The 288,358-nt window shown below is 34.9% G+C and overlaps 1 protein-coding gene across 1 annotated transcript; it reads right to left on the reverse strand.

Moving 5' to 3' along the window:
- Positions 1-44,828: 44,828 nt before the first annotated feature.
- LOC115512414 (DNA replication licensing factor MCM4) lies at positions 44,829-183,196 on the reverse strand. The gene is given in 20 exon segments (XM_032593072.1): positions 44,829-44,979; positions 44,981-45,091; positions 45,093-45,442; positions 45,444-45,550; positions 45,553-45,666; positions 45,701-45,866; positions 45,869-46,357; positions 46,360-46,402; positions 46,404-46,572; positions 46,575-46,604; positions 46,607-46,632; positions 48,332-48,470; positions 48,473-48,573; positions 48,575-48,830; positions 52,234-52,324; positions 55,275-55,430; positions 60,317-60,490; positions 80,647-80,766; positions 165,998-166,203; positions 182,923-183,196. Coding segments are annotated over 20 exon segments (3,273 nt in total).
- Positions 183,197-288,358: the final 105,162 nt, after the last annotated feature.

The raw sequence follows: 288,358 nt of genomic DNA on the forward strand, positions 1-288,358 counted from the left end.
TTTAAAAATTAAAATAATTTAGATACTTTCCTTAGTGTTTTGATCTTGATAGAGATAAGAAAAAGATGATAGGGATACCCTAGGATGAAATATAAGTGACTCAAAAGTGAAGGAATAAATATAATATTACCTTACATAAAATATATTTTTGAATAACTACTTTGTATCAACTTGTAAACCAAGAAGTCTGTATACAAAAGTGAACAAAACAGAAATAGACCCTGCTTTCATAAAGGCTTAAAGTTAAGTGAAAATACTAGGTGTTATATGAAAGTGTTGAATTACTAAATTGTGCACCTGAAACTAATATTACACTGTATGCTAGTTAACCAGAATTTAAATAAAAAGTGTAATGAGAGAAATAACCAAATAACCAATGACCACATAAACACATAAATAAATGCACAATCACAATTTCCAACACAGGAAATAGAGAAAATACGTAGGTAGATTCAGTGAAATCTGCTAACAGGGTGAAAAGGTAGCGTGAGCTACCAGGGATGGTCAAGGATTATTTGAAGTGGTAATGATGTAAGGGATTTCATATTTCACAACATTGGGAGTAAAGAATATCCCTGGACATAGAGAGCAGCTTTTTTGTCGAAAAGATCTTCCGCTATAAATTGCACAAATATAACCTAAGGAAATGAAGCTTGGAGCTGGCCAAGAACTGCCTGCAGAACCAAAACTGAAGAGTTAACAACACTCCTCTGCATTTCCACAGCCTCCCTACCTCTTGCCTGGACTGTTACAATAGTATCCAAAATGGTCTTCCTGCTCCAACCATTGCCCGCTAGAGCCTATCCTTACATATCAGTCACAATGTCCGTTAAAAGAAAGAAAAGAAAAAAAGGGGAAAAAAAAGAGAAAAAAAAAAAAAAGAACAACAACAACAACAAAAAGTAAATCAGGCAAAATTACTCTTCTGTTGAAACTATTTGAATGGCTACCTATTGTATCCATAGTGAAATCAAATTCCTTCCCAGGTCTTAAAAGCCCTATGCTCACTCTGTTCCAGCCACAGTGGCTTTTGTCTATAAGCACACTCTCCTCTCAGGCCCAATGACCTACACAACATATATTAGCTCTCACTTTTTCTAGTTCCTTCATATCCTGCTTTACTTACATTTTCACAAAATTCGCCACCTGATGTATCATTGTTTGTTCTAGTTGTTGATTGTTTGCTTGTCTGTATTAGAATGAAAGTACTATGAAAGTAATGAAATTCTCTTATTTTTTCCATAATGAATCCCCAACAATACCTGGTACATGGAAGAAGATCAATAATTTTTACTGAATGAATTAATGAAAAGAGCTTTTCAGGAAATTTCAAAGGCTACTTTTTACCTTACCTGTGCCCTAGGTAAGATTTATAGACAATGCTTTTATACCTGGTCCTAACTTCAAAGCTTACTCCCACATGCGTATTATCTTGGGTAGGTCACTTATTAACCTGATCTTCAGGTTTCTCTGTATTTATTTCTGTCCTATTTTCAGGAAACGTAGCATCAGCTAAATGAATAAAAATGGAATTATAAACCACTACAAAGGCATAAAATGTGATTATTAGTCTGTGCCTTTTTTGGTCAGAATATAAAAATTATAAAATTACTGACTTTGCGTTTTATAAATATTAGATTGTACAGGCAATACTCATAAAGCACAATTAAAAACTGTATTTTTGTGTCTCACAATCCTTTTAAATTTATTCTGCAGAGTTAATTTTCTCTTATTTTCAGATAAAATTCAGACAGGACTCATAGTTTCTCTGCTTATTCTTAAGCAATAAAGTGACTTATGTTCACATTCTTAATTCAGTAATTTAAAAATCGATAGCCTTACTAAAAATTTAACTCTGATACTGATTAGATATTGAGTCTTCTCCTCTCCTCCAACTTGGAGGCAGGAAATCTATAGCTCAGAACATTTAGTTGACTTTTTTCTCCTCATTCCTTGATCATCTATTTTATGATCTCTGCTCCCTTAGTTTTCTAACTGGAATTTCTGGCTCCTTCACAGTTGAAGCAGAGGAGGGCAGAAGAGGAAAAATAGAACAAGAAAGTTATTTTCTTTTACTGTTCCTAGTCCTGATTGTACAACTTTCATGGATTCTTTGGAAACAGCAACACTTACCCTTTCTCTTCCCAACACATGCATTTTAATGGATGTTCTTATCACACAGACTTTGTATCCATTCTCACTGGCGGCTAGATTCTTCCCCAAATCTGGTGGCACCTCCAGATACTCTGGAGAATTCTCTCTAATGACATCTGTTTGTTACTATATGTGGCCTTTAGAATGGGATCTAAGATGACCCAGACAAGAGATAATTCTATCTTCTGTATGGCTTATACCTAATCCACAGGACACCAGTATAATTTGCCCTATGAACACTGGGAGTTCAAATTACATAATATAGCAAGCCTCTCATTCAATCAGCTAGCAAGGTAGTAACAAATCAGTTATTCATGTTGAAGGGGCATGAATCAGCCACTAGGCCTCTGTCCTTCAACCTACAAGAAATGCATATCACATTTTCCAGTTAGACTTCCTTAGCCCTCTCTCTTGACTGGCGTGGAGCCTGAAATCTTCTCCAACTCTCTGTGGTGGAAGTTGGGTGGGTGGGGTGTTGCAGTTGAAGGACTCATAGCAACCTAACAGCTCTCTCTCTCTAAAGAAATCTTCAAAATCCTTAACTTCCAACATGCTTATATCCTCTATGTGAGTAGGGCATTTAAGAATTTAAGTTATTGTCCCCTCCTCTGGCAAATTTTCCTTTTGACATTGTATCCATTTTGGAATGCTATCTATATTGTATCTTGATGCCATGAAAAACTTTTCAATTCACCATCCTGTTACATTTTTATTTAAAAAAAATCCTGCAGCTCCCAGCATGTGTGTGTGTGTGTGTGTGTGTGTGTATGTGAGCACATGTGCACACGTGTGTAGATAGATAGTTTAAGTCCTTACAACCTTGGAATGGTTTTTACCATAGTTTTCTAGCTGATCTTTCTTCTTCTTCAACTACCTTTTGCTAGAGAGTCAAGTTCCTTAAATACTGCTCTTGCAGAAACTTACTTGCTTAGAGGGCTTTAATAGTTTCACTTGCTTACTTGGAAAAAAAATCTGAACGCTTCCTCATCCTGCTGTCCCTACCTTCTTAAGGGTGAAACAGAAGCTGATTATGGCAAAGGCATCATTCCTAAAGGATTATAGAAATCATATGTAAATCTCAGAATGCCTGGGAAACAGGAAAAGGAGGCTTTCACTTCAAACGGCAACAACAAATATTCCTCCCTATTTGACAGAATGCTGAGATGCGGCCCAGGATATGATCCTCTTTTTCAATGCCAATATGCCTAAGAGAGAACAAGACTTTATTTTATACATACTTGAGTCCCTGAAGGGATACTTGATTGAAATTTGGATTCTAAGCTGCAGTGAATTTCCTACTTTATTGTTGCTCGTGACTGCATACCCCAAGTAGTTTTTCAAGGGAGACTACTTAGTGAGACTTACTGCCTGGGTAGACCTAAGAAATAAAAACCAACATTGAATGTCCATAATCTTCATTAAATCCCAGAAAATTACACTTCCCTAAACCCTTTCTCAATTGTAGGTTTAGATCTTCAGTTGCCACTCAATAGTATTTGACTTTATTTGACTTGATATTTGTCTTGATGGTTCTTCAGTGAGCTTTGTCCATCTTTATGTGAAATTTCTGCACCCAAATATTGGCTAACAAGAATAGTTTAGTCAATACACGTTAGGTCTTTTAATTTCAGATGAAAAACTTTAACTGGCTGCTAAATTAGGTCATGGATTCTCAACTTTAGGCTGGCATTTTTCTGCATAGTAGAATTATCCAGATAAGCTTTTTAAAAAGTCAGGTCTCATCCTCCAGAGACTCTGATTTAATTGATTTGGGTTGGTAAGCTGGCACTGGGTATTTTTTAACAGCTCCCAATTGATTATAAGGTTCAACAAAACAGGGACCACTGCATTGGGCTGACCATAATTTTATTCTAGACATGGAAATTCTAGAGTTTTCATAGCATTGACTAAAATTATCCTGCATTGTGTCTAGATATAACCCTGAATTAAAAGATACTGACATACTAATTTTTCTTCTTGATTTCAAAATTATATATCTGTAGAAATATGGTTTCAGGAAATAGATTCCATCATTATCATAATTTTATGATGTTCAGTCATAAAACTTGTATTTCACCTCATGAGTTGAAAATAGGCACAGGAAAGGGACAACCATTCACTCAGTTCTCCATCAATCTAACAGAACATGGGCTCTGAAGATCATGCAACAAGCCCTTCTTTCTTCTTTTTTTAATTCAGCTCTCTGACAAGATGGATGTGCTTTGGCTTGGTACTTTTATATTTTTCTCACCAAGGTACCAGCTGCCAGTTTAGATATCTGGCTATAATTTAATAAGTTGTTGGCCCTTCTTTATTCTATGTATTCATTTACAAAATTATAACTTCTGTAATTCCCCCAGTCTGAGTTAGGTAAAACGTAACATACAAAAGGTGAAGGAAACTTATGAAATTTGTATTTCATTAAAATCTATTTTTGTCTCACCAAAATCATTTGCTTTATTTCAGTGAATTATGTAGTCCAGTAAAGTCTTGAATTCACGCTACTCTGTAGTTGAATTTATCTCACCCTATAGTTTTTGTTTGTTTTTTGTTTTTATGAACTGAATGTTTTGTATCCCTACCCCAATTCATATGGGGAAGCCCAATGTGACCATTTTGGGAGATAGGGCCTGTGAGGAGGTGATAAAGGTTAGATGAGGTCATAATGGTGGGGCTCTGATCTGTTAGGATTGCTGTCCTTATAAGAGAAGACACCAGAACACTCTTTCTCTTTTTTTCAATCTCTTGCTCCTCACAAAGAGGTCATGTGTGTACACAGTGAGAAGGCGTCTGTCTGCACCCCAAGAGGAGAGCTCTCATCAGACACCAATTCTGCTGGCACATTGATCTTGGACTTCCCAACTTCCAAAACTGTGAGAAAATAAATTCTGTTGTTTAAGCTCTACCTCATAGATGTGAAATTTATATCTAAAGAGAGGAAGTATCTATCTCTGTATGATATGAGGATTAGAACAGTTAAGAATACCTAGCTAGAAATTAATAAACTTTCCTATTATTATTGTTACTGTAATTTAATGAAGGAATAAATATGATCTAAACATCAGGAATGATGGTAGGATTTCCAGGGTTATTCCTGAAATAGATTTAGAAAGGAAGACTCCTTTTATCCATAAATTACAAACTTCCTGCCAAATGTACTAGATCGTTTAGGAATTCAAACACCATTTGCAATTTCTCTGTGCCTCTCACCTTCTCTTTGAGTGTTAGCTTTACTCTGTCAGTCTGGTTATCTCCAAGAGCAGGACTGCAGTCATCTCTGGCCTTTTATTCTTTTTTTTTTTTTTTCAATATATGAAGTTTATTGTCAGATTGGTTTCCATACAACACCCAGTGGTCATCCCAAAAGGTGCCCTCTTCAATACCCATCACCCACCCTCCCCTCCCTCCCACCCCCCATCAACCCTCAGTTTGTTCTCAGTTTTTAAGAGTCTCTTATGCTTTGGCTCTCTTCCACTCTAAACTTTTTTTTTCCTTCCCCTCCCCCATGGGTTTCTGTTAAGTTTCTCAGGATCCACATAAGAGTGAAACCATATGGTATCTGTCTTTCTCTGTATGGCTTATTTCACTTAGCATCACACTCTCCAGTTCCATCCATGTTGCTACAAAGAGCCATATTTCATTCTTTCTCATTGCCACGTAGTACTCCATTGTGTATGTAAACCACAATTTCTTTATCCATTCATAAGTTGATGGACATTTAGGCTCTTTCCATAATTTGGCTATTGTTGAGAGTGCTGCTATAAACATTGGGGTACAAGTGCCCCTACGCATCAGTACTCCTGTATCCCTTGGGTAAATTCCTAGCAGTTCTGTTGCTGGGTCATAGGGTAGGTCTATTTTTAATTTTTTGAGGAACCTCCACACTGCTTTCCAGAGTGGCTGCACCAATTTGCATTCCCACCAACAGTGCAAGAGGGTTCCCGTTTCTCCACATCCTCTCCAGCATCTATAGTCTCCTGATTTGTTCATTTTGGCCACTCTGACTGGTGTGAGGTGATATCTGAGTGTGGTTTTGATTTGTATTTCCCGATGAGGAGCGATGTTGAGCATCTTTTCATGTGCCTGTTGGCCATCTGGATGTCTTCTTTAGAGAAGTGTCTATTCATGTTTTCTGTCTGGCCTTTTATTCTTAAAGCCTAGGATCAAAAGGAAGACAATTCCTTGCTCACAGGTTTCCCTTATAAAGCCTCTGGGAAATGATTCTGGTTGATACACCTTGGGTGACATGTTTATTACTGAACCGTGGTATCTATGCGGTTGGTATGAGAGATGCCACAGTTGGTTCAGTTGGGGTCATAAGCCCCAATCTTCAGTGTGTGTGTGTGTGTGTGTGTGTGTGTGTGTGTGCACGTGTATGTATGAAAGATAATGGTGGTGCTGTTCTGGATATATAAAACAACAACACAGGGGCGCCTGGGTGGCTCAGTCGGTTGAACGTCCGACTTCAGCTCAGGTCATGATTTCACAGTCTGTGAGTTTGAGCCCCACATCGGGCTCTGTGCTGATGGCTCAGAGCCTGGAGCCTGCTTCTGATGCTGTGTCTCCCTCTCTCTCTGCCCCTTCCCTGCTCATGCTCTGTCTCTCTCTGTCTCAAAAATAAATAAAAACATTAAGAAAAAAAATTAAAAAAAAATAAAACAACAACACAGGTGACTCAAGTATTCCTAGGGATGATGTGGCTTTTTTCCTCTCCTATAGCTAACAGTGTTATAGACTACATTTTAGTTAGCCCTCTATAGAATGAGTATCTTGTACATGTTCTGAACTAATCACTTCCCACTCATTTGATAAAGTGGTTCTTCAGAGTATTCAAAACACAGTTGGATTGATGGGATTAGGGAGTTAAGAAAAATTAAATGAACAATTTTCCTAAACCTTACACATAGAAGTTAGCACCTGTCCTCCAACTGTTGCAAATGGATTTGTTTTTCAGTAAGTTGAGACAAGTTTTCACATGTTCCAAATGTAGACAAGTATGGACTTTATCTTTCTAGTTCCTGATTTGACAATGATACCTAAAGCCCAAATGAGCTTTGAATACTTTCATGAGGGAATAGGCAAAATGGGATCCTGAAGAGACTGCCAGGAATTTATGTAATTTTAACTTTACTGGACTTCTAAAAACCATAATCAAACTTAAACACAGCTCCTTGCATGGGTCTATAAACCAGTAATCAGAATAAATGCAGGCGCTAAGATCACGTCTCTGGGAAGAAAAATTGTGGAATACAGAAACCAGAGGTCAACCGTGAAACTTATTTCTCCTGGGTTTTCCATGCTTAGGATAAATGCTTTAGGTTTGATATCCTCAAGAGAGTTTTCAAAGTAAGGTTTAAAAATGTCTCTTCATATAGCTTGTTTCATTAGAAAGCTTAAATTCAAATAACAATTAAGATTATTTTTACCACTATTCAAAGGCTCAAGGGGTCTAATCCTCATCTTGTTAACCATAATTTTGCTATGACATTATCCAGGTAAAATCACATTATAATCTATGTCAAATAAAGAAGTTAGCTTCCTGAAAATGACAGAACCATCACTATGTATATAAATTACTTAAATTACTGGGTTCTTAGTGCCTTATTTAATGAATAATAATTGGATGTATTGCATTCGATATTGCATATGGTAAAAATTATAAATAAGCCCAAAATAATAACATTTTGTTTACACATTTCAGTGACTGCTGCTGGGTCTTTGAATCTGTGCTCCCAAGCCCTTTCTGCACTAATTTGAACTTTACATAGAATCCCTATTATTAGCTGCCTGAATGTAACCTGAATTTTAATAACATTGCAAAAGACAAGTTCAGCAAGAATGATCATCACAGAACAGATAATAGTTTTACACAAGAAAAAACATGACTCTCAGCTGCCTGAAAATAAACAAATTCATTTTAATGACTTGACACCACTTTTAGTTGATTTTTATGTTCCCATTCCATTGCCATCAAGAAGGTAAGCCAAGGGATACAGGTATGCTGTTTCTAGGGGGCACATGCACCCCAATGTTTATAGTAACACTATCAGTAATAGCCAAAGTATGGAAAGAGCCCAAGTGTTCATCAATGGATGAATGGATACAGAAGATGTGGTGTACATATGCAATGGAGTATTACTCAACAATCAAAAAGAATGACATTTTGCTATTTGCAACTATGCGGATGGAACTAGAGGGTATTATGCTAAACGAAATTAGAGAAAGACAAACATCATATGACTTCACTCATATAAAGACTTTAAGATACAAAACAGATGAACATAAGGGAAGGGAAGCAAAAATAATATAAAAAAAGGGAGGGGGCAAAACATAAGAGACTCTTAAACATGGAGAACAAACAGAGGGTTGCTGGAGGGGTTGTGAGAGGGGTGATGGGCTAAATGGGTAAGGGGCATTAAGGAATCTACTCTTGAAATCATTATTGCACTATATGCTAACTAACTTGTATGTAAATTAAAAACAAACAACAAATAAACAAATATAGTACAAAAAAAAAAGAAGATAAGAGCATTTCTCTGTAATGATGTAGAGTCATCGTCAAAAACCAGGAGGAGCCTGCTTTTGAAGGACAGAATGGTTGGTTTTTTACAAAGGTTTTTATCTGAATAGTTGTTTCTGACATTGCCTTCAAATTACCCACTCCAACACCTAAAAAGGATATGGAAATGAAAATATGCAAGATTGAAAAATCAAGACCATCATTCAGCTAGACTCTGGAAGGATGATCCACTAATCACAAAGCAAATGAATGTGCGTTGAGGAGCATACCCATGAAGGCAGGTCAAATTATCTATTTAATCCTAGTACTATATGTTAGGATTTAAACATACTTAAAATGTAATGCACAATTATTTAAGACATCAAAAATCAATGGGAAGGGGCAACTTTTTGACTATATAGAAAATTATTCAAGTACTTTAAACAAAAATATTTAGTTCTTCATAGAATACATACAAAAAAAAACACACACTCAGATGGATCAAAAAGATAATGGTAAATATTCAAACCATAAAATGAGTTGTGGAGGGAGCAAGACAGTGTAAGTCTGATTTCTTGCTGGGAAAGGCTTTCACTGTTTTAACTTTATTATATGAAGGGATACGGAAAGTAATTATACTGTGTTAAAATTGTACCTTCTTGTAAGTCAAAACAAAATAAATTAAAAAACAAGTCATCCATTAGAGAAGTATTATTAAAAAACGACAAAGGGTAAAATGCCTTAGAATGGAAGATTCTAACAAAAAGTGATAAAAATACTATGCTTGCAAAATATAAACAAAAGAGAATATACATAACTAAAAAAAAGAAGAAAATATATGCTTATTTGACACTAATAATAATAGAAATGCAAACTGATCTCATTTTTTTCTACAGTTATCAAGAGTTTACGACAATGTGATTCCATAGACTGACAGGTGGACTAAAGAGGCACAGTGCTGTAGACAGTCTCCCTCATGTAACTGCTGGTGGTATGAAAAACATTTTGAAAAAAAAAAAAAAAAACAACCAGGAAATAACATTTAAAAGCCTTAAAAAAGTGCTATACACTTTAGTATAGCAATTTCATTTTTGGAAATCTTTTCACTGCATTCATTACAACGCTTAAAATGGTGAAAATGGAAAAAACCTAAATATTAAAAAATATTGGGATATTTGCATAATTTGTTATGACCATAAAATACATCCATACAGGTTTGTAAGGGATAGTAAGGGAAATCCACCAAAATATTAACAGGGATATTATTTAGAGTAGGAAGATTAAGGATGATTTTTCTTATTTCCCAAGTTTTCTAAAAGGAGTAAGTGATTCTTATGTAATTGGACAAAAAACAAATGATTTAAGATTCCTTGCAAATTGAAGTGGGTAATACATGTGTATAATTATTTGAAGAACATCCAATTTCAAGGTATTTCATGTTTCCTTCTTGAATCAGCCTGGGACCTTAAAAGACTATGTATTTTTGTTGCAATCCCTAATACCCTCCAGAATTTCCTTCTTGGGCATTCAGAGTTACATTATCAGTTTTTATCAAAAGATTATTTCAAAACAGCCATAATTATATTTGGTTTACAAATACAGATACTGAGGGCAATAAAGTCCTCTGTGAGATACTGCTTTTAAAAGGGAATGCTAAGAAGGGGGACTAGCCTGTTTTATTACCCTAATAATAAGAAGACCTGTGTAACTGACCATTTCCTTTTGGGCTTCTGAGAGACTGGAACCAAATTCTTAAGCTCAAGTATCTTAATGCTATTAATTGATTTTAATATACTTTGACACTTTTGTTTCTTACTTTTCCTTTATTAGACACATTGACTTAGCTCTGGTATATCATTTTTTGCTAATTCTTCATTATTCATTTAAATTTTTTAAATGTTTTATTCTTTCAGTTCACCCCTTTGTGCAGGAAGTCAGAGGCGGTATAAATGATATCAACAAACTATGGTTTTACCCTTGGCCTGTTGTTTTATACAGTCTTGAGCTAACAATAGTTTTATATTTTTAAAGAATTATAAAGAAATACATCTATACATAGATCTTAAGACTATGAAACAGAGACCATAAATGGCTCACAGTACTTAAAATATTTATAGAGAAAGTCTGCCAACCTCTGGATTACATAGATGGCTAGATTCGCTGTCAACAGGAACACTCTTCTTCAAGCTTCTCTCAATATAAGCATTTGTTCAATTTACTATAATGAATTTATTCAAGCATATATTCAAGACTTGACCCCTTATACATGTCATGCCCACTCTTATCTTTTTTATTCTCTGTATGTAGTTTATTCTATTTGGAATTTTTCTTCACCCTTTCCTGATACTCCTGGAAATCCCAGGCTTACTAATTGCTAAATTATGGGATCTCACATAGAACTCACACCCTGTAATATGACATTAACAAGACACTGTCAGTAATATTGACTTGTGTACATATCTAGTCCCACAAAGAGGCTGAAAAACACTTAGTTGCAATGATGATATTTTTTGGTAGTTCCCAATATATCTTAATACTTAAAATTTTTTTTAAATGTTTATTTATTTTTGAGAGGGAGAGACAGCACACAAGAAGGGGAGGGGGGGCAGAAAGAAAGAGGGAGACACAGAATCTGAAGCAGGATCCAAGCTTTGAGCTGTCATCACAGAGCCCAAGGTGGGACGTGAACTCACAAATTGTGAGATCCTGACCTAAGCTGAAGTCAGATGCTTAACAGACTGAGCCCCTAGGCGCCCCTCCTAATACTTTGAAGCTTCCCAATAATCAGTGTTTCTTACATTGTGGTGGGTCTGTAGACACCAGCTTGCTAGAAATGCTGATTTTGAGCTCCTCTTGAAAGGTACTCAGTTATAATCTTTGCGTATGGGGCCCGAAAACTGAAGCTTTTTAAAGGTATCACAGTGATTCTTTAAAGTTTGAGAAAGACATATATATGGATTCACCACATGTATGCTATGTCATATATATATATGGATTCACCATATATATATATATATATATGGATTCACCACATGTATGCTATGTCATATATATATATGGGTTCACCATATATATATATGGATTCACCACATGTATGCTATGTCATATATATATATGGATTCACCATATATATATATATATATATATATATATGGATTCACCACATGTATGCTATGTCATATATATATATGGGTTCACCATATATATATATGGATTCACCACATGTATGCTATGTCAGTGCATAGCTAATCCCAGTCCCAGGGATCTGTGATGAACAGGATGCTCCATCTGGCCCTGATCACTCATTATTCTCAAGAACAAGTACCTACACTTAGGCCACAGAACTGTGTGCTAGTTATACCTTGGTGGTTATACTTTTGCTTCTATAAGCCAACATGTCAGTTAGGACAATCCCAGGATGTCCACCACTTAAACTGAGTGTGGTGCAGCTCGTTACCTCATGTATCTTGTATTTCTATATTTATATTGACGAGATTTCGGGGAACACCATTTACATTCCATTTCACCCAAATCTACCACAAGTGAACCAGAACCCCCATAATAATCCTGTAATCAGCCTATGAGAGCAGTAGGATTTCTGCCCTTCAAGTAGAGAAAACAGTATTCATGACCACCATATTATAAGACTGACTATTTAGGTTACAAACAATGATTTATATTTTGAGTGTTTGCGAAAACCAAACGTCACAACATAAAACAGTAGGATTTTGAGTATAAATAACAGTTGATGCTCCAATTCTTTTCCCTTTTGCTTTACTTAAACGTACTCAAATTATTTAGTGTAGTGGTATGCAAAGGCTGTCACCCTTTTAAGTTGCAAATTTCTAACTAATAAAGAAATATCCAGATAATTTTTCTTGTGTCTTTTAATATTCTATTGTTTCCATTCATTGTAGGGTATTCTTGGCTTTTTGAAAAAAAAAATTAAAGGCAATGTGCCCAAAATATGTGTTCTGATTCTTAAAATTTAATATCATATAATAGATTTCATCAGTTCCTCTTATACAGATAATATACAGAATAAAAAAGCAAATGAAACTATAAAGAGATTTATTTTCAAAATACAGTAATGTAAGATTGATTTTGTAATAAATCTCATGGACTTATAGTTGATCAGACATGCTAGTGAGAATCACTCTCTCAAGTGTGGGCAAAATATCAATACTTTTGTATAAAATAATTCTAAAGTAATCATGCATTGTATGTAAGAAAATGGCAAAGTGAGAATGACTGAAAAGCTAACTTCAGTTTGTACAAATGCATCCCACATTAAAAAATATATAATTCACCTTAGTATTCCCACATAAAACTAATAAAGAAAACTACACACTTTATATGTATGGGCAATGCATCATATTTGGAAAAAAACAATCGCCCTTCTCATTCATTCAACTATGCTTTACTAATGATAATGGCAGCAGAAAGGTAGATAGCTTTCTTTAAAATTTTTTAATGTTTTATTTATTTTTAAGAGAGAGAGACAGAGTGCGAGAGGGGGAGGGGCACAGAGAGAGGGAGACTCAGAATCTGAAGCAGGCTCCAGGCTCTGAGCTGTCAGAGCCCAATGTGGGGCTTGAACTCACAAACCATGAGATCATGACCTGAGTCGAAGCTGAATGCTCAACCGACTGAGCTACCCAGGTGCCCCAGAAATGTAGATAGTTTTGATGCAAACCTCAAATTACTTAGTTAATGTTAAATATAGCCATTTCAGAGAATTAAGAAAACAACCAGAATCCCAGAAGAGTGATGATATGTAAATATAAAAAAAGTTATTTAGTCTAATTCCCATTATAAAATTAATTAGGAAAACATGATCATTACATTCATACTCCTTGGTAAAATATGAGGTAAAACATGTAACTGGATGTCTTAGTTATTTTCTTCACATGTTTACATATATCTGGATAATCCAAGACTTTGCTTAAAAATTAAAAATGTAAGTTTGTATAATAAATATATTTTATTTATTTATTTATTTATTTATTTAGGTCTGCAATTAAACAGACTTTTCTAAATTTCTTCACTGAAGTATTAATGACGCAGTATAAAATGTACTCACTGCTAAATTTTGGTATATGTATGCATCTGTGAAACTATTTCAAAAATCAATATCAGAAACATATTTAAAGCTATTTTAAAAAGGAATATTGATATCTTCTTTAGGGCACTAGAAAACTAGCTGGTGAGAGATCAAATACTCTGGGAGTTTAGTGTCTAATTATGATTAACATGGAGATATCTATGTATTGATAGCAATATCAGTTATTGATAATCTACTGACAAGCAAAGTCTGTAAAATCTGAAAACTATAGAACTTTGATGAAATAAATCAAGGATGACAGAAACAAATGGAAATACATTCTATGCTCATGGATTGTAAAAATTAATATTATTAAAATGTTCAGATTACACAAAGCAATCTACAGATTCAATTCAATCCCTATCAAAATCCCAACAGCATTTTTCACAAAACTAGGACAAGTAATACTAAAATTTGTATGGAACACAAAGACCCCAAATAGCCAAAGTAATCTTGAGAAAGCACAGAGCTGGAGGTATCACAGTTCCAGATTTCAAGATGTACTACAAAGCTGTAGTAATCAAAACATTAAGGCAAAGGGCACAAAAAATAGATAGATTAATGGAACAGAATAGAAAACCCAGAAATAAACCCATGATTATATGGTCAATTAATATATGACAAAGGAGGCAAGGATATACCATGGGGAAAGATCATCTCTTGAATAGTGCTGAGAAAACTGGACAGCTACATAAAAGTAAGAAACTGGACCACCTTTTAACACCATATTCACAGTTTTAAACCTTAATTCTGCATGGTACTAAGTACTATAAAGTCAACTAACGTGTCTTCCAGGTATCTGGACCTATTATCATTTATTATCTGTCTCTCCCTATTTCATTTATTCAAACACCACTAATAAAGCAAATATTTACAACTTGAGAATGTAACCAAGGTCAACTTGAAACAAAAAGGTAAAGTAAGCAAAATTTATCTATTGTATCTATTTGTATCTATTTAATCCTTTCTCCCTTTCTGTGAAAAGGTATCTTCCTTGGCTCCAATGTCTTAATGTTACGTTAGTGCATCAACTCTTACTGATATTCCTAACCTAGGTCTCCTTCTTCTAGTAGAGCAATACAATTAATTCTTCCTTCCTATCCCATCTCTACACACTTACAATCTGTTTCTAGAAAAGAGAGGACAATAAATAAATCCGTGTTCTAGTTGCAGGTTATTTACAGCTTAAAGTGGTAATGACTCCTGTTCAGATGATTTAAAAAGCTGGAGTCTACATGTGGCATTGCATAATTAGTAGCAAAGTATCAGGCACCTTAATGGATAATTGAAGACATTTTGGGTAAAGATGAGCATCATCCCGCTGCTTTTCAAATCTCACCCTAAATAAAGGAACCATGCACAAGCCACATTTGTTTCTGTATAACTTACAGTCTTTGATTCAAAACATGACCATCATCATATAAAACGTCATCATTTCTTTTTGCATGTGGCTGTCATTAAATACATGAAAATAGTATTAATGCACCTTTTTTTACCTTAAAGATATTTAACTCCTTTATTGGTTGTTGTTGCAATATAGTCTTCTCAGTGACTTCAATAAATCAAATCACTTTTTGGCGGACTCATAACATTATTGTTTCATTTGACCTGGGGTCGACCAAAATTTTTCATTAATTTTCACCTAGACTGCTATTAAAATTTGTTTTTGCTAATTTTTATCGTTGCCATTTTATTTTTTATTGCAAGTGTCAAGTTTGGTCTTTATTTCTGTCCAATTTTTTTTTTAGAAGATCTATTACTTGTCCTACCATTAATACTAGAGTTTTCACTATACAAATTTTTCTTTTTAAAATTTTTCGTAAATGTTTTATTTAATTTTTGAGAAAAAGAGCCCAAATGGGGGAGAGGCAGAGAGAGAGGGATACAGAGAATCTGAAGCAGGCTCCAGGTTCTGAGCTGTCAGCACAGAGCCCAAGGCAGGGCTCAAACCCACGGACTGTGAGGTCATGACCTGAGCCAAAGTTGGCTGTTTAACTGACACCCAGGCACCCCGAAATTTCATCTTTTTAATCAAGAATCACATGCTTCTATGAAAATAGTTTTTTGTTTGTTTTCAGAGAGAGTGAGAAACAGCATAATGAGGGTGGGTGGGTGGAGAGAAGCTTAAGCAGGCCCAACACTCAGTGTGGAAGCCAACTGGGGGTTTCATCCACCACCCTGGGATCATGATTGGGGTGAAATCAAGAGTTTGTCACCCAACCAACTGAGCTACATAGGCACCATGAGAACAATATTTTTTATAAGTATAGTATTATTTTAATTATTTATATATACACATATAACATATTTTATAATTCAATAAAATAAAAATATTATTACATTGTCCATCTTTTTCCTAGCAATGACCTTGAGTAAGATTATATTTGTTTCTATGCCTTGTCAAGAAAAAAAAATGGGAATGAGTAGATATTACCAAGTAGAGGAACTCACACACCATGTTATTGTTAAAGAAGTATATTTTTATTATGTAATGGAGGAAAGATAAAAGAAAGATTCATATGACACTTTCATAATTGAAGACAGGCCTTAACATTAAAAATAAAAAATACTGGGATACCTAGGTGTCTCAGCCAGTTAAGTGTCTGACTTCGACTCAGGTCATGATCTCACAGCTCGTGAGTTCAAGCCCCGTGTTGGGCTCTGTGCTGACAGCTCAGAGCCTGGAGTCTGCTTCGGATTCTGTGTCTCCCTCCCTCTCTGCTCCTCCCCTGCTCCTGTTCTCTCTCTCTCTCTCTCAAAAATAAACGTTAAAAAAATACAAAATACTTTAAATACTTTATAACACATTTTTTTAGTAAGTGGTTAATATCAGGAGAATTCAAAGATTCATCAGATAAAAATAAGAAATATACTCTTAGTTTATTTCTCTTTGGTTTAAATTCTTCCTATCCATAGAAACAATTTTAATATTTATAAAATTGGTACTCTATAAATAAAAGTGATTAGAATGTTTCCTAAATTACAACACTTAAAAAATTATCACTAGACTATTGATTTTCATTTCCTTTTGAATACTATCTTTAAATACAATGTCATTACATGATTTAAAGTGCATCACTCATTAAAATGTAGTAATGCTGGGCGCCTGGTTGGCTTAGTCGGTTAAGCGTCTGACTTGGGCTCAGGTCATGATCTCATGGTTTGTGGGTTCAAGCCCCGTGTTGGGCTCTGTGCTGACAGCCCAGAGCCTGGAGCCTGCTTCGGATTCTGTGTCTCCTTCTATCTCTGCTCCTCCCCCACTTGCGCTCTGTCTCTGTCTGCCTCTTAAAAATAAATAAATGTAAAAAATATTTTTTTTAATGTAGTAATGCTACATAATTACTTTTTTTCAATAATCTCTAAGTTAGTTTAATGAAGTTTTGGCCTCAATCAAATTTTTTTTTTAATTTCTTGATACATCTGATATTTGGTAATTTCCATTGTTGATATTAAGTAAGTCAGATTAATCAGATTAGAATGCTAGGCACTACATATACAATGCCATTTTCTATATTTCAAGTCATCCAGAATAAATTTCATTTTTTTCTTAATACTGACTTTAATATTAAGTTATTCAGTTACTTGCAGATCATCTGCTCCTACTGCTATTTTTTTGTCCTACATGCATTCCCTCAACAAAAAAAATGAGCCAATTATCTCCAAATAAGTTGCTTAATAAAATTATATGGTCAATGTATAAGCATGGTACTATTTTCTAGTGTTTTGATTTCTATATCTCATGCTATCACACTGCTTAAGCATAAACTCCAAAGCAGCATGAGAATTATTTGTGTGTTTGTTTGTCATAAAGCTACAGGATACACAGGATGATAATTTACAAAACATTTCTCTCTTTGTTTATATTATTAAAACAGTTTGCCTTTGGTCTGTTATGCTTTTTGTATTTATTCATCTTCTCTATAGTGGATGATATCTATATCCATATCATTTGTCATCTTTCTATTATCCATTTATCTATCATCTATCTATAATCTATCATTTTCTCTCTTAAAAAGGTAACTCTATCAATAGTAAGTACTCACAGCTGTTTGCTAATGTTATATGATCTTGAAGAGAATTATGATTTGTATCCTTCACTATATAGAGCTATCCATGCCATGATTCACCCAAATCTCATCTTGGAAAAAGACAATCAACCAATCCACATAATAGGCCCAATATATTTTTGTCTGACTCTCTTGTGACCAAAAAAAAAAAAAAAAAAAAAAAACCCAAAAAAACAGAAAACATTTTGGGTGCAAAATTCTACTTAGGATTATAAAATATAAAAGCAAAAATAATTTATAGAAACATTTTATCAGAAACGGAAACTCATCCTCATGTGCACCCATTTATTTTCCATCAAAATATGCTTCTGTTAACAACAGTAAGATAAAATGGAATGTCAGGTTCATAGTGAGACAATGTGGCTGTAGTTCAAAAGAAGAAAAGGAAGGGCTTAAGGAAACAAATGGCAATATTCACTCTATTATCAAAAATAAAACTTGGAGGGGCGCCTGTGTGGTTCAGTAGGTTAAGTATCTGACTTTGGCTCAGGTCATGATCTCCCAGTTCATGGGTTCAAGTCCTGCATCGCGTTCTGTGCTGACAGCTCAGAGCCTGGAGCCTGTGTTGGATTCTGTGTCTCCCTTTCTCTCTGCCTTTCCCCACTCACACTCTGCCTCAATCTCTTTCAAAAATAAATAAATATTAAAAGAATTTAAAAAATAAAATTGGGAGAGGAAAGAAAAAAAGACTAAAAATTAAATATTCATAAAACATGACAGAACAAAGAAGAGTAGGACAGACTGTGGCCAACAGCTTCCACATCTTAACAAGTTTTCAAAAAACTAAACGTGAGAATTAATGAAAATGTGAGAAATTTTTATTGGTGAGATTTTAAATAGTTTTTCCTTGGAATTTAATAAACTCCAAAGTAACTGTGAATATATTTAGAGATTAGTTCCATACTTACAATGCAAGAAAAAAACAGAAAAGAGTTTATCTTTACTGCTTTTCTCAAACAGGTAAAGGTTTTGGAATTGTGGCAAGAACTTACAAAGCAGTGGAAAGACAAAACAAAACATTGAAATAGGCATCTAGTCTTGGTTTTTCTAGCAAACTAAAGACGTTTAGGGACGCCGTTCAATTCACAAAACACAGACAGGTACTAGATATGTAATATAGAGATGTTTCATCAAATGATGTTGATGTTTTCCCTGATTTTGTGATCCCTCAGAAATGTTTGTGATGGATGAAAAAATGTGCTTAGTTAGAAAAACCTGGGTATGTTTAAGAATGAATAAAACATTCATGTATCTATTTTTAATGTAGATACAGTTAACACAATTATATGCAACAAAGAAAATATATAGAAGGGTCTGTTGTACAATCAATTTATCTAGTACCAATAGAACAGCTAGAAAATAAATAACATCTAAGAGTCAGAAACTTTTTTCTTGCTTGTAAGAGATTGAAGATACTAGAATCACAGAAAAAAAGACGAAAGAGAAATTAACATGTGATTTTCAACCAATAAAAATCACATGAGATCAAAATTCAGTTCCTGATTTATAATTATTTTGTTCATCCCAAGAATAATTTCCCAGTTTCCAATTTTCTTTGGAAAGAGAAAATATCCATTCATGCAACACTTTCTATATGGGAGATAGAAATATAACAATTTTTTCACAATCTTAAAAGACATTGTCTCCTCTTAATGAAGGCACACTTATTCAAATCTTATTAGTATTCCAAATGGCTACAATTATATATTCTGAAATGCATTAGACTGGGACTGAAAGATTTCCATCTCAGTTTCAGATATAGATTCATATCAAACTTGAATGAATCAAAAGAAGAAATTCTCAAGCAAAGCATTTCAAATACATTTCTATTTAAACCCACAAAACTACTTTTATTCAGGTACTCCAAGGTAATAAAACTTTCTATAGCTTCTGATTAAGAATTGCTTGAAAACATTTTCAATAGATAAGTATATTTCTCCTCTTGAGCATCAAATGACTTTCTCAGGATGATTATAAAATTTAGCTAGATGCATTAATTTGATTAATTAATAACCTATATTAAGGCATAATCTATATTAAGTCCAAGATATTTTTAGAATTATTATTTAAAGTGAGATTCATTTTATTAAAAAAAAAGAATTGCAGAAATGTTGTTTTATTGTTATAAATGATGCTTAATAACTCTGATGAAGTGTATTTGCTGAATATTTTAAAATCAAAGTTCACTGCCAATAAGCATAAAAGGCCCTTATTATACCTGAATTATTGTGATTATTAAAAGTGCCTGACTACTCAAAGAGTATCTCCATTTCCAAACATTCATCTTCCATATTGGAAAAAACTCGGCACAAACTTAGCTTTTTACACAACTCAGAGAGATTATTGTTAAATCCATAAAGAATTTACTAGAAAGGCAAAAATACTGATAATTAAAGTGAAAAACAAAAAGGAAAATGACACCATTCCTCAAAATAACATTTGCAGTCTCCACAAGAAGTGGAGGTAAGCAAGATAAATAGTATATAGCTCCTATATCGGCAACCTCTAAGTTAATAATTGATAATAGTAATACTAATATGCATTTAAATAATAAGGCTTTGTTTTCAAATAAAAATAAAAATAAATCTATCACTTTGAAAAACTGTCCATCAGAATTACTGTGGTTATGACAACATTGAGATTATATATATTTGATGATTTAAGTTCCTATGAAAACTGCAGACCAGAGTAAGAAGAGGCATGGTTTATTTTTGTTAGTTTTTAAAAATCTTTATTACTTCTTTAATCATTTATATGCTTTTTAGTGGTTTGCAAACATTTGGGATTCAGCATAACTACTAATTTCAAAATATAAATGAAACAATGTGGGCATTTATATTTTAATAAGATCTTGTTGGTAATATGAAAATATTTAAGTATAAATTATTTTACATTAATTATTCATTCATAAAATCTAAGTAACCAAATTTTCTGAGGAAAAATATAAAACATATACATTTTTAAAATTAGAACAAACAAATCATTAATTCTTAGGAATTCTTTTTCAGAATTCTTACTTTGAAACTTCCACCAAAGGAAATCATCTAAAGACATATTTCATGTATTAAAAATAATTTTAGTTATAGCAAGAATTTTGAGGTTAATTATGTATGTAAAATTGCCATATTGTAAAATTATTTTGGATATTTTTTATCCTATTCTAAAACTGGAATATTTTATAAGTAAGGCTACAGATTAATTAAACATGGTATAGTCCTACTTCAAATAATACATCAATCATATATTCTAGTGTCACAGATAGTATCTGCACAAGTAAATGAATTGTTTTCTGTTTTTTAAAAAATAGCTCCTAAGAATGCTTTATGAATGACAGATGTTATTTGTATGAATCATGAAAACCTAGGTGTAGAGGACAGACTCTATTTCAAATTGGAAGCAAGAAAACTTTCATCCTCAAAGTCTAAATTACTTTTATACTTCTGTCAAACTTCAGAAACCATTTCTCTTCTCTAAGTACAAAGAAATTAAATAAATTAAAATTTTTAAAACCAAACTTTTATGTTTTCTGATTATGATAGTATTACATGCCCTTTGCAGAAATTTCAGAAAATATCACAAAATATAGAAAAAGAAACTAACAATAACAATGGCCTACAATGCCACTATTTTAAGATTATCAATCTCAACAACTATAAAGAAAAATTTAAATATGAATTATTTAAATATAGACCTATACAACTAAATTGGCGAAGATAAATATTGCATTTCATTTTTCATGGCTAGAAATATATGCTCATTCTATGCATGGTCATAGAGTTGCACATAGTTTTAAAGAAAGGCACTATTAAAAGGAGGAAATCTTGGGGCGCCTGGGTAGCTCAGTCGGTTGAGCATCCGACTTCGGCTCAGGTCATGATCTCACGGTTTGTGAGTTTGAGCCCCGTGTCAGGCTCTGTGCTGACAGCTCACAGCCTGGAGCCTGTTTTGGATTCTGTGTCTCCGTCTCTCTCTGCCCCTCCTCCTGCTCATGCTCCCTCTCTCTCTCTCTCTCTCTCTCTCAAAGTAAATAAACATTCAAAAAATTATTAAAGGAGAAAATCTAATTTTCAGAAATACAATCAGGTAAATAAGGACATGTTTACATTCATGGTTTGTGTGGGTCTAAGGTCTCAGTAAAAAAACTTTACATTTGAATATCCTCCCCTCAAAAACCAGAGTATAATCAGAAACAAAGTATATGTTTCTGGTATATGTCCACTCACAAGCATATGTTAATAGTCTCCATGCTGTTGGGGATGAAGATCAGTTGCCAAATAACATGTGCTTGTCTTTAGCACAGTCAATACATCGATTTTAGCACACAAATCATGGGTTTCCACTCTTTGGAAATGCAACAAATTGTATTATTTATTTTTATTGCAATATATCACCTTTTTGCCAAGAAAGGAACCTTGGAGGAAACGTATTCAAACTGATAGCAGAGCCTTAAAAGGGAGCAATAGTTTACACATTGAGCCAACCCAAGGTCTCAAACAAGGTTTTCTTAATAATGTACTTTCTCTTCAAAAGAAGTTAATAAATATCAACCCCCCCCCCATTTTCCAATCACTGTAGAACAACTTAATTTGGACCAAAGTCTTAATGGTGTCTGACTAGCTGTAGTGTATTAGGTGTCTTGGTCATGAAGAAAAATAAAATTACTTGGTGGAGGGGGAGAGGCAGGAAGAAGGAGATAGAATCAGTGGTCACCAAAAGCCATGATTACAATTTCAATTATTCATCACTGATATCAACAAAATTTTCATTAGTTTGAATGAAGGTCCCCAAACAAATGAGTTATGAAGGCTCTATTAGCAAATTTTGTGAGATTATGGGCCCAGACTATTTAAATTTTTATAATCATTACAATATATAAACCGAGTTCCTATTGAAGGAGAATTTATAACCCCCTGAAGTCAAGACAGACTTAGAGGGAATAAGAGATATTTAATCAAATATTTTAACAGACTACAGAGAAATTCAGAGGTGAGAGAAAGCAAATAATTTGAGATGCAATGACAAACCTCTGGGCTTATGGGTCAACTGAACCTACCATACCATGAGTCACTGTACTACAAGTTAGTCTGTTGTGAATTTCCAATATAGGTGGACAAATGACTCACACTGTTTGATCCCATCTTGATCTTTCCATTCATGCAAACTTTATGAAATAAATCTTTGATATCTGCCACTTAAAGTTTAATCACAGCAATGAAACCTTGGAAAATTAGTACACATACGAACAAATGTTTCTCAATTCTGTGTATTCCTAATTTAGACTGCATTAATGATTATTCCTTGGGCAGTGGATTTTGGACATCGATTGCCATTTGTAGCTGAAACTGGAAATGAAGTTGTTCAGTGGATAGTATGTACCATCACATTGTGTATTTGAATTTGAGCTGGATTAGAGTTTATTGGTAGTATGTATGTATGTGTGTGTGTGTGTGTGTGTGTGTACGTGCACATGTGTGTTGGGGGGTGAGGCAGATTTCAGTGTGTCTCACAGTGGGTGCTGTCCACTGGACTAGGAAGGAAACTGAACCTTGCCTCCTCTGTATTAGGAATGGTCTTGAACTCTTAACCCAATCAGAGAGGAACCACAGACCCAGGAGTCTCTTTGGTAGAACATACATATGCAAACCTTCCCTGAGTGTCTGCATGGCAATAGCAGCTACTTTCCTCAAATAAGTCCTTTCCTCAAAAGTAGAAAAGTAATCCATACCAAGCAAACAATCCAAATTGTGTAGTACTTCCAGAAAAGCTCTTGATTCTATTTCCACCAACATTTGCAACTGGAATTGTACCTTATCAGGGATCTTTGCCCCATGCTGGAGAAGTCAGCATCATCCAGTCCACCAGAAAAGATAGCTCCTGTTCTCTACAAGAGGCAATAAATGTTGCCTGCATGAAGCAAGACTCCCTCAGAAGTCATCTCAATCCAAGCAACAGCTAACCCCTCCAGGAAGGTCAGAATAACTCTAAACATCATTGGATACAACTGTCATTTTCTCCTCTATGTAGTAATAGTAGGTGAGCTCCCTTCAAAGCAGAAATGATCCAGTTGACAGTATTCATTTTTTGAGAGTGCACAGTTCTCTTACCCTTTAGCAAACTGCTGGGGTCAAGAATTTTGAGACTCTAATACCCTGGAAATTTTACAAGGTACTAGTGTGATTATCACATCACTTTATGGTACAAAATGTTTTCTTGAAGACATATCATAATAAAGCTGATGGAGCTAAATTTATCATGATTGTGTGTTATATATAAAGGAGACTGGGAGAAAAAAAAGCTGTTGTATTCACAACATATTGTCAATTCGCAACATTTTCTAGATTCTCTCCATTATATAAACCTTCCAAGACAATAAATTCATTGTTAGAAATATGACAGTAAGGATGGCAGATTTTCCAATAATGGGCTTAATTATGAAGACTGGGTTTGTGCAGGCTGTATTAGTTGCCAGATTCTCCGCTATTACCTTCCCATCAAACTGGATATGCTCCTAAGTCTTGATTAACAGACTTACAGAATTTTAGAGTCAGAAAGAATATTAAATGAAACAAAAAGGTTAATGTTTCATGCTATCACTGTGATTGTCATGTCTGTCAATCACACCTAAAATGAAATGACTTTCCCCACCTCACGTGGCAATTTCTTATCAGAATAGCAACTATACTGCATTTTTTCCCACTGGCCTTAAAATGAATCACATAGATTACTGCCCACTCGCAAACGGACATGACTTTAATTATTCCTCAATATGTATCCTACAAACATAATTTTACTTAATATTTACAATACTCTTAAGAGATAGGTATTATTATTCACATTTTATAGACAAATAAATTGAGACTGGCTGGGTTAGTGGTCCTAAAATCACACAGAATTTCAACCCAGGTATGTTGAACAGCCAAGGCTATATACTTTTCCACATTACAATATACTAAATCTAGCCTAGTTGTTGGAAAACAATCTTGATTCACAAATACCAAGGGTCTTTCCCTTGTGCTTAGAAAAATTAATCTAACTATTTGCTTGGAAAAATCAATCCACTATTTCCCTATGCCTATGAATTTCTGAAAATAAATTATACATAATCTTAACCCTTAGAATAATTGATTATAGTTTTGGTGATCAAATGTCCAACTCTGCAAGGTATTGAGGATACATTGATGGAAAGGTTACAATCACACATCCATTTTCTAATGTGGCATGCCAATAATTAATTTGTGTGCACATACTTATTTTTCATTAGAATAAAAAACATGGTTCTTATATTCATAGATGCAGCGAAGAATCTTACAGATTATCATGCTAGTATCCACATGTGTTCATCAGTTCATTCACAAATACTTAACAAACATTTACTATATGAATGTAAGAAATGAATAGTAAGAAATAAATAGACATTCTTATTCCACAGAATTACATTGTAATGGGAAAACCTTACTGCAAACAAGTAAATACATTACATTTATATGTGAACACACATACATATATATTTTATACACACAAAAATGGAGATTGTATATATAATTACATGTATGCATATAATTTCAGTGAGCAGAAAGTGTTAGAAGGAAACATAAAACAAGTTAATAGTAAAGGTAAAGGCTATTTACATATTCCAGAACCAGAATACAGATATAATGTTGAAGAATACCAGTAAAACGTTTAATCATTGGCCATTTGAAGGTAAAACTGTTCTTTCCCCTTCTATTTGCAAGACAGTAAAATATTTCAGTTTATTAAAAATGGACCAATGACAACCTATATAATACCCTTTGCAAAAACAGTTAGGTTTTCCCAAGAACGCAAAATAGGTTTTATATTTGTGAATTTAATGTTGGAGAACCTGAATAAAGATTCTAAATCTATCTGAGAAACAATTAGACCTAGGAGCTACAATATCTCTGCGCTACCATTTTATTTCATCAGCTTACATGAGAAAACAATTTTATGAAGATACTAAGCATTACTATGCAATTAAGATGGGTTGTGCAACCAGGTTTAATCTATTTTTTCCTGGTCTTATCTTCCTGTTTGTGATAAAGATCAAAGACATAAGTCTAGAGTGTTAAATTTTAATGCTGAAACTCTATCTTCATAATAAAAAATGAGTAGCAGTGGCAAAACGAAACTGAACAAAGAACACTTCAGACATATAAGCAAAAAAACCAAAACCAAAACCAAAAACCCCCAAAACAAACAAACAAACACACTGTAGAGAATTTCTCTTCTAAGGAAAGAAAAAAAAAACACAGATTGATACTTTATATTAAATAATTTAATCTATGGTTTTTATGTATTCTAATTAGTTTTAGGAGATTGGGTAGGATGTTATCAAAGTATTTTTCTTCTTGGAAATATTGTATTTTGATGAACAGAAAAAAGAACAAACATATTCTTGGAGAAAGTTTAAGAAAACAGAAAACCTTGATGATTTAAAAATTTGGCTTTGAGGTTTACCTGAATTTATCTTCAAGGGTATGGTGTCTAATACCTTGAAGGTACCATCTACTGAATGAAACACCACCTTACATCAAAGGAAAAGAACATGTAAAAAAATATCAAAGCAGAAGAGCTCTTCGTTTTGATCAACATCAGTGAACATTAGACAATCCTTTTTACATTCTCCTCAAATTCAGAAAAAAGAAACCTCCACTCATACAATGCCAAGAGAGCCGAGACTAGTCCAAAATTTGGGACATGGTCAATCTCACATTTAAATCCAAACAGACACAATCCTGTCAGTTTATGAGAGCTGACATTCCCCCTGCTCGAGGTGATAAGGCTGTGGGCATTGTATACACTTAGCCACTGGCAGTGGAATAAACACTGACAACTTGACAGTTCATCAATTGGAAAGCCATTTACTCTTTTTGATACATGGAGATACTGGGAGTGGAACATTAATTGTAGGCATATCTAAGTAAATCTGTATCGTAACTATTTGCATGGTAATGCCTTTACTTGATAGTATCTCAGAATACATTATATAAGGGTTGATGCTTATATGAAAGAACTGCCCCATTTATAAACAGAGCTAGCAATCCACAAACTTATGTACAGTACTTTTAAAATAACTTGAGAGGTAGATTTGGAGTTTTATAAATTCAGCAATTAGTTAAAATTGTAGTTTGGTAGAAAAACATTTGTGTTACAACAACAGGCAAGAAATTAAAATAATAATACAACAATTTTTTACAACAATGTAAAAGGTGCTATAAACATTATGGTCCCTTTTACATAAAATCTATGTAATGCCAGTGCACTGGGTGTTTCAATCCAATTTGGGAGTTGGAGCAAGGAAATATAAATAATTACAGGAGTGGTCTAATATTATTAAGAATAAATTAGACATAATATGAAGTATTTGATTTGTTGTCAACCGAACGGCATAGATGACACATTATGTAGACTTTGAATTCAGAGTGGGGTGAAGCAACTCCATTGATCTTGTAACTATATTGACCTTGGAAGGCTAAATGAAGCCCACTCCTGCCATCCTCACATCCATGACTTTTTGAGCATCTGGAACCCATCCAAACCTTTGAATCAAGAATTTGGATGTCTCCTCAGACACAACTTCCTGGCTCTGAGGTCTTTCATTTAATGCAAATCAACACATAGCCTCTTCAGACTTACTGAGGGCTCTGTTATTTCAAGCTATACTTTCTGCCTGTTGTTGAGACTCCTCCTGTGCATGTCCATGTTGGATTTCATGATTTGCCTCTTCAGCCATCACCCTGTCAATATCTTTACCCTCAAGGCCTCATTGTATTGCTATCAAAAACAACAAACAAAACAAAAACAATCTGATGAAATCTCAATCTTACATTACTTCAAATACACTCTGTCAACCAAATACTGTTGGGCAAAAATATATAACCATGTAGGTTAGTGCTGCAATGAAATCTATAACCCCCAGAGCCAACAGAGCTTTTCAGCTACATTGCTGACTCCCCTCTATTTCTTGAAACAAACGCTTTCTTCTTAGCTGCTATTATGATGGGAGTACTTCTTGCTTGCATTCACACCATCTTTCCTATTCTCTCCCTCCATCACTCTGGAAAACAATGTCCTCCATGCCAAAAAATTAAGCACTCCATCTAAATGGATCCAATCCTCCCTCTTTCACCCAGATCACTTTCTTTTTCAACGATCACCTTTCTTTTATCTTCTTTCTCTTCCTCTCTACTGGCTTAATCTAAACATTTAAACATATACAAATCTCTTACATTCTGAAAGTTTGCCCCCTCAACTTCATGCAGCCATTTAATGGCCACCGTCATAGCCAAATGGGTGGGCTAATACGATACTTACATTTACTTCCTTTGCTCATCACCTTCCTTTTTACTTTCAGACCTGTTTTTTCAACATATGGCATTACAACTCCACTGACATTTCCTTTAAAAGTGACAATAAATTGCAATCTTTTTTGAGGTAAAAGGCAAGTTCTGGATGTGTCACATCACTAACTCATACAGGTTGCCCCTACTTAAGAGTTTAGTGACACACCTGAGGTCACTGGGTTTTAAGTAGCACAATAATTTGAATAGCCTGACATTAGCAGCCTCATTTCTAGCCCATTTGCTTTACTGTCTCTCCTCAGTTACTAATGAACCTTGAGTTCCTAAATCCAATGGATTCTCTTCAGCCTTTATGCTACTGCTTTTCTGCTACAATGCTGGCCCCTCCTATTTCTTTCAACAAACTCTTCTTAGCTGCTATAATGATACGAATACTATAATTACCATCCTTGTGAATGCATACATATCTAATTATTAAATTGGGATAAGTGTTTATGTAAAACAGGGAAGTATTAGGGTTATAAGTCTTTAAGAAAGTTAATCATAACACTACATGAAATAGTTTACACAAAAGATATTGGAAGAAAGAAGAAATCGGGTGCAAAATGATTACGCCTAAACGTGGTGGTAATTATTGGGAGTAGAGTGGAAGGAAAACACCTAAGGGTTTGGAAGGAGTTAAGTAATACTTGCATGAAGAGCCACCAAATGTACAAAATAATAGAATGTACAAAACAGTAGACTTAAAGGTAAATGTGTTAGTAAATAGTTTTCATATAAATACATGAAATGCTCTGAATTTTAGGAATGAAAGCCAAATTAGTGTCAAATAATTAATTATATACTTCTAATAAGAATTATGTATGGAACAAAAGGATGCAGAAAAGTTTAAAGTAAAAGGATAGTAAAAATAAATGCCATCCAAATAGTAATGGAAAGAAAGGTGGTTTAGCTCTATTAACAGTAGACAAGATATTTTTTAGGGAAGAAAACATTAATGCAAGTGCAAGTCTTCATAATATTAAAAAAAACTTTTATCTATTTATTTATTAATGTTTATTTTTGAGAGAGAGAGAAAGAGAGAGAGAGAGAGAGAATATGAGCAGGAATGGGCAGAGAGAGAGGGAGACACAGATCTGAAGCAGGCTCTAGGCTCTGAGCTGTCAGCACAAAGCCTGACTCAGGCTTGAACTCACAAACTGTGTGATCATGACCTCAGCTGAAGTCGGACGCTTAAATGACTGATCCACCCAGGTGCCCCTATAATAATTTTTAAAATGCTAATTACTACAAAAGCTTCAAAAATGAAAATAAGTTCAGATCCTGAAATGCTTCATATATTTAAAAAGATATTAGCAATTTTATGCTAATGTATAGAAAAAATAAAATATCATAAAAATAAAACTTTTTGAGTTGACAAAAATTAGAAAACTTGACTTTTATTTTTTTATTTATCATGGAAAGTAGAATCAGTCATTTAAAAAAATCCCACAAAGAAAATTCTAGGCCCAGTTGGCTTCATTACGATGACCTATCATCTATGTAGTATTCTTCCAATACTACATAACTCATAGAGAATAGAAAAAGAGGAAACCCTCTCCACCACATTTTATGAGGGCAATATAACCTTAGTATCAAAATTCATGTGATATATGACATCAACAAAAGAAAGGATAAAAAACATGATCATTTCAATAGGTGCAGAAATGGCATTTGACAAAGTACAACATCCATTCATGATAAAACTCCCAATAAAGTAGGTTTAGAAAGAACATGACTCAACATAATAAAGGACATATATGAAAAACCCACAGCTAACATCATCCTCAATAGGGAAAAAACTGAGAGCTTTTCCTCTATAGTCAGGAACAAGACAGGGATGTTCACTCTCACCACTGTTATTTAGTAGTACTGGAAGTCTTACCCACAGCAATAAGACAACAAAAAGAAATAAAAGGCATCTAAGCCACTGAGGAAGAAGTTAACTTTCACTGTTTGCAGAAAACAGTTTGCTGTTTCACTGTTTGCTGATACTCTGTATAGAAAACCCAAAAGATTGTACCAAAAAAAACCTGCTAGAACTGATAAAAGAATTCAGTAAATCTCAGTATACAAAAGTCAGTGTACAGAAATCTTAAATATAGAAATCTGCATTTCTATACACCAATAATGAAACAGCAGAAAGAGAAATTAAGGAATCACTCCCATTAACAACTGTACCCAAAACAATAAGATACGTAGGAATAAACCGAACCAGGTGAAAGACCTGTAATATGAAAAGTATAAAACACTGATGAAAGAAATTAAAAATGACACAAAGAAATTGAAAAACATTCCATGCTCATGGATTGGGAGAATAAATAATGTAAAAATGTTTATACTACCCAGGGGCACCTGGGTGGCTCAGTGGGTTAAACGTGTGACTCTTGATTTTGGCTAAAGTCATGATTTCAAAGTTCACGAGATCAAACCCTTCATTGGAATTCTCTCTTTCCTCTCTCTCTGCCCCTCCCCCTGTTTACACACACACCCCTCAAAAATAAATAGATAAACATTTAAAAATTGTCTCTACTCCCCAAAACAATCTACATATATAATTCAATCCCTATCAAGATACCAATAGCATGTTTCACAGACCTGGAACAGATAATCCTAAAATTTGTATGGAACCACGAAAGACCCCTAATAGTCAAAGAAACTTTGAAAAAGAAAAGCAAAGCTCGATGAATCACAATTTCAGACTCTGAATTAAATTATAAAGTTGTAGTGGTGAAAACAACTATATGGCCACAACTATATGGCCAATTAATCTTTGACAAAGCGGGAAAGAATGATCATATCCAATGGGAAAAAGACAGTCTCTTCAACAAATGGTGTTGCGAAAACTGGACAGCAATATACAAAAGAATGAAACTAGATCACTTTCTTACACCATACACAAAAGTAAATTCAAAATGGATTAAAGACCTAAATGTGAGACTTGAAACCATAAAAATCTTAGAGGAAAAAATAGGCAGTAACCGATTTGATACTCACTGGAGCAACTTCTTTCTAGATATATCTTCTCAGGTAAAGGAAATGAAAGCAAAAATAAACTATTGGGACCTCATCAAAACAAAAATTTTCACAATGAAGGAAACAATCAAAAACACTAAAAGGCAACCTATGGAATGGAGGAAGATATTTGCAAATGATATTATCTGATAAAGAGTTAGTATCCAAAATATTTAAAGAACTTCAAAATCTCAACACCCAAAAAACAAATAATCCAATTAAAACATGGGGAGAAGACATGAGTAGACATTTTTCCAAAGAAGACATATAAATGGCTAACAGACACATTAAAAGATGCTCAACATCATTCATCATCAGAGAAATACAAATCAAAACTACAATGAGACATCAGCTCACACTTGTCAGAATGGCTAAAATCAACAACACAAGAAACAACAGGTGAAGGAGGGCATGTGGAGAAAAGGGAACCCTCTTGTACTATTGGTGGGAATGCAAACTGGTATAGTGATTCTGGAAAACAGTATGGAAATTCCTCAAGAAGTTAAATATAGAACTACCCTATGATATAGCAATCACACTAATAAGTATTTACCCAAAGGATACAAAAATATTAATTCAAAGGGGCACATGCACTTCAATGTTTATAGCAGCATTATCTACAGTAGCCAAATTATTGAAAGAGCCCAAATGTCCATTGACTGATGAATGGATAAAGAAGAGGTGATATATATACATACTGGAATATTACTCAGCCATCAGAAAGAATGAAATCCTGCCATTTGCAGTGACGTGAATGGAGCTAGAGTGTATTATGCTAAGTGAAATAAATCAAAGACAAATACCATATGATTTCACTCACATGAGGAACGTAAGAAACAAAACAGATGAACATATGGGGAGGAAAAAAAAAGAGAGAGGGAGGCAAACTATAAGAGATTCTTAAATACAGAGAACAAACTGATGGTTGTTGGGGGTGGGAGGTGGGTGGGGGGATGGGCTAGATGGGTGATGGGTACCAAGGAGGGAACTTGTTCTAATGAGCATTGGGTGTTATGTGTAAGTGACGACTCATTAAATTCTCCTGAAACAAAAATTACACTATATGTTAACTAACTAGAATTTAAATAAAAACTTGAAACAGATAAAAAAGGATTAACATACTCCAAATCAATGATAAATTAATCACACTACTGTTGAATGCAAGGGGTCATGAAAGAAATGAATTCCAAATTTATTTAAGGTGTACCTTTGTAAGTGTTGGTAGTTAGGAGAGAAGGCTTTGGCAACTAAGAGCTGACTTCCAGCTGCCAGTGCAAAAGTAAAAGTCCCTAGTAGGGAGGGTGGATATTGATAGAGAATAATGGCACTGGTGTTGATGGGCAAGAGGATTTTCTTTTTCTTTTCTTGCTAGGTGATGGGAAAAGAGTCAACTTTACCATCGCAGGGGCTACTTGCCCCCGGGTCTTCAGGGAAATACTCTTTTTTCAAGTTTTTATTTAAACTCCAGTTAGTTTACAGGGTAATATTAGTTTCAGGTGGAGAATTTAGTGATTCACCACTTACATACGACACCCAGTGCTCATCACAACAAATGCCCTCCTTAATTTCCATGACTTATTTAACCCTTCCCCCACCTACCTCCAATCCAGGAACCCTCAGTTTGTTCTCTAGAGTTAAGAGACTGTGAAAATAAATGGAATTTAAGTAACCACTTAAATATATATATTTATAGCTCCTAGAATCAATTATAAAAACAAAAGACAACCCAAAGGAACAGGTACAAAGGACTTGAACAGGCAATTAATTCCAAAAGAAAGCTGAAGTGCCAAAAAGTATAAGAAAATATACAGAACCTTTATATAATCACTGAAACAAAAATTGAAACCATGAAGATACATCATTATATACCAAACAACTTAATAAAAATTGAAGTCTAATGAAACCAAAATTTGGTGAGAAGACAGGGCCACGAGAAATCATTGCATTGCTGATGTTATGAAAATTAGCAAATCTCTATGAAAATGGGTTTGAGGTTATACAGTAAAATTCAAGATATGCTTTCATATATATGTGTATACATATATATATAGATAGATGTGTATATATATATAGATGTGTATATATATATGTGTGTGTATATATATATATATAGATGTGTGTGTGTGTGTGTGTGTGTATATATATATATATATATATATATATAGATGTGTGTATAGATATATAGATATATACATATTTATGTAGGCTCTAAGCCAAGCTTGGAGCCCAATACAGAGCTTGAACTCACAACCCTAAGATCAAGACCTGAGCTAAGATCAAGAGTTGGATGCTCAACAGACTGAGCCACCCATGTGCCCCAATATGCTTCCTTGTATTAAGAAATTCTACTCCAAACCCACAGAAATATACGCACAAGTTCTAGAGTATATATCCAAGATATATGTCTAAGAATATTTATAACAGCTTTGCTTGTAATAATCTAAAAATGGATAGACACCCACAGTTGATTGTGACACATTCACGTGGTAGAAAACAATACAGCAATATAGAAATAAACTACAACTACATGTAATGACAAAAATGAATAACACAAACAGAATGCTGAACATAAGAAGCAAGAAAAGAGAATATATGCAATATTGAGTCCATTCATAAACTGAAATATTGGCAAAATTCAATTATGTTATTTAAGGATGCACATAGTGATAAAACTATATTTAAAATGTAAAGAAATGAGTATCATAAAATTCAGACTGATGGTTATACTGGTGAGAAGAGGGGTCAGGGATGTATCAGGGAGAAGTCTGTGGGGGTGTTTAGGATGCTTGATATGTTATAGTTCTTGACCATAGTAGTGGTGTTTCCTTTAAAATAATTCAATAAACTCTCATTGTGTTTTACGCAGTTTTTATGTCTCCTACATTTCACTATGAAACAATAATTAAAAACACATTAGCGTAGTTTCTACTCCTCTCTAGCATAAGTTTACTGGCAAATTTTTACTGCGGATTAGAATATAACTCCTAACTTTGTTTTGTCTATATTTCTGTGCAGCCTGCATGTCAGCACTGGAGAGAAACACCTACGGAAGAACCTCTTATTCTCAATTCAGCCACCTTTATACAGTTAGAAATTTACAGTTATGAGCTCTGGAAGTGCACTCAATCATCTTAGATTTTTTCCTACCAAAAATATATAAAAAATGGCAAATCCCAACTATAGACAAGTAATTTCTACAGGGCCTTTTATATTTGTCCTTGAGAAAGCTATTGTACCAGTAGTTCATAAAACATCCCTTATTATCACTCACCTTCTTACATGTGGTCTGTGGTACAGAACAAGAGCGAATTTCCTACAAATCATTTTCTACTTATTACATGACAAGGATAGAATTTGAATTCCTGTAATGTCACTTTTTAGAGTAGACTTTCCTCTTACTATATGAAATTTATCAAAGCTCTCATTCTGATTTTGTGCATGTTCCAAGTTAAAAACCAAGAAGATATGCATTCTATAAATACTAAATCCACTATTTTATAAAAATTATTATAATGAATAGAAGATGATGCTAGTTCCCTAGGAAACCATTAGATTACTTTTTTTCCTTTAATCATTCTAGGCCATAAATGGAATGCATTGCTTAATACTTCTGATAAGTATTTAACGTCATTTAAATGCGTAATTCTCCCCTTCCCCTTCTCTGTCAAACTACAATATGAACTTTAATACCTACTGTAACCATATTGCATGGAGTAAAATCAAACAAAATTATAGCTGCTTTAGGAAAAAAAAACATTTATCAATGTGTCTAGTCTTACTTTGCGAACACCTCGGCCAAGCTCTTCTCCATAGTTTGTTCCAAGAATTTCAAAGTGGACATTGGGATTTCCTCCATTATCTCCAAATTCTAGCTCTCCAGTCAACCCACTGACTCCACCCTAAAGGAGAGAAAAGATACTGATGTAAGATTTCAGAAGAAGTAAAATAATAACAACAACAACAATACTAATAATGAGGAAGAGGGGTGGAAAAGAAGGAGAAAAAGTAGCTGTAGGAACACTATTTCTATCTATAAAATCAATATATCAAGCACGCAATTATTAACAGGCTTTTTATTTATTTTTTTTTTAATTTTTTTTTCAACGTTTATTTATTTTTGGGACAGAGAGAGACAGAGCATGAACGGGCGAGGGGCAGAGAGAGAGGGAGACACAGAATTGGAAGCAGGCTCCAGGCTCTGAGCCATCAGCCCAGAGCCTGACGCGGGGCTCGAACTCCCGGACCGCGAGATCGTGACCTGGCTGAAGTCGGACGCTTAACCGACTGCGCCACCCAGGCGCCCTTAACAGGCTTTTTAAAAATAGGTGCACATAATAAATAGGAGAGCAACTGAAAGGTAACCTCAGGAATAACCTAATCCAATCTCATCCACATTATAAACAAGGGAATTTAGATCTAAAGAGTGAAATGACTACTCAAAATGACACCATGTTAGAACTGAGACTAAATTCTGGGGTTGGATTTTTGCCACCATATCTTATGAAATGCACAGATTCATTAGTCAGAAAACAAGATGCTTCTGGAGAGCATAAAATGTACTCTGGAGATAAGTTTTGACAATATTCTTTCTCTAGCACAATTCTATTCTAATTTGATCTAAAATTGTATCTGGGAATCTTAAAAGCCATGGTTTCTAACTGATTGGAGACATTTTTTTTTCTTCTTTAAATATCTTTTCCAAATTAAAAAAAAATTAAAAAGCTAAATTAGGCTTGAAATCTGTTTTTGCTCTTAAATAGTAATGCTGGCTGTTGAGATTCATTGGGAATTTCCAAACTTCATCTTTCATTCCACGTGACAGATGTTCATTTCCCCAACAGATGGCAATGTAGGTCATACTTCTCTCATTCTTGTTTACCACTCTTCTCAGTTTAGTTTATATGCCTTCACATTATTTAGAACTTTACAAATGAAAATCATATTCCAAATCACTCCTATACTAAAGCATTTTAACTTAGAATTTTAGCCTGATAATCACATTTATTTGGAAAAATTATCTGTTTGAAAATTGCTTCAATTATCACCTCTCTGATGCTGATACTTAAGTATATCTCATTTGCCATATCCTCTAACTCAACTTCCAGTCTTTTTTGGCAGGTTTTATTCTATTTGCTACAACTTCTATTTGATCTGTGTCTTGTAGGCCATCATATGACACTACATTCAAAACAGATATTCAATAAACCTTTGTTTACTCATTAATTTCAGTATTTACTTCATTTTTGCCACAGCGATAATCAACAAAACTGATTCTCCACTATTATTTTTTAATTTTTTAAAAATGTTTTTATTTTATTTTTGAGAGAAGGAGAGAGGGTACAAGCAGGGGAGGGGCAGAGAGAAAAGAAGACACAGAATCCGAATAGGCTCCAGGCTCTGAGCTGTCAGCATAGATAGAGACCGACATGCGGCTTGAACCCAGGAACTGCAAGATCATGACGTGAGCCGAAGTCAGATGCTTAACTGTTTGAGCCAACCAGGCAACCCACCACCAGTATTTTTTAATAAGCCAGCTTCTCTTTTATTATCTAGTTTTATTAATAAAAATATGTTGGATTTGATATGTCTATGCTCTTCTCATATGTGATTATGTTAATACCATGGATTTGGGAGTCGGGCTTCCTAAATTTGATAAATGGTGGCAGAATCTACTTGTTGGTGAACCTTGCTAAGTCATTTAATTTCATCTATGTCCCAGTTTCTACATCTGTTAAATGGTAAAATAATAGTGCCTACCCCAGAAGATTATTATGTGTTTTATAAAACCATACCCATAAAGAATATAGAGAAGTGCTTGAAAAGTGATGAGAATTTAATTGCTATCATCATCATCATCATCATCACCATCACGATTTCTACATGATCATTTCATTCTTTAATTTTAAAGACTTTCCAGTTCTTCCAGAAATTGTAGGCATACTCCTGATCTTTTTCAGCTAGTTTGCAACCCTAAGGTTTCAAAATTTCATTATATGCTTAAATCTTAACATGTTTTTGGGAATGGTTTTTGCAAATTTTGACTCAATTACATTTCACTGATTAGTAATTGGGGGAAAAAAGTGTTAAAGCAACTGGTCTAAAATCCCATCCACTTCTTCTACTGTTACATGTGTTGAGGAGGTGAGTGGTGCAGGCCAGGGGGAGAAAAAAAAAAGAAAGGAGGTTGCCTTTGTCAACCAGACCTCCAGGTAGAGACTAGTAATACTTAGTAGGAAAAAGAGTCTGTATCTATAAAAGTCCTTAGCAGGATGTCCTGTGTAGTAAATAAACTCAGGATCTGTAGAATAATTGCTTATGGCTGCCAGAAAAATGTCCTAAAGCTTTACACTTACTAGAGTAAAAATGGAGATATTTCATAGTGTAAATTATGTGGGGTAAACCAATAAAACTTTCCTTAAAGACAGAGTGTGCGTGTCCAATGTGGGAAGAAAGGATTTGGAGAGCCATGTAGAACACCCCACAATCTCTCTCCTCTGTGTCTCTTGACTGCCTGTATCTTTGATATGGGTAAATTAGTCCATTATTGCAAGCCAGGTTGATGCTATATGTTTACTAAGTAATAACATCTCAACTAACCAAATTATCACTTAAGAATTTAAAGACTGGGGTAAGTACAGTGGATCTTATTATCAGTAATATCTCTAAATGGCAAACACTGTAGAAGTCTGACTGACAAATATAACATATTTTTACACATAAGTTCAAACTGTTGGTTTTCAAAAATCTTATTAGAGATTTTCTTGTCTTCTTTCACACATCTACACCAATAATATCTCCTAATTAGACAAGAGTTTAAATTTCTGTCTTAGTACTTATTTCTAGGGAAAAGAACAAAAATATTATAACTAAGTATGATTGCTACATTGCAAAAATGCTATACTCCTGACATTTTTAGACTTTTGAGCACTAAACAGTCTAGCACTATATTACTATTACTCCCAATCAATACTCACGTGGTCACTCTAGGCCAGTGTTTTTATCCCTAGTTTATATCTGGTACTGAGCAAGTTAGTCCACTTACATTGTATACATGGTACAAAACACACACACACACACACACACACACACACACACACAAATCAAGGGACCTGCATTTAGTTAACTGTGGCCTCCACTTACCTTGTTCACCTTTTGACTCTGTAATTTATCTTCCTTATGTTCCATTCTTAATGAGATGTTAGCATGTGTAATCAGTAAAACCTTTCCTCATGAAGACATAAGGGATGCTTGAGAGGTTGGTATTTCAAGCAAATAAACCCTTTAATTGAAGCCCTTTGTTATCTGGCCCAAACTTAACCTCTCTGATTTTTTATTGCTTAAGTCTATTCCCATGCTTTTGAGCTTTTTATTTTTATTTTTTCATCTATCCTCAGATCAACTTTGAAAACTGAGCCTTGATAAAAATATGTGCTGGCCAGGTGGTAATGAGCAGTCATTATCTTTGTACATGCACAGTTGCATTTTTTATCTCTTTGGTGATGCAGCAGATTCTACACAGAAGAAACTCATAGGACACTGATAGTATGAACAACACATACAAGTAATTTCTACATGTCCTTTAACTGGACAGTAAAAATTGCTGCCAGTGTAAACCTTTTTTAAAATATCAAGTGAAACTGGTCTGGATTTCATCCTACCCAATCTTTATAGAAATACCAGTGGGTATCAAATATAGAAAGGAGAAAGGAAGAAAAATAAAATAAGGAGAATCAAAAGTTAGGAATAATTTACCACTGGATCACTGGTTGCTCAAAAGGCAATAGTTTGTTTTTCTCCTATAGATAGGGTATGCTGGGGAAAAAAAGAAGAAGAAAAAAATATTTGCTAAGAATTTATGTGTCTCTATTACAAAGCTGAAAGAATTTTTCCTATGCTTGAACTGCATGGTAACTTAGAGATACTTTTGGAGGATCATCTGGAACATCAAATATTTATGATACCCATCTAATTTCCTTATACATATTTCTAGATTCCTTAGAATGTGCAGACATGTTTGGTAAACAAGAACACCCTGTAAATAAACAGGAGTCCAAAAAGGCAGAGAACACACTGAAAGATGCCAGACACAGTGCTGTGCCCTGGTGCCCTCATGTCTCATAAGTTAATTTCAGAGAGAAAAATCCCTGACAGAAGGAAAATACTACATTTTTACCCAGAAAAGAAACATAATGGTAGATAAATACTACAATATAAGATGAAGAAAACCACAAAAAAATTAAAACGAAAAATAAAAACTTCACTGGTGTGAAATGTTTAGGAAAATTTGAAGTTGCCATATAACATTTCTACGTGTATATATGTGCGTATATGTGTACATATGTGTGTTTACATATGTATACATTCAAATATTCATTCATAGTAGATACTTGGAGCAAACTGAGAGTAAACAGGATATTACTAGTAATCTGATCATGCTACCTTATCTTACAGGAAAAGAAACTGAAGTCCAGACCAGTTATTTGAGGAGCCTGAACTGAATCCTCTACCCTGTGCTTCATACCTTTTCCTCTAGACTATATAAACTTTGCGTCCAATGTAATGTATGTATATCACAGTGGACTTATATAAACTGTGTGTCCAATATAATGTATGTATATCATAGCGGACTGCTCAAAAAATCCACTATATTTTATACACTTCAAATGCCCTAAAGCCAGAGAATATATTGACAAGTCCACAAGAAGCCCTATTTTAAGGGCACACACTGCATTTTAAAAGTTCTGGTGGCCAAAAATAAGTTTATTTGCACACGTTTTATAAAAAGGCCATAGTATATTCCAAGTCAATACTGTTCCTGGTAAGTCAGATTATGATTTCCTAAATTATCTCTCTCTTCTCCAGGTTCGTAAGTTCTATATGGCACACAAAAAACAAAGTAATACGTTTCCATTCCTCTAAGTTTACAAATTAAATAACAACAATAACAAAAAAAATCTCCAACTTATTAGTTATTTTTCTCCAAGCCAGATGCCTAGAATCTTCTTTTGTCCCCTCACATTTATGTTACATCACCAAATCTTATTTCAATCACCTAAATCTCTCTCAAAGACATCTATTTCTATCCATCCCCATGACCATCGCCCTTAGTTTCCTTCAAGTTGGAGCACCAGCCTCTTTACTGGAGTTTTCTCATCCAGTCTGTATTGGTCCAGTGGCAGCTGCATCGTGGATTCTCCACTTGGCAGCCACTGAGTGATATGATTTTGTCACTCCTGCTCCCATTTAATATACCTCAGTAGCTTAACCTTACCCCTTGAATAAAGTTTAGGAAGTTTAACGTGGTTTTCCCTTCATGATCTTTCCCTGTCTACCTTATTTTAGCTAATAAGGAACCGTGTCCCTACTCTACATTTATTCTTACCTCAGTCTTATTCCAGGTGCTTAAATGTGCAAAGCACTCTTTCCTCCAATCCTGAGACAACTCTGTTGCCCTTGCATGAAACATTCTTCCTCCCCATTCCTGGAATACTCTCCTTTTCTCTTCTTGGCTAATAACTACTCATGTTACATGTTTCCACTTATCTGTCATTCTTATACCTAAGTAGGTCCTCCAGTCACATATTTCCAGAACAGTTGGTGTTTCCCCTTTTGTAGAATTGATCACACTCGTACTATTTTTAATACTTCTATTTTCCTTCCTTATTTTGTGATCTCACGGTACAGCATATGGTAGTGCTCAGTAAATATTTGTTGAATGAATACATTACCATATAAGAATTAGAATAAATTCAATATTTTTTCCATTTCAAAGAATACTTTTTTAAAAATGTTTATTTTAAGACAAATGAGAGACAGAGAGAGAGAGAGAAGAGAGAGAGAGAGAGAGAGAGAAGAGAGAGAGAGGAGGGGCAGAGAGATAGGAGAGAGAGAATCCCAAGTAAGCTCCACGCTGTCAGTGTGGAGCCTGATGCAGGGCACAATCTCACCAACAATGAGTCGTGAGCAAAGCCGAAATCAAGAGTTGGCCGCTTTACCGCCTGAGTCACTCAGGTGCTTCCAGAATACTTTAGATATCAACATGCATCAAGATCTCTTTTAGGGACACTTTTAGTGTGGAGCCTGCTTGGGATTCTCCCTCCCTCTCACTCTGCCCCTCCCTTGCTCACACATGTGCACTGTCTTTCTCAAAATCAATAAACTTAAAAAAAAAAGATCTCTTTTAGATAGATTTGGTACCAATACAAGAAAATATATTGGTACTAAATGATTTTAGATAGTGACACAAGTGTTGATATGTTCTATTTTCTCACATTTCGTATTTTAAAAAAATCACCATTAGGGCGCCTGGGTGGCTTAGCTGGTTAAACGTCCGACTTCAGCCCAGCTCATGATCCCACAGCTTGTGGATTCGAGCCCTGCGTCAGACTCTGTGCTGACAGCTCAGAGCCTGGAACCTGGTTTGGATTCTGTGTCTCCCTCTCTCTCTGCCCCTTCCCCACTCATGCTCTGTCTGTCTGTGTCTCTCAAAAATGAATAAATGTTAAAAACAAAATTTTTAAAAATCACCATAAAGCATTTAGCAGAAACTCATCAATTATGCCAATGCAGAAGTATTTGATTTAAGGATCTATCAAATCTTGGTTGTCTTACTCATGTAGAACACACAAAATGTCAGTGCTTTTTTATGTAATCACATATTTTGAGTGTAATATTTTTCTTAGTTTTTTTAATTAAACAAATTTGAATTTTTGAAAAAAAAATTTTAATATATAAGCCTTTTCTTTCTAAAACTCAGGTCTCATCTTTGTCATATCCATGTTCAAAAATTCTTTAGGGTCTTTTACTCACCTACAAAATAAATTCCTTTCCTCTATATCTTTCCAGTCTACACTAGTCTCTCTATGCATTTCATCCACTCTGGTAAGTTAGTCAATTATTGTCACTGTCTACATGATTTATTCAAATAGCTATGTCAGCGAAAGTGCTCCTACCACCTGGACATGTCCTCTTCTCCATAGCTTTACATACCTTACACCTGTTAATTTTCAAGTTCCCGTTAATATGCTACCAGTTTCATGAAAATTTTCTCATCTCTTTTCTGTGTTTTGGGTCGGGTTCCCAGGGAAATAGCTCTGAAATGATTTGCTTGTCTGCAGGAGGTTACCAGAAGTGCTCCTAGGAAAAGCACTTGCAAAGGAGTACGAGAATAAGGGCCACAAAGGGAGAGGTGACACAGTGACGGAAATATAGCAACAGCTGAGGTGATGCCATGGCCAGTCTGTAGTAAAATAACTTCGATGTTATTCCACTTGGAGGCATGGAACTCAGACCATTGTGCAATGACCAGTCACTGGATGCATGCAATTCCAGGAAGGGAGTGGAACAGCTCCCTGCTGCCCAGAGCAGTTCCTGCACAGAGGCTAGGTGTCAGCCTTCCCAGGAAGGAGCACCTCAGCTGAGAAATGGGGGTCTGCACAGTACGCTCTAAGATTCCACGGGGTTCTATTTTTGCCATGCTTGGGGCCTTTTGTTGTCTCTCACCTTAGAGTACAGCTGTTTGCATAGTAATGCCATATTCACTACCAGGCTCTAAATTCTTTTTTGGATAATCACATAAAAGAGTTTGAATAATACATTCCACACTACAGACATTTGATAAATGTCTGTTAAAGGAGTGATAAATACATGAATGAACAGACTGTACTCTTGGAAGCTGAATCAACATTAAAAATAAGAAAAAAATAGAAAATCATCTCTGTTTAATTTTAGAACAAGTCTGTAAATAAAAATACTCTGCCCACATTGCCTGGGTGTAATATTATTCCAGAGCCTAAGGAAGGTGGTATATTTGTATGGATTAAACTGGTTTCTAAATGTCCCTGGTTTTCAAACTGTGTTTCTAAGAACCAGTTGTGGTGGGAGTCTACCTGGGGAGGTCCTCCCCACTCTCTTCCAGAGCTGCTCAGCTTTTGTTTTACTTATTATTTAGTTTAAAATGTTTGAAAGTTTTCTCTAGGATATATAACAGCAACAAGTCTAAATTATACAACACGAAGAGTCCTTACCAAAATATATATTCCAATTAAATGTAGCTTCTCATAATAAAGAATGCATATGTGTGCTAACAAACGTTTTGTCACAAGAGCTTTTAAAAATGCAGTCACTCATCAATTCAACTCCAAATTCAAGGCATTTGAAAAAGCCACATTGACAGACACTAAGATATTGTTAACATAATATTTGCACATGGTACTTACAGCTTTGATTTCTTGGGGTGTGTGTTTTCTTTAGCCAAATGAATCTGACAGTAGTGAATAAAAGCTACCATTATGAACAAGAAAAAGGGTCAATGGTATGGTATACAGAACACAAGGCTGGAAGCCAAACAACTTGGTACTGAAACTAATTAGCTTTGTAAACAACCCTTAATAAGTCATTTAATTTTTCTGAGGTTCAGTTTTCTCCATCTTAAAATTGGGGAAGGGTTAACTTTATTTGACCTTGCTACTCTAAAATTGTAAGGGTTACTAATGAATTCTAAAAATTAAAAAAAAAAAGTAAAACAAAATGTATTGGAAAGGTACACTCTTTATCTAATTAAAAAAATATCTTTTCAGGGGTTCCTGGGTGGCTCAGAGCATCCGACTCTTGGTTTCGGATCAGGTCACAATCTCATGGTTTTTGAGTTTGACCCTCCGTGTTGGCCTCTGCGTTGGCAGCACAGAGCCTGCTTAGGATTCTCTCTCTCTCTCTTTCTCTCTCTTTTTCTCTCTCTCTTTCTCTCTGACCCTCCCGCACTCAACACTGTCTCTGTCTCTCTCAAAATTAATACAAAACTTAAAAAAAGAATTAAAGATATCTTTTCAAATACTACCTTTGATATATTTAATAGCAAAATACTTGTGGCATATTTATAAAACTAAGATTCTATTTACTATCAAAATTATGGAAGTTTAGAAGTGGAAGCTAAAGCAGTTAGCCAAGAAAAGTTTTATTTTATTATTTTTTAAATTATCTCTATAACTTACTTAGAAAAAAAAAGTTTTGCATATTACAATAAAGTGGCAGACATTAACCTAGAACTCGATCACTTCCAATCATTAATTCCATAAGAACTAGCTTCTAGAAGGAATTATGTTTGACTGCTATAACAGGGAAAAAGGCTCTGGTTTAAAGTCTTATCTCATATTACATAAATCCCTAGCATATGGATGCTTGCTATTAGAGAGTTTAGCAGAAAACCGAAACCAAAACCAAAACACCAAACAAACAAACCAACCAACCGACCAACAAACAAAAAACACCCAGACTGCCATCTTCAAAAACACTGACATCCTGCTATCCGTATATATGTACAGATTAAAAGCCCTGGTGCTAAAAATGTCATGGCAAGAAAATAATTTCTACTGTGTATGTTGCAAATTGGCACCATGTTTTTACTCAAAATGTGTGTGTGTGGGGTAATGAAAACATACACTTTATGAAAACACACTTTACTAAGAAAACGGAACCCAAGTTAAAACATTTTTATGGAGCCAGATAATGATCTTAATCTATTTCTGCTGATGGCTGCAGCAGCAGCCGATCGGCCTATATACCAAACATATATGGATGCAAATGCAATGCCCAAGTGCAGACAAGCCGAACACACAGCACTATTCACAAAAGATTCAGAGCAAGCAAACAGCTTTTCTAGTCACTGTCAAGACGTCATCATCAGACAAAGCACGAAGTGCTTTGTCAAACATATCTTTGGTAATTGCTATGTCAGAGTGTCCTTGAATATCTTCAAAAAGTTGTGAGTATTTTAGAGCTGATGTTCTTACATAAAATAAGTTTTTTCAGTGCTTCAGCTAACTCTTCTTTCCATTTCGGAGAGATGGCACTCATTTCTGTAGTAAGAAGAGATATGTCCACAGTGCCAGTCCAGGGTTTCTGCTAAGTGAACTCATGAGTCCAGCTATCAAAAGTATACAGAAACCATTCCTCAGCTACTACCAATCTTCTGCATCCTCCTCAAGTCTACATAAGCCTGGATGAGAGCCTGACTGGCTTCCTGGCTCAGCCAAGACACGACGGTTCTGTGAGCATAAGCAATGTAATTCTTCAGTGCCGCCATGTTTGTGAACCTCTTCTCCACTTGCTCCTTGCTCTGGTAGTACAGAGCCACACGGTGGTGAATCAGATCCTTGTCATAGGCTTCATCCTGCGGGTCCAGGATGAGGAATATCGAATCAAACCTTGATAAAAATACGTGAGGTAGCTGTATATCACCAATGGTTGTGTTTTTTAGAATTCCACTGAGACTCCATAGAATTTGCTGCTGCCAGGATAAGGGTGCATACATTGAGCTGACCAATAATCCCAGCTTTTGCAATACAGTCAGTCATCCCATGACTTTGTGCAATGCTGATCTTGTATTTTCATTTATCTTCACAAACTTATCAATACAGCAGATGCTACTGTCACTCAGGACAAAGGTACCAGTTTCAGGCCCACTTGCCTTATCTCAAAGTCATTCCATATATATATACATACATACATACTGTTAGTTGGTCCTAGGAGACGGGGTTGTACACATGCAGAAGCTGGAACTTACTAGTCTTTGGGTCACCACACATCAGGATGTTGTTCTCAGCACAAAGTCTGACCCTTCCCATGTGACTAAAATCTTTCCTTTTTCCAAGGAAAAGCTGAAGCAAGATTCCCCCCTTTTTAAATCCTCATGTTCTTACAAGCTTGGAGCTGAGGCTGAATCAAGGATCTCATGAATGCCTTCTTTTTTTGTAAAGTTCTTTGTGCAATTCCACATGCTTCTCTGAAAAAGTTTCTGTTCTATATCTTCATCTACTTCTTTATGCAAATGCTCTGCATCAATTTTCTGATAATAAATGTCATCAATGTGGATTTTGTAGACAGACTTCACATTACTCACTCTTAATTGACTCAGTAAGTAACATTACAGATAGATGTCTGTAATGTTTACTTTGTCCCCAGGTTGAACCTTGCCAACAAGTTCATTGTGAGCAAAAAGGATGGCAGTGTGAGGCATTTGCCTTGCAGGCATATTTTCAGGAGACTCTTGAAGTTTGATCATCTGCTTTCCTGAGAACACTCAGGAGAGTGTGGTTATGGGTGAGCACTCACCCACATGGGGCTCAGTGATTAAGCCATGGTCCATCTCCACCAAGGCAGTGGAGGGGGGGGGGTGCACACCTGGCATTGCAAGAAGGACTTCTGCATCTGGAAGCAGCTGGGACATCCTAATCAACATGCCACTCATGGTGATAGACTGGTTAATCTTCAAGTTCAGGTTTCTCATGTAATTAGTCTTCCACACATTAAATCTGATGTTCTAAGATTGAGTCAGGTAACTGTCAAAGAAGATCTCATTGATAGCCATGCTAAAGTTGAGTGGCAGATGGGCTGTCTGTATAGATTTTTGCAAATGATTTCATTTGTTCACAGTTTAAACTTTAAGATGACTCCTCACATGATTATTTTGAGCATCTTTTCATGTGTCTTTTAGCCATTTGGATGTCTTCTTTGGAAAAAATGTTTATTCATGTCTTCTGCCCATTTTTTCACTGGATTATTTGTTCTTCAGGTGTTGAGTTTGGCAAGTCCTTTATAGATTTTGTATACTAGCCCTCTATCTGACACGTGATTTGCAAGTATCTTCTTCCATTCCATCGGTTGCCTTTTAGTTTTGTTGGTTGTTTCCTTTGCTGTGCAGAAGCTTTTATCTTGATGAAGTCCCAATAGTTCATTTTTACTTTTATTTCCCTTGTCCGTGGAGATGTGTCAAGTTAGAAGTTGCTGCAGCCCAGGTCAATGAGGTTGTTGCCTATTTTCTCTTCTAGGGTTTTGATGGTTTCCTGTCTCACATTTAGGTCTTTCATCCATTTGAATTTATTTTTGTGTATGGTGTTAAGAAAGTGGTCCAGTTTCATTCCTCTGCATGTTGCCATCCAGTTCTCCCAGCCCCATTTGCTACAGAGACTGTCTTTTTTCCACTGGATACTCTTTCCTGCTTTGTCAAAGATTAGTTGACCATACATTTGTGGGTCCAAATCTGGGTTCTCAATTATATTCTATTGGTCTATGTGTCTGTTTTTGTGCGAATACCATGCTGTCTTGATGATTACAGCTTTGTAGTAGAGGCTAAAGTCTGGGATTGTGGTGTCTCCAGCTTTGGTTTTCTTTTTCAACATTACTTTGGTTATTAAGGGTATTCTGTGGTTCCATACAAATTTTAGGATTGCTTGTTCTAGCTCTGAGAAGAATCCACATTGTGATACCACCTCACATGGGTCAAAGTGGCTAAAATTAACAATTCAGTAAACAAGAGATGTTGGTGAGGATGTGGAGAAAGGGGAACCCTCTTGCATTTTTGGTAGAAATGCAGACTGGTGCAGCCACTTTAGAAAATAGTGTGGAGGTTCCTCAAAAAATTAAAAATATAATTACCCTACAACCCAGCAACAGCACTGCTAGGAATGTATCAAAAAGATACAGGAATGTTGATTCATAGGGGTGCATGTATCCCAAGTTTACAGCAGTGCTATCAACAATAGCCAAATTATGGAAAGAGTCCAAATGTCCATCAACTGATGAATAGATAAAGAAGATGTGTTTCATATGTGTGTGTGTGTGTATAATGCATATATATGTTAATATATATATATAAAATATATATACACATATATACACACACAAAGGAATACTATTCAGCAATAGAAAAGAATGAAATCCTGCCATTTGCAACAATGTAGATGGAACTTGAGGGTATTATGCTAAATGAAATAAGTCACTCAGAGAAAGACAGATACCATGTTTTCACTCATGTGTGGAATTTGAGGAACTTAACAGAAGACCGTGGGGGAGGGTAAAGAAAAAAATAGAAACAAAGAGGGAGGCAAACCATAAGAGGCTCTTAATAACAGAGAACAAACTGGGGGTTGGTGGGGGTGGGGGCAGGGAAAGGGGGTGATGGACATTGAGGAGGGCACTTGTTGGGATGAGCACTGGGTGTTGTATATACGTGATGAATCACAGAAATCTATTTCTAAAGCTAAGAACACACTGTATACACTGTATGTGAGCTAACTTGACAATATATCAGATATATAAAAATTACATGACTCCCCAGTTATATCAATATCCCTATCACTGCATGCACAAAGGCCCAGCAATGTCTATGGCAACATTTTCTTCTTTATCCAGACAGTCAATAAAATGTTGAAGAAATCCCCTTAAATTTTCTTTGCACATTGCCATATTTATGTATGTTGCTCAAATCACAAGTTTTGGCCTAGAGACTGCTCACCAGCCACTGTATCTCTGTTGCTGGCTCATCCTGCAAATTCACCTACAAACATTTTCATGTAGATCCCCACATCAGGTCTCTGCCTCCGATGTGCCACTAACATCACAGCTTAAGGTTCCCTCTTCCCAAGAGCTGGAAGTGCCACATGTGAGTGGTGAATTAGCATTAAAACTAAGATGAAGAATTGAAGAATGCATCAGATGAGAGCTGGAAAATACTGTGTCCTGCATGTCAGGGTTCTGCAGGTCAGCTCTAGGCCAGGTTGGTGTCAGTTGCATCTCTTCTGTAGAGGTTGAATCCTCACCTCTACGTCTCAGAGAAAGATATGACCTGATATCGTCACCTCAAGCAGGGAAAAGTGGCCACCTCTGAAGTACACAGAGCTCTATGGTGTACCTGACAGCCCCCAAGAAAAGTTTTTTAAAAGTTCAAAAAATACATAAAATATTAGAATTAGGTGACAACATTAATTTTACTTGAGGATGGTATCAATGTCCACTTGAAAAGACAAGAGAATAAACTACAAAGAAAGAGGTGAGAATCAGGACTCAAGTTTCAAGAGTTGATCAGCTTAATCACCAAATATATCAGACATCAACCACTACCTTACATACCTACAATATGTAGTTTGAAAACATAATGGAAATAGATTATATTCATGATAGTGTCACACGTGCAGATATACATAATCAAAACTTCATAAAATTTTAGGAGAAATATAATGAAAATATGTATGAAGGACACTGTAAGTCTTTACTGAGGGCTATAAAAGATGACTATATGGATAGATACCATGTCCATGGATAGGTAGACCCAATATTTTACAAAAATATCATTTTCTCAAAAATAATCTAAAAATTCATATAAATAGCATGGCTTCAAGGTCACTGATAATACCGTGGAGAAATAAACATTTGAGAATTAGCCTCTTTTTTTTTTTAAAGAAGAGAAATGTGGAAGTACCTATTCTATCAATTCATAAAATAAATTGTAAAGCTTCAATTTATGGAAACCGCTATCTGCCCCTGTATAAATGTTCTGGACATTTACAGTACTTATGTCACCTGCATTGCTTTTTTATCTCTTTTGTCTCACCCCGTTAAAAAGAATAGAAATTAATTAAGGGACAGACCCTCATTCTTTCACTTCGTTGTCTCCATGCAGTAGCACAGAGGCTTTGTAAAGTATATATGGCATGCCTTTCATAGAGACACGCGGGGGTTATTTGAATGTAATTAAAAATTTTATTACTAGAATATTCCCACTGTAATAAGGAGCCTGACCTCATTTGTGATGTTTGGCTGCTGATTTCTTTCTAAGCTTTGGTCTCCCCTTCCCCTGTGGCTCCACATTTGGACAGGCTGATCAACAAAGCTCATCCCGCAACTTTTTGTCTGATACCAGTTGGAAATTTAAGCCTTGAAAATCTCTAGCCCAAGTAAATGGGAACTTTCCCCAGTCCTACTTCCTAGTCACTACCTGGGCCCAGCCCACTCCTGCTGCTTGGTCAAGCCAGCCTGGACATTCCTGAGCCCACTCTGCTCTCCTGGGAGTTCCTGTATGAGTAGTAATCTTCTCTCAAAATTTTTTGGTATGTGGAGTATTATCAGCCTTGGCATCTGAATGGGATGACCAGAACACTCATATGAGGCAAAGTTATGACTGGAAAAAAAAAAAAAACTCCATTTTTTTTAAGTCAATTTGAAATGTGGAACATAATGAAACTGAGCATGTGACTCTTGCTTTTGGGGTCGTGAATTTAAGTCCCACGTTGGGCATAGAGTTTACTTAAAAAATAATGTAACTGAATATCTGCAATGACATATATCATTCAAACTTAGTCTTTAAATACACTGAATGGATATATTTCTTTAAAAAGCATCATTAGGCTGAAAGCTCACCAGGACAAATATATAAATATTCCCCCCAAATAAATGTCATAATTATCATATTATTGTTTTGATTATACATTTTCCAGCAGCAACATTTTATATATTGAACTATTCCATAAGAACTACCTACATATTATGGTATCTTTATTTCCTTTCCGCTAATACTTTCACTAAGTAAGTATCTCCTAAGCAATCTCCCAAACTATTATTCTGTCTTTGTGAGAAGGCTTCAGAAGAATGAATATATTCAAGTTCCTGCATCCTAGCCAAAGCCTGAACTAATAAGTTGGCAGGATCAGAATCATGTTCAACAACTTCCCTTGGATTCATACCTGCCAAATCTCTACATGGACAGATAGGGAGATCTTGGCAACACCTTGAGTTTAGATTTGACTTATTCGTATTTTAGTTAAAATATCTTACTCTGCCAATATATTCAATGCATTTGATTTTCAAGCATTCTGCTGATAAGTGCCTAAATTCTCATTAAAGCGATTCTTTTTACAAAAAGGAAACATACCAAGAGAAAGATCCAGGCTATTCTCCATTTGCAACATTTCTTTCTTCCACTTCTGTTTTTTTGTACCTCTAGTTCACTTCTAATGATAGATGTTTAGGTTTTTCTCTGGCTTTTCTAAATGCATTCACATTTCTTTCAACTAGCTATTTCTTTTTTTGTTTCACGAGAGGAAGGCAAACACGTGCAGAGAGGAAAAGGATGGGTAAAATAAAGAACATAAACTTCTAAATGTCTGTCTTCTTTGTGTAAAGGGTATAGGAGCCATTTGTTTGTTTTATTAATCATTTCATTTTAAATCCAAGAAGCTGTGTGAGACAGACAGAAAATGCCAGCAAGGATGACATGACAAAGAGGCTAATAAACTGCAGAATTGCTCAAACCATTGAGAGAAGCCTAACAGCATAAAGTGCCTCCTGGGAACGGAGCAGGTACTGAGCCAGAGCAGGTCACAGCCAGGCTAAACACCACACTGACAGTGAGGAAGGAGAACACACCAGATAGCTAAAATAGTTCCTAAATGCTGCAAAATAGTACTGCTTATGAATTATATCTTGATTATAAGATAAATTAAAGATCATTGCTTCTAATGTCTTACCATGTATCATGTAATTGGAAAACAGTGACGGCTTGTGTTTATTTTTTTCGGTTCATGGCGTATTTAAATTTTTTTTTAATGTTTGTTTATTTATTTATTTATTTATTTATTTAGACAGAGTGTGAGCAGGACAGGGGCAGAGACAGAGGGAGACACAGAATCTGAAGCAGGCTCCAGGCTCTGAGCTGCCAGCAGAGTCCGACGCGGGGTCTGAACTCACAAACCAGAGACCATGACCTGAGCCAAAGTCAGATGTTTAACCGACTGAGCCACCCAGACGCCCCGATGGTGTATTTTAAAGAAAACAAACAAACAAACAAACAAACAAAAACAAGTATTTGTATTTGTCACAGGCACCAAAATAATTTGAGTATTTCTAATACTAATGGTATAACAAATACAATTCAAATAATTTCAACCACTAACTATACTCATGTAATATATCCTTACAAATAGGTAACAGCTCCTTGTTTTATACATGCATGTGACTTTCTGACCTTGTTGTTGTTGTTGTTTTTAATATTTACTCATCTATTACACTGTTTTGTGCTTTGGACTGACAATGTTGGTGACAAAAAACATCCTTTTGAAAGATATGCCCTCAAAAATGATTTATTGTATCCCTTTACATGAAAATTAAGGAGAGTGAAACGTTAGTCACAAGTTACCTTCTTGATAGTCTCCAGCATGGAACGCCCTCCCTGCCAGGGCTTAGAGTTCTTTCTGATGCATGACAAACTTGCCATGCTGTGCCATTTTCGGTCCTCCAGTTTCTTATGAAAAGCATTAGCAAGCAGAAGCACCGTGTCATATATGTAAAGGTTTGAAATCTGAAAAGACATTAGACAGTAATCATTAGAATCACTGATGCCAACCATCAAGAATTAGGAGAAAATCATCAGCTCTGCTGCCTCTGTTCATGTCATAGATGGCTGGTTTACTGGGTTATTTATTAAGCAAAAGGTTTCTTTTTTTCATTTCCTGGGCAATTTTGCCGTTGACAATGAAGTCTTGTCTGATTGTATGCCTCAATTGCTTTTTAAGCTTATTTAGGTGTGAAAGAGAAGATAAAAAAGAAAAGTTTCGACAGAGGCAAGGCTGTTAGTGTCAGACCTTAGAAAATCACTGGCCCTTATTTCTTTCTGAAGAGGTAAGGATCTAAGGGCTTCAGATTGGAAGGGCAAACTGAATAATACATTTTCTGAATATGTCAAGTCTTTGCATTCTGATTATTCAGATGGAGAAATATCAACTCGATCTTACATATAAAATAAGTGTCATAGGTGCTAAAAAAAAAAAAGAAGAAGAAGAAGAAGCAGCCATGTGTGTATATGTGCATGTCTATGGGGATGTGGTAATGAAAAAAATGAGAAAACGCATGGCTATTGATAAAATTACAATTATCAAGGATCTACACAACATTATCTAGGTATACACATGCATTCTAATTCATTAACATGACAGATACCATTATAAATAAGTGACCATATAAATAAATATAAATAACTGTGAATATGTATTTAAATTAATGCTTTCTTCTTAAAGCAATCATGTTATTATTTTCCTTCTATATAAATTGCAAAAAAGGTCATGAAAATTGTCACTATGATCTGTTGCATTCTTACACTTACTCTTGACAGAACTAATATCTATGCTGTCATTTGTAGAAGGTGTTTATTTTTCAAAGAAATTAGAACTTATTTAGAAAACATAAACATCAAGAGATATCCAAAGTCAATAAAGGCTGTTAGATGTTTTATTATTACTCCTCTGAAAGAAAAATGCAACATAAAGTAAAACAAAAATGAGAAATCAATGTAGCTATGAAAGTTAAATCCATCTTAAGGTATTTAAATTTCTTCAGCTTTTTAAAAGTATCTTGGTATCACAGTTTTTTTCCTGAAAATAAAAGGGACAATATGTTGACTGCCCTTTACTTATAAGTAATTATGAAGGAATCTTATGAAATTGTCTGCCCACATCACAAAATGGCACTAAATTTCAACTACTGGGATGACAGTTTAATGCTATGAGAAACTGTTAATAAGCACTTCCTAATAGTGCCTTGTGAGTTTTCTTTCTTTACTAGGTGAATCTTTAATCATTTGTGTATATCAAACATCGTTTTATATGTGTAACACTAATGGAAGGCAGGCCTTTCTTAAAAGAGACATTGCATACTCTCATGCACTATGTGAAATACCAACTTGTTATTTAAAAGGAAATACTGTTTTTAAAATTTTTTAATGTTTATTTATTTTTGAGAGATGGAAAGAGACAGAGTGTGAGCAGGGGAGGGGCAGAGAGAGAGGGAGACACAGAATCTGAGGCAGGCTCCAGGCTCTGAGCTGTCAGTACAGAGCCCAAAGTGGGGCTTGAAATCACGAACTGAGAGATCATGACCTGAGCCGAAGTTGGACGCTTAACCGACAGAGCCACCCAGGTACCCTTGTTCTTTGTAAGGAAATAGTAAGGCAGGCTATCCTCACCTTCACCTCCCTGCCCTTCCCCTGCCAGATAATTACTAGACAGACTAGGGGAGTAGCTTAAATCTGCAATGAATGAAGACTTGAAGATAAAAGTAGTTGATGAATCAAAATTCAGTCTGAATTAGACTGTGAAGACCCAAAAGGAAAACCTTTTGACAATTTCTCAATAATTTGCAATAATCTGGCCGCTTTTAACCTTTCTTTGCGTCACTGCCTCAATCTTGCTTGCTCTTATCTCTCTAGCTTTATTTGGCTTCTTCCTCTGACTGATTGCTTTCAGTGTATATATGAAATTGTTGGAATAACACTCTTTGATGTCTTGTTACCTTTCTCCAACTAGTTAACATCTAATATCCAATTAACAGGTCAGAAGTTAGGAGAATCCTATCCTGACAACTTCTCAGGACCCTACCAGCTTCCAGGCTAACTGGGCAGTCTCCTTTGTCTCCCGTAACACACGCATGCTTGTACTAGAACATATCATAATTCTAAGATTTCTTAATCTGGTTTTCCCACTAGAACATGAGCTCCTTCTGGATAGGGGCTCATCATGTACAAATTTTCCCCCTTTGTACTTTTGTTTCTTAGCGGCTAGCACACATTCTGATAAATAGTTGTCAAACAAAAGAAGATGAAGAAAAGAAAGGCAGGTTTAACATCAGGCATGTTTGACAGAAGTCAAGATGTGAGAAACCTGACAACTTGGGTTCCATCCGAATCTTGACACTGTGGTGGCACAGTGTCTTCTGTGAGCTTTGAGGCATGTACCTTGAGCATCCACGCTGTTCCTAAAGACGAGTGCTTTGCATTTGATATATATGACTGGTGTTTTCAACAAAAACTGCCTCTATTCATTTGCCCACCTTCCAAACTGTGGGATCGAAAGGAGGTAGTGACATTTTGTGAGCTTTCAATTACCCCTTCCATTACTTCTATCTCAGGAAAGCACCTGTTCTGTTTTGAGGTTCATGCTCTTTCCTATACTATACTTTAGAGTCCCTTTCTGTTATCACCTACCCGTCTCTTGGCCTCTCTGTATTCATGAGGTCTTTGACTCCTCTTTCACAGTGATTCCAAATTTTTGCCCAGCATTAAAAAAAAAGTCACTGCAATTTCTACAGAGATGAATTTGACATCTACTCTGGCTACATCTAACACAAATGACTATCACTGGACACAAACACATACCTTCTCTAACATCTTAAACTCCATTTTTCCACCAGCTGACCAATTATTTCCCTCTCACTCTCACTACATGTGTTTTCCAACTTAACTGAGCACCAGCACCCACCTTCTCTATCTGACAACCTTCTGATATTTGATAACATCCATCACTTGCCCTGAAACATTCTCTTTCCTTCAATTGTTCATTATCTTGTATAATTTCTAGGCTGTTCATCATCTCAGCATTTTTCTTCTTTCCTTCTCTTTCTTTTTTTTTATGTTCCTGTTCAGAGTTTAGAACTTATAAACAACACGTTATTGCAGATACAATCTGACTAGAACAGAATAGTATAAGGTTATGTCTCTTGATCATAGCAAAATGCTCTGACATGGAGACCAAGATTACACTGAAATGGTGTAGAGCAAATGAGACTTGCGCTATGTTCAAACAAAATTGGCCTTCATCTCAATAACCTTAAACAGCTGTCAAACCAGGTCTCACCCAACTAGACTTAGGGTAATGACTTTGAGCCTATACTTTATCTCTTTGAAATTTCAACTTTTACGTTTATTATTTGGGGAGTATTAATAATTTGGATCTTGATCATACAGCCCAGAATAAGGTTTCTCTCCCAGCTTTATGCCATTTGCAAATCTGATAGGCATACTTTATTCATTTTTATTTGAGTAATGGTAAACATTTGAAAATATAAGTACAAGAACAGTATTTTTGGATGACCATAGAGAGTTCCTCATACTTCAAGAGTAGAATGTTTATCACTGTGGTTGAATGTTCTTCTAGTTCCATAGTTCCTAAATTGAAGTAAAATAAAGTATGGATATTAGAAGTGCTCAAAGCTACAAAATATATCTGAGCCATGTTGTAGGCATATCAAATTTGCTCAAAGATTTGGAGAGTAAGAAAAATAACTAGTAAACTATTTGAAAAATTACTTTTAATTTTAAATAAACTCATAAGTTATGAGTTTATCCTTTTAAAGATAATAATGAGACTGTCTATATTTTGAATTTTTAAAATTTCCTTTTGAAAAAAAAATCTGAAAACAGAGTGTTTACTACTATCTTCTGTTCTTAGTCCTTTATTGAAAATCTTTGAGTGACATCAATCTATCTAGACTTTTTAATGCTTCCCTATAAGATTTTGTGCTTTCCTATAAATTTTCCTTAAAAAATGTCAAACACAACATAAAAATCAACATACAATAAGTAGATTTATAAAATTCTCTCAACACAAATAATTAGTAAACAGGATTTGACTTGCCAGTGCTTGTTCTTAAGAGAGTCCTATGGTCACATATGAAGGACCCCAAATGATATACTTAATAATACATTCTACAGTTTATCTAAATAATTCATCAACCTTTAATATACTACACTCTGTCAGAATCTTTTTTCCTTCCTTTTGAAATGTGGAACAATATACCAATTTCACGTACTGGGGTCTTCTTCTGAGGTATTTCTCTAGTATTTCTAAATTATAATATTGTGATAGTATCTACACTTTATTTACTATTCTTAACAATTATTATTTAAGCTTCATTTTAAAGCAGTAAGGTATACTCTTACCATATCCAAATCCCTGCTCTTTAAAAAAAAAAAAGTGGTTTAATTAAAAAAAATTTATTCTAACTTTTCCAATTTGAAGACAATTTTTCTTAGATGGAGATGACAGAAGCAAACAAACAAACAAACAAACAAAAAACACTGACTTTTCTATTTTCTCTCCATTAGCAACCAAGCTAACATTAGTTTCACCAAGCAGTAAATGACTCACTTTCTTCTTGCTTCATATATTGCTAAAACCTTTGTTTATAAAGAGCTAAAAGTTTCCTTTAACATTTATTTTGCAACTTCAACTCATCCTGGATTTTAGTCTTTCGGGCACTAATTTAAAGATTTGGGAAACTTGTTTTTTGTTCCTTCTAAACCTTTTCTTTCTATGTACATTAAATTAAGTAACAGCCCAAAGATCTCTACACAGGCCCACTGTGCCCTCTTCTTCCCTGTTGTACTGATTATTGTGATCTTATAGCTCGGGTTTCCATTTTACGGTTGGGTCTCTATTTTTAGAGCTCTCTTCAGTCATATTTTCATACCTTTATTTTACTACTTTTAATAGTACCCAGCTGATAAGATAAAGGTCTGTCTGTGGACATATTTACCTGCATTTTTTTATGAGCTCCAAGTTGAGAGGGTTACTTCTCCAAAGGAAACCTGTACTCCCAAATTTTTAATGCATACTATCTTGTTGTTTTTCTTTAACTTCAGTAAGATAAAATTTTCCCCAAGGTAAGCCTCTATATCAAATGCTCTGCTTTTAGTGGAACATCTTAAATTCAACAGCCCTACATTTAGATACATTTAGATTTAGATACTTAATTATATAAATCTTCACACATAAAAGATTCTGTCAATTTTTCTTTTATACATTAACTATTCTGTCAAAATTTATTACATATAATAGGGAAATTACTATGTAGTAAATCCTCAAAGAAAAAGTAATTTTCTTATTTTCTTCCATCTGTGGGTTTGAAGGGAGTAAGACGAAGGTGGGGATAAGAGGTGTGGTGCTTCCTGTACATCCTTAATTTATCATTAGGTCTGGGGGATATGAAGATGAATAAATAAATAAATAAACAAATAAAATATTTGCTCCCTGATTTCAAGAAACTCATTAACAGAATCAGAAGGATTGTGCTTTTAGGTGAATGTGCTTTACAATACTATGTAGTCCGTCCATTGGTGGGAATGCAAAATGATGCAGCCACTCTGGAAGACAGCATGGAATTTCCTCAAAAAGTTAAAAATAGAAATATCCTATGACCCAACAATCGTGCTACTATGTATTCATTCAAAAGAAACAAAAATGCTGATTCAAAGGGGTACACTACCCTGATGTTTATAGCAGCATTATCAACAATAGCCAAACTATTGATAGAGCCTGAGTGTCCATTGGCTGATGAATGGATAAAGAAGATTTGGTGTATATATATTCAATAGAATACTATTCAGCCATCAAAAAGAATGAAATCTTGCCATTTGCAATGACATGGAAGGACCTAGAGTGTACTATGCTAAGTGAAGTAAGTCAGGGAAAGACAAATACCATGTTATTTCACTAATATGTGGAATTTAAGAAACAAAACATACACATATGGAAAGGGTGGAAGAGAGAGAGGGAGGGAAACAACCATAAGAGACGCTTCACAAGAGAGAACAAATTGAGTGTTGATGGAGGGAAGTGGGTGGGGGATGGGCTAGAAGTGGGCAGTGGGATGGGGGTGGGGGGATGGGTATTAAGAAGGGCACTTGTTATGATGAGCACTGGGTGTTACGTGTAAGTTATGAATTGCTAAATTCTCCTGAGACCAATATTATACTGTATGTTAACCAACTAGAATTTGAATAAAAATTTGGAAAAACATACTGTGTAGCTACTTTCTACTTTTCCAATTTGTACATTTCCTGCCATTTCCTTTGACGAGATAGCCTTTAATATTTCAAATTTTTCTTAAGCAAAATTCTACATTTTTCTCCATTTAGAATTCTATCGTTTTCATATCAATCATACTCATGACCAATTAATATGAAAAGATTGGTCATTATAAGCATGTTTGTAAGACTGGCATTAAAATTTAAACAGGTCTTGTTTAGGCTCTAGAGTGGCTTAGTTTAACCATTGTCTTCTCCTTAACTACATTCAAATGCACAAATATTCAAGAAGAAGCAAAGCAGTGTGGTAGGCATGATGGAGGAAATAAAGATAGATGTGTACTTTATGGGATTTTATGATACCAGGTCCTGGGGGAGACCTATTCTACAAAAGCCTAAAGCCTAGTTGGGAACATAAAGTTCTGTGGGCAATGCTCCTGGAGCTAGCTACCTGGGAAATGTAGCTGCTCCTTAGGTTGACTGCAAGTATGAAGAAGTGATTGGATCAATAGTAATTCATCTAAAAAAAAAATCCACAGGTGACTAAAGATAGAAAAAGCGTGGAGATGCTTTTTAAAAGAATGGGTCATTTTTACAAAATCACGTGATTTATCTAGTATTACTGGGGATGAATTAGTTCTCATAGGGTTATATTTCTAAACTGTTCAAACTGAGTATCTCTAAGCACTAAAACACTTGCTATAGTAAACGTTGTGAAGGAATAATTTTCTAAAACATATATTCTTCCAACTTCTGAAATTGACCAACATTTTAATTTTTGTTATCTCAGAATTACTATTTAAATACTACTACTCTAGCAGTATACTACAATTATATCCTTAGGAACTGTTTTAGGACACAGAGTTGTTTTTATAAGGCAAGTCTACATTGATAGGATATTTGAATTAGTAGATCTGATTGATTTATTTTTCTTGTCTCTTGCCTTGCTAGAAAGTACTCCTTATGGCTTCCTACTATTGATGTGTCTGCTTTTTTTTTTAACACTCTGTTCAAATTGACATATTAAAATTTCCAGTGCAAAGGAAATAAAACTAAATGAAACAAAATCTGATAGCATTTTCCTTAAGAAAAAGAAAATGGATTCTAGGTGAGTAGTTAAAGGACATCCTTATGAGTAAACTGCAGGCACCTGATGTTCTCTATTTTGCTGCTCAGAGATTTTATTTATTTACCTTCAAATTCTTTGTTGTATTCTGAAGAGCAAAGGTTTCAGCCATATCCTTTCTGGTTTGGATAGGAATATATAGCACTATAGTATCTTTTGCATTTCTAAATAGTTTTTTGGCGAATGTCTTTAAACTAGAGAGTAATCTTTAAAAATATATTTCTATGTCCTTGTTATACAGAAAAAAAACAAGCAAATTTATTAGCATAATAATTTGCCATCTGGCATTAAGGAATATCAATCACAAATTCCAACACAGTAAATGCTATGGATCTACTTGCTGGGAAGGAAATAACTTTTATGTATTTAATTTTTTTTAACAAGTATATATTTTGCTACAATGAGGTCAAAAAGATCAAAGACACAAATTCTTAGGACTCCTGCATCAGACTTAGAAAATTTCCAGAGGAAGAGAATAGCTCAGAAAATGGAAACATGTATAATTCTAAATCTAAAACAACTCAAAGAGCTCTCTCTACAATTGGCCAACAAAGCACCTTGAGAGAAATACTGTAGCACTTAGAATATACCTCCATATTCTGAGCAAATGGATCCTTTGGATCACACAATGTTGAAGATATCCGATGGTTGCCACGGAAACATCGCTGACTTATATTCTGGGGGACTGGAAATGTCTGCCGAATGATTGTTAACCTTCCAATTGACCTTCTTACAAGTTCCTGAACATCCACATCATTTATTTCCTATAAGATAAAAAATGGAAGGATTAGAAATGCTATAATAAATAATAAACAGAAACACAAAACTATTAAAGAGTTGTTATCTGTAAATGCTAAGAAATTCATTACTGTAATGCATTTGCTAGTGCTTAGTACACATCCAAATAAAAACAATACATGTTCATTAAAATGATCAACTCATTTGTAGGTGTTGTTTGTATGTTAAATTATATCATTAATGCCTAAGTAATTCTAAATGGAGCAGTTGATTAAATGCACTTTATTTAGGAATTTTGTATTATATTGAACACTTTAGAAAAATATTTGTCTAAACACTGAAAAAGGTCATAAATTAAGTGGATTTCAAGGTACTTTGAGTACCCAGAAGAGAGTTGCAATGTAAGCATAATATATATTGTTCTTAGCAATGAAAAATGGAGCTTTTAAATAAAGCAAGTAGAGAAAGTAAGAGACATTTTAAAAAAGATGTTCCTAATTATTTCTTAGAACTACTGGTATTAACTCATACATTTCTCTTGGTAAAGAACAGATTAAACAAAGTGTTCCAAAAGATGAAACATTTTGTATTAATACAATGTGAACCAGGATAGGTAAATGAAAAAAAAAATACCCAGTGTTCTTTTTCCAAATTGATGTTATTTTGCATACGAGTATTTGCCAAACTCAAAGAACATATTTTTCTACTTCCTTCTCCCCCCCACTTCCTAACTCCAGACTTAAATTTTAAGGCTTGGCTCAATCATGGATGTAGAAGCAATAAAAATGAAATAATATTTTTACAACTTAACATCTGTTCTAACTGGAATTAGTCAGACTACAAGTGATCAGAATAAATTTTAGTTTGAAGGCAGTCTTTACTAAAGCAGTTTGTTCTTCACAGTGTCCATTCGGAACATTTCAAACCAATGAAGCCTTTGCAATTAATATATTATTGGTTTCAGTAGATTCTTATGGTAACAGAAATAAAAGATTTGACATTAGATAAATTTTGGACTGCAGTGAGAATTTCGGTTGTGATTCAAAGAATCATTACAGAGTAATGAAAAAGAAATGGACTATTTATTTACAGGTATAAGTTGTCTTCTTTTCCTTTCTAGATTAATTACATATTATTCCTAAAGCCTACATTAGAGCTTTAAAACTCATTTCTTATTTTCTCAACTTTACAAAATACAGATTTTCTGAAAATAAAACAAACCTGCCATCAGCTGTATCCAGTATAATATCATGGATTTCTGGTCAACGAATCCTTAATGTACCATGAAAAATGTTTTTTTCTCATTTAAAATGCCATCTTTTATCCTTTAGTTTGTGTAATTTCACTAGCCATCAGGAACACTATCTGACAAAAGGCAGGTCACCTTTTAATTATCTATCATCCACTCACAAAGCGGAATTAAGCAGTGTCTTATCAACTCTATTTGAAGCCTGAAGTTTAACCAGAGGTCTTTTCAAATTAATTAATATTGCTATTGAGTATCTTTACATTTTTTTATTAATTTTTTTTTTAATTTTTTAATTTATTTTTGTGACAGAGAGAGACAGAGCATGAGCAGGGGAGGGGCAGAGAGAGAGGGAGACACAGAATCCGAAGCAGGCTCCAGGCTCTGAGCTGTCAGCACAGAGGCTGATGCAGGGCTCGAACCCACAGACTGTGAGATCATGACCTGAGCCGAAGTCGGATGCTTAACCGACTGAGCCACCCAGGCGCCCCTCTTTACAATTTTTTTAATTCCATGTCGCACAGACAGGAATTTTCATTTAAAAGACAGTAAGAGGTTCTATCACTTTTCTCAGATTAATACCTAAGTTTTCATATATATGTGGTCTTTTTTTCTTTTAGTAATACTAAGACTTCTCAACATGTTGTCAAACAGCACCATTTCTACCTGCTCCAACCATGAGCACATTAGTATAAAAACGTACATTAACTCTCTACTATATATTTGACAAAATACTAAGTACGTTATGTGTTGTCTCATTTTCTGCTAAAAACTACATTCTGGTTCAGATACTATTATTCTTACTTTATAGATAAAGAACCAGAGAAATTCCAAAGTCTTCATTCAAAATATTCTTTATTCATGGTATGAATGTCACCAAAGACACTCTCTAAAGTAATTATACAATCCATATCTCCTTACGGGAATTATTTAGATTAATATTCATGAATGATAGGAATTAAAACTATAAAGATATATTATTCTAGTATTTAACAGCCTGATGATTCTATAAGGAATAATAGAGTAATCTATCATGAGCCAAAGTCTTTAAGAGGACTATTTTCTAGCCCACAAAAAGAGATGATTACCTTTTACAGGTTTTGAAAGCTGAAGTTATCAGGAGTCTAAGCGACTAAACTATATCTGAGGAAATGTCAATTTAAGTTGAATATATTTTGCCTATTATTATTTGGGGAAGGGAAAAGGAAGTAATTTTCTGGGAGGAAAGAATCTGCCATTCTGAATGAAGGTAACAGACAGTTTGTCTCAAAAAATTCACTTGCAGTTTTAGTTTTGACACCTGATCTGAAAACTAGTTTGATAGTGATATGAAAACTTGATTAGGCAGCTATTTTATATTTACAGAACTTTACTTCTACATTTCAAAAGGTGCATTTCAAGAGTGACAGAGGCAATGCTATGTAAACACTGAAAGTCAAATGAAAATCTATTAAGAGATCCTTTTAAATGAAAAAATTCATAAGTAAACTTCCATATTAAAATATGGACTATTGTATAATCTGTTAGAATGTACATTGTTCTAATACTCTGAACTTAAAAAAATGTTTAAGCCCCCATATTTAAAAAGGTACCACGTGAAGAACCAGTTCAAATACTCGCTCTCCCAAGCCTCCAGGGCCTCCAAATTATACTAATTCTCTATAAAGATATACAGATATGTTCTGAGTTTTAAAAAATTTAAAGAGGCTGAAAAATAAAATTTTTCTCCTTTTTGTATTCCTTATATGAGTATATTTATGAAATAAGAATTAATATTGCAATAAAATTTAAACATATGTTTTGTTGTACTTAAATTCTGTCTGTACTTCTTTAGGAGCAAAGCATATAGTCTTTTTTTTTTACCCCCAAAATAATGTACTTAGATAATAAAAAAATTGCTGAGATTCAAGTCAATATATTCAAGAAAATATTCTTATTCACTTTGTTGTGATAGTTTAATACAGAGTAAACCATAAGAGAGAAGAAAGAGGAAATGCTAAAATACTTGTTGGGGATACAACTCCATCCAGAAACAGCCATTTCCCAGAACAAATCTTTTAGGAGAATTGGATCACTCCCAAATCTTTAGTGTATCAACGTGGGTTTAAATTAATGAATTCCAGAGAAAGGAAGACTCAAAATCATTAGATCAGATGCCAATCTATACTATTAAACTGTCTCAGAGAAGGGACCCTCTTTTTTCCCCATTTTAAAAAATCTCTTAACATTAACAAAGCTTCTGGTTCATAATAGGTATTCACTAAACGTTGATAAATTTAAAAATGAATGAATAGAGGCATCTGGGTGGCTCAGTCGGTTAAGTGCCTGACTCTTGATTTCAGCTCAGGTCATCATCTCATAATTCATGGGTTCCAGCCCTGAGCTTTCATCATGGAGCCTGCTTGGCATTCTCTCTCTCCCTCTCTCTTTGCCCCTCCCCTGCCTGCATGCTATCTTTCTCTCTCAAAAGAAATAAACTTAAAAAAAAAAAAAGAATGAATAAATGAATGAATGGCAAGACTTCACCAAACAATTGGTGATAGATAGATTGATAGATTCTGAATCTATTGATAGATTACTGAAATTTTAAGTGTAGAAACTGGAATGCTTTAATAACCTCAATACGACCAAATAAACCAACTAAACTAAACTAAATAGTTTAACAAATAAACCACATAAACTAAAAGATTTTAGTTGTTATCAAGCAGTGTACTATGTAGCACATTTGAAAAGATTATGCTTTTTGTTGTTGTTTTTGCTAATGTTTATATTCTTCATGCTTTCACGAAGGTGATCCTTTGATGCTTCCACAAAGTTTAACATTAATGTGAAATAATTACACAAACATAATGCTGAAATATGAAACAAAACCAATTGAAGGCTATACACCAGAAGGAAGTGCAGCATAATGGCAACTTTCTGCTTGAGAGATTGGTAGTGAGCAGTTCAATTAATCCCTAAACTGGGAAAAATGAACAACATCCTTTACACATATAGGATTTTTAAATCTCAACAACGATAACAACAACAACAACTTCTAAAGTGCAATACTCAGTTGCAGCAATTAAACTATTTCAGTGAGAACTCAGGTTCAGTATTATCAGAGAAGAGATGGTGTTTATAGTATTATCCTTCTTGCATCTCTAAACAGTGTATATCTTTCTATCAGAATTTATAACTTTTGTAAAATTTAAATAAAGTGCCAGGCCATCTGTTTCAGGACCCTGAGGGGATGGCAATACTTATACGGAAAGGCTGTTCTCAGTTGGATTCACTGATTGCAGGGAGAAGATAAATATCATTACCAACTACTAACATATGATTGATTACACCATATGAGCTAGCACAGCCCCTTATTATTATAGCACTCTTAATGCAAAGGAAAAAAAATATTGTTTTCAAGTCTGTACATCAATTTGTATCAAGATGCACAAAGCCAACTTTGATTTATAGTGCCTCTCTTAAAAGCTATTGGTGCAATAGATTAAATAAATGTTTGCAACCCATTTTAAATTAGCAACAAAATAGTAGCTATACAAACCAAACTAGACAAATTCATGTCTTCCATGTTCAAATGAGCATTTGCATATTGTTAGATTTTGTGGGTGTGTGTGTGGGGGGTGGTTGTTACTTTTACAGTTTAACTTCCTAGCAAATTTGAGAAATCCATGTTTCTTCTTTCATGGAAACTAGAATAAATTTGACTCATTCATTATAAATTTGTATGAGCAACTCACAAATGAAGTAAAGGTAGTGAGAATCAAGTTTCCTAAGGCATTTTTCAGAGAAAATGAGGTAACAGAATGGAATCAATTGAAAAAAAAAATGACAATAGATACATGGATAATGGTTTTTGTTAGAAATGAAAATACAGAAAATATGCTTGATCTCTTGAGTATGAACCTAGTTTACATAAAAACAATAACAAATATAAATTGTGGGCTATGAACATCAGATTTTTCAGAAGCTCAGTGGTATTGACATGCCCCAAAAATGACACCTCTGCTCAAGGACTAGTAAGAAGAGCTGTATGTAAAAAGGACACAAGTGCTTCAGTAATGACAAAGGTGAAGTTATAAATAGTTATGACAGCTTACAGTAGAAAATCCAAGTGTAAAGGATGAAAAAAGAATTATCATTTTCTATACTTCTAATATTTATTGAGTTATTTGCTGGTTAGATCACTTAGTGTGGATGTTTTATTTGCAAAATACTGTGCCAAATTATTGAACATCCGTTTAAACATAGCATTGTCCTTCTCATATTTTATCAAAGAAAATTTAATTGTAAAATAAAAGTCTCATGTGTATGAAATATACACTAAAATATAAAGTGTTATTATTTCTATAATATTTACCATCAATGAAGTATATGCTGGCCTACTGAGACTTCCCCTACATAATATGAAGGAGTGACTTCTTCCACAGTACAAATAGATACATAAGTGATAGACAGATGACCAGTGGTGTTCCAAGAGCTCTATAAGTGTTCATACTTTTAAGATTCAGGTTGTTGTCAGAAGTCAAATTGAATATGAAAAAAAAATAATTCAGGGGTCCCCTATGCAATATTATCAAAGAATAGAAGGGGATGGGCATTTTCATTTAATGCCCATTTACAAGGACACAATAAGTTGCTTTTTTTCTTAGCTAGCTCTATTGATACAAACACGTAAAGTGACCCCAACTTGTTTTATACCAGGAACTCTATGTGGTCTCTTCCCCATGAGAAGTTGGGTGTGAGATAAAAACAAAAATTAAGAGGATTCTTTATTTCAAAAAAAAATAGTAACCTAGAAAATAATTAACCTAAAGACAAAAATTAGTGGGATAAATAGTTTCCATAAGATTAAAATTGAAGTAGCAGAAATTAAAAAAAAAATCTATAAGGAGAATTATCAAAGAGAAAAAGAAAAAAAAAACAACCAAAGGTTTAGACTGGAAAAAAAACTATTTAGAACCCAATATCACCACTTAATCACTGTGTAATATTTGGCAAACTGTTTTATTTACTAGATCCATAAATTACATACTCAAAAATACAAATGAAAACATCTAATTTGAAAAGTTATCCTGCAAGTTTACTAAGATTTCTTTTGCCCTTCCCTCTATCCTGATTTTTAGTCATTCTAGATAGAAAATTGAGAGGTATTAGAAAATTGGAAAATATAAAAACATCATTATAAAGCAGATCTCACACATGTATAATACCTGTGGGGATCTCATATAAATATGTCTTCATTTGACATGAAAAACACAGTGACAAATCATGTAGCCCTGAAGTTTGGCAGGCTTCAACCAGGGAAGACATTTCCAGTGTCTTTACTCTGAATTAAAAAGAACCATCAGAGAAAGTTCAAGATGGTGGCATAGACAAGACACAGAAGCAACCTGAGTATCTCTTGGCAGACAAATGGATACACACACACACACACACACACACACACACAGAATATTACACAGCCATAAAAAAGAATGGGATTGTGCCATTTGCAACAACATGGATGAATGCTGAAGGTATTATGCTAAGTGAAATATGTCATACTGAGAAAGACTGTATGATTTCACTCATATGTGGAATCGAAAAAAAAAAAAGCACAAACAAAAACGCCACAAATGAACAAACAAACAAACAAAAGGCAGGATCAAACCTATGAATATAGACAACAAACTGATGGTTGCCAGAAGGGAGGAAGTTGAGAGGATGGGCAAAATAGGTGAAGGGGAGAGTGAGGTACAGACCTCCAGTTATGGAATAAGTCAAGGGAATAAAAGGTATATCATAAGAAATACAGCCAATGATACTTTAATAGTGTTGTATGGTGACAGATGGTAGCTAAACTTGTGGTGAGCACAGCATGATGTATCAACTTTTTGAATCACTATATCATACACCTGAAACTATTGTAACATCGTGTATCAATTAAGCTTAAATAAGTTAAAAAATAAGTAAATAGGTGGTAGAGGAATATCCTAAATTCACCCTCTCACTTGGACACACTAAATCAACAGCTACATATGGGACAATGCCTTCTGAAAAAGTACTGGAAATTAGCTGATCAGTTCCTATACAATAAAAAATAAATGGGCCACATCAAGGAGGGGAGGCAGACATGTGGTCTTGCCAAAACACCCCACTCCCAGCATGGTGACACACAATTGAGCAGGATATCACAGAGCTTCTCCCTGAAAAATAAGGAGTTTATGCCCCACCCCAGGCATCCCAAACCTTGGGACCTACGCTGGAGAGATGAGCCCTCAAAGTGTCTGGCTTTGAAAATCAATGGGGCTTACATCTAGGAGACCCAAAGGGCTGGAGGGAACCGAGATTCCATTTTTAAAGGGCTTGCACACAGAGGCATTTATCTCAGGACCCAATGCAAAAGCAGCAGTTTGAAACCCACCTAGAATATATATGAAAGAGATTCATTTGCTAATCTTAATGCACCTGTCAGAGAGGCAGAGCCTGTTGGCTTCTCTCTGGGGATACAGGTGCTGGTGGGTACCATTTTGGTGCTGTCACTCCACCTTGCTAGCGCTGGCAGGTTTGTCCCACTCCTGCACCCTCTAGTGGTCCCCTAAAGCTGGCAGGCATGACCTAGCTCCACACTACTCCATGCCCCTGATAAAGCCAGCAAACACACATCCATATGAGACATCCCTTGAGCATCTGGCTCCTGTGTCCAAGGGAACTCTCATTTCTGGGCCCCATGGGATTGAAACAATCAGAGAGATAATTCTTGGCAAGCTACCATTCCCAGGGCACAGCACAGAAAGCAGACTGAAACACCCACAGCTTCCTGTGAAGAAAACCTATTTACTTGCCCTAGAACTTCAAACTGAGGGGCAGGCTTCAGGATTGCCACATACCTAGAGGCTACAAAGGTAGAGAACATAGGCTGGAGGATGCGGTCTTTGTGCTCTCCCTTGGTCTTACTACAGCTTTCCAGTACCTTTAAGAAAGGAGCTTATACACTTCTCTGAAACCCCAATTTTTACAACTGTCAGTAAAGGAGCACCTCTAGATGGACTGGTCTGGAAGCCAGCAGGGTTTATAACTGTGGCCTTACAGGATTGCATATATTTGCATACTTTAAAAACTGGTGACTGCTAATCTGGTTTCCAAACAGCCTGAATCTAGATGCTGACTGAGATACCTCAGTCATTGGAACATTGGCTGGGCTTGGCATATCCTCAACAACTAGGACTGATCAAGAATAAATCAGGTTGCTTAGACAGTCACAGAGGTTTCAGAGACAACCAAGTGCTAGGACAGGATTGAATGAAGGTTTATCTTCTACACAAGGACACTCAATCAAGACTGTTAAAGGAAGCTGTTTTGCCTAATACATAGTAACAACCATAGTCACACAAAATGAGGAAACAAAGGAATATGTTCCAAACAAAAGAATACCATGAAACCCAAGAAAAAACCTTAATGAAACAGAGATATGTAATTTACCTGATAAAGAGTTCAAATAGTCATGAAGATGCTCACCAAACTCAAAAGAAAGTGGATGAAAACAGTTGAAACTTCAAAGAGAGAAAGTATAAGAAAATACCAAACAGTAGTCATAGAGCTGAAGAATGCAATAATTGAACTGAAGAATACACTAGAAGGGTTCAATATCAGATTAGATGAAGCAGAAGAAAGAATAAGTTATCTTGAAGACAAGGCAGTGGAACTTACCCAATCAGAGCAGTAAAAATAAAATGAATTAAAAACCAAAGATAGCTTAAATGACCAATAAAACAACATCAAACAGAACAGAATTTTCATTATACAAGTCCCAGAAGGAGAACAGAGTAAGAAAGGAACAAAAAAACTTATTTGAAGAAATAATGGATACAAACTTCCCTAACCTGGGAAAGGAAACAGACATCCAGTTCCAGTTGTCCAGAGAGGTCCAAATAAGAGGAACCCAAAGACAGCCACACCAAGATATAGTATCATTAAAATTTCAGAACTTAAAGAAGAGAATATTAAAAGGCAGTAAGAGAAACATAACTTGTTACATATAAGGGAATCCCCATAAGGCTATTAGCATATTTTTCAGCAGAAATTTTGTAAGCCAGAGGGAGTGGCATGGCATATTCAAAGCGCTAAAAGGAAAAAAAAAAACTCACAACCAAAAACATTCTATCTGATAAAACCATCATTCAGAATTTAGGGAGAGAGAAAGAGTTTTCTAGAAAAGCAAAAGCTATGAAGTTCATTACCACTAAACTACCCTTACGAGAAATGTTTAAAGGCAATTTTTTAAGCAGGAAAGGAAGGGCACTAATTTGTAATCATAAAACATATAAAACTACAAGACTCACTAATAAGGGTAAGTATGTAGTAAAGCTATTGGATTAATCACTTATAAAGCTAGTATGAAGGTTAAAAAACAAAACTAGCTTAGGGGCACCTGGGGAGCTCAGTCAGTGAAGTGTCCAACTTTTGATTTTGGCTCAGGTCATGATTTTGTGGTTTGTATGATTGAGCCCTGCTTTGGGCTCTATAATGACAGTGCAGAGCCTGCTTGGGATTCTCTCTCTCCCTCTCTCTGCCCCTGCCCCACTCATGCATCCACTCTCTCTCTCAAAATAAATAATAAATAAACATTAATTTTTAAAGAAGTAGTTCAAAAACTTGTAACTATAATAGTTAAGGGATACACAAGATAAAAAGATGAAAATGTAACATGAAAAACATAAAACACAATGGGGGAGTAAAAATGTAGCTTTAGAATGTGTTCAAACTCAGGGCGCCTGGGTGGCTGAGTTGGTTCTGTGTCAGACTCTTGATTTTGGCTCAGGTCATGATCTCAGGGTTGTGGGATCAAGCCCCACATTGGGTTCTGTGCTGAGCATGGAGCTGCTTAGGATCTCGCTCCCTCTGCCTTCTCCCTGTTCATGCTCTCTCTTTCTCTCTAATATTAAAAAAAGAAGAAGAATGTGTTCAAACTCAACCTGCTATCAACTGAAAGTAGACTGTTTCTTATAGGCAGTTATATATGAGCCTCATGGTAATCACAATGCTAAAACCTAGAGTAGATACACAAAATATAATGAGAGAGGAATCTAAACATAATACTAAAGAAAGTCATCAAATCACAAGGGAAGACAGCAAAATAATAAGGGTATAGAGAGGAATTACAAAACAACTAGAAAACAACAAACAAAATGGCAATAAGCACACACTTATCAGTAATTACTTTAAATGTAAATGAACTAAATTTCCCAATCAAAAGACATAGATTGACTGAATGGGTAAAATAAAAATAAGTTCCATCTCTGTATTGCCTAGTAGAGGCTCACCTCAGATGTAAGGACACACACAGACTGAAAGTTAAGGTATAGAAAAAGATGTCCCATGAAAATGGAAATCAAAAGAAAGCTAGGTAACTATTTTTATGAGACAAAATAGACCTTAAAACAAGATTGTAATAATGACAAGGATGGGAATTATCTAACAATAAATTGGCGAATACAACAAGAATATATAACGTTTGTAAATATTTATATGCCCAACATAAAATTATATAAATAGACGCAATAAATGTTAACAGAGCTAAAGGAAAAAAAATGAGAGCAATACAATAATAATAGAAACTCTTAACACCCCACTTACATCAATGGACAGAACATCCAGATAGAAAATCAACAAGAAAACATTGGCCTTAAATGACACATTAAACCAGATGGTTTATATATACAGAACAAATATATACAGAACATTCCATCAAAATATATATATATATATAACATTCCATCAAAAAGCAGCAGAATATACATCCTTCTCAAGTGGACCATAGAACATTCTCCAAGATAGATCATATGTTAGTCCCAAAATAAGTCATAAAGAATTTAAGAAGATTGGAATTATACCAAGCATCTGTTCTACCATAGTGGTAGGAAACTAGAAATTAATTATAAGAAAATTCACAAATATATAGAAATTAAACAATATGCTACTGAATGACCAATGGTTGACAAAGAAATCAAACGAGAAATTAAAAAAAAATATGTTGATACAAATGAAAAGGGAAATGTAACATACCAAAATCTATAGGATACAGCAAAACTAAAAGGGGAAATTAAGAAAACAATTCCACAACCGCGCAAAAAGAATAAAACATATAGGAACAAGTTTAACTGAGGAAGTGAAAGACCTGTATACTGCAAACTATAAGACACTGATGACATAAATTGAAGAAGAAACAACTAAATGAAAATTTATTTCATGCTAATGGACTGGATTAATTAATATTGTTAAAATAACCACATTACCCAAGGCAATCTACAGATTCCTTGCAATATCTATAAAATTTCAATTGCATTTTTCACAGAAAAAGAAGAAATAATCCTAAAATGTTTATGGAACCACAAAGGATTCTGAATAGTCAAAGCAATCTTGAGAAAGAACAAACAGGGACGCATTATGCTTTCTGATTTCAAACTATATTATGAAACTATAATAATCAAAATAGTATGGTACTAGCATTAAAAAGACACATAGATCAGTGAAACACAATATATAGCCCAGAAAGAAAACCCACACATATATGGTCAGTCAATTAATTTAGAACAAAAGAGCCAAGTATATACAATAGGAAAGACAGTCTATAATAAATGGTGTTGGGAAAACTGGACAGCCACAAAAAGAATGAAATAAGACTTCTTATACCATGCACAAGAGTTAAATGGATGAAAGATTTGAATCTATGACCTGAAACCATAAAGCTCCTTTAAAAAAGAAAAAAGGTGGGGCGCCTGGGTGGCGCAGTCGGTTAAGCGTCCGACTTCAGCCAGGTCACGATCTCGCGGTCCGTGAGTTCGAGCCCCGCGTCAGGCTCTGGGCTGATGGCTCGGAGCCTGGAGCCTGTTTCCGATTCTGTGTCTCCCTCTCTCTCTGCCCCTCCCCCGTTCATGCTCTGTCTCTCTCTGTCCCAAAAATAAATAAACGTTGAAAAAAAAATTAAAAAAAAAAAATAAAAAAGAAAAAAGGTGGTGAGCTTCTAGACCTAAGTCTTGGCCATGATTTTTTGGATATGACTCCAAAGCCTAGGGCAACAAAACCAAAAAATAAACGTTAGGACTACTTCAAACTAAAAACAAAAACAAAAAGAAGACAAACAAACAAACAAAAACTTCTGCACTGTGAAGGAAACCATCAACAAAATGAAAGAGAAACCTTTTGAATGGGAGGAGAGTAAACATCCAAAATATATAAGAACTCATACATCTCAATATCAAAAAACCTAAAATCTAAGAATGGGCAGAGGACCCGAGTAAACATTTTTTTTCCAAAGAAGACATACATATAGCCAACAAGCACATGAAAAGATGCTCAGTATCATTAATCATCAGTGAAATGCAAATCAAAATCACAATGAGATATCAACTCACATCTGTTAGATGGCTATTATAAAAAAAATATAAGAAATAGTAAGTGTTGGGGAGGATGCTGAGAAAAGGGAAATTTTGTGCAGTGTTGGTAGGAATGTATATTGTACAGCCACTATGGAAAACAGTATGGTGTTTCCTCAAAAAATTGAAAACAAAACAAAACAAAACATATGATCCAGCAATTCCATTTCTGGGTATTTATCCAAAGAAAACAAAGATACTAATTCAAAAAGGCATAAACACCTTTATGTTCATTGCAACATTATTTACAGTAGCCAGAGTATAGAAGCAACCTAAGTGTTCATCAATAGATAAATGGATAAAGAAGATGTGAGATACATATATATGTTACACACACACACACACACACACACACACACACACACACACACTATGGAAAATACTCAGCTTTAAAAGAGAATGAAGTCTTGCCATTCACAACAACATGGATAAACTTTAAGGGTATAGGTGAAATAAGTCAGACAGAGAAAGACAAATAATATATGATCTCACTTACCTGTGAATCTTAAAAATAAAATAAATGAGCAAACAAAACAAAACTAATAGATACAATCACTTTTGATGGTTGCCAGAGGAGAGGGGGATTAGGATAGGGAAAATGGGTGAAGGGGATTAAGAGATACAAACTTCTAGTTATAAAATAAATAAATAAATCATGGGGATATAATGTACAGCATAGTGACTATAATCAGTAATACTGTATTGCATATTTGAAAGCTGCTAAGAGAGTGTATCTTAAAAGATTTTGTCACAAGAAAAAAAACTGTAACTTTGTATGTTTATAGGTGGTAACTAGACTTACTGTGATGATCATACATATATATACATATATATATATATACACACACATACACAATGTGTGAGTATATATATATAATATACAATATATATATGCATATATACAAGGTGTGTATATATCTATATAATCCTTGTGTTATAGATAGACCTGAAACTAATATGATGTAATATGTTAATTATAGCTCAAAAAAAAGAACAGAACTAAGATTCTACCAATGTATAGGAGACACAACTTGAAAAATCTATGACTTTTATTGAAAAATCTAGATTTTTATTTTTCTGCGTAAAATCAATTACACTCTATGAACTTCATTCTCTCAGTGTTTCATAGAATAATGTTTATTATTCAATAAATTAACATGTGAGAAAGTGATCTGTGAACTTTAATGTGCTATAATCATTTTTGTAGTACCTTTTAGTAAATGTCGGTTGTCAGCAGTATGTTAAGAGTATTAGGTAGTATCTCACTTAATTTTAATAATGAACTTATAAAGTAAATGTGATTGAACTTTCTGTACAAATGAAAAAACAGACACAGGATGATTATATTATATATCCATAGTAACACAGCTAACAAATAAAACATTCTTTTTTTTCATGAGCAATAGATATATGAATACTAGGTCTTTTTGGGGAAAATTCATGTGATCTCATTATTTGTCCATGACTGATTTGTTCATTGTCCTTTCCATTTCTGATTGGCAGGTGCCAATGGAACAATCTATCTCACAGAGTCCTCATGTTATAATACATTTTTAATCTTATGTATTGTCCTTACAAAAATCAATAAGCTTTCATGAGGAACTTGACAACTTGATGGATTTTAAAATCGTATTTCATTGTGAAAAGAAAAATATCTATTTTTATTTATTCATATTCATCTGCTGAACTATTTAATCCTCGTGTGAGGGGGGTGGGATATAAAAGTTCTAGAAACAACATTAAAATATAAATGGAGCACAGGCACTCCACTGGGAGGAATTCAGTTTGTTCACAAAAAACTGTACTTTTTATAAAGATGATTTCCCAAAGCAAGCAGTGTATGCCAATGGAAAAGACTAAAAGATACTCAGTGGGAAGATTATCTCCATTTATTTTATTCATTCAAAACCATTTATAATTTTTTGAAAACTCCTTACTCTATTTTTAGTTAGCATCCACTCAGGAAGCTGAAAGTTTACTTTGTGTTCTGTTTCCTCTTAGAACTCCAAGGCCATAGGAAATGCTGTGACTAAATACATGAAAACAGGACCCAGAGTTGACAATAAGGTTCAGTTGGTGTTACCTCATTTATAATGATCCAGTGACAGTCAAAAGCAACCAAATTAGTCTCCACAACCTAGAATAGAAAACAAACCAGCTATCAGTCAGCATTAACAGTGAAAACCAAACCAAACCAACTGAACATACTTTGCAAATGGCAAACAAAACAAAACAAAACAAAAATATTATATATTACAAAGGTCTTTGTTGTTAATTAAAGATGGAAAACTTAGCAAAACATTATAGAAGCATTTGTGTTCAACATGTACTATTAGTACTGTAGACTTGCTAATTAAGTTTGAAAATCAATTCATCAAAAGCCTAGAAAAAAAATAAATAATGCTATACAGTGATTTAACTGCGAGTGTAGTTCAGATCACATTTCCTCTTCCAAATCAGCTTTTATGGCTTTCTATCTAAGTACATAACCCTCCACAATCTGGCTCTAACTTAACATTCTTATCTTTTTCTATTTCCCTGTGTATATGTTTGCCATTTTCTTAAAGTAAACTGCTCCATGTTCTGAAAAACTTTGTGCTGTGTTCCCTAAGGAGATTCAATTGTAAAATTACCTGAATGTAAAAACTAAAAGCAATAAACATTATATTAGCATTAAGTTATGGGTGGGTAACTTCAGTAGTTTTTAGCTGGGTAATAACAAACAAACTTTATGTAAATGGAAAAGCAAACAATATATAGGTAGAAATCTTGGCTGACAAACTTTGGATTAATTGATTCTAAATGGTCCTTGGCTTGGACTAAAAAAGTAAGCTGGACTAAAAAGTAAGTCCAAGCTTGGCTTGGACTAAAAAAGTAAACACATAGCTAGAGTGTGTGTGTGGGTATGTGTGTGGGGGGATGGGGTGTGTATAGTAGAGGTAGCTTTCATAACTGTTTCCACTCTATCCGATTTTATACATATTTTAAGGCATGTTGTTATGATTCATGCCATGGGGCATACAGGCATATAATAGGTGAGGCTGTTTTGTAAGAGATATTGCTGATATTTTCAGCAATAATACCCAAAGGTTATTTTTAAAAATTTTTTAAATGTTTATTTACTTTTGAGAGACAGAACACGAGCAGAGGAAGGGGCAGAGAGGGAGACACTGAATCCAAAGCAGGCTCCAGGCTCTAAGCTGTCAGCACAGAGCCTGATACAGGGCTCGAACTCAGGAGTTGTGAGATCATGACCTAAGCCAAAGCTGGGCACTTAACCGACTGACTCACCCAGGTGCCCCCCAAGATTGGGTTTTAAGCAAAGACGGCTTCTAAAAACTACCAAGAAATTGTTATAATATGGTGATTGTTTTTTCCTCGTTCTTGGACCAACTGAGAAATGACTGTTGAAAGTTGCAGTGAATCACGAAGAAACAATTGGAAATATATTTCCTGTATGATTCAATGTTTTCGGAAAGGATACAGTTATTCTCAGAATCTTCGTTTTCTCTTTTAATTTTAGTATAAATTTTGTACTATTTCCATATGTGTCACATCAGTCCCTATGACTTTACTGGACTATATAGATGATACATTATCATAGAAGTGAGGATATAGTATTTATTTTTAAGTTATATCATGATTATCATATTTTGAAATACATATATTTTCAATTGACATGTGAAACAATGTGGAAAATGTGACTGCAGTTTTCGGTTTTACTAAGAAATCACTTTATAGCAATAATGACAACATCTATCTCTAATTTTATGATTATATTTCTTTACCATCTTAGACAAACCATCATTAATTTATTAGCAATAAAAAAATGTTAGAAAGTAAGCAAGAACTCCATAAGAATTTAGAGAAATACAAACCAGAGACTGATACAAGAAAAGTAGTTCTCTGGATAAGATAGAAATGCATTTTTTTTAAAAAAATCCATGACTAAAAAGAAGAATAACTAAAATTTGGAAACAGCAAGAAATCATAAAAAAAAAAGAAAAGAAATGAAAGCCACAATGTAGACTGAAAGTACTATTGAAGCAATGTCAGTAGTAGAATGAAGAGATGACTCAGCTTGGGCAGATTAAGCAACATTTGGGTTATAAGAATTCTGCATTAACTTGTAGACCTTTTTAAGTGAAAAGTTGTCTCATACAACAGCATTTTGTGAAAGAGGGAGAGGGTAAGGATTACGATGGTAACTCACTGATAATTTGTCTAGACCATAAAATTTACTCATTTCCACACTCTGACCTGAAATAGCTTTCAGGCAAAGCATGAAACATGTAGAGGTACAGGCTCAGTCTTGTGTTTCAGTAAAGGAGAAAAGCAAATATGTCATCTAAGGCCATGATTCTATTCACTATACCACCTTCCCTTGCTTAGGATCAGCAGGGAGATAATCTTCTTTCACTCTTGTCTTTAAATTTCACTCATGAGCATGAATACATCAGACATTCCACAGTATAAATTGGAAACAAGAAGAAAGATTATTAGCACATTACTGCAGATAAAGAAAGAAATCATTTACTACGATAACTTGCGTTCATGGAGCAGACCATACTCCTCCACTACTACTTAATGTGGTATTGTGCTAACCCCGAAATAAGCCTCTTGAAACATCACACTTTGGGTCTACTTGTTAGAGTAATTTAGCCTATTTATCTAAATGCAATGCATTTTTGTTAATCTTAGCTATGTACCTTTTTCTAACCTTAATAAACTTTAATAAATAGCTCATCTTAGAGTAATTTTAAATTCTGTGATTTTATAAAGGCATATAATATTTGAAAACCATGCAATATTTGTTGACCTTTTCATAAATGTTGAATGTTCAGGACTTTTTTTTTTTTATGAGCCCAGTTTTCTTTGGGGAAGGAAAACAAATAATACCAGAAAGATTCTTAAGAATACAAGGGTAGAAATGTCTCATCCCTTTCATTACATACCAAAATATACATATATACACAGCTAAAATCTAAGTATCACTGTGGCACCATTTTATAAAGAAACTTTGAAACTTTTTTATTGCTACATTGTACACAAAATGTTAATGCTTTCACTCATTATCTGAGTTAAGGGCCACTAAAGGAGAAACATACTTTTCTTAGGTTTAGGTTAACATCTTCACGGATAAACAAGGAATTGGCAAGAGTTCTCTCATTTTTTTAATGACTGAATGTTACTAAAAGTAAGCAATGTGAAAAAGCCACTGATTAAAAAGGTAACTGATATCTGTAATGGAAGGGATAAAAAGAGGACAGGCAGTTTAGTAGCCTAGACTTTGAAAACCTGGTAGGCTTTGAGTTCTTTTACTTATATGACTAGAATAGGTATATAAACAGATAAAATAAGATCTACTACTATAACTATACTAGTATACAGTGTGTGTTTGTGTATATATACACAAAATCTACTACTATACCTACAATTGTATATAATGTGTGTGTGTGTGTGTGTGTGTGTGTGTGTGTGAGTGAAAGGTAAAATACAATAGAGTTAAAATAAAACATAGAAAGGAGTGGGAATGTTGTTTATGCTTTTCACATATTATCACACTGAGCTAACATATAATGAACATTCTTAGAAGAGACATATTTAAATAAAAAAGAAACTCTCAGCTATTGGTGTATATAACAGATGCCAACTAACTACTGTAAATCCCAAATCAATTCATCTGATAATTTTTCTATTTTTTTAGTAGTATTAATCCCTTTCCACTTGATACACTTCAGTTCAAGTTACACTGTATCAGACTAGTGTCATTATTAACTTGAAGAATTGAATTACTTCTGGATATAGGATTAAGAAGTGATTGTAAGATACTTTAGGATTTTTTAAGCCTTTTTATTTATTTCCACAGTTATGTTAGAACTCAAATAGTGAAAATTGTTTTCTTTCCCCATTTTCCTTACCTAAGTATCTCATTTCCTTTTGTGGCAGTAAACATATTGAAACCAATGAAAGGGATTAAGAAATTGATTGATTTTTTTTCTTTTTTCACTGGGAATCTATTTTATAACTGAGTACATCATTGTTATAGTTATGTGTTCTCATTCTGTGGATTCTCACAAGTGTCTAGCAAGTTAGTAAACACTAATTGTATTTTTTATCCAAAATTCCAAAAAAAAAATAGATTGCTACGAAATATTGAATATCCTAAAAATAATACACACACTCACACACATATACATATATACACATATGTACATATATACATGCATATACATATATTCATACATATATGTATATATACATATGTATTTGTACATGTACATATATACATATACATACACACATATACATATATATACACATATATACATATATATATATATAGTGATATATAGTGATAAGTGATAAACACTCCTGAAAAGATCACATTATGCTTGGGCTATGGAATCAGCATTATGCTTGGGCAAGTCAGCAAGAAAAAAACTATCCAATGGAAACTCCTGTATGTTTGGTTATCAAAATAACAGAAAGGAAGTATGGATTTTCCTTTGTAAACTGTTTCTTCTCTCCTTACCCCATGCTGCTCTCTTATCACTATACACGTACATTATGTGTTAATACATGTGTTAATAATGTAAAGGTGCATGGCGCCTGTTTACATAGAGAGTTGTTTCCATACTGATGCAAGGTAACATAGTTATAACAAATAAGATTACCCTGTCTCCCAGGAAGCTGAGCTTACTTTAAGGGAATTGAGCAAAAAAGGGGGAAAAAATCAAGCCCTGTCAGGAAGACAAGCGATGAGTAAGGACAGACCATCTGTCACTGGCAGGAACTTTAGAACTTCTGAATCTTTAGAAAAGCCTGACAATTTATCACCATGTCTTCCATCATTTGTCCTCAGATCTTTAGATGTGCTAAATATAAGACAATCGGAAGCAAAGAAATTGCCAGAGCGTGTTTCTCACTGGTTATAAATGTGGAACGGTTCTTCAGAGCACAGAGGACAATTTAATTGACTAAACAATAACAGCAGCATGCTGTTTTTCACTCAACCTTGTGGCTTAACTAAATTAAACTTGTTCCTTTTGCAGGATGTACTAAATATTACACATTTATGCAAAGGGTTCCAATGCTCTGTGCATCTGCAACAGCAAAAATATCAGGTGTTTACTTTCTATTCCTGTCTATTCTGAATTGTCAGGTGGAAACATGCCTGGGGAAGGACACCAACAGCTATGCTGGAACAAGGTACCAGAGAAATATTAAAGAGCTACTCCCCTCCTGGCTCCTCATCTCTAGCAATGTTATAGCTTATATCAGTATTTCTGGAACTGTATTCCGTGGGATGCTACTTCTGCTAAAATTTGTAAGTGTTCTACAGCAGGTAGACTTAGAAATATTAGGTTGACCAAATTAAATAGATGTCATTACCGTATGACTCCTCAAAGCTTTAAGCAGGTTCATATCCATATTGAAATATAATTGACATAAAATTCTTATTAAGATGTAATATTGTTTTTATTTATTAATATGTTGGGACATATGGCTTCAGACTTACGAGCATGAGCTCTAAAGTAAAAGAGTCAATGCCTCCATTTGCTTCCAATGTGACTTTGAGCAACTTACCAACCCCATAAGCCTCAGTTTCCTCATTTGTTACTAGAGTTAATGCTAGTGCCTACATAATAAAATCATAATTAAGATTCAATGTAACAATGGCAAACTCTCAATAAATACCAACTCCTCCATTTTAATTAATAGTCTTTATGAAATTCCAGGAGAAGATATTTGGGATGTAGCATCTTCCAAATTAATTTGGTCATGGAAACCATTTTTCCTACTATAAATCCTATGGGATTAGTACTTTTGGGGAAATGTAGACTAGAATATGCAGTTAAGTTAGCCACGTATTCCTAAGAGTCCTAAAATTTTATTGAAGCACCATGAGGAATTTTGTAACTTTAAAATCATGGTCTTAAAAGAATCCTACAGAGAGTGTGATGAACAGAGGACATTGTCTATAAAATGATAACAAATACAAAAACAAAAGTCAAATTATCATCTATTATATAAAACTTAAATGCATATGTCATAGCTTTAGGAAAACAGTGATTCTTTTCTCCTTTTAATCATTTTCCCTTCCTAATTAAATAAAATAAGATAAACCAAAACAAACTGTTATACTCCAATAAAGTATAAAAGGAAATGTATATAAAGTTTACAGATATAGTAGTATTCTTAGGAAGAGATCAATGGATTTACAGTGCAAACAATCAGTGTCCTGAGGGTCATGTATGACTAAAATGCATGACACAAAGTTCTCCTAAAAAAATGCAATTAATACTCTAATTCTTCAAAACGCAGAGTGAAAAGACAAAACTCTAGCCATCTTAAGGTACAGTCAACCTGGGATTCATTTCCTTTTTTTTTTTTTTTTTCTTTTGTAGATAGGTTGATTTTCATTTTTCTTCTCACTAGAACCTCCAAAGCCACAGTACAGGAAGACACTGGGGTATTACTACTTGTGCAGATTCCATTTTAAAATCCCAAATATATCCAGCAGATGGCATCGGTAATCCCTCGAACTGATACTGGGTAACATGGGGATATTGTGAAATGACTGTCTTGTTTGCATTTCCCCTTGAGCTCAGCATGGGTCCCCAACTCTCTTCTGTTCTTATCCAAGCAGCTACTATCTGCCATCCCACTCTGTGCCTTTTGCTTTAGAATCTCTGCTCTGATCTTCCAGCTGGAAGACCACAAATACACTTTCATCCAAATCCTCTTGCCATTACTGCCAAAGTTATTTCATAAACGGATATGCTAGAATTATTGTTACTGCTGTGCAGTTGGGTCTTCCCACACCCCCTGGGAGATGGAAATATGCCACTGCTGAGATTTGGCCAACAGTATGCTACCTGCTATGCTTCTTAATGTGGAAAGATGGGCACCAACACACACACACACACACACACAAAATAGAGAATCCGCATTCATCCTATGACATAGACTGGTCTTCCCGTGTCCTAAATTACTGAATTGAAATTGAACAATGATTAAAAGTGAATTCATGATTTCAACACTTTGTCTGATGAGGATGTAAATAAAGATGTGACAATTGTTTCCAGTGCAGGGATCACTGTATAACTTTAAATCTTTCTGAATGTTTGCTTGCATTGGTGTTCTTTTAGATGTGCTGCTATAGTGACTAAAAAGTACTTATCCCAAATCAATTCGGAAAAGTAGTGTTTGTTGAGAGACTATTTGTCCTTTGCTGTGCCTGTTTTACTACATGCTAATATGTTAACCTTTGGCACAACAAGGGAATTACATTCAAAAATTTTTTTAACTGTGTTTGTTTTTTGATAGCTAAATTGATCCTTGACAGAGTAAATTGATTCCTAAGTATAACTGGAAAACAAAATAATACAAGTTCTTACTTGATTTAAAATGATGATTTGGGGACACATTGACACTTAATTGCTGGGATTTATGAAATGCAGCTTTCTTGTTATCTTGAAGCAAATAAAGGGGGAAACAGTTTCTTATAGAGAAGTCTATGGATCACATGAAAATGTAATATACAGGCTTTTTGCCACTGTGAACTTCCATGCTTTGCCTTTTTTTCCCCCTGGGTTCCTTTTGATCTCCTCTCTATCTTCTCTCCTCCACAAAGCGTCTGTTTCTCAAAAAGCAGACTGAAGTAAATGCCAAATCCTTTCCCAACCCTTAACCTTCCCTAACCCCAGGAAGGATGTCCCCAAGCTGTGCTAATCGAGTGCTCTGAACGAAACTTTATCCATCCTTAATTAAATTGTGTTTAGCTATGTAAGAGACTGTGAGAGCTGTGTTGTGTTTTATATTCCCCTTATGCCCTCTTCTTCAGCTGGATTGGCTTCCTTGCTGGCCCTCCGGTACAGTCCTGTTCTTGCCCTTGCTTCGCCTCCTGAATTGCTCTTCCCAGAGGGAGACAGGTGCATACACACACCCTCTGCACTTCATGTGGGCCTCTGCATACATCTCACTTCATCAGGCACGACTTCTCTAATCACTCACTCTTGCTCCCCCATGCACTTATCCCACAGGACACACACACACACACACACACACACACACACACACACACTCACTGCCTCTTTCTGTGCACTAGGGATATAAATTTCATTGCTAAGAATTTCATTTTGATCACTGGTGTCTACCCTTGGAATAATCAGTGTTGTATAGTTGAGATTCAGTAAAAATTTGCTGCCAGGCACAAGGCAGATTTTCACTAAATGTTGTTTGTGGAAAAAAGACAACTATATAGCCCTAACTCATGTTTATATATCATGGATATCCCTACTTCACCTAGGGCTAAACCATTTGATAAACTTGTATTGGAAGAAAGCCACTGGATGGGCTTTAATTTTTTAAAAACATTAAATAAAAAGAAACTTTCTTCACATTTTCTCAAATGAAGAGAACTTGACTATTTATGTGGTAATGAAGTATGGAATTATATTCAAAATTTCTAAGGTCAAAAACCTCAGCACTTGGAGGGTATGTGGTATCAGGGAAAAAAAAAACCATAAAATCTGAATAACGAGGCTTGAGTTCAAATACCAGATCACCTTACTGATATTCAGCGATATTACTGACTTTGAGTCTCAGTTTCCTGATTATAGGAATAATGCTTTTTTCACAGATAGTGAGGCTTAAATAGATGAATGTATCTAAAACACCTGGAACATTGTAACTAATCAAAAATACGAATCTCTTTCCTTTGTTAACCTCTCTCCCTTCACTCAGGTTACTGCAGGATTTTTAACACTAATTAGGTACATTTATCCAATTCAGTAATGTTTATTTAATGCTATTTACAGTGTATCTATAATAATAAAAGCGAATACTTACTGAGCGCTTATTACATGCCAGGCACAAACTGCTTTTACACATACGATAACTTATTTAATGTTCACTATATCCTTATGATGTAACCACCACATTTATGTCCACCTTACATAAGAAACTGAAGAAACTGAACCCATGTCATAAAGCTGGGTGTGTAAGCCAGGATCAATAGTTAGTAAACATCTTTCCTATATAATATTTTCATAGCCTTCTTTATTCAAGCTTCAGAAACCATTATCTTTCTTCAAAATGAAAACAATTACAGTTAAACTGAATGTTGTGCAACATTGTATGATACACCCTGGTGTTTTATGTATTTAAACTCCATTGTATAATGTATTTGTATTTACTGTGCACCTGTGAAAGAGAATTAACCATAGAAAAATTTGAGAACGTAGATGATTTTACCCACCATTCTACTCCATGACCTTTTCCTTGAAGCAGTATAAGAAAATTTGTTTTTCTTTAAGTTATTCTTAATTCCCATATTCTTTTAGAATGTGAGTAGCTTGCTGTACTGATTAACTGACCAACATTATATATAACATCATACACACATACACACACACACACAGTGCAGTTATTGCTTAATCAGAGAAACATTATCTGGTCCTGCCCTCTCTTCATAACAGAACTTTTGATTATCACCACAGATGAAGGGTCAAAAGCTTCTAGAAGAGAAAATGTGCAATGCTTCTTATTGTGGCAATGAGGCAATAAGGCCATTAAACATCTACTTTCTGCAGCTAGCTAATCAGTTTTCTACTTTTCTTTGTGTAACTTTGCCATATGCTGGGTTACCAATAACTCATCATTGATGAAGCCACTGTGGAAGTATTACTCATTAAAAGACATTCTTAGTTCAATATTTCTGTTATCCTTGGGCTTTTCTAATATTTCACAGTGACTCTGCTTTCTAGAATATCAAGAGTGGGATAAAATTTGATGATTCTAAACTCAAAAGACTTTGCAGGGGGGAGAAAAGTATTCAAAAGGTATTTATTAATTTTGATATACAAAGTACCCAAAAGAAAATAAGGAAATGCAAAATGCGGACTCCCATGGCCATAGTCCTAAACTAATTATTTTGGTCACTCTCAAGACAGTTAAGCTCATTGGAAGTACTATCCTTGAATATTTTATAGAATCAAAACAAGATTCACGCTTCCTGGGGTTTCTGAATTTCTCCTCTAGTTTCTTTCATAAAAAGTATACCTTGTGGCCTACTATAAAAAAAATGTTTTCAATGGTGTGGGACTTGACAGCATGGACACTTTCCAGAATTTCAAGCAATTGACTCTCCCGTCTGTGCTATTTCACTATGGTGAAATATAAACCATCTTTTTCTTACCACTGACAAATCACCTTATGGTGTTAGAACTGTGTTTAGTAACAAAATGTCAGTTGAAACTGAGGCACCAACTGTTAACTGCTCAAACAAAATGTCATTTGTAGAACAGAATTACAGAGTTTGACAAAGGACCCTATGCTATGATCACAGAAGGCAAGAATATTCAAAATCATCTGACACAGTTTCAAATTTTCATTGATCTTAAACCCCTTGATAAATTATTTTTTATTTTTTTTTTAATTTTGTTTACATGTATGCTTACCTGTCAGTGCTTATAATTGCACAACTTCTACAAAATGACTAGAGTTACCCTGAATGCCACTGACATTGTTCCACCTTTCCTAGTAAGGGATCACAGAAATGCCTGATTTAGTGTTACTGCAAATTCAAGTCTTCCAACCCCTACTGGACATTTAATTCTATCTAGTGATTCTTCTATGGGTATACGTAGCCAGTTTTGCCCTTCCGCATTCCCCATGGCAGTGAAGAATTCGACCTTCAGCCAGCTCCACTAGTCCATTTCCCAACAACTTCACAAGCCATGTTTCTCCTATTTAAATAAATAATGAATAAAAATCCACAGGCAGAAATGGTTTCAAGCCCCCAAGTTCCTGCCCATCTTAAAAAAAAAACATATACATATATACATATATATATATATAATATCTGAAATATATATATCTGAATATCTGGAATATATATATATATATATATATATATATATGAATAATAACAGCAAACATTTTGGGGGTTTGTAATTACCTATGTGAAACAATGGTAAACACTATAACATCTTTCACCATTTAGGTCTTATGTCAACCCCGTGAAGGTAACTGCTATTTTTCCTGTTTTAAAAATGAATAAACACTGTCTCCACTTCACTCCTCTCCTCTCTTGATAGTAAAATAGGCACTCTTCCTCCAAAGAAGACACTGGAGTCTTCTATCATTTCAATAGAGCGCTGGGTCTTTTTCCTCCTTCCTCCTTAGGGAACCTGCAACAACAGTTATTTACATACTCCGTGCTTTCCACATCTCTCCATTTACCACTTTTGGGACAATAGATTTCCTGTCACCTAACATATGACCTCTCAAATGACTTTTACAGACAATCTTGTCAAATATCTCCTGTGATTGCTTTCTCCTTTTCCTCCCATTTACATGGTGATCAGCCTGTCTTCTGTCCCCAACTCACCCACTCCTCTTTATTTGTCTTGCCTCTATGTATCTTTTAGGTATAATTATCCTCATCATCTCTAAAAAGTTTTCCATGATCACTACAGCTTTCCCACCATAAACCCTTCTTATAAAATGTGGATATGAACCACAATCACTGAACAGATCTAATTATATTTTAATTTTTTTTTATTTGTCTACATTCTCTACCATAGTAAATGTTTCTTGAGGCAGGGACGATGTTTTATTTATTATATATTCCCAACAACTCTGTACCTGACTCATAACAGACATTAAATAAGTATTGTGGACTGGATTTAAATTATGCTATTTGAAGGTTACTTTGTCCCATAAGGTTACTGTAGATGTTAGAAGGTTACTCTGCCCCACACCCCCTCAGCCTATGTGAACTGCCCTGCAGCTGCAGGTGAAAAGAGCTCCCAGAATATTGACATGTGCCACCTCAAGATCTTGTACCTCTTATCTTCTCTGCCAGAGGACTTTTTTCTAGCATCATTTGGCCACACACAAAAACATGACCTAGAAGTGGGGGTATATTAGCATCTCTGGAGATCAACTCTCAGCCAATGGGGATGGGACAAAGTGGATAAATGCCCCTGTCTCCCAGTAGGGGTGATTCTGAGGCATATTCCAAACAGTTTCTCAGAAGATTCCCCACAGGATTGCGCCCCATTTGTGCATATTTGCGATCCATTCCTTGTAACACATTCTTGACTGGCTTTTCTCTTTCTTTCACGTTTACCAATTCCTCACTGGCGCATTTTGGGACCATCATGGTAAATCATCTGCACCCATGTTCTTGTCTCAGGATCTGTACCAGTAACTCAAACTTATTCAGCCTTCCTACATAAAGCACACCATTTACTACACATGAATAGAGAATAGTTGCTATATAGTTAAATGAAAAAGTTCTTGAGAAGTAGAAAAAGTCTTGAGAAATGAAAATTATTCACAATCTGTCCACAGGAGTTGTCTAGAATTCTCCTAATTCTAAAAAGCTTTGCTGCCACTGTGTACAGTGTATTGGGGAATTCTTCACATAGGTGATTCTCAAGGCTCTCATGCATTAGAATCAACTGGAGGACGTTTTAAACATATTTCTGGGCCCACTCCAATAGTTTCTGATTCAGAAGTTCTGGCCTGGAGTCTGGGAATGTGCATTTCTAACAAGGTCCCAGTTGGTGCCTGTGTTGCAGGTTTAGTGAATCATTTTGAGATCCACTGCTTTACGAAAAGCTCTGGTCCGAAACTGAGTGTCATGACTTGACACTAATTCTATATCCATTCAGTTACTTTGACAAAACCATTGAAGCTGTTGAGCACCTGAAATATACCAGACACAGTGCTAGGACGGGAGCTGCTTCACTGAGCAAGGCAGACCCGGTCTTCAGTCTAAGTGAGCTTGCAGCCGAGCTCCACTGCAGACTATTAGGAATATGAAAAGTACAACAGTGCTGCCAGTCTACAGGTGATACTCCTTCACAAATATGCACCTTTCCATGGGAGGAAAGACAAAATCATTTCAGAGAGAATACAGCCATTTTAAACCTATTGTGTAAAAATTGTTTTTTATTTGAAGCAAACTTCTTTATACAACATTAAAGTGGTGCTATTTATACCTCAGTTAAACCTGCACAAACCATATATAAGTTATTTCAATCACATGTATTTTCCTTTTGGGACGATAGGTTATTATGTACAAGAATTGAATTTTGGGGATTGGTAACCATAAATGCTATTTTGATTTTACTACCTTGTTTGTTTGTTTTTCCATCTCCAAGTGATAAAGTCAGCCTTAAATAAAGGCTACCAATTATATCCTGAAATACATCATTGAATTTGCCTGTTCATTATTTCTTATATGCCATTCCAAGTTCAACAGTAGGAATCAGTTTTGCTATGTTGTTAAATAAATTATGTGTCAAGGCTTGCTTTAACTCCAGTCAGATAAAAAGAAAAGAAAAAGAAAAAAAAAATATATATATATATTCTGAAGACTGCTGTGGGTATTTCTTTTGAGAACTGAATTTTTATTAGGAATTATAAAATGGATCTAAGGTGTGTTTCTGTCACTAGAGTTGGGGCTATAAATGCTGTGTGGCACAGCTGTGGTTCATAATTCAAAAGGTGGCCTGGAGTTATGTGTTAGGACTTTCTTGGTTCATTATAAAGAGTTACATACTGATTTCGAATCTACCATATGTTTCACAGATTACTTAAGTACTTAGCACTGTTTCACAGCATAGGTTCATATTTAGCATAACCTCACAGGTTACTCAGGTCAGCATATGAAAGTTAAGATAGCAAAGATGGACCTATTGGATAATAATACCTTGGACTCCCTCAGACCCAAAGACATGCATTAACAGCTGCAATTCTGAGGGCCACCTGTTTTCCTCCCCAGAGCATTTGGAAACGTTCATAAATCAGGCTGGTTGAAAAGCTTCAAAAGCCTTCCTTCCTAGATGACAAAAGTATGAGAGGCTTTCCATATATATATATATATATTTTTTCTTTTTTTTAAATTTTATGTTTATTTTGAGAGACAGAAGGTGGGGGGGGGGGTAGATTGAGATCGTGAGCAGGGAAGGGGCAGAGAGAGATGGAGACACAGCATCTGAGGCAAGCTCTGGGCTCTGAGCTGTCAGCACCCAGCCCTATGCGAGGCTCAAACTCACGACCCATGAGATCATGACCTGAGCCAAAGTTGGATGTTTAACCCACTGAGCCACCAGCTGCCCTGAGAAGGCTTTCTTTAAAAATAGTCTGGTAGTATTGTAAGAATTAAAGACAGAGACATAGTTGAAATAGATCTCTGTGCTGACAGCTCAGGGCCTGATTCAGTGAGAGGCTCAATCTCACAAACCGTGAGATCATGACCTGAGTGGAAATCAAGAGTCAGATGCTTAACTGTCTGAGTTACCCAAATGCCCCAAAACTTTCATTCTTAAAAAAAAGGAATAAAAAAAATTGAATTTAAAAGTAAAGTATGTATTCTTTTATCTTTTAATTTTCTTAAATTTTATCTAATATATATATACCATATAGATATGCACCATAACCATATTTTATATATTAATATGGTTAACAACATGGTTAACAAACTTTATTAAAGTTTTTGATACTAGTAGTTACACTCCTCATTTCCAGAGCTCCTACAATCTCAACGAAGATTAATTTCCTGACATTCTTCAAATTATTTGCAATTTTTCTGATATGCCTTAGTAAAAATTACTTAATAGAAATAATCAATTTGCAAGAAATTCTGAATCATTTTGTATATATATTTTAAAATTATACTTTTACTTTCTTTTACTTACAGTTACTTTGTGATAAAAAGGTCACTGAAAATTCAAAGAAAATAATTAGGTCAAGGACTCAAAATAAGCCAATGGGAACTGTGATTAAAACAACAGCAGAAAAGAGAAAAAAAATTAGGTCAAAGGATGATCGAATTTTGCTGTTAGGAAAGTATGTCATTTTGCTAAATAATGAATTTTTTCTCTGTTCTAATTGTATTTGTAAAAGTTCACACTACTGGGAAAATCCATCTCTTTAGCTTGAGTATGACTTTGGGAAAGCTAAAAAGTAAAGCATTTTAAATCGAAAAAAATGTTCTTGAGAGTCAAGTAAAGAACATTTTTAGGGTTGAGAGTTGGATGCTATTTAAAACCTGGAACATCCCAAATATTTGTTGTTTGAAATTTGAATTATGATTAAAATTATCAAAGGGTTCACCAAAATGTCAAGGGCCATCCAATATGCCAGATGTCTGAATGGAGTTGAGGAGACCATAAATCTTCAATAAAGAATAAGTTTCTCCTTGAAAGCTGAATTAAATCCTCTTTATTAAGTCAGTGGCTCTTCCAATTTATACAAATCAATAGTGGCTTTTGAGACATAATTTAATAAACTACAGAAATCTATATTAAATTCTAAAAATATCAAGGATATAAACAAAAAGCCCATATAAAGACAGTAGTGTTTCTTGCTGTTTGAATAAAAGTAAAACAAAAATGCCAGACTATTTCCTTTCTTAAGACATTTTATTTGGGGAACAAAGTATGACATTAAAAAAAAGAGAGAGAGAGAATGAAACCGCTGAACTCCTTAAACTACACAAGTTTAAAATACAAAGAGGAAAAAGTCAATTAGACAAGTTTGGAATTTAGTTATTGTAAATATGCTGATCCAAAGAGGGTAACATATCAACACCAAGACTGGTGTCATTCTCAGAGTTCAAGGTGAAAAATATATTACTATATGAGGAGGCGAGAAAACTGCTTTATTACAGGCTTTCTATTCCATTAATTCATCTTCAAAAGCTATGGCTCTTCAGCAGCCAGTAATGGAGATATTTACATAGGACTTCAAGACTGGCAATGAATGGTGATATTGAAAAATTCCAAATAAGAAGTTCAAATCTCAACATGATGACAATGCTATATATGCTAGCTATATTTTACTTTCTGTAACTAAATTGGAAAAACAACAATAATGTGAAGCAGAAGCAGCAAGATCTTAATCTAAATTTTTTCTTTAAGATACATATATACACACACCCCAATATATAAGATACATATATCTTAAAGAAATATATATATATATAGATATATATGGCTAATGGATATATATGTGGTTTGGTGAGGCACTGAACAAAAAAGTAAGGTGATTCAGTGAAGGTACACATATTGAATAAACAGTTGGAGCCTCTCTGGAGCCGGGAAAAAAATGTTTACGTGGCTATGGAATGATAATACTGAATAAGGATATAATTACAAATGTGTTAAAACTATTTTGGAAGGAAAGGGTAACTTTGTGTGAGATAACTGTATATAAGCTAAATTCTTATCTTTTTTGTTAGTCCATCAATAGATAATATCAATATCTAAAAATCAGGGAAAGTAGTGTAAAAATGTTATTTAAAAATACTTGGAAAATAGAAGTAGCTAACACAAAACAAAAATTAAACGTTGTTTCCACAGAGTGGGAAGAGGAAGTAGGGAGGAATAGGGAAGTAACTCCTATTTTTCATTACTGGTTTTGTAAATACTTTCAAAATATGTAAAATTTTGACAAAAACTTTATCTTGAAAAATTGGTGCATATTCTTTGACCATACGACTACAAAAGGGAACTGATTTTTAAAAGGATCCATATGAAAGTTACCCAAGCAAAATATTTTCTAATTAATTTTTGTTAAAATATGCTAAAAAATCACATTAAAGTGTAATTAATATCTATAGTTTTAAATCCCATTATCCTTTCAAGCTACGATACTTCATGTGTACATTACAAATCTTAAATATATCCCTCATATTATGAAAGTAAAGCATTATCAGTTCCTCTGCTGCTGACCTTGCCATGTCTCTGTAGATTAAAACATCGATTTGAGTGTCCGTGGTCAATTAAAACTGTGATATCCTATAGAGAATGTTTATTATTTTCTTGCTGCTTTTATTATCTTCTTTGGGAACAAAGACATTCCCCATAGTACATCAAAGATCTTTGGGGGATGACTATTCTATCATAGGAGATCCTTTTGAAATTCACAGTGAGCAAATGACAAAAAATATTTCTTACCACAGAGAGGGCTTTAACAAGAAATCAAAACAAAGGCACTTTTGAAATTTCCCCTTGAAATCTCCTTCTACCTCTATATGGGGACTTTGATCCAAAATAAATACAGAGCCATATCAAAATCCACTGAAGTTAAATAGGATAGACCATTCAAATGCATCTTTTCTTTAGACATGCTCTATTTACCCTATCATCCATTAATATTTCTTTAATACTAAGTGGAGTGAAACTGGATTACTCAAGATAAAATTGTGGTTTCTTTCTGGCACATTGCAGTATCTGCAAACAAGTACCTGGGAGACCCGACATTCCTAAGAATTTGTTCAACTCTAGGGACTTCAGAGATTTTATAAAAATTTACCTGTGAGGTTTTGAGTGATAATAAGTCTAAAGTGATTGAATCCTGGTGGCTGCAGAGGAGAGGAACAGAACTGTCACTTACATAAGGAAAGATAATGCTTATCCAAAGTTAAAGCCGAAAGAAGTAGGGACTTCAAACCCTTGGCTGAATACATTAGGACACAGCCAGTAAAATGGTGCATTTACTTTTAGCTTTGCTTAAGTGGGACTGTTCATCGCCATCCCTTAATTGTTAAAGCGTTTGCCTTCAGGAATAGCCAGAGCCAAGCAGAGCCATTCCAAATCATTAACTGGGCACTGCAAATGTGCTGGGCTGATTTCATCGTCCTACCAGAGCTTGCCTTTCTCATTCCTGACTAAACGTTTCTGTTTAATAGTGTCTTCCATCTGGAATACTTTCAAACCCTTTTTCTCCTACCCAAGCCATGACACTTTTTCTTTCCATAAACATCTGTGTTGAACTTTTCCTGCAAAGTTTGCACTTCCCAGTCCACAGTTACTGCCCCTTTAAAAAAAATCTGCCTGGGGAAGCAACGTGCATCATTCATTTAGGCACTTATTATAGACACCTAGGAATTTCTGTTTATGCTTTATAGAAGTGGTACTCTGGAAACTCCTTGACTTAAAAATCAGTTTTGATTTTAAAGTTCACCCCCATCACTTTCTTACCTGATGAATTTGAACAAATTCTCAGCATCACTAAGACTACTGTACCCTTATTTACAAATTGGAAATAATGTCAACTTCCTTGAGTGTTTACATGGATTTGGTGTACTCACAACTGCAAAGAAAAGACCTCTCCCCCCACCCCCTGCTGTTCCCAGAACCAGCCAGGGCGTGCCCAGTTGTGGTCTGACCTAAAGGCGGGAACCAATCAAGTTCTGCTGAGTGGTTTGAAAAAAAGGCGGGAACCAATCAAGTTCTGCTGAGTGTTCAAATTTAAATGTCAACCAATAACAGCTCTGTAACCGCGAAAAATCCCTAACTTGTTTGTGCCTGTCTATAAAAGAAGCTGTAAGATCCTCGCTCGGGACCTCTTAGCGTCACCTGTAACGAGTGCGCGGAGGTCCGGGTTCGAACCTGCAATAAACGACCCTTGCCGCTTGGCTTTGACTCTGGACTCTGGTGGTTTGTTTTTGGGGGTCTCTCCAATCGGGGCATATCAGATTTACCTTACGTCTCCTGCTCTGCTCAGTGCCTAGAACGTGATGGTTTAGTCCCCTTCCTTTGAATTCCTGGCTAGATTATAAAATCCTGGAGGACAGAGAATTGCCTTACTTTATATCCTGTTCAGTGTCTGGCAGTAATTAAGTACCTTGCAGACACTTACTGAGTACTTGTTTGAATGAATGTATCAGCAGGGGGCCATGAGGAATGCCTAATGGGCTCTCTATTGAGTGTTCTCAGCAACCACAGGGACTCTTCATATGTATTAGAACAAATGCATCCCAAGGGAAACACCTATTGATTGAGGTCAGTCATACCATTTTTCAGTATTGAGGAAAACATGTTTATGTCTTTAAAAGGGGGGCAATGAAATCATGATTTCGACCTCATGACACATTGTTTGGTATCATGTTCAAATTATAAATTTGGCAAACACAGATCAAAGGGAAAAACCAAACTGTAACCAAAATGTGCAAATGTTCTGTGAGGTCATAGATGATCCTTTATTAATGATTCCCAAATGGGGCACCTCCTTACACTCTTTCCTTATGGATAAATTAGAAACCTGTGGAAATTGAGACAGTATGTATATACACAGCTACACCAGGCAACTTTCAGAAATGCAGGGTTCTTTAAGGTACCCAGTTTATCATAGTTTCTTCATTTCTCATTTCAGTTTAATTTTGCTCAGTTGATGAGCGGAACAGTCTGTGAAATGTAAGCAATTCACAGGGTTAGTTGTGCTCTGCTCAAACTTGAGATCACATCAGAATCTGCTAGAGGGCAAATTGTAGGGCTCCACCCCCTGGGTTTCTGATTCAGGGATTGCTGAGGTGAGGGTCTAAGAATTTGCATTTCTAACACTTTACCAGGTGATGCTGATGCTGGTGATTGAGGGACCACACTGAGAATGACCAAAATAAAAAATAAAGATAAAACCAATCCTCTTCTCTAGAAGGCATTAGAGTTTTTATTACATTCTGGCAAACAGTTTATAGCACAAAACTGTTTTTGAAGGCAGTGATGTCTAGGAGGAGAAACTTGGGAGTTTCTGATAATTCAAATATTTCAAGATCTAGACTTGAGTTACCATGTCCTCAGAATATTCAGACTAAAGTAAACTTGAAAAATACTCCTTCAGGCATATTTTAAAAACTGTTTTTACTTCTGATAATGTAGCATTAGCTTCAAACTCCTGTCTCTTTCTACGTAAGTGGAGCACAGAGAAAATGAATTTAAAGTTAATAGTTACCTAGATGACTATTTTTAATGCCCTCTTCTAATTTGATCAGTTATACATTTGAATTGATAATGCAGTCTATTTTAAGGATAATAGAATATAGTTTTCCTAAGTAGGAATCTTTTCACACATAAAATTCACACATTTAGAGTTTAAATTACCTTCTTTTAAGTTCATGGTATGTGCTACAGAGGCACAACATCATTAGATATTTTCAGGAAAAAAAAAAAGCTGTTAAAGGGATTAACATAGCGAGTTCAATTAAAAAATAGATTTTGACAATTTAAGGAACCTAAATAAGCCTACATGAGGTACTTTAGTGAATCTACATTTTTTTGAAGTTTAATATACCTATTTTATATTATTTATTTGTTAAATATAATTTCTGGTCAAGTTGGCTAACATACAGTGTGCACAGTGAGCTCTTAGTTTTGGGGGTAGATTCCCACATCGCTTACAGGAAACACCCAGTGCTCTGCCCAACAAGTTCCCTCCTCTACATTCTTTAAATACCATGTTTTGGATAATAGGTACACTCTACCTTAAATACTGCAAATGGAAAGCTCACTTTGAACTTGAATGGGAATTGATTTTCCATTCGGATTCTAAAATAATGGATCAAATAGAAAGGTTATTTTGGTAAGAGGTGTCAGAAACCCCTGTGAGGAAATCTATTAAACTCTTCTTCTAAGCTTACTTCTTGATAATCTCATAGACTATAATATTTTGTAAATACTAGAAACAACTATGTTCTTTCACAGGCTTGTTGTTGAGATGAGCTAAGGTTTCTTAAAACATATGATCAACTCAATTTATTAATTCACCAGATATTCTTGAGCATCTTGACATATACAGACATGGTTCTAGGCAGAGTATATACCACAAAGGTTCAGAAAAATCCAAGCCTCTTGCATTAGGTTTTTTACTGCTGTCCTAGTAAATCACCACAGATTTAGTGGCTTAAACTACAAAAAATTTACAATTCTGTAAGTAAGAGAAAACAACACAGTTCTCATAAGATTAAAATCAAGAAGTTGTGAGGGCCTTAGGGGGGATCAGTTTCCTTCTCCTTAAGATTATTGGTAAAATTCAAGTCCTGTGGTTTCAGGAAATTCATTTCCTTGCTGGCTGTCAGCTGAATGCCATTCCCAGCTTTCCCAGACTGATTGCACTCCTTGGCCTGTGTCTCCCTTCTTTATTTTTAAGTCAGCAATAGTAAATTGAGTTTCCTTCCTGCTTTCCATCTCTCCTGTCTTTTTCACTCTCATCTCTCTGATCCAGCCAGGAAAATTTCTCTGCTATGAAGGCCGTATATGATTAGCTTGGGCCCACCCCTATAATCCAGGATAATCTCCCTATCTCAATGTCTGTGTCCTTAATCACACCTGCAAAGACTGCCCTACCAGGTAAGGTAACACGTTCACAGTTTCAGGGAATTACAACGCACACATCTTGACAGCAGGCTGGAGGCGTTATTCACGTTACCAAACCTCAGACACATCCTGGCAGCAAAGTTAGATGACAAAAAAAATAAATAAATGTAAAATTTCAAGTAATGGGAAGAGAAGCTGAATCATCTCCATTTCAGACAGTATAAAAATAGCAATGCGTTTAACTGAAGACAGCTAATAAAGGTTCTTTCATACAGAGATACGGACAGGGTTAAAGAAACCGACAAAGGATGATAAAGCACCCGGGAACCAGCAAGAATGGGGAGCTATAACCATTCTAAAATTGATGGGCAAGTAAAAAGAACTGTGCTACTAGAAGGAAATAAGAACTAGGGCCACAGGAAAACTACCACTGGATGGGAGCTGTGGCCCTGGAGGAAAGCCACCATTGCTAAAACAGACTCAAGATATAAAAGAAGCAAGGGAGTAATAAATACCCTCATCTGTCTCTTTCTACTCTGTGATCTCCTGCCAGTGCTCCCACTGACCCGTCCCAACCAGTAGCCAAGGGGTGAGGAAGCCTGAAGGAAGCAGTCTACAAAGGTCAGTCTTAACAGGCACAGAGCTGGTAGAAGGATCGGAGAATGTGTTTAAGGGAGGAGGGAACAAAGAAACTTATTAGCACAGAAGTGTCAGTAATAAAAAAGAAACAAAGAATAAAGGGTTGAAAAGGAAGTTGAGTTATGTTAGATGAACTAGTCAACAAAACCTCTCTAAGGAGAGCAGAATCCTGAAGTAAGTGAGGATGTGAGCCAAGTAGATGCTCCAGGAAGAGTGTCAAATGCAAAGGCCCTGAGGGAGGGATGGGCTTTGGTTTTTTGAGGAACAGAGAGGCCTGGGTACTTGAAGTAGAATGGATTAGAAAGAGAAGGGAAGGACCTGATGTGAGGTTGGTGTCAGACAACACAGAGACTGAAAAATTTTACTCTCAATGTGGTGAAAACCCGTTGGACTGTTTTGAGCAGGAAAAAGAAGTGATAAGACCTAAATTTGTAGAAGGTCACTCTGTTTGGAGAATTAACTAGAGGGGCAAGAGTGAAGGCAGGGATGCCATTTAGGAGGCCATTGAAATAGTCTGGGAAAACAATTATGATGGTTTAGACTAAGGTGGCAACAGGGAGTATTACATGCAGTGATAATATTTGATGATAAATGTGATGATAGATTTGATGACAGGAAAACACCGAACTAGTGGATGGATTAGATATGAACTGTGAGAGCAAGAGGAGCATTAAAGATGCTCTTAGGGTTGTGGCCTGAGAAATGGGGGAATGATGGTGGTGGTATTTTTATGCACTTTGTCTTCTTTTTAAAGTCATTTTAATTGATGCTTAGTAGGGACAGGAGTTCCAACAGTACTTAGTCATTCCACTTGGAATGAAAACTTCAGATTTTTTTTTAATATACTAGAGATGAAGTCCTTGGGATTTCCTTAGGAAATACTATGAGGGTCAAAAGGCAGACCTAGCCCGTGCTGCTCTAAGGTCATGCTTCAGTTCCTTCATCATTGGAAGGATCTGCAATTATCTGCTTCTATTAGTAGTGTTGTTTAGAATTAAATCTAAATCTACTCCTTCTTATTTGTGGCACCTTCATTAAGTCACTACTTAATTACTCTAAGTTTAAAATTTCTAATTTATTATTTAGGCATCATAGTAATTCTTACAATACTGGTTTGATTTGATGATTAAATGAGATAATATGTACAAAGTCTTAGCAAGTGCCTGTCTGGTGATAAGCACTTAAACTTAGTCATGTTTATTTCATGCACTGGAGTTCTATACGTGATTTTCTTTGAGATAAACAATTAACCAGTGGGTACTCTTAATATATCGGACATTATTAGCCCACAATTATCCGAATGATTTTCAAAAGCCATACTATTTCTTACTCTCCAACCCTTTGAGAAAAAAAAAAAAAAAAGCATGAACAAGGAAAGTGACATTTGTAGATTTCATTTGATTTTTTTACCTTCTCTTTATAGTTCTAAAATGAAATTGTTATTACTGACCTTTGTAGAAAAGATACAGTTACTATGAAGAAAAACAGTAATACTAGATTTAACTTCCATCTACCCTGGTTTCAATTGCTGTGCTGTCCAACAGTGTCTGTGAATTAGATATCAAATTGATTTATGCTGGGGAAAAATTGTTACAAACCCAACAATTTAAAATTGAACAAGAGATTTGTTTCCTCTTTACTCTCTGCTTCAATAGGATGCCTAGCTCAGATTGAGCTCTTCCTAAGCCCTTGTTAAAGTGCTAAATTTTACTGAACACATCAGTTTTTCTTCCTATTCTGTTTTATGAAGTGCCCTCTCCATTCAGTTCCATATACCTGAAGAGTGAAACTCTTGCCATAGATTCAAATAAAAGGGCCAGCAATCTTGACCTTTATATCAAATGGTACTCAGTCCTCTTTAAGTAAGTAAAAAAGAGTATTTATTACTTTGGGTTACTCCCACAAGCCCCCACAGTCAATTTATAGAAATAAGAAGTCAAGAATGAGAAATTACATAGGAAAGACCTAAACAGGTAGTGTTTACTAGTTAATAACATGAAAAATACTAAAACAAAAACAAAAACAAAAACAAAAACACACCAAACTTTTCTTAAAATGATTTCCCCCCCCACACACATACTGCATATATCACAAAAGTTAAAATAAATTTTCATTTTGAAAAATTTTTAAAGTTTATTTATTTATTTTGAGGGCACAAATGGGCGAGGGGCAGACAGAGGCAGGGAGAGAGAGAATCCCCAGCAGGCTCCACACTGTCAGCACAGAGCCTGTTATGGGGCTCGAACTCATGAACTCTGAGATCATGACCTGATCCGTACTCACTAGTGGGATGCTTAACTAACTGAGCCACCCAGGTACCCCTCATCTTAAATTATTTTTAAGAAAAACAATATACCGAATAGATACAATGATCCTCGGTATTGAATAGTAGAGAATTTTAGTTAAGATGAGGACTTCAACGGTCCCCTGAATGTGGTATTGTTGAGGTGACCTGGGGTGGAGGGAACAAAGCCAAATTGCCATGGGCTCAAAGGACAGTGACAAGGAGGATGTAGTACTCTTCTCTGAGGATGATTAGCAAGGAGGGAGCTATGATAGAAGCTTTAGAAGGACTCAGCTTTAAGCTTTAATTTATTCATTTGTTTACATTTTTTTCATGATGAATAAAACCTGAGTGTATCTATAGTCCGAAAGGAACCAATAAAGAGTGAAATTAAAGGTACAGGCTGAACATGGAGAATTGAAGGACCAAGGTTCAAAAACTGATGAGTAGTACTCTTCACATTTTGAGTCTTCTTCTACAGACTATTTTGGCAACACACACACACACACACACACACACACACACACACAAATGTTACCTAAATAGCGACTTGTTGTCTAAAGAATACAGAGGGATATTTAAAAGGAATCCTTCCGGTTTTGAAAGCTAAGTCAAAGGAGTGTACTGAACTGACTGACGATGGATAGCCTTTGGTAAATGACTTCAGAATGGAAAATTCGGTATTTTAAATAATAAAAGTACTTTCAATAATGTATGGTCTTTTATAAACATTTTAAGGATTAATAACTGCTATGACAGTCATTTGTTAAAAAAAAATAAACAGCTGAATATTTAAAGTTGCTAGGACTATTATTCAATTGCTTTATGTTTGGAAAAAAAGCCCCCTTTTATTATACAGCACCAAAGACAATTTTAAGTTGATAATGTGATAAAACTTTAAAAGAAAAATAATTTGACCACCTAGTTTTAATTAGACAGATTCTATGTACTGGCTGGTTGGTGATGAAATATGCTTTGGAATTAATTTTCCCTGAGATTATTTATATGCTGAATCTACAGTCTTCAATGAATGCTTTTCTATTAATATTTCATTTAGAGTCATTTCTGAAGTGCTGTGAAAAACTTTCATATGAAAAAGTGGGGAACACTTTTGCTCTAGAGTCAGATAAACTTGGGTTTAAATATTGAGTTCTTCACACTATGACCTTCAGCAATGACTCCTCTAAGCCTCAATTTCTTCATCCATAGACTGAGGATAATAATAGAATGTTTCTCAGAGGTGATTGTGGGGATCAAAGGATTCATATACCACATGAAATGGACTGAAAGCAGACCCAGGCGCATGTCAGGCAACCGATAAGTATTGCTTACTTTTGTTGTTGTTGTTTAGTTAACTCACATACAGATGAAATATTTCTGACTCAGAGATAACATAAACATAGAGGTAAAATTAAAATGGGACCGAGAATTCTGAGTTAGATTGGACTTCTGTGAAGACAATCTACAAACTATAATAAGAAAGGGACAGTGATACTTAAAACATGTACTGCTGGCCCTCAAATCCTAAAATCAATGCTCAGAAAAACTCTAGCTTGTTCTATGAAAAGGTTACCATCAGAGTATTAGTGGTTTTGTTACATACATTATTGTTCTACCCTAAATGTACCAGAAGCTTTAATGGACTTGTCGCCCTACTTCCTGCCTTTAGCAGTGGTAGAGAGAACATGTGCCATTGCCCCATGTTACCATCAGAAATATGAGATGGTAAATTTTAAATTTGTGTTTTATGTTTTATTTTAATTCGATAAGATTTCTTTTGCCAGTGAATCAGAAAGAACCAGCCAGCATTTCTCAAAGAACTAAGCTAGTAATTTTTTTTTTTTTTTTTAATTTGTGCTTTAGGACATCGTTTTACTTTAGGCTTAGCACATAAAAGGAGGTAAACAAAATGAGATTATTGAGCGGAAATCTCTTATCACTATCAACTCCTAATTATCCAATTTGCAGCTTATTTGGAAAATATTTCTTTCAAGTTAACTGACAGTGTTTAGATTTTTCTCTTTAATTAAGGTTGCGGTTATCAATTTTCTTCATTGGCAGCCCATATTCTACTTAAATACCCATTTGTTTATTAACTGTTGATTGTTTAATAACTAATTACAGCTTACTTCTATGCAACTCATTATTATAACTGCTATTAACTCTTACTTTGTAGGTACCGACGAAGACATTTGAAAGACAAAGCCATAATTCAAGATTTCTGGGTACTGTCTTAGAGAGAGGTCCATTCCTAATACAGATGCTGGGTGCCAGCCTAAGAAGCTATTTGTCCCTCACAATGCTTTGCAGGATTAAAGGAGGTGCTGGGACAGCTTCCCATCTCTGAAAGGATAAGACTGCAAAGTGGCTAGCGTTGGAACTGAATTGTTACACTGATAACACATTTCCAGAAACATATAAAAAGTGACTCCAAAGACAAATAAAAATGACTGATGACATTTACAACTTCAAGTATCCATTTTAGTTTCTAGGCATATAAAAAAAATCTAGATTTTATTTTCCTGGAGTTTTATGGATAAGCATTGAGGTTTAAGGAGTTTTGCCTTATAACATAAATTCCTTGACCAAAATTTCTACTGTTGGAGTGCATGTCTTTGAAAAAGAAATCTCTAGGACTTTTAAAATATAGTTCAATATAGTTTTTAAAAATCTAGGAAGGCCCCCATGCAAAGATGTCCTATATCATTAGCTGTTAGGGAAATGCAAATGAATACCACAATGAAATATCACTACATACCTATCAGAATGTCTAAATAAAAAAAAAATAGTGATTATACTGAATGCTGGTAAGGATAGTGATAAAATGGATTACTCATATATTGACAGTTCGAATACAACATGGTATAGCCATGCAAGAAAAAGTATAAAGAAGTTTCTTGCAAAACTAAATAGGCACTTACCATATGACATTGCATTTGCACTATCTCAGAGAAATAAAAACTATGTCACACAAAAATCTGTACATTAATGTTAATAGCAGCTTTATTTGTGATAGTCCCCAAACTGGAAGCAACCCAAAGGCCCTGGGTTAAAAAAAAACCTATTAAATAAACTGATCTATCTACACCATGTATATTAGTGAGCCGGGCTGCCATAACAAAATACCATAGAGTGGATAGGTTAAAGAACAGAAATTTATTTTCTCGTAATTCTGGAGGCTGAACTTGGTTTTGTTTTGGTGAGTGCTCTCTTCCTGGCTGCCTTCTCACAGTGGCAGAGATAGAGAAATCTTTCTCTCTTTCTTATAAGGCCACAGTCCTACCAGATTAGGGCCCAATCCTTATTTAATTATCTACTAATACAGTCACATTGAAGATTAAAGTTTCAGCATATGAATTTGGGGAGGACACAATTCAGTGCATAGCCCTATGAATTCTACACAGCCATAGAACAACTTAAATGGATCTTCAGAGTTATGCTAAGTTAAAAAAAAAATAAAGTCGGGGCGTCTGGGTGGCTCAGTTGGTTTGGTGTCTGACTTTGGTTCAGTTCATGATCTTGCGGTTTGTGAGTTCAAGCCCCACGACCGGCTCTCTGCTGACAGCTCGGAGCCTGGAGCCTGCTTCAGATTCTGTGTCTCCCTCTTTCTCTGCCCCTTCTCCACTTACACTCTGTCTCTCTCTGTCTCAAAAATAAATAAATGTTAAAAACATTAATTGTGTATATATATGTGTGTGTGTGTATACATATATATATATATATATATACATATACATTATATGTATACATATATATAAAGTCAACCTTCAAAGATTATGTACTATATGATTTCATTTAATATTCTTGAAATGCCAAATTACAGAGAAAGAGAATTAGTGGTTGCCAGAAATTAGAGTGGTGTGCAGGAGGAAAGGGTCTGGGATAGGGTGGCAAAAAGCATCTTTTTTAAAAAAGTTTTTACTAATTTTGAGAGTGAGAGTGTGAGCAGCATAGGGACAGAGAGAGACGGGGAACAGAAGATCTGAAGTGGGATCTGCGCTGACAGCAGCGAGCACGATTCAGTGCTTGAACTCACAAACTGTGAGATCATAACCTGAGCTGATGTTGGATGCTCAACCAACGGAGTCACCCAGTTGCCCCACAAAGGATCTTTTTAATGAAACTGACTACCATGGGAGTGATATGAGTCAATACATGTGATAAAACTATACTGAAATAAAGACACATAAACATACAAGTGAGTGCATATGAAATGGGTGAAATCTGAAAAAGGCTAGTAAATTGTATTAATATCAATTTTCTAGTTGTAATATTGTACTATTGTCACACAAGATGTTACCATGTGGAAAATTGGGTGAAAGGTATACTGTATTTACTCTGTATGATTTCTTATAGTTACATGTAAATGTGCAATTACCTCAAAATCAAACTTTTATTTTAAAAAATCCTAGAAAAAATCTAATAAGGCCAATTTTATATAAGTCAACATATGATAATAGCTTGGTTGTTGTTTTTATGTAATATACTAATGTGGTAGCTCTATATTTTATCATCAGTTCCAAACTGCTCAAAGTTTAAGATCTATAATAAGCATGCACTCTTGCCTTTCTTGATTGCCATTTTTCCTTCCTTCCTTCCTTCCTTCCTTCCTTCCTTCCTTCCTTCCTTCCTTCCTTCCTTCCCTCCTTCCTTCCTTCCTCCCTTCCTGCCGTCCCGCCTTCCCACCTTCCTACCTTCCCTGCCTTCCTTCCTTGGGTCAGAAGTGGAAGGGAGAAAGAAAATAAAGATAAAATAAACAAATTAAATTTGAGCTCCTAATTTCTTATGAGTAAGACTCAGTAGCTTTTAATCTACTATAGTTCCAATACGCTCTATAAAATTATCAATTTTGAACATGTATTAGGTACTTAAAATGAAAAAATAGATATATTTTTTCATTGTAATATAATTGAAAAGCCTCTCTTGACTCTGATCTGGAAATTCAATGAAGGAAATCTATCAGACTGATTTTAGAAGTAGTTTCTTAAGTATATAAATAAATCAATGGCTCTAAACAGTCTATTTAACTGTACATATATAAGAAAATTATGTCTTAATTTTTAGGGCAATATAATATACCTTCTAACTTTTGATAGAGCCATTAATATAAAAAGTGAAATATGTTCTTAAGAAGAGAAAAATATTTTCTGCATGAAGCACGCTTCATTTCTAATTGGTGCTGTTTTCCTAAGAAAGAGAAATTTGGCAGAGCAATAGTGAGTCACTAAACTGAAAAGAAAAAAAAAAAAGTTGAGCATGACAGTGTATTTTTAAGATGTAATTCTAATATTCATTCTAATTTTCAGCTAACTTTATTTTCCCCAAACTTTAGCAATTTGGAGCAATTCTTCTGAAACTCATTTGGTGCTGGTTCAATTAGTTTCCCTTTATCCTAACAGATTCTTTAAAGGGGCAGTCTGCTTTCTATAATACAACTACAAATCCCTTTAGAATTTGTTTTGGGATTAATCCTTTCATGAGCATATGAGTGCATCTGTGTTGTAGGGTTTTCATCAGATATTCCTTTCCAAAAGTCACTTTTATTATTTTCATCAGAAATGATGGTAAATGTCTCCAACCTGACATCCTCACCCTATCAATATCAATGACAACAGAGCATCAGACAATAAACAGGCTCTTTAAATACCACAAATTTAAATACATGGCAGCTGCAAATTAAACTTCAGGAGAATTTAAGTTGAAAGGCTCTTATACTGTATAATTTTAAACTTTTAAGGTAAAGGGGAAAGCTGGTGGCCTGAGGTCATGAAGAGATATTATGGCTCAAGTTTGCCCAAATTTGTGTAATAGTGTCATTAGGAGACAGACAATGTCTGTGACCTTAAGTAGTCTGCTGGAAGGTAAGTCACAAGGATATAATTAAATGAGAATCTTGTAATTTTTTAATTAACAAGTCAATTTCAGAACTATATGAAATAAGTTGGAATTTCTTTACTAACACACCTCAGGTTATGTGAAACCATGGCTATAGGACCACTGAAAGAGCTATGAATTCAATTGAGCAGTACTTACATTCAATTCCCTTCCTACGACTAATTAGTTATATAACCTTGGGCAAGTCACCAAGTGGTATTGAGCATGGCTACTTTTATTTTGGAAATAGGTAACAGTATATGTCTATATGAAAGATACTAGTTATATTCTCCATCTTTGACATCTCTTTCATCATAAACAGGCTCTTCTCATGATCTCCCACTTCACAGGCCTTAGTTGCTTGGATCTAAGGTGGGCAATATAGTTTCTCAACAAAAATTCATCCACCAGGCAATGCTTGAGGACAAAACTGACAAAAATCAATGTGTTCATGGAACTTACATTCTAGTCAGGTGTCAAAAGGATACAGATAAAATAAACAAATAGATAAATATATAGAATGCCAGATGAAAGGGCTCTTGGGTGGCTCAATTGGCTAAGAGTCCAACTGCAGCTCGGGTCACGATCTCACAGTCCGTGAGTTCTACCCCTGCGTCAGGCTGTGTGCTGACAGCTCAGAGCCTGGAGCTTGCTTTGGATTCTTTGCCTCCCTCTCTTTCTGCCCCTCCCCTGCTCATGCTCTCTCTCTGTCTCAAAAATAAATAAAAACATTAAAAAAAAGAATGCCAGATGAAGATAAGTGCTACAGAGACTTTTAAACCATGGAGCAAGCTTAGGGAATGTTGAGAGAGAAACTGCAGTTTTAAATATGGTGCTCAGGAACGGCCTCAATGAGATGACAAAAACGCTTGAAGGAAATGAGAGAGTAAGCCATACAGACATCTTGGAGAAAAACATTTAAGTCAGGGGGAAGAACCACACAGTTGAGAATGTGCCTGACATGGTGAGGAAGAGTAAAAAGTTAATGTGGCTGGAGCCAACTGAACAAGACAAAGAGTAAAAGGTTATTTGATCAGAAAGGCGATGTGCTGGGGTACAGATAATATAGAACTTTGTAGAATGGTGCAAAGAAATTTGAGTTCACTACAAGTGAAATAGAAAATCTGACCAGAGAAGAGACATGATCTGACTTAAATATTTAAAAGATGATTCTACTTTTTGTACTGAATATAGAGTGTAAAAAGATGAGTAGATGTAGGGAGATGAATAATCCAGGCAAGAGAACATGACTGTTTGACTTGGATGGTAGTGATTGAAGGACTCAGCAGCCATAATATTCTGGATGTTATTGAGAAGTAAATCCAAATGGATTTGTTATTGGTGTGGATATACGCACACTGGAAAAAGATAATCAAAAATGACTCCAAGGAAAATCAGGTATTTACGTTTGGACATTTTAAATTTTAAAGCCTATTAGACATCCAAGCAAAGGTATGCAATAGGCAATTGAATATGTAAGACTGTAATTCAGAAGAGGAATGCACACTGAAAATAACTGCTCAAAGCTGAGCCAATCAGATTCTATCTCCTGGGAAATGGATTTATGACACCAGAACTGATCCTAATTGACACTCGAGTTTGGGTCAGAATAAGTGCCTCTGAAACACAAAATTACAATAAAATTGTTATTATGGGGAAGCAGGAACTAAATGCTTACCGAGAAACCTATCTATAAAGCGAAAGAAAGGAGAATGAAACAGGTGCACAGCTATCATGTGCATTTAAAACAATAGAAATAACTGATGATCAGCAATCTGATGGACATTCTTGCCATTAGATTCTGTAATTCATTATAATCAATAAGTAGGTTATGTGAAGTTTTCTCCCCTTTAACTCAAATTATTGCAGATAAACGTAGCACTATGAGGTTGCCGTGAGGATTAAATTAGATAATGCTTATTTAAAAAAAAAAAAAAACTCTAAACGTTTAAGTACCATGAAATTGTAAGGTATTATAATATTTCAAAGTAGTTGAAAAATTCTGAGATGGAAAATAGGCTTCAAGGATTATATATAATATTTAACCTTCCAAGTTAAACTGATATTATAATACAGCTTTAAACATACTTGAATATGATGAGATATATGTTTACAAAAGCCGTCCAAAATCATGTGATTCCTTCAGTGAGAATTATTACAGATAGCTCAGTATCTATCTGGATTGTTTCCTTGGTCCTTGTGATTATATTTAGGTGAAATTTGCCTGTAGATGCAACATCATAGGATCCATTTTCCTCTGCAAATATCTGAGAAGCTCAAGTCACAATAAATTATTGAATAGAAAGAGGCACACAGAGCTTTAGCATACAAAATGTTTTATCAACTTAAATCTTGTAATTGATTGACTATGCATCCAGCCACTGAAAAATTACTCCTATATTTCTGTGATATACAAGATGGTTTAAGAGAGGTTTCCCCTTTATAATACTTGACTCTGTACTGTGATTCAGTTTCTTAGGCAAAATGTACATATCGGTAAAATATTTCTTAGGTCATGAATTGTGAAAAAATAATTATATTAGTGACTTAAAAGCCTATGGTAAATTTTTATCACCTGAAATCAATTATATGTTTTGAGTGCTCTAGTCTATAATATTCCTAAATTTAGCACTTGGCTATAACTCATTCTTTCTGAGAAAATAAAAAGCAATTAAATATTGAATACATGGGAGCTAATTCATTATTATATAAACAAGAAAGACAATCACTTGACACTAAAAATATCGATTAGCCTGAAAATATCATATTTATAAACCCATTTGTCCAATTGCAAAGTTATATACATGCATTTCAGAGAAATATTGGTAGTATTATTAATGTTTTTAAAAATAATTTGAGATATTTCAACTGGGGGTAAAAATACAACAAAGACACATATCTGGTTTGTGTGCTCAAATAGCAGACTGTAAATCTTTTCTATATTTTTACAGATTTAGCAAATTTTAGAGGTATGTGTTGGTGTGTGTGTGTTTCCTTGTAATGAAGAAAGCTACTTGAGAAAATGATATAATGTGCAAAGATTGAATACATGTTCTTTCTATTCACTTGGATATTTTTCAGAAAGTAATACTTCAGGCCACTGAATGATCTGTCAATCATTTTCAGAAATATTTAAGTGGTGCTCTGTTTTTGTAGTTTGAGAAGTGACTTAGAACTAAAAAGGTAAATAAAATTATATGAGCTTTTATTTTTTTAACTGTTGTCCTCCAGTGTCCTTTTATACACAAATGAAAGCAGCTTTTCACAGGTTACAACAGACTAAATTTATACCATAAAATATGTTGATTTAAGAAATAATCCTACCGGTCATATTTGTAATAGGATTCACCTAAAATCTGGTTTCTTAAAAGGTAAGTATATCCAGTCATATATTTCTCTCCTTCTCTGCCATCTTTTCTCTATAAGATCCTAAGTTTAAGCTGAGCAATCAATTTTTCTTCACAAATAGCAAAGAATTAGCTGAACCAGTCACTCTGCCTATATTTAAGATTAATTTTTAAGATGTTTGTTATGTATTTCTTCTATAATAAATAAATTTGTTGAATTCTATGATTCACCATCAAAAAAGAGTGCATCCAGCATGTAGTGATCATATTTTTCTTACCTATGTGTCTGCTCACTCTTTTGACTACCTAACCACACACATATATTCATACATATTTTCTTGAAGAAGGGTATGTAGCAAATAATAATGAAATCAACTTAAGCGAAGTGTCCTTATTTAACTAAATTTAACCTAAAACTTCTGAATGACATTTTTATTATGATGAATTATAAATATCTTAAAATTTGACTAAGTATTAACTAAACCCCACATATCCATCACTCAGCCTCACCAATTATTGACTCATGGCAATCTTGGCCATGTGTATATACTCATACATTCACCATCATGAATTAGTGAAATAAATCCCAGACACGTTGTTTTAGTCATTAACTTTTCAGAATTCATTTCTAAAAGATAAGGACTTTTAAAATATAATCCCAGTGTCAAAATCATATCTAGAAATAATTAGTCATAAGTACTTAATATCAAAATTTCAGTGAATATTCAAATTTCAGATAACTCTTAACATATACATTATTTTTGTAGTTCATTTGTTTGACTCAGTATCAGAATATGATACATGCATTGCTATGTGTTAGATTTGTTTTTAAATTTGTTTTACTAAAAAAAATTGTTTTAATCCATAGTTTCATCATCTGTCTCTCTTTTGTTTATTTCCTTTCTTTGCATTTATTGGTGGTAGTGGTAACGGTGTCGAAAAAACAAAAAACAACAACAAAAACCAAAACCTGGATCTATTCTCTTTCCTTTTTAAGGTGCCAGTGTGGGGGAGGTGCAGGGGTAGGGACAGGGAGAGAGAGAATCTTAAGCAGGCTCCATGCTCCAAGTGAAGCCTGACTCAGGGTTCAATCCCACGACCCTGGGTTCATGACCTGAGCCAAAATCAAGAGTCAGATGCTCAGCTGACTTGAGCCATCTACGTGCCCCAAAATCTGGATCAATTTTCAAAAGAAGAGCCTGCACAAACTTCAGCATATTCAGAGAAGAACACCCAGGATGGAAAATGGACTCTAAACAATGTTATGGAGAATGACTAGAAGATTTAAAAAAAAAAGAAAGAAAAGAAAAGAAAAAACAAGAGAGCAACAGATTCAGATAAGTTTTATGGCTATCTTCAAACACTTAAAATCAAAATAAAAATTAGTGCCAAGAAGTAGGGTGATTGACAGAATCTACTTGTAGACATAACTTTAACCAATATAATACCACTTGAACAATTAGAACCACCAAAAGAGAAATCAGTTACCTCTAGTATATGAATCTTTGTCATTGATGCAAGTTAAGTACATCTTAAAAGAATCACAGAATTTTTTTTAAATAATGAAAAACAATAATTGCTGGCTGTGTTTCAGAAGAAAAGCTAGAATATAGGAAAACTCTATGTTCCCTTCTTAATGTTATTTTCTTCTTGGTGTCACTTCTATTATGCCTCTTATGAAATGCATCCATGATATTTGCACCCCCACCTTCATAAACACACATATTCACACACCTTGCTCACATTAGTTGTAGTGGCAAACTGATTAATAAAACGGTTATCAATGCTCTACTCTTCTCTCAATATAGCTGAATTCCAAATGCAAGTTCCATGAAAGCACATCTGGTCAGTAGAATCCAACTTGTCTAGAACACTTTGAGCTAATGCACTTGATTGGATCATCAAATCATATTCACATGAATCAGAGACCTTACCCAGTAGTAAACTAGTAATAATTTCAAGAATACAGGCAATGGAAAGCTTCAGACCAAGCAGAGAGAAAAATGGACACCAAGGGCAGCTCTCCACATCCTTCCTTCCCATGTAGACAAGCACCTCTGACCCAGAATAGTTATGGTCTCTAAGTAAGGCTTGTGGGGTTCCACAAGCTGCAGTGGGTGTATAAATTCTGAAACATTTTCATTTTATACCCCAGATAGTTCTACAGTCTAAGTGACATTCCTTACAGACCATCATGCCTACATGTTATAGGGTCCTTTGGCCAGGACATCATGCTGAGAGTGTTTCAGAAGTAAGGCCTCTTCCCCCCAGTACATATCCTTATTCTGTTTACTGGGAGGCCCAGTTAACAAGGAGAATACACCTGGGTCTCCTGAATTTCCTTTCTCCCAGCTCCATTCTCCTAGTGAAGAGAATGAAAGGATAGCAGACCACCTGCTTTAACTCCTTTCCTTCACTTTAGCCAGAGAGGTTTGGGGACAATAAACATTTTAGGTTTCTAGCATCTGCAGCATAAGAAAACACAGTAGTATGACACTGAAACATTTACTTAACATTATACTCAAATATAATTTATTTTTCAGTTAATCTTCACTTATCTATGTTGCTGTTTAAATCCTAGCTCTAATTCTATGTCCTTAAATGTGGACATCATGTAGACAGTAGCTTTGTATGCATCTCATCCACCTTTCATTTCTTATCACCTAACAGGTACAATTGACTGCATATTGCCCTATTTTGTAGCTGCCTTTACCACATGCATTAGCACTTTAAGATAAAAGCACCTTTAATTTGCTGGTATCCTCTACTCCTAGTATTATAACAGTAACAGTATAGATAGTCAAGTTAATTTCTGTTGAGCAAATGCAAATGCCATTCTCTAATTTTAATTTTAAGTGTTTAGGTCCTGCTGTTTCTTTGTGGTTCCAATAGGTGATTTTGAGTAGTCCATCAATCTTCCAAGTTTTAACAACCGCTTTCTAACAACACAGTATTTTTAACTAAAGAGAGTCATCTAAAAAAACATTTTCAATGTTTATTTATTTTTGAGAGAGAGAGAGAGAGAGAGAGGGAGAGAGAGAGAGAGAATGTGAGCAGGGGAAGGGCTGAGAGAGAGGGAGACACAGAATCTGAAGCAGGCTCCAGGCTCTGAGCTCTCAGCACAGAGCCCAAGGCAGGGCTCAAACTCATGAACCCTAAGATCATGACCTGAGCTGAAATCGGATGCTCAACCGACAGAGCCACCCAAATGGCCTTAAAGGGAGTCATTTTAACCCTAGGACATTTGTTCGTGTTAGGCTACCACCATTGCTAGTGAGGCTGAGCTTTGATTGGAAAATGCAGACACCAGGAGGGAGGCTGTTTGCACAAAATTAAGATAATCTGCTTTATGCCTTCTGCTTTGGGGCTGTGCTCTTAGGCAAGGTGTTTTGGAAATCATGTAACAGGCATAACCATGTTTCCCAATTCTGTTTCCTAACCATCAACAGTTCCTTTTTTGTCTTTTACTCTCCTTTCACTGCTGTAAGATACCCAAGAGAGAAGCGGGGAGAGGTAAATGACTAGAGGAATCCCAAATCTCTTCTCCCCCAGTCTTAGGTTCATTTGTTATAGTCTCCAGTAATCCTTGACTCTTCATAAAAACCTTGTCATTGACTGCATGCATGTGCTTCTTCCCATACCCCTGGACTTTTCTTCTCTTTGTAGGAAAGACCTATAAAAGACAATAAACTACTAGGCAATGGCCCTCTCTTTCACCTCTCTGCTCTAACTGGAGCAAGCTGCCAGGGCTCAGAGTTAACCACTGATACAGATCTGGATGCTCAGGATCTTCTTAGATACAAAACAAAACAAAAAGCAAAAACAAAATAAACTGTATTTCTCTATCGTACTTGCTGTATATCAGGCACTGTGTTAAGCCCCATTACAGAAATTACCTCATTTAATCATCTCCACAATTATATGAGGAACTCATTATCTCCATCATCCAAATGAAGAAATAGCCTTTAGAGAAGTCGAAAAAAAAACTCGTCTAGGGTCTTTCCGTTGTGCAAGGATTTGATCACAGTGTGTGAAATAATAGTGCCCACACTCTCAACTCATGTCATTTTGCCTCTCTAGAAAGGAGTTCCACATCTGCTTTCCAGATATGTTACTTTCCTGAACACATCAATATCAGAGGCACACATGAGTTAGAGCATAGCAGTCGGAGCTGCCTTTATTTACAGCACTGTCATAAAAGTCTTTAGGTTCCAGCAAGGGAAACAAAAGACATTCTCAGTTTGCTTCTAAGTGTTTTTCTAAAACCAAAACTGAAAACTCAATGGAAAAAATAAAACAGCTTTTTGTCACTTCCCTGCCAAAGCTAAATTCCTCAATCAAGGATAACCACTATTTTCTTTTTTCTGTGACAATCCTTTGACATTATTAAAATCAACACAGAGTATAATAAAATATGACTTCTCTCTAACTTTATTTCTAGACTAATTTAGGAAGGGCAAAATCAGAGAAGCATAAATTTTTAAAGCTCCCAGTTTTTTCCTAAATTTAAAAAAAACTGCATATTTTATGAGTATCTCAACTGTATTTAAAAAAAAAATATTCCCAAGAATAAGACTTGTTATATTCTGGGTGTAATTTGTCTTGTAATAAGGCATAAAGATGTTTCTCACGCCACTCCCAATACTGCAATTCTTAGTCACTTTAACCTATTCGATGTGTTCTTCTCTCCACTCTCCTAGGGTGTAGAATCCTAGCAGGGTTCTCTCTGTCCAAAAATCATGCCCTTAAAACTACACTGCCTCTCTGTAATTTCTGCTGAGCCATCCATATTACCTAATTGTTTCCCCCATTTATTTTCTGCTCTAAATTACCTTCCTTGTTCTGTGCTTGATATTTCACCTCTCATTCAGCTCTCATTTGGCCAGGATATACTGAGGCCCTACTATATGCCAGGTACAGCGAACAAACCCAAATTCCTGCTTGATGAACTAACAGTCTGTAGGTAAAGACAAATCATTAATTATATGACAGTGTGAGAAGGGGTAGGAGAGATCCTGATTCCATGGCATCAAGTCTATCTCAATCTACAAATCTGTACCATGCACTCCAGGTCTCCTTGCTGGTCATCTCAAACTCATAACTTATATTATTTCTGGCATCAGACATGTGAGAGAGGCATTTGTATTTCCAGAGCCACTCCAGGGAAGTAGAAGGCTACCCCTAATGAAAGTGGCATGCCATCCTTCCTCAGACAATCAAAATACTACACAGTTTTACTTCTTTTGGCTAAAAATTTAATGGACAACCTCCAATTAAAAACATAAACTCATAAGAAGTATTTATTTTGAATTGCTTCTTTTTCAAGACATCTTCTACTGATTTTTCTTTATTAAATTAAATTATGTTTAAATAAAAAATAATTTGTAAAAAAGAAAAATTTAAACAGGCATTCTTAATTTTACTACCGTCAGGTAACCACTGTTGATATTTTGGCTTGTATGCTTCCAGCATATTCTTAGATAAATGCATGTAAAAGATAACTTAATATAGAAAATGGAGTCACGCTGTAGGGCTTATAAATTCATATATATTCTGTATATGAATTTAGATAATACATCTTTTTTAAGATAATACATCTTGATTGAAGTGTTAATATTTGTTCTAAGATATTAGTTGCAACACAGAAGTGAGAACAGTATGTTTTTCAAAAACAGAATTTTTTATTAGAAAAAAATACTCTCTAGATATATTTTAGGGTGACTTAATGAAGCAGAAAGCACCACTTCAAAATTGTTGCTTAAACTCCTGTGTTCTGGAGAATGAAATAACAAGTAGTTTGTCCCCGTGTGGGCAAGTGTGATTCATCAGCCCTTCTCCTTTTTCTTCATTTAATCTTAGCACAGCATTCAATACAGTGTCTTGAACTGTCTCATATTGCCTGTAGGATGTTCCATCAGCTTTCTTATCTGACCACAATGAAGATGGAACTCCTCATACTTCCTTCCAAATTCTGGCTTCTTCCCAACTATTAGTAAAGTCATCATTCTTTCTAGGATAGCATTTTCCACACAGTGAATTTTAACACTTTAAGGAATTCTAAAGGTAAAGCTAGTGTGTAATGGATAGAAATGACACAAGGTTGATGATACAATAGTAAAATACATTCATTAGTCCGGATGTGCAATGAGAAATTATGAGTTTCTAAGTCTACAGACAATTTTTTTAAAGACAATACAATTAAGTTAAAGGAACATACAAACATGCACATCCATGTAAAGAAAATACCAGGAAGGGGTTCATGAGCTGAAGCATATGATTTCTATTTTTGTAACACAAGCTGTCTTCATTTAAATCTCCACAAATTGAAAAAAATTTAGTATTTGGTAAGTTGGCATGTTTATTATATTTTAAGGGAGCTCCTATGTCACCAAGAGGAAGAAACTAAAGTTGTTACTGATTCACTTAAGTAATACTTTCAAAATACATATATGTAAATGAATAAAATTTCATTAAACACTATCTTTATATTCAATGTTTATTCATGATTAAATGGTTACTTTGCAATTATGATAAAGTTTTTACCATATCAGTCTACCCAAGTTTTTGTTGTTGTTGTCATTTTGTTGTTGTTGTTGTTTTCATTCTGGAGTACTTAGAAATCAAAATTTTTAAATGAACAAAAAATAAGGAGGGCTGTTAGGAAACCATCAATAAAACCAAAAGACAACCTAATGAATGGCAGAAGATATTTGAAAATGATATATCCAATAAAGGGTTAATATCCAAACTATAATCCAAACTAATATCCAAACTATAAAAATACACTACTCAATACAAAATAAAACAAACAAAAAACAATTAAAAAATGGGCAGAGGACCTGAATAGACATTTTTTTTTCAAAGAAGACATCCAGATGGCCAACAGGCACATGAAAAGATGTTTAATGTCACTAATCACCAGGGATATGCAAATCAAAACCGCAATGAGATATCACCTTACATAATTTAAGAAATGGCTAAAATCAAAATGATAAGAAATAACAATTATTGGTAAGGATGTAGAGAAAAAGAAATACTTGTATAGTGTTGATAGAAATGTGAATTGGTACAGCCACTGTGGAAAACATATGGAAGATACTCAAAAAATTTAAAAGAATATGAATATGGATATCTGAATATGATCAGATATCCAACAGTGGTATTTGCTCAAAGAAAATAAAAACTCTAATTCATAAAGCTATATGCACCTCTATGTATATTACAGCATTATTGATAATTGCCAAGAAAGATATAGAAGAAATCTGAGTGTACATTATGTCAGATGGATAAGGAAGATGTGGTGTACACACACACACACACACACACACACACACACACACACACACACAGAGGAATATTATGCAGCCATAAAAAGGATGAGATAGTGTCATTGGAGACAACATGGGTGGACCTAGAGGGTATTATGCTAAGTGAAGTAGTCAGGCAGAGAAAGGCAGACACTGTATAATTCCATTCATCAAACTCTGTAAAATTCCATTCATAAGTGAAATCTTTAAAAACTGAATAAACAAACAGCAGAATCAAACCTATATATAGAGAACAAAGTGATGGTTGCCAGAGTAGGGGGGTTGGGCAAAGTAGGTGAAGGGAAGTAGGAGATAGAGGCTTCCAAGTATGAAATGCATAAGCCACAGGAATAAAAGGCACAGAATAAGGAATACAGTCAATGATATTATAGTTGCAATGTAATGGGACAGATGGTAGCTACACTTGTGATGAACTTGGCATAATGTATAAACTTGCCAAATCATTAAATGGTGTACTTAAAATAATATAACACTGTGTGTCAAATATACTAAAAAAATGACTGTCAAAAAACAAAACACAAAACAAAACAGAAAAAGAAAGGCTTACCTGAAATGGGAAGTTTTCTATTATGAGGTTCCTAACATAGTTATCATGAGAAAAACCCCAAAAGGCCTGTTCCAAAGAAAACTTAATAGTATTGTAAGTCTTCCCTAGAAACGTTAGATTATTTTTCCAAAATATATTCAAAGTTGACTAAATTGCTGTCATAAAATAAAAACTGAAATGTCTTAAAAATTAAAATTAAGGAAGATTTAAAAATATATATATTTACAAATAATTATAGGTATAAATCAGAAATACTTGAAGAAAGACATTGATGAAGAGTTTAAACATTTTCAACCTTAAAAAGTTATAATTTGCTCTGCTAAAATTGCACAAGGGAGGAACATACTGCTACAAGCTTAAAAACAAAACTTGTAAGGTAAACTGGAATTGGAGACAGGTGACAAAGTTACTATGATTTACACATTTTTGGTTACCTCAAAAGTCTTAAGGATGAATCTAGTGATCAGTCTTCACAGTTTTTTAAAGTGTGGTCCAAGGACCACATGAATCATAATTGCCTGGTAAACTTGTTAAACCTATAAATTCCTAAGTGTAGCTATTTAGGACACAGTTATAACAAAAACTAAAGTATAAAAATGATGTGATAATTAGGAGTTCACATTTCTTTCATTATGACAAATATCGGTCAAGACTTTCCCTAGGAAAGTAGTGAACTACGCTCAGTTCTAAACTCTAGTAATGATGAAGGATGTGAAGAAATTCAGAAAAGGTCAAAGAAATGATTAAAGGTTGAAAAACTAGGTTTCTGCTCTAACCTCAGATGTTAAAGGCAAGGCTGTACCTAAATTGTATAATTTGTAAGAGGTCAAAATTTCTGTTAATCCTTAAAAAAAGATTCTCCTCTCCCTCCCTCCTCCTCCTCCTTTCTCTCTCTCTCTCTCTCTCTCTCTCTCTCTCTCTCTCTCTCTCTCAATTGCAAAATGGTTGTACTCTTCTTCTGACTTTTTTTTTTTTTTAATTTGCATTGTCATGTGAACTTTTCCCAGGACAATAAGGAGAGATTTTTGTCCAGGACTAAAGAAAATTATGTCTGTTCAATGTGCTATTGCTGTGGTGCCCAAAATAGCCCCCAAATATTTCTCCTGCAGACTGCCTTGCCATGGAGCCTCATGCTACCATATGAATCCTTTTCTTAGACTAAGGTATCTTTGTAGCTGGGAGATTTTCTTCTTGGCCATTGGTCAGGCGTGTTACCATGTTGGTGTAGTCCCACAGTATTTCTCAAACTTTAATGTGTATAGGAATCACCTGGGGATCTTGTTAAAGTGCAGACTGGGGTTAAACAGATTGAGTTGGAACCCAAGAATCTGCATTTAGCTAGTTTGCAGGTGAGGCTACTACCACTGGTTCATGGCCTGCACTAATAATCATTAACCTAAGAGCACACGGTTTATTAACAACAGCTTCTACCAAAGAAGAGATACCTACAGTGTCCAGAATAAGCCCATAATATTTTATTCCATTAAAGAGAGCTGACAAATAATCTAATTGGAGACAGGAGAATGAACCACTCCTAAATAAGCTGCTCTGAAATCTCTCTGAGGGCTGTGGATTCCTGGAGGATAGGTAGAGCAGACCTTGCAACAAAACAAAACAAAACAAAACAAAACAAAACAAAACAAAACAACGAGGGTAAAGGGAGAGCTGGAGGTCATAGATTACTAATTCATTAACAATATAATTTTCTAGTATTGTCATCACTCAGAGAAACTGGATTCAGGCTGCTAAGGGGAACACTAACAGAATTATAGTACTCTCTGCTACTGTCTTTTTTATCTGTTGAAGTAAAATTTTTTTGTTGTTTTTTTTAAGAACTTTCTTTTTTAAGAACTTTCTTTTGGTATTTTTATTTGGGTTTTTTTAAACTTAATTTTGCCTTAAATATTCAATAATGTCCCTTCCCATTAATGTTATTTTTTGAAAACATTTTTAGGTTTAATAATTATGACTTTTATCATAATTTTTGGTTCCTTACTTGTCAACCTGAAGAGTAATGATCACACAGTTTTCCTAATGGAACAAGAATATGGAATTTATCTGGCAGTGTTTAACTTTGGCAATATGTGCCAAAGATTATCTATATATCTTCTTAGCTACAGAAAAATAGTTCTGTTTTCATTCTCTACTGAATAATTAAGTTAAAACATATTCTTTTGACTGGGATAACAACTGAGATGTGACTGAATTCCATGAGAATGAGAATATCAAACTTTATAATTCTTGGAGTTTTTAATAATAAAATGGCTATAGCAACTCACTATATTATTTAAATCACTATAATATTTAAAATACTTAATTTTAATTTTAATATCATTAAATATTATTCTATTTAATAATAGAACTAATTCCACTAATGTTTGTATTGTACAATTATGCTATCCACCCCAACCCTGTATCATCTTGTCTTTGTAACTCGAAATTCAGTTTTATTGAATGCACCTGGTTATTTGTACTGACAATGCCAAATAAAAGTTATCTATGCTAAGAGCTTAATCCTATGTAGGCATTAAAATATAGAAAAAAACCCCACTAATGTGAAAAAACTCTTATCTATATTTTTTTAAGTACTTAGGATTAAGAAAACACAAAATTAAAAAAAATTAGTCTTCTCAACATCTTAAACTGGCTAAGTCTCTTCTATATTAATAACCTTTCTTTTGCTATATCAACCTGCTATTAGATAGGTAAGTAGGATAAATTAAGGTGTACAGGGAAAGGGCAGATCATACTGTTTATACTGAATTTTTTTCCCCAAAAGCAGTAGAGACAGAAAAGGCATGATGAAGGAGCACCATACATATAATACAATGAAAATGACCATAGGGTTTGAAAACACTCAATCAACTCTAATAGAATAATCCTATGTTGGTTTTCTCGGTGTTGAAGAATCCTTAGGTTCTTCAGATTGTTCTGCATCTAGCATCCCTTGAGACACTGGCTAGAAGTAAAGTTATGGGCTCAGATGAGTCTCCCAGTCAATAATCTTACAGAGGCAGCTTTATTGATTCTTTAGTTCAAGTGCAATCATCTATTTCCTCTAGTCATTTCATTCTTTTCCACTGTGTAGGTGGAGACCGAGCAAATGTTAGGGAATGAAGCACAGCTTACAAGAAGTGATTTCAGGTAGAAATAAACTCAGTCACTAGAAGGAGAAGAAAAAAACAATGACCAGGAACAGATGGCATCATTAAAATATTGTTGCCAACTAATTACATAGTATAATTCTTTCAGGAAATAATAGTCTGTATCAAAACAAAATAGAAGAGTGTTTATTTTATTTTACTTTTAAATGTTTATTTATTTTTAAGAGAGAGCTCATGGGGGAGGGGCAGAGAGAGAGGAATAGAGAGAATCTGAAGCAGGCTCTATGAGGTCAGCGCAGAGCTTGACATGGGGCTTGAACTCATAAACTGTGAGATCATGACCTAAGCTGAAATCAAGAGTAGAACGCTTAACTGACTGAGCCACTCAGGTGCCCCTAGAAGAATTAATTTTTAATGGAACATTTGTAGTTAGTCTTGAATGACCAAATGATGTCTAAGCTCAACTTAATAGAGCCATTCCTGGGCACCCCTGGAAGTCTGTTTCCTTATAATTGAAATGATGACAAAAATAATTCTACCCCATAATATCTAAAAATCAAATGAAATAATTTATGTAAAGTATGTCACACACAATGCCTGGATCATGTAAATTCACTTTTTGGTCTAAGCTTTTATTGTATTCCCTCAATTTTAAGAAACTATTTCTTGTAAAACATATTGTTAATTTAATAAAAACTTTTCAAGGAAATATACTATCTTAAATATATACAGATAATGTAAACATATTTTAATTTCAGAGAAAATTATTCTGATTAAACATTTTGCCTGTTTATCTGTTTTTTTTTTTAAATTTTTTTTTCAACGTTTCTTTATTTTTGGGACAGAGAGAGACAGAGCATGAACGAGGGAGGGGCAGAGAGAGAGGGAGACACAGAATCGGAAACAGGCTCCAGGCTCTGAGCCATCAGCCCAGAGCGTGACGTGGGGCTCGAACTCACGGACCGCGAGATCGTGACCTGGCTGAAGCCGGACGCTTAACCGACTGCGCCACCCAGGCGCCCCTGTTTATCTGTTTTTTAAAGAAAATGTAGTAACTGACAAAGACTTATGGTAAAAAAAGTCCTAGAATGAAAGAAACTAGGAATTATTATTTGAAATATTCACTTCTAGGAGGGTTACAACATTTCTAGGAGGGTTATTAAAAATATATGAGTGTATCTGTGTTTGTACGTGTGTATATGTGTGAGTGTTTGAATCCTCATCTATATATTACGAAGCATTAGTTAATATATTAGGTAAGAAAAAATTGCAGTATTGGAGAATAAGTCTGTGTCTAATTAGAGAATAAAAAGGAAAGTATCTAATGATATTGTTCAAAGACATATGCATTGAGCTGTCATTCACTACTGACAGTTTTAAAATTGCTCATATTAAATTCTTTTTTAATTGAAGTACAATTAACATAGAGTGCCATATTACTTTCAAGTATAGAATATAATGATTCAACAATATATGCATTACTCAGTGCTAACTCATATTCAATTCATAATTTTAATTCATAGCACACTGTTTTCTTTTTTTTTTTTTTTTTTTTTTTAAATTTTTTTTTTTCAACGTTTATTTATTTTTGGGACAGCGAGAGACAGAGCATGAATGGGGGAGGGGCAGAGAGAGAGGGAGACACAGAATCGGAAACAGGCTCCAGGCTCTGAGCCATCAGCCCAGAGCCCGACGCGGGGCTCGAACTCACGGACCGCGAGATCGTGACCTGGCTGAAGTCGGACGCTTAACTGACTGCGCCACCCAGGCGCCCCAATAGCACACTGTTTTCAAATCATCTGTTGGTTGTCAAATCTGATGATTTAAACCTCTTCATTCAGTTGACACAAAACTTCATATTTAATCAAAGACATAGAGTAAGAAATGTATATGTTTCATAAAATAAACTACCCATTTCCCTACATTCTGCCAAGGATGGTTGGGGAAAAAGTATTTGCTTTCCCAAATTGCAGCTTCAGGCTGCTAAATGGTAGATGGTTATACTCATAGATGTAGGGTATTTTGTTTTCAAAATCAATATTTAGCGAGGGAGTAGAAGTTCAGAATTACAAAAATGCAAATACAAGTTAGATACGGAAATATCTTTTCCGCAATGATAAGACGGGGCACTAGGAATTCTGAAAGATTTATAAAAGTCTTATGTGCATCTGGCCCTAATAAATTGATTCAACCTTCTCCTTTCTCTTTCTTTAGCATCTCAGTAAATGAAAAACTATTATGTGACAATGACAGAAGCAAACACAGACTTAGATAATGGTGCTGTTGGATGGAGGCTTCATCTGTTAAAAAAAATCCAGATACAGACAGGCACATATCAAGGATAAATCTAAAATGATAAAACTTCTCATGAAGGAGCACTTGCTCCTTCATCTCTATACAAACATACATTATTCTCTATCTCTCCCTGGCCCCTGCATAATGAATTGCAGCTGAACACAAATTATTTCCCTTCCAGTGGCAGAAAAGCCTACGGGGAAACATGATTCACAGAAGGTGAACCAAAGGTGAAACAAAACAAAAACAAAACTGGCATCCTTTGAGGTCATGTTAAGGAAAATACTTGGTGGATGATAAAGGCATGTAATAGAAGTTGACTATTTTACATTTATTGTGTTTTGCTTGTTTATTTTGAGAGAGAGATAGTGAGAGCATGAGTGGGAGAGTGGCAGAGAGAGAGGGAGAGAGTGAATCCCAAGCAGGCTCCACACTGACAGCGCAAAGCCTGATGTGGGGCTTGAACCCACAAACCAAGAGATCATGACCTGAGCTGAAATCAAGAGTTAGAGGCTTAAATGACTGAGCCACCCAGGCGTCTCTACCTTTATTGTTAACATACAGTGTTCTTTATGGCCAAAGATAATATTAAGTAGACAACTGAAGACACAAGTATATACAATCATCATGTATATATATAATTATTACCAATTTCCCAAATAGTAAACACTGGTCAGCCAAACAACCTCCAAGTTAAGGCACTGTGTTATAGGAAGAAGCCATGTGATAAAAGGTTACATCCAGGGCCAGCTTCATGGACATATGAACTGTGTAATCACACATGAAAAGCCGCACTCAGAGAGGTCCCATGCTTACTTTAATGCTCTGCTGCCGCCGTCTTGAAATTTAATAATTTTAAAACTTGAACTTGGGATTCAAAAAAGAAGTCTAATGGGACAATGAAGCATGAACCTGAAGAAAGGATATATGTGTAATACGTGTATCCATCATTCCTTGTTGCTTTATTCACAAATTTATTTATCCTGTACTCTGAGCATGGGATCCTGGTGTACTTGTGGTACGTAGGAGCTTAGTGAGTCTCAAAGTAAGTACAAGATAAGTGTATTATATCTATGACTGAATAAGCAGAGGCACTAACAGCCCTGAGTGACTTTCCATTTGAAGAAGAATTTGCCACAAATGCAGATAGAAAGCATTCTAAGAAACTGGAATGACCAAGGAACCTGATCATATCATCTCTTAATTGTATTCCTTCCTTCTATTAGTCAACTATTTATGCTGAAAATTATGACATAGAAACAAAGAGTAAATAGGATGACCATTCCTTTCCCCTTCATTACGTTTCTTTTTCTTTTCAGTAAGACAAAGGCAGAGAGTGTTACTTTCACAACCACTGATTGATGAGTTTCAAATCCATCTATACAAACCAGAAGTCTCGCCTATGTTCGAAGTTCATGTATTCAACTATGTACTTGACATCTCATCTTGTACCTTCTATATATTTATTTGTGAAAATTATTAGATCTAAATTGAAATCACCATCCGCCCAGACTCAGCCTTGTCAAAGTAAACTTCTGATTTTTCCCACTTTACTTTATAGCTCGATTACTTCCAGTTATCTAAGCCAGAACCTCAGGCTTATTCTAAATTCCTCTGTTTCACTTTCTACATCCAATCAAACACCATGTTCTCTTAATGCTATTTCCTAAAACCCTTTGAGTCTTCCTCTTTCTCTTTATCCTCTATGATTTATGAGCACATACCATCTGTTTGACCTAAATTATTGTGTTTTTTTTTTTACTTTTTTAAAATATTGAACTAAAATTTTGTACCTCTTAATCCCATTCACCTGTTTCACCCATCCCTTTGCCCATTCTTCTTTGCTTTTATTATTATGTTCTTCTAACTCATCCCAACTTACACTGCTTGAGCAACATTTCTTGAAGGCAAATTGGATCATGTAACTTCTCTGCTAATAAAACATATTAATAATCCCTCATCGCTTTCAAAATCCAGTATGATTCATTTTTCTTACAAGTGAAGCCTCTATGTTTTCCTCCACACTTATATCTTGCCCTTTTCCTTTGCATCCTGTGCTCTGGCCACATGAAGCTACTTAAATTTACTAAACCTAATTATCCCTCCCTTCTCCATTGTTTGCACACACATCTCCATTTTTCCAGCTATCATTTTTTTCCAGCTATCATTTTTCCAGCTGATTCCTGTGTCACCTTTCTGGATTATTAGAATCCCTGAATGAATTGTTGGCAAATAGCTCAGTATCACTATCTTATGGGAAGACCTCCTGATAAACTGGCTTAAAGTCTGGGATATTCTGACTTGGTTCAGAATTTATTACAGTGAAATGTGCAGAGTATAATAAAGATGTAGAATCATGCAACTGTCTCCAGAGGGAAGTAGGAGTCAGGACAGATTCATAGAAGGGGATAAGTAGTAGGCATTTGCAAGACAGAAAAGAGTGTTGGGATGATAAAGGAAGTTTCTGTAGAGAAGCAGAATATGAGAAAACAGGGCATGTTGGGAATTTTATACAGTTCAGAATGGCTGGGCCATCCTACGTGTGGCAGAGGGAATGAAAAAAGAGAAACACTCGAAGAAATTTTAAGAAGTGGAATTGACAGTTTAGTGAAAATTGAAAAAAGTAAACAGTGAGAGATAGTTGGTGATGAGTACGCAATTTTAAATTTAGTCTAAAAGGTGGATAATTAGGCCAATCATTGAGACTACACAGGTATTGAGAAATGATGAGAAATGAGGAAGCAGAAATCTTAGGAACATGTAGAAACTCAGGCAAATATGATCAATAGGTTGTGGGGGTAAGAATACTGGAATGTTTAAAGGTGCAGATATTCATGAAATATGGGAAATTTTGAATATTTTAACAATTTGTAAAAGCAATGCTGGCGCATAGCAAACAAGTACCAGTCAGACTGTAGAGTTTGTATCTATTCCTGAGTGTGAATTTGTTTAATGATTCTTTTCCTTAAAAAAAGTTGTGCCTTATTAAGATGGTGGGTGACACTGAAGGAACAGAATTGTGACTAAAAGTAGTCATGGTTTCCACAGAGGACATTTTTGCAGGGAAAAGTGATTTTTGAATCATTTTTTTACTTATTTTGTCAAAATATACCAACTGCCTATTTTATGCCAGATGTCATACAAGATAGCACACACATTAGTATGGCACAAAACAGCCTTCCTATTATCAAATAGTTCATAATTTTTTTACACAAAAATCATAAAACTTTCAGGCTAGAAGAATCTTAGGAGACATGAATCTCAAATATTTCACATGAAAAGTGAGAACATTAAAACGAGAGATTTTTAAGGATGTATTAAGGAGAATCACCAGTCTCCTAGACTCTTTCTCCTGTGCACCAAGTCAGTGATCCAGTTTCTTTCTAAACTGGAACAGTGCCATCTTCAACACATGACCACAGTGCCCATGGAAAGGAGAAGAAACATGATACAACATGGCCTACAAGTTGCATGTGACACTTCTACTCACATCACACTGGCCAGAATTCTATTTCATGACTCTTACCTAACTCAAGAGAGGTGGGAAAGTATTGTCCTCCATTGTGCTTAGGAAAAGGAAACAAAACTGGCAAGCATAGAACTAGGCTCTGTCACTTCTCTGGAAGGAAGACCAGGCCCTGGGCTTTTTAATTTTTTTTTTTTAACCCCTGTCCCCCGAGTCCTGGGAGCCTACAAAAACCAACGTTCCGATTTACCTGGTTTGTCAAATGCCCTCAAAATGCAAGTGAGATTCAGTGCTCTACCTGATTTTGGCCAGGGTGTTTTTGCCAGTTCATGAAAGCATTTGTGAAGATATTTTCAAAAGTTTAAACACCATTTTTATTTTTTTTCTTTTTAAAGTGGAAGATCACTCCAGTTACCTAGGACGTTATGTTGTAGGAAACAGGAGGCCAGAATTTTATACTTATTTTTGTTAATTTTACCTTCATTCCTTTTGAGTATTTTATCACAACCTATCTTAATAAATTAGTTATTGGTTACTATTCAAAGTAATTCAATCATTTTCAGGGATTATTTCCTAATTTCATATTTAGGCTTTCCATGTCTTCATCAAAGTCATTGATAACAAATGTTCAACAGGACGGATTCAGGACAAAATAACATTATAGAGCAGATAATAATAGCCTTTGTGGCAGAACACCATAATAATAATAATAACCTTTGTAGAGTAGAACACCATGCACTAGCTCCCAGTGTCAGGGGAGGACTCAAACCACATGGAGAACAGCAAACGTCATCACTGTGCCAACAACCAGATTATGAGTCCAAACCCTTCCGGACCATGGTATCTGGGTACTGGAGTTACCAAAGAAAACACAATGAGGTCAAAGACTCTGCAAGGAATGCTGCTTTTACTCACATAGAGAAGGGAGCAAGATCAGCTTCAAAAGTATGTGTCTGAGGGCCACTGACACACATGCTTATTCAGAACCAAGGAGAACATGCTTATTCAGAACCAAGGATCTGAAACAGGGAAAGATATTTCCACACAAGATGATAGGTTTGGAACAGGCTGTGTGGGCTCCTTCTCCATTGGTAAGGAAGCATTATAGGCTCAAGGCCCATTCTTAGGGCCAAGAGGAATCAAAAGACTGTACATGAGATTGCTTGTGCCAGTAACCCTTCTCAAGGTAAATGGTGAAAAATATGTTGGTTGCTCTGATCATGTTTATTTGTTTACCTCTATTAGGGTGATTGCAACTATACTTTCAGTTCTATTTCACAACTGCCCAGCACTCTTTGGCCATAAATCATCTCTTTCCTTTCTCTGAAACATCTGAAACATTTTCTAAACTGTGAGTCGCACATCTGATTAGGCCCTCACTATTGTTAATTTTGAAGCAACACTTCGTCTACCAGAACAAGCCACACAAAGTGCATTCTTAATTGGTTACTATCAGGGCTGGTGACAATGATGAGTTAGTACTGAACACCATTTGGTTATAAACTAAGGCTTCTGAGGCAGCAATAAATAGTTTAGCAAACTTGAAACACACCGTGAGCCCTCATGGCAACCAGTACGTATCCACCTGTTCAATTAAGCTATGGTAATTATAAGTATTCTGCCCCTCTTTCATTTCTCGTAAAATTATATCTCAAGTCTGTTACATCTCATGCTTTTCTTGGAAAGGCAATTCTGTACTTTTTGTCTTCATCTTTTTAAATCAAGGGTAAACAACCACCTTTGCTTATCATCTCCAAATGATTTTTAAAATGAGCTTTTTTTCCTGTTTATTTTTCCGTTCTAGTTCACAAAGTAAAATATCAAACCTGATGAAAGTCTACTTTAAAAATGGCAAACAAGGAATTAGATAGTCCAAAATCAAAATACTTCAGTTTAAAGATATCATCTTAAATTTCAGATTAAATTGTGAGGACTTAATTGTCTTCCAAATCTATAAGTTGAAAGAAAATTAAACTGCTTTTTTTTAAAGTTCTTTGTGCTATTGTTTCCTTTCACACTTTAGAGATTAGTATTCATCTGTAGATTTTACCAAGTGAAACTAGAGCATTCCAAAGTAAATTAAACACCTTGCATCCTATATGAAGTCTGTTTACATTGAGGCTGACTCACATCTATTAAAATCTGATGCGTATTTTATCAAAATCGTATCAAGAGTTTTAGGACTCAAAGGCATACATTTTTATTTTACTGTGCATTGAGGCACATAAAACACATCCATTTAATATGATTATTGGATTAAAACAACATCTTGAGAGATGGAAATTATTCTTTCTCCTGAACTAATATTATCCCCTGGCATTATTGGTTTCGAAATACAAAGGTGGTTTTCCCATGTATTTAAAAAAAAAGTGAGATATTCCTTCCCTTTTTAAGTGGTGTATTTCATACGACTCAGATTATGAAATTAAATGTGTTTCTATCACAGTTGTGCTAATCTTTTGCTCTATTCATAGTTCATAGGTATAACTATAATATTTCGGGGATACTGTTTAATATAGTTTTTATTATCCTTATCAAGAACTTGCCTGACCTGATCACAGGATGTCAACATAAAGAAGACAATGCCCAGTTTCTGCCTTGGTTGCTGGAAAAAAGGTTGAGACCATTGTAGGAAGTGATATCAAAGCTAAGTCTTTATATTTCTTTTGAGATGGAATCTTGAGGCTAAAAAAAGTGGGAAACGTTTGGAAAGCTGACAGAAACATCTGGATTAGCATCTGGTGTTTTCATATTCTTGAGGAATACTTTCCAGAAATATTAGACCATGAATTCAAGCCTCTAGGACAAGCTCTATACCCTCTTCTTCTTTATGAAGTAAGGTGATGGTGGTACAGAAGTCAGAGATAGAGAAGGGCCTGAAGCAAAGCTTCTGGCCTCGTTCTTCTTTGAGTGATGTTGAGGAGTTTGGAAGTTTCTATATGTCCTGTAATAGACACAAAGCTTCTGAGAAAGCCAGAGCCCAGTGTTCAGGACAAAGAGAACACCCTTGGCAGGACTTCCCAAATGCAGACCAATGAGCACAAGCTTCAGAGGCTTGCAAGACTAACATAAAAAAAATCTATCTGCATCTCTAGGGTCTCTACTTGGAGAGCAGCCGGACCTTTGGCCCCTTAGCTCTCTCTAAGTGCCAGGGAAGTTGAGTAAGGCCCAGTCTTTATGTGGTGCCTTTCAGAGGAGTTTGAGGTGGTGATGGTGAGTAAGGCTATTTCACCCATAAACATTTGAAGTGGGAAATTTAAAGTGATATGTATGGATGGTCTGTCTTTTTCCTACTCCCACCTTACATGTTGTGTCTTTGCTAAGAAGATGATATTCATTATATAATTAACACCTCTGCTCTGTGTATTTGAGTATGGTGTGACAATGTTTGTAACCCTACTAATAGATATAATATGTAGGTTAAAGTTGTTGGATACTACGGTCAGATACTACATTTCTTTTAATAAATGTAATCTCATGTCATCTCCTTCACTTTCCCATCAGGACACCCTCCAACAATTGAATATATGCAACTAGTCTCTCCCTGAAGACGTCCACACAAAGAATTAACTAGCACATTAACTACCCAGGTGTGTTGTTCAATTTTGGGCAACCCTAGCTCTTAAAAAATATTTTTCTGCTATTGAATTAAAAATTGCTTCTTTGGAAATTTTACCTATAATCCTAGTTCTGTCTTCTAGCAGTGCAAAATTATCTAATTGATATTTCTCTTAACAGGATTTTGGTCTGAACACTATTATTATGGCCATAAGAGCTCTTCTCGTATCTAAACATCCAGGTTTTGACTTAGAAGAGAATATTTAGATTAATTTGCTATCCTAGTTTCCCTTGTGGCTGTTTTGCACCTGTGGGAAAAAATGAAGATTGTGAATTTTATACACAGTGTTGATCCAAAAGCTTTGCATAAGCACAGCGTATATATTCCTCTGTGTGTGAAGATATGTCACACAAGACCTGGGGTGAGGAGCCACAAGCCAGTGGCATCATTTCCTCAGGATTGTATAGAATTGACAACCAAGGGAATGGGGCACTGAAAAGAATTGCTTCATCTCATTCTTTCTGAGACATAAATTCATGGTGCCATTTGCCCAAGCAAAAGAAACAGAACTTTCCTTTGTCATGGGAGTACAGGAGGTAAATTTATACTAGCAGTGTCAAAATTCTTGCAAACAATCTAAACATATATAATGCTGCCACATTCATTGCTTTAGTCCACAAATATTTATTGCACATTGACAATATTTAGGGTGTACTCTAGAAATTAGGCAACTAGTGATAGACAAAGACAGACAAAAGTCCCTGCCCTGCAGAACACACATTCTGGCATTAAATTGGCATCATATGTAACCTTACTTTTAACTACGGATATTTACAAATGGAACTAGCCCATCTAGGTTCACATTAGGTCACTAAATATACGTAAAGTAGTGTTTCTTAGTACATGTTAAACATCCTCACCTAAAGTCATACTTCAATGAATATGCTGAATCTGAAAATAATTTGCTGTGATTGAGTGAAGAATTTACTTTCATAAAATATATAAAGGAGACTTAGGTTTGTAGGTTAATTATTATCTTTAAAGTACTTTCAATCCTTTACTTCCTGCAAGGACTCTTCTTTTTCTCATTATTTTTTTTTTCTTTTCTATGTACATATGTTATGTCACTCAAAATAATGATACTGATACACAAGACAAATATTGAAGGCTTAATGGGTGACTGGCATTGTTTTATGCACAATTTGTGAAGTTGGTAGAGGTATTATTTCTATTTTGCAATAGAGAAAACACATTAGAGAAGTTAACTCACTTATCCAGAATCACGTGACACATCAGAGCTGGGCTTTAAACCCTGGTCTGTGTGAGTTAAGCATCTAGGCGCTGAGCAATTACATTCCTCACTTTGCATAATATTCTGCATATAACAGCTTCTATCCTTCCATATCAACAACCCTCAGTCAGGCAACATTGTCTGTTGAGCACTTACCATGTGCTAGTCATTATCTAAGCTCTAGAAACACCTACAGTAGTGACCCTAACTCATAAAATCACTCTTTAGAGAAATCCAGTTCCTAGGACTTTGTCTTTAGGAAGCTATACTTAAAATTAACAATTATAAAGCAATAAACATGGTAAAATTTTTTTAATGATTTTTCAGTTGGAAATATAAGTGCCTTTGCACTTTTTCAGATCACAAAGAATACAAATAGCAAAGGGTTAAGAAACTTATTTATGATCTTATAAAAGAGAATAGAAATAAGATCCTATAGAGAAGACAATAAATCTCCTTTTCTCTTTCCTCCCTGCATCCGGGCCACCTTCCCTTCTGCCCGCTGTTGGTTGCAAAGCCCAGAGCATTCAGCTAATGGCTCACAGCATGAAGCCCAGAGTCTTAATGTCCTCTCTTCTCTCCCCACAAGTCCTAGCAGCAGCACCTCAAGAAGTGATCAGCACTATGTCTTGCTTTTCTAGTTTCACTGTTTCTGTCTTCCCAGGAGTATTAAATTGCAAAAGGAATTACATTTTCTTTTCCAAAAGTCTGACATTAAAAGGATTGCTCTGAGATTGTATTTGATCTGGGTACAAATTTTTCTCATAGGAAGTGTCAAGTATCATGTCAGTAGAAGAGAAAATATTTGACGAGCATAAATTACTCCACAGGTAATCTTTCAGAATGTATATATTCCTTACATCTGAAGAAGGCTTTCTTACATTTTATATAACCATTTTTAGCCATTAGCCATTTTTCTAGCATGGTAGGCATTATGTCTACAACTCAATTTTAGATTACTTTTTCCTGAAAGTAAAAAGTATGTTCCTAGCAATACATCTCCATATGAAGGTAATAAATTTCATTTCTTGTCACACAGATAATACCTATAGGTTTCAGAATAAGTGCACAAACCCCTGGTATTTTTTTAAATAATTCTGGGGTTTTTAGTCTTTGTTTTTCAAAATTACCAAAAGAAATCTACTTGATTGTCTTATATTTTTTGAAAACCATCTACTTCCATTATATTAAAATGCTAATCTGAAGAAATATGGCATAGACCTTCACAGAGTACATTTGTATTCAATCTCATTATATTTTCAATGACTCCGCATCCAAGAATTAGTTGCTCTTCTTAAATGTTTTGCTGCATTCCCAACATCCAGAATAATGACAAGCATATAGTGCGTACTCAAATATTTTTAATGGTGAATAAATGAGTTAAAAGTCAAATGAAGGAGTATTATTATCCTTACTTCATAGCAATAAAAAAATCATGGTAGCTAAGCAAGCTTGACAAAGCATTCTATTTGGATAGTAAGTCTAAAGAATAGTATTTATAAATCTGTAACAAACTTTTCTTGAAAGATATCATCTTAGGTGTGTGTAGTGGCTCTTTTCTTGGTGTTTGTCTCTCTCAGCCTCTCACTCTGCTATGCGCGCGTGTGTGCGCGCGCACACACACACACACACACACACACAATCTACGCTCCAAAAATCTACAAAGACTCTTGGGATGCATTACTGTTCTTTGTGCACAAGGACTTATACAATTTGAACACAAATTCTGTTTTGAGAAGATCACACATGAAAAGCTTTCAAACTTCAGTGCATCTCCAAGCACCATGCATGCTATTTTTCAAAGACTGGGCTTACATTACAGTTTACAGGATGATGCTTTCATTACTGACTCAATTTTTACCAAAATAAATTGTCTTCTTCACCTTATTTCCAAATCCCATGATTTAAATTCTATACTTAATGAAAATCCAGATCTATTACCAAACAGAGTTAACTCTCCATGTCACTATTAGTTTAAATGTGACTTTATGAATACAATTAGTTTGCAATTAATTACAAGAATATAAACATGCAGTTGGGTTTTTAAAGGGTTTTCTGTAAGAGGGGAGAGATAGAATTAAAATATATACACAGTTCGTACCATTTCTGGGGCTGAGTAAATTATCTTTCAAGTGCTTCAATCTACTTTAAAAAAAAAATTGACCACATTTTCAACTGGGTATTTGTTGGCAGTTTTCACGATTATTGTGCTTATGTATACCTCTTTGTCTATCTTGAGCACTGAGAGAAAAGGTAGGGGTGAGGGGAGTAAAAAGAAACTATAATTATACATGTACATTACATTAGGTCATCGCTGCAGACAGAAGACCATAATGGAAACAGTGTATGTGTGGAGAGCTGTTAGCCTAGGAACTCAGTGCAGATTCAATCTTTGATAATCCTGTGATTAATCATTCAGAGTTCAAGTACTGCAATTTCTATATGTTCTTTTTTCCTTTTAAAAATTTAGTTCTTTCCTCCACCCCTCCTACATTAATTTATTAAAAATAAATAATTATGGGTGCCTGGATGTCTCAGTTGGTTAAGCATCTGACTCTTGGTTTCAGCTCAGGTCCTGATCTCACCATACATGAGTTTGAGATGGACTTTGGGTTCTGTGCTGACAGCGCAGAGCCTGCTTGGGATTCTCTCTCTTTCCCTCTCTCTCTGTCTCTCCCCTGCTCATGTGCTCACTCTCTCTCTCTCTCAAAAGTAAATAAACATTAAAAAAATAAAGAAATAATTATTTAAAGCCTAATAGTTGCTAGAAACTATTTAAATGCTAGAATCACAGTAGCAAGAAATAGGCAAAAATTCCCTTTTTATCAGTCTTTTTTTTTAATTATAGTGGTTGAAGGAAAATATAATTAAAAAATAATGAAAATATATGTTGCAACATATGGTGATTAAGTGCTATGGGGTATGGCTGATCAGGGATGTGTCTCCCTGAGGTTGCAAACATTTGAAATCAGAATGCAAGAAGGAATGACCTTTGTGGAACTCAGAACAAAAAGCATCCTGGGAAGAGGAAACAGATATTGCAATATCTGTAAGTGAGAAACAAGATTGGTGTGTTCAATGAACACGGATATAGTCAGTTAATGTAAAGGCAGGACAGACAGTGATATTTTTGTTTTGGCCTATAGTTCAGATTTTAAGGCTTATCCTCCAAGTTCTCATTTCCCCCTGATACTCTGTCTTTGCCCTTGTCACTGGAACCAGATGATTAATGATGCTTTTTATGGGTACTCTAGCAAATACATCATTTTAGACTTTTATTGGGCACAAGCACAGAGAGTATGCCATTTCAGTCTCCAGTATTTTGATGAAGAAATATTGTTATTTACCCTAAGTAACAGAAACCATTTATTTTTAAATATGAAAACTATGAAGAAATCCTTCTTTGACCTGATTTGGTGTTTATCTTCCACCTTGCCATTTGCAGGTTGCTTCTGGGCTTTGCATGACTTTGAACTGCCTCTGACTCATTAGAGGAATTAAATTACAAGTGCTAGTTCCCACACAGGAAACTTCTCACCCCTTACTAGAAGCCACAGGTTACATACACCTGGCTCTCTGAATCACAGTGTACATCTTCCATCTGTTTTTAGACACAAAAGTCTTCATGGACTGTACAGTTCTTCCTCCCTCCCGCCACCCCGTGTGACATTTTTTTTTCTTTTTTGTAGATAAGTTTTCTACTCTTTGTGAAACAAAGAATGAAAGGAAATGAAGTCAGAAAGGCCCGGAATGAACACTGGCTTCTTGGACTTTTCAATGTGGTGATCTTGGGCATTTTATTTAAGCTTCTTCAGCTTCAGTTTTATCATTAAAGATAGACTCCTGAGACATAACGAGCTTCTATACGCAAAGAATCTAGCAGATTGCCAACCACCGGAACAACATGCAGGTTGAATTACCTCATCTTCATCATCTTCATTTCCATCATTTGAGTACTTTTTTTCAAAGTGTGGTCCCTGGACCAGCAGTGAGCATCTCCTGGCAATGCAAATTCTTTGGTATTACTGACTCAGAAACTCTGGGGGTGGGGCCGAGGAATCTGTGTTTTACCGAACCTTCCTGGTGATTCGGATGCATGTTAATGTTGCATTAGAGGAAATATATTATATTATTATGTTGGTCTCTAGTTGTTCATAACTAAATTCCTCAAATGTGTTCGATTGAGTACCTCAAAAACCTGTAATGTTCTTAAAAATAAAAAAAAGAACTTCCCAGACAATTATTTTTTCAACGAAATTACTTATGTTTGGAGCATAGCTCATGTGAAATGAGAATAAAAGGCAGACAAACAAAAGGTATTGCCACACTCCCCTCAGAGATAACTAGCTGTATTTAGATGTTATTCTGAAGTAGAGCAGTTAAAGAAGGCATAATTGCTCCTAGAAAGTTTTAATACTGGCTTCAAGTCTTATAAAAATGAAAACTTGGGGGGTGCCTGGGTGGCTCAGTCGGTTAGGTGTCCAGTTCAGGTCATGATCTCACAGTTTGTGGGTTTGAGCCCCATGTCGGGCTCTGTGCTGATAGCTCAGAGTCTGGAGCCTGCTTCAGATTCTGTGTCCCAATCTTTCTCTGCCCCTCCCCCACTTGTGCTCTGTCTCTCCCTGTTTCTCAAAAATAAATAAATGTAAAGAATTTTTTTTAAATGAAACTTGGCCATAAAATAAAATAGTAGAACTTAATGATATATACAATATTTATTAAATTCATAAGTTAGATATATCACTTTAAAATGTAATGCAATAATAAACATTGTGCCAAATTGTCATCTTTATCAAATTTCAAATAAGTAAACTAGAATTTACATGCACATGAAACATGGTAGAAATCTTTTTTTTTTTTTACACTTCCACTTAATATACATAGTTTATGTCCTCTATTCCATGCCTTATGTTACCAAGATGGTAACATAAGCTGCAACACAGACCCCATTCAATCCATAACTGTCACTAGAATGTTTTAATTTTTGTGCAAACTCGTGTATATTTATGAAACAATCAACAAAGGATGTGGCAATTAAGAGTAAAATCTGCAGTTGTAATGCAGAAATAAACTCATCTAAGTAGCTTGTCCTTATGTCCTGTTCTAAACCAGTGGTTTTAACATATTTTTCATCAGGAGAAGATTTTTTTCTCTAATGTAATCTCATAAAGAATAAAAAAAATATAAGATTGATTCAACCAGTATTAGCATAAACTTATTTCACTTACAGTTCAAATGCATATCTGTTCTTACTTTAAATACAATCAAAGGGAATTAGATTTCCTTGGATAAAAATGAAAAAGTTGAAATTGAATATATCACACTGTCAGAGACAATTCTCCATGGATTACTTGCATTTTTGCATAACTTATGAACAAGGCACTGACTGCCCTTTTGTTGCAAAATATCTTTGCAAGGATGTTTGTATGGCAAACAACCTTGGTGACAGAGGTGATATCTGCCTCCAGAACGAAGGGAAGAAATATTTACTGTCAATATAATAAAATATTATTCACCTTTGGGGTGAAAAGCATGTTTTCTTACATCCTGTTATAAAAGATTTAGGTTCCCTAAGTGTGGGTTCCTCAGCTGTGATGCAAACATCCTGTGTGTGCAGTGTATAGAATCCATTTGGGTCCTCCACATTGCGTCCCGTGACCTGGGGGGTCAGGAAGAACAAGTACAAACACTAATGTGGAAAGAATCTGGAAAATCTTTGTTTAAGGAACCTTTCATTTGGCTTTCCAATTCTTTTTTTTTTTTTTTTAATTCATTTGCGAGAGAAGGGACAGAGAGAGTGCAAGCTGGGGAGGGGCAGAGAAAGAGGGAGAATCTCAAGCAGGCTCTGCAATGTCAGCACAGATCCCATGCAGGGCTCCAACTCAAGAAACCCTGACATTATGACCTGAGCTGAAATCAAGAGTCGGATGCTTAACCAATTGAGCCACCCAGGTGCCTCTTGACTTTCCAATTCTACCTCTACCGTTTTCCCTCTAGCTTTCTGACCTGGCAGATTATGTGGATCATGTAAATGGCTCCCAAGCCTCTGACTCTCAGGAGGTTCAGCCAAAAGGGAGGCCTAGAGCTGGCTTTGAATAAGGAAGAAGAATGTGTCCAGTGTATCTTATTCTCCTGACTCCCTCCCTGCAAGCTGCTATGCTCTGCAGCCACTGGACTCTCCAGTCAGGCTTGTCTACATAATTCCCTTTCCTTCCAACTTCAGATAATCAGTATCTCCCCTTACCACTTTAGGTCTGGGATTGCAACATCTCTCACTGTGTTATTAGCTCCAATTATTGCATTAACTGTATATTACCCACACTCTGCCTAAACTTTTACAAAGAGACCCACTGTAATATACCCTTCTTGAGAAATTTTAATAATTTGAGTGTTCCAACTCTTTCTGATTGGAATCCTGATTTACACAACTTGAATCTTGAAGGCTAAGTAGGAGAGCAAAGAATTTCTCAGTGAAATATAAGAAGTATTGAGTAAATCTGAGACAATAGAAGGAGATAAAGGTAGAAACGATTTGTATTCATCTGTAAGGAGACTATCCTAAAGATAATAAAGAACTATTAAAATATTTTGTGTAAAGCTTTGATATAATCCTGTATTTTATTTTATTTAATATTTATTAAAAAATTATATTTATTTATTTTGAGAGAGAGAAAGACAGGACAGAGAATTCTGAGCAGTCTCTGCATTGTCAGTGCAAAATCTGACACAGGGCTCTATCCCGTGAGATCATGACCTGAGCCAAAATCAACAGTCAGTCACTTAACTGACTGAGCTACCCAGATGCCCCTAATCCTTGCATTTTAGAAAGATAGGGGCACCTGGGTGGCTCAGTCGTTAATCGTCTGACTTCAGCTCACGTCATGATCTTGCGGTCTGTGAGTTCGAGCCCTGCGTCGGGCTCTGTGCTGACCGCTCAGAGCCTGGAGCCTGTTTCGGATTCTGTGTCTTCCTCTCTCTCTGACCCTCCCCCATTCATGCTCTGTCTCTCTCTGTCTCAAAAAACAAATAAACGTTAAAAAAAATTAGATTACCTGGGCATCACTTAGGAAAGAGTTTTGGAAGGAAATGGGAGCAGTTAGCAACCTGAAGTAATAAGCCAGACTAGAGAAATTGAGGGTTAACAGATTCCTTAACAAGGGTGGTGGCAACAGGGAGATGGTGAGGAAGAGACCTGAGAGAACAGGGAGGTCATATGAAGTATGAAAAAGGAAGATGACTCCCGGCTGTCTGATTTTAGTAACTCAGTGGATAGAGGTATGATTTATTTTTATTTATTTTTTTATTTTTGAGAGAGAGAGAGAGAGAGAGAGAGAGAGAGAGAGAGAGGTAGTGTCAGAGAGAGAGGGAGACACAGAATGTGAAGCAGGATCCAGGCTCTAAGCTTTCAGCACAGAGCCCGACACAGGGCTCAAACTCACTAACTATGAGATCATGATCTGAGCCGAAGTCAGGCACTTAACTGAGTGAGCCACCCAGGCACCCTAGAGGTATAATTAACTGGGGGAGTGGTTAGAATGGCATCTGAAGTGAAGATTCATGAGGCTATTTGAAAATAAGAAGTTAAGAGTAGCATTTAGGTTAGGATATGAGAGGCAAATTAATGTGTTAAATATTTTGGCTGGATATACTATAATGCAGCCATATAAAGATTTGAAGGGGGATTAGTGGTTCATTTGGATCAGTAAGCTTTTCTGTAATAGAGCACGAAGGGCATCATATATCAATAAGAGTTCAGAGAATAGCAAATAAGAAAGAAGCTAAGATGTACAAAACTTTATGGAAATTCAAGCATATCATAATCAGAGAGAATCTTGACTAGGTTCAGTCGGGATGTTCTTAGAGATACTGAAACCCTAATTTACCTAGTGTTTGTGACACTGTATACCAAGAGTTCACCAACATCAAAAACAATTATGGCTTAACAGTATTTTCAATCATGGTTAATAACAGTCACATGTAAAAATAGGAAAAAGAACAAGAATAGCACACACTTGAGTTTTATGAGATACCTGAAATTATTTTAAGTGTTTTTAGATTTAATTCTTTAATTCTGGTAACAATTAATATCAACTCCATTTTGTCAGTGGAGAAATTGAGGCTCACACAGGCTCAAGGTCACACAGAAAATTCATATAGAACCTACAGAGTCAGACTATAGAGGCATAAATTGCATGGGGTGTAACTCTGTGAAGTGTTGTTAGTAGTAAACATAACTTTGTAGGATATTGTACTTATTGGGTTACAAAAGCATATCATTCCCTTGGAAAGAAATTTCCCAATGTTTTGTTTAATTATAGCATTTAGGAATATCAAAATATTTTGTTACCTTGTTTAGTTTTGCTTTGATGCATTATCAGATAAATTAAGTGAAAGGATAAAGTCGTCTTTCTTTTTTACTACTGTAGTATCTGCAGTGATAAGAATGGTGTCAGGCACAAACCAGGAATGTGTGTGTGTGTGTGTGTGTGTGTGTGTGTGTGTGTGTGTGTGTTTGCGTGTGTGTGTGTACAGACAATATATGTATACTCAGATATGAAGTGGCTGTTCATTCATTTATTAGTCATCATGTAATTTTTGTGGTAGTGATATGACCTCTCTTACCTTAGATTGTTCTTCCTTAAAAAGGGATATTATAATAACCATCCTTCATGATTTCTTTTCATTCCTTCCTACGAAACCTTTCCAGCAAATCTTCATGGCCACTACTGTTAATGTTTTTCCAGTTTTAAGTTCATTCTACCTAGTCCTCAAATTAGTCAATGATATGTATATGATTATTTTCATAAATCTGTTACATCTAGCCATAATCTTGTGTGTGTGAATTATGATGTAAATGTGGTTCAAAAATAAAGCTCAAATATCTTTAGGTACTAAATTAAGAAGAAATTATTGTTAAACTTTTACAGTCAGTACCAAAAAGCCCAACTTGATGTGGATTACAAAACAGGTCATAGTTTCAGAAACTGTACTTCTTTTTCTAATTATATTAAATTTGACTTTTAATTTCTAAAATGCTACCCTTGAGACAGATAAATATAAAATGTAGAAACTCTTCAGTGGTCCCACAAGTTTGGGTTTCAGGATAAAATATTATTAAATATACTTAAAACATTCCCATGATTCTTCGTCTCATAGAGATGAAGCTCATTTGTTTCAAGTGGAATATATTTCATATCTTGTAGATGCTACACCAACCAGAGCAGGATACCTAAACTGCATGTCTCACTGGCATCTCACTCTGTATCCCAGCCTCAGCTGTGCATCCATACTATTGTTTCTGTCACAACAAACTCTGTACTCTGTTTACTTGCTTCACTACATAAGTTGGAGATTATTTGTCACTTGCGTGAGTGATATTGACAGAGGAGTTTTTTGGGTTCCTTTTGGGCCTAAATGGCAGGGCACCTGTGGTAGGGGTGCCTGGGTGGCTCAGTCAGTTGGGCGACTGGCTTCAGCTCAGGTCATGATCTCGCAGTTTGTGAGGTCGAGCCCCCATTGGGCTCTGTGCTGACAGCTCAGAGCCTGGAGCCTGTTTCGGATTCTGTGTCTCCCTCTCTCTGCCCCTCCCCTGCTAGCATTCTGTCTCTCTCTTTCAAAAATAAATAAACATAAAAAAATTAAAAGGCAGGGTGCCTGTGGTATGTTTATGTCACCTCAAAGCAGCAATAGCATAAATTGGCAGTTTGCTTAATGTAAAATGCAAATTTCTCAAGGGCAAGGCATCATTCTGCATAGTAATCATCATGATGCCTATAAAAATTCTAAAATAATTCAAAGGCTTATTTTATTTTATGTTTAGTCCTTTTTTTTCCCCAAGCATTCAAGGGACAAATAAACTCTGGATGGAGATTTGCTATAACCATCTGCCTAAGAGGAGAAAATTGCAAAATGTTGATTTCCCACTGAAACTTGAGAAGGGTTAAACGTGACTTTGCCAAATATCAACTGGCTCAATTGGTAATATTTATAAGCCAAAATTTTATTATTTAGAATTTTAAAAACTAAAATAATTTCCAAGGTTTTATTTATTTTTGATTTTAATTTTTTTTAATGTTTATTATTTTTAAGACAGAGAGAGAGAGAGAGAGAGAGAGAGAGAGAGAGAGGATGAATGGGGGAGGGGCAGAGAAAGAGGGAGACAGAATCCAAATCAGGATCCAGACTCTGAGCTGTCAGCAAAGCCTGACTGGGGGCTCAAACCCACAAATCATGAGACCATGATCTGAGCCGAAGTCAGACCCTTAACTGACTGAGCCACATAGGTACCCCATTTCCAAGGTTTTAAACAATTAGACATTTTATCTTCTCTGCGTATACTTACAGCTTTATATTAATTTTTGTCTGTGTCATAATCAACAACTTTAGATTATAAACTACCCAATGGAAGAGGCCATACTGTCCTTTCTTTATCAGCATATTAAAAAAAATAAGGCTTTAATACTTTTGGTGATGTAATAAAAGAAGCTACTTTGCCTTTAAGATTCATACAGCATTCTCTACCCTGAAAATCACTAGTTCAAATGTTTTGCTCAGTTGAAGGAACCATCTCACAAAATAATGAAGTTCTATTCACTTACTATTATACTTTGTTATAGAACAATCAGGTATCTTTAAAGAGGTAAATTTGCCTCAACAATAGATTATTTCTATATTCTCTCCTTTGGAATTCCATTTTCTAGCATTTATAATGGGTATATAACTTTTATGAATGCTCTATTCAAGTGGTTTAGTCTAGTATGTGTAAGATAATAAACAAAGATATTGCAATAAGTATTTACACCAGATGTTAAGATTTTTAATGATTTTTTTGGTTAACAGTTTAAAATTTTAAGACTAAATGACATAAATAGGCTGGTACAATATTTTTATCCCATTGATATTCAGGAGTGGCATGGCATTAACTTGTGAACCTCTCCCCCTCTCTCTCTCTCTCTCCTCTTTTTGAAATAATTTTTAAAAATTTTTCTAGTGTTTATTTATTCTTGAGAGAGAGAAAGACAGAGACAGAGTGTGAGTGGATGAGGGTCAGAGAGAGAGAGGGAGACATAGAATCTGAAGCAGGCTCCAGACTGAGCTGTCAGCACAGAGCCTGATGCGGGGCTTGAGCTCACAAACTATGAGATCATGACCTGAGCTGAAGTCGGATGCTTAATCGACCGAGCCACCCAGGTGCCCCTCTCCCTCCTCTTTTTTGGGTGCATGTCCCTCAGAAACGTTGACTAGATTTTCAGTCAAAGAATAATAATAAAACTAGTGGAAAATCCACTGTCTTACTGTTAAGACAGGAGCTCCTTTAAGAACAGACAAAGGCTAGCCTTCACAGGGGAATGATGGAGATACTCAGAATTTTTAACACAGCATAAAATAGCAGTTCAAAGCACAGACTGTGGAGGCAGGCTGCCTGGGCTACCACAGTGTGATCTTGCAAAAGCTATATATCTTCTTGTCCCTTTGCTTCTGCATCTATAAAATGGGAATAATAATTAGATCTATTCTATACAAGTGTTATCATTCTTAGAACAATGTGTAATTGGTTAGAATGGTGGCATACAGTTTGCATTATATGTCAGCTTGATTTTTACAAAATGGATAAAATGACTGAAATTTTAACGCAGCCAATAGTTTATAAAAAGCACTGCTATAGGAACACGGTCATTTGACTCGCATATAACAAGTGTTTTGTTGTTGACTAGACATTCATCTAAACACCAAAAAGCAAGTATGACTTCTGTCTTAAACTCACATTCTAAAAATGATCAGAAAACTACCATTGATTTGCCACTGAAATCAAAACAAAACATTTTCCTGACACTATTATACAAAAACAGGACTACAGCTTAGTTTATTTTCAAGCTCAGATGATATCTTTCAAAGTAAATGCTCCAGTCAAACAAACAATAGCAACATCTGCTCATATTGATGAAAACTTTAGGACCAGTTGAGAGCCTTTATTAATTTTCAGTTGGAGAGCAGATCATACAGTAGAGGAAAAACACAGTCATAACATGCATTTGCATATTAATAAGACATTACAAAATCCTAATTGAGAAAAGATAATATTAAAAAGTTTAAAAAAATGATCTTGTATAGCCATCGAATGACATACACGGAGGCTTTCTCAACCATTTCTTAATCTTGGCCCCCAACAGCTGAAAATAACAAATCAACAAAAATAAGTAGTGCTCAACGGACAACACACATTCAGTGGCTCTCTAGCAAGTGCTTTCAAAACAGAACTCGTTTGTAGTGAAAATATCAGAAAATGTCAGAGCGGATTGCAAACAAGCAGCACACACCTCATAGGAGGCTGTTCCTATTGTTCAGGAATATTAAAAGCAGTTGTTTTAAGACCACCGAACATCTTCACTAGTGCGTAGTTGAATCAAATCTATCTGCACATCATTATCTAACTAGGTCAAGTAAGTACAAAAAGATAATCATTTAAAAATGATGAAAACCACCTAAATAACTTCTTGGTTTATTAAAGTAAATACGTCACTTGAGTGTATGATTGCAGAGCAAATTCCCTTAGCTATTATTTTTTTTCTATCATAACAATAAAAAAGCTGAATTAGATTTTATTTTCAGAGAGAGAGAGAACATGGTGAAACTCTGTAAAGGGTAATTTAATAGACAAGTTTCAATATGCTAAACAGCGAGGGCCAACGGGGCATGCATTTCTATCTTTATTTTAAAGCAAAGCAATAACACGGTACTGCCTCTTATAGCCACTGGGTAGAATTTGTGAAGAACCCTCTACTGCCATACTTCCTTCATTTTGTTCCAGAAAAAAAGATATTCCTAATTGGATATTATCATCCTAAGCCGCTCCAGGTTGCTAAAAGTATCAACTTTTAATTTTTATTGAAATGCCTTTACTTCTATAGTTTTGAGTATCGGCATAAAGAAAATTAAATGTTCATTGTGCTCATAAAATTGAGCATAGCATTATTGTGAAGACACCACATAAATTCAATAGAAATCCAAAAAGAAAATTTTTTAAATATGATTTTGGCAAGCAGTAAGTTTTCTTAAAAGAGCCTTCAAGGAGTGATAGTCATTACCTTACTAAATTCACCGCCTTCCAAGGTCAGGCCATTAGCACTGTAGACTCACAGAAAACTAGGCACCATTCCATCACCCAAATTCTCAGTGTGATAGAAAGCCCTCATGCAAATTTATTAATTTCCAGTGAGATTCCTATCTTTTTCACTTATATTGGAACATAGCCTTTTTTCAAACTAGGTATAATTGGCATATAGTGTTATATTGACTAACTTATTTTCCAAACAATTTGTTCACCTAACTAACTTATTCTTTCTCTTCAGTAGACTGATTTGGAAGCCAACTAAAACCAGAAGATTGCTTGGAGAACCCAAATCATAATGAGGGAGTTAGATGACCCACATTTTCAAAAGCTGCAGCCTGAGAATTCCTTATATAATATCTCCACCAAAACCCATGGCCTTTCCAATGACATTTATGTACTGGAAGGCACCTTTGCTTTAGAAAGTGGATGGCTGGGAGATGTGTTAGGAGGTTCATGCATTACTCATGTACTAGGTGCTAAATTAAAATGTTATTTTACTCACCTGAAAATAAAGAATGCACATTCTCCTTCAGTTGTTACATGAAGTATAGAGATTACGTTTCCATTTACCTAAACTTTCTTTAACCCTTAGTTTGAACAACTTGCTCCATCATTACAGGAGGTCAAGAACTAAACTGAAATAAAAGCTTTTACACTGTATTTCTACAGGTAACACTTTGGCTTGGCTTTTTCTTTATTTAAAGAGGAATGTTCTCAAAGGCTTTCTTCACCTGGGTATAGACTGACTTTGTATTGGTTCAGGGTAAATAGGATACAACTGATACTTGTATCCAGTTCATTAAAACACACACACACACACACACACACACACACACACACACACACTGAACAACAGTCCTAAGTCAGCAGTCATGGACTAATTATCACATATATGTATATACTTCAAAAAATTTTTCTTAATGTATAATGAAGTACTTGCAAAAGGTATATATGAGATCATTGAAGTGTGCTAAAAATGCACTTACACATCAATGTATCATCCCATGAGATTTTGAATTTGTTACAGAAAATAGAATCCATTGAAATCTTTATCTCAATTTATAACAATAGTGAGATAATTAAAGGACGTAGTATATTTTTCCCAAAGTGCACGCTCAAAATATATAGCTCAAATTTAATCTTGAGCAATTTAATTAATCGGGTTATTTATTTGTTATACAGAACATTATGGGACTCATCTTTCCTACTTAAACAGTATGAATTAGACTAAGGTAAAACTAATGAATTAATCAGAGGTAAAAGTGGACATTATGGAACATAGCACAAAGCTGTATAGTTTCTTAAACTCAAAATAAAGCTCAAAACCATTTCTGAGAAGCAATGTTATCAAAATGATTGAAAAGGCACTTGGGAAAAAAACAAACCCATTCATCAGGAATAAAAAGATATCAGATCATGTTACACAGCAACCACTGCTATTTTAGTCATTTCAAAGTAGCTCCAGACAAGACAAAGCTCCAAACAGTGAGGAGGATAATGTGAAAACATGAGAAAGAGAGACACAGAGAGACAAAGAAAGAGAGATGGAAAGAGACTGAGAGAGAGAGAGAAAGAGAGAGAAGGAGAGAAGCTAGAATGTGCCAGAGAAAGCAATGGCAATGGTTGGTGGAAGATTTGCCTCCTCCACAAGAGATGCAGATTTCCCAATGACTCCTGGTAGGTCCAGGTCAACCTGAACCCATGAAGAGCAAAACTGTCTGCTTAACTGAGAAGTGAACCATATGAAAGGAAAAGTTAGTTAGCATTCAACTAATAGGTGCCACAACTTGAGCACTCCCAATTGAGTACTTTTAAAAAGTAAGCTTTCAACTCATTTAAATATGCTGGAAGTTGAGCACCAGTTGAGCGCTTTCACAGCACGCTGAGTCCTGATTGAGCTATTTCGAAGCACATCAAGCACTTTTCTGTGTGAATTCTTAGCCAAATTTCCATACCCCCAGCCCTCCCTCTGCCTACACAGCTGCTAATCAAGAGGTGCCTTCCCTGTATGAAATTCCTTTGCCAATTACAATTCAGTTTCAGCCTTTCATCTTTTATGTTTTAAGAGAATTAAGAAATAATAATAATTAGTGAATATATGTCAGGTTGAAGTTCATTCCTTCTAAAGAGGTATCAGTGAAGCCAATTTCATCCCTCAAGGGCTCAAGTTAAATTTTGGAAATTCGTGTTCATGCTGAGAGCTGTGAGGCTGTGCTCAAACTTAGCCGTGGACACCACAAAGGATTTTCAATGGTTTATTTCTCCAGGTGCTTAAAATCAGCCAGGATGTGAAGGAATCTGAGAGTGGTTCAATTCCCTAGTTCTTCACAATTGTGTCAAAATTCTCATCTGGGCAGGCTCTCATAAATAAAACAGAAAATGTTTTCATGATATGTAAGGCGATCCTTTTTTTTTTAACCGCTATACTTTTTGCACAAATAAAATAAAGGAAACCATTAAACACTTACTGAGCATCAGTCACACGTAGGTGTTATGTCAAATACTGACGAGAATATAAAATTTATAATAGTCACTGACCTCAAGGAGTTTATCATTTTATTAAGAGAAATAGCACAACATCCAATCTATATTTTGATAATGTACTTTCTACTAAAATTTAACCTTCTACTCTAATTTACCCTTTCTTTAGGCCTGATATTTATTTATTTTTAAAGTTTATTTATTTATTTTGAGAGAGAGAGAGAGAGAGAGCGAGCGCACAAGCAGGGGAGGGGCAGAGAGAGAAGGAGAGAGACAGAATCCCAAACAGGTTCCACGCTCTGCCTTGAGCCCAACACTGGGCTGGACCTCACGACCATGAGATCATGACCTGAACCAAAATCAAGAGTGGGATGCTTAAGTGACAGACACCCAGGTGCAGTTACTTACACTATATTTTACTATTTGGTATAGAGTTGGAAGGGGAAAAGGCTGCAATTAGATAAGAAGGAACATGTTTGGTATATCCTGGTATATATAACATAGTTCTTTATTTAAAATCAGTTATAGGATGTCTAAAACCCTCAAAATCAAGTAGTTAGAATTATGACTCTTTGGGGAAATTTTCACCTCTAAAGTTTATAGTTTATTTAGAGCCATCTATTACAACATATTAGGTTGCATATGTTGTAGTATTTAAAGTTGAATAAATGATGACCCTGATCCCATGAAGCTTAGAGTCCAATAAAGGATAACAATAATAATGAAAATGCTGGTAATGTATTTAAAAGATCCAAAATTCACAAAGATATGTGTCCATTAAACAATGCTAGAAAAACAACCTGAATTATTCTGTAATTTAAAGTGCCATTTTGTTTGTTTCTCTATTTTTGTTTCTCCTGTTACTATTGGAATTCTCTTTTAGAGTGATACAATATAAAGTGATTATTGTATTCAGAATGTGTTGGCATTTTAAGGCGCAATTTTGTTTTGTAATGGGGTCCCAGCATGGTTTAAATCCAGCTATCTCAGCTACTCATTGTATGTGTGAGAGGTTGTCTGGCAAGGTGGGAACACAGTGGTCTGCTTGCTTAAGCTGCTTAGTTATGAGGGAATATATCTGGACTTCTGGGGAATGACAGCGAGATGCCCTGGTTAGATCCACTCATTCTCTGGATGGATATGGTCCAGTCTTCAACTTCACTGGACATTATATGAAATGGAACACCCCAAATTTGGTGTTTCTAATCTTTGGGTCTAATTGGAGGCATTACTATACATCCTGCTATGTTCTATGAGTGCCTAACACCACAGAGAAAGGAACTGCAATAAAAAAAAAATACGTAAAATAAATACCAGATCACTGGAATGTTTCTATCAAGCTAAAGTAACAGAAGATACTACTATTTGTGACTCAAATAAGGACTCAGTGCCTGGGGAATAAGGTTTAGTGTTGGGATACTGGGACTGCTGTTGGGCTGGAGGAAACATCTTGCTCTGATAAGGAGGTCCTGGACAATGATATTGGCAACAGCCTACTATGAGGATAATTAGTGAATTTTCCTAGTAGTGGCACCTGTGTCCAAGTTACAGTTCAAACAACTAGGTCATCCAACATAACAACCCTGCAATCAGAATCCTTGTGGAAAGGTAAAAGAAAATGGCAGGTTTAGAAAGACACTAGAGGTCTTGCACTATCAGTTTAGAAAGCACCATTGTTCTAACACTTTAGTTAATGGGGATTGCCAGAAAATAACTCTTTTATTATTATTATTATTATTATTATTATTATTAATAATTTCCAACAACTAATGTGTCTCAGTCTAGTGGCTCCAGAAACATCTGTTATAGTTTGAAATGCAATAAGGCAGATGTGTTAGTTGTATTATTGTTACTTATGCTGAAAAGTTATTTATACTGTTAGGCAACATTTGTTATCAAATTTCTATACTCTCCTAATGGCAGTTATTCTGAGTTTCAGACAAGGGATTTTTTAGATATAAATTCAAGTTCTAGAGCAATACTGGCCATTAGAACTTTCTGTGATGATGGGAATATTTTATTCATACTGTTTCTAGTGTTATCTGGGTGCTTGACAGAAATACAAAATCTAAAGCTCATACCTACAGAGTCAGAAATCGCATTTTAACAAATTCTCCAAATTAGTAGGCACACTGAAGTTTCAGAAGCAGTAGCCTGAACCTTACAATAAGTCACCTGAGGCGGTTTTTAAAAATATCAATGCCTGTGCTACACCCTATAAATTGTGATTTAAGGTTCTGGAATGGGATCCAGGTAAAGGTATTTTTGAAAATTTCCACAGATAGATCCAGATATCCACTGATACAAAAGTTTCATGCATTTGGGGGCACATGCATAGCTCAGTTGGTTAAGCATCTGGCTTTTGATTTTGGCTCAGGTCATGATCTCACAGTTGGTGAGATTGAGCCCCTCATCAGGCTCTGTGCTGACAGCATGGAGCCTGCTTGGAATTCTCTCTCTCCCTTTTTCTCTGCCCCTCCCTGCATGCACTCCCTCTCACTCTGTCTCAAAATAAATAAATAAACCTTAAAAAATGTTTCATGCATTTCACACTACATAACAATGGAAAAACAGCCCTTCAGCAATATGCATGGTTTTAATAGTACTTCAATAATCCAAAAATGTAACTAACATCATCTATATGGAAGTGCAAAATTGTATGTTTTGTACTACTCCCTGATCACATATTTCTTAGTCAGTAGGAATTTGAGTACCTATAAGATACAAATATTACTGAGAATTGCAGAGATATACCCAGACACAGCACTTCTCAAATTTTATTTGGATTTATAGCAATAATAGTAACTTTTTATCAATTTAAGCAGTTCTATTAAAAAAAAAAAACAATTAATTTCCAGGGAGTAAAGTGAACCTAACTTCAAGGAATCAGTGTACTTGGAATTTGGTGAAATATTTTAAAAAATCAGTGTATTTAAAAATTTAATATACATTTCCAAAATGCCAGATTGATGGGTATATTTTATGGTTTTAGTTTGCTTTCGAATCAATTCATCTTGAAATTTAGCTTGAAATAAGCTTTACTCATCAAAATCTGAGTCTCTTGAAATTGTGATTCTATATCCACCAAAAGTTTGTGAAATTTTTGTTTGTAGCTATAGTATAGAGCTCAGTCCAGGTACACCAAGAAGGTATTTGAATCATCTGAAAATTTATTCCAGACATCTCAGCAAAAGTAAACTCGTATTGTTACAAATATAGTCAGCCCCATGGCTCTTCTGCATCCCAGGTTTCCCAGGTCTTATGTACGGATCCTCTTCAGCTCTGTTCTGCAAACTTAGCAATGGGGTCATCATTACTGCCATCTGTTTCCTCCATAAGTCCTATCTGAAGTTGACTACTTGAACCTTTTAGATTAAATCAGCATTATCTTTTGTTTTGCAAGTTCACATACAGCATATCGAGTGGTCTTGTCACAACAGTAATTAAGTATTATCCTGTGAGTCACTGGAGTTTAACCATTTCTTTAATCCCCCTAATCCCTTTATATGATAATACATTTCTGAATTCTAGATATTTGAATATGCATATTCAATCATTATTCAAAATATAATATTCAATATATATTATTTTATGTATAATATATATGTAAAAAATGACTATTATAAGCACACACACTAAATCTATTTAGTCTGAATAGCCTGCCTATGCTTGACCCAATACAGCCTTAACGTTCCATTCAGCTTGACTCAGCTTTAGACAGTTTTCTTTCTGATTCTAGGACTTTGACTTCCCTTTTCTGAGAGCATTTACTTTAGGACACTTGCAATTATAAATTAAATCTTATCCCAGCCTCTTGTAGTTTTACAACCCAGAAATGTCTTTTCCAAGGACCTGGGGGCCATCTCTTTGAGATGTCTTAATCAAAGGAAACATAGCCTCTATCTCCAGGTCTCTGTTGTTGGAGAACCTAACTTTGGTAAACACAAATTACCAACACAGATAGCCTAATCACATTGACTAACTTCCACAATAATGTCTTTAGTATTCTTCCACTAGCTTATGCCACTGAAAATTCTTTTTAAAAAATGTTTAACAAGGGGTACCTAGGTGGCTCAGTCAGTTGGGTGTCTTACTCTTGATTTTGGATCAAGTCATGATCTCATGGTTCTTGGGATCAAGCCCTGAATCAGGCTTTGCACTGACAGCGTGGAGCCTACTTGGGATTCTCTCTCTCCCTCTCTCTCTGCCCCTCCCATGCTTGCATGCTCTCTAAACAAACAAACAAACAAACAAACAAACAAACTTAAAAAACGTTTTAACAAGAGTTAAGCATACCAACAACTTCTTTGTCACGAATAAAAAGTTAGGATGATTTTTTTTACACCTACTGTGTACCTGGAGAGGTAGTATGGCATAGCACACTTGTTAAGGATGGTCTAAAGTTGGCTTTGCTATTACTTGCTGTACGATCTGGGGCTAGTTTCACCTCTTTGTGTCTCCTTTTCTTTTCTTTTCTTTTCTTTTCTTTTCTTTTCTTTTCTTTTCTTTTCTTTTCTTTTCTTTTCTTTTCTTTCTGTAAAATGGGGCCCAATGCAGAAGCTACCTCATAGATTTGGTGTGATTTAATGTGTTAATATGTAAAACACAATAAGAAAAACTCAATAAATGTTAATTTTTGCCTATGGCAACGACTTTACCATGCTTGGAATCAAGTCATATTTCTTGCCACTATTTACTTATTTCTTATCAGTTTATGCATACAATTAATTTTGTTTGGCTTTTTTATGTTTTGTGCTAAAATTCTTAGGCAGATTGATTTGCCTTTCAGATGGCATGTTTAAAGACTACATTGCAAACTTACTAAGTTGTGAAGGCTAGAGAGCTATTACTTGGGAACCAATTATACTCTCCCAAAAAGAATTCATGATGGACATTGTTGGAAAATAGTAAAACAACTTGGGAAATAATGACTAGTTTAACAAAAATAAAATAAAATGCAAATAATCCTTAAAATCTAGGCAAATAATTGTGTATACAACATTCCTTCAATGAAGAATGAAGATACCCATCTCATTGGATTTTTTAAGGCATATACAAGATAACTTACAGAGTGATTAGCATAGTGTCAGAACCCTGGAAACAGTCCAATAAATGTTGAGTATCTTATTACAGGAAAAGTGAAATAAAGTTGTCATATGCCAGCAATAAAAATTCCATAAGAACAAATTTTAGTGTTTCAAACACCGAATAGTTCTATATCAGTGATTATCAACCAGGGATGGTTTTAATTCCCTATGGCTATCATCACAGTTAATGGCAACTTTTGGCAACGTCTTTTTTTTTTTTTTTTTTGTGGATTGTCATGATTGTGTCTACTGGTCTATCCAGTAGAGGTGGGATGCTGCTAAATAATGCAAAGGACAGCTTCCCACAGTAAAGAATTATCTGCTCCAAACTATCAATAGTGCCAAGGCTGAGAAATTTGCTTCTAGGTAAACACATTTTTATTTATTTTTGAAGTATGAATCCAGTTAATATTCTTCCTTTTAAGTTCTAGCCCAGACCTATTATGTAGGTATAAACAAAATATAGGGAATGTTGAGTATATTTTTTCCTGAAACTTGGTAGCTCATGTTAGGATATTGGTTTCTAACTGGATCAGTTAGAAACTGGAAATCAACTGATTTCCAGCATCTCTTATGTTGTCTGCATTATCGTCCCCATAGGCAGCTTGATTCTTCTATAGCTGTTGGTTGGCTAGCCCCCCTCCTTGGATAAACCATTTTTTTTTACCTCATTTGTTTTTCTACCTCCGCATAATCTACTACAGAAGACAAATTAGAATCCACTGATTCTACTAGACATGTATTCTTTCCAAATACAATTGAGCTCTCCTCGTTACCTTCAAATTCTCTGTATTTTAATCCTTTCCTACTTCTTCAGCTTCTTTCCTGTTCAAATATAACCTATGAATAAAACTGATCCTACTTTGTTTCATTGACTCTATATTGATGTTTTTCTATATCTTGTATCTTCAATTTCTCCCTTCCCTCCTGATCTCCCTTACTTCCGTGAAATAGTCTTGGAAAAAAATCTTCCTTGAAATAGGTTTCTTCCTAAGGTTCAGTTACTATCTGATCATCTTGTTTACTTCTAAACATGAAAAAGCTGTGGATTCTTACTCTGCTTATTTGCTAAGAATTCCTTCACTATTTATTTCCTTACAATCTCACCCCCCCCACCACACACACATTATTTTAATAAGAATATTTTTTCACTGTTTTATTTTTAAAATTTTTTTAAATGTTTATTTATTTTTGAGAGAGAGAGAGACAGAGAGAGCAGGAGAGGAGCAGAGAGAGAGGGAGACACAGAATCCGAAGTAGGCTCCAGGCTCCTTGCTGTCAGTACAAAGCCAATGAGGGGCTCGAATGCATGAACCAAGAGATCATGACCCTGAGCCAAAGTTGGGGCTTAGCCTACTGAGCCACCCAGGTTCCCAAAGAATATTTTTTCAAAGGTCACCGGTGATCATCTTACTGGCAAACACAGCTTTTCTTTAGCACAGCTGGATTCTATTCATTCATTTCTTCCAATCTAATGCAGGTCTCAATCTAGGTGTTCCAAAATAACATCAAATTTTTTACTGAAATTACATTGATCATGTTATCTCAAAACCTGTTTATCTTCTTATGTTCTTGATTTCAAAACATTAACTTCCTTGGGTTGTCTGGTGCTTCAGTCACTCGTGATCATGGCTTGTGAGTTCCAGCCCACCATCAGTCTGTGTGCTGACAGGTCAGAGCCTGGAGCGTGCTTTGGATTCTGTGTTTCTGTCTCTCTCTGGCCCTCCCCCCTCACCCTCTGTCTCTCTCAAAAATAAATAAACATTAAAAATAAACCCAAAAACAAAAAAACATGAACTTCCTTGAGACCCAGACTTGAAATATAGGACCTACCTCTTGCCCACATCTCAACCTCATTTCACATAGCCAATCATTCCCGAGGCTATTCATTCCAGCATCATTTTCATTTTCTTCTTTATCTGACTTACAATTCTGAACATGGTTAAATTTTTACTGAGTGTGAACATTAGTCTACACATTGTATTTATATTACCAAATACAGTTTTCAAAAAACTCCATGATCTAGAACTACTCCATTTTATAGATGAGGAAAATCAAGCTGAATGATTTTAAGTAGCTTGGCCAGGGCCACACAGTCAGTTTGGCAAAAGCTGAATCCAAATTGCATGTTAATGCTGCCATTGTGGGTTTGACATTCAACGGTTTTCACCTACCTATCTGGTACCACCTTACCTCCTAAGTTTGCATCCAATAATTCTACTTCAGATAGTCTGTGTCCCCTGTACCAACTTGCAGATTGTGAATTTCCAACTGAGTATCTTTATTCATGCTTCCCCTCATTCTTGGAAGGATGCCCTTCTGCTATATTGCTTTAAATCTAAATCCTAAATATAAGTTTCAAATATTGACTTAAATGTCTCATCAATATACATGTTTAAATAATTAATATTTGAAACTAATGGACCTACATATTCATATAATTTTACTGTTGGTGGACACATATAAGTCTAATCTTTTAATCCTCATATGCTTAGAATCCTTGTATTCTATTAAAAATAGGGTTTTCTGGAAAAATCAAATGGACCTTCTTAAGTTTCTAGGTTCTACCTAAACAGTTTATTTCACTCCTATTTATCTATATTACAGTGAGAAAAAGTATAAATAGAATTGTAACCTAGGGTTATCAGCTAACATTTCAACAATGCTTCATGGGGTAGCTATACTTTAAAATCTAGTCTTCTACAAATCTAAAATATTGATTTTGTCAGTAAGCATTTAAGGAATTGATTAAGTTCTGGGAGACTGACTCATACTAACCTAGGTTGGCAAATAGATTTAGACTCCTGTGCTAACTAAGGTCCATTTGCCATGGCTGCCTCGAAGCGCAGGGCAGATTGTAATAATCTCTGTTTCAGTCTGGAAATAGAAAATAAAGGTACTTGTAGCATGTTGTGTCATGTATATACTAAGAAAATTTACTAGAAATTGGTAAATTAATTAAATTGTTAATTTATTAATTTGTAGCAAACATATCTCTCTATTGCTTAAAATACAGGGGCTTGCCAGTCTCCTAGCTTTAAAAGGTGATGCTGAAAATGGGAGCAGCAACAGGGAGGTGCATAATTTTGAAAACTACTTCACTCAGACCAGGGTAAGGGCTGATAAATTATGCCTGGCATACTACAAAAAAATGCCTTTCTGTTGGCATGTCCTTGCCTTCCAGGTCTGATATATTTCTTCTCTAGGCAGTAATAGACAAGCACTGCTGAATTCTAATCTTCAAATTTATCATTAGGTCTATTCAAATAGTCCCTTTGTTTTTGTTTGTTTGTTTGTTTTTCCATGGAACTTTGTGGCAGGAAAATCACTCTTGGATTCACTCGAATTCTAGATTTGCTTTGATAAGACTATAGCAAGTTATGGTAAGGATTTCTTTTTTTTTTTCTTTTTAAGATTTATTTATTATTGAGAGAGAGAGAACACAAGTGGGGAAGGGGAACCATCATCAGAAGAGAACACTGTGCTGACAGCAGAGAGCCCCAAATGGAGCTCGGACTCAGGAACCATGAGATCATCGCCTGAGCCAAAGTTGGACGCTCAACTGACTGGTCCACCCAGGTACCCCAAGAATTTCTTGAAATAGCTAAGATTTCTCAGTTGTCCCATAACAAATAAACATTTGGTTTACTTCTAGATATGGGTTATCTCATACATTATCTGCAAGCTTTATGTGATCAAGTTTTAGAAAGAACTTTGTTTTATTTTCTATTTCTTTCGGGGGTTGAAGGGAGTAACTTAACTTTTCTTTCTTGTGGCTTTAGTATTTTGTACATTTTGTGTTTACAATATTTTCCTTATTAGTCTGTATATTCCTTGGGGACTAGAATCACATATCATTCATAATTGTATTCCTAGCATCACTTTCCACATTGCCTTCACAGAATTGCTTTAAACATATTGTCTGAATAAATGAATAAATGAATAATGGATTAAAGAAGGGCTTCAATTGCCTTGTTTTAAAGATTGAAGCAATTGTGATTTTATATTTCAATTAAGAGTACCACCCTCACTAATGTTGATATTTTCTCATTTAATTTTGTTTCAATAGAATAGAATAAAATGTCAAACCCATCTGAAAACCTAACAGAAAAAGAAAACTAGCAAATTAGATGTTGCAAAGGCAAAAATTGTTAAATGACTTTTAGACTGTTAGAGGAAGTTAGAATCCAACTGTTCACCAATATCTGTGTCCCAAGTCAGCGGTCACAGGAGAGAGGTGAGTTGGATCTGTCTTATTATGAGATTGAACTTATTGGAACCTAATTCCCTGCTGAGTTCCCTTCTTCAGGGGAAACTTCTGAGAGTTAAACAGAGTTCCAACCAGAAAAGCAAAGCCTGATGCTCTTTTAGGCCTCATTAACAGAAGCAAGAGCTGTCATACATGATTTTGGTCAAGTGGAAACTAAAACAAATTTGAGATTTTCTCATTAAAAGGAAAAAAAAAATCCTAAGCTGTGGCTTGACTGGTAACAGAGCTGCCTTTCAAGTTTAATACAATACTGAGCTAAAGCAAAAACTCGAGATTTGAGAGCTATTCAATAATAATTGATAAATGGGACACAAGAAAAATAAAGTCAGGAATGAAGTGATTCCTATCAGTAGTTTGGTTTGTTTTAGTCAAGTTAAATCAAAATTCTTTTTCCCTTATAATTCCATGCCATTGTAAAAACCGTATCTATATGAATCAGTTCAGTTTTTGAGTGACAGGGCCATTAGCTGCTACTTGATGACCCATGACTATTGGGCCCTTGGAAAAAGTTAAAACTTTTATTATAAAATCCAGTATTATTAACTTTTGTTATCGTGGGAGCATAGAAAGAGTCTTATTCCAATGAAATCATCAAGATAGTCTTTTATTTTCTCCTAAAGTCATGTGCTTCATGTTAAAGAGAAAAAAAAATACGATAAATATACAAGATGCTGTACAAGAATAATAGCCATATGACTTTCAAATACCCCATTTTATTAACTGGTGATAGGAACTTCTAACATTCTTTTCAATTGGAGGGGTTTGGGATAGGCTCCTTTGAAATATGGTATTTTGGTAAGAAGATTATTTTGAATTAAAAGCAATCAAAATCCAGGAGAGTCAGGGAAAGCTGTTTACTCCCACCGTCCAACCACTACTTAAAAGAATTTAGATAGAGGACCTGCTCCAGGAAGTAAGCCATCACTACAGATAACTACATTATAATATGAACTAAGTATGATAGACATGGAAGAGCCCAGCAAGGCCTGTTTCATAGAAGTCCTCTGTGTCCTATTGTTTCTGAATAGCTCAGTAAACCTTTGCCTACCAAAAATTTACTCTTCCTATGAACTGCACTTTTTTCCCTTGAAGTCTCAGATCCCTACCGCCCTTCTCCTTAGTTCAGAATGACATATTACTTCATTTTGCCCAACTGTCTTTGGAATTTCATGTTTGTATGGATTTCCTATATGTTCAAAATTAAATTAGATTTTCTCCTATTAATCTGTCTCTTGCCAATTTGAATCTTCGTGCAGCTAGAAGGACCTTGGAGTACGTAAGAAATTCTTCCTCCCCAACATAATTCAGGCACCCTGGTCCTAAGGTAAAGTGAAAAGCAGATGCTATATGGAAAATAAATGTATCCCTACCCTACAATCCACCATGTAAAACAACTGATTTAAGATGAACTTCAGATGAAAATGTAGATGATAAAACAATATTTCTAAATAAAATGAGTATGTCTTCATGACCTTAGAGTGGGAAGCTTTATTTAAAAACAAAACAAAACAAAAAGACAAAAACTGCTAGCTATAAAGAAAACAAATTAATAACCTGGACTACATTACAAATAAAATTTATGTTCATCAAAAATTTCTATTTATGGAATAAGAAGACAAACAATGGAGAAGGTATTCAAAATGTATTCATTTGGCAATGAACTCTTATCTCTAATATATATAAAACTTCTACATGTCATGAGGGAAAAAAAGGAAACTGACTTGAATGGGCACTCCATAAACAAAAATAGATCAAAAAAGTCAATAAATATACAAAAAAATTTATCAGGAAAATGCAAATTAAAGACAAAATCGAAACCTAATACATTTCCATGAGGATAAATAAAATGAAGAGGGCAAAAAAAAAAGTGTTGGTAAGAAAGTTGAAAATTGAAATGCTTCCACTTGCTGCTAAGAGAATTTGGAAAACTGTATCAGCTAGCTTTAATAAATCACATACCTTATGATGTCTCTTGAGCTAGAAATCCTATGCCTAAGTGTACACACAACAAAAACACATGCATAAAACCACTGTTTGTAAAAGACAAAACTAGAAAAAAAAATCATCACCATAAGTTACACTAACGGTGGCATATTTATACAATGAAATACTTTGAAGCAATCAAAATGAATGAATTTTGCCTACATATTTCAATGTGGATGAATGTCATAAATGTAACATTGAACAACAGAAAACAGACAAAACAATATATACAGCATGATCCTATTCATACATAGTTTAAAATCAATCACGACTAGTTTACTGTGTTCAAAGTAAGGATAATGGTTATCTTTAAGGGGGTTATAACTCTGTGGTACACAGAAAGGGAACCTGAGAGTACCACTTATGTTCTGTTTCTTGACCTAAACACTGGTTGCATGGAAATTTGAGTTACACACTTATGTGCACTATTCTTGTATATGTTAAATTTCAATACAAACTTTAGTTTAAAAATGCATAGCAGCCTTCTATGAGCACAGTAGTATTAAAGGGATTTTCATTTAATGGATACATTTAGGGAAAATTTTTTATAAGTTCCTTTTTCAAATATTATTACCAGTGTCATCTTAAAAAATGTACATTGCATAATGTCTTCAAATAATTTCTTTTTTGTTGAAATACTGAGTTATTTAAACAGCTATTAAATAACCATCACAGTAATTTGATTATTCAGAGTACTCTTTTGATGACTGAGAACTTTGCTATATCCATTGAGAAAGATATCTTCACTTGTTTCCTAAACCCTCCTAAAGGCTTATTTGTGGCAAACTGCTTATATACTTGAGGTAAGTAACTTTGCCTCTAAGTTATTTGACAAGATCAGAGTTCTCTGGGATATAATACAATGAAATGAAAGCCATTTCATAAACTATGTTTAAGGAATAAGAGATAATACACTTTTCTCCTTGCAGAATAAAAGGATTTCATGTAACAGCAGGGTTCCTTTTTGAAATCTTGAAAAACTGCAAAAGGAAATGATGTTCATTACCATATAAGTAATAAAACTTCCTGCTTTCAAAGAACTGATTTTCTTATCAAACCTGAAAACTAAAGTCATGACCAAAAAGTTCTAATTTATATAGGATTGTTGTATACTTTGTAGAAAGGCTATTATCTTGTGTCGTTTCCAATGCAAATCTATCCTATATAAAAAAATTGTTTTTCAAAATATCATCCTAACCCATATTTAAATCAAACCATGTAAGCACTCTTGTTTCACCATATTAATTTCAAGAACGCTAGCAGGTACATTGTGGTAACAATTTTCTACCGGTATCACAGCAGGCTGATTTACTCAGCTGCACGTAACAGCAGTATTTTTCTTAAAGCTTTGAAACTCTTGAATGAGAGGTGGAGCGCTAACTGTAGACATGTAATGTATTAAATTTCTAAGACTTCAAAGGGAGCATAATTAACTCAGTGCCACATAATTGCTCCAGAGACAGAAAAAAAGATACAAACAGAATTGATATGCCCATTTTTCCCTTTAGCAATTAAATGACAATACTAAGTGAGCAATTTATTTTTTTAAAAACTCATTCTTTTGACTTTTTAGTTAACATTTCCTTTGAATATTTCAACAACTTTCTATGCCCACTTAGAATGTATAGGAAGCGATAAAGGTGAGAGTTCTGCTATTCCCCCCTCTTTGGCTAGACTTTCTCTCCCTCTCTCTCTCTCTCTCTTAGGTGCTTACTGAACCTCTGCCCTCACCATAACTTTACTCCCTCTATCTCTCCTTTTATCCCAATCCATCAGTTTCTTTCTAGTTTCATTTGCCTTTCTATCCATCATCTAATCCTTGGTAAGTTATTTGTACAAATACTTCTCTTAGAATCTGACAATCTGTAGCCTTTGACCCAAAGACAACTTTGCTGTTTTCAAACTGTGAGTGTCCCTTACCATCTATAATCAGCACTAGCTGCGAAGGTGTTAAACATTGCTGGAGGAAGTTACAGATCAATACTGATTGGTTCTGGAGAGGTCTTTAGTTTTTTCTTTTTTTTTTTTCAATGTTTATTTATTTTTGAGAGAGAGAAAGATGGAATGCAAGCAGGGGAAGTGCAGAGAGAGAGGGAGACACAGAATCCTAAGCAGGCTCCAGGCTCTGAGCTGTCAGTACAGAGCCCTATGTAGGGCTCAAACTCACAGAAGGCAACATCATGACCTGAGCAGAACTCAGAGGCTCAACCGACTGAGCCACCCAGGTGCCCCAAGGCCTTTAGTTTTTTCAACTACAAATTTGTAATTTGGACAAAATGGTGCATGCTGGACTTTCCAAATCTAAATGTCATGATATTATCTCCTAAAAATTGTAACAATGCTTCATAAAATACCTTATGTTTGTTTAGTTTGAAACTCTACAAACCTTAAAGAACATGCTGGAATTTGCAACTCAAAAAGGTTACAGGGATCACATCCTAACCCCGAATAAAATATAAGGAGTTGAATATGTATATAAATCAATAACCATGAGGCAAAAGGGAAAAGGCCATCAGAAAAGTGTTTTTTTTTTAATGTTTATTTTTGAACTAGAGAGAGCATGAGCTAGGAAGGGTCAGAGAGAGGGAGACAGAGGATCTGGAGTGGGCTCTTCACTGACAGGAGAGAGCCTGATGTGGGGCTCAAACTCATGAAATGCTATGTCATGACCTGAGCTGAAGTCAGATGCTTAACTGACTGAGTCACCCAGACTCCCCAGAAAAGTGTTTTTAAACAAATTACTGAAAAAAGAAAAGCAGACGAAGTAATGGTATCTGATGAAATGTGGTAGAACGAGCCACAGACTAGTTATTGTTGTAAGACATAGCAGCAGAGAGCCCTCTCCGCTGCTGAGACCTAGAAATTTTGATACTTGACAAATGTCAAGCCAAATGGAGGGCAGGAGTGAGATGGGAGCTGAAAAGTAAAAGAACAGAGTGAATTCTTATCATTCCCAGTAGTTATGTTCTATAAATTTCCTGAGAACATGGAATTAATAAATGTTGAATCACTGCTCCTAGGGGAAATACAAAGTTTGGTTCCTACAAGCCTCTGGTTTTATTTATGCTTCTATTTAAAGACATTTTATTGAATATTTATTGTAAATATGATTACTACATGTTGTATATATATATTATTGTGTCCAATCCATTTGGGCTTCTGTAACAAAATATCACAGATTGGGTAGCTTATGAAAAGCCAAAATTTATTTCTCCCAGTTCTCCCAGCTGGTAGTTCAGGCAGGTGCCAGCATGGTTGCACCATGCAAAAGAGGGCCATCTTTGGATTACAGACTTCTTGTGTTTTTACATGGCAGAAGGGGCTAGAGAGCTCTGCAGGGTTCTTTTTAGCATTTTGAACAGCACTGGTCCTTTTTATGAGGACTCCATCCTCAGGAGTTAAGCAGCTCCCAAAGACCATCACAGTGAGCACAGGATTTCAACATATAAGATTGGACAGGACAACACAAACAATCAAACAATAGAATGTTGATTCATTAACATTGAACTCATGGCCAAGGGTACTCATGCCTGAATGAACCCTACTGAACAGGTATTTTTTTAGTAAGACACATCTCAGTAAAAGCAGAACTTCAAGCACTGTACTTGGAGGCCATTTTAAATAGTGAAATCAGCAACAAATGGCACAAAAAATGCAAAAAAAATAAAAAGACACTAAATAAACTGCAAAAAGGACATTCATTTACAGTATAAGAGCCAAAATAAGAATGCAGAGCACAGCTTTGTTCAATTGTAGATAGGAATCTGGGCTGTCAGGCAACTCAAATTTTTCACATCTCTGCACATTTCTGTGAATTACTTGTGAAACATCTCTTGTATTGATTTTCAAATTACAAGTAAATTTTAGCGAGTAAGCAAATTTGCAAATACACTATTAGTGAATAAAGAGGACTGACTCAAGTTAAATGCATACTGATTTTCACAATGGCTTTCTCACACACTGTCTCATGCAAAATGATATGTGTGTGTGTGTATGTGTATATAATGTATGTATATATATGTATATATGTACATATATATAATTCTTTTCTAATGTATGTGTGTGTGTGTGTGTGTGTGTATATATATATATATATATATATATATATATATATATATAATTCTTTTCTAAAAAAAATATATGGGGTGCCTGGGTGGCTCAGTTGGTTAAGCATCCGACTCTAGATTTCAGCTCAGATCATGATCTCATGGTTTGTGAGTTCCAGGCCCACATCAGGGTCCACACTGGTAGGGACGCTCTCTCCCTCTCTCCCTCTCTCTGCACCTCCACAGCTCACTCTTTCTCTCTCTCCCCAAGTAAATAAATAAAATTTGAAAAAAAAAAAGTAGATCATCTGGGCTAAATTGGGGACACTAATGTTGACATTACTATCCTAAAACAAAGACCACACATAAACATACATATAAAATCTAGCATCATCTCCAGCAAAATGGCAGTGTTTTGTTTGTTCAGTTTAAATGGAAGCTCGCCCGTGGACAAGCCAAAAGGTGTCTTCATATGTACAACTTTCAATCAACTTATTAATTCCTAAATATTAATGTCAAGCAAGGATCATAAAACATTTGAAAACAACTGCAATATGAAATAGATCAAGATGAACTAAGGAAAAAAATACTTTACAAAAGGTAATGTGAGAAAATAAGACTTAAAAATTCTAAGGATTAACGTTTGAGAAGTCAAAGCTACTTTATATGTTAAAAGGGAAAAAAAAGACTTAGAAAGCACAGAGTTAAAGGGATGGTAAAAGAAACCCACTTAGACACATATTGTGAAATTTGAAAACATTAAAAATAAAGTTCCCAAAATTTCAAAGCACGGACAACAAGCAACCTTCAAGCAAATAAGAACAAACATCCATTGGATTTCTTTTCAGGTGACTGAATGCCAGAGTACAATAAATTAATGCTAATGAAGTTCTGAGGTAAATGGTTTTTGAACTAGAGGTTTATAATTAGCCAACTTATTCATGAAATATGAAGTTAGAACAAATATATTTTCATAAATAGAAAGAATGATGAAGTCTAACTCCACATACCCTTCTTTCAGTAGTTACTTGAGGATATGCTCAGGCAATATAGGAAACTAAGAGACTAGAAGACATGAGATCCAAGAATTTGTAGATCTGACCCAGATGAGTGGGTGATGAAGAAAGTGCGAAAAAAAGCATAGAAAAGAAAGGGCTCTGGGAGGGAAGACCTTAGGCAGGAAATTAGTAGGAGTTTGGAGATTTGCCTCTAAAGACAGGAGTTTAGATTTTAAATAGCCAACAAAGATAAAATGAAGAAAAAAAATCTAAGAAAGTAATTACTCAAATGAAAAACCTGAGAAACAGGCCCTCAATAAACCATATCCTAATACTTTGTTGTTCAGTGAAAAATATTCATAGTAATAAAAGTATAAGCACATTTATAGATTTTCATCCTATAGAATCAGCTTTTAGCCAAGGCATGAAAGGTTTATTTATGGTTACAGAGTAGAATATATATGCTCTTAACACACCCAATATAAAAGTAAAGTAATAGGGAGGCAGAAAAGTGAGAGAGCCATGAAGTGACTTCAGGGACACCATGCCTTTTCCACAGCAGGTGCAGTGGAGTAAAGGTGAGAAGAGATTGTGAATATGGGTGAAGTCAATGAACTAAGTCTTCATTTATGATAGCAAAAATGAAATAGGTAGATGATAATAATAATAAGTCAACTAATAATACTCACCAGAGTAAGTAGAAATGGGGAAAAAAGCTAAGAGTGACTTGATCTATTAATGAAATATTATATAACCATTAAAAATTATAAAGAGCACTTCATAGATCTCAATGGAATGAGCTCTTAGATGTTACTAAGTAACAACAATTCAGGCACATATGTAGTAAACCACTATTTGTGTAATAAAACGTGAAAAGGTGTATGTATGATATGTATATGTATATGTATATGTATATGTATATGTATATGTATATGTGTATACCTGGAATGCAACACAAGACACATTTTTTTTTTCCTTTGAGAAGATAATTGGGTGTTTGAGAAACAGTGGCAGAAGGTTATCCTTCTGAAATTTTTAAATGTTGAATCATGTGAGTGTGTATTCTAAAAATAAAAATGAAGGGGCGCCTGGGTGGCGCAGTCGGTTAAGCGTCCGACTTCAGCCAGGTCACGATCTCGCGGTCCGGGAGTTCGAGCCCCGCGTCGGGCTCTGGGCTGATGGCTCAGAGCCTGGAGCCTGTTTCCGATTCTGTGTCTCCCTCTCTCTCTGCCCCTCCCCCGTTCATGCTCTGTCTCTCTCTGTCCCAAAAATAAATAAACGTTGAAAAAAAATAAATATAAATAAAAATGAAATTTAAAAAATTAATTCATTCTGGAAATAATTAATGGAGACAGAAAAAGGTAGACTAAGGGACTCCTGCTTTTTTAATTACAAAATATTCACATGTTTTATTTTTAAAACTGTCTGTATATCACAGACACACAGACGCAAACACTGAATTGTTTGCCTTTCATTGTCTGCCTAATGAATTCTTAACAATTTTGCACAATTCTGGTAAAGCAAATTATCTGTGAAATTTTTCCTGCCAAACACCAGCTCCCTGCAGAGTTTCTCAGTTCTACCATAGGAACCATTTACTCATCACTGTTACAGCATTTTTCTTTCATATTTTATTATTTAGTTACAAGCTTGCCTCCTCCACTAGATCAAGTGGTCCTCTAAGTCAAGAACTATTCTTTGTATCTCCAGACCTTTGATGCCGCATGCCTTCTAAATTCCATGCTGCTTGCCTTTTGAATTAATTGTTTCTAGTACTGAAGGGCCAGTCTATTTCCCTAAGTGGGGAAATGCTCCTAGAACACATAGGGGAGCAGAAGCAAGCTGAGAGGTGTTTGAATACAGTTAATTGAAAATGGGAGCCACTCTAGAGGTCAAAGGACAGTATAGCTAGTTTAGGATGGGTAAGGTGGGTAGGTTATTCTTCCTGTCATTGAGGCTATAGAAGAAACAGTACAGTTTGGAGACATAAAATCAGTGATTGTGAAAGAAAAGTGAGTGGGGGGAGAAAAGTGGTGTCTGGGTAGAGGAAAGAAGAGAGGTCTCAGGAAAATCACAAAAACATATATATTTTATACGCTTGGGAACAAAGTTGGAAAGAGATTATTATAAGTATCAAAGTTCAAAGTCAAGGATAGGGGACCGTGGTCAGAATACTAGCAAAGATCATGATTTGGCAAAAGCACTGATCTTCTTGTCCCTCTTCTTAGCCCGTTACTTCTGACTGCTTGGTAAATATATATGAACTGTTACCTGACATTAGTAGGCCTTTGCCATCTGGTTTACATCCATGATTTACATAGTGTGTGTCACTTCTCTTTTCCGTGTATCCTACTTTGAATCTATACAAAAAACTACTTGCTTTATTCTGAGCATACAATCAAGGACTATGTCTTTGCACATCTTGACATTCTTTTCAGTTCACCAAGTAATTTTTGAGCACCTGCTGTGATTAGGAACGTACTATATGCTAGAAAAAAATGACCTACAAATTACCATGTCTTAAGTACTTACTAGGTGCCATCCCAAATCCCCCTTTAAGGCATAATAGAGGATGTCTCATTATATTACAAATTTAATACGTTGAAACCAATATAGTATTCTCATTTTATTTACAACAAAACAGAGGTTCAGAAATGTTAAGTAATTTGCCAACCCCACACGACTAGAAAGTGGCTGAGATGGACTTGTATCTGTTGAATATCACACTTCTTTTGTGAATTCCTACTAATGATAATAAGTCCAATTCTAATGTGTCTTCTCAATGAGCCTTCCTGATGTCCACAACCCCCAACCAAAGATGACCATAGATGCTTCTGCCTCATTTATTATAATTTTAAGATTCTAATTTATGCTATATGTCTTTGTGTATCTGTCTTAAATTTTCTACCAGATTTTGTGTTTCTTGAAGGAGAAAAAAACAACTCCTGTAAGATTGGAAATATTCTTTCTCTTGTGGAAACATCTCATTGTTCAATGAGACTCTCTGAGTAATTTGATAGATTAGAAAAGGTCAATATTCTACACATGTCCTTAACTGCATAACAAAGTTCTCTATTAAAATGTTAAAAAATGGCATTATTGATAGTTTTCCAAAAGTTTTATTCTTCTTAGTGATTTATATTCTGCTTCAGTTCCTTCATACCAATTATATTATAGAGTGTCAAAGAATTTCTAGCACATTCCTAATTTGGAGGCTTTATAGCAGCACTTTGAGAGCTAAAGAAAGCTTACTAGAGAAGTGAGGAAAAAAGTATTAGTCAAATAGTCACCAAAATTAAAAACATTGATAATAAAACCCAGGTGAAAGTATGTACTGTCATGACCAGTTCTAGCACTACATAAAAATAAAAACGTGAAGTAGGCAAAATGACAATAATCCTGTCAGGGCAATAGCAAGCATTTTAGAACATAAAGATGTCATACCAATCATTAAAAAGTCTTAATTGTATTCTTACAAAGTGTTGGAACTTCTAGCCAAATGAACAGACACAATTAAAATTTTGAAGATGTGGCATCATAAAATGTACAATGGGCATCACTTTGTAGAGCTTCAGACAGTTTTAATTATTTGTCTTTGTACAGAGTTCACAGAAGTAAATCTGCTCTATGTTTCTGTAAAAGTAATCATGTTCCAGCAATAATAGCCTGATTGAAGTATATCTTTTCTCAGAGGTACTATTCTGACTTGCAAAAATTTAAGGATTGGTTAGAGAATTTAGAGAATTTATTCTTGAACATGTTAAAGTAATTCAGGGTCAACAACACTTTTGAACTCCCATGAGATTTCTTAAAATCGTCCTGGCTGTGTGCTTAAATACATAAAAACAAACATTCTCAGCAATTAACTGGACAGTGTGGGATAAATGCAATGAGCAAGAAATTCAGTGCCACTTCCATTAGTGCTAATGAGAATTGGGTAGTTAATTCTCCAGCACTTCTCTGAATTTTCAACTTGTCCGTTAGGTCTATTCCAAAGCATTTACTTCTTCACCTATCCCTACCCCATGACAATTGTCACTTACCTCAGTAATGAAGGATTTGGCAGTAGCAGGATTCATAACAAGGATGGCTCGCCTAAGAGTGTCTCGATAGCGATTCAATTCTTCTATTCTCAAGGTGTCAAAGAGAGTGGTGATCATTTTATTGATGTTGTTTTCTACCTTCTGCAGTGCAACATCCATTCCCTGCTGAGATACTTTGTCCAAAAACTCCTGTATTCCACGGATATCTAGGAACATCAAAAGCACATCGAAATGTGAATTAGAACACAAAAGGTAGATAAAAGCTATTTCACTCAAACCAAAATGCAGTTTATTGTTCCACATTGGAGACTATTTAAAACTACTAATTGAGTAGCTGATAGAGCTCTCAAATGTATTTTAGGTTTAGTACAATATAATGTGTTTATGTGAAAAATGCAGGCATTATTATTTTTAATTTTTTGTTTATTCATTTTTGAAACAGAGAAAGACAGAGAGAGCAGGGGAAGGGCAGAGAGAGAGGGAGAAAAAGAATTCGAAGCAGGCTCTAGGCTCTGAGCTTTCAGCACGGATCCCAAAGGAGGGCTCCAAACCACAAACCGTGAGATCATGACCTGAGCCATGGGCCGCTTAACCGACTGAGCCACCCAGGCGCCCCAGGAATTATTTTTTAAATGAATTTCTTTGTCTCCACTGAGCATTTTAAATTATCTCACCTCTACCAAAATCTTAGGACTGGGTAGAGGGAAGTAGTTGAGGAAGACTGTCATTTGTCTATTTATTTTGCTCAGCATTCAAGAGTGATATTAACTTTAGATAAAATATGAATATCATTAATGGCAGATGACTCTAAATCAAAATTACTACCAGTTCTAGAAACAGGCAATAATATTACTAAGACTTGACATTGACAATCTAAATAGAAAGAGGGTTTTGAGAGGTTATCTTCTAAGCGTTACAGGTCATTTAGACCACAAAGTAGCCATTCTTTTGTCATTTTATGAGTACCACTTCCTTAGCTCAAATACTGCAAACCTGGTAGAAGACAGTTCTCTTTTCAGGAGTATGAGGGATGTACTTTGTCTATAAGATATATTTTAACAAAATATTCACACACCAAGTCCAAAATAAGCAAAGTTCTAAAAGATTATCAAATGAAAACTATCTCTATTTCATATTTAAATAAAAGGATCAAATCCATTCTAAAAAAAGTGTTTAAAGATTGTATTTTGATGTATATTTAAGTAATAATAAGTGTCTGAAATGCTACAAATATTTCTTCATACCACATTGGCTGTTTATAGAAGGGATCTGAACTTTACAATCTTAATATAGCAGATTTGCTTTAATGATATAATAAACTATATTTTTTCTCTATATATCTATGGCTTAGAGTGTTTTGAGGGAATAAAAAAACTGGTGAAAGATAAGAAGTAAATAGAATTGTAGGTTGCTTATTATGAATGGACTATACTTCAATATTCCCAATTGTACATGTTTGCATGCATGTAAAATTTGTCTCTCAAGGGCAATAATTAGCTCGTGTGTTTTTCATACATTAACAATTAAAACAATATGTAAGCCCATAGAATTAGAAAACAAATAGCTACAAATTTGGAAACCAATATTTGCTCATACTGAAAGTTTATATTTGCAGGGTTACAAATTAATAAAAATAACTTGCTTTCTTTTTATGATTAGTTTTATTTTAAAACAATTCTATAAATAGTATATGCTATCTAGTGAATCTAAAACTCTTAAAATAGATTACTGTATAAATTCTGCATTATATGTCTCATTCCTTGTTATGTTATAAATCCAGGATATCAGAATCATAAAGCTTGACAGAACAAAGCCTCATCTAGAGCACGAGATGTAAAAGCACGAATAATATATTAATAATTAATTATGTACTCATTAAGTGTCCAAGTCAGGAAGTACCTGAGGGTTTAAAATACTCAAGTATGGATTAAACAAAAGGTTAGATCTAATGAGATTTACAGATATAGGTAGACATATAATAGGACCATGTACACATTCAACAGGTGTTCTCAAACCTTGGTATGAATTAGAATCACCTCGGGAATCTTAATAAAAATACAGAAGCCTCGGACCCATCCCAGAACCAAATACCTTTACAATTTGCACCAAAGCAGATCCTTGATTTTGAATTGTAAGTAGTTGTTTCTTTATACTGAATCACTTAAATGTGCAGTTAAATGTAATACAAACCAAACAAGAAATACATTGAAATAAACAAAGATGCCCAGAAAACAGTGTGGCCAAAGCTTAAGGTTCCAGATCAATTACGTTCTAGGAAATCTTCTTTTCACAGATATAACATACTGGTGCAATTTCATATCTTAACTTTGAGGGAAAAAAAATGTTCCAAAATGCATTTATTGAATACAGATACAATGCTGTGTTCAAGGAACACAACAATGAATACCATTCCCCACAATGAAACAGACAGTAAGCAAGTAAACAAACTAATAAATACAAATCATACTAAGTTCTTGGGAAGCAACAATAAGGGTGATCTGGTAGATAATGACAGGGTGGCGAGGAGAATCGAGTTTAGTTATAATAGTCAAGGAAGGTTTCGCTGGAAAACTGGTACTTAAACTGATCTAAAACATGAGAAGCCATTACCCAAGCAAAGACGTAGGAAGAGATGACAGCATGATAAATGCCCAAGGCAGAGAAGAGTTTGTGTTTGAAGAACATAAAGGCTTCCAGTGTGGATGCACCCAAGTTAGTGAGGGGAGAACAGAGTGGGGTGCAGATGTATGGAGAGGGAGAGGCAGATTATGTGGTTCCTGGCGAGACACAGAAAGAAGCTTTAATTTTATTCTAAATACAGTTTTAATCTCTTAAAAGTTTAAGTAGAGGATCTAACTGGATGACAACCTATGTGTGAAAAATGAAACGCGGTCTAAGTCTGAGAGTGACTTGTTTGATAGTATAACTCAAACGAGCTTATAAATAGTTTTCTCTTGATTTAAAACCGTATGGTATTTTTTAGCTTTTATTTTGGCCAGAAATTAAGTAATATGGTATATTGTTGTATAGCCCCAAAAGTGATGTGATACAAGATCGCTATTACAACTTTGCTTCCTTAGTCTGGAATTCCGGTTATCACTACCTAGATGATCTCTTCGTAAAATTTTCAAGTATTTTTTTCTGATCTACTGTGTGTAAATTACAGTGGAGGATCTAAAACACACCAGTTACTATTATTAACAATAATAGTACATAATCACTTATTAGGAGATCACCCTTCCCATGCGATAGAACCTAACTGTCTAAAATTTACTGTTGGCTAGTTACCCAAAATAGCAAGCATAATGTTTTAGACTCTTGAAATGCAGGAATTAAATAGTAACAGCTTTCCTTATTTAAGAATAATACCAAACACCCACGACATGTGGCAACTGGTAAGCTTAATATGAGAAGAATCTGAATCATGCTGTCTATTAGTTGCTGTATGGAAGTGTTATTAAAAGAGAGAGTGGGCCTTTGGTTTTAATAATTCATGAACATAATTAACCATCACAATTGTTCAGCTGTGTGTCTATTCCTTGACAAGAAATAAAAATAAAAGTCATAGAAAGAAAGAAGACAAGACATAGTGCCTTACTTTAAGAACTTCTAGGCCTGTGGGTGTGACTAAGTGCTATTCATTAACAATAGGAAGTTAAATATAGTTTCAGTTCAGTAATTCCAGTGATTACTGATTCTACTGACCAGATAATTCTAAAACAGCAAGTGGTAGAAGGCTCATTAACTAAGTTATTAAACATAAGATTAGGGAAAAAATTGCTTTTTTTCCCAGACACTGTAAAGGAACTTGTGCTACGTGAAATAATGACCTTCCAAAGAAGCCCAAATCCTAATCCCTGGAATCTATGAATAAGTTATTCAGCAAAGAGGTTTAATGCTCTTGGTGGCATTAAGGTTGTTCATCCCCTGATCTTAAGATGGGGAGTATCTTGTATTATTGGGGTGGATCTGGTGATAACAGAGTCCTTAAAATTAGAAGAAAAAGGCAAAAGAGAGAGTCAAAGGGAGATCTGACTATTGAAGAATGAGTTGACCTTGGGGAAAGTTCAAAGAGATGTAACACTGTTGGCTTTGATGAAGGGGGAAGGAGAACTTCAGCAAAGAAATGTGGATGGTCTCTAGAAGCTAGAAAAGGCATAGAAGGTTCTCCCCAAGAGCCTCCAGAAAGGGACACAGACCAGCTGATATCTTGATTTTAGCCCAATGGGCTTCCACGTCAGCCTTCCAACCTATAGAACTGTAAAATAATAATTTGTGTTGTTAAAGCCTCTAAATTTGTGGTCATCTGTTACAGCAGGAATAGAAAACTAGTAGAGAAGTATACTTGAGTCTAGTCCTTAGGTCAGCACTTTTCAAATGGTGGTCCACTTAATTTAATTTTGTAATCATCTGGAAAACTTGTTGAAAAAGAAGTTTTCTGAGCCCCACCCCACTACAATAAAATAAAAACTCTAATGACAAAGCCCAGATATTTTCTCAGCTGAAGATTCTTAGGAAACCAGTTTGAGAACGAATGCTCCAATTTCTTACCCTTTCTTTCATAGGCTCCTATGAAAAAGCCATGAAGATTATGGATCCTCCTTTTCCCCATATATGTAGATACCAAAAACATTATGCATACTGCCTAGATTATGGTCTCTTAGTCTGATCTGCTTGCTCCCCTTAAAGGTAGTTATTGGAGAACCTGGATTAGCATATCATCACTGCTCTTAATGATTTTCTTTCTATTCATGCTACACTGGAAGGTAAAGAATAGTTGTTCACATGTTAACTAGTAGTGTGTATTACATTTTGTTTAAATAGAGGCAAATTTTATTTATTTATTTATTTATTTATTTATTTATTTATTTATAAATGTTTATTTTCAAGAGAGAGAGACAGAGTGTGAGTTGGGGAGGGGTAGAGAGAGAGGGAGACACAGAGTCTGAAGCAGGCTCCAGGCTCTGAGCTGTCAGTACAGAGCTTGATGCAGGGCTTGAACCCATGAACCGTGAGATCATGACCTGAGCTGAAGTCTGGCGTTTAACCGACTGAGCCACCCAGGTGCCCCTAAATAGAGGCAAATTTTAAATAAAAATATCAAGAAATATAACAGACACGAATACCCTTCCCAATAACACTGAGTTGGTTTCAGTTATTAATTAATCTAACTAGCTGTCTTTCAGGCCTAAGAAAAACGTACTAAGCTATAGAAGATTGAGTTTTCCAGGGAAGCAAACTCTGAGGTAAAGATGGAAGAACAGGATGTTTATTAAGAACAGCCTGCAGGAATAACGCTTCTGTAGACAGGAAAGGGAGCAAGAGTCAGCAGAGGGAGAGTGGGGATACTGCTCAACCGAATCTGCCCAGACCCCTGGAAGTGGGATGCCCTCAGAGTTCTCTCACGTTAGGGCCAGTGGAAGGAGAAACTTGATCATCCTTCATGGTCTTCGGTTTGGTGGTTCTCCTCAGCTGAGGGCAATTCCTGGGAGGGTACTGAGCTGTCAGTGCTCTCACAGATTGGGGAATAAGTGCTTCAGTTCTGAAGGGGTGGGGGGGTTGGATGGCACAGGACAGAATGTATCCAGGAATTTTCCTTGCATTTATTGTTTTGGTTTTCAGGCTAATTTGACATTATAAGTAATTTGCCCTTATAAACCATTGCATCTTTCTTCTTTGAAACAATTATCTATGGAAAACACAGTACACTTGATGTCAGACAACCAGGTTCGGATCCTTACTTTTATGCCCACCTACCCTATGGACTTGGAACTAATTTCATAGTTGATGTCTGTTGTTTTTAGCTTCCCAGTATTTCTTCTGCTTTATTACAAATAACAAGACTTCATTTTTCATTTAAGAAACAAACCTGTCCCCATCCCTTGTATTCAACATTCTATTGTGTTCTATATTCTATTACTGGATGGTCATGTATCCCAGGATGGTCAATTTGAGCTCACCACATCCCTGGATAGTCACAGGATTCAAATGAGGACTGCGATTTGATATATGGATAATGAAAAAAAAATCTCTTTTTTATATCACACGTGGTATGATGTACTTTTGGGACTGCGCAGCCAGTGTTGTTTAGAGAGAAGCTGAGAAAGAAGCCAATGTGTGAGGTAAAACAGAGGCAAGGCAGCTGTTCCTTAGACTTCTCAACTACATGAGTCAACGAAAAAAATTTTTTTTCTTTTTTCTCACTTAGTTTGAAGTGAATTCTTGTCCCTTTCAAGAGAAAGGGTATTGACTAATACAAAACCTTTTTTGTAAATATATGATAGTTTGGTGATGAAGGTAAAAACACAGTTCCTATCCATGATATACATCCAGTTTAGTGGAGCAAAGGATAACTTACACAGGTAATTAGGATTCAGTGTAATTAATGCCAATAAAAGAAATGGAAGCCAGGAATGGAAACATAGGGTTAATAGCAACTAACTACACCTTACTGATGAAAAGAAACATGTTTAAACAAATCACTGGGTTGTTCTGATAAAAGGAAATAGGGCTTTGTGAAATATTAAAGCAGTTTATTAAGCACAAATTTCTAAGCAAGGTACATTTTCATTATCAAAAGTCAAAAGTCAAAAGTCCCATTTGTTCTTAACTTTCTTCTGCTATCTTTTTCTGTGAAAAAAAATGAAAAAAGGAAATCTTTATAAGGACTAAAAGTTGACCGAGGTAACATCCTCAGAAGTTGACATTATAGCAACTGTCAACTTCTCTGACATCTGAATTGTGTAACCTATTCAGACCATTTCCCACAAAAACTCTCCAAGAGGTAGTGGCTGATTGAAGCTCAATTATTTATTTTATTAAATTATGTAAAATAATGACTTTATCATGGTTACTAATGTGAGATTAAATGTAATCTCTATATTAAAAATGGTTTAAATTTAATTAGATTAGGATAGAGAAATCCCAGGCTATATTAGAATCTAATGTATAAATACATGTCCAAACTGACCCCCAAACCATTAGTATGATATCCTGTTGTACATTGCAAACCAGTGGTCAGCATCCAAACAGATCCCTTTTAGAATCAATTCTTATGTGTCAAGCACTTTGAAAGAATGTTTGAGCAAGACAAAAAACAGTCCTTGCCCTCAAGGAGTTTGTTATTATACCATCTGATGATAACACAGGCCCTACAGTAGATAGAAGAATCTCACTTGACTAGTCATTTTCCAAACTATAGTTGCAATTTAACTAAATTTAGTGACATTATCTGGAATATATCAGATGATATTCCTCAACATCATTATATTCAAATATCCAACTTAAAATACTGAATTTGGTAGGAAAAGAGATTTGTCACTAAGTCTCTGATTTTTTTTTTTCTCCTCTACTCATCTCTCTCCCTCATTTGAGTAGATTAGGCATATTTAATCATTTTGACCACTTAATGCATTGAAGACCTCACTTGGAGCAGGAGACTAGCACTGCATTCAGCCAATCCTGGAGTTTCTGAAATGATGACAGAATTCTGAGCATTAAAATTACTATGTAGAATCTTGTGACTTTTTTTTTTAGATAAAAAGGAATATGTCATGTCACCAGATATGTGAGCTACATCATTGAGCTGAATGCCTTTTCCCAACATATGAATAGATAGCAAAGCATACTGTACAAAATGCCTCATTTCCTGAGAAAATAAGTCTTTCAACCACTGAGTGATCTAAAAATTTTTATTTAGAAGAACCCTTACTTCAAAGGGAGTTTAAGTCTCCACTGAGTATTTCCTTGCCATTTGTAGTGTATTTAGGAAAAAAAAAGATAATATGCCATCTTAGATTTTGAGGTGACAGTCTAACAACAGTGGCCCATCACTAAGATTTTCTATTTAATGAGAACTTACTATTTTAGCATTAGATCATAGTGTTTTAGTATGAGAGTCATCTTTACAGTAATGCTGATCAATAAGGACATTTGACTAAGAACAAATCCAAAGTAGTTCAATATATCATTTTTAACTACTCGGCATAATACGTACTAAAGGAAAAGAAATAGTTCAATAAGATGCTTGGATTAATTATACGCTTATTGACGCACATTGAAGTAAATGAGAGAACTGAAAGTTGGAAAGTGGCCAAATGAGCAATAAACAGCTTTAAGACTGTCTAGAGAGATAGTTAATAATATTATAGTCATTAGACATTTGAAAAAAAAACTCTCAGGGTAATTATAAACATTTGCAATCAATTAAGAGGAATGTGTCCATTTTACGGGCCCTGATTAAGCCTACATCAAGATGCATGGAATAAATGTTATTCCTTGGAATGCATTCATGAGGATGATCAGCCAGTGTTCATTTCAAAGGGGCTTAACATATGGCAATGTAATTGTAAGGAAAGGGTGATACACTGATGTACTTAATGGTAGTGTGTAAGTACCTCAGGTCACTCGATTATGTATTGACCCTTAATTTGGAATCATTAAACTAATGTTTTCAGAATTCAGGAGAGCCCATAAGTAACTCATTTAGTAATCCTTAGAGTTGAGTTTTGTTTTTCTTTTTTTTTTCTTTGCTTTTGTATCGACGGGTGTTAAAATATTTTATTTCTATATAAAGAGAAAAATGTATATTTCATTTAATCATTTCCATACTAAGATATTTTATCAACACCTATTATGCACTGTAAGGTCTCTGATTTTCAGAAGTACTCAGTTTAACAAATTAGAGCAGAAATTTACATATGGCCAAAAAACTTACTGTAAAAGAGAATATACTATCCTGGCACTAAGGAAAATGTCAGAAAGGTTGAAAACATAAATAAGTTCCAGCTAACCAAAATCAACAAACAAAAACAAATTCAAAGAAGAATTAATAGGTGTGTGTTTTAGAAATAATTTTAAATGTTGAATTATAAAGACAAGTACTTATAGTTTTAAAATATTTCATATATGTCAATTTAATATTAAATTAAAATTTAAAATTTAACTTAATTAAAATAAAATGATCTAATTAATGCTTAACTAAGTTTTTTTTTTTTTTTTTTTTTTCTTATAAGCAAGGTTCCCTTAACTGGAAAAAGAAGAACATGGGTCCATATATGCCTACCCTTCACCCAGAGGTAATTCACCCATCACATAATTCAGGTTGGTGACTGAGAGTCCACCAAATGCCTGACCAAATTATTTGATTAAGGGAAGAGCAATGGACCCAAACATGGCCTGAGATTTGATGCATAGATACATACCTACATGTTTGATATTTGCTATACAGACAAAGCAGGGAAAGGGTCTTTCTTTAGTGTAATAATCTGTAAGGATATGCTTGGAGTCACTAATGCCATCTCTCTTGCTTAAGAATGAAACCAATACATAAACTGAAGTAGAGATTATGTAGTAGATTATGGTAAAATATCTAATTACTTTCAATAAGTTCATGTCTCCATGTCATTACTGTAAAAAGCTGCTTAGATCCCTGTCATTGTATTACACCTCTAGTCTTCATAACTTGATCCATCTAATAGATCTATCAATAGATCAAATCTAGTATTGGGCTGTGGGACCAATATTGTTTTAGGTAAAGGATATTAAGGAACTCAAGTAGTTCATTCACTGAAGCACCCTTCAATTTCACTCCATATGTCACTCTGGTAAATCAGTTCTATTCAGTCCTCCCGGCTATGAAATTCAACTTTTCTCTCATCAATACTCTCAGAATGGAATCCTCCCATTAAAGCAATATATCTGTTTTTATTCTACTTTAAGAACTACCTACTTCTATAGCTTTCTATAACTTTCAGGTTTCTGTATACTGTCAGTTCCTTGATTCTGGAATCTAGCCATTGGCTAGTGTATTCAACTAATTCCTTGCATACACCTCTCTGATAGTGAGCCTACCCTGGACTACTACCAATTGCTTTTAATGAGCCTTCCTTAATATCATATTCAACCTAATTGACCAAACTTCCTCCTGGAGATTTGGTTGAAATCTAAGCAAATTGAGATGCAAAATTAGAAGGGTAATTTGCTGCAAAACATTTATCAGTAAGTGAAGAAAATGAAAAGTGATACAATTATCTTTAAGTGATAAAGATTAAATTTTTTTTTAAAACAGAAATTATTAAAAACCACAAAGTACAAGTGTGTGTTTTGTTTTGTTTTGTTTTCCTAAAAAGAGAGGTTTCACTCCACTCTCTTAGGCAATAAGATAGCAGTTGGTATATTGTGTAATAAGTAAATGTATCAGAGCATATACAAAGGTATTAAAAAACAAAATAGATAGGGATAAAGACATTTAGAAAAGTGGAATATTTGAAAAGCACAACACATTGAAATTGGGAAATTGCTCATGTTGAAAATGGTACTTATGCAGTAGAATACTAAGAAGGGTTCAGGGGGCATATTCATTTTCTTCACTTATTGATAAATGATTTTCAGCAAAATCATTCTCATTTTATATTATCCAAAATGGATCATTTTGTCCAATATTAGTGTTTTAAGTTTCACATAAAGAAAATTTTTTTGACAGCTAGAAATACCCATTGTACAAATGTGAAATAGGCTCCTTCAAAATATAATGCGTTCTTTCTCCCTTGGAATATTCTGGAAGGGGAAACAATGCTATGAATCAAAGATGCTGAAGGAAGAGGTCTACTGAAATTTCTTGTTTCCAAATGCCTTCTAGAGGAACAAAGCTGACAGTATTGGAACCTCCTGGAGAGTGTTAAAATACTTATGTTGCTGATGCATACCTTGCAACATTTTTTTTTTTTTTTTTAGTGTTTATATATTTTTGGGAGGGGGTAGTCAGAGGATCTGAAGTGGACTCTGTGCTGGCAACAGAAATCCCAATATGGGGCTTGAACCCATGAGCAATGAGATCATGACCGAGCCAAAGTCAGACATCTAATCAACTGAGCCACCCAGGTACCCTACAACAATTCTGATTCCAGGAGCCTGTGATGGGACTCAGGTTTTCTGATGATTAAAAAGCTCTTCTAGTCATTTTGATCTATTATAAAATTCAGGTTCTAGGAGTCTACTACATTCAATTCTAAATGAATTTTTTCTATGACTCCATAATCTCTAAATGATCATGATTCAGTTACGCTATTTAGTTTAAAACTGTTGCTTTTACCCCTTTTTCCTTTTTTCTTCTTCAAATATCTGATGAATTAGTGTGTCTTCTAAGTTTTGGCTGAGATATAATTTACATACAATAAAACAAACAGACCTTACCTGTGTAGTTCAAAGAGAATTTATTGTATTGCCCTGTAACTACCACTAAAAACAAGATATTGAATATTTGTGTTATCATGAAAGGTTATCTTGTGTTCTTTTCCAGTCTACCCTGATTCAGAGATGCACCTACTTTCTAATTTGTATCCTCAATATTAGTTTTAATGCCATAGAACAGAGATTGGTAAACAATTTCTTAAAAGGGCCAGATTGTAATATTTTAGGCTTTTGGGTTTTGTTTCTATTGCAACTGCTCAACTCTGCTATTGTAGCTCAAAAGCAGACATAGAGAACATGTAAACAAATGAACATGTTGTGTTCCAATAAAACTTTATTTACAAAAAGAAGTTTCAGGCCCAGTAGTAGGTTCCTAACCCTTGAGATAGACAATAAAGACAGAATGTATTGACTGCCCTCAGGCTGTGCCTCCTAAACTAGAGCTGGACTCAAATATTGTATATGAATTGAGAACTCAGAACTACTAGTTGGCAAGAAGTCATATTAAGGCCCTACTGATGTATGTCTCACTCAGGGGTCCCAGCAATGTAAGTAACATTTCCTTCCTCTCTTTTCTAACCTCCATCTCTCCATCCCTACTCCCACACCAGGAACGTCATATACACTTCCAGAACTATTGTTCTTATATGAACATTACCTCCTTCCTGAAGACATGAGTCACTCATTAGGAGTGGCAATGAGAACTTGTTTAAGTAAATGCCAGCAGCAGAAAATGTAGTACTTTATTGAGATATCTCTAAAGTGAGGCTACTTTTAGTAATATGGGGGAGCCATATGGAGCCATACCGGACTTGTTACTGAAGTATACCTACAGGTAGTTTTCCCTATAATCAGAGCCGTCCAATTAGAATTTTTTTCCCCTAAATTTCACTGAAGTGATCAATGGTACCACTTCATCCTTAGAAGTCAGTCAGGTCAGCCTAAACCACTGGCCACGGTAGTTATACATGACAGAATTTCTCCTTGTGAGACAGGCAGACTCTTTGCAATCACAAATAAATCCTATTTACTTGGATCAAAGCCTCTGGTCTAGTAAAATGGTTTATGCAGAAATTTAAGGAGGAAGCTCTGTGACTTTTTAAAGTAGAGTCTTGACAGTTCATGGGATTTATTTAAGTCCTGGACCCTGAGGGGCATAGTTGAGATCAATCTTGCTCATTAAAATCTTGTTTATAGTATCTTTAAATAAATGCAGAGGAGACAAATTGAATAGATTTGATCCTATTTCCTGTCAGTAAGATTAACCAGAGTGGTCTTAGGACTGGCATATTTAGGGGGAAATTTGCCAGAAGTCAACAATGTTGTAGAAGCAAAGAATGAATATTTTCGGGAGACAATTTCCATAGGTTTCATGTTTTATTGTGCATTATGGAAGGAGCAGCTCTCCCTAGATAAGACAGGTTTATTTACAATGAAGATAGTATCTTTTTTTGGGACATATACTGAGCATGTTTACTTAGAAGCCCATCATAAAAGACACATATTCCCTAAGCCAGGGGTTTCTTAGCTGTCATATGAGCCTGTTTCATGTATAGCATCCGCCTGAGTGGCTCCACATAGCCCTGTGAGACATGAGGTCAAGAGGAACCAACATTAACTTGAGGCTCATGCTGCCTGCTTCACTATGAGTATTAAAGTCCTCTTTCTCTCTAAAGGAGTATAGTGCTTACTGCCAGTACCCATGAAATTGATGCAAGCTCACACAAGTTAGCTTGTAAGTAGGGTAAAATCTCAGAGGCCTTGTAGTTCTTGACGATATTATATAACAGCCCCAAGAGGTAAGAGAGCCTGAAAAATGTAGTTTTTCAACTGGAAGTATTGGTCTCTCAAATAAACTTGGCATTTTGTTGGCAAATCTGAAAGGAAGGAAGGTTATTTTGCAGGCAAGTACCTGTTTGTGCTGATGAATCAGCTACTTCGGCCCAATGGCTGTCCTGTTTCCATACTTCCAATGATAACCAAATCTTCCAAACTGACATACAGTATTTTTTCCTTGAATGATACTAATATGTTAAAGATCTGCAGGCTTGATGTCATTGTCTCTCTTTAATAACGATGTATTTCTTTTGTAATTTTTAAAAAAATTTACAGTTTGTCAGAAATTAATCTTATCCTTATTTCTACAGCATCAAAATACTCTTAATGGTTGAAAGCAAGGACTACTTATGAGACTATCATTGTTTGAATTCAGGCTTCTCAACTTATTTGCAAGTTACCTGATGTTCTTTTCATTTGCAAAAATCATCATCATCATCACCATCACTGTCATTATCTACCGCAGCAGGCTGCTGGGCAGCTATGAGGCTTAAATGAGATGATACATGCAAGGCACTTGGAATAGACCTTGGGTATAATAAATGCTCTCTGTAAGATTAGCCCTATTAATTATATTCTTGGGTAATAGTTCATTAAATTTCAGCTCAGATACTACCTTAGTTGTGTTTTGTGAGCAAGTTACTCAGTTTTTCCCCCCTGTTTTCCTATTTGTAAAATTGTGATAATAGTATTACCAACTTCATAGAGCTTTTGAGATTACATGAGCTAATGTAAAATACTTAAGTTTAGGGCCTGGCCAATTAAACACTCAGAGATAATATTTTTAATATTTTTCTTGCTGGAATACTTGTTCACACTTTCTGTTTGAGTGACTGTCTCTCATACACTGTGAAAGTTAGCTAGGATTTTGAGGCAACATTCAAGGTTAAAGTCCACCCTTAAAGCCTTCTTTGATCACTGCTACCAAAAATTCAACACCTTCTTCATTACACATCATTTGCATTCACCTTACACCATTCACAAGACTTACCACACTATTTTTTCGATTAAAAGGGTCATAAATATCTTACCTCTTTTGTTAATTGTAAGCTTCTTAAAGGCTAAGACTACATTCTGTAAAACTTTTTATCTCATATTTTGCATTGCACTAAGCAAGTGAGCAATGAATATTTCTTAAATGACACAGTTTTTAAAAAGCTCAACACTTCCTAAACTCTTTCAAGCCTTTTAAAAATGTCTTGAATCAATCCATTCAAATAAAGTTTCCACATTTTTTTTTCCGGTTTCATCCATTTACTTAGAATCAAAGACTTGAATTTTCTTTGTTAAGGAATTTAAAGTAGCCTTTTATACTGTGCCCTTAATCATAATTAACTGCTTTTGAAAAAAGTGTTTCTCTAATTAACTGGATATAGAAGCCTATTCTTTTTTTTCTTATTTTTCAAGTATATTTTTATAAGCAAAATACATCTTCAATAACATTTGGCTCCAGTAGGCTGACTTATTTCATCCACAGATGATGCTTAATCCATTCCTTAATGAAAGCAATTCCTGATAACCAAGATAAAAGTCAAGTATAATTCCAATGTTTGAACTTAAAATGATGACATTGATGAATGGATATGTAAATACATGTAGCCCTCTTCAAGGTAGAAGGTATTTGGATAGCTTGATGTTTATTTTGGACTCTAGCCCAGTTCTTTACCAGCAAGATTTATTGTGATTATCAAAGTGAAATTTTCTTTTATTAAACAAGAGTATTACTGGAAATAATTTTAAGGATACAAGCAGGGTGATTTTTCATGAATTATTAAATTAAAAAGTAAGTCAAAAGCAAGTGTATCATCAGAGTAAAAGAAAATACTTTTTTTTTTTAGTATTATTATTTCTAAAACAAACCTGCTTCTAACAGAGGACTCAGTCATACATTGCATTTATAGCCATCTTATTTACTTAAAGGAAAATAGTGGAAAAGAGAATAAGGGACTTCAAATGTATGTAAACGATTCTCTACGACTATGAATTTAGTGTACATTTTCAAAAACATTTACCTTATCAGTAATAAAAATGTCTTCTCTTATAAGAATTTCCTAACTGTAATCCATGTAAGGACTTGGAAACAAGATGGCAAGGGATATTCTTTCCTCATGGATATTTATAATGAGAGAGTAAAAATCTCATTTTAATGTTGTAAAAAACTTTCATCAAAAATCACTTTTCTGTTCTTTATATTATTGAACTATTCTGACAGGACTAACTAAAAAATGTCCCCCACTCCCCGTGCCAAGAAAGATCCACAGTTTAAAAATTAATTATTTCAAGTTATGCTTGAATGGAGATCATAAGAACACCATTTGAAAGGTCATAAAAATAATAGATAACCTGACTGGAAAAAAAACTGACACAGGCATACTCAACATATTGTTTCCAGAGGTAGAGTTTACTGTGTCCACTAAGGAATCCTGTCAGGGAATTTCAAACTTGTGTCCCATCTTTACTTTTACTGATGAGCCAATTATGTTTTACTTTCTTTTTGTTTATTTTATTCATTTCAGTTTTGGTCTTTGTTCTGTGATCCCTAAATAATATGAACTAAGCAACAAAAATAAGGATTTCCGTCCTGGAGACAAGTCTGCTTCTAGAGAGTGCCATAGACTTCTGGCTGAAATCTACCCGTCAAGTTTAATTCTGCTCTGGCTGCCAAAACCCCATGAGACCTTTGAATATTTAGGGCTAAATGTAACTGCCACTTGCTCTTCCTCCACAGGAGCTTTATTTGATGCTTTCCAGATTTCTGCCATCCTGTTTGTGCACATTTCTATTGATGCCACTTTCTGGCTTGCTCTTGTTTAACTTCTCCAATATCGTTGACAATTCTGGGTAGATGATGACAAGAAAACCATTATTTTTAAGTGTTTATTTATTTATTTGCTAAGAAAAAATAAGTTGCGCTATAGAGGGTGAAATCGTCTTGATTTTTTAACATAAAAAAATAAAAACTAGATCCATCCATACTGAATGGAAGACAATCTTCCGAGACTCTTCTTTAAGGCAAATCTCTAAAGAAACATGTTTCAAACATATATTCTTAATGAAGACCTGCTAGCTTTATCTCATTTGATTATATCCATCTCTATTCCCCCTAATGACAAAAATTGGAGAGAAACTACATTTGAACATCCTTGGGTTCAGTCAGTTAGAAAACATTCATTCAGGAAAAAAATATAGCTATCATTTTTACTTACTTTTCTTAATGTAACACAAGTAAAAATACTGAGACAAAGTATCTTCTCCTTGAATTGCAGGAAATTTAGTGCAAATGATTTGTTTCATCTTGGGAGGTTATATAAATTGTCTTTATACCACTGGGCATTTTGTGGAATTTCATATTGTAGACAATATGCCATGAGAACTATAAAGCAATATAGTCTCAGTGACTCCAAAGAGTGTAAGCATGTAAGCAAGATGTGTCAGATTTTGGATTTTTTGGAACCAAGAAATACAAACAGGCATTTATTTTCAATGTTCCAGGATCTGTCCAAAATGGTGTTTTATTATTACATAAAGATATAAATGTTTTTTGTAAAGGGAGAAAGACATTATTGTCTTTATGACTTCTCATTATTTGAAAAAAATCAAGATATATTAGAGTTAGACTGCCTTTAGAAACATTTAGAAACATTTATAAACTGAGCATTAGGAAGGGGTATTTTTTAATTTGACTTCAAAGTGATTTAATATAAACGACTGAACTGAAAGCCTTAAGAAAACTTTTTGTTCTTCCTGCTAGATTTTTTAAGATTATGACAGAACAACAACAACAACAACAAAAAACCAGATAACAATGGATAAGTTCCTTGAAGTTTTTCAAGATTTAATTAAGTTGCTTGCCATGCAAATACCAGCATACAAAACTCACGCAAATCCCAATCACTTACCGTATTCACTATCATAGAATATGATGAATTTCTGCCAGGCATATTCTGTGACCACTCTCAGGATAACGTCATTTAAGTAGACAGGTGGGCGAACAGAGAGAGTGTAGTCATCATTCCTGTTGCTCCGGGTGAGTCCACAGCCACTCCTCGGGGTCCCAGCTGTTGAGCGCTGTATGAAGAGGTGGGGGATATGCATGGCATCTGCCAGAGACTGGAGGGAACCTGCCGATGTGCAGCCAATGGAGCTGACCAGGGCCAAGATGCCTTGATTCATAAGTTCACAGGCTGTAAGAAATCACAGTAATATTTAAATGTCTCTGGGTTTCATATAACTTCCCTTTGGGAATAACTGTGAATAAAATTTATGGACTTATTACACAACTATGGATTTTTTTTTTTTTAGTGAACATGTCCATGAAGAAATCCTCAAATTAAAAAGTGCTATTGGGATTCAGCTAACAAACTGCCCTTATTAGCTATTTGACCTTGTACAAATTATTTAGCTTTTCCTGGTCTCAGTTTTGTCATCTGTAAAGGGGGCAAAATAGCATGAATCTTGCAGGATTATTGCTAGGATTGGAGAAAATTCAATGCCTGCTATTTGCCTTTCACATAATAGGCACTCAAATTAGTGACAGCTATACTTTTATAATTATCAATGTATAATTCAGGGAAAAGATAATTCCTCACTGAGTAAATAATACGAGGTTTTTCAAAAAGCTGATAATATGTAAATTGGTGAATGAGTGAAAAAGAATATGAAAGGCCGACGTATGGAATCTCTGGCCACAGAAAAGAGCTATTCTGGTATCTAAAGCTTTGATAGCACTTTGTCTCTCATTACACTGGAAAAGTGAAAATGTTTTTGTTCTTTTCCTTGACAGTCAGAAAACTCCTGGCCAAATCAAATACTAAGTTTCAGCAATTATTTCATTCACTAAATTTCATTCTGGTTTCTAGCTGTACAATTTCTAATCTCTACTATATGATTTATGATCTCTGTTGTTTTAATTTCATTTTAACTACATTGTGTATGCATATATGCTTACTTCAAAAAATATTTAAAACTGGATCAAATATAAATTATAAGCACATATAAAGACACACCATATAAAGCAAAGAAAGTTAATAACTCTTAACTCCTTCTTGTTTTTAAGTAATCTCTACATCCAACGTGGAGCACGAACTCATGATCCTGAGACCAAGAATCATGTGTTCTACTAACCAAGCCAGCCAGGTGCCCAATTTTTTCTTTTGTTTTTCTTTTCTTTTTTTTTTTTAGCTTTTTAAATTTTTTATTTAAATTTTAATTTTTTATATATTTATTTTTAAAGTAAGGTTCTATGCCCAATGTGGGGCTTGAACTAACAACCCTGAGAATAAGGGTCAGATGCTCTACTGACTGAGCCAGCCAGGAACCCCTTAATAACTTGTAACTCATTTAATAAGTCTTACTAAGAGTTAAGAGATCTGAGAGATCTTATATGTTAGTCTTTAAGAGCAAGAGATTAGAAATAAAATCAAAAGTAAATTCAGGAGGAATCGAGGTAAAATAAATTCCATTTGAGAAGGTCAGTAATTATAATTGGTCCAGGTATTATTCTAGATTTTAGACATTCTAGGTATAATATTCTCAATACTTACACATTATTATAATCTGTTTTACAGAGTGTTTGAAACATAGATGATAAGTAACTCTATGTAATTAATTGGCCAGTTAATGAAGGCTGACAAAGTGTAAGTTTAGAAGTACTATACTAATGACATGCACATAAACACCAAATACATTTAATTATGATTAATTTTAAGCCAACCAGCACATACAAAATAAATTAATAATTAGCAGGGACATTATTTTCAAGCATAAGACAGGTAATATGATTTCAAATAAATCTGAAAGATAGCATCAGGGATGAATGTTTCTTAGACCATAACAGATTGAGATTGAAGTTTCAGTAAAAATGATAGAACCTACTCATGTTTGTGAATTCAACATTTATAAAAGCTATATGAATTTATAGTTACGCTTCCAATGGATTTAGGCATAAACATTGGTCAGAAGTTTGTTTCATTATTGTAGGAAATAAGGCCACTATTGATTGATCTATCACAAAAGTTATAAAGTTACATATAACAGAAGTTGAGATAAAAAATTCAGTTTAAGTATTACATTTGTCAAATATGAAAATTGTCTCTTTTAATCTTCATTATATAGAAATAAAGCTTTGAAGTCATATATAAATCATTATTTAGCATATAGATTTGTTTTAGTATATACTCTGTGATTTCCTCAAACCAACTATGTTACTTCCTATTAACCTCTGTTAGTAACAACACAAACTAATCAAGTATTAGAAACAGTTGTTATTATTATACATGCAAATGTGTTATTTTTAGATTATTTATCATTTGGTATTATCCATCCTACTACACATATAAGCAAGAATAACTGAAAATTTCCTATAAAATAAAAACAGGAATCATCAGAATTTGCAATAAAAGCCACACAAGGGACGCCTTGGGTGACTCAGTCAGTTAAGTGGCCAGGTTGGGCTCAGATCATGATCTCACGGTTCATGAGTTCAAGTCTTGTGTTGGGCTCTGTGCTGATAGCTCAGAGCCTGGAGCCTGCTTCAGAGTCCATGTCTCCCTCTCTCTCTGCCCCTCCCCTGTTCACCCTCTGTCTCTCTCTCTCAAATAAATAAATTATATTTGAGAACAAAATCAGCTTTAACTGCTATGCCAATTATGACTGGTTGGTAAGCTGGCATCCTGGAACTCTATTTTGAGAAAGATTTTGAGACTTAGCAAGAAAGAGTACCAAAATCATTGTGTTAATTTTCTCAAGGAAGAGACTGGGAGAGCAGCAGCCTGGAAGTCTTAGACATGCATCCCACTTATAATATGAAACCCTCTATTGTTCACAGTTGTCAAGAAAGCATACACCACTCCCTTAAAAAAATATAAGTCCCAGGTCTCTAACTCATTGTCTAATATGCTTTTCACCATAGCGAGCAAATGATATTGGTACCCTTAAAATTTTGCTTGACAAAGAAAAGATAGACATAGATTTCCATAGGGAAAAGCTTAATTGGAGACTATCTACTGCCAACATTTGGCAAAAATAGGTTGATCCACTAAAGAGGGAAGGAACAGTCCACACATCTAAAAGAAACTGAAGCTGGTTGAGTCAAAACACAACCATGGTTGGGTACATAAGAGAATGGGCCTACAATGCAACCTATCAAGGCTATATTTGACATCCATTTTGTCAATATAAAATGTTGGTTGAATAAGAGAAGATACAAATTTATTTGCCTCGGAGAGTGACTATTCATAGAGTTCTATATAAATGTTAGCATAAAAAATAAATTAAAATCCTTCCTTCCTCCTTCCTTCCTTCCTTCCTTCCTTCCTTCCTTGTTTTAATAACTGGAATTAAAATCACTTTCACCCTTTCGGGTCACTCAGCAGTTATAAAAATGAAGTTCTCTGTATAAATTTATAAATTTAAGTTAAATGATATTCTTTATGATATTCTAAATGATTTTTTTTATCTCTGAAACTAATCAGTTTGAGTCTTATTTTTCTTATTAAGTAAAATGGGATTAAAAGTAAAATCTATATAGGGCCTTGAAATCAGTTACCTCAAGGAGAACTCAGTGAAATATTTTTGGATAACACCATCTTTCTTTATTCCCTATGATATATTTTCTAACTTATGTATATTGACCAAATTGCCTCAATTTATACTGAGGAATTTTATAACCTCTTCCAGTGATTCTAAATCACATAAGGACTTTAGCACACTCCATTCATATATTTATTCTTCAACACACATTTACCAACTTTAAACATGAGCCAGGACTTCTCTGGAGATAAGAGAATGCATAGGCCGATTCCATTCTCAAAGATCTCCCAATCTATTCACCATAGTGTTTGTAAGATCTCCCCTGTGTCAGAATTCAAAGTGGAGATTTAAAAAAATACACATATCCACTCCTAGAAGTTCTACTTTATTCATTACAGGCTAATGTATTTGCATTATGATGTATCATCTCAGTAGTTCTGATGTGTAACCCTTTCTGTAAAACATGAGTCTGGTGGGTTGTAACTGCAATACTCTTTGATGTGGTTGTTGGAGAACATCTAATATTTGTTGGTTTTCTTTTACCTTTTTCCCAATAATACTGCTGACAATATGACTGTAACTGGGGAGTGGAATTTTCCTATTTTTCTAATTCTGTTAATTTGCAAATGGGGGTGAAGGACAGCGAAAGAAGATACGTGGAGTTAATAAGAATCATTGTACCCCAAAAGTGATCCATATCTTCATTTTACTCCCAATAATAAACTAAGAAGTTTATTCTTGGAATGAATTTCATTCTTTCAAGTTCCTCCAGTTCAGATACAATGTACCATATTTCTACAATTTTAAAATGTATGTAGCTTCTATATTTTGCCATTGTCTGAAGTCAGGGCATATTTTAAAGTTGATCAATACATTTAATATGATGGATTATTTTTCTTGAAAAAAATCACTAATCAATATTGAATTTTATAATTAGTGAACTCATAATTAACAAAATAAGGTAGGCTTCCATTGCAGATAAGAAAGATTTGATTGTTTCTACAAAAACTGAATTTAATTTAACTTTTTTTCTTATTTAATTTATTAATGAATCACAAGTGCAGTATTGATAATTGCTTTCTCCTCAAATTTTTTTTTTGTTTGCCAAAAGGCACATGACGTTTGCTTCCATACTTGTGAGAATATAGTAACACAAGGCATTTTCAGCCTATCCAGACATTTAGCATTCTTTGCAAACATGATTTTCAGCAATCATCTGAGAGGTGGTATATAAAAAGTATTTTTTGTATTTGACTCATCATCAATGTAGTTTGCCAAAAATATCATCATTTGCAACAAATTCTTCTATATAAAGATGGTCTTTATATATAAACACTGTTACAAGGTCCAGTCTAATTATAATTACCTACTTAGGAATTGAAACTATAGAAAAAAATTCATTTAATTATAATAAAAAAGCAGTAAGATGTAATTTCTTCTTAAAAAGAATATAATGGCTAAAATGGTTGATTAGCAGCCATCAAATGAATTCAACTGAGTAATTTTCAGTCAACTATTTTTTTAATCATCTAAAGCCAGTATGAGCCTCTCATTTGTGACTAAGCCTGACATGGACCTAACATTTAATCTAGCACCTATTACAAGTCATTTTATTTTTGCATTTACATTTCATAACAACACTGTACAGAGGAGCTATTATGATTCTCATTTTCAATTAAGAAACTGGTTAAGTGAAATTAAATGCATTGCTCAAATTTATACTATTAGTAAATGACAGAGGTAGGATTCAAATCTGGCACAGACTTGACTGCCAGGGCCACAGAAAACCAAAAACTCACGGTTTTCAAACACAAAGGCACATATAAAAAAAAAACTGTAAGTCATTTAACTCACTACAAGATCCAGGAAATTTCAGTCTCTTAGATGTAAAAGAGAAAGGAATAATAATAATTTTGATACCATTCTTTTTTTTCTCTCTCTCTCTCTCTCTTTGGTTTTCGGATTAAGGCAACAATTCTGTATAGTTTCAACTCCAAATAGAAAGAATATATACATAAAATTTCAACAATGGTGAAAAAAGCTATTAAGAATAACCTATAAAATATTGGGTATACTCTCAATCCATCCCTAAATTGGTTCCACTAACAATGATGTGATAAAAATGATATAAATAATAACTAAACATTTCTTTATCTTTGTATAGTTGTTTGGAATTTATAAAATGTTTTCATTTGCATTTATTACTTTATCAGAATGTGGCTATATTTGGATAAAATTCTTATTTTCATTCATGTGACATTAAATTGAAGCTCATTCTTATATTTCCAATAAGTAGTTGCGACAGTCTTAGAACACAGATTTTATGATGCTTACTTTACAACTTTCCAATTACATATTTTCATAGTCTTCTATTTATGGAAATTTAGATTAGTCTCCTCTCTTGGTTTTTAAATTTTTAATGTTTATTTATTTTTGAGAGAGAGAGACAGAGACAGAGAGAGAGAGAGACAGAGCATGAGTGGGGTAGGGGCAGGGAGCAAGGGAGACACAGAATCTGAAGCAAGCTCCAGGCTCTGAGCTGTCAGCACAGAGCCTGATGTGGGGCTCAAACTCATGAACTGTGAGATCATGACCTGAGCTGAAATAGGGTGTTCAACCAACTGAGCCACCCAGCTGCCCCTAATCTCCTCCCTTTTAATGTTAGTAACAATTCTGTAATGAACACACTTATGTATGTACATATATATCTATATGTTACAAATATAAAATATACATACTATACTAGGCAAGCGCCAGATATTTTAGGATGCAAGGTAATCAAGAAGAGGCCAATGGGAAAGACAACATATTCAAATGAACGTACAATGACGTACTGAGTAATTGCCAGGCCAAAAAAGGGACCTTATGCTGATAGCTCAAAAGCATTTTCCTAGACTGTGAGTTGGGAAAGCCTTTTATGCAGAAGTGAATCTGCAGTGGAAACCTGAAGGGTAATAAGCAGGAACTAATTAAGTGAAGGGAAGTTACCTTGATGAAAAAGTGGAAGAAAAATACTTCCAAAAAGAAGAAATAGAATGTGCAAAGATTCTGTGGCAGAAAAACTATGGGATACTTGAGGCGAAAGAAGAGCCAGGTAGCTGAAATGCAGAGACTATGCTAGCGAGTGGAGCAAGGTGAGGACAGAGGGCAGGCAAGCAACGTGGACTCTGACTGGGTTTGTTTGTCTTGTGTTTATTTGAAGGAGAGCTTTATGTATTTTCAGTATCAACCCTTCATCTGTTATTTATACAGTAAATAAGTGTCTTTATTCTTCTTGCTTTTTAAATTTATGCATAATTTATACAGCTCTTTATAAGTTTTAAAATTATTACATCAAATTTATCAGTCTTTTCCTGCCAGAAATAGTTGGCTTCCTACTATGTTTAAAAAGGCCTTCTTCTCACAGCCTACAGACTTATAAGATGATCAGTTCATCTAAAACGACATCTTCCTCATCCTCTACCCTGTAGCTGATCATCAGCTGATGAAAGATACAGCAATAACACTTTAAGAAGCCAAATAAGTGTAGAATATTATCTTCGGTTGATACAGGTAAAATTTGATCTTTATCTCTATAATCTCAGCTGCCAAGAGTGAGGATTAAACATTGTGAAGAGAGTGATAATCCATATCATACTATATGTTTGTCTTCAAATTTTTTCCACCATTTTGTGGAAATTTTAGTTATTAAAATGATTATTCTTTTATAATATGGCACATCCTGGAATTAGAACTGATTATTTCAAAATAAGTAACAGAATATTTAATGTATTCCAGCAAAGTATATCTTATAAGAATAGGAATAAGATCATGGTAACAAGGTATGAAGAACTGTGTGTTTATGTTTGTGTAAGAGGAAGACAGAAAATGACAAAAAATAATATCTTATATTGCTTTTGCAGTTATTGCCACTTTTCTAGAATATCAGAGCCAAAAATCAGAAGTCATCTTCAATTATTTCCCCTCTCTCATACCCCATACTCCTTCACATCAACTATGGTTGACCCATATTGTTAATTCTACCTCCTGTATATTTCTCAAAACTATTCTCTTCTTGAAATAGTCACTGTCAATCCTTTGGTTCACCACTAACTCAATTACTGAAACTGTCTCCAAGCTACTATGATTTCACAGCCCCCAGCTTAAACTTCCCCCAATCTTCTTCATTGTAAATAAGGATATCTATTTTTAAAACTTCTCATTATGTTATTTCTGTGCATTAAAGGTGATCAATGAAAAAACTGAGAAACTATTACAGAATGGTGGAACCAAAGAAAAAATGACAAGTACATGCAATATGGGATCCCACATAAGATCCTGGAACAGAAAAAACAAACACACAACCATTGTTAATGAAAGCTGGTGAGTTTTGAATAAGGTCTGTAGTTCGGTTAATAATATTGTACTGATGTTAACTGAGTGTGCTCAATAACTGTACTATGGTTATGTAAGATGTTAATATTAGGAGAAGTGGGATGAGGAGTATAAGGAAACTGTTATTTTTGCCATTGTTCTATAAATCTAAAACTACTTCAAAATTAAAAGTTGAAAACAGATAAAACTATTAATAACTTCCAACTTCTACTAGAAATAAGCCCAAACCCTCCACATGGCATACAAAATCCTTAATGTCCTAGCCCCAATCTACATTTTCCTGCCTACCTCCAACTCTTATCCCTTGCCCTCACATTTCCTGCCATTCCACACACTCCCCTACCACCATGCTATATATTTTCAGCAGCCTAGGCATTTATACAAAGTATTTATTTATTTTTTTTAAATATAACTTATTGTCCAATTGTTTTCCATACAACACTCAGTGCTCATCCCAACAGGTGCCCTCCTCCATGCCCATCACCCACTTTCCCCCTCACCCACACCCATCAACCCTCAGTTTGTTCTCAGTCCTTAAGAGTCTCTTATGGTTTAGCTCTCCCCCTCTCTGTAACTTTTTTTTTTTCCCTCCCTCTTCCCCATGGTCTTCTGTTAAGTTTCTCAAGATCCACATATGAGTGAAAACATATGGTATCTGTCTTTCTCTGTACGACTTATTTCACTTAGCATAATACCCTCCAGTTCCATCCATGTTGCTGCAAATGGCCAGATTTAATTCTTTCTCATTGCCAAGTAGTATTCCAAAATATTTATTTTTGACATTTTAACAATACTGCTTCTTCTGACTTATGAGTGTGATATGTATCTTCATTTAACACAGTCTCTTTAAAATTTTCTAAGCAATGTTTTACAGTACTCAGTGAAATTAGATTTTGCACTTATTTTGTCATATTTATTACTAAATATTTACAAATCTATATTCTATTGTTAATGATATTTAATTTCCAATTTTTGTTGCTACAATATAGAAAATACATCAGATCTTGAATATTGATTTTGTATTTGAAATCTTATTAAACATGCTTGCTAGTTCTAGTTTCCATTTTTGTAGATTCTAGAGGATGTTCTACATAAACAATCATATATTTAAAAAAAATGGCAGTTGCACTTCTTCCTTTCCAATCTGTATGACTTTCCACACCTTATGGCACTGGCTAGTACAGTGCAATGCTGGGCAGGCATGGTAAGAGCAGTCCCCCTGCCTTTGACCCTGATCTTAGAGGGAAAACATTCAATCTTCGACAATTAGATATGACCTAATCTGTAAATTTTTTTGGACCAAGTCTTTATGAAGTCAAGAAAGTTCCCTTCTATTCCTAGTTCACCGAGAGTTTTTGTCAGGGAGGGACAGTGGATTTTGTTAAAAGTGTTCTGCATCTACTGAAATGGTCACACGGATTTTTTTTCTTGTTTTTTCTCATGCCAAAAAATTAATTGATTTATAAATGCTAAACCATCCTACCAAAGGTAAGGCTAGCTTCATTAGATAAGTTGGAATGTGCTCACATTTATTCAGTTTTCTGTAAGGGTTTGCATATAAATAGTGTTATTTCTCCCTTAAGTCTTTGGTAGAACTCACCAGTAAGACTTTTAGGGAGTGGAGTTTCAGTTGTGAGAAGATGTTTAACTATAAAATCAATTTTATAAATTGAAGCAGGGATATTTAGTGTATTTAAATTCTTTTCAGTGAACTTTGGTAGTTTGTATCTTCCAAGGAGTTTGCCTTTGCATCTAAATTGTCAAATTTATTGGCATACAGGTGTTCTTGAATATCCCTTGTAATTCTTTTAATATCTGTAGAATCTGTAATGATGTTGCCTCTCTCATGCTTGATACTGGTAATTTGTATCATCTCTTGTTCCTAATCAGTCTGGCTACAGGTTTATCAATTTTATTAACTTTCTCAAAGAAACAGCTCTTGGTTTCATTGACTTTTGTTATTGCTTTTTTGTTTCGTATTCCATTGATTTCGACTCTGCTCTTTGTAATTTCCTTTCTTCTGCTTAATTTAGGTTTAGTTCACTCTTTTTTTTAAGGCAGAAGCTGTGATTATCAATGTTAGACCTTTATATTTTTTTCTAATATAAGCATTTAGTCCTATAAATTTCCCTTTATGTACTTTAGTAGTCTACTCTTTAAAATTTTTTTTAATGTTTTATTTCGTTTCTAAGAGAGAGAGAGAGAGAGAGAGAGAGACCATGAGTGTGGGAGAGGCAGAGAGAGAGAGAGAGAGAGAGAGAGAGAGAGAGAGAGAGACTGTGAGTGGGGGAGAGGCAGACAGAGAGAGAGAGAGAGAGCGTGAGTGGGGGAGAGGCAGACAGAGAGAGAGAGAGAGAGAGAGAGACTGTGAGTGGGGGAGAGGCAGAGAGAGAGAGACTGTGAGTGGGGGAGAGGCAGAGAGAGAGAGAGACAGAGACAGAGACAGAGACAGAGACAGAATCCGAAGCAGGCTCCAGGCTCTTAGCTGTGAGAACAGAACCCGATGCAGGGCGTGAACTCACGAACCATGAGATCATGACCTGAGCCCAAGCTGGCCGCATAACCGCCTGAGCTACCCAGGTGCTTTTCATTTATGTTATTCACCTTTTCAACAGGTATCTTTAACCATATTTTTCTAGTTTTTGTTTGATAGTTCCAACATTGGGATATAGTTCAGTCTATTTTTATCACATTGAGGTAAATATGACATATTGGGACATTTCTCTTCCAAACAGGCTGTTAGTGTGCGGGTGAGTGAATCTAGTCAGGAGTTGATCTGGATATGCATTTTGTTGTTGTTGTTGTTGTTGTCATCACTATGTGCAAGGAACCATGAGCTTCACATTCTTCTAGCAGCAGGTTGCTAATACTTTGTATTTAGAATGGGGCCTGTGTAGTCAGATTTTCTTCAGTGTTCCTGCTCCTCCTTCAGCTTTCATCCGCTCCTTCCCAGACACACCACAGTGGAAATCCCTGTGTGTCCCGGACCCAGGCCCCAGGGTAGACTGCTAGGTTACTCAACAGTAGGTCTTTGTGGGTCTGGGCCAACCTCGGCCTCCATCTCAGGCAGACCTTGTGTGCATGGGTCTTGCCCAATGTTGCTGGCCCTCATGTCTATGATAGCTCAACACTACCTTTTATCTTTTTCATGGTGGGTCAGGAGAGAGTTTTCTGCTTCCCTGAATGAGCACACCTCTGCTTGATATCTGTAAAAGATCCTGGACCCAAGATGTTTGTTGATAGAGGGGTAGAGGCTTCTGCTTTGACCTATTCACCAGCAGCAATGGCTCTTAGCAAGCACCCCATTGGTAAGAGGGTTTTTTGCCCTTTCCTCAGCACCTTAAGATTTTTACTTTGTACATGATAAAGGCTGGATATGTGGGTGAGGTATTGTGCCTGGTCCCCTATAGCCAGGCAGCTAGCCTGCAGCACTCCTACACCACTGAGGGGAACTCTATCTGATATCATGCTGACCCCAATGTTCTTATGAGCACTCAATGGAGGTCCATGGCAATAGCTCACAAATGAGTATGAACTCCCCCTTGTGTCTGGGATCCCCAGCTATTCTAAACAAGCGCAGTAACTCACACTTGGCCCTTATAACTTCATAAAAAAATCTAAGTGATTCCCTCCAGTCTGTGTGGAGGGTAGTAAACTCTTTCTCCTGTATTTTGTCAAAGGCCAGAGTGTTTCTGTGTTTTGCCTGTCATTGAAGGAACGCCCCTCAAACTTTGGTTTCCTTGTTTACTTTGAGAAATGATGTGGCATGAAAAAAATCATGATTTTGATGATTGTTTAGCTTCCCTCCCCTCATTTTTAGGGTGGAACAACGTTCTTTGCACCTTTTCACATCTCAAGCAGAGCTGGATGTCCAGCCACTCCTTGATCATTCCTATAACATTCTGTAAGTGCCAACCACATTGTAATAAACTGTTTACATGCCAGACTTCTGGATTAAACACTGTCTTCTCCAGTGCTCTGTTTCTGAACATCACCATGAATAATTTTATTTAGTTTCCTAATATTTTATTTCTTGGCAGCAATGTCATTTGGGCATATACATAAGAAAAGAAATCACTCTTCATGAGAACTTTTTTACCATGGCCGATAGACCCTCTATAAGCTCCTGCCTGGCCATAATTCTGCTGTAAACTATCACCCTCAGCCTTGCTCAGTTTACTTTAGCCATATTGGTCTTATTTTTCCATGCAGCCTCTTTTCTCTGTATTTCTTCTGCCTGGGTGTTTTTAACCCATATATCCCTTCATCCCATTCCGTCACGCAAGGTTTCAGCTCTTGTAGCCTCTCTCTCCCACAGCATCTCTGCTACTTCTTATCTCATGACCTACTTATCTTTTCTTCAAAATTTATCATTCTCTGACTATATTTTATGTATCTGTTTGTTTCTATAATTTTAGTCTTTCTTCCCTACTAAAATACAGACAACATCAGAGCAGGAATTTTGTCTGTTTCATTCAATGCTTTATACCCAAAACAGAACAGAGACTGGTCTATTGTAGGCATTCAATGAATATACACTGAATAAGTGGATAATTGAATAAACATTGTAGCCGCAGTCTATCTCCAAAGCAGGACATGGTACAACATAGCTTAGGTGCACTACAAATGGTCTTTTGGCCTTAGTAGTTCACTTTAACATTGCTCAAAGTGTGCTTGTTTCACAGAAACCATTTACTCCTGTGGATAAAGAAGAATCCTAAATGGTGTTGACAATAGTAAGATGGGCAAAGTGAGAAGAATCAGTCCTTCAAAACAAAAGTATTTTAGCATTTCCTATGGGCACTGGTTAGAAATACTGATACTCCTTTGTGATAGGACTAGCATACATATATAAGCTCCATGAAAGTAGAGATGTTGTGCATCTTTTAAAACTCAGAACTCAGTAAATATTTCTTAAAAGCATAAACATAACATGATATGTAATAGATTAGAACATTTAATTTATCTTCGGAAACAATATTTTTCAGGGATGCTTTTCTGGTAGTAATATATCAAATGTAGTGTTACCTCTTTAGTCTGTAAATATTCATTTAAAATATCTGATTTTTATTTGATCAAAATAATCTTTTAATACTATGTATGTTTTAGATAATTTTAAACTAAGCAGAAGAATTCACTTTGGTTTTTACATGAGCTAAAATGGCTATTTCTATGATTTATTACAGCAACCATGAAAATTCATATGATTTTCTAATGTAGTATATTCCAATTCATTGTAAGATAATTTAATTTTTTTCTCAATCTTTAATCTGTGGTTTCATTTTGATCTGATTAAGACATATGGTTGGCAGCAGAAGCTTGATCACAGTTATCCATTTGTGAATCGATCACCACTATCACAATTTATGGATAATCACATTTCACTTAGCATAAAATGCACTTGGATTTATTCTTTGCCAGGAAGTAATCTTTTACCATCTGCAGTTTGTTATTATATTCTAATTTCACTAATAATGCCTTTCAACATAGTATCAGAAGCATTTCTATTTCTGGGGAAAAAAATCTCTACATACTTTACAGAGCTATGGAACAGTGCATAAGGTCAGAAACACTATTTAATAGTTAGCTTGGCCACTGCTAGCAGCAATTATGAAGTGAAAGGAGATAATTCCTGAAAAGTACAGCATAAGTCACGTGGACTCCTTTCTCTTCTGTTTTTTAAAGCAAACTACGCAAGCTGTTGAAAAAGCCTGTATTTAAATCTCTGACACTAATTCTCTTTGTAAACAATTCACTTAAACATATGAAGGTAATGTTTCTTCCAAGGGAAGATATAAAATTGGAACACTAGGCTAACACAGCAATCTTCCAACCATTGACACCGGCATGAAAAGAAAAAAATGGCCCCCCAAACCCCCAACCAACCAAGCCTCCCCTACTCCTGCTTTTGATACTGCTTCTTTCAGAGGAAAAGCATGGGGAAATGTGTTGTCTTATAATAGAGACCTAGGTTGTATGTGAGGAATCCTGATTTCTAGTCTTGGTTCAGATATGAATCATTGTTGGGCCTTGGGCAAGAATCACTTTTTCTCTTTGGGTTTCAGTTTCTTCATGTATTAAAGGAGGTTATTAGACTGGATGGTTTCCTGGGAGACACCATACCAACATTTCCTTCTCTCTTCTTGTTTCTATTATTGACCAGTCTCTTGTCTAGTTGGCACATTCTAACTTAATTGGTTACATTTTGGCCTAGAAATAGAAATAGGTTTTCTACGTTTTTAAGATGGCTTTATATGCCTCTGGTTTGATTCATTATAAGGACATTTTTATTTTCCTGTTTCCATGTGAGCTGGGTGCTACTGGTGAATTAGTGTACTTTTTCGAATTTACAATGAAAAAAAAGTATGATGGGCTTTACTTACAATATACCTGTTTTAAAATGTCCGAGAATTTTGGATTTTTCTTTTTCACTGTGTAAGGGTTTATGGCCCTTTCAAAGGAAAGTTTATTTATTTGGAATGAAACATTTTCTTCTAATGTGCCATATAGATAGATATAGATATAGATATATAGATATAGATATAGATACAGATACACATACACATATACATATACATATACATATACATATACATATACATATATATCTATCTCACTAAGTTTAATGCCTTTTCTCCCATCTCCAGCACCCCCCCCCCATGGAGAAAAAGGAAAACTTTAACATAATTTCTGAACACTGATAGTTTTCCTTTTTATTGGTAAGACACAAGACAAAGAAATTAGTATTCATGTGGATTACTATCAAAGAAGCAATCTCTAGAAACAGCATTTCTTATGGTAACATTTTCTTCCCTATGTCTTTTGGCGAAACACTGCAACGTTTATAATTCACAGCACCTTCTATGTCATGGCATCCCGAACTCTTCCTATAAATGATATCCATGAAAATTGTTTTAATGAGAGTTAGATGCTTCGGTTGCAAAGAAATGTTTTATCCCCAGTAGTAATAACATAATGATATGTTCCCTAATTTTAAGGATTTCATTTCAAAGCCTTTCTTATTTCTTTTTTACCACCACAAATACCTATGAAGTAAACAGTGATCATTATACCCTATTTGCCTCATACAGCTTTTGCTAATCGCAAATGAAAACATGTATGCAAAAGTCCCTTTTCAACAGCAAAGTTATGCAGTATTGTGATTTGTATTGCCCTTATTCACATGACTCTACCCTTTTACTTAGATCATCCTGAAGTATAGTTTGAGTTCATGGATTGCCAATGTTTATAATCATTTAGAGATTAAGCTCTATAATTAGTGACTCAATCAACTACCAAGGACATGCCCAAAGAAATACAAAAACGGTGTGGTACAAGGTGTCCACACTCTTTAGCAGCTTACAGTTGACTTAGTCTAAGTAACTCAATGTTAATCAAATATAGGCAAGATATTTATTTAAAAGAAAAAATGACTACATATGCAAATATCATTAAATTTAAATAAGGCACACATTTAAATGTGAGTTGGATCAATCTGGCCTGAAGTATTTCAAGAATTTTTTGTCAAAGAAGTACATTCACACTTAATTCCCTTAAAAAGGTTACCATTTTAAAAATATATGTTTATTGGCACAGAATCCATGCTTAAGTAATATCTGATGAAACAAAAATAAATCATAAAGGAGAGTTTGATTTTGATAACTGAGGTGGAGGGAGAAGGGTATTCTGGAAAGTGGATGAAAAATGTAAATAAACAAGCTCTTCTTTCCTTTAGAAAATACAGTAAACACTCACACTAACTCACAGACCACTGTGAGACAATCTTGCTCTTATTTTCAGGTTGAGCTGAAACAGGGCTTCCATAAGTAACTCAGCAAAAGAGATCGCTGCACAACTAATGGAACTTTAATTTCAAAACATGTATACTATCACTAGATTCCCAGACTCCTCATTGAGAATAGTTCATTTTATAGTGCAGCAATCAGAGAAGGGCTTGACATATTGTTAGCTTAAGAGGAGAAATTTTAGAGAGTATTAGGAATTAGAAATCGCATAGAAGAGTAGTCATTTATGTGTCAGGCAGAGAGAACTGTTGATTAAGTAACAATTTTTCCAGACACATGTTTACCCTAGAGTGGTGATTACAATCACTCTCATCCTCTTCAGATATTGGCCTGTTTACTGAGTAAAGATTTAATAGTAATGAGATAAAACAAATGTAGTCAAGTTACTATGTTACTCTTCTGCCATATCTTGGTACCACTGCATGTTGATTTTCTATAGGGTCTATAATATAAAGAGAGAGAGGAACAGAGGGAGGGAGGGAAAAAAGAGAGGGAGAGAGCAAGAAGAGAGTGAGGAAGAACAAATACCATTTCAAAGATATTTAGGAGAGAATGAAATCTAAACTCAAGTACCTTGATTCAATGTGTGTGCTCTGCAACTGGATGCCTGGGTTTTCATCCCAGTTCCTGTGCTTTTAGCGTACGACTTCAGGAAAGTTATTTAACCTGTATGGGTCTTATTTCCTTACTACTAAAGAGGAAATGATACTAATATACACCACTGAGGACTATCATAAGAACTAAATGGATTAACACATCTTAGGGCAATGCCTAATACACAGGGAGTGCTCAATAAATGTAATCCAGTGTTTCTAAATTTGAATTTTTAAGCGAATAAGCTTCAGGAAGCGAAGCTCTCTACTAGTACATTCAGTAGGCAGATGGGATACAGCTAGACAGGAGCTTAAAGAACAGAAGGAAAATGAATTGTTAAGGTAGTAGCGGAAATTTTGAACCACTATTCATGCAACAAATGACTGCTGAATATCTATTATGTACAAATCTGTGTTTGGTGCTTATGTAATTCAAGAAAATTATGAGTTCAATAAAAGTTACTTCTTGCCTCTCAAGCTATAGTTATGAATTTTAGGTTTTTAACTCTTCTCAATATGTTCATATCTTCTATTTCTCACATGTCTTCTTTTACTTGCATTTTCTGAAGGAGATTAAACTAGTTTTTCGAGCTGCGCATGCCTCAAAGCTACATGTAAGTTATGCCTGGAAGTGATTAACCACAGACAGTAAGTCACCTCTTTTGGCCCTTCCATAAATGCAATCACAGGAATCAGCTAAAATAATTAAAGCTATCAGCTTGAAATGTTCTCTCACTGTGAGTAAATAAACTTGTACAAACTGCATATGTCCCTGAAACATCTTGCTAAGACAGTGTGATTGCACTAAAAAGAAACCAATATCAATGCACCACAATGACAGCTGTTTTTTTTTTTTTTTATCAGAACTTAAATAAGATCTTCTTCTTTAAGTTTATACATTTTTGAGAGAGAGAGGCACAGACAGAGAGAGAATTCCCAAATAGGGTCCGCTCTGTCAGTGTAGAACGCACAGGGCTCTGTCTCATGGGCTGTGAGATCATGACCTGAGCTGAAACCAAGAGTCAGATGCTTGACCCACTGAGCCACCCAGGAGACCCTAAATGGGATCTTCTTTAAATCTATCCTCTTGTTTTATTATTTTATTTATTTAATTATTTTATTTTATTTTTATTTTATTTATTTTTCCAAGTAACATCTTTTTTTTAAAAGTTTTTATTGAAATTCAAGTGAGTAAACATATGGTGTAATATTAGTTTCAGGTGTACATTATAGTGATTCAACACTTCATACAACACCCGGTGCTCATCATAACAAGTGCATTCCTTAATCCCCATGACCTATTTTGAAACTAGTTTCAGATTCTCTCATGATTCTGAGAATTCATTGGGTTCTTTCTCCACTTATTGGTTAAGTTAAAAATGCAAATAAAATTTACTATTATTATCTCAAAATATCTTTTAAAAAACTGTCAAATTTATCTTTCCTATATCGCCCCCTTTTAATTTTGTATTAAATAATCTCTGCTAGTAAGGAATGGAATCATTTACTAAATCTACAATAAAATAAATAACAAAATCAACTTGGAATAAGCTTATTCTCCAATTGATTCATTATAGAAATTCTTAAAACAATGATAACTAGCCCAAATACAAATTTAGGTAAATCATTAAAATGAAATGCCTTTAAATACTTGCTCCTGTATTTAGAAGAATGACACCAAAGACTTAGGAATACAGAAAATGACTGGAAAATGATACTGATTTCACTCCCTTTCAAGCTTTAGATGTAAACCTTTGGTTCAGAGAAGAAAGATCTGGAAGTCTGGGTAAACCCAATCTTTAATTAGTAATTCTCCAGGGAGCCTTCTACCTTGATCAAACCAATGTAGCCTCAATCTCAATCCAGGTTCTGTGTTTGTAGTCAGGGATACTGGACTTGGAAGGAAGAACATGGGCAAATGCAGTTGGGTATGGGAAGAAAAATGTAACAATTCCAGTGTTTGGAGCTCTTGAATTTAACTAGCATATGCTTCAGCAAGAAGCTAGTGAATGCTGGTATAAAATCAGCTTACTTTTTAAAAATTATAATATTACCATAATTTATAAAATTATGAGATTTGTATACATTTCCAAATCCTAAAACATTCTGGTGGCATCTTATATTACTATTCCAAGGTAGAAAAGAGAAATGCATAGAAAAGATTTACATAGAAAAATGTAATTTTGATTTTATTCTCTATAAGCATTGATGGGAAAAATACAGGAAGAAAAATGTGAATAGGTAGTATTATACTATTTTAATATTATAATAGAGTTATCATATTATACTATTATACAATGTATACTGTTCTGTATAATATGTTAAATATATGCTATATATGTATATGTCACAAATTATATATATGTTATATAGTAGGCATACACATATTACTTTTGTAATAAGCTATACTATGGACTTCAGTGAATAAAATATGATTCTTACATTTAAAGATTTTACAAAAGGGAAAAAGGCAGCCTGGGTATTTAACTTCCAAAATAAAATCAGCAAGTCTCAGTTTATTCATCTGGAAAATGGAGGTACTAATAAATATTTATAGGCATTAATCTTGGAAACAGTAAAGTATTTGAAAACTGCAAGCTGTTATTGCAGCTATTAGAAGATAGTTGTTGGTTTCAGAAATGCAAAACTATATAAAATTGTATTTATTTTCAAACAGGAAAGTACTTTTTAGAACAATGAACAACTATCATCTGCAATTTTCACAACTGTCTTCATAATGGAAAACCACTAGTTTATTGTAAGCATCAATCAAGATCATTCTTGTACGCTTCACTCTATACATTTAAATATATTAGTATTTGAGTTGTCTAAGTGGGTAGAAAATTAGATTTGTTCACAACGAGTTAAGAGAAATTTCAGATTAGCTGTCCTGAGTAAATAATCTTAAAGTTTACTGTAAAACTTGATTGTTATCAAGTATATATCTCCTGCATAAAATTCTCTATGGAATATTCGTTAAGGATTGGGCTAAAGTGGGTCAACTTATGCACTGTAACAGAATTCTTGGTTTAAAATATTAATTATCAGATGTGAGTGGAAAAAAAAAAAAAAAAACATACTGCTTGGTGCTAATCTCGTTTACTTAAGGTTAAAATGAGACCATCATAATTCCAAACTGCAAATTCCTCTCACATGTTGAATTTTATTATATGCTATTTTTTTTCAATTTCTCCTGTCATGAAATAGAACTTTTCTTTTTCAAAGTGAAAGGAATATCAAAATGCCAAAATATCACTGCTGACAGATAAGAGCTTAGAAACACAACGCTGTTATCTCACTACAGTAACACTGGGGTTTGTTCATTTTGAATAGTAATGTCTTCAACATGATTGATAATGTTGTATTAGGATAAACTCTTTCCCAGTGACCTGTTTCATTGATCGTTACATGGAATTTTAATATGCCCTTTTAAAGATAGTGGTGATCTCCATGTAGATAAAGTAAGTCAGAAACAACCACTCTATTAATACATAGCACTGATACGGAAATGGCCTCTGTTTCTGAATAAGGGAAATATATATATTTTTTAAGTTTATTTTGAGACAGAGAGAGAGCGTGCATGTGCACAAGCAGGGGAGGGACAGAGAGAGAGAGGGAGAGAGAATCCCAAGTAGGCTCTGGGCTATCAGCATAGACTCCAATGCAGGGCTGGATCCCAAAAATCATGAGTCATGACCTGAGCTTATACCAAGAGTCAGATGCTTAACTGACTGAGCCACCCAGGTACCCCAATAAGAAAAATATTTGTTTCAATTTTGTTTTTTAAAGTCTATTTATTTATTTTGAGAGACAGAGGCAGAGAGAGAAAGGGAGAGAGAGAATCCCAAGCAGGCTCTGAGCTGTCAGCACAGAGCTCTACTCAGGGCTTGATTTCATGAATGGTGACATCATGACCTGAGCTGAAATCTATAGTCTGATGAGAAACAGACTGAGCCACCCAACTGCCCCAGGAAAATATTTTTATAGAGTCAGGGCTGGGTGTTTTTTCTTGAAAGAATACAAAAATGTTAAATTGACTCTGAAACTACCTAAAGGCTTATTTAAAAAATATTCATGGGGCGCCTGGGTGGCGCAGTCGGTTAAGCGTCCGACTTCAGCCAGGTCACGATCTCGCGGTCCGTGAGTTCGAGCCCCGCGTCGGGCTCTGGGCTGATGGCCCAGAGCCTGGAGCCTGTTTCCGATTCTGTGTCTCCCTCTCTCTCTGCCCCTCCCCCGTTCATGCTCTGTCTCTCTCTGTCCCAAAAATAAATAAACGTTGAAAAAAAAAATTAAAAAAAAAAATTCATGATAGAAATACATTTTTTATTAAAAAAAAATACATAGTCTCTCTTTTTGATCCTGAAGTGACTTTGACAGACTACAGTTGCACTCTGAAGAATATGAATGAAGTGATTAGAACAATGAGTAAAATATCTGGAGGAATTAGAATCAAAGAAGATATGTGACGTTTGTGTTTTGATTGTGCTTACATCAGAGGGAGTATACCTACTGGCAATCTTATATTTATCCCTAATCATGATCTTTGGCAAATATACTAACTGCTATCTTCAGCTTGTAGCCAGAAATATATTATATCCTTATGTCTGTGTATGGTTCCAAGGATAGTTTCATCCATAATTGGTAGATTATGTAGCTTCCTCTTTTTTACCTCCTTCCCTTTGTTTAATTTTGGTAAATACAAAACGTGAAAAGAAAATAATCACTCCAATTCCCACCACTAATTTGACACATTATCTAATTATACTGTCAAATTGAAGGTAGGATTTATTTTATTTTATTTTATTTTATTTTATTTTATTTATATTTATTTTTATTTATTTTGAGAGAGAAAGACAGAAAGAGCACAAGCAGAGGAGGAGCAGAGAGAAAGGGAGAAAGAGAATCCCAAACATACTCTCCACTGGCATTGTGGAGCCCCACTCAGGGCTTGATCTCACTAAGTGTGAGATCATAACCTGAGCCAAAATCAAGAGTTGGATGCTCAACTGATGGAGGCACCCAGGTGCCCCTATATTTTATATTTCAGTATGTAAGATTTAGATGTTATATTAATGAGAAATTCATATACCAAAACCCTATTAAAAAAAAAAATAGGGCTCCGGGGTGGCTCAGTCAGTTAAGTGTCATACTCTTGATTTTGGCTTTGGTCATGATTTGATGTTCATGAGGTTGAGTCTTCCATTGGGCTCTGTGCAGACAACGAGAAGTCTGCTTGGGATTCTTTCTCTTCCTCTCTGTCTGCCCCTCCTCAACTTGTGTGTGTTCTTTCTCCCCCCAAAAATAAATTAATTAGAAAATATATAATATTGGACTTGTGGTTTCTGCAAGAAAGTAGCTTGGAAGTCACCTTGCTGTCCTAACTACAGGTAAAAAGCGGAAGAGACTGAAATACTAACAACTCTTCTTGAATCCATAAGACAGGAGGACACATGGCAAAGTGTTGCCCCCACAGAGAAAGACAAGCAAATACAGGTCATCATGGCTTACCATCTTACCAGAGTAGAGACTCACAAATCACAACCACCAGAAACCAGTACCAGAGTAGGAAAAACTGAACTGTAATTGATAAATTGCTCGGGGTTCAGTGCAATCAACTCTGAGAGCTAAAAATTCCAGGGACACCTGTCCAGAGGAGTTCCCACAATATTGTGAGATTTATTTCCAGGAGTTTGACCATTTTCTCACTGTTAACCTTAGGGAAAAAACCCTTGGCTGTTGGCAGAGAGAGGAGAGCAGGAATCATTTTGAAATATACCCAAACGTTCTCTTCTTAAAGAGGCTCGCCATAGGAGAAACTACTTAGCTAGAGCTTAATTGGTCCAGTATTATCATAGCTTAACTTAGCTGGGGAAGAAAAAATACACAATTCCAACACCCTAGCCATCTTGTCCCACCTAAGTGGGGAGAAAACAAAAACATAAATGCCTGTGAAGTTCACAGACCAGAGGCACAGGCTCACTAAAAGACTGAGACCTAATTATAGAACCATAGAATTCCCCTCCTCCCACACCACTACTATTACTACATTACTAAAGGGCTATTGACAGCAGTTCCTTTCACCCAGTATATCATGTTTGGTTATCAGTAAAAAATGATAAGCCATGCCAGAATGATAAGGCATGAAAAACATAGTCTGAAGAGGTGTATGTTAGAATTATTAAGTCAGGAATTCAAAACAACTATGATTAATATGTTAAGAGCTCTAATCAATAAAATAGAATGCAAGAATGGATGGGCAAGCAAGCAGAGATGGAAATCATAAGAAAGAAACAAAATGAAATGCTGGAGATAAAAGAACAAAACAAAACAAACAAAACAGTAACCACAATGAAGAATGGGTTTGAGGGGCTTATCAGTAGATTGGACACGCCTGAGTAAACATCTCTAAGCTGGATGATATATCAGCAGAATCCTCAAGAACCAAAAAGCAAAGAGAAGAAAAAATGAATACTAATGCAATGAAATATCCAAGGACTGTAGGACAACTATGTATTGTGTAACCTAAGTGTAACGGGAAGTGAATACTAGAAGAGGAAGAAAGAAAAAAAATAAAGAGAATAACTTGAAACAATAATGGCTGAGAATTTCCCCCAAATTAATGTCAGACACCAAATAATAGATCCAGGAAGCTCAGAGAACACCAAACAGGATAAATGAGAATGACACCTAGACATATAATTTTCAAATTACAGAAAGTCAAATATAAAGAAAAAATTCTGAAAAGAGCCAGAGGGGAAAAATACCTTACCTAGAGACGATCAAAGATAAGAATTACATCCCACTTCTCAGAAACCATGAAGGCTAGATGAGAACAGAGTATTTAAAGTATTGTGAGAAAGAAATAAAATGAAACGACCAGCCTAGAATTCTGCACCCTGAGAAATCATCCTTCAAAAGTGAAGAAATAGACTTTAACAGATAATCAAAAATTGAAGGAATTTTTTGCCAATAGTCTTGTATTATAAGAAATGTTAAAACAAATTCTTTAGAGAGTAGGAAAATGACAGGTCAGAAACTCAGTTCTATATTAAAAAAAAAAAAAAGTAGAGCATCAGGAAAACAAAGGGTGAAAGTAAAAAAAAAATAATTTTCTTATTCTTAATTGATCTTAGAGATAAAAGTTTTTTTTTTTCAAAATAATAGCAGCAGTTTTTGATTACATATCTTACATATATCTCTTATGTATGTATGTGTACACACACACACACACATATATATATATATATATATATATATATGCTTATGAATGTTTATAAAGAAGTAAAATGATTGGCCATAATGATAGAAGGGACAGGAGGAAGGATTAAGAATTATTCTGGTATGATAAAGAATTCATGTTACCCATGTTGTGGTACAGTGTTATTTAAAGTTAACTCAGAGCACCTGGGTGGTTCAGTCAGTTAACCAACTGACTCTTGATTTCATATCAGGTCATGATCTCACGGTGGTTGGATACAGGACCTAGTGGGGCTCTGCGCTGAGCATGGAGCCTGCTTGGGATTCTCTCTCCCTCCTTCTCCCCTCCCCTGCTTGTGCACACACATGCTCTTTCTTTCTCAAAAACTAAAAATAAATTTAAAAAAGAAGAAAAAATATAAAGTTAACTTGGATTAGTTGTAAGTGGATATTGCAAAATCTAGGAAAACCACTGAAAAAAGTAAAATGAATAAATAAATATAACTCATCTGCTAAAAAAGGATAGAAAATTTAAATATATAAAATACTGAGTGAAAACCATAAAACGCAAAGAAAAAAATGGAAGACAAAAGTTGGAACAAAGGACAAAAGTAACAAATAGAACCAATACGTTAGATACCAATCCAATTATGTCAATAATTACTTTGAATATCAATGGTCTAGATCCACCAGTGAAAGTATAGAGACCATCAAAGTGTATCAAAAAACAGCACCCGGGAAACTCACTTTAAATATAAAGTCACATACAGGTTAAAAGTAAGTGGAGAAAATCATATCATGCTAACACTAATCAAAATAAAGCAGGAGTCATTATATTAATTTCAAACTGAGCAGACTTTAAAGTAAGGAAAACTTCAATGATAAAAGAAACTACATAATTATAAAGCAGTCAATTCTCCAAGAAGTCATAATGACCCTTACTGCATACGTACCTAACAACACAATGCTAAACTAGATGAGGCAAAAACTGATGAAAGAAACAGATGAATGCACTATCATAGTTGGAGACTTCAACACCCGTCTCTCAGAAATGGACAGATTCAGCAGGAAGAAAATCAGTAAGAATATAGTTGAACCCAATAATACCATCAATACACTGGATATAATTGACATCTGTAACTACTTCATACAGCAACAGCAGAATACACATTCTTCTCAAACTCACATGTATCATTCACCAAAACAGACCACATTCTGGGACCTGAAACATATCTTAACAAGTTCAAAAGAATACAAATCATAAAGATTTGCTCTCAGACCACAGTGGAATTAAACTAGAAAAAAAATCAATAAGAGAAAGATAACTGGGAAAGCTCCAAATACATGGAGATTAAACAACATAGTTCTAATTAACATTCAGGTCAAAGAAGAAATCTGAAGAGAAATTTTTTAAAAAAAATATTAAACTAAATGAAAAATGTAACTTATCAAAATCTGTGAGGGGGGATGAAAACTGTATTTAGAGGAAAATTATTAGCACTGAATGTATACATTAGAAAGGAAGAATCTATTGATCAAAAATCAATAATCTAGGTCTCCATGTGTCTCTCTATTTCAGTGTGGTTATCAAAGTATTTAAAAAGATTTATAAGTTGTGGGTGGTTAGCAGCAACTTCAAAACCAAAATGTGTTCCACTGTAGGGAAAAGTGCTCTCAGAAGTTGCATCTGACAGGTTGGGAGACCATTCTAGAAAGGACTGCTATTTCTGTGCCTAGTTTTGGTTTGTATCCATTACCAGTAAAGATGGGCTTTGAGTAGTATTTGTGAGCTGGTAAGTGTGCTTTGACAATTCAGCCCTTGTGGTAGAAGCAGTTCCCAATCCTTCATTCTCTTCCTTAACTGTGCATCCATACCACTGACGTTAATTGACATCACACTGCCCATCACTGGAATTGCTGCAGTTTATTTCCCTGCCCATTGATGTGACTTGTTATAACCAATGGAATGGCAGTAGCCACAATTTGGCCTAGTCCCTGGTGCTTCCAATATCTCTCCTAAGAAGAGCCTGTAATATAGCCTCAATCAGAACCACTCTAGTCCACTCACAGACCTAAGTAAGAAAAATGCTTTTGTTGTAAGTCCCTGAAATGTCAAGGTATTTCTTAGACATCATCAACAAACAAACAAACAAACAAACAAACAAACAAACAAGAGAAATCTGACAAACACATAGCATTAAAAGAGTTATTTCTAAACTGGCATTTCACTTTGTAGCATACCACAGTATCTTCAGACTTGCACTTAACTAACTCACCACAATGGTTTCTGTGAAATTCTGTAAATTTATTTATGGCTAAACTAAACCAAACTAAACTAAATATGTTTGAAAAAAAATAATGATTGCATGGGTGAAATTATGTCTGTTAAAAAAACCATGTATTGTAGGGGCGCCTAGATGGCTCGGTCGGTTGAGCGTCTGACTTCAGCTCAGGTCATGATCTCGAGGTTTGTGAGATCGAGCCCCGCGTTGGGCTCTGTGCTGATAGCTAGGAGCCTGGAGCCTGTTTCGGATTCTGTGTCTCCCTCTCTCTGCCCCTCCCCCGCTCATGCGTGCTCTCTCTCTCTGTCAAAAATAAAATAGAAACACTAAAAAAATTGGAAAAAAAAAACATGTATTGTAGATTTAATAAGGATCTAATCTTTCTTGCCTCCTCTGGTTCCTCGTATGAGCACTTATGGTCTTGTATAATTACAATTATCATCAAGTTAACATAAATGCTGCTCCATTTCATAATATTATTATGTTTTTATATAGAGGTTGATACTAGCATTGAAAATATGTGACTTCTGAAATGAAACAGATCTGTCCAAATATCCAGATCATTCAAAAGGAAATGCCAATTAATGCTTCCATCTATTCAACATATTGCTTCGTACAGATGTAGCAAGTAGTCAGAAATCTACTATCTGAATAAATGGGGGAAACTGAAGGAGGATAAACAAGACAACATAAACAATCTGATTCTTATTTCCCAATAAAGTAAATGAAGTCACCGCAGCTATGACAACCTACATGGAGACGGTATCAGATTGACTAAGCCCAGGGGATAGAGGCTGCTGCAAACTCATTAACTGGGGAGTCTAAAATGCTGTGAAATTACATACACAGGGAGGATTACAAATAAACAGCAGCGTTTCATGCCAAAGTAAACTCTCTCCATCAAAACATCTAACTGTGCTTTGACTAAACATACACTTCCGACCCGTCTTAATTTAAAGTATGGACAAGCAAAGAAAAAAATCTCTGAGATAAGAAAACCGTTTGTGGACCCTTAGAGTTCTATGTAAAAAATGTTAAAGATAGGAGTGGCTTAGATAATTTGAAAAAAAGAAAGTATCACTGTAATAGGTAGAATTATCAGGTTCACACACTTAGTGATCTTGTTTTGTCCAGTAATGAGGTAATACCTTAGAAACGCACTTCTAAGAATACTTTTTAAATCATTCTATTTGGAGAACAGCACGAGAAAAGTTTAAGTTCTTTGTATTGCAACTATTTCTGTCATTTATATGTGGTGGAGAATGCACGCTTAATTAACCTGTTTTCCCTGACAAACAAACGTTAACTATTATTTGTCAGATCCATACTACTGAAAACATATCATTCTTAACAAGTGTCCAAGTTGGCCAACAAAACATTTAAATGATTTGATTAATCATTAGTTCTTAATTGGAGGCAGTTTTATTCCCCAGATGATATTTGGCAATGTGTGAAGACATTTTTTTTAATATCAGGCCTGGGAGGATATTACTGACAACTAATGGGTATGCTAGAGATGCTGTTAAATATCCTACATTGCACAGGATGCACCACCCCCTTCCCTGAAAACAATGAGATACCTAGTCCAAAATGGCAACTGTGATGAATTTAAGAAACCTTGCCTTTGTATAAAATGAAACAACTCATTTGTCCAGACAATATCACTTTCATTTCAGTCATTAGTAAAAGTTGGAGAAATCTGCAAAACTTTTCCTATTCTGGATTGGAATATTAACATACTACACTCATTTGCCTTAATTATGTTTCTGCATTTCAGACATGAATTTCAAATGTTATCAAATAGAAGGATGTTCCTTGCATTAACCTAATTGATGTACTTACATTGTATGTGCTTGCCCCTCAGCAACTCAAATTACTCAGAGCTTCTAGCATGCTTCTGGAGACACAAAGTATTTTTCAGTGAAATTTTATAAGATGACGGTTTTTCTACTAAGTGATCGAGTGCAATGCAAATGATTGAACAGTGGCAGAACAGATTGAATACGCTGCCTTTTTGCTTCAACGAGTATTACTAACATGATACCAAAGAGAACTGAGCACCAGCAATTTCTTTTATAACACAATTATTTTAATATATTGAAGCTGCATTAAATTCATTGAGTATAGAAAAGCACCTACTTGTAATGAGCCAAATGAAAGGTAATATTAATTATTATTCATTATTATTCATTATTACCATACAGGGCACTGGGTGGCTCAGTCAGTTAAGCTTCTGACTCTTGGTTTCGGCTCAGTTCATGAGCTCACGATTTCGTGAACTCCAGCCCCACACTGGGCTCTGTACTGGCAGCATGGAGCCTGCTTGAGATTCTCTCCCTCTCTCCCTGTCCCTCCTTCAGTTGCACTGTCTCTTTCCCTCTCAAAATAAATAAATAAACTTAAAAAAAGAAAGAAAAACCAATATGTACTAGCAAAAAAATGTGTACAATAAAAAATTTGAGAGATTTTGGGGAGTCTTCTATTTCCCAAGGTTAAACAAATAGGTCATGATTTCAGCAAGGATGGCCTATTGGTCTACAAAATAGAGGGCTGCTGGTTACCAACTCCAACGAAATTGAAGAGTAAGTTTTAAAAAAGGTTGGGGGGGGTGCGCCTGGGTGGCTCAGTTGGTTAAGCGTCCCACTTCTGCTCAGGTCATGATCCCATGGTTCGTGGATTCTAGCCCTGCATGGTCTCTGGGCTGACAGCTCAGAGCCTGGAACCTGCTTCAGATTCTGTGCCTCCCTCTCTCTGACTCTCCCCAACTATTTCTCTCTCTCTCTTTCTCTCTCTCTCTGTCTCTTTCAAGAATAACTAAACAATAAAAAATTTAAAAAAAAGAGCCCAGATGTCTTTGACAAATCCACTGCCTCTCAGTAGTTGAATTATTCTATTTTATTTTATACAAATATAAACAAATATAGAAACAGCCCAATTTTAGAGGTAAATAAGAAGGAAAATAGTGGATAGGAAATGAGTAGAAAAAATTAACATAAAACATTTCCATGAAAGCTATTACTGAGAAAAGTGTAGTAAACATATTCACTTTTCTGTGAAGTATAGCTATGACCTTCAGTAATTTATTCATAACACTCGATCAGAAAATACTTTAAAAAATAGGCTTCTGATCATAAAACCACTTTTTATTAATGTACTTCAAGTTAACAGTGCTTGAGAAAAAAACTCAGTTAAACCTAGCATTTGTTGCTAGCTGATAACTCCAGATATTCATATTGTTAAATTTAAAGTTTCACATAGAATTTCAGGTAAACTTTATGCGAGAACAGACTGGAAATTCAGCGTACTAGCTTCACTGCAGTACGCTAACAACCTTTTTCTTATGATGGAAAATATTGTAGACAATAAAACTGAAGGTGGAACAGGCAAAATTACAGAGAAAGAAAAAATAAGCAAAATCTGAATTTTACAACATGCTATGTATATCAACTTTCAGTGTAATTTATTTACTAAAAATAGAAAAGAAGGTGAACTGAACAAACTCAACTCTGAGCATGCCTATCTGACAAAAATTAAAACCTTAATGAGATTGCCTAGCCATCTCTCATAAGTGCTCTGCATAGGTGAAACATAAAATTAATATTAAATGCAGATAAGTTTGGGGGGCAGATCCTGATCATTGGATATTATGGTGCCTTCCCTACTACTTTTCTTACTTATCCATTTTCCACATTTGAAACAAACAAACAAACAAACAAAAAAAAACAACAACCAAAAACAAAAAACAAACCCAGATACTCTTCTTCCCAGATGACTTTGAAGCTAGGGAAGTTTGAAGACACAATTCTAGTCAATGAGACTGAAGGAAGACTTCTGGAAGGTTAGTGACACTTATAAAGAAATAAGGCATGCATAGAGATGTTTTGCTTTATTTCCTTGTTTCTTCCCTAGACCCTTTCTCATCCCCTTCCTGCATTAAAACATACTCATATGAGGAAATGAGGTCTGATGCTGTAGCAGCCAAACTGTGACTGTGAGAACAAAAAAATTCAAGCAAATTCTGGAATCAAGCGTCTTGAGACTTTTTGCTCTCAACAGGGCATCTCCTTGTACTTTATATCACTATAGGTCAAACATTCTGTCTCTTGTCAAAACCTTCACTAACTAAAATAGGAACACTGAAATATGTGCTATCAAGCACAAATAATCCTTCCTACATTAAGAAGCAATAAATCTATCAAAAAAACATATGCTAAGAAATCTCTCTCTCTCTCTCTCTCTCTCTCTCTCTCTCACACACACACACACACACACACACACACCCCTTTCCAGTGTCAATCAATATTCCAGTTTCCTCTGATATCTTCTTAAGGTTCTCTTGAGTTTTATAGAACTGCACCTTCTGAAATTTCTTGTTTTTATTTACATTCTTATTCTTGCTACCAATATTTCATAAAACTGAAATATGTTTTTCAAGGATATCTTTAGGATTTATCAAATAATGTTCCATATGTTAAACCAAGAAAAATTTTCAGTTGCAATAATCAATCCTAGTGGCAGATAGGTGTGTTTTATGTGACATAATTTAAAAGAAAGAAAAGTTATGATTCTAATTATTACACTATAGAATACTTGAATTTCAACTATTGCAAACATAGCAAGACTCAGTAGCTAGGCAACCAATGAGAAATTTGAGGGCAATAAATTATGCACTTCTTTACTATATTCCTATTTGACTCCAGAAAAGTAAATTTACCTAATACTTAGAGGTCAATGACAAAAATGTAGTCATCATATACAAATATAGTTTTTGTAAGATTGAAAATTTCTTCTCTCCATGCTCCTTTGACACCCATTCTGTGTTCTTAGCTTACTATGTTTGTTAAATGGATGTGGATGATAATAATTTAAAAAGTGTTTTATTATTGGCCTGTTGTAATGAGCTTGGTACTAGAACTACAGCTTGAAAACTAGTAGTATGGAGCCATGAAACCCAATCATCTTCTTCTCTGCCCCCCCCCACCTTTTTTCCTAACTCAGATTACTTTGAGCTATATACATAATTGAATCTTCAAACTCCATCACAAATTACATACTAGTCATGGGTGATATTGGTTCTCAGTTCCCAATTCAGTTTATTCTAATGAAGTTCTAACTTATAGACTGGAACTTCTGAAAATGAATAGACCCTTCACAATGAATAACATATTAAGAATACATAGTCATTATATGCCAGGGTATTTAGAAATTGAGAGTGGTGGGGGCGCCTGGGTGGCTCAGTCGGTTGAGCGTCCAACAGCCCCCCATTGGGCTCTGTGTGAACAGCTCAGAGCCCGGAGCTTGCTTCGGATTCTGTCTCCTTCTCTTTCTGCCCCTCCCCCATTTGCACGCGCTCTCGCGCGCTCTCTCTCTCTCTCTCTCAAAAGTAAACATTAAAAAAAACCCCAGAAATTGAGAGTTGTGGAATCTAGGTTGCTTTTCTCATTGTTTATTTTGAAAGTTTAGTTTATTCCATTTAGAAGATCTTGATTCAGTTTTAGTGAAATCTTCAGATATGCTACTCTTTCATTTGGTGCTTTTTGTCTTATTTTGTTTCAGTCCACTCAGCATCATAATAATTCATTTTCCTTCATTTATATGACTATATTTCAATAAAACATTGGCTGATTCTAATATTTGTGCTATTTTCTTTAAGAACAGAAGGCTTGCAATCAAGTAAATGATCAACACCATTCTTTCAGATCTCTTAAAGCTGTAAGTAAATACTTATGATCAGCTACCTTTAAGCTGCTAATAGAAAACAATCAGTGTGCAGATCCTACCTCCATAAACCAATATCTATGGCTGGAACATATGTCTCTTTTACCTTCCAGAATATGTTTCCTTTTCAAAGTTTGGGGAGGCTTGATATACTCAGTTTTGCATAATGATCCATCTGTAGCAATTCTATACCCCTGCAGGTTTCCAAACTGCTCTGAGAGATAAAGATGTCACTGCAACACATATAAACCTATGTGGGACCTTAATGAGTTCAGAAGATGATGGCATCATTATAGCAGCAAAAAATTCAAAAAAGCAGCATGTTGTAAATTAAGAGTGTGAATTCAAAAGGTGACTGTTGCATATGAGGGGAGCCTGAAGAGGGCTCTTTCATGATCCCACCTAAAAGGCATTGATCCTGCAAATGAATTACAAGGGCAGCCTATAGTTAGACACAAACAAGAAATTTCAGTGAACACTTATGATATTTGTCTTCTTTAATAAATGAAACTATGAAGTCTTAAAACCTTATTACCCAAAAAGGATGTAAGTTTTTGTTTGTTGTCTGTTAACTCCCTGGGACAAATATAACACTAAAAATAAATTCGTTTAATAAAATTATATCAGTTGTCATGTGTCTAATGTATAATATTTTTCTTTGTGGAAAAAAAGTACAAAAATACTGTTTTAAATTGGGTAACATCAAATTTATTACCAATTTTTCGGTTTTTCATACTCTTTCATGGGTAACCTTAGAAGGATCTATGCTTAGAAAATCATAGTGTGGAAAACTCCAGCACTGTTTCATCAACACTAACAATCTCAGTACTCCTGGACCATGTGGGAGGGTAGAGTCTAGAACCATCTAGTTTTAAATGAGAAGCAACCTCTTACTAATTTAATGCAATAGTTGAATTGATAAAGATATTATGATCCCAGGTAATGCTTTTGTCTATGGTTAAAACCCTTATTCCACTTTGCTGAAATAGTCAAAAAGAAAAACAAAAAGGAATAGTAAAACTATAAAACTACATGTTAAATGTAAATAAAGAATTAACATATATATCAAAACCCATGAACGTATCAAACCATAAGATAGATGCATGGTTAAAACTCACCATTAGTAAGAAACATTATCCCAGTATAATGTAATGATAAAAGAATAGACCCTCTGTTTCTAGATGATGACGTAGGAGGCTCCTGAACTCACTTCTCCCATGCACACACCAAACCTACAGCTACACAGGGAACAATTACCTCTGAAAGAAATCCAGAAACTAGCTGAGCAATTCCTCTAGACCCAGAGAATGAGAAAATAACCACACTGAAGTAGGTAGGGAAGGCCCAGACACACTCTCATCAACCACCCACCCCCGCCTGCCTCCCGCACAGTAACACATAATGGAGGAAACATACAATTCCCAGCTTTTCCCTGAGAAGCAGATCTAGATCCACGATCTAGAACCCCAACTAAGCTCTCCACCACAGAGATAGGCCCCCAAAACACTTAGTTGTGAAAGCCAATGGAATTTAAGAACATGAGGCTCAAAGAATGTAGCAAACAAAAGATAGAGTTCTAACTGGCTTGCAAGGACTTGCTGTGACTGACTCCTCAGTGCTCAGTGCAGTGGCTGCGCTAACCTGATTCAAAAATGAACAGATTGTATGAAGACATTTTTCCAAAGAAAACATACAAATGGGCAACCAGGATATGAAAAGGTGTTTGACATCACTAATCATCAGGGAAGTGCAAATCAAAACCACAGTGAAATATTCCCTTATAGCTATTAGAATGGTTATCATCAAAAAAGACAAGAGACAAGCACAGTAAAATCTTGGATTGCAAGTAACTTGTTCTGAAGGTGTTCCGCAAGATGAGCAAACATTTCTAATAACTTTTAACTTAATAAACAAGCAAAATCTTGCAATATGAGTAGCACGTGATGCCAAATGTCACATGATCACAACTGAGCCAATGGTTCTTGAAATTCGTTTTGATATACAAGTGCTTTGGATTACAAGCATGTTTCTGCAACGAATTATGCTTGCAAACCAAGGCTTTACTGTGTTTTTAATATAATGATTCAATTCCAAAGAAATAAAACTATCCTGCAAATAGTAAGACAACAGCTATAAGCATAAACTGCTTAAAAGTATTATAAAAGTATTAAATGAATTTCCGTGTAGGTAAAAGAAAAATAATCATTTGCCTTCATTAATACCACTGGCAAACTGAACCAGTGAGAACAAAATGAATTTACGATGATTGCTTGAGACACATCAGGAAAAGAGATTGACACAACAATAAAGTACAATGCAAAATGACAAGACAGGAAAAACTGAACCAATAAGTAAAAGAAAGCTTAAAAAAAGTGCAAATAAATTGCTAATCACATTCTCTGTCTTCCTTTGTTAGCTGAAACAGAAAGTATGGTTTTAATGAAATATTTTAGGTTTCAACCAGATAGGAATGTTATTTCTATATTCCATTAACAACAATCAGTAAATTTCTTGCCAACCTCCTACACTTAATTCCAAATTTATCAAGTCAAGAAAACAGTAAAACCTTCTTTAAAAGTCACTCCATTCAGAAGTAAATTCTAATTTCTCCCCTGTCAATAACTTGTTCACCCATCTTAGACAAGTCACTGAACCTTCTACACTTATGTTTTCTCAGCTGTAAAGCTTAGAGAATCACAATGACCTATCTTGCATGGGTCACTAAAGGGAGCACCTGATAAAAAAAGAGTCACCTTCCAGGCAGGAGGTGATATGTACAAAAAGAATGGTCGCAGCTTTGCCTCTTGGCAAAGGGAACAGAGAGGAAAGATGAACATTTTTCCAATGCCTTTGGCAAGTGGTATATGATTTGCCCACACGTCCCACACTTAAATTCAGATTCTCCACCAGCAAAGACAACTGCTTTCACTTTTTTATTAAGCAGGAATACGTTTCTGTTCCAAGGTATTTACAATACAGAACAAAACTAAAGCCACATAATTCAACTATTTATTTATTTTTATACAGACTTATTAATAAGTTAATAAAGTCCTTCTAACACTTGGATTTTAATAATATTATCATCAGCAACAGCCATTTCTCATGCCAAATTAAGATACTCAAACATTGTGGCAGTGAGTTTAAAACTACATTTGTTGCATAAGAGTAATGTGGAGCACTATTTCCTCTGAATTGTTTACTCACAGCTGAAAATCCCTCAGTGGTGTGACCTTTATATTCAACATTTTAAAAGCTTAGCAATACTTTCCCCCAGCAATTCAGGGTAGGAAATGATTTTTTCCCAAGAGAAAATAAAATTAAAAGGCTGCAATGCCTGTTGAAGAAGTGAAGGCAAGGATAATTGACAGCAATAACAGGCCAGATGATTGCATTAATTGTTTATTTGTTTGCAAAGGAAAGCATTTGATACTTACTGTGTTCAGTTCTGGTCTCAGAGTACCATTTTAATACCTGTAGCTTCACCCAGGATAGAACCATCTAGTTTTAAATGAAAAGAAACATCTCACTAATTTAATGCAATAGTTGAATTTACTCATTCACCTTTAACCTAAATATCTAAAAGTGAACAATGTAGTTTGGGGGAAAACCTTGACATATCTTCAGTTGTTCTTTATAAATTGTTTTTAAGCATCTGCACACATACCATATACACACACCAGGTATTATTCTTTGTCTGGTCAAGGACTGACTTCACGGTTCCCATGGCAACCCAGTTTGCTCAGTGCTCTCTTTCAGCAGCTGCTGATTACACTTTGAATTTTATTTGCATTCATGATTAAGGAAGAGTATAAAAGACTGAGGTAAATTTTTTTTTTAAAAGCAATAAGAGGATAAAAGACATTTCAATCAATGATTCTCTGCAACTTTAATTAAAAATAAAAGAATAAGAGGAGATACCAGGATTTCAGAAACTTGTATTTAATGGTTGACTGGCTATTGCAAAAAAATATTAAATGAAGATGCCACTACCATCTTGAACTTTTGCAATTTGCAAAGCTGTACACTATTAGTTACAAAGACCACACAGGCAAGTTTTGTTTTCTAGTAATGGTCTCTCTGCTTTCAGAAAATAATAAATACATATTTCTCTTCTAGCAACAGTATTAGTTTAAAAAAACAAACATATTTAATACAGTATAATTTGTTGAAATCATGTAATGTATTTTCAGGAAGGATGCTCTTTGCTATTACATGTCACTTGTCCTTTTTATGTTCACAGGAATTTATTTTACCAACTGTAATATACAGAGAAAGTACAATAATTATTAGTGATCATCAGAGCATAAACAGAAAACAAGAACTATGTGGAAACATGAAACTTTACCAGTTAAAACCAAACAATTTTGAAACATTCCCTTTGGCCATTTATGTATCTTCTTAGTTAAGAAAATATAAAATAATTAAAAGAATCATATATCTTTATATTAGCGAGCAAAGAAATTTTGGAAGAAAATATTTTTATATTTTATTCTACTTAATATTCATAAATATGTGTAAATATATTTCTATATAAAATACATGATTTATTATTCTACTTAAAATTCATATGTTTGGGGCGCCTGGGTGGCGCAGTCGGTTAAGCGTCCGACTTCAGCCAGGTCACGATCTCGCGGTCCGTGGGTTCGAGCCCCGCGTCAGGCTCTGGGCTGATGGCTCAGAGCCTGGAGCCTGTTTCCGATTCTGTGTCTCCCTCTCTCTCTGCCCCTCCCCCGTTCATGCTCTGATTCTCTCTGTCCCAAAAATAAATAAACGTTGAAAAAAAAAAAATTATAAAAAAAAAAAAAAAAAAATTCATATGTTTGTGTGCGTGTGTGTATACACACACACACCAAACATATATATATTTTCCAGGGTTCCCTTAAAGGATAGAATTCTAAGAAGATAAATACTTTATTTTTTGTGCAATAGTAATAGATAAATACTTAATTACTTTATTCTTCTGGGGACTTTGCCTGTGGGTAAACTTTGTGCACTAAAGGTCAAATTAATGTATTAATGTGTTTTAGAAAATAATTTCAGATCCTCATTTGTTAAGTTTATACCAGTGAAGTACAAATTACTAAAATCACATTTTAAATTGCAATTAATAAAAACCAGGGAAAACATGGAATCAAAATAAAACGTATAAAAATTTTTATCTTTTGTTATTTTGGGCGTGAATGAATCTGCATGTATACATCATAAAAAGTTTGATATTTAATTACATTTATGAGACTTTGATATTTTTATTTGTTATAGAACTAAATGAGAATACTATTAGGTATCAAAACTATGCCATTCAAGTATTATTCTGTAATTCTCTGTACTTTTAAGTTTTCCACTTAAAAAAAATGGCTTATTTAAAACACTAAGTTTATATATTACTCTAAATACAGAGTTAAAAAGAAATCATTCCACAAGTAGTATGGAGAGCCCTTAATTTCCACTATTTTAGTGTTTTAATAAATTCCTATTATTAGAGATGCTGCTCTGTTTAAATTGTCCTTGGCATAGCAAGATCTTCCCCCAGATGTGTTCTGCTTTAGAAAGCTACATCTTGCTCTGAAGCTGGAAGCTACCAAGGAGTTCAAGGCCTTTTAATAAAGCCAAACCCCTCTCTTGATTAGTTTGTTTTCCCCATCATATCAGGGTGTAGTGGACCAAAACTTTCTTCCTGTTTGTTTCTTAACTGTATTCAGATAAAACTGTGCTCCAGAAAAGAAAATGAAAATGTCAAGGCCTTAGGCCCATGACACTCTTTCTCAACAACAACAACAACAACAACAAACAACAACAACAACAAAATGGAGTCTGAGTCTCTTTCAAGATAAAGTGAGGGATTTGCTTTCTCTCCCCTTGCCTATCTAGTTATAAGTTATAACTGATTTTTCCTGTGTCCCTCTCAGCTGTAAAGGTTTGTAATAAGTGGCCAATTTTTTTTCCTGAAGATTTTCACACAGATATTTTGGGGGGTTAGGGGGAAGGGAGGTATTTCTGAAACATTCACCTTTCATTTTTAAGCATTATGTCAAATAATTTTGATTTCCAGGAGCCAATGGCTTGTCACATATCAGAATTAGTTCAGTAATTCTCACAGAGAAAGGACCAAACACCTAACTGAGAAAGTCCCTCTAGGCAGACTGATAGACTCAACTGAAAAGCAGAGGGAAAACTAAGAAAACTTAAAAGACATAGCTATGCTATAAAACAGAAGAGTGCTGGATACAAGGAGGATACACATCTGTCTTACATGAACAATAATGATAAGTGCTTCTTGTATGAGCCAAAATTTCAGAATACTAGAGACTGGCAGATAATGAATCTTGACATGGGCTTCTAGCTGGTTGAGAGGGGTGCACACGTGACTTACTAGAAATAACAGGGGCACCATCATCCTGAGTGGGGCACCCACCGTATTCAGCAAAGACCCCTTACTGGAAAACCCACATTGTTTAACCTGTTAGCTTAGGATCATCAGTATGTTTGCACACTTTGATTTCCAGTTTAAAAATTTTTACTCCATTTCTTTCCCTGGGGAAACTTCTAGAACTATGATCTCTGAGCTGGATTGAAAAAGTCTTGGTCTCCGAGTTTTATTTTCTCTTTAAGACATATAAGGTTTTTTTGTGTATCTGTTGGTTTACTTTTAGTTTAAGGTACACCTGAGCGTTCCAGGGGAGAAATTACAATGGCCAATGTCATCCGTAAGGTGTGTTTGGTATTAGAAATCATTGGGAAAGATGGTTCCTTTGTCATCTAGCTGATTCAAACAAGGGTTTGGCCATCTGAGCAAAAGTGAATTTTCTTGCTTCCTCTAATGACACTAAAGTAACGTTAAATATTGTTTTCTATTGTTCAAATTTATTATTATAACTCCATGTTAAGTATAATAAGCTAATTTGGGGGAGGGCAGATTTAGTGAATTACTGCCAGCAATGCCATTGTTCCTTGTAAGAGTGCACTAAAATAGATGTACAAAAGCACTGTAGTCCAAATATGTTACATAAGCAATTAAATATCCTTTATTTTTTAAGGCTTCATTAAAAAAAACAAAACAAAAATCAGCCTTCGACTTGGAACTTGAAGATAGTATAGAGAGCTCCCATATATCTCATACTCAGTTTCACCGAGTGGTGTTTATTAACATCTTACATTAGTATGACACATCTATAATACAAATTAATCAACAATATTGGTCCATTATTATCAAATAACGTCCATAGTCTGTTTATATTTCCTTAGATTTTACTTAATGCCCTTTTTCTGCAACAGGATCCCAGCCAAAACACCACATTATATTTAACTGCCATATATCTCTTTAGTTTCCTCTTGGGTATGGCAGTTTCCCAGACATTCCTTATTTTTTATAACCTTCACAGTTTTGAGGAGCACTGGTCAGTAATTTTGTAGGATACCTCACTACCGAAATGTATCTAGTGTTCTTCTCATGAGAAGACTGACGTAATTAGTTATTGGACGGAAGACAACAGAGGTGAAGTGCCCTTTCTACCACACCGTGACATCATATTAAGTGTACGTACCACTACCACGATTATGACTGTGGATGCTGGCCTTGATCACTTGACTGAGAATGTGTTTTGTCAAGTTTCTATCTTGTAGAGTTATGCTTTCCCCCTCATTTACACACTTTAGACTTTGTAAGGAAGGCACCATGTGCAGTCCACAGAAGAAGTGGGGGTCGTGTTCCCTCTGCATGAAGGTAGAGTAGCTACAACATTTGGTATTCTTCTCCTTGGGGAATTTGTCTCATCTCCAATTTATTAATTTATTCAATTACATACTTAGCTCAGTATAGAAGCAAGACGTCTTTGTTTTTGAGAGAGACAGAGAGAGAGAGAGAGAGAGAAAGAGTTCACACGGGTGAGTGGGGGGAGGGGAAGAGGGAGAGAGAGACTCTTAAGCAGGTATCGAATGGGAAGCATGATGCCAAACGTGGGGCCTGAATCCAGGAATGTGAGACCATGATCTGAGCCAAAATCAAGAGTCAGACACTTCATCAACTGAGCCACCCAGGCTCCCTAAGAAGTTTTTGAAAGATTCCATTATAAGACATATGGCATACATACAAAGCTAAATGACTTGAGTTAGTGTGCACTGTACATTCGAAACGAGTATGATTTGGAAATATCACTTGTCAGTGACAGGTGGGCCTGGGAGATGAGGAGGTGGTTCCTTATAGGAAGAATGAAGAAAATCAGGGGATTGTTCTTATTGAATGCTACTCTGATTAAAATAGTAGCATAGGGTAATTCTTCAGAATACTCTTTCAGATACCAAAAGAGATCCTGAACAAATTTTATAAAATTGTTTTTATAAATATTTAAATCTGTTGCTGTAAGCTTTCTACACCCTTTAATACATAAACGAAGGTGGCTAAGATGATTGTGAAAGTATCATATGTTGAAATTCCTTCAGCATTCATTTTTATCTTAGAATCTTTCACTGCTTCTCTCCTTCTACATTGCCCTTTAGGTAAAAGGAAAATGTGAACTTTAAAAGAAATTCTGTTGGGAATCCTGGCATTTTTATTACAAAAGCTAGATACCTAAAGAATGACTGGCAGAAATTGTTATTGGTCATCATTGGTCATGGCTTAAATGTGCAAAAGATGTAATATCGTGAGGATAAGAAACATGTACGAAACTTCAACTGTTAGAAGAGCACTTGACAGTTATAGGAAAATGTAATTTACTTATATAAAGGTCATGACAATGGCTGTTTACTACATGGATTCAAATACATACCAAACATGCAGTGACTTTTCTATTACCTATCTTACATTCAATGAGACTTGCAAGCATTCTACATGTGTTTGTATCTTTGATTGTCATTTTTAATCAATTAAAACATTTTTCTTTTCTGGGACATTGGGGAATTATTTCTGCTTTATTCAAACAATTCTTTTATTTTACTGGTGTCATACTAACTTTTAAGACATTGAGATATTATGCAGTGCCCAGAAAAACTTGGCTTAGGAAATGACTACTAATGGCCTGGAATTCATTTTAATGGTCTTTATTTCTCTCTCTCTCTCTCTCTCTGTCTCTCTCTCTCTGTGTGTGTGTGTGTGTGTGTGTGTGTGTGTGTGTGTGTGTGTGTGTCTATCTCTACCTCTCCACATATAGAGAAGATGGAAAGCCAAAGTATAAAAGGATAACATTTCAGATTAGAAATTGGTAGGCAGAAACCATTTATAGAGTTGTTGCCTCAGCTGTAAGGTTAGAGTGAGAAATAAGGAAACCCCAGGACAGGGCACAGTGCACAGCAGAAGATTCTAAGGCCAAAGTGAAGTTAATAAATAGAAGTTTTGAACCCTTGTGATATATTGCAGGAGTCAAGCCATGAACTTGTGAGAAACAAGACTGGTACCATGTAACAGGACACTAAAGCTAGAGGTCCTAGGAGCAAAAACCATGAAGACAAAGGTAAAGAGGGCACATAGACAAAGGACCACTAGATACATATCTGAAGCATCATAGCCACCTTTTTAATTTTATGTATTTCTGTGGCGCTGTGTGTGAGGCTTTAGGGTTATAGCAGATATCTAAAAACATGCATAGGAATTAAACACAAAGTCTACAATTTGTCGGATATTTTTTAGCTTGTGCATATTGCCTTATGAGCAGAAGCATTACAGATATCACTAGACAACATCACTAACAATATCACTATGGTACTACCTTCATGGCCTGCAAAGAAAAGCCAACCCAGGAAACTGGAAGGAACAAATGTAGTCTTTCAGTAACTATAAAGAAAGTACATTTGCTTAAATTATTGCCTATTTTCTTTCCATCGTCATTAGCATTTCCTTAATTAAAATTCTTTTTGGAGTATCCTAAAGACACAACATAATTGGTGCCCAGGAAGCTATTAATGTGAATCTTTAGGATACATGCTTCATATTCTAACTTTTCAAGACACTAATGATATCTTGCAGTGATCAGAAATGCCCTAGAGCACACATGAGCTTGGCATAAGCTCTTTCGGGTCACAAAGTTATCATTTACATGATTATGGCTTGAATACATTTAAATGATCACTAATGCACCTTGTAAAAAATGACCACATTATTCTCAAAAAGTGAGGTATATACAAAAAGCAATAAGTTAATTAACCAGGATGATTAAAATTGCTTAAGCAACAGCAACAACAACAAAACCCCCAACTTTCTCTTTGAGTTTTAAACACTACTGTAGATGACAGAAAACCAAATGTCACTTTAGATTCACCGTAGATCAGTTTGAACATCTATGCCCTACGATGCCTATTCTACATAATTTTCAAAATATTTCTTCTTTCCTTTAGTTGCAAGAGGCTTTGAAAGGTCTTTTCCAAAGCAAAATAGTGACCTTTCACTAAGTGTTTTTGCTGAGAAAAATGGTAATTTCTTAACTAAAACAATTCTATCTCATCTACCTTTAAATGTAATATACAAGTAAAGTACAATATACAAGCTTGATACTATCCAAAGACATACCAACATTTATTTCTAAGTTTTGTTCTAGAAAATTGTACAATGCCTAGAAATAGATAAACCAAAGAGGTTGAGTTCAGAAACTTCATCTGAATTCAACAAATTTTTTTCCATGTTGAAAAGAAAAGGCTCATTTTAGGAGGCAAGTTCTAAGGACTGAGGTTTAAATAGAGGAAATACCTACTGGTTTTCTGAAGTTATCTAAACAGCTCTGGGAATTAAGAAGAATGCTCCCCCAATGCTATCACTTTTATCACCCGTTTTTCTGTAAGGTTTTCTTCTCTAATAAAGCCTCACACATACGCTATATTACTTAACAGCAGTGACAGTGGTCTGTGCTATCACTCGCATGATGAGCATATTCCAATTACATGTCTGGTCTTTTTTTTCTATTGCTCCTCATTTCAAATTTCATCTTCCAGAAAATACACCATTCTCTTTTAAGTGTGTGTCTTGTGAGTTCTGTAAACTGTTGTGACCATGCCTGGAATAAATGCTCTTGCAATCCTTATGTGAGAGGTAAGTTTGGAGTTTGTTTTTAGAGGGCTCAAGCAATAGTCTACAAGACTGTCCTGTACTCTCTTGGGAGGACTTATGTGTCCCTAACTCTTTGCTACCTTTTTTTTTTTTAATTTTAGAGAAAGAGAGAGTGAGGACGAGCCAGGGAGAGGGACTGAGGGGGAGAGACAGAGAGAGAGAGAGAGAGAGAGAGAGAGAGAGAGAGAGAGAAAGAGATTTAAAAAAATTTAGTATGTATTTATTTTTGAGAGAGACAGAGACAGAATACAAGTGGGTTAGTGGCAGAGACAGAGACACAGATTCCAAAGCAGGCTCCAGGCTCCGAGCTGTCAGCACAGAGCCCAACACAGGGCTCGAACTCACCGGCTGTGAGATCGTGACCTGAGCCAAAGTCGGACACTCAACCAACTGAGCCACCCAGGCACCCCGAGAGAGAAAGAATCTTAAGCAGACTTTATGCACAGTGCAGAGCCTGACATAGGGCTCAATTCCATGACCTTGGGATTATGACCTGAGCGAAAATCAAAAGTCAGATGCTCAACTGACTGAGCCACTCAGGTGCCTTTCTTTGCTACATTTTCACCTTTTGTGTAATGCTTTTGTAGAACGTATTTCACTTCTGTGTGTCTGTCTTTTTCCCTTATGAACTATCAGTTTGTTACGAGCGTGGATTGTCTATGTTAACCATAGACAATGTCTGTTAACCATACCTAGCACATGTCAGAAATTCAATAAGTAAATACTGAATTTTTAAAATCACTTATCTCTGGACTCCAAAAACTGCAGTTTCATATTTGAATGATCTTGAATGTCACCAAAATGACACCGAACTGTCAAATCCATAACTCATTTTCAATAAATTCATGTAAAAGAAACTTAGTCCTTACTGGAGTCTATTATATCTTGTCTACCAAAGAGAAAGGAATTGTCTGCTGGGATGAATGTTTATTATTATATTTTGTGTTCAAACACTTTATTTTTTTTTTTTAATTTTTTTTTTCAACGTTTATTTATTTTGGGGACAGAGAGAGACAGAGCATGAACGGGCGAGGGGCAGAGAGAGAGGGAGACACAGAATCGGAAACAGGCTCCAGGCTCTGAGCCATCAGCCCAGAGCCCGACGCGGGGCTCGAACTCACGGACCGCGAGATCGTGACCTGGCTGAAGTCGGACGCTTAACCGACTGCGCCACCCAGGCGCCCCTGTGTTCAAACACTTTAGAAGCATTGTTTCTTTTCTCATTCATCTAAAATATGTCCTTCCCTTTCTTTCATTTTTTTTCTTTTGGTACTTCCCTTTCTAATTAGCAGCCATAGCATAGGCCCTCATAATCCCATAACTGTACTGCAACAGTTAATAAAAATGGCCCCCTTATTGCCTACTTGTTCTTTCTCCAAGAGTGGCTACTTGGCCTAAGCTCTAGTGTAGTTTTGGGATAAATGTAAATTGAAATTATGCCATGAATCTTTCATGAGAAAAAAAATCAATGGTTTGTTCACAAAAGGCTTTGATGGGCTAAAATAATCACTAGATATGTGATTTATCCTAACATATATACACTTTCTCATCATGAAAAAATTATATGAGCCTTTGAAAAGAACTTAAACAAGCATCATGTTCTCCCTAACAAACTGATGACATATATTTCTACATATGATAAATTTTTGTAAAATCATTTTATATGTACAAAAAGGGAGCATGGTATGGGAAAGATTCAGGTAAAAATAAGTTATAAACTCAAATAATTCTATATATTGCTTTCATCTCTGAAGACAGAATCCTTTTAATTATCATTTATATCTTATTTATATTCTTTAAAAAAATTTTTAATGTTGATTTTTGAGAGAGAGACAGACAGAGCACGAGTGGTGGAGGGACAGATACCGAGGGGGAGACACAGAACCGGAAACAGGCTCCACCCTCTGAGCTGTCAGCACAGAGACCGAGGCAGGGCTCGAACTCGGAAATGGTGACATCATGACCTGAGCCGAAGTTGTATGCTTAACCGACTGCCACCCAGGCGCCCCGATATCTTATTTATATTCTTAAGTTCTCATGAGTATATGTGCTTACGTTCTATTAAATATATAGTTATTCCTACTATCTAATTAAATTTTTCTTCATTTATTAGCTATCTTTTCTTGGGGAATTTCTAGGAACTCACTTTTTTTTTTTTTTAGGTTTCAAAAAGAAATCATAATAATTGTCAGATTTGGTAGGCAAAATTTTTACATCTGCAAACTTTTCCATATAACATGTCTACTTTTTTGTCCCCCTGACTTTAGTTATGTTTTAACTACGAAAAAAATCTTAGACATGTGTGGTAGAGTTAGACAAATAGAGATTTTAAAATTATAAATAATGTATAAAGTTTCTACCAATGGAGATGCTCCTTGCCACAATTCCATATGGAAGCTAAGATTCTTCCGAGCATAATTCTTAACACACTAGAACATTTAAAAAAAGAAATATCAACCTGGACATTTCATTATTGATTATGCAAAAATATGATCTTTTGATGAGTTTTGAAAACAATAATAGTTTTTATGAAAAAAATATGTTTAGGTGGTCTTATGCCATTGACAATGCCATCATGTAAAACATGAATTAGGTTTTTGTGTTCGTACACAGTGACAGATATGTGGAGGAATCTTTCTAAGAACTATAAAGTTTCCCTAATGTAAGTTAAAATGGAAATAAACAGTTTAAATTCTAAATCTGTAATGTCAATTTCTAGAGCTAGAATGGCTCAAAAACCAGAGATATTTGACATTAATACAATTAATGATACTCACATATGCAAAGAAAAAATACATCAGTAAAAAGTGTAAGAGGTTTGTCATTCTGAATAATGTGGTTAGGAGAGAATCATGAGAAAATACCTTAGCAGTGCCTAACATTTACCCAAAAGAGCATTTTTACACTTTGATTCATACATCAGTCTCTCAGAGTTTAGTTAACTTGAGTCTCCCACTAGATAACACACTCTTGCGTATGTTGACATACCAAATCAGATTACTAATTTAAACCACCCTAAATTCATCAAGATAATAGTTCATTCATTCAAAACTGAAAATCATCTATTATTTCAAACTTTTAGGTTCTATTGTGTTGAAGCCTGATTTTTGTTCTTAATTTTACAATCTCTACCAATAGCTTTCTACGCTATTTCACACTTTCAGGTTTTTCATATCATCTCTTACAGTGTTTCTCACCCCTGCCAGAAACCCTAATAAACTTAACCAGAAAAATATATAATGTGAAAATAAAAAGATACCACATATGCAGCCACTGGTAACTATGCCAACCTCAAATATCACTTACAACTTTGTAACAGATACAATGAACCTTTCTCTAATAACTATTGAATTAATCATAATGATTTTTTATCTCAAAAGAACTCATTTTCAGAAAAACCCTGCTCTGAATTTTTGTTGTAAAAATACACAAGTTGACTCAATCAAGTGAAAAAACACACAAAAAAAGCTTAAGTTACCAAAGTGAACCAGAATAGACTTAAAACTGTGTCCATTCTGATGCATTTTAGTCTAACAGTTCCTTCCAATAATAAGTGTGTCCTCTTTACTGCATATGGTATGAGAGGAAAAACAGGAAAGATGTTACTCATTAGAATCTTACCAAACTTTATGGAATGGGTTCACAAATGTACTTCTTTTGTTTTTTTCCCCTTTCCCCCAAAATGACTATTTAATATGAATATGGAATTCTGAAGGGAGTAGGGACTTGAAAGTTCATCAAATTCAATCCCTCCTTATATAAAAAGGAAAGTATGGCTGACGAGAAATTTGGTGTTTTGTAGATGCCCAAAAAAGAGCTGATCTCCAAACTAAAATAAAAACATGATTTGAGTATCTATATTCTCTTTATCAACAGTGCTGAAAAACAGAAATACCCAAGCGTTATGAAATAGCTAGGAAAGCTACCTAGCTTAGGGCCAACAATCCATAGACATAGTGCTTTGTACCTTTCCTACTGTGAATTCTTTACTCATTACTATCTTTAGTTAATTAAATTGGTAAATTTATCCCATACTATCAAGTGTTTTGATAAGCGAGAATTTATTTGTTTCCTTATACAAAATAAGAGCTATGTCCTTTTTGGTTTTCCACTATTATTTAGCATAAGTTCATGCCCATACTATGAACATGTTAAATCGCAGCACCACTACACAATAATTGGAGCCTAATGGAATGTAGAAATCCCCTCCAGTAGTGTAGGACTATAGAGAATTATGAAAGAAATATTGCTAGTAATAATTAAGACAAAGTAAATTATACTTGATTTTGGTGATAGTTAAGGGCATTTAAAAACTAGGTTCACTATATATTTTGGACAATTTAGTGGCTTTATTGTCTAATTTCTTTATCTCATTATGACTATTAGTACAATAATTTTAAAAAATATTGTTTTCCTGGAGACAGTGATTATATTTAAATGATTTTGATTTCCATTACTATATGTATGTAACTGAATTTTCCTAGGGCATTTGTTTTTACGCTAAAACATGCGGTTTTGTTTTGTTTTGTTCTGAATAAGGGATTATTTCACCAAGTGACATAAGAGTAAAGAGTGCACAAGTGGAGATGGGACAGTAGGAGTGTGGCATCTTATGTACATGTGCATCTTAATAGCATATATAGTAGGATATATAGTGCTGTGCTGGGGTCAATCCACACTTCTAACATTTAAAGAGATAAGGGATATAGAAGATTTTTTCGGTGCACAGATATGTGTGTGTGTGTGTGTGTGTGTGTGTGTGTGTGTGTGTGTATACACAATATATATATTGCTAGAAGGAGAGAAGGTGTTTTAGATTCTAAGAAGGCTCCTAAGGATATTTTGGCTAAGAGGCTAAGAGAAGAATCCAAATGACCACCTGTAATAGATTCATTGCTTAGGCAAGGCAACCGCAGGTGATAGATCTCTGGTGACGGGAATCTTTCAAATGTCCACAAAAGTGCTCATGCAGTCAAAGAATCATCTTTTAAAAACTTCCTGGAGCAGGGGTGCCTGGGTGGCACCCAGTCAGTTAAGCATCCCACTCTTGATTTTGGCTCAGGTCATGATCCAATGCTTCATGAGATTAAGCCCCGCATGGGGCTCTGTACTGACAGCGTGAAGCTTGCTTGGAATTCTCTCTCTCCCTCTCTCACTGTCTCCCTCCCCCTACTCACTCTCTCTCTTTCTCTATCTTCAAAATAAATAAATAAACTAAAAAAAAAAAAACCCTTCTTGGTGGAGAGGGTTTTGTGGTAGGTAGGTAAGATGCTCCCCATTTCTCATCATCTTCTAGTATTTGTGTTCTCGTGTTATCCTCTACCCTTGAGAATACACTGAACTTAATACACAGATTACTGTAGAGTGTTGGGAAATCTGTCCCTCTCAAGATAAGATAAGGAGACCTTGGCTTCTGTTTTGGGCTCTTCTTTTTTATTTGTTTGAAAAGCCAGAGGCCACCTTGAGAGCTGCTCTATAGAAAAGCTAATGTGGCAAGGAACTGATCTCTTTGTTTCAGCCAGCAAGTAGTTGAGGCCTGCTAACAGTCACAAGAATGAACATGGAAGCAAATCCTCCCCATGCTGGGACTTCAGATGATAGTAGTCCAGCCAATATCCTGACTGCAGACTTGAGAGACCCTGATAGAAGACCAAATGAAGCCTTGCCCAATTTGCTGACCACAGGTACTATGACACAATTAATGCTTGCTTTTTTTCTTTTCATCTGCTAAATATTGGGATAACATGTTCCATAAAAAATAAATAACTAATACAGAGTTAAAACCAAATTATGGAAACTACTTCAAGTGCTTGTCTTATACTCCATCACCCCTGTCCCCAAAAGGTGCTGATGAGAAGAAGGGGGAAAATGCAGGCTTCCTTTCACACATCCACCAAGCTGGAGGGAGGAGAAATATTTCATGGCACACGTAGTTATGAAGTTTTTATACAGTCTGGTATTGGAATTTTTTAAATGAATGGCAACTATATTGATTCGTAAAATGACTGCAAGAATGTAGACTAAGAATAAACTGAAAAGGCATGGGGCCTGCCATGTCTTCATGGGGAGCCAGGGGAAGATAACCCCCCTGAATACATTTTATAGAGAGACTTTGAGACCAGAGTAAAGATATACTTTTCATTAAGTTCTAAGTTGAGTTCATTGAATATACCGTGTATACACTGCTCTGGTAATCTTTTCCATTGAAACATTGGACTGAGTGAGTTATGTGTCTTGGTATTCAATGGGATAGAGTTTTCCCAGGGAAGAAATAAGAAATGTAATGTAATGTCAAGCATGTAGCAAATACAGGTCACACATTTACTGGAACATGTTTGGCTATGTAAGGGAGCATAGTCAGGACAGAAAACAGTTCAAGTCCAACAGCCAGGCAGTATAAAAGTTGTGCTCAATGAGCAGGGCAACAACTGTGAAAGTTTTCCTAGGCAGAGTGAAATACTGCTGCATCGTGTGCCAATGACAGGGTTATGACTATTGCTGGCTAGTTTACTACTTGAGTTTTTAATCCCTCAAGTTCGTAGCACAAAACATGGCTTTAGAAAAATACAGTGTTGACATACAGAGTTTAAATACAAACAACTCTAAAATAACACAGGACTGACTGACTGCCTTGCCAATGTTACTGCCTTCTATTATATTAAAAGTACTTTGTTTATAATCTGTATGAATCCACTTTGTTGTTAAATGCTACTGGAAATGTGTTATGTACTTCATTCTTCTTTCCCTATGCTGTTCCCCCGCCTGGATAACACTGCACACCTCCTCACAGATCAACCCAGAAGACTGCTAGACATTCTGCAAGACCAGATCAAAGGCAGCTCAAACACGTTCCTCTCAGTGAAACCAAGACTTCTAGAGAGAGATGATCATTCATCTTAGATAGGTATCTTGTGAGTATTGCCATTACAGTACTGATCATAATATTCGATGACTGTCTATGTCTAACATCAATCACAATAAGCAAGGACTTGGCACATAGTAACTGTCCCCCCACAATGTTTGCTGAGTCAATAAATGAATAAATAAATGACATAAAATCCAGATTTTTCTCCAACTCCTTTGTTTTTCTTTTCCTAATGTATGGCAATTATGACTCTGGGTAGAGTCTTATCAATGAAAAATCAAAATAGAGTAAACATAAATCTTTTTGGCTTGTACTCAAGGAACTTACCCTGGTGATTTAAACTGATCTTTGGGGCTTTGTAGTAAAGAATTTATCCTTTCTCAAAGTGAGATCTGGCCTTTGCCTTCAGCTGGTGGAGGTGAACACTAGATCCTAGTAACGTAATACCTGATTGGAATGTCTGACTTCCTCAGGTCCATGGGTCAGGATGGATAGGCTAACAGTGTAATTTAGGGTGAGGGCTGGCCATACCAGAAATACAACAGTATGACTTATGGACAGGGGTTTGATACATGAAGCTATAAACCCTGAGATCAGCCACAGGAGCAATCAACCATACCTACATAATGGAGCCCCCGTAAAAATTCTGAAATTGAGGCTTGAGTGAGCTTTCTAGAATGGCAATACTCTGAGTATACTGTCTCACATTAAAGACAAGAAAGTAAAGCTATCCTGACTGAACAGGGAGAGGACAACAGAAGCTCCATGTTTGGTACATTCTTAGTCTCAGGCCTATGAGCTTCTTCCTTTGGTGGATTTTAATCTGAATCGATTTCCTGTAATAAAACATAATCATAACTATAACAGCTTTCAATGGACTCTACGAGACCATCTAGCAAATGATCAAACCTTTTTGGTTTTGGAAACATCCCGAGTTTGCAGTTGGTATCAGAAGTGAGAGTATCCATGTGTGGACCGTGCTCCCCTAGCTTCACAGTTGGCTCTAACTCTTCCCAGGGACAAATTAGTATGCACCAGTTGTTTCCACTGTGTGTGACAGTGGTACAGATATTTGGGAGACAACATCTCTATGGCAGATAACATTTTTTTCACTTGACACAAACCCTAGGGATTTGGTGATGTCAACTAATAGTAATGTCACATTTTATATAAAAAATAACACTCGTGGTGGTCTTTAGAATAGAAGGACCTGAATGGGGCACCTGGGTGGCTCAGTCAGTTAAGCATCTGACTCTTGATTTCGGCTCAGGTCATGATCTCACGGTTCGTGAGTTCCAGCCCCGCAGTGGGCTCTGTGTTGACAGCGTGGAGCCTGCTTGGAATTTTTCATCTCCCTCTCTCCCTCTGCCCTTTTCCCACTCATGCTCTCTCTCTCTCTCAAAATAAATAAGCTTAAAAAAAATAAAAGAAAGACCTTAATGAGCTGTTGAAATCTGGAAGATGTTCTTCTTTAATAGAAAATGTGGTTACACCAGCTGTGCCTTAATCCATGGGTGCTAGCCTATTTTTATAGCATATTTTAAAAATCACTTCTGAGAAACAAAAGTCCATTTTCAAATTACATAAAGAATATATTCTATCTTTTCAGTTTAAGTATTATAAAACCTTTTCATCTTTGGACATCTCCTTAATGAGAGAAAACAAAAATATGTACGAAAAAAGTGAACATTAAATATAGTGTTGTACTAGATTCTTCAAGGAAAGTTTTCAAGCAAAGTTAGTGTATTTTCATTCTGAGAGAAAAAATTAATAATTTCCAATAAGCTAAGAGTTTAAAAATATCCATTTTATCCCTGAGGATAATAAGAGACAAGAGAAAATTACTCAAGAACAGTGTGTAAAAATGTTTTTAGGCTGCACTGCAAAAAATTGTGTCAATGTCATATTTTTAAAATTTCTTTACAAATCTGCTGTTGGTGTAAGTATCCAAATAAAGTACGTTTTATTAGTGTTTTACTATTCAAGTGTGTGATCCTGCCCAAGATAAACCTAGGAGACCAGTTTAGCTCTATCTTCTCTCTTTTGCAAAAAACTCTTACAAACTAGCTCAAAATGATCTTTTCGTTTTGGCCCTGACCTCTGAATCTTCTGATTCCCATGCAACTTATAAATGAGATAAAATTACCAGGACTACTCTCTAGCTAAAAATAGCCCTACATTCATAATCATAAGCTACAATGTGACAGGGCTTATGAGGTAAGGTTGAATTATTTTTATCCAGGTGTTTTAGGAAGTTCTCCTAGCTCTCTGAGATTGTACTTTCTTTACTTCATCATTGAATTATAGAACACTTTTACTGAATTATCTAAGAATTCTAGGAACCCTTACATTGTCTATAATATAAATACTGTTTATATAATACTTGCTACTGTAATTATACCTAGATTGAAACATATAGAATCTGGGGCGCCTGGGTGGCGCAGTCGGTTAAGCGTCCGACTTCAGCCAGGTCACGATCTTGCGGTCCGTGAGTTCGAGCCCCGCGTCGGGCTCTGGGCTGATGGCTCGGAGCCTGGAGCCTGTTTCCGATTCTGTGTTTCCCTCTCTCTGCCCCTCCCCCGTTCATGCTCTGTCTCTCTCTGTCCCAAAAATAAATATACGTTGAAAAAAAAAAATTAAAAAAAAAAAAAGAAACATATAGAATCTGCTCATAAATTTTCAGGCAGAAGTCTTCATAACTATATAAATAGTAAAAAACTATTTGTAGAGTTGAAGAAGTCAGTATTTTTCTCCCCCAGAAGGAGTATAACCTTAGTCTACTTAAGGCCAAGATGTCTGGAAAATGTCCACGGCATCAGGTACTGACTATAGTTCCCAAGGGAAGACTTGTTGACGGTTAAAGTCCTAAAGGACTGTGGATCCTAAAATATATCCATGGGAGAGTGGATGCTATAAAACCTTTTGTAGCAGAACTTTTCAAGTCATTAAAATTTTATAATAATAAATGATCATGTGAGGAAATTCTGCAACCTTTCCTCTATCTCCCCAAATATCTAAGAGATGCAAAACAAACTACTCTTCTCCCTCCCCTCCCCTCTCCTTTTCTGTCTCTCTCTTATAGATTTTCTTCCATTCCTTTCTCTCATCTTGTGGTACAATTTTTTCATCTTATGAATGTCCATGTCTTTCATCAACAGGTCTGTTTGTAGATATTATTATGGCCTTGAAAGTTAAAACTTTTGACCACAAGACTATCAGCTCCAAGAGAGCAGTGACTTCAAGTGTTCAACACGTTGGCCACCACATGTGGAATAAGGAGGAGGGCCTAATGATGCACTATCAGGAACAAGGTAGGAAGAATGGAAGAGAGGGAGGAAGGATAGAAGGAAGAAAGTAAAAAAAAAAAAAAAAAAACTGAGACACAAAAAATTCATGATTAAATGCCATAAAATCATTAGGTATTTTATAAGTTTCCTTCTAAAGAACCATTAAGGCATAGTTTAAAATGGGTGTCGGAAAAAAGAGAGAGAACAGAAACCGTACTTTGTCAATAGTTATGTTATTGCATATGCATTACTAAACCTCTTCCCAGTTTGTATTTGATTTAAAGATGAAATGGCTCTGCACATTTCTCCAGCTGTGTTCCCTTCGCAGACTGGGGCAGTCAGCGTTTGAACAGCAGCTGTTAATTCACGTGCAGCCTGGTATATGAATAAAACATTCTTCTTTACCATATCGTACCAGTAGGTTACTTGTAGTTAAACTCCTTTATAGAGTAGGCAGAAAAATGAGGTAACTTTTTAAATGTTTATTTGTTTATTTTGAGAGAGACAGAGAGTGAGAACAGGGGAGAGGGAGAGAGAGGGAGAGAGAGAATCCCAAGCAGGCTCCACACTATCAGTGGAGAGCCTGATATGGGGCTCCATTCCATGACTGTGAGATCATGACCTGAGCCAAAATCAAGAGTTGGATGCTTAACTGACTGAGCCACTCATGTGCCCCTGAGGTAACTTTTTAAAACAATATTTCCAAAAATTCACTTTTTGTCATATCAATGATAAACTGAGGTTAATAGAGCTTCCATTAAAAATTTAAAATTATTATGGGGAGCCTGGGTGGCTCAGTCAGTTGAGCGACCGACTTCGTCTCAGTTCATGATCTCACAGCTTGTGAGTTCGAGCCCCATGTCAGGCTCTGTGTTGACAGCTCAGAGCCTGGAGCCTGCTTCGGACTCTGTGTCTCCCTCTCTCTCTGCCCCTAACCCACTCACATTCTGTCTCTGTCTCTCTCAAAAATAAATAAACATTAAAAAATTTTTTTCCAAATATTGATAAACAGTGACCTATTGTATACAATAATTATCCATGGGTTGGTATTCCTGTTTTATTATTTTCCCTGTTATTCTAATAATCACAGTTTTCATTAATCCTTTGTCTTCATCTTGAAATAGAAATAATTGTGGCTTTTAAAGATGACTTATTTTTGGTATAAAAAAGTACTGTTGTGCATTTCTTTATAGCTATAGAGGACAATTTTTTAAAATACAGCTTAATATTAACACCATCACAGTACACTTATTATATGTAATATTATGATATAATATTATTACATAGTGCCACTAAAAAGGAAAAAATCATATTATCTAAGAAACCCACATTTTGAAATGTTCACTGTTTTCAAATTCATAATCAACACATATTAGCAAATCTACTGTGTTAAACTATTAGTTAAAACGTATTTATAAAAGATATAACATATAAAAAAGGATAGATTTTAATCTAAGAAACAAATTAAAGATAATAAATCTTAAATTACATCTTGAAGTTTAAAGAACAACAAAGTTTCTCTTTGTTTCTATTTGTCCTTTCTTATTTTAAAACTGTGAGTTAGTCCTTCCTTGGAAAGTTTATAATTTATTTGCTTTATGTGTCATTTTAATCATCTGTAAATGCTTCCCTTTCCACCTAATGGGAATGCAGGATGTGATATTTATGAAGATTAATAGTGCAATGTTAATTTAAAATTTTGAGAAATTTGACTCATCTCAGTTAATCTCTTCACAAAATAAGATCACTGTATTAGCTCATTATTCTCCTGCTTAATTATATTTATGTGCATGAAAATTTTCCTTAAATAATGGCTTCATAATTTTTCTGGGCTTCGGAAATTGAAAGTCACTCTTTCTTAACTACATCATTTTTACATATGCTATTCTTCCTGGAGATTCTCTAAGTGGAAGCAGACAGCAGGACAAGCTACAAAATTTTAAGGCCCACTGAAAAATACAAATGCAGACTTGTTGTTCTTACAAATTGTCAAGAATTTCAAGACAGTAACAGTAAAGTACAAAATGAAACATGAGGCCTTCTAAACGTGGGATTCAGTGAGACTGCACAGGTCACACACCTACTTTCAGCCAAAGCAGAGAGTAAAGAACAAAGAAAGAAAAAGGAGAGGGGAGAAAAGAAGTCATATCACACAGCTCCTGACGGACTGTAGGAAGGTACTGAATAGTTTATATGACTATATGCATGTGTATTTTACTCACAAATTACATAATAAAACTGTAGAATTTTGAAGGATTTCTGTGGTTTTCTCTCAATTATTTGTAAGTGATTTATCAGTAAAGACCCTGTGTTTATCACCAGTGCTAGTCACTTGACACCTGCCTAGGATATATACTCCTTGGTTTCTTGTTTAGGCTAAAATATTTTGGAGGCCCAAGAGAATATGAAGTTTCAGTCTGAAAATGGAAGTGGGAAACACTGAAGCTAGGATTAGAATGTAATTTCATATGGAAGAAGTGAAGAAACAAAGATAAAGAAAATAATGAATATAAGATAATGAAAAGTAAGGTTATTTGTCAAACGTAAAGCTCAGTCTCTATGGATTTTCTGTAGTCATTCTGTAAGTACTGTTTAAGCATCCATTATATATTAGCCCCTACTCTAAGTGCTGGGGATATTACAATGAACAAAAGAGATTCATATTTTTGGCTTCATGGATCATATACCCTAGCGGGAGAGGTGCAAGGTATGAGATAGGCAATGAACAAATAAGTAAAATAAGTGTCTTCCAGGTGAAAAAGTATTACAAAAAAATAATAAAGTATGGAAAGAAGAAAAAGAGTTTTGAAGTCAGGTAAGGATTGCTATTTTGCCTAAGTACAGAGGAGGGTCTCACTTAAAGACTCCCTTGAAGCAGAGTCCTAAAGGAGGAGATAAAACCTATAGGGATAAGCTGCAAGTTAAACAAGCAGAGCACAAAGTTTAAAAGCTTTGGAGCAGGAGAGCACTTGGCTTACTGGAGGAACAACTAGGAAGCTTCTATGGCTAGAAAGTTAGGATCAAAACAGAGAACACTGGGAGATCAGATCAGAAAGTTAAAGGCGGCAAATCACTTACTGTCTTAGAGGCATCATGGGCATTTTGGCTATTAGAGTAAATAGTGAAGCCACTGGAGGATTTTAGGGCAGATGACTGCAGGTGACAGAGACCTAACTTACATCTTATTAAGCTGGTTCTGGTTGCCATATTTTACATAGCATAGGAAGACAAAGAAAGATGAAATAATAACAGATAAGAGGCTAACAGCTTTTATCCAGGAAGGAGAGGATGGAATCTTTGATCTGGGAATTGGAAGTGGAGGTTTGGGAAATAAACAGATTCTGGGTAACATTTCTAAAGGGCCATGATATATGATATTTCGATGTGGAATGTGCAAGAGAAAGAAAACTCTGGGATGACTTCAAGAATTATTATTATTATTATTTTTTTTTTTTTTTTGGAGAAGCAGTAGAATGTAGTTACCTTTACTGAAACTGATCGGAGAAGACCAAGTTTAAAAGGTACAGATCAGATATTCAGTTTAGGACTTCAAAAGTTTAGATTTCGAGTAGGCATGTGGAGATTTAGAACAGGCATAGGAATCTGGAATTTTGGGGTCATGGTTGAGGTTTGCATCATAAATGTAAGATGCATATTCAAACACTACCATCAAAATGTACTCTTAGTATATGGTGGTATTCAAAACTGTGAAGCTGAAGTCTATCCAGGGGTGAGTTTAAGTAGAAAACACCACAGTGTTGAGAGGTCAGGGAAAACCAGCAAAGGTGATTGAGAAAGGGAGATGGGTTCGGTACATGAAAACTGGGAAAATGTAGATCATGGATGCTAATTAAAAAAAAAGGGGGGGGGTGCCTGAGTGGCTCAGCCGGTTAAGAGCCAACTCTGAATTTTGGCTGAGGTCATGATCTCACGGTTTGTGAGTTCGAGTTCCATGTGGGGCTCTGTGCTGACAGTGTGGAGTCTGTGTGGGATTCTTTCTCTCTTCCCCTCGCTCTGTCCATCCCCTGCTCATGCGCATGTGCTCCTCCCCCCACCAAAAAAAAATAAATAAACACAAAAAAGAGAGAGATGGGGGTGGTATGGAGGAGGAAGATATCAATCTGTTCAAATATTGCAGATAATTAAGATGAAGACTGGGGCGCCTGGGTGGCGCAGTCGGTTAAGCGTCCGACTTCAGCCAGGTCACGATCTCGCGGTCCGTGAGTTCGAGCCCCGCGTCGGGCTCTGGGCTGATGGCTCAGAGCCTGGAGCCTGTTTCGATTCTGTGTCTCCCTCTCTCTCTGCCCCTCCCCCATTCATGCTCTGTCTCTCTCTGTCCCAAAAATAAATAAACGTTGAAAAAAAAAAAAAAAGATGAAGACTGAAAATTGATCACCAGAGTTGAAAACATTGAAACACTTTTCAAGAGGACTTGAGAAGATTAGTTTTGATGGTAGTGTATGGAAGTTTGATTGAAGTGGGTTTGTAAGATCACAGAAGGGAAAATGAAAAGATCTGTTACAGATGGAAGGAGCAATGAGAAATGGAGTGGTAGCTGCAGAGAGAGATGAGGTTAAGAAAGGGTTAAAGAAATGCCTATAATTCAAAATTCAAACACACACACACACACACACACAGACACACACACACACACACCACCAAAATTTATCTGGTAAAAGTTTCTCTGTCTTTGTTGTGTATGGTTTTGTTTTCTTTTGTTTTAACTGAATTAGGTCACAAAACATGTCACAATATCATATATCATAATATTGGTAGGTGAGCAAGATGGCCCCAAGGTTCTGCTCATCTAAACTAAACTTCAAAGATATCTCTTCCAGACTATAGGCCTCTGACCTCCCTTTTCTTAGAGTATTTACCTGAGAACACTTGCAGTTGTAAATTCTTTCTCTGCCTTTTTGAGATGTAAATCTCCCAGTCTCTTGCCAACTCAAGAATTTCTCTCTCCAAGAAATGTGAAACATTATTTTGAATTGTAATCATCAAAAAGATAAGGTCCCTTTCCTCCAGTCTCTGTGGGAAGACAGGGGACTAACTTCCATAAGCACCAATTAGCAAACACAGATAGCCTCATCACATGACCAACCTCCCGGCTAATGTAATTTTCCTTTCATTCACCCAATGTTTAAATATTATTCAGCCTTTTGTTTCAGTGAAGATCAGTACAGTCTCTCTCCCCTATTGCAATAATCTTGACTTCTATTGTAACAGTCTATTGTATGTGTAGAGAGATTTAGACAGATTTACTTTCAAAATCTAAATCTCTGACTTCCACATTCATTTGTCATATTATATGCATCATGAGCTCATGGACTTTGTCTAATTTATTCACTGTTCTCATGCCTAAAACAGTACTTGGCAAATTACAGGTACTAAATGAATGTTTATTGAATGTATAAGTTAGAGTCTGATTCTTTTCTTTCTAAATAGATTGTATGTAACAGAAACAGAGGTAACAGAGGTAACTAAACTTAAAATCATTTATCAATATTATTTTTCAACGCTACCAATGCATAGTTAATTAATAAGTTTAGATTAAGTTTAGATTATTTAGATTTGAATTCGAATTTTCCATTCTTATTAATAGGTATGTGTTATGTTCCTTGACATAATTTTTGTATTATCAATCTGCATAAAAAATAAAAACTGTACCCTAAGATTTTAAATTTATACTTTGGGGCACCTGGGTGGCTCAGTGAGTTAAGTATCCCACTTTGGCTCAAGTCATGATCTCACGGCTCCGCTCATGTGTTCACGCCCCACATCGGGCTTTGTGCTGACAGCTCAGAGCCTAGAGCCTGCTTCAGATTCTGTCTCCCTCTTTCTGTCCTTACCCCACTCGCACTCTGTCTCTTTCTCAAAAAATTAACAAACATTACAAAAATTAAATTTGTACTTTGGCTGTTTCTTTTAACAAAATAATATAAACTAAAATATATGTTTAAATCTATTGTCATCTAACCTCAATAAAAGGAATTTAAAGATAGAAAAAATGTTTAAGATCTGAATTATATTGTAAAAATCAGTGCACATTTTAATACTTATCCAATCTTCCCTTCACCTCCAGAAATAAGACAGTTATTGGTATATTATTGTGTTTTGAATTACTGAACATTCTCACTGTAAAAATACAAGACTGGTAGGAAGAAATAATAAAACTCTCCTGTGCAAACAAAGCCCAGGAAAAAGAGTTTTGTTTAGTATAAAACTATTAGTACACTCATCCTTTATTCAATGATACTCATTTTGATTTTTATTTTTTAAGCATGCTAAGAAATTATACTATCCTACCTCAATTTTCTCTTCAATATTCCTTTGTGAATATGACAGTTAGCTATAAAGTGTGAAAAACAGAATGCTTTGTTACAATGTATTAGTGAAACAAACTAAGACTTTGAGTATATTGACTCTAAAAATTTATATGACTGTTCTAATCACTGATTAATAGCTAATAATTTCATCTCATATAAACAGTAATCAAATGGAAATAAATCACCACTACAACAAAAGCACTGCACATATATATGTGTGTATATATACATATACATATACATATACATATAGTCTCAGAAGAACTGAAAAATGATTTTATATGTAAAACAAACAAAAATGTTGCTTGCATTCATTGGTTGATTGCCAATGTGTACTCAAGAGGCAATATTCTAACTCCTTCCTTTCTTCCTTTTAATTCTGAGTACCATCTGTACTTAACATTTCTACATACAACCTTCCCATTTTCATGGCCTTTTTATTCTTACTGTTACCTACTAAACACGGGAGGTTCTCAGGTATTTGTCTTCTCTTTGTATTTACAAATAGTAGGCAAGTTAAAATGTGTACAATACAAGGCTATTTCCATACCATCAAAGTAAATCTCAAAACTAGAAAACAATGGAACTGACTTTCAAACTAAAATATATATACACACTTTTGACATACATTGTAAAATTTTAAAAAATCATGGTGAGAAGAAATAAAGTCAAGTCTGGGATACAAGGATGTTTCATGTGTAAGTACATTTGATTCTGTAGAGCTGAGACAGGTTTATTTCACAGAATAATTGTTTCTTGATGATCTATAGGTTTTCCTATGTTTAACGTGTACTATGAGGCCAAATGTGCCCTATAAATTATTCTATAATGAGCTTAATGCATTTAAAAAACAACATTAAGCTACAAAGCAAATATCAGAAAGCATATGAATAAAGCAGAAACAGATTATAACTAAGACTATAAATCACTTTTAAATCCTAATTGATTATAACTGATGAAAGAGAAGATAATAATTATGGAAAAAAGAGAAGAAAACTACTTTCTTTTTATAATTTGAGTCAAATATATAGTCTTGATATTACACTACTCTGAATGAAAGGCAATTAAAATTCAGAATGTGTTTTTTAATGAATTTGTAAGTTATCCACTTTCCTTCCTTTTAATTCTCTTCTAAAAATGAATATACTGTTTTCAAACACAACTACTAAGATTGATGTCTAGAAATTAATTTTTTCCCAAATTAACATGGCTCCATCTTTATAACTCAAAATATACCATCCTTTAAATCTGTAATACTTTTAACTTGGAGAAGTGGGAATTAACCCATGAATACAGATTTAAAAAAAATAAAGATAGAATGTCTTGATTAAGATAACATGTTTCACTTTTCAGCAAATGCTTGCTTGTTTACATCCTCCTATGGGAGGCTATTATACTGGAACCATGTTACTTAGCTAAGATGTTTATATTTACAGTCTATTTCTCACTTTTTCTTTAACCTACTTTACTACAAAGTAAGTTCTATCCCAATGTTAGGAATTTTACAAGTAAATCATTTTAATATAATTGGTAAATGGTTCAGATTGAACCACATAAAACAATGACCTACATACAAATCCTATGTGATATTGGTGGGCTTAAATGGCTTAAATCCACTTAAAAAATATTTATGCCATCTCCCGTTGACTACTAGGGGACTTGATTTTATGTTGAAAAAAATCTAAATGGGAAAGTTTACAACACAACTACAGGTTGAAGGGAATACTTAATTATATGAACCCACATTAGCAGCTAATCTTACTAATTCTAGAATAGAGAACAGGGGCATGCAGTCTATTAGGGAATTAATAAATATCTGTTAAATAAAGTTAATATTGAATCCTAGAAAACATAAACATGGAGCATTTGCCTGAAATGCTGCTCAGAATAAACTTAATAGAGAAGTTTCTTTTCTCTTACAGAGATACGCTCTTTGAGAACTTGGATGTTTCTAGATGCTTCCAAGTCTTGGGTCAAATTTCCTCCTTCCTCCTCTTGTTTTTTCTCTTTCTTTCCTTCCTTCCTTCCTTCCTTCCTTCCTTCCTTCCTTCCTTCCTTCCTCCCTCCCTCCCTCCCTCCCTCCCTTCCTTCCTTCCTTCTTTCTTTCCTTCTCCTTTTCTTCCTTCCTCCCTTCCTTCCATCTATCAACAAGTATTTATTGAGGGCATACTTTATGCTAGGTTGGGCTGAAGAGTACATTACTATTATGCAATATACTCTAATACACACTTACAGGATATGGAACAAATAAAACCAACAGATAATCATTTCTCTGTATCATAGAGATAAAATAGTTTGAGCCTTCTCTTCCTTTTTTCCCTCTTCTTCCTTGTCCTCTTTCTAACTGCATTGAAATATAGGATATTTTATCTCCATTGATAAAGGAATAATGCTACAGTAATTTAATTTTTATACTTTTATTTTGCTGTGGTTGAGGATGGATGGGAGACAGAACATCAAGAATAGAGAGAAGGAATTAATAGTAACTTAAGTATTTTGTTTTGAATTGAGATTTATTTTTTAATTGTTTTAAATTGAGATTTAATTTACATACAACAGTACACACAAATCTTAACTGTTCAGTTTATTAATTTTGACCATTGCATTTGTTAGTAAAACCATCATTCCAGTCAAACTATAGAGCTAACCTACCTTTAAAATACACAAAAGAGTGTAAAATACATGAGTCTCTGCAGTTTAAAACTTGTCTTGCTGAAAGTCTTCATGCTTTGGGCTTAGCTATCAAGTTTTATTATTTTTTAAAATTTGTAATGAATTATATAGCCAAATTTTCTTAACTTCAGAAGGGGATTTTAAATCCCCAGAAGTTAAGAAATTTATAGCTACATAGCCTGATATATTTTTTAAGTTTCTGTAATAAATTCTACAACATAAATATCTAACTAATGTCCTAAGGGCTATGTCCTAAGAGCTCTAAGAATCAAAATCATTTCTTGACATTTCAATGCTTGTAAATCTATTGCATACTCATAAACACAAATTGTTATGCATTTGTCTCCTAGAAACATTCAGGTCTCATTTGATTAGACCCTGTTTGTTTAACACATTTTGGAGTCTCATTAAAGAGGGCTTAGGGAACTAAAATAATCTTAGTAGGTCTTGAAATTATGGCATTTATAAAAAAGAAATGGCAGATTTTGAATTAATGAGGCACAGAACAAAATGCAGAGCCTCGCTTTTTATTCTATTTTGCACCAATAGGATCGCTTAAGGGAATAGACTTACTTAATTGAAATGGCATATAAGTTAATTTTGATAAAAGTTTTTCTCTTTTTTTTCTTTCTCCCACCAGAAAATGAGTTAGTGGAGAAAAGACTCAGATGAAGAAAATAGATTATGGCTTTTTTAGTATTTTGTTTCAGTAAACTACAGAAAATTTTATGTAGTTAAAGCTTTATGAGTGCTATAGAAACATATTAATTATCCATTATTCTTTTGATTAAAATGTTGCTACTCTAAGAAGCAAAAATTCCATAAATCATACTCCCTTATACTTTCAGCTTATTTGACTTAGGAAGAATACAAGTGCCTTCAGTTTAAGATATTTGGGGCTATTATATTATCTTTAAAAATTTTTTTTAATGTTTATTTATCTTTGAGAGAGACAGAGACAGAATGCAAGTGGGTTAGGGGCAGAGAGAGAGGGAGACACAGAATCCTAGGCACGCTCCAGGCTCCAAGCTGTCAGTACAGAGCCCGACGTGGGGCTCGAACTCATGAGCTGATAGGTCATGACCTGAGCTGAAGCTGGTCACCCAACTGACTGAACTACCCAGCCACCCTGGGGCTATTATATTATCTTAATCCCTATTTCAAGGTATATACCACTGCATTTAAGCCTTAGGATAATCTATAAAAAATTATAGTTCATATTGAGAATATCATTTGCTTTTCTTTTTAAAACTGCAGATTTTGGGGGCACCTAGGTGTCTTAGTCGGTTAAGCCCCAACTCTTGATTTTGGCTCAGGTCATGATCTCATGGTTGGTAGGATTCACCCCTGCGTCTGGCTCTGTGCTGGCATTCCAACCTGTCTGGAATTCTCTCTCCCACTCTCTCTCTGCCCCTCCCCCACTTTCTCTAACTAAATAAAATTTTAAATATTAAAAAAATAAAAATAAAATTGCAGATTTTCACTCCTTTGTCAAAAAATACCCCATTCTTTGCTCTTCTAGAATTTTCCTTAAAAAAATTTTTTTAATGTTTATTTTTGAGAGAGAGAGACAGAGTGCAAGCAGGAGAGAGGCAGAGAGAGAGGGAGACACTGAATCCGAAGCAGGCTCCAGGTTCTGAACTGTCAGCACAGAGCTGGACATGGGGCTTGAGCTCATGAACTGCGATATCATGACTTGAGCCAAAGTTGGACGCCTAACCAACTGAGCCACTCAGGCACCCCTAGAATTTTCCTTCAAAGTACTGTTCCACAAGAAAAGTGTTCCACAAGAAAAGCATATATGAGTGAATGACTTGAGAAATAATGAACTAAACATTTCCTTACTCTATGACTTCAGGTCTTTGGTGGTCTATTGTGTATATTCAAGAAATGAGTGTCTTAGTTTTTTTTCGCAAATATTTCACTACTGCATTCTCTTTTTCTTGGAATAGTTTTTAGCATTTGGAGAAATTCTACCACATTAAATACCATTCAAAAAACTGTAATTGGGGAGCCTGGGAAGCTCAGTCAGTTTTGTGTCAGACTCCTGATTTCAGCTCAGGTCATGATCTCCCACTTTGTGAGATCAAGCCCTAGCATTGGGCTCTGCACTGACAGCTTAGAGCCTGCTTGGTATTCTCTCTCCCTCTCTCTCTCTGCCCCTCCCCCATTCGTGCATGTGCACACAAGCACACACGTGCGCATTCTCTCTCTCTCTCTCTAAATAAGTAAATAAAACTTAAAACAAAAAGAACTGTAACAACATACCGATAGAAAATTTAAAATCAGCTATTTCTACACACTCCTAATGGTTGGTCTCCAAGGATATATAACACATCCCTTCACACATACATACAATTTGGGGACATACAATTTAATTTCTTAATTAAATGTTTTTAAAACATGGCACTGGTTCATTATTTATACATAAAGTATATCAACACATTCTATTAGCTGTTGTGTTTGATTGTAGTTGGGCAAAGAGATAATATGGAGTATTAAATATATGTTTTAAAAATGTTAAAATCCCAATTGAAAAAAAAGTAAATGACCAATTGAGGGACATATTTGCAAAACACATTACAGGCAAAAAATCACTATTGTATAAATAGCTTTTGAAATCAGTAAGTAAAATTGAATGAAATTGTTAAAAAATGAAAAAAAAAAGACCTGAAGCAGTAGTTGGAAAAAAGGAAATACAAATCATTCACAGATATTCAATTAAAGAAAGATTAAAATATATTAAAAATTTTAAACTATCATGTTGGCAAAGGGAAAATTGCAACACAATTGTGGTGGAACCATTTTTGATCCAAAGATATTAGAGGACAACTTGGCAATATCTGTCAAAACCTCATTTAATTTTTAAAGATTTTATTTTTTAAGCAATTTCTACACCCAACATGGGGCTCAAATCCACAACCCGAGATCAAAAGTCACATGCTCTGCCGACGGAGCCAGCCAGGTACACCATATCTATCAAAAATTTAAATGCACAATTCTTCTGAATAGGAATTTCTTGACTAAAAATGTATTCCTAGAAAAATTTGTCTAACACATTCAATACAGAATTGTTCATAATAGCAAGCATGCAAATAACCAAAACAATCTAAAAAACAAACAAAAAAATAAAAACCTTAAAAAACATTAAAAAAACATATGGCTGGAAAAAATTATGCAGCATCTATACAAAAGTCTAATAAATGCATAGAGGGATAAGACTTTATTCAAGTTGTTAAAGAAAATTTAAAAATCATATCTTTGGTGTATTAGAGCCATCAGCCCAGAGCCTGACGCGGGGCTCGAACTCCCGGACCGCGAGATCGTGACCTGGCTGAAGTCGGACGCTTAACCGACTGCGCCACCCAGGCGCCCCATTTGGTGTATTAAAAAAGGAAGAGCTGACTCTCTTGCTCTCACTATATTCATGTATGAATATTTAAACAAACATATAAGCATATATTTGAATTTACATATATATGCACAAGCATGTATTTAGGCAAACATATATGCATCTCTGTATGTATACATATACATATAAGCCTGTATACATACACACGTATGTGTGTGTCCATACACACACACACATATATATGTGTATAGACACACACACACATATATATGTGTGTATATATATATATATATATATATATATACACTTACACGTACTTGCTTTAATATGCACAAAAAACTAATGGGAAGATATATAAACTTCTACAAAGTGAGTACGGTGACATTGCAGTGAAGGAATGTCCTCTTTATATTTTTGTATTGCTTGTAAATTTATATTATTTATTTTATTAAATTTCTAGTACATTGGTTTTTTTGCAAAGTGCCTTGTCTCAATATTCTCAAATTTTGTTAAGAAATAACAGAATAACTGAATGTGCCCAATCTTGTCTGTATTGCTTATAATTTTAAAATATAAATATGTGTTATTATATCATCAAGAAATGATGAAAATGGCGATCAAAGTAAACCTGAGTCCTTTCATACATACTTTTTATTAAATATATATCTTCATTATAATAGGGATATGTTGCTAAATAATCCTGTTAACATCTGTGATGTTATCTCTTCTAATATAAATAAAAAGATCAAATATCTTGAATATGATGTCTAACAAAAGGAAGTTTATACAACCCTTCCACAGCAAACCAGGTAAAAGCAGATGTCCTGATTTCGTAATATTGGACCAAGAACTAAAGGGTTAAAAAAATAAAAAGGGATAATTAGGCAAAGAAATTGTTCCTTACAGCCAGTTGAAATATACTATGAACTAATCTCATTATGTAAGGTAAAACATCTGAACCTTCCCCAAAGCTAGATGATCCATTTACAAGATTGAACACAACATTTTACATACAACATGATGCAAAAATCATTTTTTTATTTTGTTTTAAATCATGATTAGAGTTTAAGCCACAACTGCCATTATAACTGATATAGAAATTGTATTCATATTAGATTATATATATTTACACATATCTTCTTTAAAATGATTTCAATCATTTTTAGAGTGTGTTAATTTACACACACACACACACACACACACACACACACACACACACACAATTAACCCACCTATCCTATCTCTTGCAAAAAAGTAAATATTTTGCTCTTCCATTTATCTTCCAAATTCTGAGTATTTTTTTTTCTTTTTCTCTTTCTCCTTTTCTCTTTTTCTCTCTGCCTCCCTACCTTCCTGCCTGCCTTTCTTTCTTTCTTTCTAACCAAACTAATAGCAAATACTGACAGGTAATTTCCTTTCATCTCTTTTTAAAGAGAATTTTAGTAATAAGTCTGAAAGACTGTCCTTCACTCAAAATAAGGAACTCTAATTATTTAAGTCTGATGACTGGAATCTTAATTTATAATTAATTCTTATTCTAATTTTTTTATAAACTACTGAAGGGAAATCCCTAAACGTTTCCTGATGATAAGAAACCTCCAAAAGAACTCTAATAAGTTGCATATGATCATCAACAGGTTGCTTTATTTTCCTGATAAATATTTTGCTTTCACATTGTCGCATTAACTTAATTGACTATTTGACATAGTCTGAGCCAAAATGCCTAACTTTGAACACTTAACATTTTCTTCATTTCTTTGTTACTTTAAGAAACAAAATCTGCCCCCGAGAGAAAAATAGGAGATGAGGGAATACTGTGTAAAGTGTCAGTAGGCTTCTTCTGTAATATAAAAACCTTGTAGCTAAAGGAAATAGCTTGGATGGCACCCCTTTAATTGGGAAATACATATTTATTTATATTTCCTGTTTGCAAATTTAAATTCTCAGTTACAAGATTTACATAAACAAAATACATTCTCCAGAGTTGAAACAACAGAAACTTTTTTAAAAATTTTTTTTGTTTGTTTTTATGAAAAAAATAATTTTCCTAATTCTTTTATATTTTGCAAATGGCTATCAAAGTAAACCTGAGTCCTTTCATACATACTTTCTATTAAATCTATATCTCCTTCATAATAGGGATATATTGTTAAATAATCCTGTTAACATCTGTGATGTTATCTCTTCTAAGAAATTAATGTTTCCATTGACTTATTAAAGTAGTTTTAGACAAAGATCTGCAAATTTTCCAATATGGCTGTTATTCGACATTCATACGAACATTATATAAGAAGTTTTCAAAAGAATGTTCGAGTTATTTTTACAAATAAATGTTATTTTTCAGAATTTCATGAGTTTATGTATAAAGTAAAAAAATACAAAAGACTACAAATATTAATTTTTAGTGACCTGTACATAATGACAGTTTAATGTTTTATTTGCTTGTAAATTATTTCTTTTAAAAAATATAAACATTACAAATAAACATGCTGTATAATGAAAAAAAATTATCACAAATTTTAGGTTGTATAAGATTTTCCCTGAATATAAAAAGTTGGCTGCTGGGGCGCCTGGGTGGCTCCCTCAGTTAAGTGTCTGACTTCAGCTCAGGTCATGATCACACGGGTTTGTGAGTTCAAACCCTGCGTCAGATTCTGTGCTGATATCTTAGAGCCCAGAGCCTGCTTCTGATTCTATGTCTCCCTCTCTCTCTGCCCTTCCCTACTCTCACTCTGTCTCTCTCTCTCAAAAATAAATTAAAAAAAAAATTTTAAAAATGAATAAAAAGTTGGCGCCATATGGTTTCAGATTTTCTTTGGTATTAATAAATATAATTCCATTTTAAACCCACATTCTGTAGTTTAGTCTTTGACTATTCATATCAGCAAAATTATATAAAATTTAAGTTCTTCACCATTTATTAGTTTTCTTTTTTCAGTAAGAAGGATACATTTGCTACAATGACATATGCGTGAGAACTTTTAATGATCTTGAGATAAAACAATGTTTATTTATGCAAACAGAATGCTTTTTTTTCCATTTTTCACAGATTTTTAAGATTTTATCTTTTGTGTAATAAGATTAAAATAATAGCCATCTGTTAGGCCTAGAAAAGAAAATATCATGGGGACAATACAGCAGATCAGCCTAGATAACTTCATATCATTACTTTGATCCTGAAGACACAGTCATAATGTTAATGACGTTGCACCCAAACATCACTTTAAAAATTTAATTTTTGTTTCCAATTATTTTTGCATAATAATTATGATTAATATTTAATACTTTAAATTATTTAATAATATAGTTGTGTATTCATCAAGCAATACACATAAGGTAAGTGCTATTTTCATCCCCATTTTACAGATTGTGAGCTGTAGCACAAAGAAGTCAAATAGCAAGTTCAGTGTCACAACTGGTAAGTGGCAGAATGAAGAATCTGCACATAGGCAATGTGGATCCAGAATCCATGCTCTTAACTACATACCCTACACTATTTATAATATATTACCCTGTAATGTCTCCCTTAAAACAATTACCAAATTTTGGATTTTATATGAAAAGAGAGAACCCCTGGAGCTGATAAAAGGAAAGGTAGGTCACGGGAATGGAGCCATTTGAGAGAATTACCCCAGGCTTTCAGCTGATATTCCTGGCCATTCGGGAAGAGGCATCTGAGGTGCCAGTGAAACTCAGAAAGCCAGGGGAGTCCTGCTAGGCTGCCTATGCTTTGCCCTTTTAAATTATTTTTATGACATCTCTTATAAAAGTACAAAGATGTGAACATGGAGAGTATGATGATAACCCAGATCCAGATGATTTTTCTGCTGTTCTATGTTCAGCAGTTCACACAAATCTTAATATCCTCACGGAACTGACGGCAGCAACTGGTTAATTAAGAGTCATCTCTGCCAGTGCTTCTTAAGTTTGAAAGCTTTCAGGTGCCAAGAATATGTTATTGGATGCTAGTTTGAGAAACCCAAACTGACAAGTAACAAAAGCAATTATTTATCACTTGGTGCCAACACAGAAGCAAATGTACGTAATAAAAATGCATGCTGGTGCTTGGTTATAAGATTGTGACATAGTTCTTCCAATATATATGTGTGTGTGTGTGTGTGTGTGTGTGTGTGTGTGTGTGTGTGTGTGTATAAATGGATGTGTGTATAAACACTGAAATAATTTAAGTAAAAATTTTTAAGTAGGCTTCACACCCAGTGTGGAGACAAGCATGGGGCTTGAACTCATGACCCTGAGATCAAGACCAGAGCTGAGATCAAGAATTGGATGCTTAACCAACTGAGCCATTCAGGTGTCCCCTACATTTTGAAATAATTTAAAAGTCAAATCTCATGGGGGTTTGTAGACTCTTAGGCATACACATTGGAACTCAGTCTGGAAAACACTGATCGATAAATATAAAGATTTCATGGTAGACATTGCAGCGGTCTCTCCACCTTCTCTGGTATTACTAAACACACATTTAATTCTTTCTTGAGCTATGGATAACTCACATACTGTGAAAAAAAACTAAACATGCATTTTCTGCTCTGGAGATGGAAACTTAAAGGGAGTGGGTTTAGATTTTCCACTTTGCACGCAAGTTTTTATAGAGTTAAGGTCTGTCCATCCTTCACCTGCGCTTCTTTTTGCCAATGCTCTCTTACAATTTACTAAGAGTTTTAGCTTTCTGTTGAGATGATGCCACTGTGGCAAACACAACAGAGGGAAACAAAAAAATAATAAGAAAGGCAAGGACTTAATCCAACAAAAAAGAAGGTCTGAGAAATCCTAACTTGCTTTCTTTTTAGGCCAATAGTGACATTAGATTTTCATTTAGTCACTTTGGTTGTCTATTGTTAAGACCCGGTGAATTTTACTATTTTATATTCATGCTTGTCCCCAAGCTTTACAAATTGTTCTTAAAATGGAATTGATCTGTTGTTGGGTAAATCACAGATAAGTTTTCATTAGTGAAAAATAGTGATGGATGAATAATGACTAGAAATAAGTAACAGTTCCACTTTCATCCAGTGTCAACATTTTCTCTTACCAAACACAGAGCCAAACAAGATGACATTAACTAGTTTCATTTTTCTATTTCACTTCAGGATGAAGAAATGGTGAACAATGATACCACTACAGTGAAAGCTAAAGGCAAATCTGTAATAAAGTGTAATCTAGAAAGCTGACCAGATACCTAGTCCCTGAGTAACTGAAACTGCTATAGTTTTTGTTTTGTTTTGTTTTGTTTTACAAAGCACATTGATATCGTAAAACTAAAATGAAATAATTATTCTCAATAAGCTGGTTAAATGTCCTTATTTAGTATCCCCCACATTCCATAGCCTAATAATTATAGCAGTCTTTCCTCAAGAAAAAATAATTTCTACTGAACAGCAAAAGACTGTAGGATATTTCATATGATAAATTTCTGTTGGTGTTCTCTACCTGTTGTGCAATTAGATTTTTGTGCAATTTAGCTTCCAATGAAGCCCCATCCCATTTTCTACAATCCATTTGTTAATGGATAATTAAGAATATGTCCCACAAAGGATTGAAATAGACAAAAACACCTCATGTTTTATGTCTGGGTGTATATAGTACGTGGCCATTTTCTAATAGACTACTTGGTTTTTGGTCTTAATTTCTATATAATAGTAAATACTGTATCCTTTTAATAGATGGAGGTAGTGTCATGGAATTTCCAGCAATAAGCATGGCACAGCCACCTTTACTGGTGCTTATTGTGGTGATACATAAATTGTGAGGCAAAGACAATACCCCACAGGAAACTCAACAGAATGCCAAGTGCTATTATTTATTTTGAAGTCCCCTAGCATTTTGCTAGAGTAATTTCCTTTACTAAGATAAAACCCTCTTCATTTGGGTTTGTACTCCTTTTTACACTAAATGTACCATGTACCAAGCTTGAGGCTTTGGATGAAAAATGCTGTTTTAATTGTTGATCTTGAAATGCTCTAGGTCAGACCCTGATTGGGAATGTATATTTTGTGGAAGCCTTTCATGGCTTTCTCAGCAAATTAGAGCCATAGGAAGTACTGAGCTAAAGTAAGAAAAACCTCTTGGTGTAAAGGATGGTTTTTATTCTTCTAATGACTGAAATTTAGTTGTTTTCCAATTATATTTTACTAAAAAAAAAAGGAAAGGGCAAATATTCATTAATTTCTTCTTTTTATGAACCAAAAAAATTTTTTTCAAAAGATGACATTCATTTTGTTGCATATTGATGACCAAAAAACCTATTACTTGAGAAATAAAAGCAAATATAACAGAGATCAAAACAATTTTTATCCTTTTATATTCAAAGCAAAATAACCATTGAAATCCTTAGTCAGTTAAAATACTACAGTGAAGAATTAATATTTTTCATTCTTCTTCCTTTCAAGTAATTAATGAAACCTAGAACGTTTAGTTCTTAAGTGAAAAATAGAGGATAGAAAAGAACAATAAAAATGTTTACATTTTATCAGTACTCTTCTTCATAAAACTTTTTCTTAATTATAGCATCACCAAAGCTAAGTTTTCATATTCCAGTGAATTTTATACTTAAATATAGTGTAGACTGAAAATTAAATATCTACTTATTTTTTTAAAAAGCCACCCTCAACTACATACACAAAATTAATTATTTAAAATCTAAGACTGTATTTCATTTGTCTATGGGAAAAGAGATTTAACCTAACTAGTTAATAATTTTTATGAACAAAATAATTATTAAGTAATTTATGTGATAACATTTATATCATTGGTTTTGCCAAATATCTTCAAAAACCTTCATGGGAAGCACAATACTGCATTTGAAATATAGTAGTAATTTTTAAAAGACACAAGATATTTAGGGAAATTAAAGGGCTCTTTTTTTTTAATTTTTTTTTTTTTTTTTTAACGCTTCTTTCTTTTTGAGACAGGGACAGAGCATGAACGGGGGAGGGTCACAGAGAGAGGGAGGCACAGAATCCGAAGCAGGCTCCAGGCTCTGAGCTGTCAGCACAGAACCCCACGCGGGGCTTGAACTCATGAAACGCGAGATCATGACCTGAGCTGAAGTCGGACGCTTAACCGACTGAGCCACCCAGGCACCCCAAAGGGCTCTTGATGAAGTTTCCAAATTTAATAATTTTTAAATTTTCAGTCTTTATCCTGATAACTAGGTATTTCCAGACAAATCTTCCTCAACATAATTTCATTTTTTTTTCTGTGCAACTACTCCACAAAGTGACAAAAACATTGCAGAAGACAGAATCATTTTTTAAAAGGTAATTGAAACTACTCATGGAACTCAATTTTTTTTAAGAAATAGACCAAATTTCAAACCTAATAATGTGATAACTTACTCTAAAAATAAAAGAGCTAAATATGATTAAAGTAGTTTAATTATAGTAACACACTCAACTTGGCATCTAATGTAGCTTGTGTTTGTCTTCATTTCTCTTTTTGTCTCTCTAAGCCAGTTTCTTTCTAGAATATTCTGCCAATTTTCTGTTTTGTGTTTTGGCTCCCTCTCCTCCTCATTTTTCACTTGGTCCTACCTTCATGTTTAGTTTCTTTTCATTTTTCTTTGTTTAGACACCTCTATATTCCACAGCATTCAAAGATTCTAAACCAGCCTCCTACTTCCAACTGCTCAAATTGGGAATTACACAGAAAGGCAGTGAGCTAAGGTAAGTAAGTACATGAATTTGAGTCCAGCTTTAAAAGTTTAAGTCCTAGCACTGCCATTGTAATAACTCTGTATTTCACTAGCCTCTTAGTAATGGTAGCAACCTCAGAACGCTGTTATCAGAATTGCATGAATCGGTTCATATAGAGCACTTACAATAGTGCACAGTGCATTGTAAGCACTCAGGAAGTGTTACTGATCCAAGCTACTGAATCACTGGGTTAATAAAGGCCATGGTAGGGGCGCCTGGGTGGCGTAGTCGGTTAAGCGTCCGACTTCAGCCAGGTCACGATCTCGCGGTCCGTGAGTTTGAGCCCCGCGTCGGACTCTGGGCTGATGGCTCAGAGCCTGGAGCCTGTTTCCGATTCTGTGTCTCCCTCTCTCTCTGCCTCTCCCCCGTTCATGCTCTGTCTCTCTCTGTCCCAAAAATAAATAAACGTTGAAAAAAAAAATTAAAAAAAAAAATAAAGGCCATGGTAGTTCTTAACTTCCTTACTGTTTTAGGAGAGTAGGCAGCTTTTCTTATTTCCAATGTTAATGCCTATCCCAGTTTTTGATACATCAAAAGCTCCCTCCTTCTTTTATACATTTTTCTTTCTAAAGGTTCCTTCCCCTGAGCATTCTAGAATGCTCCAGCTCCACTCAATCTCTCAATCATACAAAAGAATGAAAATGTTAACACACACACACACACACACACACACAACACACACACACACACACACACACACACACACACACACAAACTGTGTGTACACACACAGAGATTGCACAGAAAAAATTCTTAAATATTCATAGGTAATAACATGTTTCCTCCCCTTTAATGTGAAAACTTGTCAGAGTTTAGTCTATTTGTTGTTTCTATGTCTTACCTCCTATTGCAATCTACCATCAACCAAGCCCATTCTTTTTTTTTCCATTCATTTGAAAATGTTATTTTTTTTAATATTATTTCCTCCAGTAAGAAACCTAATGGCTTCTCATGTTTTAGTATTCTCTCTCTATAGAATTTGGCATGCTTATGCATATTGAAAATTCTCTCATTTATTACGCCACAATGACCATACAGTGTAGTTGAAGGAACTTGGATTTAGAAGCCAAACAAAACTGTGAGTACACTTAGTTTTAATGATAGCTTCTTTACTGCATGATGGGATTCATAATATCTAACTCATGGGTTGCTGTGAGGATTAAATAGCACATGTAAATCCCCAGAGAAGATCCTTGTTCACCATTTACACTAAAACAGTACTTCCTATGTGCTGGGCCCTTTTCTAAGTAATTAACTTGTATAAAACCATTTGATGTTCACTATTATGCTATGGGGTAGGTTGCTGTTTTTGTTTACATTATAAAAATGGGGAGCATTTTCACAAAGGGATAAATAACCCAACCAAAATCTTAGCTACTGATAAGATCAGGATTTGTGCCCATCCAGTCTGGCTCCAATTTCTCTGCTCTCAATCCTTATGCTGTTTTGTAGCTTCCCCATTGCTTTGACATCTGGAACATGACTTTCTCAAGATTGTTCCCCTCATTTCCGTTTTCCCCTCTGGATCCACTAGTCCACCTCAGAGATACAGCCTTGGTGCACTACCAGTGGTTCTTATTCTTTTACTGATTTCAAATATCTTTGAGAATCTGAAGCTAAAGCTGGATATCCTCTTTTCTGAATAAGGCATATGTATCCATAGACGTGGCTTTGCACACATATTAAGGACATTAATTCACGTTGTGAAGCCTCTCTGTTAGCATTCCAACATTCAGCAGTTAACAACTCCTGTCTGTATTATATGCTAATCATCCTTTGAAGTTTCTTCCTCCTCCCCATCCCTAAGCCTTTTCCTATCATTTTTTTTTTCCAGTGAAATGACTCTAGTGTGGTGATTAACAGCTTTGGAGTTAAACATATATGGATCAGACACTCAGCTATACCATTCAGTTAGCTGTGGTCCTTGAGTGTGTGTGTGTGTATACATATATATATATGTGTATATATATATATATATATATATATATATATATGTATATATATCACGGTAAAATCTTAGATTGCAAGTGACTCATTCAAGTGTTCTACAAGAGAAGCAAAGATTTCTATATAATTTTAACTTGATAAAACAAGTGATGTCTTGCAACACTAGTATGTGACACCAAATGTCACATGATCACAACTGAGCCAATGGTTTTTCTCTCTCTTTCACTTTGTCTCTCTGTCTCTCTCTCTCACTGAGAGATTGTGGGTGATTATCTCCCATGCTCAGATGCTCAGTCTCAGGCCATGGTGTTTGGCAGAAATCAGTGATTTTTCAAAACATTGAAGGTGCCCACAATTGGCACTAGTGTATTCATTGTCACTTCAAAGCACCGATGGACAGTCCTTTGCTTTTCCATTCAAGAGTAAGCTTAGGAATGCTTGCTTCATTCTAGGTCAGGCTGCTTGCAGATACAGACCCTTTCCCCTGCTGTCTTATTGCCAGTTACATTAAATACAGTATATGGCAAGAGTTTATTAATATTCTACTCTAGTCAACATCTGTGCAAGTGTATACAATGGCCCCCATGCAGAAAAAGATCCCGTTGAGCCACTAGCTAGCAATGATTTCTTGAGTGATAGTGAAAGTCATCCTACACATTAACCCTCCTCTCTCTTGTCTCCCTCATATCAGCCATGAAGGTTTTCAAAGTTAAGTTCAGGTTAAATTGTTTATTTGTCTTTGTATTTTGTATTTTCTTTCTTATTTTGTATTATATTAATATTCTGATCAGAATATTAATAAATTATTAAGTATTAAATTTAATTAATTATTAAATAGTAAATTTAATTAATTATTAAATATTATTAAATATTAATAAATATTTTATATGAATATTTTGGGGTTATGGAATGAATCATCTGAGCTTCCATTATTTCTTATGGGGAAATTCCCTTTGACATACAAATGCTTTGGATTACAAACATGTTTCTCAAATTATGCTCGCAAACTAAAGTTTTGCCATATTTGCCTACAGCCAAATAAATTTGGATAATAATGGAGACATTATCGCATATGTATGCATATATGTGTGTATGTGTGTTTCACAGTACATATTAACATGTTAAAATACAAAGTAATCCATTAGTCAGGCTTTTAAAAATGCTTATTTATATTGACTGAGAATTTCTCAATTACATTTGACCATAAATTATTTTTCATGGAAAGCTCATAATATTATACTGGCTATCATACAGACTCTCCCTTACAAATCTCCCATCACATAAACTCTCCCTTACAAAGCTCCCAGCACATCCTCTATATTTGTCTAGAATTGACCTGTATAAAACACAAGTTTCTTATGTGACTACTCTGACTGACGTTCTGTGTGGGGCCTGTATAATCTTAATGTAATAATTATTTACACAATGGCCTCTAATTCCCACCATCCTGGTTCTTTAAGGTCTAGCTCCTGCCCCAGAAAACTATTTGTTTTTTTTCCTTCAAATAATTTTTTGTTATTAGTATTATTATTTGCATACATTTCCATATGCTTAGAATGCCCACTTACCTCTGGCACAGAGAAACCCCATAGCTCCACATGCCTTTCACCTGATACATAAACAGAATTAATTTATCCCTTTTCTTGACACAAAGTGCTCAAAATTTTACTTATGTATATTTCTATTGTGATAAACATTGTTCTATAATTACTTATCCTGAATTGAGCCTTTACTATGGAATTTAATCTTCTAGAAAGCAGTGTCAGTACTTGTCAATATTTCATCTTTTGATTCTCCCTTCCACTTCTTCCTCCTAGTGCCACCATATGCTTTACGAAATTCTGCCTCAGGATTACCCCTCAAATAATGTTCATTAAAATACATGGATATATGTTATTTATCTCCTACTTTTAAATACTGAAAGTGGATGAGGCACATAATTTATGATAAAGAATGATTAAGAAGTAATCAAAATATCTAGTATTTTTTTGTAAATATAGATTTAATAGGTAGGATATATAATGCCATACATTCTACCTATTAGACAGCCACAAAGTATACTAATGACAGTAAAGAGTATACATACATACATACATACATACATACATACATAATATATACTGAAAACAATGAAGACAACAAAACCTGTAATACATAAACAAAATCTTTAATACGTGTATGTATACACGTTTAATACACACACACACACACACACACACACACACACACGGCAAGTTAAATCCTTACATTTTTTAACACCTTTGCTGAAAATATCAAATATAAGCAACATATGGATGATGTATGCTGACTTATTTTAAATTTTTTAACTTACTAAGAAGTTCAGTGAGTGGAATATTAACTAAATATACAGTCATCCTGTGTTTACATAGTATTAGCATATGGTGCCAATAAACATAAAGTTATCCACACTAAATACAGATTTTTTAAATCTCAACAAACAAAATAAGGCTATAAAGCTCTTCAAATGATCATCCATACCTTCTCTCAAAACCATCTGCCTACTTAGAATCCTTTTCATTATACCAACTTCCTCTACCACTGTGAAAGGAGATCTGATCCCAGATTGGTGTTAAAAGGAAAGTAGATGTTATTCTCTGATCACTACTACAGCTTTTCTTTGAGAAGGTCAAGGCAGTTTACAAATGTTGCTATCACATATATAGTAATCCTCATATCAATCCTGCCAGGTAAGCAACTGATAAAAAATTTCCCATTTGAATTTCAGCAAAGCTGTCAGAATATTAAATATTAAAGGTGCTATCTTAACTTCAGATTTTTTATAATTATCTTAATTTCATGCTCAGTGACAATGTGATGTATATTTTTGTTACATATACACATATATATCTTATTTTACATATATATACACACACACATACTATATGTGTATATATGTATAAAACCACATATGCACACAAACATATATGTATAGTCTCGCTCAGCTGCAACTTTCTCATCTATTCAGAGTGAGTTTTTATTTCTCCATAGTGAGAATAATTTTGGGTAAGTAAATGAAAGGACCCAGCTATTTTATGGCAGCTTCATCTTATTCTCATGTTCTAGGATTACTTTTATTTTTAGAGATTCAAAAACATTTTTTTAATCTCTAGAGTATTCCTTGCTCTTCTAAATAAGAAGTATCTTTTTCCCCTCAAGGCTTCAGCCATCTTGCTTAACTAGTTAATTTGAAATAGAGGCAATTCCAAATTCAAGCCTTGGATGACACATGCCATGGGTCATGATGTGGCAATAAGCTACCAGGACCTACCAAACGTATTGTAGATTTGAATCAGGCTGTCTTAGGTCTAAATAGACTAATCATGTTTTTGTAGATAATCATTATAAACAAAGAGAAATCTTAGGTATACAACATGGCGGTAATGCTAAGCAATATGTCTGTCTGTCTATGAGTATGTATGTGAATCCATAGTTTTGACTAAAAACACATGCCTACATCTTTCAGATTTGAAAGAGAAACAAAAGGAAGAGAAGATAAAGAAAAATAAACAAGTAAGTGGTAAGCAGTATTTCAAATGGTTTACCTTCATCTGAAAGAATGGAATACAGAGTAATGATAAAAGTTGCACTAAGGAACTATTACTCCCCAGGCTCTTCTTACCCCAAGTCCACTTACATATTCAGTTGTCACTGGCGGCAAAATAATTAAACATGAAGAAATTTTAGAGTTCATGAAGTTTCTAGGTGACAAACTATTTCAGTACTGGTCATCATGTGTCTGGCTCAGATCTCATTTAGGGAAGGGGTAAAGGGAAGCTACTTTAGTATTATTCATGAGTTGTAGAAGGCATCGATTTCCATAATAAAACTGAAGTTAGGGGATCTGGCTTAGAAACCAAAATGACAAACCAAGCGAGTGAGAATTCCAGTGCTGCTCTTTCTGTTGAACAGTAGTATGTATCCAGACACAGAAACACCTTAGAATTAACTTCAGGGAAACAAAAAAGTCGACCATTTCCCAGTCCCAAAGCTACTTTATTTTGTTCCATTTTTTTTGTTTAGAACATGATACGCCCTTATGTGCTCCTCATGAGACTTGAAAAAAAAAAAAAGTTGTCAAGTATATTGAAAAAGTAAATTATATAATAATGAATGATATCAGAGAAACTTTATGTACTAAAAAAAAACCCAAGAATAGTATGCATATACGTGTATGTGTGCACGTATGTGTATATAAATATTTAAAAGAAAAACATTCTGTGAGTCAAGATGGTGGAGTGAAACTGGATCATATATCCATCTACCATTTATTCTCTATTAACTAATGACAAAAATTTTCAATAATTAAAAAAAGTACACTATTGCCAAACAAAAAAAAAAATAAAGTGTATAACCTCCTGTGATAAATATCAAAAGTGGCAGCTAATGGCTTGGCTTTTTTCCCCTTTTTTCCCCCAAAATAATGTGGAAAGAAGATTAATTAACAGAATCCTGATAATTCTAATATCTTCTAAATTAGAGAGAGGGAGTCCAGAAGGATAGACAAGGAGCTACAGAGAAAACTGGAGGTAAAATACTTGAAAAAATACTGAAAAAATACTTCAAAAAGCTGGAGAACCTCACATGTTGAATTAGGGGGATGACTGCAAAGGCTTTAAGCATCCCACCACAATAGTAAATTCTAAGACAATTAGCATATCTGAAGGCAGAGCAGAGTACATATCCTAGAAGCACTTGTAAATAGAAACACAGAACCAAGCTCTCCAACTCTAGATGGTAAGGTGGGGGGGGGGGGGGAGAAAGAACTGAATCAGATTTAGACACTGGGAAAGGGGATCAAATGGAATACATCCAATTATGTTAGAAAAAAATGGGTCTCTACTTCAAGTTACCGATTTCTGCCTGATAAAGAAGAGTGAGACAACAAGACAATTACATAATCACATATTAAGATTTTTCTCCAGGAAAAATCTTTCTAACCAGGTTTAGCTTTGTGTGCTCATTACAAAATGAATGACTGTGCTCTCTTTATTGATGACAACGTCCCTGGTGTTGAGTATTCTTCTGTCTATCCTCCCAGCAGACTCTGATTATTTATTATTATTATTATTATTATTATTATTATTATTTCCTTAAAAGAGCAGCTTTGTCTCCAGCTTAAGCTAGGATTACAGCAGTTCACTAAGATTTCATCTTGCTTAAAATATATTTTTATTTTCTCCTGGAGTAGGAAAGGTAGAAGATCACCCAGTAAGTACATTCAGTAGATTTTTTCAGTTCACTAGCTTCCACTCAGCTATTTGCTAATTCACCTACTGCCATTTTACTAGATGTAGTAGAATAAATTAAAAACATTTCTCTGTTTTTATGCCATCAAATTGCAAAAGTACTTGATTAAGGAAATGAAATTATCTGATTTGACTTACTGATATATGTTCCCAACAACTCAACGTACAAAAACAGGAGGGCCATTTCTCCATGGACCTGATATTTTGTGAAGACAGCATATGGTGATCAGAGGACATTAGGCAAGCCATTAACAAGGCCCATGAACCACTTTACAAAATATTTTTGAAATGAAAATTAATGGGTAGTCTTCTCTGAGAGCTCTTTCATAGTTGAATGCAGCTGGATGAGATTCATTTGCAAAGAGATATTTTGTTTATATTGCTTTTGACTTCATTAAGCAAAAATATTGAAAAACAGCTAGCTATAGCTGATGCAAAAGAACACAAAAGCAGAAATTGTTTCACACTATGTTTTAAATGCATTTGGAAGTAGATGATTTACATGAAATATCATCTCACTGCTGCCATGATCACCAAAACACCCAAACAACAAGAATAAAAACAGAAAAACAAAACAAAACAAAACAAAACAAAACATACACTTGCACACACAAAATCTGCAAAAGCAGTTTCAAAAACTGCTTGTTTGGTTTTCATTTTCAAGAACGGAAGGAAGGAAGGAAGGAAGGAAGGAAGGAAGGAAGGAAGGAAGGAAGGAAAGAAGGAAGAAAGAGAAAGCAAGAAAATTGGCTTATTCTGAACAGAATACAAATTGAACTAAGGGTATTTGAAAGGCTGCTACTTCATTTGCAAAAGCATATTTATATTTCTGTATATTTTAATCAACAAATACCACTTCTGCAAATACAGCATGTCATTTCTTGCCCAGAATTTCAAATTTCTATATTCTCAATACAATTTTCATTACTTCTACATAAAATTCCTTTCTAGAGTCTAGACATACTCATTTGTTGATGTTACTTTTAAAAACTTTTTCAGAGATTAGCTATAACAGAAATCATGAATGTATATATGTTATCTTTCCTGGAAATTCTGAGTTCTCTAAGAGAAAGGGTTAAGCATTTATGAAACTCTTAGTCCACTTTTTTTTTCTTTATTTAGGGTACTAATTAAGCTTTAAATGATATCCTTTGATCCCCTTTATCTTTGTGAAAATTAATGACATTTTTCTATTTTTCTCTTCTTTATCCCACATTTGTTTGAAGTTGCAAAATTCCTACTTTTCAGGAACATATTTACATAATACTATTCTCTCTCTTTTCACACCTTTTAGTCTTAGATCTACAATTAAATATATTCAGTGTTCACCATGAAGGCTTTTGTCAAAGTTTAACTAATAAAAAACTAAGTTGTATAAAGCTTATCCTCTAGTGAATATGGCATTCTCTAAGCTCTTTCAAGTTTAAAACATTTTTTTTTAAGTAACTTTGACATTAGCTTGGCTCAGACAGACTTTCTTTGTGTTTTTGAAAATGAGCTTCCATCAATAATTTTGTTGTGAATATTGTTGTGGAGAAGTTTGATGATAATCTGATTCTCTTTCCTTTAGAATTAACCTGACAATTTTACCTGGAAACCTGATGGACTTTTATAAAATATCCACAAGGGCTAAAAATTATTCTAGGGTATATTTAAGGGGTAATGAAATGTGCCCTTTCAATATATAACTGAACAATTTTTAAATAATAGCCTTAATATATTTTTTTCTGTTATCCTGTTTGGTTTTCTGTTTCAAGGACTCCAATTTTAAGAATTTCAATCCTCTTACACAGCTATGTCCATTATCTTTTTTCTCTGATTCTTTTTATTATTATTATTATTATTATTATTATTATTATTATTATTATTTTGGTTTCTAACTCCTTTCCACACATTCGCTTCATAAATGCCACTCATAAAAACACTCATGAGAATCTTTTCTTCCTTGGGAATCCTTCAGTTTAACTTTTATTGCTGAAGTCTTTTATATATATATATATATTTTTTTTCTCTTTCTTTTCTGATCTACTCAATTTTGATTTCAATCCTTTCTGGTTTGTCCATTTCTAGTTTTGAGTTCTACTGATTCAAAGTGTATTCATTATCATATCTGTAAGTGATTTTTTAAAAAATATATTTAATTAAGGTTGGAGTGTTTTGTTTCAATTTTCCTTGTTTCTTGGTTATTTGTGTGTATGAGAGAATGTGGTGGGAGATTTTTCATCAGTTAAAAATTTTTAATATTCAGTATCTCTTTTATTTTTGTAATAGATTTGTAAGGGTGTTGTCTATAATTTTCTTTTCATTTGGAAATATCTTTTTTTTCTCCTAAACAAGTAGTAGTTAGTAGGAGGCAAAAGGACATTTTAGTAGCTTTATATCTTTTGTTCACATACATTGTCTTATGTTGTTAAAGTGAAAAGAAACTTCTTTAATTGAGGGCATCTTTTTTTTTTTTTTTTTAAATGTAACAGGGTTTTCTGATATAGTGATTCTTGTGTATACTTAAGGGCCTTTAATTTTAACTTTTTAATTATTTTTTTTTCCTTTAGCATTAAAGGCTCCAAGGAATATTTCACATCCTTCTAATTTGCCCATTCTTGCTTAGAAATAGTATCAGGGTGCCTGGGTGGGTCAGTTGGTTGATCATCTGACTTCGGCTCAGGTCATGATCTCATGGCTTGTGAGCTTGAGCCCCGCATAGGGCTCTGTGCTGACCAAGCTTTGAGACTGGAACTTGCTTCAGATTCTGTGTCTCCCTCTCTCTACCCCTCCCCTGCTTGAAGTCTCTCTCTCTCTCTCTCTCTCTCTCTCTCTCTCTCTCTCTCTCAAAACTATATTAAAACATTAAAGAATTTTAAAAAAGGAATTTAGAAATAGTATCTTCCTAAGATTGTTACATTTGGCCCCACAAAATATCAAGCACCTTCTTTCACCTCACCTATTCTTAGTTTCAGACTGGGACTATCTCCTGTGGGGGTGATTTTACCTGTGGTCAGCCACTGCTAACTTCCCACTTTCTCTCTTTTTGTTTCACAGTCTCTGTCTCTCTATTTCAGTGTGGGCTCTAGAGCCAGCTCTGCTGTTATGGGTGTTTATATTCTTACATTCAGGTAATTTTAAGTTTATTGTATTTCCTGTACACCAGAAATGCTAAAGATGTGAGAGTGTGTGTGTGTGTGTGTGTGTGTGTGTGTGTGTGTGCAGTTTATGTTGCTTGCAATGGTTTTGGAGGATGTTTGGGGCAGATTTGGGTTTATAAAGCCACTATTATCCTATGGCAGATATGCATGAGTGTGGAGGTGATATTTTATGAGTGTGTGATATTTTAAGAAAGTATCTGAATAAAATGCCAGAATAAACCATACAGGATTTCCTTTAAGAAAAATCGAATCAGAGAGAAAAGCAATCACAAGTAAACTGAGAGAGAATATGCTAAGAGACCAAGAATAAACAGAGATCAGTGTGGCTGGAAAAGGGCTATAAATGGAGAGTAGTAGGGATGAGGCTGATGAGCTAAGTAGCAGGCTTCTCTATATGTGGATTTACCTATTCTGAATATTTCATATAAATGGAATCATAAACGTGACCTTTTGTGACTGGCTTCTTTCACTTAGCATAAACTTTTAAAGACCATTCACATTGCAGCATGTATCAGTACTTCTTTTCTTTTAATGACTGATTAATACTCCACTGTATATACCATTATCATAAATCAGGTTGTGAACATTTGGGTTGTTTCCACTTTTGGTTGCTGTATATTGTGCTGCTATAAATACACAGGTACAAGTATTTGAACAGCCGAAATAACTGAATGTTCTCAATTCTATTTGGTATAAGAGTTTTCCTTTTACCTGAATGTGATGAAAACATATCCGAGAGTTTGGAGAAAAGAGGCATGAACTAATTTACATTTTGAAAGATCATGTTTGCTGCTGCTAAATGGACAAGAGATGGCAGACAGAGAGATAGGAGCTATTGCAGTAATCTCATTGACATATAACAGTGCCTTGGACTAGGACAGGAGCAGGAGTCATGGTGAAAAGAGATATAATTGGACATATGTTTTTGAAGTGACACCAAGCAGCACTTACTGAATGAACGAGTGAGAGTACAAAATAAATTCTATTTCCAGAATGACCCTTAAGTCATTGGACTAAGCATTTTGATAAATGACATGTAATTTATTGAGGTTAGAAAAATAATAGGAAAGGAACAGGTTTGTAAATATATATATATATATATATATATATATATATATATATATATCACATCACCGTTGTTTTTTTTTGAAACAAAAAAGTTTAGAATTCTTGTTATATATACCCTTGGAGATAGACAATGGATAAGTGAATCAGCAGAGATATCGTGGTGAATTTAAAAATTTGGAAGCCATGGGAATAGATGGAATCGCATGCAGTGAGTGCAGAGGAGAGATAAAGTCTCACACTAAGTATTCGACCACTAGATCATGTAGAGGTCTGGAAGAGACGTAGGAGAAAGAAACGTGAAGCAGGAAGAAAGGGAAAAGAAACAAACCAAAAACTAAAATTGGAAGCCAAGTGAAAAATAGTGTCAAGACTGAGGAACAAACTAGTTCGGTCAAATTTTTTTTTTTTTAATTTTTTTTTTTCAACGTTTTTTTATTTTTGGGACAGAGAGAGACAGAGCATGAACGGGGGAGGGGCAGAGAGAGAGGGAGACACAGAATCGGAAACAGGCTCCAGGCTCTGAGCCATCAGCCCAGAGCCTGACGCGGGGCTCGAACTCCCGGACCGCGAGATCGTGACCTGGCTGAAGTCGGACGCTTAACCGACTGCGCCACCCAGGCGCCCCTAGTTCGGTCAAATTTTAATGTAAGTAGCGAAAAAGAATTCCATGAATTTCACAATGGAAATTATTAATAACTGTGATAAAGAGAAATTTCAGTGGACAGGAGTCGGTTGAAGAGAGCAAAGCAAGTGAAGGAGTACAGAATGTGAGTTTGGACAGCTTATTTATGAGTTTTGTTCTGAAGGGGAGGGGATGGATGTGGAAGGCACTCAAGGAGTATATGGTATTTAGAGAGGACAGAGTTTTGGAATATAAGGGGTAGTACGTCATGTTTGCCTCCTATTGGGAAGGACGACATAAAAGGGAGAAACTTCGGATTCATATGTGTGTGTGTGCACAAACAACTTGCTTGTGGTTCAGATAACTGCAGAAGCCAGCATGCAGATGAGATCATGGAGTGGACTTGAGAAGGCCTTGAGAAGACAGTTCAAGTTCTGCCACATAAACAGCGCACAGGTAGTCCTGTGCTATGTTAGTAGTGTCAGTGATGGGAAAATGAGGGTGGCCTCTACTGATTGCTTCTATTTCCAAATACAACAAAGAACTCTAAGGAACTATGGCAGCATTCCTGGGTAGGGCTACTAGCCCACTTAAGACTTCTGGTCACAAACTTAAAGAAAACAACAGACTTCTGTTTCATCTGTGAAAGAATGCAGATACTTTTTGTAATACAGTTCTATAATCCTTTATTAGCCACCCCCGGAATGTGGTCTAAGTGTTCAGACTACTTCGGGTTTAGAAAGGCGATATTGTGCACATATTATATTTTATAGAACACTACCGGGGGCAGTGGGTTGCAGCAGCACCCCCAAATCAAACTTATTAATATTTCTATAGCAAAGGTATCAATAGCCAGAAATAAGTGTGATGAAAAAGACATAAAAACAAGATTTTGAAAATGGCCCCACATCAGTCTGGTTTAATTTTGATTCCAAATGAGTTAAGAAGTATCACTTAGTTTTTAAAGCTTTTTGTATTTCACAATTGTCATTGAAGACCTTTCAATCTTTAATGTATGGTATTTCCTTGGTTCACTAGTTGCTGAAGATGTTAATTGAGGCTTCAAGTACAAAAAATGTTTATGATTAAGTAAAGTTATGGAAATATCACATATTAAATTACCTTCTTTGGAGATTACTGATGTATATTAGCATAAGTGCTCTGAGAAGACACAGCTATTTGTCTCTAACTCTCAAACAAATATTTTTTTCAAGTTTGTTCCCTCCCTCCCCCAGCATCACTACTAACACGTCCAGAGTAATTTTTCCATAAACCAGGCTTGAAGAGCATGGTGGGGATTGTTCAAAATAGTGAGGAGAAATTAGAAAAGGAAGCAATTTCACAAATGTATTCAAGTTAGTCTCAGATAAAATGCTTCCAGTAATTGTGCAGCCATAGCCACAGACATTGAGTGTACTTAATCATGTTTTGTAAATATCTCTTAATTTAGAGAGAAGTAGGCAATAAAACGAGATATAAATCAGTAGGACCATTTGTGTTAGGCTGCCTATGCAGTTTTACAATACTATACAACATTAAAGAAATCTAAAGGTTCAAATGTCTATGAATCTCTGAATAATTTACTAAACACAGTAAATGAATCAATTAAGCAATTCAGAAGCTTTACTGTTGAAAGGATTGATTTATAGAGTCTGCATTTCAGTTGAGCATAATAACAATGAATAAAAATATAAGATTAATAACACTAATGACTCTTGATTTGGACCCTTTTGATAGGCTAAATAATGTCCCCCAAAGATATCTAGGTCCTAATACCTAGGACCTGTGAATGCTATTTTATATGGCGAATACGACTTTACAAATGTGATTAAATTAAGCCTCTTGAGATGAAGAGATTACCCTGAATTATCTCCATCTGCTTAACAGGATATTTTCTCTTTTGGCCAGAGTTACTCTCTGTAGCTGGGAAAAATTATTTTCTGATTTCCAGGTATTGTGTCAACAATAGTTAAAACAGGAGAATCATGGCTAGAAAGAAATCACTGACTTCATCAACTGTATTAGTGTCAAAGATTAGACGTAAGGCTTTTGTCTCTAAATAATACAGCCTAGCAATTTGTAATATATCATTGGGTAACATCATGGTTAAACTTAATTTGGCCATGTGGAATAAAAATAAAATCTTTTTTTTTTTTTTTTTGGTATGCTAAAACTAATTGTCCTCAAAATGCTCAATAATCAGATTACCTTCTTGGATTAGGTATTACTTTTCACCTATACTGGAGAAAATTATCATGAAACTATCATAATTTTCACTGGTGACAAGGCTGAGGAAAACAGCAGCTCTTCCACATTGTGTATTAAAATTGTTAAGACCATGGAAAGAACCAAATATTTTGGCAGCATCAAATATATCAAGAGTGAAAATATTCACCTTGTTCCAGAAATTTTACCTCCTAGACTCTATTATACAGAATTACTTATATATTGCACAAAAACATGTGTGCAAAGGTTTTTACCGCAATACTACTTGAAAATGGAAATATTTAGAAAAATTTAAAAATAATAACCCCAGTGTCTACCATTAATATTCATGTGATCTAATGGATGAAATTATTGACTTGGGAGATAGACATGAATTTAAAGAAAGGTTCTACCATCCATCTGCCAAATAATTTGAAAAAGTAACATAAGATCTTCGAATTTTAGTTTTCTTGTCAATGAACTGGGATTAGTAATACTTCATAGAATTGTTGAGTAAATTTACTGACCCAGCAGACAGCTGAACATGACATATTTTCAAAGAATTCTCTCCTCTTTCCTCTAGTCTATGACTTTTATTCATTAGAGGAGTTGATACTGTGATACAAATACTATGAATATTCAGTAAATACTCAATAGTTTTCAGAGCACCAATACAGAAAAAATTTGATGTTGCTTTATGCAATTTTGACAACTAACTTGTTCATTATTATACAAAGGCATCTAATATCCTATTTATTCTTTAAAATGTTAAGTTCTATCAGACAGTACAACTTTTATTCTTATATGATAATTCATTTTACACATGAATCCAATCTGTATTTCTTTAGCTCAATTGCATGTTTTGGTTCCACTTCCCTTGCTCTATCATATGCTTGTACTATCAATCGTTAATAGATAGGAGAATAAGGGCTTACTGAGGCTTTATTTTATAAAAGAAAAGATGCAAATGATATGCATATATTTTTACCCATAAAATTTTTATATTTTAGTATAATTTTTGTCCTGGCTTCACATTCTAATGACGAGTCAACTAAATTTGGAATTAAAATGTATGTTGAATATAGAGGGGGAATGTTGCAATAGTTATGTGATATTAAACATATACTTGCTAGTTTAACACTACTAAACCAAAGTAAATATGTTTTTATGTAGCACTACATGCTTAATTACTAGCAAAATATTTTACTCTTATATTTTCAAATATGATTGAATATTTAATTGATGAAAATTGAAACTAGTTGACATATTTATTATGGTTTAACAAGATATGAAACAGATATATATAAGAAATTATTATAAGTAAGTTGCTATTAAACCTAAATGTTAAATTTTCTCTATAATATGGTTAAAAGTTTATTATTTTCTGCTACAGAACTGCTAACCAAAGAATAGTTTAATAATTTACATTTTTCTAAGTTACTAAGCTACCTTGAGACAAAGGATGATACCTGTATTTGATCAAATCACAGTGAACTATGTATTTCTTTTATTATTAAGGTAGAATCTTCTCACTCCTGGGAAAAGAAAGTTCTATCAGAATCCTTACCCTACAACTCAACTCATAGTATTCTATAATTTTGCCAAGTTTTAAACTTACTTTGAGAATCTTATATTTAAAAAAAAAAGATTTCTTATGTGCAGATGGATTCAATATATTGACTAATAGCATCTCTAGTCATAAAGGAAACATGTTGCTATTCTCATTTATATATAATTATCTGAAGTAAAGATTTTTAAAATCTAAATAGAGTTATCAGCCCTTTTAATTTGATAAGTTTTCTTTTTTTTTTTTTTTTTAATTTTTTTTTTCAACGTTTATTTATTTTTGGGACAGAGAGAGACAGAGCATGAACAGGGGAGGGGCAGAGAGAGAGGGAGACACAGAATCGGAAACAGGCTCCAGGCTCTGAGCCATCAGCCCAGAGCCTGAAGCGGGGCTCGAACTCACGGACCGCGAGATCGTGACCTGGCTGAAGTCGGACGCTTAACCGACTGCGCCACCCAGGCGCCCCTTGATAAGTTTTCTAATACAACTATCTATTAAGCATCTCAGCCAAATGGAAATAATTTTTTTAGAACCCTGAGGAGATAAAGATTTTTGGTTCCAATGAGTACCATAAGATTGTTACATTTACCTATAACTCTTATATGGCAATGCAAGTTTTTTCCTCTTACTGCCCTTCAGACTTATTTTTCAGAATACCTGTGCAAATATTGATTGACCAATAAACTACAGTAAAACTATTCTAGATTAACAACGTTTGTGTCTAGTTGGGGAAAATAAATGGAAATATAAGTTGGTATAATATTTTTGGAGAGCAACTTGGCAGCATGTATCAGAGGCCTAACAAACCTTTACTCTCCATTGCAGCAATTTCATATCTTATGACTATCTTCAAGAAATTTACCATTAACATCAAAAAGAAATGTAATCAGAGATGTTCACATCACTGTGGTCTACAAAACAAATCCAAGAAATATTTCAAAAATCTAAGCTAAGGGAATATATCTGTAACCTTTTTTACATTCACTCTGTGGGAGTTTATTGTTATATAAAAGTACTACTGAAAAATTCTGCAGCATAAAAAATACTAATAAATAAAAAAATTTAATAAAGCAATTTTATAATTTATTATGCCATTCCCACTCTAAACTCAATATTACCAGAATCTATTGTTAGTCATCTCCACCTTTGTAGCAGGGTGAAAATCATACCAATTTGCCAGGGACAGATAGATGTCCCAAGATGTGAGACTTTCATTGATAAAAGCAGGAAGATCCCTGGCAAACTAGAAAGTTTGGCCACTCTACTTTGTAGAAACTTGAAAAATATTTGATTAACTAATTAATAAATGAAGGCAAAGTTATATATGTGATACAATTAAAATACCATACAAGTTTTTTATTGCATAGAAACATGCATAAGAGTAATGCGTACAAATTTTGGAAGAAGTTATGTTAAAAATAAAGAAACAGGTTTCCTCTTTTTTTTTTTAACTTTCCATAAATTAAATTTTTTTATATGAGTTCTCATTTCCTACAGGGGAAAAATTAAAAAGACACCTGAATTTTGTGTAAGAACTAAGACATCAATAAAATAATGATCAGCCAAGTATCTTATCACAAAGAACATTTTAAAATAAAAACCTCAAGCTTTATTATAATTTTCTATAACTATACTGATTACCAAAGAAATAGGTCTGTCTGAAAAGTAAATTCTAAAAGGGAAATTTTATTTTATTTTACTTTAATTAATTAATTAATTAATTTATTTATTATCTTACTTTATCTTAGCTTATCTATCTACCTACCTACCTATTAAATTCCTATATAGTTAAGAAATATAATATAATATAGTGTTATATTAGTTTCAGGTGTATGATATAGTGATTCAACAATTCTATACACTCAGTGTTCATCAAGATCAGTGTACTCTTTTCTTTTTTTTTTTCATTTTATTTAAATCCAAGTTAGTTAACATAGTTAACATGTAAGGATGATTTCAGGAATAGAATTTAGTGATTCATCACTTACATATAACTCCCAGTGCTCATCCCAACAAGTACCCTTCCTACTGTCCATCACCCATTTAGCCCATCTCCCCCTACCCAACACCCCTTAGGCAACCCTCATTTTGTTCTCTGTATTTAAGAGTTTCTTACAGTATGCCTCCTTCTCTCTTTTAATCTTATTTTTCCTTCCCTTCTTCTAATGATTATGTGTTGTGTTTCTTAAATACCACATGAGTGAAATCATATGATATTTACCTTTCTCTGATTGACTTAATTTGCTTAGCATAATGCTCTCTATATCTATCCACGTTGTTGCAAATGGCAAGATTTCATTCTTTTTATGGCTGAGTAATATTCCACTGCATGCATGTGGTATATATATATAATATATAAATATTATATATGGTGTATATATATATATATATGTGTATATATATATATATATATATATATATGGCATGTGATATCCATTCATCTATCAATGAACATTTGGGCTGCTTCCATAATTTAGCTAAATAATTCTGAAATAAAATAAGAGTGCATACATCTTTTCCAATTAGTGTTTTTGTACTCTTTGGGTAAATTCACAGTTGTGGAATTACTGGATCATACGGTAGTTCTATTTTTAATTTTTGAGGAACCTCCATACTGTTTTTCACAGTGGCTGCACCAATTTGCATTCCTACCAACAGTACATAAGGGTTCCTTCCATTTTTCTCCATAGCTTCACCAACACTTCTCATTTTTTGTGTTTATTATTTTAGCCATTCTGACAGGTATGAAGTGATATCTCATTGTGGTTTTGATTTGTATTTCCCTGGTGATTAGTGACGCTGAGCATCGTTTTTATGTATCTGCTGGCCATCCGTATGTCTTTAGAGAAACATCTGTTCATATATGATATATGTATCAAATCACCACCATGTACATTTTAAATACCTTATATTTTTACTTGTCAGTTATACCTCAATAAAGCTGACTTTTAAAAAAATCTCATACATTGATTCTTAATCATTTTTTAGTATTGGATGTGTTTGACAATCTGATAAAACCTGGATCCTGTCTCCCTCGATTAACATTTATATAATTCTGTATATAATTTCAGATTACTTGAACAACTGAAACATGAAATACTGAAACATGAAAAATAAAATTAACTTTCTTCTGAATACACCATCCCACATATCTGATACTGCATTGCAATTAACTGAAATAGCACACATGTGGAAACCTAACTTTCTTAATGCAAAGACTCTGTGGTCCCAATGGTCTTAATTAAATTTCAAAGCAACTCACACTTTAATTCGAAAGCAAGGAAAGTATGGAAATCACACATTCAGACTTTTTACTTCACTATGATGTAGAGAATAAGACCTCTTCCCTCATAATGGATGAAAACAGGTCAAGATACAATTAAGCAACCCTGTGGTCAGATGAGAGAAAACTCAAGACATGAATGTTATAATAACTAAATGCTTTTAATGCAACAAACCATTCTAACTAATTGATTTCATTGTAGGAAATTAAAAATGAATTACAATTGTTACCCAAGTCCATTGCTTTCAAGAGTGTAAGGGCTGGAATATTAAAGTGTAATCAGTGAGCCCAGAGAACCTACTTAACCACTGAGATTGGCTCAGAGGTGTGTAAGATTCAGGTTTGCCTAATTCTTCCAAAGTGTTTGAACTTACGAGAGAGTAAAACCATAGTGGCTAGCTGCCACCAGGACAAACACTGGTTGTACAGTTTGGCAAGTTTTTCCAGGAGTTCATAGTATATGAGCAATAAATAAATTCTCTTCTTTTTTTTTTTTTTGTTTTTCTTTGATTCTATTCTTTTTTTTTTCTTTTTTCTCTGAGCCAGTGAACATTAGATTTCCTGATACTTTTCAACAGAAAGGGTCTTAATTGCTGTGCTAATATCACAATCACACAGCTAGTAAGTGACAGAGCTGAAATTTCAATGCAGGTCTTCTGACTCTGGAGCCTGTAAGATTATTTCAAATCTATAATTTGATAGAAAAAGAAACCAACAGAAAATGATACAACAATTTACTGGGTGTTTCCCCAAACCATTGGGCCTTCACTACTGTGAGGCCAGACCACTGGCTTCATTGCTGACAGCAGAGCCTCACCCATATCCTCTCCAACTTCCCTCAGCTATCTGGGGTTAATAATGTGCCACATGTAACAACTTCTTCGATAAAGCTGTCTTCTCCCAACAGGATCAAGACAAAGTAATATGTGTTTCCTTGCTTTTTATGAATGAGCACTCTATAATTTTTTTTTTTTTACGTTTATTAATTTTTGAGACAGAGAGAGACAGAGCATGAACGGGGGAGGGTCAGAGAGAGGGAGACACAGAATCTGAAACAGGCTCCAGGCTCCGAGCTGTCAGCACAGAGCCCGACGCGGGGCTTGAACTCACGAACCGTGATATCATGACCTGAGCCGAAGTCAGACGCTTAACCGACTGAGCCACCCAGGCACCCCTATAATTTTAAGAATCTCTATACTGTGGTCTCTGACCTCACCAAGGAGACCTCTGTACCTCCCACCACAAGTAATTTTCTCACACAGGGTTACACAGACTTAGGGCGATTCTTACAAATAGGACCGACATCTTTGAACCCCTGTATTTTACTCTTTTGATTATACCAAACTTTCAGCTCATATATTGTGAGTAGATTTTAACCCTCTCACTGGGGAATGATGCTTCCTGACACACTGGCTCCTTCACTGCCTTCATACATAATTATTTTGTTGTAATAGTGTTAAGCCTAGATGTTTCCATACAACTCCTACTGTGGAAGATAGTACATCCCAATATTAATAGCCATAGCACCTAAAATGAAATTGTATATATAAAAAATATATATATATATAAATATTATATATAGTTATATATAACATATGTAACATATATATATATAACATATATAAGTATATATATAAATAAATATAATTTCAATGAGATATGACACACAATAGGGCTAGTTCATAATTACTAAGATAGTAATACACAGCAAAGATATGATGGATAAGCCTCTTTCAAAGCTTTCCGATTTTTAGCTGCATGGATCTGTTTTAAATAGCCACATCTGTTATAAGATAATCCTGTGAAGAGGGTAACCTGCGCACTGACTATCCATCCATCTGGTAACAATGTGACAAACAGAAGCAGAAACAGTCAATTGGAGAAGGAGAATGCATTTGCTGCCAGCCCGACACTTACAGCAATGCGTTTAGACTTTCATATTCACTACAAGACATCAGACCTACTCAGATGGGTGCACAGAAGTCGTAATGACCTCTTGAAAGTACATTATCATTTCAGGCCTTAAAAATCTCTCAGAGAAAGGTAATTTAGTAGATGGAATGAGAGTAATCTAAAAGAGTTTGGGACTTTCTGGCTCCTGGCTTCTCATTCCCCATCTCCAGCTTGTGCGATGAGGACCTTTATCTCATCAATCCGCAAGCATTCTGGAGAATGTACAATGCAGTACAAAAGTACACTGCCAGGTAAGGTTAACTTATTTCCCCAGTGCCAGGCCCAGATTCAGATTCGAGCTTCATAGTCTTCTGTGATACTATGATATGATCTATCATGTGAAAAAAAATTGAGTAAGTCTTTAAATAGCAAAAGTTGAAGTGAGATTAATGTGTGTCAGTGACAAAGTCACATGTTATCATGTTTTTAATAGAATAAACTTTTTTTAAAACAATGAGAAGTCTCGTTACATATAGCAGCAATGATCAGTGGACCCTCAAATCATCCAAAACCAAGAAACCTAAAAGACAACAGAAATGTCAGAACTATTTCATAAGCCCAGATTATTCCTGGGTATTGTGGCATTATGCCCACAAATCTAAAAGAGAGGGAAAATGCTAGAATTGTTCATTATGCTGAGATAAATTTTCACATTACAGCATACAGCAGAATATGTAGCATATAGAAGAATAATATATTACAGCATATAGCAGAAATGATATCAAAGCAAATGTCATATATCAAAGGATAAAAAAATTAACATATTAAGCTTTTCATAGTATGATATAGAATTATATATTATTATATAAATTTTGGTATTATGCAATTCTTGCTTGCATAGGACCCTGCCTGATTACTTTGCTTCTATGAAAATCACTTCTCTGATTTTTTTCAAGATAAATTAAAATTCTTTATCTCATTTTCTTGGAAGTCAGCTCTTCTCACAATGATGTGGCCTGAGTTTCAAAAAATAAGTAAGTTAAAATGAGTTAGCATATATAAAGCATCTATCACAATGCTTATCAATGGTCAATGTTCAATAAAAGTTGAATTTTCTCCCTCCCTGCTGTACCTGCCAACATCCAAACTCAAGCATAAAAACACATTTTTGTATGTACACATATGAAAGGAGAGAGATAAGAAGGGAGCGAGGGAGGAAGAGAGATTTCTCTCCTTGTGACAAAAAGTGAAGCAACAATCTCAACTCTATTGATAGACACAGATTTTGTTTACATTTGTAGGAATAAAAGTTCTCTGTCCATGTAAGAAGTGCTTGTACCTGAGACCTGAGATGTCTGCTACCCCTGGCTACACTTCCCATGAGGAACCAATGGGGAAGGCAAAAGGACCGTTTCTCCAGGACTTTTCATTCCTTCAGGACCAGCTGTGTGCTCAGTAATATTTAATGACCAGCTTTCCGGGAGAAAAAAGGTGTCTGAGGCATTTACCCATTTCTGTGGTGTAAATACTCTCCCATCAGAGCTGGCTATTAACGTGAAGTCACTCAACACGGAGTTGGGGGAAATGTAGTCCTGAGCCTGGGACTCTGGCATGCAGTGTTAACGAGGCCCATTCAGGGGATCCACACCACAGAATATGGCTGCATCCTGGGGATATACCAGATGGCGTTGCTGGCACCAATGTGGCCGACTGTGCGCCATTTGCCATTCTGATACGGCCTTTAATCAACTTGGGTCATTAATCAATTTTGGGTCCCAGTCACATGTTCTTATATTTTTTGAAGATCAGATGACACTTGGCATTTCCAATAAAATATAAGACTTAAAAATAATGGTACGTTTTACATTTTATTTGAGAGACACAGAGAGCAAGTGCGAAGCTGGGGAGGGGGGCAGAGGGAGAGAGAGAATCTCAAGCAGGGGTTCGATCCCACGCCCCTGGGATCATGGCCTCGGCAGAAATCAAGAGTCAGAAGCTTAACTGACTGAGCCATCAGGTGCCCCAAAATGACAGTTTAAAGTGTGAAACATGTTTCACATTCTTCTCAGGCATTATCTAACAATAAACTCACTGAATTTATAAAACGAAGTGGAATTTAAGATTAAAAATCTATATACCTATATACACTTTCCTTTATGCTTCCTTACTGGTCATATTCCACTTTGCTTTCTTCTTCTCTTTGTGCAGCTGCTCTAATTTCCTTATTTTAAATGCGATTCTGGATTTTAACAGCCTTCAAACTGCAAGAGGAATGTCTTCAACATGTGCAAGTTTTAAGTACAGCCTCACTGTATCCTCAGACTTTTGGGAAAAGAGCAGAGGTTTCTTCTACTAGACTCTGCAATTACTAATTATCCAACAATCAAATCATTTAAATTTATTAATGTTTACAATCTAAAGATCTTTACTGGGGCTGCCTTGGGAAAATTAGGATATTATCTTAGTCTTGGAACAAAAAATCATACATTTAATTCAAAACATATTTAAAACATAACAAAACTCTATGATTTCAAGTTCTTGTATATCATACAAACTGCTTTATATTTGGGATCCAACTCAATGTCTACCTAGCTCATACTAGATGCTCAACAAATATTTGTTAAATAAATGAATTAATTCCATGTTCTGTGGTCTTTGGAGTTGTCAAAATTTCACAGAATAATCAATACACTGAGGCCTGTAGGGAAACAATGAGACAAACATTTTCTTAAATGTCTAACCATCCTTCTCCCAACTGCCTAGTAAAGAATGCAATATAGTGACTATATATCATTCAAATTGAAGTGGGATATCTGACAAGCATTTTTCTTGTTCTAGAAAAGCATTAAGCTGTAGGAGAAATATGGGCCCAGAGATGGGGTTTAGTGGTAACTTTAATTTACATTGAGTAAGAAAAAAAAAAACAAAAACACAAAAAAGCCCATGGACATCCCTTCAAAATATTAAAAAAATATTAAATTCTCAGTGGTGAAAATAGTTTTCTAATAGACATCTCACAACCACACTAAGTCCATATAAACTAAGAAACAGAAGTGGGTAGGGATGAGCACACATACAAAGTTTCAAAAATAAGCTAATAGAACAATCAGAATGGACTCTGAAGGTAACTACATTCCCTGGGAAAATTTTTTGAAAATGCTACAATTGTTTTCAGTAGTTACAATATTCTGTTTTTTGAGAAGAGCCAAATGAATCTTATGTCAATCCTCGTGGGTAATTTTTTTTTTTTTTGTAAGTGCAAAACCAAGTAGATTCAAAAAGAGGGGAAAAATATACCCACTCGCAAGACATCTAACAAATCTCTTAAAAGGCCATCTGTTCATAGCTGAAAGTGATATAACTCAATGGCGACACAAATGCTGCATTTAATTTTTCAGGCTTAGCATACTGATTATTTTATCTATTATGCTGCAGAGTGAAGCCAGTAGGCCTTCCTCTAAAAGTAGGTGCAATGGAAAGTGACAGAGTTTTATTACTGCTGGAAGGTACCTAGTGGAGCTCTGGGAAAAATTACAAATTTCCAACGCAAAGAAGTCATAAAAATTTATGAGACACAACAAAGAGGAGTAAAGGCACCCAGCAGCAGGAAAGGTGACAAACTCTGAAAGGGATCTCAGATATAAGTTTAATGATCTTCAAGTCTGTGGCATTTTATTATTACCTACCAGTAAATATAGGAGAGAGGTAGAAAGCATTTATTGCTCACTGGACCACAAAAATCATTATTTTGCAGGTAAAATCAGAAGCAGTCATGCATAAGCATGTACGTTCCAAGCTTAAACAAAAATTCTGACAATAAAGATGTTTCACTAATGTGCATTAATTACTCCTTATTATATAAAAATCCCAAAATGTAACTAAAAAATATATTCCTGAAAATGAGGAAAAATTTTTAAAAAGATACATTTCATTTTATGAGAATAATACCACAAATAAAATCAAAATAGAATCCAGATACTATTTCTAGATCATAAAAAATACTACCAGTACTTAGTTGTTGTACAAAGTCAATCAACACATTTGGGATCCAGGTGGTCATAGTGGGTCATAGTACGCCATAGTAGGTCCCAACAAATTTGGGACCCAGTTGCATTATTTGTGCATCTAGAAATGGTGAGAATGTATGATAAGTGAATCTGAAGTTGCCATGAAGCAATAGTTATTATCCACTCTCAGGTGTCACTAGGATCACCCAAATCATCTTGTAGTTAACAATCGTACCACTCACAAAAGTGGTTCGGAAAAGTCCCATATTTACCATAGGAGAGTGGCTGATCCTGTGAGGGATTATGGAAATGTAAAGATATTTGGTCTGACAAGCAATCCAGTTCTTTAAACTTGGTTTATCCTCTTCTACCTGATACAATTTTGTCCAGGAAAGAGTAATCATAATTGTGTGTCCTAGCTCTTTCTTATTCTTACACGTGGGTGGGGCTAGGAGACTAGCTTTACCACTGCAAGTGTACCCTCTTTCCCTTTACAGAAGATTTTGATAGGCAATATTGAAAAAGTACATCTCTCCATTTGATAAGGCCCTAAAAAATATAATAGTCTACATAGCTTCAAATATAGCAAAATTTTTGTTTGTTTTGTTTTTAAAAGTGGATTTTAATACGTCAAACTTTTGTATATTTGTACTCAGATCTAAATTACTTGCAGGTGCATCTCTCATTTTCCTGATACACTCTAGTTGTTTTAAGTTGAGTTTTTATTCATTAATTTTCTTTAACCCTTTGCAAGGCAGAAAATCCTGTTTTAGGAATCTAAGATCCACAAATATGTAGCAAATCTAAGAACAGCATTTCCTCTAGTTTATAATTGTTGCTTACCCTATACTTAAGAACATTCTTTAATTTCACTTACTGCTCATAAATATAACCAACCTGAGCAATTAGATCCTTATTCTATTTACCCTTTGGGTGGTTAAACAGCATTAATTATTTGCATGGAGATGGTTCTCTTAATTTTCATGGTGTGGTCTTTGTAAATTAATGATATCTAATTTACATCACATTTATTCCAGTTCATGATTTCATGCTTATTGTCAGTTCCACAGCTTACTATATGTTTGTCTACATTCACAAAGAATGGAGTAATTTTTGCCTACTCTTCTTCCCTTAAAAATACTTATCTCTTTAAATGTAGTTATTAGTATTGCAAACTATGATTCTAAGAGGATTGAAAGATTCTCAGTTTAAAACTTAGAGCTGGGGTTTCACACCCACCTTCCATTTGACGTGGGCTAACTGCTTAATATTTACGGTCTCAAGTATTTTTAAACTATATAAAAGTAAACTGTATAGAAGTAGTTCTCAGATTGCAAAGTTGTTGGTAGTGGGGAAAATATATGAAGGATCTAGCATAATTCTTTGCAAGGGATGCACATTCAATGTAGTTATCATTATTCTCATTATTGCCCCTGTCTTCATAATAGTCATTTTATTACAGTATTCCTTTATCGGTTCTGGAAAAATATGAACTGGAATACATTCAGGATTACCTTATGGAGAGTTGTTACTCTGCCTATTTTTTTTACATTTATGGTAAACAAGAAAAATGATACTTGTATATTTTCAGTATTCATAATCGAACCCATTTCTAGGACTGTCATCTATTGTTCTTTCAATTAGGTCGCAGAAGTTTATACACTGTGAGTCTGTACTACCATTCGGTCTTTGTTTTTCTTTTGTCATTTCAGATCATCATGATTTGGAGTGTAATATTTGCAATGTGAATATATTTGTACTTGAGATTTACTCTTTCTAACAAACTGATAATATGACAGAAAATGTGTTAGGATCATTACTACACTATTTTGAATTTACGTATCTTTGCTAGATACCAACATTAAGAAGGTTCGTAAAAAGATTACAGTAAAAACCTGGCCTATTTCCACTTCCAATATTCCTACCAAATGTCTATTTTGGTTGATTATTATAAAAGTATTTTCCAGTCTAACAAGTGCTGCATTTTCTCCTTACAGGGAGATTTCAGTAAATTTCTCTCAAACAGATTTTTCTTCTTTCATGTCCTGATGCTTATTTCTTGAAGTGAAACTTTCTCATAAATGTTGCTGTAATTTTGAAATGTGTTTGTATGTTCTATATTTCTTTAATAAATGTATAGAATGTTTATTTTGTCTTAGCTCAATTTATAAAACACAATAGTATTCCGTAAAAAGGTGTAGCACCTGCAAGTCATAACTGTATGTCACCAAAGTAAATTATGATGAATTGTGTGAAAGATTCTGGCTCAAAAGTTATCAGCTTAATATTATGGTACTTTGGTGCAGCAGATGCTTACATTCGTGTGTAAATTATTTGGAGATCATGAAATGATCACCTTTTATTAAAATTAGCTCTGACATGAGATAAATTCAAAGCAAAGCAGCTGTGTTGAAAATTATTAAATACATTAAATAATAACTATGCATTAATTTCCACAGCTTAACATCCATCATATTTTTTTATTGACATTTGGAATCCTTTCAGAAAGTCTAATTTATATGTTAGGTCATCACAATTGAAGGTGTCACAATACGATTCACAAAGGCTGCATTATCCTCAGGTCCCTCTCATTCTCCTTTGTGTGGTAGTTTAAATGTATACACACACACATAGCTATGGGAATTTTAAATATACTTTAATTGTTTACAAAAAAAGTAGAGTTACATGCTTTATTTAATAATGTTACTATTCAGAGTGAGTGCAAAATAGCTAGATGCTAATTGTGAGGCTGTTGTTCTTTCTTTATCAGTTATACCTTTTCTCTCTAAAGATTCTTACAGCTTCCAAATAGAGGTAATAGCATGCCTTATAGGCTCTTTGTGGCATTTTGTTTATTCCACAATTGTACTATTTATCACATGATTGCTACAGTTTATCTTTTTACTTTTCTATATCCTCCCAGAGAATTTGAATACTCTAGAATAGGGGCCAACATTTAAGCCATCATGTAAAACAATGATTTATAGTGTTGTCTATAAATTGAATTATCCAGTTTCGTTTAATAAATACTGTGGTAAGCCATTTTGATCATGGCTACCAATGCACTCTCATTCCCGTTTGTGTAATACCCTCTCCTCCAGGAAGGGCTGGTTCTAGTGACTTGCTTCTAACTAACAGAATGTGGCAGAAGTAATGAGATGTTGCTAGTGAGTTCAAGTTATAAGAAGACTGGCTTCTTTCCTGCTTGCCCTTTAGTGCTGCCTGACTTGCTCGTTTTGCTGGAAACCAATGTTATGTTTGGATACCATATAGGGAGTCTCTCATTGTCTTTAGCCACCAATCGGCAAGATCTGAAGCTTTTAGTTCAAAAGGCCTAGAGAAACCAAACCTGCCCACACCACCTGAATGAGTTTTGAAGTGAGTCCTTTCCCATTTGAGCCTTGGGATAACTGCAGCCTGACACCTTAATTGTAGGTTTGTGACAAACCCTGAGCCAGAAGTACCCAATTAACACACTCCTGATTCCAGACACACAAACAAACGTGGGAAAATGTCTTTTGTTTTAAGTCACTACATTTTGAAGTATGCTGTTACACAGCCATAGATAATTAATACAGACACTTACTGAATAAATGAATTGGTCAACCAATTAATGTAAAAGTTAAGTCTGTAACACAAGATGCACTCCAGAGTAAATGTCACATTGTAGAAGTATCTTCACTATCTCATGATGAAGCAGAAATCATAAATTTTATGTGATATTAACAGATATAAAATTAAACGTTGCCTTCTCATATAACTGTCTTTCTTAGTACCATAGAATATTTGAATATTTAACACAGTTATAATTAAAAAGAATTAGAATTAAGTTCTAGATGTATATTTTCTATTTTAATATTAAAAAATTTTCATATCTAAGTCTAAATTCAATCATTCATAAAATACTTCTAAAACCACTTCACTCTACGGGGCGCCTGGGTGGCGCAGTCGGTTAAGCGTCCGACTTCAGCCAGGTCACGATCTCGCGGTCCGGGAGTTCGAGCCCCGCGTCAGGCTCTGGGCTGATGGCTCAGAGCCTGGAGCCTGTTTCCGATTCTGTGTCTCCCTCTCTCTCTGCCCCTCCCCTGTTGATGCTCTGTCTCTCTCTGTCCCAAAAATAAATAAACGTTGAAAAAAAATTAAAAAAAAAAAAAAATAAATAAAACCACTTCACTCTATTGGGAGAAAAAATGTGATGATTTTTTTCTCACATCAACAGAAGTTATTACAAACAACAATTATGGAACAATGGGAACCTCAATATTCTGGCAATTTCACTGAGCACACACATAATTGAGTCTAGACCTTAATTTCTCAATGAAGACACTATATGCAGAGTTACTCTCATGTCTTTTAACCAGCTCCAGCATACCGTGGCTATCAGCTAAACTAGTGGCTTTATTCAATTTCACTTTTTTTTTTTAAAGCCAAATATCCCTTTTCTGTTTCTGTTCCAGGATCCAATCCCAAAAGAATCTTATACTGCACTTAGTGTTGGGTCTCTTTGGTCTCATCCAATCTGTCACAATTCCTCAGGTTTCCCTTTCCTTTCATGATCTTGACACTTGATGAATAGTGGTAAGCTATTTTATAGGATCTCTCTCAAGTTGTTTCTCACAATTAAATTGACATTATGAAGTTTTGGTTAAAAAAATACCACAGGAGTGATATTGAGTTCTCAGGAGTACATGATATCAATATGTCTTATTACCAATGGTATTAACCTTGACCAACTGTTTGACAGATTTCTCCACTGTTAACACTCCCAGTCTCCTCTTTGTAACTGATAAATATTTGGAAAGAGAAGACACTTTGAGACTTCACTGATAATCCTTATATCCTGTTTCTCCTCAAGTGTTTGCCCACTACTATCAGCATCCATTTGTAGCTCTCATCCACAACAATTATTACAGTGGTGTTTGCTATTGATACTTTATTTTTCTAATTTCTTCTACATTTATCACAAACACAATTTTGTAAAACTGAAATATTCCTATAAGTAGTGTCCACATAAAGTAAGGAGAAATGAGTCAAACCTTGCTGATTACTTACTTATTCCTTTTTCTAACTCACACTGGTCAATTAGTCTATACTAGAAGGGCATGCTAAGAGAGGAATGCAAAGGCTTTCTGCCAGAGATCTGCTTATTTTTATGTCAGTGAACAGAAAGATCTTTTAGAGTGTTTGTGGCTTTCCAGAAAACAAAGCTGGATTTGAAGAATGGAGCAATACCCTGGGATGAGGTAGACTGGAGTTATCATTTGATAACTCAACAGGTGACTTTGGGTAAGGCATATAACCTCTTCGGGTCTCAGTTTTTGTTTTTATTTTGTTTGTTTGCTTTCCATCTACAAAATAAGAAACTTCATTTAGATGATCTGCCGTAAGGTTTCTTTCTATTTTACAAAAGTGTCATCATGAATTTATTTTTCATCACGGACCAAAATTTAGAGAAATAATTTACTTTCACAGTAAGTCAGTTTAAATCCTGTATGTAAACATTGCTACATTTCCATTTTTCTCATACGTCCTCGTTTTAGTATCTGAATCACTGTGAATGCATAATGTTCTACCACATTGTTCCTCTGCCACCAAAGAACAATTAATATTTAATCAATACTTGACTATAGAGACTCTCTCTGATTAATTGCTGTATCTCAATACCCAGAAAGGCAGGCATAAAGTATACCCTCAGTGCACATTTTTCACTTTTTCTTGAACTATTGATTGAATTAATCCCCAAAACAGGCCTTTGTGAGACTCTCCTTTGAAAGTGTTTTATCTCTTATTAATATAAATAGTATTCTCCCTAGGGTTTCTTACTTTTGGATGTGTCAAATTCCATCTTATTATTGGCATGGACTATAAATATAGGCTTTTCTTCTTCAGGTACTTTTCCCCCAAGGATAATAGATTTGAAGATTGGGGCTTAGATATGACATTTAATCTATAGTCCATCAACAATGATCAATGCAAACCAGATTCAGGGAACTGATCCACATCCCCAAGCAAATATAAAAATCAATTTTACCTGCTTCATCGATGCATGTCTTGTCCGTGCTACATTTTTACTTTTCTTTCATTCTTTAAAAACTCCTCATAAGTCATCTGCATGAGGATGTAAGGATTAAGCAGATGGTGATTTGAGATGTTTTAATGAAAATGCATTATGGATGTTTTCCTCCTCAGATGGAGAAACTATCACATATATAATCTATGATAATATATCAGTCAGCTTCTATAATTGATGTATAACTTCTATAGGAAGTTCAAACTCTGGAAAATGACTTATGATTGATTGACAACATGTGACTCACTCATGAGTGAAATATTTCTCAAATGTGTTGGAATGTGGCAGTTCAACTTTGGGTATTAAAGAGTCTAATATCTTATCCTTTTGGAGGAAAAAAAAGAAGTCTCCAAGTAATGTTGCCTTAATTAATTCTGGAAGTAAAAATAAGACAAGTAAATCTCGTTCCTGTCATGATTTCAGGAAAGAAGAGGAGAACAGAAAAAGAATGAACACAGATCAAGAAGACCATATAAATATTCCCCCCTTATTTTTTTTTTTAATGTTTATTTATTTTTGAGAGAGACAGAGACAGAATGTGAGTGGGTTAGGGGCAGAGAGAGAGGGAGACACAGAAGCAGAAGCAGGCTCCAGGCTCTGAGCTGTCAGCACAGAGCCCGACGCGGGGCTCGAACTCACGAGCTGTGAGATCGTGACCTGAGCTGAAGTTGGAAGCTCAACTGACTGAGCCACCCAGGCGCCCCTCCCCCCTAATTTTGGATTAAAGCATCCTTTCTTGCTTACAAAACTACATTAAATTAGAAAGTAAAACAAATTTTATACACAGTCATGTATCATATATTCATTAAAAAATGGTGATTTGCAATACAAAAATATTAGTAAGACATACCAAATAATGTAAATGCATCATGAAGTTACCTTTACAAAATCAAAATTAAGTGAAATACTACTTTTTAAAAAAAAATGCTTATTATTTTTGAGAGAGAGTCAGAGAATGAGCAGGGGAGGGTTAGAGAGAAAGGGACACACAGAATCTGAAGCAGTCTCCAGGCTCTGAGGTGTCCACACAGAGCCTGACACGGGGCTTGAACTCTCAAACCCTGAGATCGTGACCTGAGCGGAAATTGAATGCTTAACCTACTAAGTCACCAGGTGCCTCATGAAATACTACTTTGAATTTCCTTTAAAACAACAAATTATCTATGTTAATATGACTTTATTGTGTGTGCTAAATCACTTTATTCAATTCATATATTCTCTCCATAAACTCCTAATAAAATGAAACCACTTTTACTTATCACAGGTGGGAGATTTTCCTTCCTAACTCTGAGGAGGTGCTCTGCTTCTTATTCCCAGAGGTGAACCAGGCTGACCCATAGCCTATACTTACTAGCATTGAGAATACATCCTTCTTCACTACCTGGTGGTCTTCAGAAGAGGATGTATCCTACAACATTTTGTATCCCTTAAAGGTTAATGAGTCTTACTAATGAATCTTAATTAATGAGTCTTTTAATTTGAAAATAAGGTATTTGTCCTGTGATCATCTG

The sequence above is a fragment of the Lynx canadensis genome, chromosome B1 (genome assembly GCF_007474595.2).
Source record: "Lynx canadensis isolate LIC74 chromosome B1, mLynCan4.pri.v2, whole genome shotgun sequence".
NCBI lineage: Eukaryota > Metazoa > Chordata > Mammalia > Carnivora > Felidae > Lynx > Lynx canadensis.